The sequence below is a fragment of the Malaclemys terrapin genome, chromosome 7 (genome assembly GCF_027887155.1).
Source record: "Malaclemys terrapin pileata isolate rMalTer1 chromosome 7, rMalTer1.hap1, whole genome shotgun sequence".
Lineage (NCBI taxonomy): Eukaryota > Metazoa > Chordata > Testudines > Emydidae > Malaclemys > Malaclemys terrapin.
In genome coordinates, this window is record NC_071511.1 from 10,843,943 (window position 1) to 11,094,382 (window position 250,440).

The window sequence follows — 250,440 nt, forward strand, 5'->3', positions numbered from 1 at the left end:
AACTCTCCCAGAGGAGCGTGAACCATTTGCTTTCTTTACCATCCCTGTGCTGCAAAACCCCAACAGGGTGAAAGAGAATCAGCCGGGAGAAGAAATGCCAATTACTCAGACAAGTTGCTGCGAGTCTGAGGTACAACAGAAAGATTCAGAGCCTTTTCCTCAGCCTTAGAGCAGCACTGCACAAGGCTGTTCTGTGACTGCTCCACACAGACTTACTTCAGATTATTTTATCATTTGGTGTGCAGTCAACAAGCAAAATTTGCCATGGTAACAACTGCAGCTTGAGAGCCGTTCCCAGCAGTGCCTTCTGAAGTCAGAGCGCAGCTTCTTGGAGCTAGATTCCTCCCCCTCCCCCTGCATCCAAGGGGCCTTTGGATTGAACAACGGAGGCAGGTTTTGGACCTTAAGGATTACGACCACCGCTGCTTTCGCCTGGGTATGTGGCCCTACGAATGTGATTTGAACACAGCAGTGCATGCTTTCTGCTTACACACGTGCTTACCTTTACATCAGTGAGACTTGAGCTGAAGAGGAAAGTTAAGCACATGGTTAAATGGATTCCTGAATCAGGGCCTCTGTTTCCAGATAGCCCGAGGTGCTGAATGAGTTTAATTGGGTAAGGCACTGGACTGGGAGTCATGACACTTTGGATATGTCTACACTATGAAATTAGGTCGATTTTATAGAAGTCGATTTTTAGAAATCAATTTTATACAATCAATTGCGTATATCCACACTAAGCGTATTAAGTCGGCGGAGTGCGTCCTCACTACCGTGGCTAGCATGGACTTACAGAGCGGTGCACTGTGGGAAGCTACCCCACAGTTCCCACAGTCTCTGCCACCCATTGGCATTCTGGGTTGAGCTCCCAATGCCTGATGGGACAAAAACATTGTCGCGGGTGGTTTTGGGTACATGTCGTCAGTCGCCCCTCCCTCCGTGAAAGCAATGGCAGACAATACTTTTGCACCTTTTTTCCCTGGGTTACCCGTGCAGTCTCCATACCACGGCAAGCATGGAGCCCGCTCAGCTCACCGTCACCGCTACTGTTGTGGGCAAGTCTACTGTGGGGGCTGCTGTGATCCAAGTAGCCAATGCAATCATTGACATTCTGTTATCAAGGGTAGTGTCTCTGGGAAATGTGTGGGCCTTTTTAGATTTGTAGGTGCATCATATTCCTGTCCATTGTCGCTAGTGAAGAAGTCTTGCAGCCGTACATTCCAGTCCGGTCAGCGTTGTAACACCCCAAGGCACTTCCGCGGTTGACACATGTAACAGCTCCAGGACTCTTGCTCTTTTGCCTTGGCCGAGGTACCTTGCCCTACCCGGACCTCCAAGCATTTGACACAGAAGCACCTGCAGCAGCTGCATTGCTACACAGCAACAGCTCCTTGCCTTCGCAGCAGACGGTGCAGTAGGACTGTTAACCGTCCTCGTCAGACATGTAGCTTGGCCGGGGGTTCTGGGAACGTTTTCCCTGCCCAGCTCCTAGGAACCTCCAGGGCATGGTGTATGGCTCCACCACTTCTGCTGCAACTCTGCTCTCCTGCTCTCCAGCGACGAGCTCGGGGGATCTGTTCTGGTCCTCAAGGGTGCTGCTGGCAGCAGAGCAGACGGTGCGGTAGGACTGCTAACCGTCCTCGTCCACTGCTTCCACTGCAACTCTGCTCTCCTGCTCAGGGTAGGGTTACCATATTTTGTGCCTCCAAAAGGAGTACACTCCACGGGGCCCCGCCCCCGCCCCCAGCCCAGCCCATGCCCCCGCCCAACTCCGCCCCTTCCCCAAAGTCTCTGCCCCCTCCCCTGCTTCCCGCGAACATTTGATTTGCGGGAAGCTTGAAGCAGGTAAGGGGGGGTGTGGGGGGAGGAGGCGCGGCCCAGGCTGGCCCCCCCAGCGTTTCCAGCCTGGGTCGGCTCAGGCCCTGGGGTGCCGGCCCCGGGCCCGGCCCCCAGCCGACCACCCCAGCACTACCGGTCCCCGGCCCCCGGCCGACCACCCCCAGCCCGCCCAGCACTGCCGGTACCCGGCCCCCGGCCGAGCACCCCCGGCCTGCCCAGCACCGCCGGCCCTCGGCGGCCCGGCGCACCCCCCGGCCGCCCAGCACCGCCGGCCCCTGGCGGCCCGGCGCACCCCCCGGCCGCCCAGCACCGCCGGCCCCCGGCGGCCCGGCGCACCCCCCGGCCGCCCAACACCGCCGGACGTATGGTAACCCTAGCTCCGGGGATCCATTCATGAAGCCGGGAATTGGCGCGGGAAATAGCAGGCCCATTAGCAATTATATTTAATGAATCTGTAAACTCGGGGGTGGTCCCGTTAGACTGGAGAATAGCCAATGTGGTTCCTATTTTCAAGAAAGGGAAAAAAAGTGACCCGGGTAACTATAGGCCTGTTAGTTTAACATCAGTAGTGTGCAAGGTGCTGGAGAAGATTCTGAAAGAGAAACTAGTTGAGGACCTTGAGGTTAATGGCAAATGCGATAAATTACAACATGGTTTTACGAAGGGCAGATCGTGCCAAACGAATCTGATCTCCTTCTTTGAGAAAGTAACGGACTTATTAGATAAGGGAAATGCGGTGGACCTAATATACCTGGATTTCAGTAAAGCGTTTGATACAGTACCCCATGAGGAATTATTGGTTAAAATGAAAAACATGGGGATCGAAATGAAAATCCAGAGGTGGATAAGGAATTGGTTAATGGGGAGAATGCAGCGGGTCGTATTAAAAGGTGAATTGTCGGGCTGGAGGGAGGTTACTAGTGGAGTGCCTCAAGGTTCAGTTTTGGGACCCATTTTATTTAATCTATTTATAACTGACCTCGGGACCGATTGCAAGAGTGGGCTGATAAAGTTTGCGGATGATACGAAGGTGGGAGGAGTTGCAAACTCGGAGGAGGACAGGGATATTCTGCAGGGAGACTTGAATGAGCTTGTGAATTGGAGTATCAGAAATAGGATGAAATTTAATAGTGAAAAGTGTAAGGTGATGCACTTGGGGATGAATAATAACAATTTTAGTTACAAGATGGGGACGCATTGGTTAGAAGTAACGGAAGAGGAGAAGGACCTAGGGGTCCTTGTGGACCGCAGGATGACTATGAGTCGACAATGTGACGTGGCGGTGAAAAAAGCCAATGCGGTCTTGGGGTGTATTAGGCGAGGTATATCTAGTAGGGATAGGGAGGTCCTGCTTCCATTGTATAAGGCGCTGGTGAGACCTCATTTGGAGTACTGTGTGCAGTTCTGGTCTCCCATGTTTAAAAAAGATGAACTCAAACTGGAACGGGTGCAGAGAAGGGCGACTAAGATGATCAGAGGAATGGAAAACCTGTCGTATGAAAAGAGACTAGAGGAGCTTGGGTTGTTTAGTCTGACAAAGCGAAGGCTGAGGGGGGATATGATTGCTATCTTCAAATATATCAGAGGGGTTAATACAAGGGAGGGAGAGGAATTATTCCAGCTTAGTACTAATGTGGACACGAGAACGAATGGATATAAACTGGCCGTGGGGAAGTTCAGGCTTGAAATTAGACGAAGGTTTCTGACCGTCAGAGGGGTGAAATATTGGAACGGCCTTCCGAGGGAAACGGTGGGGGCAACGGACCTGTCTGGTTTTAAGATTAAGTTGGATAAGTTTATGGAGTGAATGGTTTAATGGTAAAACATAGTAGCCAAGGAAGACCAAGCAATGGTACATGAATAGCATAATGGCCAACAAGGGTCAGGCTAGAGACTCTTGCCTATATGCTCGGGGTATTACTGATCGCCATATTTGGGGTCGGGAAGGAATTTTCCTCCAGGGTAGATTGGCTGAGCCTCTGGAGGTTTTTCGCCTTCCTCCGCAGCATGGGGCAGGGATCACTAGCAGGAGGGTCTCAGCCGATTGAAGTCACTAAAACACAGGATTGGGGACTTCAACGGCAGAGTCCAGGGAAGGGTCTTGCGGCCTGCATCATGCAGGGGGTCAGACCAGATGATCATAATGGTCCCTTCTGACCTTAAAGTCTATGAGTCTATGAGTCTATAAGCCTGGACAGTAGTAAGGAGCAGTTCAACTATAGGCTGAGCAAGTGCAGAATGGTGGTAGAATGTGCCTTTGGACGTTTAAAAGCTCGCTGGCACTGTTGGTCAGACCTCAGCGCAACCAACATTCCCATTGTTATTGCTGCTTGCTGTGTGCTCCATAATATCTGTGAGAGTAAGGGGGAAGATGTTTATGGTGAGGTGGGAGGTTGAGGAAAGTCGCCTGGCATCTGATTTTGAGCAGCCACATACCAGGGCAATTAGAAGAGCACAGCAAGGCGCGCTGCGCATCAGAAAGGCTTTGAAAAGCAGTTTCATGACTGGCCAGGCTTCGGTGTGACAGTCGTGTGTGTTTCTCCTTGATGCAAACCCGCCCCCTTTGTTGATTTTAATTCTCTGTAAGCCAACCACCCTCCCCCCTTCGAAATAAAGTAACTATTGTTTTGAAACCATGAATTCTTTCTTTATTAATTAAAAAAAAAAGAGAGAGATAATGGACAAGGTAGCCCGGGTGGGGGAGAAGGGAAGGACAAGGCCACATTGCTTATTGTAGCCACACTAAAAATCAAACTGTTTGAATGACAGCCTTCTGTTGCTTGGGCCATTCTCTGGAGTGGAGTGGCTGGGTGCCCGGAGCCTCCCCCCGCCCACGTTCTTGGGCATCTGGGGGAGGAGGCTATGGAACATGGGGAGGAGAGTAGGTGGTTATACAGTGGATGCAGCGGGGGTCTGTGCTCTTGTTGGCTTTCCTGCAGCTCCAACATATGCTTCATCATGTCCATTTGCTCCCCCAATAGACGCTTCATCATGTCCATTTGCTCTCCCATTAGCCTCAGCATCGCATCCTGTCTCAGCTCTTCGCGCTCACTTAATTCGTTCCTGGCCTCTGCCACTGAATGCCTCCACGCATTAAGCTGTGCCTTATCAGTGCGGGAGGACTGCATGAGCTCAGAAAACATGCCATCGCCAGGGCCAGCTCTACTCTTTTTGCCACCCCAAGTAGCGCGCCGAATTGCCACCACGGATGGCGGGGACAGTCCGTGTGCCGTTAGGGCGGCATGCGCGTTTCCACAGCGGCGGCAATTCGGCGGCAGCTTCTGTCTTCAGCCAGAAGACAGAAGCTGCGAATTGCCGCCGCGGGCAGCTGAACATAGAAGCTGCCGCCAAATTGCCGCCGCCGTGGCAACGCGCGTGCCACCCTAACGGCACGCGGACTGCCCCCGCCGTCCATGGCAGCTATTCGGCATGCTGCTTGGGGCGGCAAAAACACATGGACTGCCACCCCTTGCAGATTGCTGCCCCAAGCACCTACTTGGAATGCTGGTGCCTGGAGCCGGCCCTGGTCCTTGCGAGTGCGTTTTTTCCACCTTCTAATCTGCAATAACCTCAGGGACGGAGATGACAGGGGAAGCGTAGAAACATTCTACGTTCTACGATTCTGGGGGGACTGCATGGTCACCTGTGCTGCTGAGTTCGCCACGCTGACCAAACAGGAAATGAAATTCAAAAGTTCCCAGGGTTTTCCCTGTGTACCTGGCTAGTGCATCGGAGTTGAAAGTGCTGTCCAGAGCGGTCACAATGGAGCACTCTGGGATAGCTCCCAGAGGCCAATACCGTCAATTTGAGCTCGCACTACCCTAAATTTGACCCAGCAAAGTCGATTTTCACGCTACTCCCCTCGTCGGGAAGGAGTACAGAAGTTGATTTTCAGAGCCCTTTAGGTTGACAGAATGGGGTTGGTTGTATGGACACAGTCATTTTTAAATCGACCTAACGCGGCTAAATTTAACCCTATAGTGTAGACCAGGCCTGGTCTTAACCCCGCCACTGATCTGATCAGGGGCCTTGGGCAAGTCTCTGTGCCTCTGTTTTCCTTCTCATCCTTTGTTTATTTTGTGCAGTGAGCTCTTTGGGGCAGCGACTGTCTCTCACTGTGTGTTTGTGCAGTGCCTAGCCCTGATCTTGGCAAGCTCATTTAGACCCCACTGTAATAATAGTTTCAATAGCAAATGTTGGCTTTGCACGTGCTCAGTCCCTCTCTGAATCAGGCCCATTTTTCTGCTGTGACGTCGTGCACTAGTAGAATTTCACTTGACACTACTGGGCGTATTTGCAGACCTTCCACCGAACCTGAGCTGAATTCCAAGTAATGAATAATCTTGTGACTTGAGCCGAGCACTGAGAGTCATGAGATGATTCTGTTCCCAGCACTGTCACACGCTTCCTGCATGACCTCAGGCAAGTCATTTAACCTGTCAAATGATGCAGAGGCCCCGTGTGGGGGCATTTCACCCTGACCAAACTCATGGGGAAGAAGCCTCCCTCAGATAGGTGAGATCTATGAGCCACAAGCACTGATACACCCTATACCATTATTTGCTATGCTAAATAGCACTGTTTAAACAAGCAGTGGCCTTAAGTATTGTGTGGTAGAGGCCATGTCAATATTAACTTGCCTGCAGCAGAGACTAGATAAGCATTCAGCTCTAAGGAGAATTTTCTATCATGTATAATGCATGCCTATGTCATTCTTTGGTCTCACTGCTCACATGCTGTTTTAAAGTTAGTCTCACCACCCTGTTGTCAGACAGTAACAGACCTTTGCTATAAATAGCTCACTTTCTTCCAGCTAATATTTTTAATTTAATTTAAGGTCAATATCTGTAGGCCTCAATTCAGCAAAGCTCTTAAGCACATACTTGACTTGAATAATACTATTCCCTATTCAGCAAAGCACTTTAGAATATGCATACGTCCCAGTAAGTTCAATGGAAGTTAAGCACAGGCTTAAACGCTTGAATAGGGATGGGATTACTCACATGCTTAAAGTTAAGCATGTGCTTAAGTGACTCGCTGCCCTGGGGAAAATCAGTTTAACTGAATGTTAATGCCACTTCTTCTTACATCTAGAGCTTTTTGTGAATGACTGCTGTTTAACTGGATTTCAGTTTAAAATACTAAAAGAACTGCTTTTGCCTCTGGTTAACACAGGAGCAGTGTTTCTTGTCCATATGGAGAACATATTGGCTGGCTCCGCTATGAATCAACCTTTATCTTCACTCGTGGAGAGAGACCAAATAAGTCTATGTTGCCAGTGAGTTATCATTCTCCTCACTCAGGAAGATAAAGGTCAGACACGAGCCCATGTATTCTCTGTATACATAGAATTGTTCTTACACCTGTTGCCTCAAGATTAGTGCACGCCCACATGCTGCTTCTTTGATGACTCACATGTTAATTTCCAGCTAGCAGAATAACTAGCAGACCCCAATATGATCTGAGAGATGGGTTAGCAATTTACCGGGTCTTCTGTCTGCAGCTCCTCTTCAACTGGCTAATCTTGGGTGTGGTTCAGCTTCCACTGAAATCAGCTAATGTTAAAGCAAAGCCACAAATGCCATTAAAATGAAGGTGGTGTGTGTGCACACGTGGAGGGGAGATTTAAATATATATAAATTACAAATTAAACAATAAAGCTGCCTCAGCACCACTAACATAAGGTTTCTTCATATAGAGATTTAGAAAAGGGCCTGGGCTGTGATGTTTGGATCTCTGGCCAGACTTCCCCAAGTTCTGGGAATCTTGGGCTATGGGATTTTGGTTTGGGCCCATATTTAAGGTAGCTCAATTCATAGATATTGCAGGTGAAATCCTGTCCTAGTTGAAGTCAAGGGCAAAACTCCCATTGACATCATTGGGACCAGGAGTTCACCCTCTGTGGCTGGTAATTCAGAGTTGAAAACTTTTCCAGTGTGTTCCAGCAGAAGGGTCCTTAGTGTCCAGGAGAAGATTTACAAGCTGTAATGTTGCCGGCTCCCATCGACGGAAGAGATCCCGCCAGCCCCTGTGCTGTGCAGTGTACTAGTTCCGAGGATGGAGAACAGCTCCCCTCCCCAAAGCTTGTGTAGGTGGATAGGCTCAGCCCATTTGATCAAAGAGTACAGGGCTGGGCTGTAGTCAGACAGAGAGTCATTTGGCACATTGACCTCCTGTCTTCCTGGAGGCACAGCAGTGTAGAAGATCGAACAACAGTAATAACAACAACGGTACTTCGCGCTTATGTAACCCCTTTCATGTGAGCAGCTCCAAGACCCCCAAAACCTCAGTGACGTAGGCACATATATTTAGCTCCATTACCCATCGTTACAAGCTGGTAAACTGAGGCACGGTGGCACTAAGCATGTTAAGAGCAGAGTTGAAAATCCAACCAACAGTCAGTTTCCCAATCTCCTGCTCTAAGCACTTGGTCACACTGTGTTCTATTAACCGCTATGGATTGGGAAAGAAAGTCACAAAGCTGTCCAAAGCTCAAAACCAAAACCAGTTGCACAGCTGCATTTGTTTATTTTTCCCTTCTGGCCCTCCATATGGTCCTCTCTCACTACAGGATGCTGCCCAGTTACCAGGGCTTTAAATAATACTTCACAGTGTTCAAATATCCTGGTCCTCCTGGGTGTGGTATCTGAACCTTCCTAGACGGATGGATGCATTAGATAGCACTAAACCACACTAATCTCAACATGCTGTTTTTATTCAAACCATAAATCAGGAGAAATAAATAGCTCCACTTCAAATATAGCCATCAGAATGAAGCCAAAAGTTGGTGCTGTGAAGTTCTGGGGCTTTATCAGGGTCAGTGGGGAGGTCTGGATCAGAGGGGAGAGCCAGGCAAACATTGCATTGCTGGCTCAGCTCCTCCAGTACACTTGTCTGCTTTGCGCTGATCTGGCACTAAGAAATGACCGTAAAGCCAGTGAATCCATCCACTGGAGGACTCCCCCCATTTAGAGGAGTTCTTGAACATAAGAACGGCCATATTGGGTCAGACCAATCCTGTCTTCCGACAAAGGGCAGTTCCAGAGGAAATGAACAGAACAGGGCAATCATCACATGATCCATTCCCTGTCACCCAGCATCTGGCAATCAGAGGCTTAGGGACACCAGGAGCATGGGGTTGTGTCCCTGGTCATCTTGGCTAATAGCCATTGATGGATCTATCCTGCATGAACTTATCTAATTCTTTTTTGAACCCCAGTTATACTTTTGGCCTTCACAACATCCCCTGGCAATGAGTTCCACAGGTTAACTGTGTGTGGTTTTGTACAGAACTGCATCCTTTTCTTTGTTTTAAACCTGCCGCCTATTAATTTCATTGAGTGACCCCTGGTTCTTGTGTTATGTGTAGGGGTAAATAACACTTTATTCTCTTTCTCCTTATCATTCATGATTTTATAGACCTCCATCATATCCCTGTCATCTCTTTTCCAAGTTGAACAGTCCCAGTCTTTTTAATCTCTCCTCGTTCAGAAGCTGTTCCATTCTCCTACTCATTTTTGTTGCCCTTCTCTGAACCTTTCCTGATATCTTTTTTGAACTGAGGTGACCATAACTGTTCGTAGTATTCAAGGTGTGGACACACCCACGATTTATAGAGTGGCACAGGGTGACGAAGAGACATAAGAATGGCTCCCAGATGGTGCCTGTGGGAAGCAGTGAGACAGAAGGAGCTGGGGTAGGGCATTCTTGCTGCCAGTTGTTCCCAGCTGTTGGAGTGGCCCTGGTGGCCTTCAGAACCTAGCCTGAAGGACCAGCTGGGAGCCCAGCAACTCCAGAACTGGGGAGGCAAGAGATGGCTTAAAGCCATTTCCCCTCTATCTCATGCATCACACCGTCTTTGAACTTGCACCGAATACTTCTCAGCTCGATAATGAATCCGGCCCCCTGTAACCTGGCTGCTAGGGGGCTGGTGCATGGCGTGACTCACCCTTTTAAATGCAACAGGATGTTCTCAAAATAGAGCACGTTTTAGCCTGTCTCAGGCTTGTGAGAGCATTGTAGTTGGGGGGAATTTCAGTGCTCCGGCTACACCCTGTCTGCAAGCAGGCTGTGCTGTTTGTGGAATGAGCGCACAATGTGCCCCTCAGTCTCTCATTTGGCCTTTGCCCTGAGACCTCACTTGACCTGTGCTCTCATAAATTCAGATCACACATAAAAGAGCCCAATCGGCCCCCAGTGAGGGTTTGGTCATTGAGTTCAATGGGGGGCAGGATTGGGCCGAAAGCAGCGCCGCTCTTCCCAAACAAAGCAGCGGCAGACGGGGTTTGTGCTGCTTTCTTGGCGGCTGACAAAAGACTGCCACAGTTCTGGCAAACAGCTTCAGAGCCAGCCGGAGCATCATTCCGCCGCTTGCACTCCGAGGGCAGCAGCGTAATGGGGCCTTTTCAACTAACATGCTGCCTGGGTTGGCACGATCAAGAGTGAGTTGTTGGTTTTTAAACGTGTCTCGTCAATCATTTGCTGCTACACACATGGATTCAATACAATCAATGCTGATTAGATACAGCCTGATGTTTACTGCAGGTTCACAATTCAGACCAATACATCCCCACACCAAACATCCTACTCACAGAGATGTCACCACACTTCCTAAGCCATATTAACACTATGCACATGCAATACACATGCAAACCAGAATGTAGGAGATTCAAAGGAACAGCTTGTATTCTACCAGGCACCCTTGTATGAAGTTCCTGTTGCTTACCCAGTTCAGTCAACCCTGCTTTAATTACCCTCATGATAACAATACCTTCTGCTGTGCAGTGTTAGGTAAGACCATCCGTGGGTGCATTGAACTGGAGCTCAGCCAATATAATCCCAATTTATCCCAGAGAAATATGGGGAATTAGTTATTTCCTCCTCTCCCTACCCGGGGCGGCTCTATGTATTTTGCCGCCCCAAGCACGGCAGTCAGGCGGCTTTCAGCAGCACGCCTGCGGGAGGCCCGCTGGTAACGCAGATTCGGCAGCATGCCTGCAGGAGGTCCACTGGCACCCGCCGCTGAATTGCCGCCGAAGCCACGGGACCGTTGGACCTCCTGCAAGCAAGCCACCGAAGGCTCCCTGACTGCTGCCCCCCGTGGCTTGCCGCCCGAGGCACGTGCTTGGTGCGCTGGTGCCTGGAGCCGCCCCTGTCCCTACCACCACCATTAGTTTTCTTCCTCTGTTCTGATGACGGCTGCTGGGCCAAGATCCCCAAAGGTATTTAAGCACCTACCTCCTATTGAAATCAATGGGAGTTAGGAGCCTAAATACCTTTGGGGATCTGAGCCTTGGTGGTTAGGAAATTTGGAAAGCGAACATCTTCAGCTGCATAACACCTACGTATTTCCATAGTCAGTGGTGTTCTCTGCTCCTAGTGACTGAAGGATGTCTCTTTTCCACTAAATTGTTTATAATTTGGAAAAAAACAAACAAAAAAAGACAAACCAGCACATGAAGATCACTGCATCCCAGCCACAAAACACAGACATACATGAAAACCGTTTCCTACATGGGATGCCCTCCTCAGGTGAATCAGTCGTCTGTTTAATAGACTTGCATCCAAAGACTGAAAACAGTAAAAATAGCAACTATAAGGCCTGGTAGTGCCAAGAAGGTGTGGAACGCTATCAGATTGGAACAGCAGGGTTTCATACCCACTTTGCCTTGGTATAAATAATGACACCAGGTGCAAGGCAATGGAGAATCAGGCTCACAGTCTTATTCTTAACAACTCTGAATAATCCACAGAGTCTTGTGGTCAGGGGCCTTCTGATGAAAGTGAGGTTAAACTTCTACAGGGGAATTGCTGCCCTGAATCTTTCCAAACATGGCACAAATGCTCCAGTTTCCTCTGAGTAGGGTTTTCCTAACACATGTTTCAACATTCTAATGGCCCTTTGGATCAGATCCTATTCCCATTGACAAAAAGGGCAAACCCCTCCTTGATTTCAAAGGGAGCCCAAAGGGTGTTTTCTTCAGAAGATGCTTTGCAGGACAAAAATGTCAGGATTGCAATAACAAAGCCAAGTACTTCTATTTATTAATGGTCTTTCCATTGACTTCAGTGGGCCCTCAATTTGTATGACTTGTTTTTGTGAGCGTACGTTTCTGTTACCCTGGTGCCACAGTATTTTGGATCTGCTGCTCCCTTCGGCTTTGAAAGTTTCCCCTGTTGTTGGATAGGCATAGTTCCATGCTAAAAATAGGAACACCCTTTTACCAGTCATGTCTGTCTGGAATTCTGTATTTGAAGGGTGGGCTAGAGAGACGAGGAATAAAAGTTTAATGAATCACAAAATGGAATCCTTTCTATTCTATGTTTTTCTGCATAAAACAACAACTTTATGTCCTGTGTGTTGTGCTCTACGAAATGGGAGCTAAACTTATCTTTTAGAAAGAAAATTACAAAGGCAATCATGCGAAGTCTCTTATTAGTAATTCTTTTATCCCCAGCTCACAGTAGAATATGAATTGATTGTCAAAGATTTTTTAAGTGCCTTTGATTGAGGAGATGATCTCTGATAAGCTGCTAGAGTGAAATAAAAGCTAACAGCTGCTCCATTTAACATCAGTTTGCCTCCAGTTCTGGTGGTTTGCTAAATAACTATTTTGTATTCATCAACACATCTGCGGCTCCGCTCCCCTTGTACACACCTCCCTACTTATGCAGAAGACTTGATGCTGACAGAGATGTCAGGTATTAAATCTCGGATTAGAAAAAGTTTTGCAGTAAATCTTAAAACATAGACTTCCTGTTTCTGTGCTAGCACTTTGAACTATTTTGTTTTAAACCACCCATAGTGTCTGACAGCGATATGGCTCTACTGTGCATATCCTATAAAAGTGGAGAAATAAGGCAATGTCTGTGCTTTAGAAGAAATACAGGAAAACGTCTTGATGTGCTCTTCATGGTGTTGGCTACACAAAGCAATAATTTTATGATCAACCAACCTTCTGGGTGTTGGGGACGTATGTACAAGATCTCCCAAGCATTTATCTGGCTTGCAGAGTGTAAAGGGTTAAACACCAGCCAAGCCCCCATAGCAGGCATTTGATAACTGCAGATGCTGTTTATTACTGACAGTTGTTTTCTCCAACGTCATAAGCTTTATCCCTATTTTATTGTGTTTAGCGCATCCACTAATGTGCATTTTTCTGCATTAGATCTCAAATGAGGTAAGTGTCATTAGTCCCATTTTACAGCTGGGCAAACTGAGGCACAGAGAGGGGAAGTGACTTGCCCAAGGTCTCCGTGAAACAAAGCTGGGAATAGAACCAAGTCTCCAACCAGTCCTCTATCCTCTAGGCAACACTGCCTCCCTAGCTCTTGGACTATAAACTCCTTGAGGCAGGGACCTGCTTCTACCTTTTTGTTGCATCATATAGACCTATAGCACTGCAAAAATGATCAGTCATACTAATGTACGGTAAACAGCTGCACAGTAAACAGTGTCTCAATGCACCACAAATTAATTCTTCAATAGTTCTAATCGGAGTTCAAAGTGTATCAGAAAAGTATAGTTGTATTTCTCCCCCCCACCTCCCCACCCCCAATAAGAAACGTTTGCAAGGGAGCACCAAGAAAATAATGATGCAGGATCCCATAAGCAGTGAGCATCAATACCCAGTGCATTTGCCCTCAAGCTATGCAGAGGCAAACCCATAAGCCTTTTACATCTGCTGCTGCCTTATTTATTGGCAGCCCACATTTGACACTATCTTTGAAAGACTCGTAGAAGTTCACAGATTCAGCGTTTAAACTGAGCTAAGCCTTTTCCAAAGGAATCACTTCAAGGCTTATGCAGGAACAGAGCTAAAATGCCTTTGTATTTATTTATAGTTAAGCTATAGCTAAGTTAGGGAAGCACAATCTTTAGCCATTTAAAAACAAAGGACCAGATCCGCAGCTGGGATAAATCAGTATGGCCCCATTGAATTCAATAGCCTTATGCTGACTTACTCCAGCTAGGAAACTGGCCCATCATGAGTCTTTACCTATCTTGGGAGGCCTTTTAATCCATGCTCAGGTCCCTAAGTGATTAGTCTTAGAATTCAACACCCTAGAAAATATCCATCACATTTGTTGTTTTGATCATAACCACGCATCATCCTGAGAAGCCAGTTTTCTCAGGGTATGCCAGTCCTGTAGCAAAGTGAGATTGTGCCAGTAATTCCTCCTAGAGCTCTGCATCTTTAACCCTCAGTAACTAATAATAGTTATTACAAGGCCTAGTCAAGTATCAGGGCCCCATTGTGCTAGGTGCTGTAACACAAAGATGGTCCCTGCCCTGAAGACCTTATAGCATAAGTATGTGATAGGAGACAACAGGTGGCTACAACCAACAGACGGGTGAGTACAAGGGAACAATGAGATGATTCTAAACAGCATCTAATAAAACATTCAGGGCCAAGCATGGAACTGTTTTTGGGTCAGGAGCTGCTCCAAACTTGCATGACCATGCACAATGGACTACCTCAGTGGCCAATCTTCCAAGGAAAACTCCTATTTTTTCAGAGGGCTTAATGCTCTGAAAGACTCTTTTAACCTCTGTCCAGCCAACAGACCTCTGTCAATAATCTGAGGGGATGTTCTAATAAACTTTTGTCCTTCACTGTCCATCTACCAACTCCTATAAACCACTTATCTCCCCTTCCCAGGTCACTGTGGCTCAGAGAGTGTGCCTGTGAGAAATGAAGGGAGAGGGAAGCCAGTGGTAGGAGATGCCTTATGCCAGTTCTGACCAATTGTTGCTCACCTCCACCTAAGCCAGGCCAGCAGATGGTGGATAATTTGCCTGACTGGCCTACCTTCACTTGGGAGCAAAGTCAAGTTCTTTCCCTTAGGTTGAGGAATTTTCTTGCTGCTTTGTGGATAAAATAAGAACATAAGAACGGCTATACTGTGTCAGACCAATGGCCCATCTAGCCCAGTGTCCTGTCTCTGACAATGGCCAGTGCTGGATGCTTCAGAGGGAATGAACAGAATTGGGCAATTTGCTGTGATCCATCCCCTGTTGTCCAGTCACAGCTTCTGGCAGCTGGAGGTTTAGGGACACTAAGAGCATGGGACTGCATCTCTGACCATTCTTGGCTAACATTGATGGACCTATCCTCCATGAATTTATCTAATTCCTTTTTTAATCCAGTTATACTTTTGGCCTTCGCAACATCCAATGGCAATGATTTCCTCAGATTGACTGTGCATTCTGTGCAGAAATACTTCCTTATGTTTGTTTTAAACCTGCTGCCTATTAAATTAATAGGGTGACCTCTAGTTCTTGTATTATGTGAAAGGGTAAACAACACTTCCCTAATTCTTTCTCCACTCCATTCTTGGTTTTATAGACCTCATATCCCCCTCTTAATTCTCTCTTTTCCAAGCTGAACAGTCCCAGTCTGTTTAATCTTTCCTCCCATGGAAGCTGTTCCATACCCTTCTCGGCACCTTTTCCAATTATAATATATCATTTAAGATGGGGCGACCAGATCTTTGTGCAGTATTCCAGGTGTGGGCGTATCATGGATTTATGCAGTGGCATTATGATATTTTCTGTCGTATTATCTATCCCTTTTCTAATGGTTCCTAATGTTGTTAGCTTTTTTGACAGTCAATGCGCATTGAGCAGATGTTTTCAGAGAACTATCCAGGATGACTCAAGAAGATCTCTCTTGAGTGGTAACAGCTAATTTAGAACACAATTTTATGTATAGTTGGGATTATTTTTCCAATGTGCATTGCTTTACATATAAGAACATAAGAACATAAGAACGGCCGTACCAGGTCAGACCAAAGGTCCATCTAGCCCAGTATCCTGTCTTCCGACAGTGGACAATGCCAGGTGCCCCAGAGAGAGTGGACCAACAGGCAATGATCAAGTGATCTCTCTCCTGCCATCCATCTCCATCCTCTGACAAACAGAGGCTAGGGACACCATTCCTTACCCATCCTGGCTAATAGCCATTAATGGACTTAACCACCATGAATTTATCCAGTTCTTTTTTAAACGCTGTTATAGTCCTAGCCTTCACAACCTCCTCAGGTAAGGAGTTCCTCCTCAGGTAAGGACTTAACATAAAATGTCAGATGAAATTCAGTCACCCAGTCAATTAGTGAGATACCTTTATAACTCGTCACAATCAGTTTTGAACTTACCTTAAGTAATTGTCATCTGCAAATTTTGCCACCTCACTGTTTACCCCTTTTTCCAGATCATTTATGAATATATTGAACAGCACAGGTCTCCGTACCGATCCTTGGGGCTATTTACCTCTCTCCATTGTGAGAGCTGACCATTTATTCCTTGTTTATCTTTTAACCAGTTACCAGATTCATGAGAGGACCTTCCTTCCTATCCCATTACTACTTACTTTGCTTAAGTGCCTTTGGTGAGGGACCTTGTCAAAGGCTTTCTGAAAGTCCAAGTAAACTATATCCACTGGATCACCTTTGTCCACATGCTTATTGAGCGCCTCAAGGAATTCTAATTGGTTGGTGAGGCAAAAGCAGTGTTGATTCTTCCCCAAAATATTGTGTTCATCTGTGTGTCTGATAATTCTGTTCTTTTACTATAGTTTCAACCAATTTGCCTAGCACTGAAGTTAGGCTTACTGGCCTGTAATTGCCAGAATCACCTCTGGAGCCTTTTGTTAAAAATAGATGTTGCATTAGCTACTCTCCAGCCAGGGCCAGCTCCAGGCACCAGCGAAGGTGGTTATTGGGGCGTTACTCCGTCTGTTATTGGGGTGGCACGTCCGGGTCTGCGGCAGCAATTCGGCGGCGGGTTCTTCACTTCCTCTCTTCCTATTCGGCGGCACTTCAGCGGCAGCTCAAATGGGTTTTTTTCTCTTCTTTTTTTTTTTTGCCACTTGGGACCACAAAAAAGTTGGAGCCACCCTGTCTCCAGCCAGCTGGTGCAGAGGCTGATTTTAGCAAACGGTTACATACCACAGTTAGTAGCTGTGCAATATCATATTTTAGTTCCTTCAGAACTCTTGGGTGAATACCATTGGGTCCCGGTGACTTATTACTGTTTAGTTCATTAATTTGTTCCTCAGATTTGTCACCTCAAAGGAACGGCTTGGGTGTGGGGAACTGCTGTGAAGACCAATGCAAAGAATTCATTTAGCTTCTCGGCAACAGCCTTGCCTTCCTTGAGCGCTCTTTGAGCAACTCAATCATCCAGTGGCCCCACTGACTGTTTGGCAGGCTTCTGATGTACTGAAACACATTTATGCTGTTAGTTTTTGTGTCCTTAATAGTTGCTCTTCAAATCCTTTCTTGATCTACCTTATATTTTTGAACTAGACTTGCCAGAGTTTATGCACCTTTCTGTTTTCCTCACTAGGATTTGACTGCCAATTTTTAAAGGATGCTCTTTATTTTTTGCCTCTAACCACCTCCTTTACTCTGTTGTTTAGCCATGGCAGCCTTTTTTTTTGGAGGGGGGGGGGAAGGTCCTCTTAGTGTTTTTTTTATTTATTTGTGGTTACATTTAATTTGAGTCTTTATTATGGTATTTTGAAATAGACTCCATGCAATTTGCAGGCATTTCACCCTTGTGACTGTTCCTTTTAGTCTCCATTTAACTAGCTTCCTCATTTTTGTGCAGTTTCCCTTTTTGAAGTTAAATGCTACTGTGGTAAGTTTCTTTGGCATTCTTCCCACTGCATGGATGGTAAATTTAATTACAATATGGTCACTACTGCAGTGAGGTTCAATTACATTCACCTGTTGAACCAGATCCTGTGCGCTGTTAGGACTAAATCAAGAATTGTTTCTCCCTTTATGGGTTGCAGGACAGGCTGCTCCAAGAAGCAGTCATTTACAGTGTCTATAAATTTTATCTCTGCATCCCTTCCTGAAGTGACATATACCCAGTCAATATGAGGATAGTTGAAATCACCCATTATTATTGCTTTTTCTGCCTTTGTAGCCTCTCTAGTCTCCCTGAACATTTCACAATCACAGTTACCATCATGGTAGTATATTCCTACTGCTATACTCTTATTGTTTAAGCATGGAATTTTTATCCATAGAGATTCTATGGTACAGTTTGATTTATTTAAGATTTTTATTTTAAATAAAATAACTATGCTTTCTTTCACATATACTGTAGTACTCCTCCTCCACCATCACAATCTACTCTGTCATTCCTATATATTTTGTACCCTGATATTATGGGGTCCCATTGCTTATCATCATCCTACCAAGTTTCTGTGATGTCTATTACATCAATATCCTCATGTAATGTCAGGTACCTATCTTAGTACTTAGGTTTCTAGCAGTCACATATAAACTGTACATTTTGTTAATACTTAGTGGTCTATCTTTGTGTGTAATATTTAAATGGGACTCTTATGTTGGATTATTCCTCCCTAGTTCCTACCTGTACTTTACCAACTTCTTCCTATCTCTTTTTCTAGGATATCGAGTTCTCCCTTTAATGAATTCATCCCTAAGAGATGCCTCCACCTGCAACGGGTGTTCCTCTACACCTTTCCACCCTCCCACAGCCCTTAGTTTAAAAAAAACCCAAAACCTCTACAACTTTTTTAATTCTGCAAGCCAGCAATCTGGTTTCACTTTGGTTTAGATGGAGCCCATCCTTCCTGTATAGGGGCCTCCTTTCCCAAAAGGTTATGCAGTGCCTAATAAACCTAAACCCCTCCTCCCTACATCATCTCATCTATTCATTGACACCCTGCAGTTCTGCCTGTTTTTCTGGCCCTGCATGTGCAACTGGAAGCATATCAGAGAATGCTACCATGGAGGTCCTAAACTTTAATCTTTTAACTAAATTTGGTCTCCTGAACCTCTCTGACCCTTTCCTAGTTCAGATCCAGACCGAGCTTCATTCTGGCAGAGCAGAATCACAAGGGGATGCTGAAACTGGCCTGTGCCTGAATCTAGTGACCAAGGGTCTGCCTGAGTTAGACAGAGCTGCAATCATGCTGGGGGGAGTTTGCTCCAAAATCTGTGGCTTGGATCTGTATCCTTCCTGACGGGTGTAGGCCAGGGGGAATTATTAGAATGGTTTCTGATGAAGGCTGTCTACAGCTCCACTGGGGAGGACAATGGGGCATCTATCTTCAAGGAAGCATTTGGGATACGTCTGCTCATGAAACCATTTCTTGTCATTAATAGTCTGGATGATCTTCTGGCTCCTTCGAACCTCCCTTGATTGGAGTATGATCATCATAGAGTTTGTAGCATTATCTAGAGTCCAGATATTGACCTAAGCACATCTGCCTTCAAGCCTGGGTACAATATGAAAATGGTGCTAGTTGCATGACTGAGGATGTCCTCCTGGACATGGATGAAGATTGGTGCCCAAGTTCTTTCAGAACTGTAGGCTTTGATAGTTCCTGACAGGGATCATGACATTTTAGATACACATTTGCTCCTAGCTGGGCCTGATGGAGTTGTCTTTGATTGGCATTGCTTCTTTTTCTAGCCAACAGATCTCATAGAACAGCATGGAGTAATTGGTTTTTTGCCCCACCTTGGAAGGGGCCACAGGTTTCATGTTGAAAGCCCTTCTGTTCAAAGTGTGTATGAGGTTGTTAGGGGAGGCCTGTATCTTCAATAGACTCATGACACTCATCCCAATGACTCCATCTCATCTGATCCAGTTGGTTTGACTGAGCGTCTTAGAGTACTTTAACTGATTTTACCCCAGAATGTGATCAGTTTGTGTTCATCCTACTTTACAGTTATGTTATTTCTAATATCTTGTCTTCCTTATTCTGAGTGCTGGAGAAGTTTGGAAGATCAATACAGATGCAGGGATGCAAGCCCAGCTTTTATGAAGTTCCAGGGGTTTTCAAATGAATGTAATAACAGAAAATTAGGATTCAGTGTCTCGCTGAGTTCTCTTGGGATACAGAAATAAACCTAACAGAATTTGGTACCAAGATACAATCTCACCATAGTTGATATCATTTCTATTAAAATAAACCCTTCTGCATCCTCTCTACTCTGTGAGAGCTGCCTAAAAGACACACGTAGAAGTTAAGGCTGAATTTATGAACAATGTAGTTATAGCAACAGGTACTTTCGTTTATGTGAGACAGTTACATAACAATCAGCTTCACGTTAAGAAGTGGAATGCACCGAACAAAGGGTGTGATCAAAAGATGACAAAAACAAGTGGGAATGGGTGGGGGGGAAATCGCTTTGAGGAATGGAGAAAGCCTTTTGGTTTAACATACCTGACTGGGTAACTGATCCGAGGTAACATACCTCCCTCTGTTTGTTCTTAGTGCTACCTTCCTGCTTAGCACCAAATCCCTCAAGCCCATTTCTGTGCACAAGCAAACCCATGTGTCTCCTGATCTCATTTATACCCCAAAGCCTCAAATCACTGTTCTATGTAAACAATACAGAGACATGCTGAGGCACACGGGAGCAAGACAACCCCCGTAAATGCACAACACACACTGGTTCTGCGAGGTGCCCTGGTGTCTTTAATTACACTTTGCTGACTGTCTCTTACTCACAACATACAGCTGAGCTAAAGAGCAATTCTCTTGCCTACAACTCAGAGACCCTGCTAGAAAAAATCAATAGTAATTTGGCAATATTCTGGCACTTGAACAGCTGCATTGTAATGTCTCTGGAGAAGCCGATTCGATCTGCCAGTCCCTAGATTAAGCAAAAACACGAGTAACTTTTATATTGGCTTTAAGCAGAAATTCTTTTGCCTGCATGATATAGTATCCCAGTGAATTCATTTAAAACATGAAGAGTCTGATTTTTGTGCACACTCAAAGTAGATCCCACCAGTGGAGTTATATACTGAATCAAGCATAGGAGAGGAGAGATGAGAGAGGGCTCGTTAGGTGATGTGGGGCATGTCTGAATTATGGGTAATATGGCAGTATAGCTACGCCATTGTAACCCGGTAGAGTAGACGCAGACTACAGCGACAGAAGAGGTTTGCCCAAACAACAGTAGCTAGATCAATTGGAAGCATCCTTCCATTGACCTAGTTGCGTCTACATGGGGGTTAGGTCAGTATAGCTACAGTGCTCAGGGATGTGGAATTTTCACACCCCAATGACGACTTAAATTGTAAGTGTAGACCAGGCCTTAGTCTGTAGCCCAGCCAGGACAGCCCTTCTGTTTACAGCATATTATCTATCCCTGGGTCCACGCTAGTCCTACGCATCCCCAGGGATGGGGCTTCCACCCCTGGCCTTAAGTGACTGGTCCACAGTGTAATTCAAAGAAACATGGGCCAGTGGTTGGGGCCTTACCTGGGATTCAGGACACTTGGGTTTGATTCCCAGCTCTCACATGCTCGGGCAAGTCACTTATGGTCTGGCCGTACCGTGTAAACTATGCATGGGCTAGCGTACCCAAACTACCTTGAATGCAGCTAGGGTGGGTAATAATAGCAGTGAATACAGCCCAGAGGCTAACGAGCCAAGTAGGTATCCTGGGTCAATGCTAGGTTTGCACCACCTGTGCTATCTTCACTATTGCTGTTATCTGTGCTAGCTGCATTCCAGCTAGCCCATACCCAGCTTTTGCTGTCTGAGCCGACACTTAGGTTATGTCTACACAGCAATTAAACACCACGGCTGGCCTGGGTCAGCTGACTGGGGCTTGGGGCTGTAAAATTGCTGTGTAGACATCTGGGTTCAGGCTGCATCAGAGGGTCCCAGAGCCTGGGCTCCGGCCTGAGCCTGAACGGCTCCACAGCCATTTTTCGCCTGCAACCGGAGCCTTGCGAGCCCGAGTCAGCTAAGCCAGGCCAGCCGCAGCCTGCTCTGGGTCTCTTACTCCAGTGTAGATGTGTCTCTCTGGGCCTCAGCTCTCCAGCTGCAAAGTAGGAATAACTTCACTTCCCTACCCCACAGAGGCCTTGTGAGCATTAGACTGTGGGATGCTCAGCTATTACCCTATTGGCAGCCATTAGATAGACTGACACGCACGGCGAGAAAGTCAGCCGTGCTTATTTGAACGAAATTCCAGGGGAAGTAAATTCGGAGTTTTGCTTGGACGAGTACCAGAAACTAGCCAACCGGCAGGGGACTTGTCCTACATGTTCCATCTGAACTGTTTTTAACTTCATCCATTTCCTCCAGGTTATACCACCTGTGCCAGCCACCCTCCACAGTCCCTTTCTCCTCCACATTCACGGACTTCAGTGGACTGATTAGGGAGTATGCTGCTACCGAATCGGAACAAGACTGTCAGAATCAGACCTTCATTCAAAGGAAACCAGATCTCTGCCCTCCCACCCCCAGGCTGCCAGATACAGCACACAGCAGCATCAAGGACACAGAGACTAAAATTAATTATTTACATGATAGGACTTAAGTGGGATTTGCTCGTGGGCACATAAGAAGTCTGCGGTAGAGCCAGGAATTGAACCCAGACCTTCTTACAGGCTATGCTGAGGCAACGCTTTCTTATCCACAGATCCAACATGAAGCTCTGGAGATAAACAAAGGGTGGATACACCAACTGGGGTGAAAATAATCACCTTAAAATATGTTTAAGCCACAAACAAAGGCTAATAGAGTCTATGGTTACTGAGAGCAGAGGTCTGTTCTTTTATACGAATTCAGTAAAGCCCTACTTTATAAGGGCCAGATTCTCAGCTGGTATAAACAGGCCTAGCTCCATTGAATTCAATATTCGTCAATGATAAATAATATACATTATTCTGACATCAGGATAAGATCCTCTACTTTAAATGCATGCCTGCTTCTTTGATTTCTCTTGATAGCTACCTGTCGATATGGATATATTTACTTGTATAAATTCCTGCCACTTCCCCATCCAAAGCTGCTCTTGGTTCTGATCTGGAAACAAATCCCTAAAGGAGGGTGGGAAGAGAAAGACTGGACTCTCTTCCCATGGGTGTTGTCTGTGATAAGAAGAGAATTAAGACCTCTAATCTATTTCTATTGGAGAGGTTACATAAGGTGATTTTGGAAGCAATTGAAAGGTTAGTAAGGAACCTCTACCAGGAAATGTATGGAGTCTCATTATCTTTTATCTGACAAATGCAAAAAGTGTGCAGAAATCACTAGTTAGCCTAAAAGGAAACCTCCAGAAGAATTATATACGCAGCGTGCATGCTTATCAAGAGAACAAAAGCCGGGTTCTATCAACCAGCTGTGGGGCCCTGCAGAGATAAAGATATCCTCCTGCCCAGCACTGACTGGGATAAATCATTCTGTCCTCTCTTTGCCATTACTCCTAACCTCTCTTTGGCCCCTTCCAATTGTCACACAATTTAGCTCCGGGAGCCAGGACAAGGGAGCACAACATCTGTGTCTTTTCTCAAGTTTCTTGACGCGTTCTCACCGGTGGAGGGGAAAAAAGCAGTTGCTTAATTTACAAAAGGAGTTAACTCCATTCAGTTATAAATTTCTTAGTTCAGACAGCCTACTGAGAGGGCGGTTACTCACACAGCCAGACACAGACATCAAACAGGCAGAGGAAATAGTGTTTGGATCCAGATCAGGTCGGGATCTGGATTGGCATTTAGACTAGAGTTTGGGGTTCAAGGCTGAACCAGAGTTAGGGGTCCAGATATGGATCTGAACACATCCATTTCTTGCAAGATATTTTCACCAGGTTTTGGCCAAGGATTCTATTCTATTCTCTCCTATTCGGCATCTTATTTCACCCCATTCACCATGACATCTGAGCCCCCTTTGTCCCTGACACACAAACTGTGTGTTAAATAAGAAAGAAAGATGTCAGCTGCCCCCTTCAGCCCTAAAACACACAATCTGGCAGAAACCTCAGGAGAACAGTGGAGTGGATCTGGCAAAATCTCCATCATATTCTGCTGAAATGTAGCACCAACACTATATCCTAACAAACTGGAAAGCTGGCAAAAGTCGAACCACTCTGCACAGGGAGGCAGACCCCTTCTCTTGACCTACCCTTAGCAAAAGTAAGAATCCTGCACACAGCTACTGCATGAGTTCTGCTGCTTTACTGTGGCAGGTGTGGTTTGTTAACCTCAATGACATTGGAGATGAGCATGACTTTCTGGTCAGGGAGAAGTAGGGGAGAGACAGGGAGGTCCTACAGGAAAGCCTAGGAATTGTGCGTATGTACTAACTGCTGAACACACCAGTGCTAAACTTGTTGGAGGGTCCACATGATGGAAAGTCTGCCAGGGAAAGAAGCTTGAAAGTGACCATGTCCTTCCTTCCATTGGAAAGAGGAGGGGGATCACAGAAGCCCAGTGTGGCCCCAAAAGTGCTGGCTAGAAAAGGTAAGTGTCCAGGTGGCTGGGAAGTGCACTGATCCAGTATTCTCCTGAAGGAGGTCCCTGAAATGGAGTTTGCATGGTGCCCCCAGCAGGAGTTAATCCCATGTGTCAGGTTGCAAACCCTAGAATAGGGAGCCAGGCCCAGCCCTGTGGGACAGTAGCCACTGCTACAGTGTGGGACAGACTCACCCTCTACACATATCTCCCCTCTCCCCTCAGTGATAATTTTTGGAAGGGTGGAGTGCCTCCATTTGAGATTTTGGCCCAGGACCCCCAAAACCCGTGGGTGGTCCTCGATCTCATTCCCTAGCTTTGTTGTCCCCAGCTGCATGAACCCTGTTTTGCCAATGACCTTGGAAACTTGTTTCATCTACTGTTACAAGACACAGTAAAATTGGAGGGACTTCAAACGGAGCTAAATGGTGGTAGACTCTACAGTGTAAGGCCAGTAGCATCACCAATATGACCAATCCGTGAAATGCAGTGACCCATGTCTCCAAAATCCCAGAAAGCTTTTTTAAAAAAATTATTACATAAGCCCCATACACACCCCTGGAAAATAAAACTGTGTGTGTGTGAGAGAGAGAGAGAGAGCAAATTAAAATTCAGTTTAATCTCTACCAAATAGATGCTATCGTCTGTAGAAGGATGCGAGAGAGATATGGGTAATTCCTTGGTGAACTTGTATGGGCCAATTGATAAAAAAAATATTCTCATGATGGCAACGTGCATTACTTCTAGGGCTACAGTATATAACTAGCAAGGCAGTGTGGGGATGTGTGCTTTACACAGTGAAAACAGAAGGCTACCTAGGCATGGGTCGTACAAGCTTGGCTCCACTGGGAATTTTACACTGAAATCAATGATTCATCACTGGTTTGCCTGCAGAGAGCTGATGATCTGAGGTGGGATTTCCATACATCTTTACCATTAAAAAAAGTATCAGATACTTTTTCCTGCATTCATTCCAAAGCAGGACAAAATACGGAAAGGAAAGATCCAGTCCACGCACTCATCTATTCCTTTTCTTAAAAAGGAAAGAAAGGCTAAGACTCATAGCAGAGAGCGAACAATTTTCTTCAATGCTCCATGCTCCATAAACACGAACATGGAAGAACGATCTCCATTTGCCTCATCTCTCCAGATGTGTGGAGTTGGTTTGAATTTATCAACTAAAAATGAGCTGCCCAATTAAGAACTAACATCCTCATTTACTAATGAAATTCACCCCTGTGCAGAGGGCCAGTACAGCATCCAGGAAGACTTATTTTGAGGGCTTACATGGAACTTGAGTGGTACACAGGCCTTGTGTTGGGCCTGTTCTGCATAGTGGTGAATGGGATTTCTACCATGTCTTCCAACTGAGGATCTCAGACATTAATTAATTCAGCTTCTTCTCTTGGTCCAGCGCCCACTGAAGTAATTGGAAAGACTCTTACTGAGCTCCATGGGTGAGGCCTTCTGTAAGGTACAGTAGAGTTATCACCCAGGATTTGTTGATGGAGAAATTGAGGCAGAGAGAGGTTACGTGATTTAAGCCTTCGCTACATCCACTGTGGGCCAAATTCTAGTCTCATTGTGGTCAGTGACAAAAGTTTCCATTGCCAAGAATTTGGTCCTAGATGATGCAGGGATGGAACACATGAAGAATTCAGAAAAGAAGCCTATGTATCTGGATGATGTGGTTTCTGCTGCCCTGTGAGTCCTATACTTTATTCCTCACATGCTTAGATAAAGTAGTAAGTTACTTGTGTATACTTCAGGAACACGTGTGTGATGTTGTGCAGTCTATATGGTTTTATCAAAACATGGTAATGAGTGAATATAATGTAACTGGAATATGCTTCATGCAAAAGGTCTCTTGTAAGGTGTCATTACAAAGCTTATAATCTACTGAGTGTGGTCATCCTATTTGTATAAATGTACCACTCTTGTATCTGAAACTAGAAATATGAAATAACTCTGAGGGCCTATTGTAATTATGTAAAGTGTGGGCCATTAATGGTGGTTTGGAATCTTGACTCCCATTAACCAGGACCATTGTCTGCAGATGGGTGTGTTTTACCTGTAAGTCTTCCTGTATACGTGTGTGCTGGCAAGTGGGTAATGAAGTCTTGCAGTGACATGTAATCATGTCACCTGAACTGGAATCCATCTTTAACATGGTGTCTTTCCATTGAGAAGGAGGGGGTGGGAACTCAGATAGGGACAAAAGGATTCCCGCCTTAGGCAAAAGATATATAAAGGGGTGGAAGAGAAAAAGTGGGAGGAGAGCCATCACGAAGAATCCTCTAGCTACCACCTGAGCTGGAACAAGAGCTGTACCAGGAGAAAGAATTGTGCCCAGGCCTGGAAGGTGTCCAGTCTGAGGAAAAAAAACTTACTGAAGCATCTCTGAGGGTGAGATTATCTGTATTCAGTTTGATTAGACATAGATTTCCACATTTTATTTTATTTTGCTTGGTGACTTACTTTGTTCTGTCTGTTACTACTTGGAACCACTTAAATCCTACTGTCTGCATCTAATAAAATCACTTTTTCCTTATTAATTAACTCAGAATATGTATTAATACCTGGGGGAGCAAACAACTGTGCATATCTCTCTATCAGTGTTATAGAGGGTGAACAATTTATGAGTTTACCCTGCATAAGCTTTATACAGGGTAAAACGGATTTATTTGGGTTTAGACCCCATTGGGAGTTGGGCATCTGAGTGCTAAAGACAAATACACTTCTGCAGGCCTGCACAACATGCGGCCCGGGGGCCGCATGCGGCCCGCATGGGCTCACTGTGTGGCCCGCGGGGGTTGAGTAGGTGGGCTCACTGTGCGGCCCGCAGGGGGGTGAGTAGGCAAGCGGTGGGTGAAGGGGAGGGGCTGAGTAGGCGAGCAGGTGGGGAGTGAGTAGGTGAGCCAGGGGAGGGGGGCTGAGGAGGTTGAATCGGTGGTTGACCTGTTCTACTGATCTGGTCTGGCTCCCATCCCCTCTCCCAGGGCCAGCTCCAGGCACCAGCAAAACAAGCAGGTGCTTGGGGCGGCGTATTTCTAGGGGCAGCATTCTGGCGCCGGCCATCATAGGCGCCAACTCAGAGGCATGGGGAAAAAGTGCCCCCGCCGCCCCAGCTCGCCTCCACTTGCTCCCCTGAGCGCGCCGCCGCCACTCCGCTTCTCCCCCTTCCCTCCCAGACTTGCCGCACGCGAAACAGCTGTTTCACGCAGCAAGGCTGGGAGGGAGGACAAGCCGAGTGGCGGGGCGCTCGGGGGAGGCAGCGGTGGTGGTGGAGCGGAGATGAGCTGGAGCAGGGAGTGGTTCCTCTACCCCCTGTTACTTCCTGCGCCTCCCCACCCTAGCTCACCTCTGCTCCGCTTGCTCCTCTGAACGCGCCGCTTCTCCACCCTCCCTCGCCTGAGAGGGAGGTGGGAGAAGCGGAGCGGCAGCACACCCGTGGGACCAGGCAGAGCGGAGGTGAGCTAGGGTGGGAGGTCGCGGGGGACCTGCAGGAAGCAATGGTGTGGGGGGGAAATGCGTTGAGGCAGGGCTGGGGATTTGGAGAAGGCGTTCGGAAGGGATGGAGTTGGAGCAGGGCCAGGGACAAAGGGGCACGGAAAAAAAGGGGGGCGGCCAAAAATTTTTTTGCTTGAGGTGGCAAAAATCCTAGAGCCAGCCCTGCCCTCTCCAAGAGTTGCAGCTGTTTGGAGGTGCCTGCCTTCCACACCTTCCTCATTCACACCTCATTCTTTCAACAGGGCAATTGATTACAAAGTGGGGGGAAGCTCTTATTCTACTTCTAGCAAAAAGACATTTTTCTTTTACCTTAATTATATTACCTTAGGCGCCCGCTATAACAAATTACCGAGGTTCAATACTGCTGTTCCGGTGGGGTGGCGCTGGGGAAGGAGGGTTTGTTTCCATGGGGCAGGTGGCGGTAGGGGGGGGTAGTGTTTCGGCAGCGCTGGGGGGGTTGTTTCCGTGTGGTGTGTGGCACCGGGGGGGTGTTGTGTTTCGGGGGGGCTGGGTGGCGCTGGGGAGGGGGATTTGGCAGCACTTGGGGGGTTTCGGCCCTCAGCTGTTTTCTTTGGAGTAATATCGCCCTCACCGCTTTACGAGTTGTGCAGGCCTGCACTTCTGCTAGCTGCTTTCAGGTAAACCTGCAGCTTTGAGGCATGTAATTCAGACCCTGGGTCTTTGTTGGAGCAGATGGGAGTGTCTGGCTCAGCAAGACAGGGTGCTGGGGTCCCGAGCTGGCAGGGAAAACAGGAGCAGAGGTAGTCTTGGCACATCAGGTGGCAGCTCCCAGGGGGTTTCTGTGATCCAACCCGGCATAACGTGATTTAAATAAAATCAGGTGCTCAACAGTCTGGTGAGTTTTGCAATCAAGTGTCTCTCTGCAGATCTGAATTCACTAGCCTCTGTGAGGAAGAGGGTCAAGTAACAATAAATTACCATAGTTTATGTAGAGAAGTGCATTCAAAAACCAACTGAGCAAAGTGCATGAAATTTACTTCTCTTGAAATGTGGGCAAATAACTCTAGCAATCAGAGGCTTAGGTGGTAACATTCTTTCATTTGACTATGCTCGTGCTTTCTGTCTATATTCTGCTGACGCAAGGAAGTTACACAGGCCCAAGACTCCAAAGATAGTTTTCTACATAAAGCATGATTCACCATGTCATATACTGCAGCAGTAAACAGCAGAGATCTAGCTTTTTACCTAAGGCACAGAGATCTTGCAAGTTAAAACCTCTCACCCCTTATTATAAGGAGACAGTGACTTGCTTAACTTGCTGCATGGCAGGGGCTAGGAGGAGAGGGTTACATGAGCAAATGTTTAACGTTGCCTAACAGTCGTATCTGGGCTTTTTCATTTGTATGTGTCTGTACTAACCTATGTTAGCGCAAACTCAAACTTACATTTAAATACCTCTAGATGGTAGGGAGCAAAACTGAAAGCTGACTTTTTATCCCCAGAGTGGGAGTTTAACTTCCTTCAGCCACAATGTTGTTTCACCACCAGGGAGGACTTGTGGAAAGAGTGAATTTTAATTCTTCCGTTTATGTCAAGGCTGTGGTTTTTAAGTTATGCATTGTAAATCCATCTGATGGCTACTGGGAACACTCATCGCCAATAGCTTAAAGGCCTCACCTGCATCACCAAGGGCCTGGTTCCAGATTCACCTTAATCATGTTGAGTGGAACCTTCCTGTACTAGTAGCCTCAGTGAATTAAATGGGGTGAATCCCTAGATTATAGAGCAGGGGTGGGCAAACATTTTGGCCCAAGGGCCACATCTGGGTGGCGATATTGCATGAAGGGCCATGAACGTAGGGCTGGGGTGGGGGTTGGGGTGCAGGAGGGGTGCAGCAGGGGGCTCAAGGCAGGGGGTTGGGGTGCAGGAGGGGGCTCAGGGGTGCAGGAGGGGTTTGCCTCGAGCAGCTGCGGGGTGGCAGCAGTGTGCAGTGAGGCTAAGGCAGGCTCCCTGCCTGCCCTGCCCTATGCTGCTCCCAGAAGTGGCCAGCAGTCCGGCAGTAGCTCCTGGGGGCGGGGTGGGGCAGACGGCTCCACCGCACACTGCCCTCGCCTGTGGGTACCACCCCCGAAGCTCCCATTGGCCGCAGTTCCCCGTTCCCAGCCAATGGGAGCTGCAGGGGGTGGTGTCTGCAGGCGCGGGCAGCACATGGAGCCCTCTGCCCCCCACGCGCCCAGGGCCACGGTGCCCACCACTTCCGGGAGTGGCTTGGGGCCAGGGCAGGCAGGGAGCCTGCCTTAGCCCCGCTCTGCCACAGGGCTGGCAATCCCGTGGGCCGGACTGAAAGCCCTGACAGGCCAGAACCGGCCCACAGGTTGTAGTTTGCCCTTCCCTGTTATAGAACCTGAAGGGATCACTGTGATAATCTAGTCTGACCTCCTGTATATGATAGGCCATAGAACTCCCTTGAATTAATTCCTATTGGAACAAGAATTGATGAGTGGCGTACTATTCCCAATGAGTAAAAAGGTCAGAATTTGCCTGATAAATATAATGACTCCACTAAGATTTTTAGTAATTACCATAATAGCCACAGTGATGGCTTTCCTTCCGTTTTAGCTTATTCCGCAGTTTTGTTCCTATTCATCTTCCTATGCAGGCATATGTTGTTAAAATCAAATTTAGCTACAAAAAAATAAAAGCCCAACATAGACACTAATTGGTCTAATTACAGACCAAAAAAAAAAAAAGAGTTCATCCCCCTTTAGATTAATAAACTGCCCACATTTTACTCCAATAGTCACAAAGGAGTAGACACATATTCCTCTAAGTCAGCAAGTTCAGGCTTTTCTAGAAAAAAAAAATCTAAAAATTGTCTGATCAGCAAATCAAAGAGTTGGCAGGTGTCATGGTAAGAGACTGAAGTGATGATACGGTCGGATTGTTCCAGCAGTGTTATGGCTGTGTTGGTCCCAGGATATTAGAGAGACAAATTCCTGCCTATCCAAATCTAGCTACCTCCACTGCCTAAGCAACAATCTAGAGGGGGGTGAAGTAATATCTTTTATTGAACCAACTTCTGTGTAGCTTGAAAGCTCGTCTCTTTCACCAATAGAAAAGTTGGTCCAATAAAACTCACCCGCCTTGTCTTTCTAGACTGTTGCTTAGGCAGTGGAGGTAGCTAGGATTGGATAGGCAGGAATTTCATATTTTCATAGACTTTAAGGCCAGAAGGGTCTGACCTCCTGCATATCACAGGCCTTTACATTTCAGCCAGTCCTGGGGACTCACCATTAGGATGCCTCTTTATGGTGCCTCCAGGGATTAGCTCCTTTCAGGACAGAAACCCCCCTCTTCATGGTGTCACACTGTGTCCCTCCTCACTTTCCAGGACTCATGGTGCTCCCTCTTCATCATTCCATCCAGGTCACTGTACTGTCCTCCCCTCCCGGGGTATCAAAGTCCCACTGGAGCAGCCATCCGCAAGCCATTCCCGACAGTCTTCAGATGCAAGGCCAGCTCCTGTGCCACTTTTCCAGCAGCTGGTAGTGAAACCCCGGCCCACTTGCTACTCCAGGTTCCAGCCCAGGGACCCTATGTCTAGCAACTGTGGCCTGCTGCCTCCCAGGCCCTGTTGCTATTTTCCTGGACTCCTTCTTTTCTCTAACTTCTGGCCCCCTTCTCTGGGTTTACCGGCCCAAACTCTCTCTTTCTGGGGAGTAATTGTAGAATATGCCTGGTTTTGGTTTTCTGCCAAACTCTGTAATCTCCAGACATATCTCTCTCCAGCTAGACAACAATTGCAGACTAATTCCCCTGCAGCCCCCTTTTGTTCTCAGCTTCATCCCTTTATACAGGCCCAACCTGCTTTTCCCAGCTGAACTTAATCTTCCATTAGACTTTACTGGCCCCTGGTTCTCCTCCAGGGGCAGCATATAAGGTTAATTGTCCTAACACCCTGGACACCTCATCACACCCTATATTAAGCCCAAATACTTTAGTAAGAGAAAAACATTTCAATCCTTTGGAAACTAAACTGTACAGTAAAGTATCAGAGGGGTAACCATGTTAGTCTGGATCTGTAAAAAGCGACAAAGAGTCCTGTGGCACCTTATAGACTAACAGAAGTATTGGAGCATAAGCTTTCGTGGGTGAGTACCCACTTCGTCAGATGCATGTGGTCTGAATACCACATGCGTCTGACGAAGTGGGTATTCACCCACGAAAGCTTAAACTGTACAGTGTACCAAAGGCAGAGAATTAGGAGAGACCAAGGTGCCACCACTGCCTGAGGCCCCTACAGTGGCAGGAGGTCCTTAATTTTAGTGATCAATTATTTGGTTGGATGGATGACATGTCACCTTCCAAAAGCCGGGTCCCATGGCTTCTGATGTTCTTGCCCTTTTGCTTTTTACTATTCACTGAGCCTTTCAGTTGTGAAGATCAGTTTGCAAATGATTTCTGTGATGTCTTTGATGTTTTCAACAGCAGGAAAGGATGTAGCATTTCAGAGTGCCCCTTAGCCATGGAATTTAACAGCTTGGGGAAACCAGTTAGAACCAATTTGAGCTTGAGTGAGTTCCTTTGGTGCTAAGATGCCTAAGAGAACCTACTTTGCCCTTCTAAAATACAGCTCTTGCCTCTATGTATATGGTAGATTTGCAAGCTCATGGTTTCATAGATCCACAGTGTAATGATTGCTTGATGCAAGATCAAAGTGGAGGATATCCAAGCTGGCTATTATATCCGAAATCCAATACACATCTTGTGAAGTGAACCCTTGCTTTCCCCATTTTACACCTCAGCCCCCAAATATCACATTGTCTTTTATGTCCCAAAACAATTATTTTAGAATTGAAACAGCTTATTCAAAACGCACCAATTTTGAACCATGGCAACAGATTTCAAAACGTGACCATGCAGTGAATAATGAGCTCAGGCCGCAGCTGGTGTGAATCACTGGAGCACCATTGACTGCAATAGAGCTCAGAGGATTTATACCAGCTGTGAACCTGGCATAACATGTCTACATCATTCTGTGGGTTTGGGGGAATTTCCCTGGCTTCTCAAACCACCACAAGCACATCCACAAATGTTTTCTAGATGGTCATTGATTATACCAAGATGGCAACATAATTAAGTTGCCAGAATGCTTTAGGCAAATACCTGGTAGCATAAGGTGCTATGTGCTTCCTGGCATGAGCTTTATTTAAACACATCGGATCAATTTGAATCAATTTGACATGTACACACTTCAGGGCCTGGCTACTTTCAAATCAATTAAACTCCTTATGACTTTATGATTAGAAACCTGAGGTTATAAAACATTAATATAAAACTCACAGTTTATAAAGTGAAAAATAAAATCCCAGTGTAATGTTTCATGAAGATCACAGGAATCGTTATATAAGCTTCATTAAACAAACAAGGTAAGGGTAATTAGGTTGTAAATTGAGTACAGTAGTTAAAAAGAGAGACTATAATTAGGATGTGCTGGCCAGTTAAATAAAAAGAAGGAAGTCTGACTAACTAGGTGCCTTCTGTAAAATTCCAAACACAAAGGCAATCAATCTTCTTATGAAACAATGCTTCCAAACTAAACTTTAAACGAGAAGCAAATGACTACGAACAAGCAAGCCAAATAAATAGATTCAGAGGCAGTGAAAATAGAAAAATACACATTGAAAGAAATAGACTATATACAAAACCTGCACCAACTACTATGCAAAATTCATGGGTGGTACATTGGCTATAACTCATATTCTCTATAGCTGTGATACAGCAAAGCACTCAAATGTGCTCAAATTCGTCCCTATATAACAAGCGCTTCAGCACATGCTTTCCTTAAAGCACATGCTTACATCCCATTAATGTCCACGAGAATTCAGCGCAGGCTTAAACCCTTTGCTGTACAAAGATGAACTTAAGCAAGGGGCTGAGAGCTTGGCTGAATTGTAGCCTATGTGTGGGTTGCACACTTGTGCATTCAGCCGGAAGGTGAGAAGTTCAAAACCACCACTCTGCTCAGTCCCTGTTCATTAAGAAAAAAACCCAACAGAACAAAACTCTATAAGAAAGCCAGATCACTGTGGTCAGACTGCCAAGGGAATGGGTTCTTGCTCCGTGCAGACAAAGTACAATGCACGCACAATTGGACAGCAATCACCACAAATATTACTTGGACATTTTTGTCTGTGGGAATTGTCTTTCTTATAGAGCACGATCTAAAGCCCACTGAAGTCAAAGGACAGACTCCCATTGACTTCAGAGGGCTGTGGGTCAGACCCCAAAATGCTTCTGAAGCTAACGTGTATCCATTTTGTTTTTAACCGGGCATTCCAAGAGCAGCTAAAATCCCACCGCACTGTCAGATGATAATCTATAGCTTATTATTTTAGCCCTTTGTCATTTTGTTCTCACAAATTTCACCGTCGATACAAAAAACTGCACTGTGACACAATGAATAATGATAGGCAGGGGAAACACTACCAGTGGGACTCCATGCATGAGTGATGGCTCACTAATGTGTACAAGGGGTTCACATTCAGGCACTATGCGATTGCACTATACTCTTCCAATGCTGCCTCCACGCATCAGGCCAGTAAATCTGAGAATGTGAAGCTGGAGCGAAGGATAGCCAAGGATGTAGGTTATACCGATGCACATCTGAATCATTGCACTTTCACTTCTTCCCGGATGCAGTGAGTGGCACACAGAGGGCATTTTTAAGCAGCCGAGGGTGATTAGCATGTGTGTCCATGTGGATAAATAGGCCAATTTGCTTAACACACAGTCTGAAGGGATGGAATGGCTGGTCTCACACTACTGCGGATCATTTGTTTTAGTCTGTTTTTCAGAATGTGGCAGGCTGGGTTTCCTGGACCAGGTAGGGAATGATACCCATGTGTCCGTCGTCATTTCTGCTCTCCTTCTGTGGCGCACACTGAGCTACAGTTATTCGTCAGACACCAAAGCTGTTTGCCATGTTGTAGCTGGCATCGTTGCTTGTAATCCTTAGAGCTAGACTTGACCCACACATCTATTTCCAAGCACATTGGAATACTGGGTAAGTTCAGCTTCAGGTCCAGATGTGAACTCCACTGCTGGCCCATACCTCTAAGGCGGGTCGAATCAAATGCCTAGATTCTGAGCATCCCCAAATGGTGAGAAAGTTCACAGCCAGACCGAAGCCTGAGCTCCGTGGCTCAGGCCCATCTTTGATGGTTATTCCCCCCTCAACAAGGCAAGACTGGAGGAAAAAAAACCCAAAACCACGGCGTGACACACAACCACTGCTACCAGCGCCAAGTGCTTGCCCAGGCTGGTTTAAAGCTAAAAGCAACTCTCTTGTAAAGCTGATAGAAGATGAACCTGCTGTACCACAGCCCTTGAAACTGACAGTCACTTCCTTGGAGAGCAGGCCAGAATACCAGGTTTTCAGGGAGGCTATGCTACGTGGCCTAGTCACGTGCAACCAGAGGTCCGCTGTTTCACTGTCGCCATATGGTTTTACTTCACACATAATGGCATCCGGTCCCCCGCCTCCTGTTTCCTTTGTGTCTGATGTAGAATTTACAACAGACTCAAGGGAGGAGGGGTCAGGTTAATCCATCCATCCCATGAGAGAAGTACAGAAGTGCAAGCCAGCAGCAGCACAAATGTGTAGCAGAGGGGATCTCCCTAGCACGCACCCCACGTAGATACAAGATACAACTGAACTATTTCATGGGGATTTAAACAAAAACAGGGCTACTAATAAACCTGATACCTACTTCATCAAGGCAAGGAAGAAAACCAAGCAGTGAGACCCATCCAGCCCCCAATATAAAGTCCTAATGGCTAAGAAAATAATCAATCAAGAGTTTCTTCAGACCTAAAATAAAATCCAAATGTGGATCATTTCAGCCTTTTGTTGTTACTTTGAACTTTTTGGCAACTTGTCCGAGTCCTTTGAAGCTTGAACACAATTCTACCTCCCCCCCAGTTCAAACGCTGGGAGATGCCAGGATCCGGGCTCTGACTTAATCAGCTGTTCAACACATTCGTTCCAGCAGCACAGATGAGTGGTAGGTGAGTCAACATATGGGGCCCTCCCATAGCCATCGCATGAAGATGCCTGTTGCAGGTTGGCTGGGGAGGAAGGTGAAACAAGAAAAGCCGGTTCGTTTGGCCTCACCTGCTGCAGAGAAATCACTGTGCCTTCTAACATGCTTTGTTTTTGGAGCTGTTAAATGGCCCGGGACAGCTATTAACCTGAGATTCATTCAAGGGGAAGCTACCGGTAGGGACACATTATTAGAGGACAGTGGATTAATGAAGAGAAAGCCAGAAATGATTAGCATGCCAAAGACTTAACATGACACTGGACTGCAATTTTACAGCTTGCACCCAATTATCTCTCTATCGTAGGAACACTGATGGCCCTCAGCACTGTACTATCTGAGCGCACCACAGTCTTGAATGTATTAATCTTCACAACACCCCTCTTGGGCTGTTCTGTTACTGCGTTTGACTGGTGGGGACCTCAGACACAGAGAGGTGATGTACTCCTGGCTTGCACTCCTGTATTTCTCTCATGGGACAGATGGATTAACCTGACCCCCCTCCCTTGCATGGGTAGCCCAAGGTCACGCAGGAAATCTGTGGTGGAGCAGGGAACTGAACCCAGATTTCTGAAGGCCCAGACCAGCTGTGCAGGGGGTTAGCACACAGCTTATGCCCCACGTAAGTCACATGTAAACCCTCAGAAGGGTGCTTACCTGGTCCACATACCTCTCTGCCGGCCCGGGTGGAGAATTTACCCACCTAAAGCTGGACAGAATTGTTTCCCACACCCACAACTATATCCTCTCTCTCTTTGAAGTCCAAGACTTGAAAACACTTGGCCTGCTCATGCACTGTACTCTCTCTGCCCCAGGGGCGAGCCTCCCCTAACCTAAGCTCTGACCCCGCGACACTCTCCCCTGAAGCCTTCGGGGACTCAGCTCCAGCCCCAGCCTAGAGCTCAGGGTTCAGCCGGCGGCCAGGGGCTGGGACAGCCAGGGGCGACTCCAGCCAGTGCTTGGGCCAGCCCAGGGGTCAGGCCAGTGGCCAGGGAGTCTTGGGCCAGCCTGCGGGAGTCAGGCGCAGACCAGGATGGTTCGGGCTGGCCGGTGGGGCCGCTTGGGCCAGCCCAGGGCTCCAGACAGCTGGTGTGGCTGCAGCAGGCCGGCCAGGGCTCCTCCGGTCACTGGGGGGGGAAAGGGGTGTCTCGGGGGTCTGGCTGCAGGAGAAGAGGGGGCGGGGCATCAGGCAGAAGGGATGGTGCCGGCAGACTAGCCTTCCCAAAAGGTGGGTTCACCCACCGCCCATCTGCTGCCTCCATTTCCTACCCAGTCTGGAAGGCTGAACATCCCCTGATGCTGGTGCCCCTCAGGCCCGGAAGGGGGGTCATATCAGGACAGGGGGTTAGTATGTACAAGCAGGTGGGTGTTTCAGTCATGGGAGGTATCAATCTTGGGGCTGTATGAGGGTTTGTACGTTTGGTGTGTCAGTTTTGGGTGGGTTGGTGTGGAGGAGCACATCAGTTGTGCATGTGGGTTTGTGTTAGTGTCTGTAGATTCTCTATCAATTGTGGGGGCTGTGTGTGCGTGGCACTGTAATAAATATGGAGTCAATCAAGGGCGGGAAAGGCTGTATCAGCTGTGTGTGTGGGCTGTATCAATTGTGGGAAGGATCTGCACTGTGTGGCAATCTATCTGGGGCTTGTGTAGGGGGTCTGTATCAATCGTGGGGGGCAGAATTAAATGGGTATTCACTTGGGGGGACAGTGTGTTGTGAGGGGGGAAGAAAGAAATGCCACCTAGGAACTGAGGGACATGTTGCTGCTTCCCGGGGAGCCTCCTGAGGTAAGAGCTGCCTGGAGCCGGCACCCCTCCCCCCCTCCCATACCCCAATCCCCTGCCCCAACCATGAGCCCCCTTCTGAACCCCAAACACCTCATCCCCGGCCCCTCACAGAGCCCGCACCCGCAGCCGGAGCCCTCACCTCCTCCCACGCCCCAACCCCCTGCTCCAGCCCTGAGCGCCCTCCTGCATGCCAAACTCCTCAGCCCCAGCCCAGAGCCCCCTCCTGCACCCAAACCCCTCATCCCCGGCCCCACCACAGAGCCCACACTCCCAGCCGGAGCCCTCACCTCCTCCCATACCCCAACTCACTGCTCCAGCTGATGAAAATAAGTGAGTGAGTGAGGGTGGGGGAGAGTGAGTGACAGAGGGAGAAGGGATGGCGTGAACGGGGGCGGGCCTCAGAGAAGTGGCAGAGCAAGCGCGGGGTCTGGGGAAGGGGCAGGGGAAATGTGTTCGGTTTTGTGCAATTAAAAATTTGGCAACCCTAATTGAAAACCCAGTTTTCCATGGAAGAAAGTTTCTATAGAAAACTTGCATCTGGCCATAATCACTACTTATTTCTTTCCAATCTTATTTCTACTGCTGGGAGTGGCAGATGTTCACCACACTCAGTATTAGGCCCAAAGTTTGAGTGAGTAACCCCCCCAAAATGAAAAATAAAAATAAAAATAAAGACAAGTACCGAGGAATTACCTAGATCCCAGAAAATGAGAGTGTGAGGTATTCAGTAAAAGGATTCAGAAGGATGCACTTTACTTTCAGCGCAATAAAAACAAACTTTTGCTCAAATTCCTGAAAAGATAACCTAAAAGCACTTAAAAGGCATCAGAGTGAGAGACAGCAGATGATTTTAAAGAGCTAAAAACCATTAGAAGTGACAAATGGCTGTGTGATCTCCAGTTCTCCCATGAACCAGACCTCCAAAAATCATGACATTGGCTTAAAAGATCATGAGATTTTAAAAAATAATAAAGATTTGGTTCTGCTTATATGCCATCTGTTGTTGTTGTTTTTTTAAGTGTTCAAGGTCACATTTTGAAGCTTTTCTCCACAACCATGGGGGCTAGAAATTCACAAAAACAAAAGCCAACCAACCAACCAACTAACACAGACACACACAACCTCCTAATCATATAGCTGCATGAGTGGGGTTTTAAGAAACACCCCAAAAATATCGCTCTACTGATAGGAAAGTTTCCTGTAAGTATAAATGTAGAGGGGGAAAGATTGGCCCCATTAAGAATGGTAGTAGAGAACCAGAGGGGGACGCTAAAGTCATCAAGCACTGACTTTCTTGTGTCTGAACAAAGCAGCTTTTTGTTTCAAATCAGATTTGGAGGCACTACAGATGATTTACAAACGTGTCCATCTAAATGCCAACAGGACTGTTAAGAAGGGTAGAAGCTCTAATAAGGGAGCAGGATCAGCCTTTGTTGGTCACGAATGGCAAAGGGAGCGAGCATAGAAACAGGAGATGTTTTAGCAAATGTTTTTCCAAGCTCACTTTCTGGAATTCATGAGAGATCCCCGAAACCTGGCTTGTTGCCAATGCAACCCTAGTATATTTATTAGGGAACCTGCTGGCTTACCAGGAAATTACAGACCAGTTAAATATTTTATAGATCTAACTAGTTTATTAAGGAGCGATTTGAGATTATCAAAGAGGGAGCATTCTGGAAAGTATAATATTGTGAATGGGAGGCAGGAGACTTTCGGAGCCATTTCTATGTCACTTAAGAGCCTTCTCGAGTAGCAGAGGAATGTGGTCACACCAAGCAGATAAAAGAGGTGGCATGGGATATTGTCGGATCTAAGAACCATTGCACTGTGGATTTTGTGTGCGTGAGGAGCAGTGGGGGAGCGAGTCACATAACAACAGGAGATTTGTCTCACTAGATTGAAAATAAATTTAAAAGAGCAAATAACAAAGGGTGTATATGAAATGCAACTCCTAGCAGCAAGGAATGCACCACTGCATTGCTTCAGAGCCAGTCGCTAATTTTCCATCTACGTAAAAACAACTGTACTGTTCAGGAGGGCTGTAAAAAAAGATTTCCAAGTGCAGCCAGTGGTAAATGGGGAAGCACAGTCAATGAGGAAGAATAGCACAGGCAGGTAAAGACTGATTCAGATTAGTCACATACCTTAGGCCAACAGATGCCAATAACCCAATCCAGACAAATGACAATGAACCTTGAGACTAGAAATAAAATGACAAAACACCCGCTGGGTGGAAAGGCAGTGCTAGCGACTGACCATAGAATCATAGAATCATAGAATATCAGAGTTGGAAGGGACCTCAAGAGGTCATCTAGTCCAACCCCCTGCTCAAAGCAGGACCAATTCCCAGCTAAATCATCCCAGCCAGGGCTTTGTCAAGCCGGGCCTTAAAAACCTCCAAGGAAGGAGACTCCACCACCTCCCTAGGTAACGCATTCCAGTGTTTCACCACCCTCCTAGTGAAATAGTTTTTCCTGATATCCAACCTGGACCTCCCCCACTGCAACTTGAGACCATTGCTCCTTGTTCTGTCATCTGCCACCACTGAGAACAGCCGAGCTCCATCCTCTTTGGAACCCCCCTTCAGGTAGTTGAAGGCTGCTATCAAATCCCCCCTCATTCTTCTCTTCTGGAGACTAAACAATCCCAGTTCTCTCAGCCTCTCCTCATAAGTCATGTGCTCCAGACCCCTAATCATTTTTGTTGCCCTCCGCTGGACTCTTTCCAATTTTTCCACATCCTTCTTGTAGTGTGGGGACCAAAACTGGACACAGTATTCCAGATGAGGCCTCACCAATGTCGAATAAAGGGGAACGATCACGTTCCTCGATCTGCTGGCAATGCCCCTACTTATACAGCCCAAAATGCCGTTAGCCTTCTTGGCAACAAGAGCACACTGTTGACTCATATCCAGCTTCTCGTCCACTGTGACCCCTAGGTCCTTTTCAGCAGAACTGCTACCTAGCCATTCGGTCCCTAGTCTGTAGCAGTGCATGGGATTCTTCCGTCCTAAGTGCAGGTGCAAGCCATCAAGGTTATTGCAGGTGAGATAATAAAGGGAAAACGCGAGAATTTTATTCTGATTGCAGTTAGGATGCCAGCGAGGGAAAATGGGATCTTAATTGGGGTCTTGTCTTGTGTCCCCCTTCTGCGGCACCCCAGGCAAAGTGACTTTAGTTCTGTTTCCTCCTCACTGAGCTATGGAAAGGGGCCCTAGCAGCTGATTGCTGAGAAACCCACACTTGGTCCCAGCCCAGACAACTTCTCCCTTGTAACTATTTCAGGTTTGAACAAATGAGCCAAAACATGCAGGCATTGAACCTATTTTGGTCATGCTTAAAGACACACAAGTGCTGATTCCAGCACTTTCAGACAGGCTTTAGATCCCTTAGGAGGGGGAACATGCCATGGAAAGCAGCTATTCCCCCCCCCCCCCCCCCAGTTTCCTTGGAGATTTGATTGAGGAGGCACTGGCAGTGATGCAAAATAGAGGGAATAACCACATCCCCTACCCAGTGTTTCTCAAATGCGGCCACCAGGGGCTTTTCTTGTGGCCACAGCCTCCTGGGTGGGGATGGCGGTGGGGGGGAGGGGGAAGCAGCGGCTCCTCCCCTGGTGACTCCAGCCGTGGTTGGGCCCTATCCCCGCCCTGGAGACACAAAAGCTGGAGGAGCAGGCAGCCAGTGAGTCCCCACCCTCCCGGGGACGGTGGGTGGTAGGTTCCAGCCACAGGTCTTTGGGCTCCATCCCCAGGAAATGCCCCCTGGTTGTGTGGCTTCAGGCTCCGTTCCCCGGCCATGCAGTGGCAGACTCTGGCCCTGAGCTCACCCCTCCATCACCCCTGACCCCCGCTGCCTCCATATCCACCTCCCCATCCAGGGCTTAACTTGTCCCCAGGCTTGCCAAGGCTGAGTAAGTCTGCTGTGAAAAGTGATATTTGTGTGTTTGTTAATATTGCTTTTCACAGCAGACTTACTAGATAGCAAGTCTGGAAAAACAAGCAACCAAAAAAGCAAAAGAAACAACAAGAATAAAGAAAAGAATGTGCAAAACACCTACTTTATGTTTCTATTCTGTTTAAGTCCAGACAACTGTACATTATTTTTATTATCGAGTCTGCAAAAAAACCCTACATCAATAAATGACAATGATTTGGACGTGTACATGGGCATATGTATTGGTTTTTCCTAAAGTTAATTAAGTATTTTAGGAAAAATTATCAGAGTGGCCACCAGCAAGAGATGGTGGCTGCACTGTGATGTCACCAAAATATTTGTTGTGAGAAAAGGTTGTGTCTACACTACAGACCTTACAGTGGCACAGCTGTCCCACTGCAGCTGCACCGTTGTAAGGTCTCCCAGGTAGCCGCTCTATGCCGGCAAAGGAGAGCTCTCCCGCTGGCGTAATTAAACCACCCTCAACAAGCATCGGTAGCTACGTCAGTGGGAGAACGTTTCCCGCCAACATAGGGGTATCCCCACCAGCACTTTTGTTGGTGAAAGTTATGTTGGTCGGGGGGGGGGGGGGGGTATTTTTTTCACACTCCTGCCCGACAAAAGTTTTACCAACAAAAGTGCTAGTGTAGACATAGTCCCCGCGACAAAGTTCCCTGCAAGGGCTAGAGGGCACAGGCTGTGTGTATCTTCCTTAGCTCTGACATGCAGAGAGTAAGCTGCTGTTATAGTGCGTGAGTCCCACAGCTTCAGGGTAAATCCTGCAGACTGTTCAGGCCACCCTCATCGGCTTAAGTGGGATCTCCGTGGTGCATAAGCCGTAGTGCTGGCTCCAGGCACAAGGGTGAATTTCACTCAGAGATCACTTAATAAACATAACTGCAACCATATTTTGTGAGTTAAAATTGTCCCCACGCTAATGAGTTAACGTTTGTGTAGCACTTTGAAGAGGCACAGATGCTAAGTCCTGTTGCTATTACACAGGCCAGGGCCACAATGGTAACTCCTCGAGGAGTGCCTCGCCCTGTCAGACTTCGATCTGCGCCTGGGAGGCACTGTAGCCTAGTGGATAGAGTGCTGGAGTGGGACTGACAAGCTCCCCAGCTCTGCCACTGGTCTGTTAGGTGACACTGGGCAAGTCACTTTACTTCCCTCAGCTTCCTCATCGATAAAACGGGAATAATTATACTGCCCTGCTTTGTAAAGCCCTTTGCAGGCTACTGATGAACAGCGCTATAAGAGCTAGGTATTAGCATTAAACTAATTGTCATGTCCTAACAAGTTCAGCTCCAGTTCAAACACTGCTTCAAGAACATACAAGACTGAAGCATTTCCCATGGCTCTCTCTCTTATGTCTATTCTATCTACGTCACAGATAAAAAGGCAAACAGAAGGGACAGGAACAGCTGAGGAGGAAACAGGAGTGTGAAACGCACTGGTTTACTGGCTAAGACACTAGAATAGGAGCCAGAAGACCTGGAGTCTAATTCCGATCTCTGCCACTGACCTGATGAGTGACCTTGGGCAAGTCCCTTCACGGCTATTTCTCCCCCCATGTCTGTTATCTCTATTTAGAGACTGTAAGCTCTTTAGGGCAGGGGCTCTCTCTTACCATGTGTTTGTTTTAACAGAACCTAGCACAATGGGGCCTCAACTCTTGTTTGGGGCTATTCGGCTCTACATTAATACAAATAATAATGATGTAATGGCTTGGGGGGAAAATCATCCAGATCACAATTGCAGGAACCCCTCTAACCTGTGAGCTCCCAAAGGAATTTATTAAAGTCGCTTGTACCAACACCAAACAAAAGTTTGGTTACAGCATGAAGCGCCCACATGTGGCAATGATCAGGGGAACGAGGCATTCTGCAAGTCCCAATGAGGAGAGGCAGACAATGAGTTTTACATGGCAGGCATAACTGTCAGCACTGTGTTTGCATCACATTGATTATCTCCAGAGAAAACAGGGAAGGAAAGTGTATTGACCTTTACGGAGAAGGCATGAAATATCTGCAGGCTGTATTCTGCAGGACTCACTCCCCATAACAGCAGCTGGCTGGCTGTGCGTTAGGCTAAAAGGAAGGTGCAGCATGACCCCCTCCTCCTCTCTTGAGCATGTGTGTTATGAACGGGGATCATGGCACCTTGGCGCTTTTAGCACGTCTGTTCTGCAGCAATTCAGGACATGATTTAGCAATGCTTCCCCCCCAGGGCCAGATCTTCTGGCACTTTCACTGTGTCGCTCTTTGGCTCTGGAAGCCAGGTTGCGAAGGATATTCAAGGAGCTAAACAGTATTTCAGCATCAGTCTCTAATCCTGCAAAATCCAGGTGCGCGTGGTGCAACAGAGCGATAGATCATGTAGAACTGTCACTGTCACCAGCAGCTAGGATGGAGCGAGCGGAGGCTGCAGCCACTCACCCATGAAATGTAAATCTAATGTAACTATTTGCAATGTAAAGTATTTTGAGCTTTGAAAAAATATGCCATTATTTGTGTCTTGTATTGAAAGAAAGAAAGAAAAAAAAAGACACCCCGGCTTTTGGAAATAGTCCCTTGTGCCTGTTCACTTCTCTCCGCAACCAGAGATACGACGTTTAGATTGAAATTTGCCAGCTGTAGAATCCCTGGACCAACAGTGCCATGACCACTCAATCACCTCTTATTTAGCTAATGTCCTTCATCTCTCTCTCTCTGCTGCACAAGCTACATACAGACTAGAAACTGACCTGCCAGACTGGCAATAGGCTGATCCAAATATTTCTTCCCTTCAGCGCAGCTCAGTTGCTGCAACATGTACAATCCCCAGTTATATCAACAGTATATTTACAAATAGCAAGAACATTGGGTTTCTTCCTATGCATTAGTTACATATTTTCCTGTGGACTCCCTCGTTACACAATACCAGTGAGTGTCTGCTGCTAAGTGGCCAAACCAATGCATGTGAAGGAATATACATGCCTGAATTACAGAACAGCTACCTGACCGTCCTAAAACTGCTACATTTCAACTCATTTAAAAGTTATAATAAAACCTTTTCCTGTAAAGAAAGTTTTGTAGTATGTGTCTATTATTAAGGAGTTGTTTGTCTAGCTTTGTAACCATGTATGAATGGATCTCACCAAGTCACTCTGTTGTTTTCAGCTATGTGAGAAAATTGATGCGTCTGGAGAAGTGGACTTAAGTTATTTTATGGTTCATCTAATATTTTTTGCAGTTGTTTTTTGTTCTAAATTCATTTTTCTCCCACAGTGAATTATTGTCTTTGATAGGGAAGGGATTAGAACTGGTGAGAAAATACAGATTAAAAACAAAAGCTTGCCGCATCCCCCACCCAATAATTTTTTTTTTTTGTTATGATGTTTCTTTCCATTATCCAAACAGTAATAGAAGAGACCCAAGGAAATATTTTTTCTGGACAAACATTAATGCCACTTTACGAATCAATAAACAGAAATCCTAGAGGAAATGCCACTAGCACATGTCCCCACACCTCACTCACTCTTTATATTCACTAGAAAATTAATTCCATACATAGGTTTTTAAACATTAGCCAGCCCACTCTCCAACCTTTATATATTTTTCAGCTCTGATCATCCCGAACAAATATCCTGTTTCCTAATATTAAAGCATAGTTGTACTTTGAACAGAGACTGTAAAAATGGCACTCTGAGGTATACGTGTTTATTGTCTCTCAGTGGGGCTACATTAAATTTGCACAGTTTAGAAGGATTTTTTTCTACCAGCTTTGCAAACACACCATGGGGCTTGAAAATCAAGCTGGGTTCTTTCTGACTTTCACATTATCATCAGTAATATTTTGAAACTGGAACTTAGGTAACAATGTTGTTGATGATGCATGAGCCAGACTGGAATCCAGTTCATTCACTCAGAGCATGGCAGAGCCAGTCCCGCTATCTGGAAAATCATATAGAAAATATGAAATAAATAAACATAGAAAATATCTGTGACACTCTGAGTACATTTCCCAGACCTGAAGAAGAGCTCTGTGTAAGCTCAAAAGCTTGTCTCTCCCATAAACAAAAGATGGTCCAATAAGCCCAATAAACTTCATCCATCTTGTATCTCTTAAAGAAATATATTTCTGCCAGTAAGGTAACTAGCAATCTATGTCACGCCACAAGAGGTAAATCTATTAAATGAGAAGGTGCCATTTTTATATAACCAATTTTTTGAGCACCACACACCTAGGATTTGATTCTCCTTTACATTAAAACTATTTTTTTACACCTCTGGCAGTGTAAAGGGGCCTTAAGAAGGGCATAAAATACAAGTTACATCACGTTAAGGCCTTCTTGCACTGACAGAATGCAGGGCCACCCAGAGGATTCAGGGGGACTGGGGTCTTCGGCGGCAGGTCCCAGGGTGGAAGGACCCCCTGCCGTGAGTCTTTGGGGCACTTTGGCGGTGGGTCCCGGAGTGGAAGGACCCCCCGCCGCCGCCGAAGACCCGGAGGGGAAGACACTCCGGGGGCCCAGGCCCCGCGAGAGTTTTCCGGGGCCCCCAGAGCGAGTGAAGAACCCCGCTCCAGGGGCCCCGAAAAACTCTCATGGGGGCCCCTACGGGGCCCAGGGCCTGGAGCAAATTGCTCCACTTGCCCCCCCACGGGCGGCCCTGACAGAATGGTGTAAAATGACCTTAATGCAAATGCGAATCAGGCTCTTAAAAGCCTTGTCTTCATTATGAAAAAAAGTGTGTCCTCAACTCACATAAGCTAACTCCAGGCAAACTCCTAGTGAAGACAAAGCAGTTTGTAGTTTTAACGCAAGTTATCTCATGTCTTCACTGACCAAAAAAAACATATGCGGTGACTCCATAGGTGCTTCTGGGTTGGAGCACCCATGGGGGAAAAAAGTGGGTGCTCACCCACCTGAAGTTCAGTGCCTCCCCCTACCCCAGCGCCTCCCGCCAGCTGGAAGCCTGCTGATCAGCTCCTTCCCCTTCCCCCCCAGTGCCTCCCGCCCGCTGGCAGCCCTGCCAATCAGCTCCTCGCCCTCCCTCCCAGTGCCTCCCCCCTGCTGTGATCAGCTGTTCAGCAGCGTGCAGGAGGTGCAGGGGGGAGGAGGAAGAGCTAGGGGTGCCAACCATCCCAATTTTGCTGGGAGTCTCCTGGAATTGGGCTCTATCTCCCAGAGGCTATTGAAGCCAACCTGGGAGATTTTAGGCCACTAAAAGTCCGGTGGTGCAGCAGGGCCTAGGCAGGCTCCCACCTTCCCTGACTCCACGCCGCTCCTGGAAGTGGCCAGCATGTCCCTGTAGCCCCTGGGGTCTCTGCGCACTGCCCCCGCCCCAAGAGCCAACTCCGCAGCTCCCATTGGCCGGGAACTGCTACCAATGGGAGCTGCGTGGGTGCACATGGGGCCTCAGGGACGTGCCAGCCACTTCTGGGAGCAGCACAGAGTCAGGGCAGGCAGGGAGCCTGCCTTAACCCAACTGCACCGCTGACTGGAAGCCACGCGAGGTAAATGCCTCCTGGCCGGAGCCCACACCCCTCACCCTCTCCCACACCCCAACCGCCTACCCCAGCCCTGAGCCCCCTCCTGTATCCAAACTCCCTCCCAAAGCCCACACCCCCTCCTGCACCCCAACCTCCTTCCTCAGGCTCAGCCCAGAGCCCCCTCCCACACTCCAACCCCCTTGGCCCCAGCCCAGACCCTGCACCCCCTCCCACACCCCCAAACCCCTGCACCAGCCCAGTATTTCAGTGAAAACTAAGGGTGTGTCTACACTTGAAACGCAGCCATTGCACCACTGTAGTGCTAAACGGGGGCAGGGGGGGAGGAGATTCTCCTGTTGGCATAAATAATCCACCAGCCCAAGAGGCGGTAGTGAGGTCAATAGAAGAATTCTTTCATCACCCTAGTGCGGTCTGCACCAGGGGTTAGGTTGGCTTAACTGTGTTGCTCAGGGCTGTGGATTTTTCACACCCCGAGCAACGTAGCTAGGTCAACTTAACTTTTTAGTGGAAATGAGGCCAAAGACTCAAAAGCTACAGGGAAACCTCATCTTTGACTTGACCTGCTAGTGCGTGTGAAACCAAAAACTGACTTGTCTCCACTATGATTTTATCTCATTTTAGTAAACTCAAGGTGGCTAAGATGAGTTCAGAACACACCTCTTTTTTTCATAGTGAAAAGAAGGCCAAAGCCTTTTTTTTTTGGTCCCAGAAGGTGTGAATGACCCATATTGTCTGGCCGGACTTTCAGGTGGAGATAAGATTAGGCAATGGGAACATCCTTGGAAACGCAACAGAGAATGCCCCTTTGTCAAACGTCAATCTTCCATCAGAGATCAGTCACATTGAACAGCCTCACAGCAAATCTTGCACCCTGTTATGAGAGCAGACACAATTTACCTCAGACTGACAGCTTACCTTGTCAGACACTGGCAAGTGACCACAGGGAGCATTCGTGGAGCAGCAGGGCAGAAAGCAAACTGCTCCACCCCCCATCATTCACCAAGATAAGCTCAAGGGTTACATACTGGACTAGACATGTTGACATAGTAAGTTGAAGATAGATGATGATGGACAAGATTTTAATTGTTCAGTGGGATGATTTAAATCAGAGATAAATACTTCTCTAGGCTGCCAGGTTGGTAAGAGTAGTTTTACCTGTTGGTTTCATTAACTTCCCAGAGAGCTCTTTATGCCCACGTTAATTGACAGTTCAGTGCAATTTGTTAGTTTTCTCAATGACATCTAAATTTAGGGGACACAGTAAAACTTCTCTTTAATCACTTTGCTAATTGTTTTTAGCGATTGGATGACATCAGATAATAGGCAAACAGGGGTCACTATAATCATGATGTGTCCTATAGGTGGATCTGTCATTAAGCTAATCAGTGAAGGGATTAATAGTAATAGTAAATAGAGTAACCCATTCTGGGGCAAAGGTTCCCATCCCATAATCCCTTTGCAACTAAATCACATTAGACTTTGAAGTCACTTCTATCAAGGTGTATCAGAAAAGCAACTGGACATCTATATCCACTACTGCACATAGTAGGAAATAATTATGGAAGGCCTGATTCTTCTCACATTTACACGAGTAGAAGTCAGAGGTAACTACATTGGAGTGACACTGCTCTGATATCAGTCTAAATGACAGGCCAATCCATCCCAAAAGGTCTAATCCTGTTGCCATTGAAGCCAATGGTAAATCTCCCACTGAATTCAATGGGAACAGAATTGGGTCCTAAAACTGCTACTGCCGTAGGCTTTATTCAGGAAGGCCACTCAAGCCCGTTTGCAGTCCTTTTGAAGACCCTTTAAAATGAAACATGCACCCAAGTGTTTTTCTGCAACAAGCAACAGATAATTTCATAGTTTAAATTTCCCCCAAGTTGCTATAGTATGCAGCGTAAACAGCATTCTGCTTTGCACCAACAGGCATGCACGACTATCCCTTTGTGACAGGGTGACCAGATATCCTGATTTTATAGGGAGAGCCCCAATATTCGGGACTTTGTCGTATATAGGCGCCTATTACCCCCCTCCCCCACCACCACCATCCCGCTTTTTCACACTTGCTCTCTGGTCACCCTACTCTGTGATGGCGGATCACAGTTACATTGCATTTCGGTAGCTCCTTTATTGCTAAATCCTACACTCAATCTGAAGAATTTTATTAAGACTCATTGAGGCAAAATCCATGATGCAGCTGAACTTTAGCAGGCCTCTGGTTTGCAAAAACTGTTCTCAGCAAATATTTTTTTCAAACATATCGGCAATGCCATAGCTGGGCTAAGGAGCCAGCTTGTCCTTCCCATGCATTCCTGGGAAGAAGAAGGGGCTGCACTGCAGAACTTCCAAGAGAGAAAAATGAAGGCCAAAGAAAGCGAATGTGGACATCCTTTAAAAAAGGAGGTGGGAGAAGAAGTCATCTCTTTGCCCTGCATTAATTAGACATGGTGATTTATTTCTTAGCACATTATACCTTATATAGGACATTATACAGTGTGCTTCACAAAGTACAGGTTAAATCCTGCCGTCTTTACTCAGGGAAAACTCCCACTGCTCCATTTGAGAGTTGCATTTTGCAATAGATTTTCAACTGCATTCAACATCATATACCCAGAATGCGGTAAGTTCAGAGGAACAGTCACAATTTTGCAACTAGCGGTTACAACTTTTCACACGGCAGACAGCCAGATAGGCCTCATATCATGGGCAAAATTCTGCTCTGAGTTACCCCCATTGCTCATGTGTAACTGAGTGATCGGCACTGCCCAAGTCACTGTCCCTGCAAGCTCGCAGTGTTTGTATGGTGCTTTCCTTCACATTTCATTTATAAAGCGAAAAAACCTTCACCCTGCTTAAAAAACTGTTCTAAAGAATCCTTTAACAAATTCTGTGTAGAAAATGTAGAAAACAATACTTAGAATTTTTTTGGAAAATCTTTACTTTTTTGGCATTGATTAAACACTTCAAAGAATGAGCAGGTTATTTATAGGTCACAGTTAAATGTAACGTGAGGGAAGACAGCGTAAAAGGAGTTCAAAGGGTGTCTGTGAAATGAAAAAACCACAGTGTTGTTGACACTGCTTCCTGTTTTCTCACACTCGACAATATTTTTAACACAAACTGGAGAAAACCAAAAAAAAGGTGTTGCAAACCACTCAAGAGCCATCATTTGTGGGGGACTCTTATGAAAAGGTTTGGTCCTGTGTGTGCTTAGAATGGCACATTATTCTTCTTAATTATTGGCATTTGCAGTACAAGCCCAAGGTCCAAAATGAAATCAGGGCCCCATTCTGGTAGGTACTGTACTTAGGGTTGCCAACCTGGTAATATTTAAAAAGCAGACACTCCAGCAGGAGTGCTGGAATCTCCCCTGTCAGGTCCCCTTTTCGACCTGGCCACCCTAACTGTACTACACGCAGTGAGAGACAGACCCTACCCTGAAGAGCATACAAGCTAAACAGGCAAGACAAAGAATGGGAAGAAAAACAGAGGTCTGAAGTTACTTGCTGATGGTCACTAGTAGAGGCAGGAACAGAACCCAGGTCTCCTGACTCCAGTCCGATACCCTTTTTGCCTTTCTAATAATGAATCAAAAGACTCTTTAAAAGCATTCCAGGGTACAGCCAATTTCCCTGGGAGAACAGGGTCTCTGTTATGGTCCCTAGTAGCACTGTTCTGGGTGGCACACAACAATTCTTTACTCTGGGATGACGATTTTGCTAAGTGCCTGGTAACATTTGCCAGGTGTTCACCACTAGGTTTCTGATGCACAGCTCGATCCTGTGAGGTGCTGAGCCAGCCTCAGCTCCCACTGAACTTAACAGGAGTTGGGTGTGCTCAGCACCTTGTAGAATCGATTCATCTTGAAGACCCAGGGCTTCCACAGGTATCGCTGGGTCAAGTCACACTATTTAGAAGGGAGAGAGCATTCCACCATACACAATTAGGGGCTCTGCATTTAAGGCAGCTTTCTGGCAGTGGATTTTTTATCACTGGAAGTATGGGTGGCTAGAAAGTCTGTGAAGCATTTCAAAAAGCCTGTGAAGCTTGAAACTAGGTTCACCGAGGGAAGGAGACCAAAGCCCTGAGGTAAGCAGGGAAGTGGGATACCAGGAGGAAGCACGAGTAGGAGAGCACAAGAGGGGAGGACTCCTGCCTCATACTGAGAAAGCGGGACAATCAGCGAGTTATCTAAAGTGCCTATACACAAACGCAAGAACCCTGGGAAACAAGCAAGGAGAACTGGAAGTCCTGGCACAGTCAAGGAATTATGCTGTGATTGGAATAACAGAGACTTGGTGGGATAACTCACATAACTGGAGTACTGTCATGGATGGATATAAACTGTTCAGGAAGGACAAACAGGGCAGAAAAGGTGGGGGAGTTGCATTGTATGTAAGAGGGGAGTATGACTGCTCAGCGCTCCAGTAGGAAACTGCAGAAAAACCTGAGAGTCTGGATTAAGGTTAGAAGTGTGAGCAACAAGGGTGATGTCGTGGTGGGAGTCTGCTATAGACCACCAGACCAGGGGGATGAGGTGGATGAGGCTTTCTTCAGACAACTAACAGGAGTTAATCAGATCAGGATTAAACAAAGACTGTGAATGGCTATCCAACTACAAGAAACAGTTTCTCCTCCCTTGGTGTTCACACCTCAACTGCTAGCAGAGCACCTCACCCTCCCTGATTGAACTAACCTCATTATCTCCACACTGATTTATACCTGCCTCTGGAGATTTCCATTACTTGCATCTGAAGAAGTGAGGTTCTTACCCACGAAAGCTTATGCTCCCAGTACTTCTGTTAGTCTCAAAGGTGCCACAGGACCCTCTATTGCTTTTTACAGATTCAGACTAACACGGCTACCCCTCTGATACTTAACAGGAGTTACTAGATCACAGGCCCTGGTTCTCATGGGGGACTTCAATCACCCTGATATCTGCTGGGAGAGCAATACAGCGGTGCACAGACAATCCAGGAAGTTTTTGGAAAGTGTAGGGGACAATTTCCTGGTGCAAGTGCTGGAGGAATGAACTAGAGGCAGAGCTCTTCTTGACCCACTCCTCAAAAACAGAGAAGAATTTGTAGGGGAAGCAAAAGTGGATGGGAACCTGGGCAGCAGTGACCATGAGATGGTTGAGTTCAGGATCCTGACACAAGAAAGAAAGGAGAGCAGCAGAATGCGGACCCTGGACTTCAGAAAAGCAGACTTTGACTACCTCAGGGAACTGATGGGCAGGATCCCCTGGGACAATAACATGAGGGGTAGAGGAGTCCAGGAGAGCTGGCTGTATTTTAAAGAATCCTTATTGAGGTTGCAGGAACAAACCATCCCAATGCGTACATAGGCACCGACTCTGTGAGTGCTCTGGGGCTGGAGCACCCACGGGGAAAATTTAGTGGGTGCTCGGCACCCATCAGCAGCCAAGCTCTCTGCCCCACCCCACCCCACCTCACCTCCGCCTCCTCCCTTGAGCACGCCGCATCCCCACTCCTCCACCTACCAACCAGCACTTGCCGCTGCCAAACAGCTGTAGCAAGCTCCAGAATGGAGGGGGGAGGAGCGGGGATGGAGCACGCTCAGGGGAGGAGGCGAGGAAGAGGCGGGGCTGGGGGCGGGGATTTGGGGAAGGAGTCAGAATTGGGGCAGGGAGGGGGCGGAGACTTTGGGGAAGGGATTGGAATGGTGGCGGGAGGGGGTGGGGCAGGGGTGGAGTCAGGGCGGGGCCAGGGGCAGAGGGGGGTGGAGCACCCACCAGCACCAGTAGAAGTCGGCACCTATGGATGTGTAGAAATGGCAGACGACCAGCTTGGCTTAACAGTGAAATCATTGCTGATCTTAAACACAAAAAAGAAGCTTACAAGAAGTGGAAACTTAGACAAATGACCAGGGAGGAGTATAAAAATATTGCTCAGGCATGCAGGAGTGAAAATCAGGAAGGCCAAATCACAATTGGAGTTGCAGTTAAGAGTAACAAGAAGGGTTTCTACAGGTATGTTAGCAACAAGAAAGTGGTCAGGGAAAGTGTGGGCCCCTTACTGAATGGGGGAGGCAACTTAGTGACAGAGGATGTGGAAATAGCTAATTTACTCAATGCTTTTTTTGCCTCTGTCTTCATGAACAAGGTCAGCTCCCAGACTACTGCACTGGGCAGCACAGTATGGGGAAGAGGTGACCAGCCCTCTCTGGAGAAAGAAGTGGTTCAGGACTATTTAGAAAAGCTGGACAAGCACAAGTCCATGGGACCGGATGCGCTGCATCTGAGGGTGCTAAAGGAGTTGGCTGATGTGATTGCAGAGCCATTGGCCATTACCTTTAAAAACTCATGGCGATCGGGGAAGGTTCTGGATGACTGGAAAAAGGCTAATGTAGTGCCCATCTTTAAAAAAGGGAAGAAGGAGGATCCGGGGAACTACAGGCCAGTCAGCCTCACCTCAATCCCTGGAAATATCATGGAGCAGGTCCTCAAGGAATCAATTTTGAAGCACTTAGAAGAGAGGAAAGTGATCAGGAACAGTCAGCATGGATTCACCAAGGGTAAGTCATGTCTGACTAACCTAATTGCCTTCTATGATGAGATAACTGGCTCTGTGGATGAGGGGAAAGCAGTGGACATGTTAGTCCTTGACTTTAGCAAAGCTTTTGATACGGTCTCCCACCGTATTCTTGCCAGCAAGTTAAATAAGTATGGGTTGGATGACTGGACTATAAGGTGGATAGAAAGCTGGCTAGATCGTCGGGCTCAACAGGTAGCGATCAATGGCTAGTTGGCAGCCAGTATCAAGTGGATGCCCCAAGGGTCAGTCCTGGGGCTAGTTTTGTTCAATATCTTCATTAATGATCTGGAGGATGGCGTGGACTGCACGCTCAGAAAGTTTGCGGATGACACTAAACTGGGATGAGTGGTAGATATGCTGGAGGGTAGGGATAGGATACAGAGGGACCTAGACAAATTAGAGGATTGGGCCAAAATAAATCTGATGAGGTTCAACAAGGACAAGTGCAGAGTCCTTAGGACGGAAGAATCCCAGGCACTGCTACAGACTAGGGAGCGAGTGTCTAGGTAGCAGTTCTGCAGAAAAGGACCTAGGAGTCACAGTGGATGAGAAGCTGGATATGAGCCAACAGTGTGCCTTTGTTGTCAAGAAAGCTAATGACATTTTGGGCTGTATAAGTAGGAGCATTGCCAGCAGATCGATGGACGTGATCATTCCCCTCTATTTGGTATTGGTGAGGCCTCATCTGGAGTACTGTGTCCAGTTTTGGGCCCCACACTACAAGGAGGATATGGAAAAATTGGAAAGAGTCCAGCAGAGGGCAACAAAAATGATTAGGGGGCTGGAGCACATGAGTTATGAGGAGAGGCTGAGGGAACTGGGATTATTTAGTTTGCAGAAGAGAAGAATGAGGGGGGATTTGATAGCTGCTTTCAACTACCTGAAGGGGGGTTCCAAAGAGGATGGATCTAGACTGTTCTCAGTGGTAGCAGATGACAGAACAAGGAGTAATGGTCTCAAGTTGCAGTCGGGGAGGTTTAGGTTGGATATTAGGGGAAAAAAATTCACTAGGAGTGTGGTGAAGCACTAGAATGGGTTACCTAGGGAAGTGGTGGAATCTCCTTCCTTAGAGGTTTTTAAGGCCCAGCTTGACAAAACCCTGGCTCGGATGATTTAGTTGGGATTTGGTCCTGCTTTGAGCAGGGGGCTGGACTAGATGACCTCCAGGTCCCTTCCAACCCTGATATTCTATGATTTTAAAATAACTCCTTTTAAATTCACAACCAGTTTCAGAGGTGTAAGATTTTGAGCCTGATTCCCTGCTGTTACACCAGCTATAAAATTGTGGTAATGAGGCCCACTGCTTTCTTCCTTACTTTACATGCCCCTATGCAAATGAGCGATGTGCTAGTCCGCTACTGTCTCCATTTCTGAGGATGCTCAGAGACACCACATTGTCTCGGGGGGAAACATTAGTAGGGGAATAGGCCAAGTTCTGGTTGGTGTTTGCCTATTCCATGCAGGCTGGAGAAGAAAGCAAGAGTCTGCTGTCTCTGCAGATGGAGAGACCATCTGGAAATGGAGCCAGAGGAGGGGAATCCCAGTGCGTGACCTAAGGGCTAAGGTATGTATGCTGAGCCATGTATACTGGGCCATGAGTAAAGCCAGTAAGATTGCTGCCCAGTTTGACAAATGTGATTGAGTGGGAAAAAAATTGATGAGACCATTTGAAAGCAGTGTAGTGGATATGGACAGTAAGAAATGGTCTTAAACCCATGAACGTGCTGCATATGTGTGTTCCGTTAGCAAACGGCCAAGGTGGGAGGAAAGAGCAAGGACCCTTTCCCCTCTTAGTACCCACAAAAGGGTCAGGGAGGCATAATAGCCATGGCTACACTCTTCTCCTCTGGCCCAGCCAGCAGTCTGGCCAGACAGGAAGAGGAAGGGCTATAGAAGAGATTGCGCTTCTCCTGTGCTTGTGGGGGCACCATGAGGCACTTCAAGGGACTAGAGCCACCATGCTCCCGCCTCAGGGCTGTGGCTAAGAGCCAGAATAGAACCTTGAGCGTGGTCTTGTTGGTTCAAAGAACTTACCAGGTGAGTTGGCGAAGCCAAACGGGTGTGGAGCATGGAATACACAAGCCTCCAGATTGTTTTTATTTTTAAGGAAATAAAAGGAGGAAGAAAAAACTACTAGAATATGAAATGCAAAAAAACCCCAACAACCCTACACCCCAAACAGAAAGCTACCTGCCATTAATACAGTAGAAAGGTTGTGAGATCACATGCCCAAAATCGGGACATTTCTATAGCTCAGGCTATTGAATGTTGACTTGCTCACAGAAGATTTTTTTCCTTCTTTCCTTTCCAAATGAATCTTAACCTGTTGCTCTGCTACTAACACATGAACATATGCCAAGATGTGAAAAGCATCTGAGTTTTGGGTTTCAGATCTCCCACCTTAATGTTGCATTGATACTAGGTTGGGGGCAGGGATGGGTTGTGTGGCATGCTGGAGTGTAGGGGTTGTATTTAGCTTTAAAGTACTAAGCTGTACAACTTGGAGCCAAGTGAAGCTGAATGAAAACAATAGGTTAGAAAAATGGGGTTTTGTTGTTGGATTTTTTTTCATTAATCGCTCCCCCCCTCCCTCCCCTAGCACATTGTAGAAAACCCCATTGGTTCATCTGGCTGCTTCCATTATGTTTCATAAAAGTCACCCAGTGTCTCAGAGAGCCATTCATTCCAGCCTAAATATCTTTTTCATTTCTGAACAGCTTCAATTTTCTCCAGGTCTCAAGGAATAGTTTATGAGGAAATAAAGCCTTGAGGGTGAACAGACGGAGGAAAAATCTCCTCTTCTCACAGAAGTTGATCAGGACAATCTTTCATCTCAGTGCAGATTTAGGCTGCTGGTATCTCAAGGTGATGCAACTCCACCAGTGAGTATTCGTCTTGTACCTGCATTATGTTTAAATGCTGCTCCTGTTGGCTCATTTCCATTAGCTGATGGGCTACACAGCAAGGCAACTTTCAGATATAAAACAAGTAAGTCAGACCAGCTGTGGGGTGGGGAAGAGCAGAAGAGCTATTTCAGTAGCAGTGCGGCCAATCCAAAGCATTTCATGTGGTGAATGGATAGGATACGAGACAGGGAGTTAGGATGGTTAGGTTCTATTCGCAGCTCTGCTGCCGACCGGCTGTGCAGCCTTGGGGCTTGTGTACACACAAACGCTGTACTCCTTTAACGTACCAGGCCACAATCCCTTCCCCTAGTGTGGATGCATTTGTACTGGTATAAAGGAACTTTTGGTAAGTAAAGCTATCCCTGTACGGGAAGAGGATTAAACTACAGTAACTTCACTTAAAGTCATCCCAGTTAACGTTGTTTCGTTGCTGATCAATTAGGGAACATGTTCGTTTAAAGTTGTGCAATGCTCCCTTATAATGTCGTTGGCAACCGCCTGCTTTGTCCACTGCTTGCAGAAAGAGCAGCCTGTTGCAGCGAGCTGGTGGGGGCTTCGAATCAGGGTGGGCCGGCTCCCCCCATCAGCTCCCCGCTCCCAGTGCGGCAGCCATCCAGCAGGCTAGCAATTGCCGGCAGTTCAGCTGTCCCCCCCCCCCACTGCCGTGTGCTGCTCCTGTCCTCTGCCTGGGAGCTGCTCCCGGGAGCCTCCTGCTTGCTGTGATGGGAGGGGAAGGGGGAGTTAACCTCCCCCTGCTCCTGCACCCCACCTACCCATCTCCATAGAGCGGGGGTGGGGAGAACAATGACACATGACAGGGTTCAGGATGGAGGGAGCTTGCTGGCAGCAGCTGCTATCTCAACTTGCTGATGTACTTAAAAAGCAATGTACTTAGAGTGGGATCAATATACTCAAAGGGGCAATGCGCATCTCTCTCTCTCTCACACACACAAACACAGGGTGTGTGTCTACCCTCCCTCCATTTGTGCTGCCTTGTAGAATGTGAGGCTACATTAACAACAATGTGTTAACCCTTGAGGGCTCAGCCAATTGCTAGTTCATCATTCAGCAGTAAGGCATTCCCTGGGAAATATCCCACCCTCTGACTCCACCACCTCAACCAAGCTTCACAATCATCATTGCTGTGTACAATATTAAATGGTTTGTTTAAAATTTATATTCTCTCTGTGTGTGTGTGTATAGATATATAGATAGATAGTCTTTTGTCTGGTGAAAAAAATTTCCCTGGAACCTAACCCCCTCATTTACATTCATTTTTATGGGGAAATTGGATTTGCTTAACATCATTTTGCTTAAAGTTGCATTTTTCAGGAACATAACTACAACGTTAAGCGAGGAGTTACTGTACAGCTGCAAGGCATTTTTATATCATTAGTGTAGTATCCACACTTTAGGTGATTATTATTTTAAATACTATAGCACCAAGGAGCTCTCATCATAGACTAGGGCCCCATTGTGCTAGTCACTGTACAAACAGAACAAAAAGATAGCCCCTGCCTCAAAGAGCTTACAACGTAAGTATAAAGACAACAGACGGAGACAGACAGACAGGGGAGTACATGGAAACAATAAGACAATACTGGTCAGCATGATCAGTAATGGCCTCAGCGCACCTACAGCCTAGTTATTATCAAGTTTTTTTGTAGGCATCACGGAAAAGGACAGTTTTCAGCAGGCCAATGAGTTAGTTTTGTAGCTGTTTATGGGGAGCTGCTCCCAAGCGTATGGGCCAGCATAGGAGAAAGCACAGAGGTGGGTTTTTTGGAAATTTAACAAGTGGGCAGTAGAGACTGGCTCTGATGCTGACAGACCAGGTGCCAGCTCGCGCCAAGGTTCCCATGTCTCAACTGAACACTGACAAACATAGGCGCTGACTCTGTGGGTGCCCCGGTGCTGGAACACCCATGTGGAAAAAATGGTGGGTGCTCAGTACCCACCAGCAGCCCCCACCTCCATCCCTCAACGCCTCCTGCCCGCCAGTGGGCCCCGCCTATCAGTGCCTCCTCCTCCCTCCCACCCGCTGTGATCAGCTGTTTGGCGGTGTGCAGGAGGCTTGGGCAGGGCCAGCTCCAGGGTTTTGGCTGCCCCAAGCAACCAGAAAAAAAAAAAAAAAAGCCGCGATTGCAATCTGCGGTGGCAATTCGGCGGGAGGTCCTTCGCTTCGAGCGGGAGTGAGGGACCATCCGCTGAATTGCCACTGAATAGCTGGACGTGCCACCCCCCTCCGGAGTGGCTGCCCCAAGCACCTGCTTGCCAAGCTGGTGCCTGGAGCCGGCCCGGGGCTGGAGGGAGAAGGAGAGAGGATGCAGCGCGCTCAGGGGATGGAATGGGGCGGAAAGAGGTCGAGTGGGGGTGAGGACTTGAGGGAGGGGTGGAGTGAGGCCAGAGCCTGGGCCCAAGTATCCCCGGCACATTGGAAAGCCGGTGCCTTTGCTGACAAATACATAGCTGGAATCAATCTGGCTCACTTGTGTGTTAGTACTGTTAAAACAGTTATTAGAATGATAAGAATGTGTTTATTGAATGCTTGTGCATTGCTGCCTGCATTATTCTCACTTATTCTCTCTATATCCCATATTGTAAGCAGGGGGCATTGTGATCTTCTCTGACTGTATAAATCACCAGATAGGAGAGAGAGATTAACGAGTGTGACACGCTGCTCTCCAACAGGTGGTGTCCTGTCCTGTCCAACAGGAAAGGTTCATCAACCCCAGATGGACTATTGTGGGAGGATAAAGAGGACAAAAGGTATTTGTTGTTTTACTGCCCACCCTCCAGCCCATGAAGATGAGTCATGAAAGTGGATTCCAATTAGCTAAGCTTGCAGCTCGGTGCACAAAGTAGAAGCAGAATAAAAAAAAACTAGCAAGAAGGAACTCGATCTCTACGCTGCTTAGACGCTAAGGTATAAGTGAGAAACCCCAATGTCTTAGCCTGGATTAGGACATATAGAACTTGCTTATTAGAAGTTTCTATTACTTTTTGAAATTTAAGATTGCAACTCATTTGTGTATAGATGTTTACCTGCTTTAACCTTGTAAATATCTCCTTTGTTTCCTTTTCCTACTTAATAATTCTTCATATAGTTTATTGTAAGACTGGCTCACATGTTGTCTTTGGTGAGAGATCTAAGGGGCAATTGATCTGAGGTAAGTGACTGGTCCTTGAGGCCTAGAAATATTGCTGTGACTGCTGGTGTAAGGGACCATCTATCACTGAGGCATGTTCACCTGGGGGCAGAGAAAGAGATCAGAGTCTGTTCCAGTGCCTGAGGAGTTTACACTTGATAATTGGTTGGGAAAATCTAAGGAAAGAACACACAGGCGATTTGGGGTTTGTGCCTTGCTCCCTCACAGTCTGCCTGAGTTGAATGCTCGCACGCTTTACTCACTGTAGGAAGCTTTACGTTGGCTTTAGGGGGTGGGTGTCGACGTGGTGATCAAGACTGAAAGATGAGAGGTGGGGTGGAGATAGGCTGTGAGTGCTGTGAAGTGTTTTGAAAGTGAAGACAAGCAGCTTGTGTTTGATGTGATTGAGAAGGGAGAGCCAGAGGACGGATGACTTGATCAAATCGATAAGACAAGAATGATCTTTGCCGTGGCATTCTGAATGGCTATGAGTGGGGGCAAAATCTGTCAAGGCCAGAGAAGGATGGTGCAGTATTCAAGATGTGAGATGATGAGAGCCTGGCTGAGCGTTTTAGCTGTGTGGCTAGCTAGGAAAGGCCGTATCCTAGCGATGGTATGCAGAGACACCTGCAAGATTTAGACACAGCCTGGATGTGAGCATCGAGAGAGAGGTCTGAGTCGAAGAGGATGCCCAGGTTCCTAGTTGCAGTGGTGTAAGTATTTCAGTATAAAATCACCCCCCAACCAACAGAGTTATACTGGTACAAAAATCGTGTGATGACCAGGCTTTCAGCAAAGAACATATTTGTCAGACCATTGATGAATTGGGGAGCATGACACCCTCCTTTGAAGGGTGACTTGAGATATTTGGGTAAGAAGCAGTGAGTATTTTTAATAGGAGCGCTTATGCCAAGAACAGTCCTGACAGATAAAAATGTGACGCCCATGTTAGAAAAGGGTTAGACATAGTAACGGTGCAGTTCATAGGGGCACATACTAGAGCAAACACTGACGCCTATGTACAAAGCCTGTATACTATTCATCTGGGGCCTGAGCCACGCCTTCAAAGAACCAGCAGAACCATGTGTAGACACCACAAGAAGCCTTACGGATGCACATTTCTCTCATGTTCCAATTTGACCAAGAGCGCTGGGAAACTGAGCCACATTTCCAGTTCTCCCCTCCTCATTCCCCCTCTGCAGAGTTCTATGCATAGAGTTATCACACAGAACGGCTCCACCACACTCAGAGCGAGCAGAGTTCCCTGCAGAGGGTCTCTGTGACTGGGACCCGCCCCACACACTGGCATGGCACTTGGCCTCCTGCCTTAGAGGCTTTGGCGATGATTCTGGTATGTTATCCCAGCCCATAGTTCGCTCTTTAGTCTGGCCCTCTCATGGTCCCCTATCAGCGTGTGCCTGTGCTAAGATATTTTAAGATGGATGGCCACGCATTTTACTAATCAGCAGTTTGGTTCTGAGGCTGCTTCTCAACCCATTCCTGAAAGCCTCTTCATTTATTCCTCCCATGTATTTATGAATCCCTTCCTTTCCTTTCACATGAGGGCATTTAAATATGGCATCTCTCTTTCCCCCCACCCCAGTCATGGGGATATAGTCTCTGCTCCCAGTCTGGGAAGGTCACTCCAAAGGGTCTCTCTACCTCCCAGCACCTTTGCCCAAGCACTACTGACAGCCCATTTAGTCTGCCTCACAGGCCTGTGGTGTATTTGCCACAGAAGGGCAGAAACCCTCTTCCAATGCCCCTGCACAAGAAACAAGTAAATGTAGTTTGTGTTAGTTTTTAAAGAATCGGAAGGACCATGTTCAATTTGGGCTAGCAAAAGGGCTACTGTGTCCCTGGGGGATTCACTGCCACCATCACTGGAGGGGATGGGTCTGAGGAAGGCGTTTTGGGCGTTGTGCTGAATCAACGCAGTCCCTGGTCATCCTGGCCATGCTGCTTCCCAGGGCAGCATCACCCCTAGAAGTCCCCTGGCAGAGTTAAGGTTGCAGCTGCCTTTACCAGAGTAACCTCCTGCTATAAGATTTTTACTGCCAGGGTTTATGTCAGGCAATGGGTGAATTTATTCCAAGGAGACTTCTTCCTACGAGCGGTTTTGTAAGTGATGTCAGAGCCTTTAGGTGTGGGCCTAAGGCCACACACCACAAATGTCCCAGCCTAGATTCCCCATCTCACCAAGCCGTGTACAGAGTTACGGTCATGCCCTCTCTTCCCCTTGGCTCGAGTCACTCCCACGACTCTCAATTAACATTTAAGATTTCACTCCATAGCTGGCTGATTTATTTCACTTCCCATCCAGTAATTTATGGAAATAGATTCTTTGATCAAACAAAATGCACTTTACAGAAAGATGGTCCATTCTCTGACATTTCACTGAGTAAATGAGCATTTGTGCTCATGGGCATGTCGTCCCATGACCGGGCCCATATCAAGGACTTTAAAAAAAAAAAAAAAGCTACATTCATTAGTTTAAATCTCATTACAATATATTATATTAAAATTGGCTTTGGATCAGGCCCCAAATGAATAGTATTCTCATCACATAATAGTATGGGTCATACGCACATCTACTCTAAGACCCCTCGACAGCACTCTGGCATATAAAGAGGTCTTAAAATTGGTGTTAGTGTAATTTACACTGACTTTAAGAGTGCTAGAGTGGTGTAAAGCAGCCTTACCATAAATCAGAATCTGGCCCTATGTGTTTCTATTTAACATAATAAATAGAAATTAAACAATGACATTACATTAGCAGGACAATTTTCTTTACAGCACCAAAGTTTATTTTTCACAAGAGGTGGCTTTAAAATGTGCTTCTTAGGTCTTGTCAACATGCACAAGTTTTAGCACCTTACATTACATTGGTTTTTAAACTGATTTAGTTCAAGCAGTGCAAGACCATCTTTAACGTTCATTTTGGTTTAAGAGTGGCTTATTTTGGTTCAGCCTAATCTGTTTGGGTTTCTTCACAAGATGAAACTAAATACTGAGCGCATCTCCACACAAACCTGTACTGACCCAACCAAGGCCCTGTCTACCCTAGGGAGCTTACAGCAGCACGGTTGTACCGATGCGGCTGCATGGCTGCAAGGTCGCGCTGGTAGCTGCTCTATGCTGGTGGGAGAGAGCTCTCCTGTCGACATCATAAAAACACCTCCACGCGCGGCAGTAGCTATGAAGCTCTCCCGCCAACATAGTGCTGTGCACACTTCCACTTTGCTGCTGAAACATAGGTCGCTCAGGGGTGTATTTTTTTCACATACGTTTTGCTGATGTTAATGGCAGTGCAGATGTGGCCTCAGTCGGTTTAAAGACTCATCTTTAATAAAACTGTTATGAATCTGTGTGTGTTGACACTGGGCACTTATAGCGGTATAGCTGTCTCTCTCAGGGGTGCTGTATCTGCTGACTTTGTGTTTTTATGGTTCTCTACCATTGTTAGCCCTGCAGCGTCAGTACAGCAAAAAGTGAGTGACTTGGATTCTACTCCTTCTCCTTGTGCATCATGGAGGTCAGGTCTACACTATAAACTTACATTGGTATAACTACGTCACTCAGGGGTATGAAAAATCCACACCTCTGAGTTGCACAGTTATACTGACCTAACCCCCCAAGTAGACAGCGCTATGTTGATGGTAGAGTTTCTCCTGTTGCCATAGCTACCCCCTCTCATGGAGGTGGATTACCTACACCAATGGGAGAAGCTCTTCCCTTGGTGTAGTAGCATCTTTACTGAAGTGCTGTGCCACTGCAGAGTGTAGACCTGCCCCAAGAGAATTGTTTGCTAAGCTCTGATTACAGCTTTGCAAGCCTATGGAAGACAACGTAACACAAAGGTGTCACTAAGGGTACGTCTTCACATCGATTTATCGGGGATGGATATATCGCGTCTCATTAAGACGCGCTATATTGATCCCTGAATGCACTCCCTGTCGACTCCGGAACTCCACCGGAGTGAGCGGCGGTAGCGGAGTCAACAGGGGAGCTGCAGCCATCGATCCCACACCGTGTGGACCCCAGGTAAGTCGATCTAAGATACTTCGACTTCAGCTACGTTATTCACATAGCTGAAGTTGCGTATCTTAGATCGACCCCCCCCCCCAGTGTAGACCAGCCCTAAGGGCATAACTGGGAGACAGTGGAGTTGCACAGGTAAAAGAGAGGGTTTTGCTTGACCTGCTGAACCTTTATTGCACTGATGATGTGCAAAGGGGAAAGAATCTAGCTTGGCTCTCAGAATTCAGGCTGAGTTTTCAGGCCTGGCTATTAAAAAACCAAAAAAAAACCAAAACATTTTTTACTTGTAACACGAGTGCATTTTATCTGGAAATCATTGAGACACAACAAACTTGGCACGCCACAAAGCTATGGCACCCCCCCCCGCCATAGTCACTTTCAAGAGTGGAGTCACATGTAATCATTTGGAAGAATTAGGATATTCACACCTTCATTTTCTTAAAATCTTTAAAAAAAATAATTTCTTTGTATAAAAATGCACATACAAACGACTAGTTACGAGTCAGTTGGGTCATTTGCACACACAACTAGTATAACTGAGCATGCAATTACTGTAATTGCAAGCACAGAGTAGACAGCAAGCAATTCTGAAGCCTGGACTGTAGTGGTCATCTCTGCAGCAAAAGGTACTTGCTGCTACAAAGCAATTTGTTTTTCCAGTCACAGAGTATTGTGCTACTCCACTATACTCCTCTTGTTAGCAGAATCTAGAGAGTATTATAACCAATCTAACAGCAATTCAAAGTTAAGCTTCCCCTGTTAGCACTATGACAGATTGCAGGGAGTAACAATGAAGTGATTGAGGATCTGTACTAATCACATCAATTGATATAAATTATGATGTCCGCTGTACCATGCCGTCTGTAGGTTTACACCTCATTAAGTTTCCAAGTGCTAAATGAATCAACAGGGTTCAATGGTATCATTTTTAATGAACTGTCCTAGTTATTGGGCAAAAGTAACCGAAAAAGAGAAGCAGAACTTTCAGTGAACTCACTCAGATTTTACAGAAACCGAAACTAATTTTCCAATGTAACATTACACATTAAAGAACACCCATGTGCTAATCTCACCCAGAGAATCAGCACCAGGGGGTGGCTTTGAAACAGGGTTGGAAGAAAATGGTGGCAGGTGTTTTGGAAAATGTTTGTACAAAATTATTCCCCAGCTTGTTTCACATGATTCTCAAGGCTTCAAAATATTGCTGTTTGTGAAATGTCAAGGTGTCAGCTCTCTCCTGTTTTGCAGAGCAGCCTGGGGTATCAAGATTCCATGGCTTTTGCAGTTTCACAAATTCAGTATTTGATGCAGAAATATCACAGCAGCCGCAGCTGGCAATCTTGTCTTGTGGAGAGAAGACAGGGCAACATACCAACAAACTTACAATAAATGTATAGTCGCACATAGACGCAGGTCAAGCAGGAAGGTGGCCAGCACCGACTCTGACCCTACCTCCAGAAGTACCACAAGGGTCTATACCAGGGCCTGCAAGCCCAAAATTCCCTATACCACAGGCTAGCCAGGGTGTAGGGTCAAGCCAAAATGGGAACGCATCAACAGCCACGATGGGGGCAGGCGAGCAAAGTGCTATCCAGTTTCCCACCTGGGTAGGAGGAGGTAGTGGACCAGATGAGAGAGGTTGCTTGGCTCTGGTGGGGCTGCTTTCACTCAGCAAGTCGAGGAACTCGGACTGCTCTACAGGAAGTACAGGCCCATCGAGGGTCTAGTCACTGTGCAGTGAGACTGCAGTGTCCGAAAGCTGATGATGCAGGTGGCAGTGGTGCCTGTAGGGGTAGCAGCTGCTGATCTTAGCACCATCTCTGTACTGTATTGCCAAGAGTGTGCTCCACTTCGGGCCCAACCCTGCCTCCTACAATCCTCCTCCTCAGTTCTCGGGGACATGGCAGGTTCCCAAAAGCGGAGGCATGTGTCTTAAAATTGGAATTCTGGGCTGTCAGATTGTGGGAAACCTGTATGGAGTTGCAGGTGCAGCAATTATTGTTGCTGTGAGGTGGCAGCAGATAAGCCAGCCTGTTTACCAGCTGGCTTTCACAGGGGATTCAAAGGCATTACTAGTTCTTAAAGCCAGCGCACAATGGACAAAGTTCAGAGGAGAGTCTAGTGCAGTGGGGGCAACCTGCAGCCCATCACGGTAATCCACTGGCAGGCCGTCAGACAGTTTGTTTACATTTGCACGGCCGCCCGCAGCTCCCAGTGGCCGCGGTTCACCGTTCCCGGCCAATGGGAGCTGCGGGAAGTGGCGGCCAGCATGTCCCTGTGGCCCTTTCCGTTTCCCGCAGCTCCCATTGGATGGGAACAGCAAACTGCAATCACTGGGAGCTGCAGGCGGCTATGCAAATGTAAACAAACTGTCTGGTGGCCCGCCAGCGGATTACCCTGACGGGCCGCATGTGGCCCACGGGCCGTAGGACCTGTATCATCTCAGTATACTCCGCATCAGTCTGTATCCATATGTTGTCATTCGTCTTATACCTGGATTGTAAACCGTTCGGGGTAGGGATCACCTTTTTGTTCTTTGCACTCAGCACAATGCAGTTCTGATCCATGCTAGGAGCTAGGAATACAAATAATTAATTATAATAATAATTGATATATCAACTTGCTTAGAAAACTCCCTTGGACTCACATCTGCTTACCATGCACCTATCTACTTGTATAATGCAATGGACAGTTTATCTGTTTGAATTATATCACTTACTTTGAGTGCCCCACAATTTTTCACCATCACTCATTTTCCTTGGGTCATCTTCACAGTTAATATTTATATTCCCATACCACTTTGGGTTGGAGCAGTCCGGGTTTTATTTCTTATTCTGTCTATTTATGCCAGATGGTGTGATGGTTCTGTGATGTGGGCTAGATCTGACTTTGAGCCACTAAATTAAATTAACACAGAGTGCAAGACAAATATGAACTCAGGTCTTTAGATGCAAACCCAGATGAAGTGATTTTTGCTCCAACTTTTAATAAAAATTTCAGTTTCAGAAAGTGGCCAAGAGTGGAAAAGTTCATCCCAAATGATGACTATTTTAGAAAGCTCAGTGTGCAAAAAGGAATTTACAACGGAATCTGTTTTGTAACCTTGACTTAAGCTGGGACAAGCGACCGCTGGACTTCACAGGAATCCATGTGGCTTGAGGGAAAGGGCTGGTATGCTTTGCTTTGCTGGGAATGCACTCGCCTTGCAGTGTGAGAGAACCACGTCTTCAAAGTCAGCCTTGGAAAAATGATTTTGCCCCCTTTTAAAGCCACCCTTTTTTGTCAATGCAGAAGCTCACACAATGTCAGGGGAAGAAAAAGAAAAGAAAAGGTAAGCTCAAAAGCACTAGGAACACAGACCCGAGCTCCCTACAGATGCAAGAGTGAGTTTAAAGACCATTGAGCACTTGTATTTTTTAAGAAACCCCTATTAGAGAAAAAGCTGGGCTAAACAGCTTTGTACTAATTCACTGTGGAAATTGGCAGTCTGCTCAAGGGCTCTCAAAATGTCTCATTTTCTACCTGTGGGAGTTGATCTAGTGGTTGCACCTTGGCCTTCAGTATACAATATATAAGGACGCTAGCTCAATCCGACAATTTTAAAGGTGGTATCTTTGGTCTTTTTATTGTAACTTTACTTACAAAGCACACTGCGTTGCTTTGTTGCTGCGTTTCTATTTCAGGATGAAACTGTGCTTCAGAGATGTCACTGAAATAATTACAAGGGCACGAAGAAGCCATGGAAAATTTGGAAGAAAAACTCATGAGAGAGCGTCAAGGTTGAGCTGAACGTGGAGGTCTCCTGTACTGAATTCCAGTGCGTTTCCAACAAAGCAACACAAACAAGTGAAATGTTGACCATAAGAAGTGGATGCGTTCTTATCTCAGCATCTGCTATGCTTTTGAAAGTGTGTTTGTCTCACACAATTAGTGGCTTCAGAAATTTACATTGCGGTATAGGCACTGGTATAACAATGGTGGAGATGCACCCTCACTTTACATTAAAACCCTGACGGTTTTAGGATACCTAATACACAGGTTGACTTTTTAAATGTTCCAACTGGGACCTAGTCAACAGGACCATTGTAAATAAGGAGTACCAGATTCAATTAGCTTATTCAAACTAGGCTGGGAGTTTGATTCTCATTTACATAGAGGCCCTGATTCGCTACTACACCCACGCTGCACTTGTATGCACACTAGCCCCTCCATTTTGTAAACACCAGTCTTATGAAGGGTTAGTTATCCAAAACATTTTTTACAATGGAGGGGTGGGGGGGAAGAATCACAGACTGAAAGTGCTGTTGATGAAGAACAAGTCAACATCCTTTCACATTCCGGTGCCGTCACTGTACTGGAAATCACTTTGCAGTGATCTGAAGGACAAGAGGCAAGCAACGCAGTGAGCCAGCAGGCTGCAATTTGTGCAACCTGCCTGCCGTAATTTAGCAATGGTCAATTTTACAAACTTTTCAATTGCATGAACTTCTCAATTCCCAGTTAGTTTGTAAGATGGGGGTTCTGCTGGACTGGAGAAGGGTGGCTGCAGGGGGACAGTTGCAGCTGTCTGATTCAAGACCATCCAGCCCCGTAAGAGTCCTGCTCTGACTCATGTTGCGGATAAAGAGCTCCTCACACCAGCAGGGGGATGAGTATAGCGTTCAGCTCTGCCACACCCTTGTTATCCCCTCCTCCGTCCCTCTTACATCACGGGCTGGGGAGGCCTGGGAATGGTTGAAGCTAGGGATAGTCCATCGGCGGAGCCTGGGCCAAATCCAAACCACGAGACGCTTTTGAACAGACCCTGAAATCTTTTGATTTACGTATTATCATCATTATTGTTATTATATTTTTTTTTTATTTTCTCTACAGTCTGGACCTTGATTATACTTTGACCAAGAAATTTGGACCTTGACAAAAAATAACTGACCACCCGTGGCAAGGCCACTTGGCACTGGGTTAAAGTAGCCTTAGCAGACCGGAGAATCCGGTCATCAGGCTTTTGCATCTCTTTTCCCAGCCAGAGTGGTGTCAAGGAGCCTCTGGACTGCTCTACATCTAAAATGTAGGTGGGCCTAGCTACGTCGCTCAGGGGTGTGAATTTTTCAAACCCCTCCCCCCCCCACAATGAGATGTAGTTAAACCAACCTAAGCCCTGGTATAGACACCACCAGTTTAACAGAAGAATTCTTCCGTCGACCCAGTTACTGCCTCTTGATGAGGGTGGATTTATTATAGCAATGCAGAAACACCTTCTGTCTCTTAAGCAAATGTCTACATTACAGCACTACAGAGGCATATCTGCAGCATTGTTCAGGATTTAACTTGTTTCTCTTGCTTAATTTCAAAACCATATCGTCAGCTGACTCATAGTCCATATACTTTTAAAACTGTTGCCTGTTTCCATATAAATCAATTTCAAATTAGGAAAGCTGACAATCCATTAAACAGGAGATTTGAGGCAGATTTCGAAACAGCAGAACTGCTGATCTAGCAATCATCTAGATAATCATTCCTCATGCTGTAGCATTTAAATAAAATACATACATTGTTTACTTAAACAAATTCCAGTGAGATTACCCCCAAATTAAACTAGGTAGCCAAAAACATTGATATGGATGTTTGAAATAATTTGTTACATGCCCTTACTTCACTTTGAAAAATGGGGTAATGGTTTTATAGTAGTTTTGCTGTATTTTAAGGGATTGCAGCAACAAGCACAGGTTTAGCAATCCAAGCAGAGTGCTCCAAATGCTATCAGACCCATTTATAAACACTAATTGCTGAAGAGTCTCTGTTAATAGCATTCTGTGGCAAGACAAGTGAGGAACCCAACACTGAAAAGCATGTTCTTATGTGGAAAGTCACTTCACACCTCAATTACAGCTTCTGCCAACCACTTCAGATCTGAAGTATAATGTTTTCTCTGCGGAGAGGATACCATTAGCACAATAAGCAGTTAGCACAGAGACTGTGAACTGAACAGCACCAAGGGAAATCACCTCACAGTGGGAACTCCTTAGACTTTTGTTTTTATGCCGCTTTGAAAAGCAAATTGATTAAAACATACACACACACACACACAAAACATCGCCAGGTTGGTACCTTTTCATACCCATCGTCTTTTCAATTAACCAGAAAAGCCCAATTTAAGATTTCTCATTAAAACAATTTTCAACCATGTACTCAAGTGATACTCTGTGCGCTTATTCATAGTTATGATCAATTTGACACCTCTGAAAGTGACAATACGTTATTGGTATAATGGTATAATTATTAATAATGCAAACCCCCTAGGGAGACTAGCTTTATCACAGTTGCATATACTCATAGCCATTACTACCCCCAATGCTTTAATGACTAAGAGAGTTTTGGACTAAAGGGTTTGGTTTACCTGACTGCAGATGTTTCTAACTAAGTAAGGTGATGGAAATGACCATGAGATCCATAAGACGCTGTAGGAATTTAATCTTTCATCCTGCACTGGCATCTGCTATTGTGAACCACTGAGACCAAGTGTGCCAAGTACCACGGGGCCCTTATACTGTAATTATGACCTCTGGGCCGTGGCCAAAATGATCTGAATAGAGCAGGATACTGGACAGTGTTAATATGATCAAATAAGTGAGCTAGTAGGCTAGAGTGCTTTTAACTGTCAAAGTCCTCTGCACACATTGATCCACACATCACTGCTGCAAGATGGAGAGAGAGGGAAAGCAGTTGTAAGACTATTTAACCCAAGAAGGAGCACACAGGGGCCTTGTCTACACTAACCTTTGCCCCCAAGAATTTCCCACCACATTACTACTACTTCCCATGGTGTGCACAACTGTGAGGGATAGCTCAGTGGTTTGAGCATTGGCCTGCTAAACCCAGAGTTGTGAGTTCAATCCTTGAGGAGGCCATTTAGGGATCTGGGGCAAAAATCTGTCAGGTGATTGGTCCTGCTTGGAGCAGGGGGTTGGACTAGATGACCTCCTGAGGTCCCTTCTAACCCTGATATTCTATGATTCTAGATCAGGGGTTGGCAACCTTTCAGAAGTGGTGTGCTGAGTCTTCATTTATACACTCTAATTTAAGGCTTCGCGTGCTGGTAATACATTTTAACGTTTTTTAGAAGGTCTCTCTATAAGTCTATAATATATAACCAAACTACTGTTATATATAAAACAAGGTTTTCAAAATGTTTCAGAAGCTTTATTTAAAATTAAATTAAAATGCAGATCTTATCAGTTTAGTGTGATCCTTGCCCTTGCTTTTCCTTGCTGAGTTTTCCAGTGTCTGGCACGTATTTGGATACTTCAAGCTGCACATGGGCTTCTGAGTGATCAGTTGTTAACCGGCTCCGAGAGGGACAGAGGACAGATTTCATGTGTGAAAATACCTGTTCACACAGGTATGTGGATCCAAATGCTGAAAGCATTGCAAACGCAATTTTCTTCAAACAGTTAAAAATTTCACCGGCAGGGACGTCCAGCAGGTCAGAATAGAGGCCCCGTGATCTCTCTCGGTAGCTTCAAGTGCGCTCCGCAGATCCACAAACTTTGATATCCACAATTCTAAGCTTTTTAACTGGATGAGTTGCATTTCAAAATCTTCAACACCCATCCACTGAAACACAGACAAATCCAAGTCGCTTTCGTTGACCTTTTCAGGTTTAATTAGAAAAGAAAGCATTGGGCCAAATCGCTGGAAATCTTGAAATCTGTCAGAAAATTCTGATTCCAGTTCTTGCATGTACTTTCCAATCTCAATGACATTGACAGTGCAACGTGTCGATAGCTCTTTTATGAGTTGGAAGTAGCGGAAAGTAGAAGTTTGAATATCCCTGGAAAAAACTGCTAATTTCACAACAAATGCTTTCCAGGCTTCATAAAAATCCAGAACTGTTTGCCTTGCACCCTGGAGACAGAGGCTGAGTTCGTTTAGGTGAGAGGTGATATCAGTTAGAAATATGAGCTGACACAGCCATTTGTCATCATCCAGTTCGGGGTAGTTTTGTTCTTTTTCTGACAAAAAGGCCTTGATTGCATCAAAACAGTTTACAAAGCGCACCAAAACCTTGCCACGACTTAGCCACCGAATGTTGCTGTGAAGCGGGATGTCATTATAAGCACTGTCCATCTCTTCTAGCAGTGCTTGAACTTGTCTGTGAGTCAAAGTAGATAGAGCAACAAGGAAATTCACAATTCACACCACTGTATTCATCACATTATTAAGCTCTGAATTAGAAATTTTAGCACACAGGTTGTCTTGATGGATGATTCAGTGAAATTTGACTGTCGGACGGCCAATTTGATCTTCAAGTAACTTTACAAATCCCTTCTGTTTTCCGACCATGGCAGGAGCACCATCTGTTGTCACACAAAATATGTTTCTGATGTCAACTCTTCATTCTTCAAAATGGTTTACAAAACTTTCCAGTATATCTTCCCCCTTTGTTGTGCCATGCAGGGGTTTTAGGCAACAAAGTTCCTCTTGGATTTCATTGGAAGCACAATATCTTGCAACAACTGCCAAACGTGGAATGTCATTTATATCTACGCTCTCATCAACTGCAACACTAAACACTGCTGTGCCTTTCAATGCAGTCGTCTCTCAACTGTTCTGGCAGAGATGGGCAGTTCTTTTATTCTAGATATGATTGTATCTTTATTTGGCAAATCATTGAACAAAATCTTTGAACTGCTGAGAAAAACTTCTTTTATATATTCCCCATCTGTAAACGGCTTTCCGGTTTTTGCAATGCACTGTGCAATCTTGTAACTTTCTTCTGTAGCTTGATTTTTACTTACAAATAAGCTTTTAAAAACACTGCTTTGCTTCTCAGAGGCTGCTACTGCCTTTTTGATTGATTCAGTCTTGTCTGCTTCGCCAAGAAAGGTTTTCTCGTGCTTCGTTTCAAAATGTCGAACATTTGATGTGCGACAAACAACGCTTTCATAACAGAAAGCACAAATAGCACGGTCCTTCTTTTCAATAAATCCAAATGCATCTGTCCAAGCAGGCTGAAATGATCGGACATCTAGCTTTGCTTTCTTAGGAACTGCCATTTTGTCAAATGTTCCCTTCAACTCTCAGTGGGAAAAAAAATGGCGATAGAAGGCAGGCACAAGGTCAAACGCAGTGTGGTCTGGTATAAGCAATTTTAATGAGCTGCACCCCGTCTTGCCTTGTGTGCAACCCTCACTGTCCCAGGCTGGGGACAGTGGGCCACAGCGGGGAGGCTGCAGACACTGATCCAAGGGCAGGCGCAGAGCCCCGGGTGGCCTGCTGGGACTCCAGGATGGAAAGCAGGCTGAGCCAAGCTGGAGATCCAGACCCCGGCTGGCAGGAGGTCAGCGGCTGGAACCCCAGATCGGCAGGTGAGGTGAGTGGAGCTGGCGGCTGGGCTAGAGGCCTGGACCCTGTCTGGCAGGGGGCCTGCGCAAGGTGAGGGGGGCTGCGGCAGGAGGGGACCCCGGCTGGCAAGGGGCCAGCAGCCAGAACCCCAGAGCAGCGACTGAGCGGCTCAGCCCACCGCCCCTCTGGGGTTTCCACCGCTGGCTCCTGCCAGCCAGCCGCTCCTGCTGCCAGCCTGGAGTTCCTTCACCCAGGCCAGCAGCAGGCACTGAGTGGGACCGGCAGTGGGGCCCCAGCTGGCAAGGGGCCAGCAGTGGGAACCCCAGAGTGGCGGCGGGCTGAGCAGCTCATCCCGCGCCGCGTGCCATCAAAAATTGGCTCACGTGCTGTAGGTTGCCGACCTCTGTTCTAGGCCCATTCCAGATACTGAAGAAGGAATGGTCCCTGCCCCAAAGAGCTTACAGGCAAATGGACAGATAGCCAAAGTGACAGAGTCTGGAAGGATGTTTTTAAATGCAAGTCAGACAGATTCAGCTGTCGGCAGCATGGAGGAAATGGGTCTAAGAGGGACTAACATGACACCACATTCCCATCGTTATCACTGATGGAGCTACACCCATGGGAAATTTAAGCAGGAAAAAGGCTCAGGCCTGTTCTACACCTAAAACTGAGGTCGACCTACCGACATTGGTCAGGGTTGTGAAAATTTTTACATCCTGCGTGACGGAGTTAGGTCAACTTAACCCCCAGGGTAGACGCAGGTAGGTCAATGGAAGGATTCTTCTGTCAACCTAACTTCTGCCTCTCGAGGGAGTGGCTTTACCACAGCAACTGAAAATCCGCTTCTGCAATAAGTGTCTACACTCCAGCCGCACAACTGCAGTGCTCCAGCTAGGTCATTTCAGCTCTTGTAGTGTAGATAAACTCTCAGTAGCTGTGCCTCAAGCTAAGTGACTTACCCAAGGCTAGATGGTGTGTCAGTCGGTGGCAGAGTCAGAACGAGAATTCAATTGCATGCTCTGCCCATTAGACTGCACTACCTTTCTATGGTCAAATTTAAGCAAGAGATTAAATGGTGGCCTGAACAGGAATGCGCTCCTGGATCGAGGTCTTTATTACTAAGCATCACTATATTTGCATTTTAAAATGTCTTAATTTAAATACAGATTCCCAGCCTCAAATATTTTGACATTATTGCTGCACTTACGCTGTTACATTCCGATTTTAAAATTAATCATTTAATTCCATGCAATTGTTTTCAGACTCAGCTGAATGGGAAGTGAATCTCACAGAACTGTAAATGCGGGTCTCTGTGGTGAAATAGATTCAACGCTACCATATTCCCCACTTTGTTTCCAAACTTCCGTTGCAATTACCTGCTCTAATTTTAAATGGGAAGTCTCAATATACTGTAATTAAGCATACAGGGGAGACTGGAGTGCTGTCTATCAGCACCTGGCAATGGGATTCCCCTTCCAGAGGCACCTGCACTAAATGGTAATTCCTCACTCCATTCCCCTTCCCCTCCCCTTCTGCTCTGATGGAACAGATGGAACAATCATCCTGTTCATTCCACAGTAAGGACCCCTGCTGCTACAGTGCGCGTTATGCAGTTGTAATACACATAATTAGCCAAGTCAATGGACAATGCAGCATATTAGCGTGGGCGGAGTTACATCAAGCAAAACATGCATTCCAGTTTATCTACTGCTGTCAATAGACGTTTCTGCCAATCACCAAAAATCGTGGACATGGGGCACAAACTAATTACACATCATGTAGGTAGGGTGCCTTATCAACCCCTTCCCCCTGCCAGGAATATTTAGTAGTATAATTTACAGGGGGTTATTCTGATCTTGGCATGCGGGTGATTTATGCTTAGAAGCCTCATTAACATGTATGAGTTATTCACCCAAGTCTCCCACACATCCGTGAGTAATTAGATGGCATGATGTTTACCACTGTATACCTTTCCTCTGATGTCAGACTGAATTGCACAGCTATAGCTTGCAAAGTTACTGCTCCAAGAACAGGCCCTCCTGGCTTTTTCTTGTAGTTTATGACTTGCTCCATAGCTGCCAACACATGGAACTGCAGCTCTCTGATGTAAGGCCAATTGTTGAACGTCCCTCCTCCCATATTCACACGCTGTTTTGGGGCAACATTTATATTGGGAGTAGAAAAGGTTCAGAAAAGGGCAACAAAAATTAAGGGTATGGAACAGCTGCCATATGAGAAGAGATTAATAAGCCTGGGACTTTTCAGCTTGGAAAAAAGACAACTAAAGGGGGATATGATAAAGGTCTATAAAATCATGACTGGTATGAAGAAAACGAATAAGAAGCGTTATTTACTCCTTCTCATAATACAAGAATTAGGGGTCACCACATGAAAATTATAGGCAGCGGGTTTAAAACAAACAAAAGGAAGTATTTCTTCACACAATGGACAGTCAACCTGTGGAACTCTTTGCCAGGAGATGTTGTGAAGGCCAAGACTATAACAGGGTTAAAAAAAAGCATTAGATACATTCTTGGAGGATAGGTCCATCAATGACCATTAGCCAGGATGGGCAGAGATGGTGTCCCTAGCCTCTGTTTGCCAGAAGCAAGGAATGGGTGACAGGGGATGGATCACTTGATGATTACCTGTTCTGTTCATTCCCTGTGGGGCACCTGGCATTGGCCACTGTTGGAAGACAGGATACTAGGCTAGACCTTTGGTCTGACCCAGTATGGCCATTCTTATGTTCCTAACGTTCTCTCTCAGCTTAGCCAAAATGAATGCTGATCTGATCCTCTGTCTTGTGCCTCCTGCTCACCTGCGAGTTATAGGTGAACAAAAAAGAGGTCATAAGTGAGTTATGAGGACAGGAGGGCAGTGCACCCTTTTGGTCAGCATGGAGCTGCTCATTTAGAATAAATCTAGCTTTTCTGAGTCCTGATCTGCATCGTCAACGCCAGCGAGGGCAAGACAGCACCTAGGGTGATATTCAGCCCTCATGCAGAAGGCCAATTCAAGGCTTATGTATTGCTGAAGTCCTCACAATAGGGCTAAATATCACTCCTGGAGAGGAATCTTAGGTTCAAGTGGTTAGCTCTCTGCCCCCAACAACAACATATTCTACAGTTGCCCTGATAAAGAGACAGAGTGACAGGCTGCCAACTCATATCCTCTCTTTGGATCCTAAACAGTGAGATAGGAGCTCAGGGGAATGACTGATGACCTTGTAACACACCGCTCGCCATAAAGACACAGTGTCCTTTGGAAGTTTATGTATTGCTTTGGAAATCTGGACTCTGCCAACAGTTTCCAAACAACTTCCACACAGGTTTCAGAGTAGCAGCCATGTTAGTCTGTATCCGCAAAAAGAACAGGAGTACTTGTGGCACCTTAGAGACTAAAATTTATTTGAGCATAAGCTTTCGTGGGCTACAGCCTACTTCATCGGATGCATGTCGTGGAAAATACAGTATTCAGAGACAGAGGATGGCTCGGATCACACAATATGGAGTTATCCCTTTAAGAGCTTCAGAAGGGGGCAAGAGTCCCAGTCAAATCCTGGATCCTTTAGAGAACAAAGACATTGTGCTGACAGCTTTCCTTCCTACAATGCCTAAGCAGCAGGGAAGGACTGAAGACAGGCCTTCTCAAGAGTAATAACAGCAGGAGTGAACTCTGAGTGGCGTATGCCTACCTGCTGCCAGAGGAAATAACTTGGTAGGTCTCATCTGCACTGCAGTTGTAGGCACTAGTGCAGAGATCATCAGCTAGTACTCTTGGGGAAGCCTGACGAATTCAGTTCCCAGTCCTATATTTATACTAGTGTAAAGACAAAGGTAACACAAGTGTGGAGAATCCTTGGTAATTTAGTATCACACAGGGTTCGTTTGCAGAGAGACGGCATTTCACAAATTAAAATGAAGATTTCATGGCAGTTTCCCATAACAGATATTCTGGGTTTATACCGTTTCCTAACTTTCATTTTTATATAATTAATGAACCTCAGCTAAATACAGAATTCAAGCTAGGCATATTAGCTGCTTGAAGAAAACCCCTGGCTCATGAAATAATAGAATGTCAAGCACTTCTACCGGGCCTTTCAGCTGAAGATGTGAAAGCACAGTAGAAACAATAAGTAAGCCTCACCATCCCCCCTCTGTGGTAGGCATTCTGATGTCCATTTCACAGAAGGGTAGAGAGACACAGACAAAATGACAGACAAAATTTCAGAAGCATTCTCCTCCCTCCCCTGCTTTTTTTAATTATTATTATTCTGGATGTTTTTGGCTCCCGAATAAAGTCCCCTGAGGTCAGTTGGAGCTGCAGGTCCTCAGCACTTTCTGACAATCAGACCCTACGTGCCTCCAAAGTTGGATGCCCAAAATCGAGGGCACAAAACATTAGGGAAAAGTTCTGAAAATTTGAGTCTAGGACCTTTGTCCGTGTTTAGAGAGAGAGTCAGTAGCAGTGTCAGGAAAAGAACCCAGGAGCCTTGGCGGCCAGTTAGTATTATCTATGATTATATTACAGTAGGGTACAGGGGCCCCCATCTGAAACTGGGGCCTCATTGTGCTAGGTACAGTACATTCACGTAGTAACAGGTGGACTCTGCTACGAAGACCTTAGACTAAATAGACAAGACAGGCAAAGGTAGAAATATCATCCTCTGCATTTTATAGATTGGGGAACTGAGGCACAGAGAGATTAAGGGTCCAAGCAGAGCTGAGACAGATATACTGGGGAGCAGCAGCTACAGGGAGCCAGTTGCAGCAACCTGATTCAGGGCTGTCCAGCCCCAGCGCATGTCAGGACAGCACAGGGAGAGCCCTTATTTATCTCCCTGGCAGACGGTCAAGCAGAGATCAGTGAATGCCTGGTGATAGCCCCCTCCATGCTCCCAGGCCCCATCCGTTCCCTCCCCTTCAGAATGTGCCTTTGCTCCCCCTATGCCAGGAGTGGAGGGGGCAGCTGGCAAAGGAGGAAGCAGAAATGCCTCTACCTGATTTCTATAAGCTGAGGGTTCCTTGTAAGGGGGCCTCTCCGCTGTCTCCCCCTGGCAGTTTTAAGGCTGCATATGCAATGCAAAAGAGCTGACCAGAGAACTGACCCTAAGTGACTTGCCTAAGGTCACACGGAAAGTCCGTAGCAGAGCCAAGATTGAACAGTGAACTCCTGAGTCCAAGTACAGTGCCATGACCAGGAAAGCAGCCTCCCCTCTTTCATTATAACCACTTGATAACTCTCCCATTTTCCTTCTTAAAAATTTAAATCAGGAAACTTTGCTTTCAGGAAAATGACAGACCTATGGATAGGAGCTGTGCAAGCTTCCTCATGGAGCTCTGCCAGTGTATCTTAATCCTGACCTTAAATATACTACTCCTGTTTGTGTCCTAGGCTTCTTTTGCACAGACCGCCAATAATGCTGAAATGTGTTGTGGCTTTGCAGCATGACAAATGTTTAATAAGACATTTCCCAGACCTGAAGAAGAGCTTTGTGTTAAGCTCAAAGGCCTCTGTCTCTCACCAACAGAAGTTGGTCCAATAAAAGATATTACCTCACCCACCTTGTCCGTCTAATAAGAAAGAGACTAACATTACCAAGCTCTTCTTTTGTGATGCAAGCCAGGTTTCCGAACATATCACGTTAAAGCTGAAGGTTCTGTCCTTGCTGCCCAAACCTCCCAAAAGTAAAATAGCATTATTTTTTAGGAACCATAGTATTTCAATCTCTGTTTTATCACAGTAATACAAAATAACCACCCTCACATACCTACAAACATGTATATGCTGCAACCCACATGCTACTAGAAGGGAGAGAAACATATCAGTGAGAGAGAGAAGAAAAATCAGAGTTATTCACATGGTAAGACAGCGGATATGGGTCCCATTTGCTAGCGTGTTGGCTGTGTTAGCACGTTGTAATATTACTGTGTGTCAGAATAGTATATCATAATATTTTAAGAAAAACAGATGCAGATTCATATTAGCAGCTTTTTCCTGGGGGGGAGTGGGGGAAGAGGGGTCAGGGCATTCAAGTGTTCACGTGTCCAAACAAGCCTCAAGCAATTCCCCATTCATTTTGCTCTGCTGGCTTATCGTTTCACTGCTTTGGAGTGTATTCTTCCTTATCTTGGAAACAAATGGCCTCCATGGAGCGCTCCAAACAGCAAAGCCATTTATCTGTTTGACGTGTTTCCCTGTTTGGTGCCCCAGCCTTGAGACAACCAGCTCCAGCTCTGACAATCTTTAGCTGTGTCTATGGTGGAGAGCTACGCGCCCCACGAACTCCAGGGGGGTGAATCAATTTCTTTGCCACATTTATCATTTACAGCAGTAAATCAAGTCTAATCAATGCTTCCCTCACTTGGCATGGGATGAAGTCTATGTAGACGTTCAGGAAAGTGAAAGGAAAATAAATCAACCCAACAATTAAAAAATCAGTTATTTAATTTGAATAGTTTCAGACACCCTTTTTTGTTGGGAGCTGGGCAGGGGGCAACAGATAGGGTGAAATCTTGGTTCTATTGAAGTCAATGTAAAAACTCTCATTTACTTCAACGGGCCCAGGATTTCTCCCATTGTTGTTAATACTGAAGAGCAATTCTACTCTTAAAAAATCCATTAGGTAAAAAGACACCCTGCTCGGTAAGGCAGGTGACCTCCCTGTTCATTCAGCATCACATCTACTGACTTTAGAAACAAAACCAAAATTTCCCACTCTTCTTAGCCCTGCAGAGCCATCACAGCCAAGACTTGGAGAGCTGGACTGTATTCCCTCTAGACAGCCCCAAGAATAATTCCCAGTTCCAGAGCAGTGGGGCTTGCACAGGTGTCACCAAGAGCATAATTTGGCCGGCAGATCCCCTCTGTCTAGCTTTAGCAGGAAGCAGCACGCCAAGCAGTAGCAAAGCAGGAGTGAGGGTTCAACACCTGTACCCCTAACCTCTGGAAACATGGGCCGGTAGTGGTGACTGCCTTTGGAAACAATGCAGGTTGTAACAAGTGTGCCAAAAACTGGTAGCAGGAAGTGGGACCTAGCCAGGCTTTCCCCTGGAGAAACGTAAGAATGATGCCTCCAAGGGAACCAAACCCAAATGACCACAGGGTTTCCCTGACGGAGGAAGCAGCAGTAGGGAAGGGGAAGGCTCAGCTGGGGCCCCTTATCCCTGGGATAACAAGGGATTCCCCTCTGGGATTCCAAGCCCCCATCCAGCTGGATGGCCACAAATAACCCTCAGTAGCCACCGGCAGCTGGGGATTGGGGTCGGCTTCAGCCATGCCCCCTGAGGCTGCAATCAGGAGACAGGTTGTGTAGAAATCATCACGCTGGCCCTTTGCCTTCTGAAGAGTCTCTTGCACTGGTCTTCCCATGGTTGACTCTACAGGCTTGAGGGCAGCTTTGCCCCAGCAACACAACACAAGGTGGCTGGAACATGAACCGTAGTGTTTAAATACTTCAAATCATTAGTTATGTAGATTAGCATAGACTGGCTCGCTCCACCATCACCAGGCGAATTGCACCTCTAACCTCTCCTAGTCTCTCTGAGTGCACCCCTTCTGTGGGGGTGAAATCAGGTGATTCTCCCACTCTCAGACCAGACCCTCCACTCTCCTGTGTATCAACCAGCAGGTCTGATTCAGGACAGTCTCTGCAATTCTGTTCTCTTCAGGACAATGACACTAGCAATCAGTGAGCAGACAGCCTCAATAAAGCAAACTATTATTTATTTAGCACACAAACATTTCAGAGAAAGCATATCTTAAAGACAATAAATCAGACTGTTCGCATCTCTAACTTACCAGGTGGTTAACTATCTTCCACATGGGATATCTGCAAGGACTGATTTCCTGTAGACTCTTTGGCAGACCCTCTCTCCGTGTCAACCTGTTAGGGCTCACTGACAATGCCCTGGACAGCCCTGGCAACTCATTCCTCTTTGCAGGAATCAACTCCTTTTTTAACTGTTTATTGCTCTTTGCTTTGGGGACTCCCAACTCTGGCAAAATGGGTTTGCAACTCATTGGAGATGGGAGCTTTTAAGCTAATAGCTTATCCCACTGTCTTTCAAGTAGATGCTTGGTCCTATCTGGGAAGCCACTGTGTCGCCTTCATGCACAGACCCCATGGAATCTGGGAATTCTGGGCATATAACAGACATTCCACTACCTCCAATATTATCAAGACAGTCACACAGGAAATTGCAACAACTCAATATACAACTACTTCTCCCTCACCTGGTAACCCACAGTGCTCACAACATTGTTACATCTCAGCATTCCTAACATTACTACATAGCAGTGCGATGGCTGTCCCTCCAAGCTTGGCAAGGAGGCAGGAGTGGATGTCAGCAATGGACTGAAAGGAGAGCTTTCTGAGGAGGAATTTGGAGGTGGAGCAGGATGGCAAGGTCCAAATGATCAGAGAGGAGGTTCCTGGCATGGAGAATGGTGCTGGAAGGGCAGGGGGAGAAGGCATGGAGGCGTGAGAGGCAATTTGGCAGAACCTTGGGTGAGAGTTAGGGTGCTGGGTTTTATGAGATGTAGACAGGGCAGAGCTATGCAGGGCTTTGAAGGTGAGAGTAATGACCTCTTAATATGAAAGTGTGACCCTAAGAGCATCCCAGTGCCAGAGGGCAAGAGGCTCCCTGGTATCAAACAGGTTTCAGAGTAGCAGCCGTGTTAGTCTGTATCCCCAAAAAGAACAGGAGTACTTGTGGCACCTTAGAGACTAACAAATTTATTTGAGCATAAGCTTTCATGGGCTACAGCCCACTTCATCGGATGCATAGAATGTAACATATATTGAGGAGATATATATACACACACACAGAGAGCATGAAAATGTGGGAGTTGTCTTACCAACTCAGAGGCCAATTAAGTAAGAGAAAAAAACTTTTGAAGTGATAATCAAGATAGCCCAGTACAGACAGTTTGATAAGTGTGAGGAGATAGATTCAATGTGTGTAATGGCTCAGCCATTCCCAGTCTCTATTGAAGCCTAAGTTGATTGTATCTAGTTTGCATATCAATTCCAGCTCAGCAGTTTCTTGTTGGAGTCTGTTTTTGAAGCTTTTCTGTTGCAAAATTGCCACCCACAGGTCTGTCATTGAGTGACCAGAAAGGTTAAAGAGTTCTACTGGTTTTTGAATGTTATGATTCCTGATGTCAGATTTGTGTCCAATCTGGTTGGGGGGTTGTCTGTAAGCAAGGACAGGTCTGTCTCCCAAGATCTGTGAGAGTGAGGGATCATCTTTCAGGATAGGTTGTGAATCTTTGATGATGCGCTGGAGAGGTTTTAGTTGGGGGCTGAAGGTGACAGCTAGTGGTGTTCTGTTATTTTCTTTGTTGGACCCGTCTTGTAGGAGGTGACTTCTGGGTACTCGTCTGGCCCTGTCAATCTGTTTTTTCACTTCAGCAGGTGGGTATTGTAGTTTTAAGAATGCTTGATAGAGAGTCATTTTAATCTCTCCTCCTGTTTCATACCCCTAATCATTTTAGTTACCCATCTCTGTACCTTTTCCAATTCCAATATATATTTTTGGGGATGGGGTGACCAGATCTGCACACAGTATTCAAAGTGTGCACATAGCATGGATTTATATAGAGGCAATATGATATTGTCTTATTGTCTATCCCTTTCTTAATGATTCCCAACATTGTTTGTTTTTTTGACTGACGCTGCACATTGAGTGGATGTTTTCAGAGAATTATCCACGACTCCAAGATCTCTTTCTTGAGTGTTAACAGCTAATTCAGACTCCATCATTTTGTATGTATAGTTAAGATTGTTTTCTAATGTGCATTACTTTGCATTTATCAACATTGAATTTCATCTGCCATTTTGTTGCCCAGTCACCCAGTTTTGTGAGATCCCTTTGTAACTCTTCACAGTCTGCCTGGGACTTAACTATCTTGAATAGTTTTGTATCATCTGCAGATTTTGCCACCTCACTGTTTACCCGCTTTTCCAGATCATTTATGAATATGTTGAACAGTAATGGTCCCAGTACTGACCCCTCAGAGATACCACTATTTATCTCTCTCCATTCTGAAAACTGATAAAGGGTAGGAATAAATTGTTTCCCATCTTTTAACCAGTTTCTGATCCATGAGAGGACTGCCTTCTTATCCCGTGATGGCTTACTTTTCAAAAGTCAATTTAAATGTAATACATTTTAAAAATATATATATATATATTTTAGAAATCTAGACCTGTTGTGTTTTGGTATAACTTGCATTATCCTTATGTTAAATTTGCATTATCCTAACAAAACATTTACTTTATTCATATCTCTTTTATATGTTGCAGGTCAAAGTGAAAATGAAAAGACAAAAAACAATACAACAATTTTTCCTCTCAAAGGCCTCAAAAACTAACCAAGGTGAAGAACACATCAAGAACCAAGAATATATCAACATGTCATCTGAAGGTTCAAGTGGTACATCTACATCCGACCAGCCTGAAGCACAAATACAGCTACCCACTGAAGAAACAGTATCTCCAAAACCTAAAGGCAGCTCCCGATGTTTGTCGGTCAAAGTGTTCCCATTTATTGAAGTTACAAAAGATGGCTACTGGTGCACTTCTTACAAAAAAGCTTATGAAGAAGGAAAGCTTCCCAATGCTATAATCGGTAAAAGTGGAAGAGCTTGATTTGTCAAACCAATCAGCAAAGCCAATGCTGACAAACTACGTGAAAAGGCTGCAAAACACCCTGCCTCTGGAGTGCATCAACATGCAGAAAGCCTTATAAGCCCACTTTCAAAGCCAATTTTAGAAATACTTAATGAGGCTGTTAAGAATGCTGGAGACACAACACAGTTCATGCAAACAAACATGGCTGTGGCATCCTACTTTCTATTTTAGCAAGAGATACCACACACTACCAACTGGAGGCCAATGTTAAGTGCATTGTCACTTGTTCATCCTGAAGTGGAACCCTGGTTCTGAACAAGATCAGCAAATGCTCACTATCTTTCTGCAAGAAACTCAACTAACTGGCTAGAACCATGTGGTGCAACAGTGGACGACTCAACAGTTGAAAAAGTGAAGAACTCTCTCACCACATTTCAAAAATTTGCATACATGGCTGATGAATGCACCGATGCAAATGGGCATCAAGTATTAAGTCACTGTGTACATTATCTTGATGTCAGTGGTAGGCCAGTAGATGCATTTCTAGATGTTCAAGTTATAGAAAAGACACATCGACTGCACCTGTGACAACCCACATCTTAGAGGCGTTAAATGCTTGTCAATTGGACCCCAAACAGATGGCTGCTTGTGCATTTGATGGAGCTGCAAACTTCTCTGGAAGACATGGTGGAGTACAAGCTTTGCTCAGAGAAAAGTGTAACCCTAATCTCTCCTATACACACTGCAGAGGCCATCTACTCCAACTAGCGCTAGTACATGATGCAGACTCTTCAAAAGACATTTAAAAAGCTATACATTTAATGTCTTCATTATATTCTTTTTTCAGCAAGAGTCCAAAAAGACTGAATATCTTGGAAAATATAGAAGATACACTGGGATTGAAGTTCAAATTAGTCCAATCTGGAAAAACCCTCTGGCTTTCTCATGACCGATCCTTGGCAGTTGTCTTACAATTACTCCAGCCATTATTATTGGCTTTGGAAAGTATCTACCAAGATGGGAAAGATCTAAGTAGTGAGGCTGGTGGATTACTTTTGCTACCACGTTCAGAGAAGACTATTGCCATTCTCTCTCTCGTAAGTCTACTGTTGAAATCACTTGGCTCATTAAACAATACCATCCAGGCATCTGCTACAACAGTAGTAGAGCTTTGTCCAGCAATAGAAGCTACATTTGGATCAGAGAGATATCCATTGAAAAAGTACTGGAAGAAGCAAAGTTATATTGAATCGTTAAGTGAAGATTACAAGAAGTGTTTGTTAAGACAACTGAAAAAGTACACAGACTTGATTCTTAAACATCTACAACGACGACTTCTAGATTCTACTCAACCTCTGCGTAGCTTTTACAGATCCCTGTCCTATAAAACACCGACAGTTGAGTGGAATGAGGCACTACCAGCAATGGGGCTGCCATGTGATCAGGACAGAATAGAGAATTTGAACACAGAGTAGAATATCATACGACGAATGAATGAAGATTTGACTTCAACTTCGTTTTTATCATCACTAGTGGCTCCACCCGATCTTTGTGTTCTGTTTCCTGGGATGAAAGAAGTAGGAATTCATCACTTGCTACTCCCATTCACAACAGCTACAGTTGAGCATTCTTTTTCATCATTGAATAGAATTTTGTGTTCTGAAAGAAGGTCGCCTTCTGCCTGATCGTGTGAATGAACTAATGAGCATATCAATTGAAGGAATGGAAGTACCGGACACATGAGAAGCCACTGAAGATGAACACATTGCATTCAAGAAGTTTATTAACAGAGTTGTGCAAAATTATAACAAAAAACCAAGAAGGATGTAGACATAGTGCTTCATAGAAGGCTTGAGTAGCCAACTTTAATTTGTGTGATGGATTTTAAAACATGAGTTAAATCTAATAAAATGGTCATGAAACATTTTTCAGTTTTTACTATGGTGCCATACAGCCCACCTTCACCCTTCATCGGCCCTGACACCCCCCCGGTAAATTCGAACACCCCCCCTAATTTCAATTCCTGGGGAAACCACTGCTTTGGGCTCTGTGTGGGATCCTGGCTTAAGGACTCGCCAGCCATGCTGGAAGAACAACTATGGTGAGAAAGCTACTCCAAACAAAACACTCTAGCTTAAGTTAGGTTTCAGTCTTTGAAGCATATGTTTACTTTTGTTTGTAACCATTTCTATCCCAAATCCTTCTACTTGGTATCACTTACACATCTGTTCCTTGGTAATAAATTTAATAGTCTTGTTTTACTACACAGCCACCTCAGTCCTGCTGCATTTCAAACTAACCTGTAAAATCCTCAGCCAAACTAACAGGCTGGTGCTGTGTTCCGTCTCTTTACAGGAGCAGCAAACTCGATAAGGTTTTGAGAGTGCTATAGGGAGAGGGTCTGAGCACTCGAAGGAGAACATTTTTGGGGAAACCTGAACTGAACGGGCTGTTTCATCACCCTGCAGGGAGTAACCAGGCAAGTGGAAGCCAGGGAGAGGTCACTGAGCTGCAAACAGGCTGATGGTATCAGGGCTCTGAGCCAAAGCTGCACTGCACGGTAGCAACCAAGGTTAACGGGGAGGTGGTCTGGGTGAAACCCCAAAGTGTCCCAGAGAGTTACTATGTTCTATATGTTCCTATCCATACGGAATTTGCTACAATGTCACTTTGAGGAGACACTGCAGGTATTTAACTCCAGAAAGGTTCCTTGAGGAGTAGTGGGGAAAGGTCAAGCTCTCGTGTGCCTGGACAAAGGCAGATTGGTGTAATGTCCTTAGCCACCTTTGTACCCTTTGGAACAAAGATTTATTTCACGATAAAAGAAGTAGCCAGTTCCTAGAGGGAAACAAACCTGTTTGGAGAAGAGGCAAACCAGCTCTCCTTGGCAGCCTGCTACAAAATGGGGGGGGAGAGAAAACAAAAAACGAAAGCGGCAGACGTGGATTCTGACGTGTACCCTTTAACTTTTGCAACCTGCATTTCCCAACCCACATTAGTTCAGCTTTCTGCACCCTGTTTCTAGTAAGTTTCAACATTCACCCTTTATTTCTACCTGTTTTCTCTTTGTCATTCTCAAATGCATCTTGCTTATACCAGCTACATTTTGGATTTAATTGTTAGTAGGGAGAGAAAGAAATGCTTAATTGTAAGATGAGGAAGGTTCCACCCTTACAGGAAGAGGAGAAAACAAGTGGCGGTGAAGTGACTCACAAGCACCTAGGATTATAAATTCAGTATCGGTAGGGTGAGGGCTGCAGTTCCTACCAACAGAGGTGAAACCGGAGCATGTGTTGGCACAGAGCGAGCCGGCTGACTTTAGAGATGCGGGGACTATTGCAACAAGGGTGAAGAATTTAATGTTTTTAAATTGTGACTTCCTATATGCTTTTGTAATTGTAAGTGAAGGTCGAAAAGTAAGTGTGGGAAGACTAAATTTGAGATGTGCTGGAGTTTCACAGTTCCCATGAGAGCACATAAATCCTGGTGTTCCTCATCACCAATCTGTTACCCTGTTCCAATGACAGCACGGCACCATCCGCTATGCAATAACCATCCCTTTTCAAGAACTGTCACTTACCAATGACAAACTACCAGAAACTCTGCCAAATTCAATTTTTTTTTTCATTCCCCAAAAATTGGATTTTAATATTAATAACACACACCCACACCTCTCACACACACACACGAAAGCAAGAGACCATTCAAGCTATCTTTCATCCTTAAGCAACCTTTTATGGGTAAGTCATACCTGCCTGGAAATATGGCATTTCATTTGTAAAACATTAGACTCTTCACTATTACCATAAGCATATTAATTAATATTCTCAAACCACCACCTTGAGATAGGCAAGTATTATTCATATTTTACTGATGGAGAAAATGAGGCATAGGGAGGTTAAGTGACTTTTTTCAAAGACACAGAGTAAATCAGTGGCAGAGCTGGGACTAGAAATTGTGAGCTCCTGGCTTTCATTCTTGTGCTCAGAGCAGTAGACCACATTGTCTCCCCACCTCAGTGGGGCCAGAAACAGCCCTGGAATAGTAATACAAAACAAGATTTTTTCATTTTTGAAAAGGAGACAACCTAGAAACATTTCCAAAAATGGACAGCACAGTAAAATAAACAAATGCTGAAAGTGGTAAAGAACAATTTATAACAGGACTGTAGAAACAGAAGTTATACATAGCATTGCTTGGACCTCAAAATAAAGAAACTCCCTTTATTTTGTACTAACAAAAAGGTGAGGAACATTTATTTGGATCTACAAACAAAAACTACCAGTGCTGCTTGGATTTTTATGACATTCATCATTCTTTTTGAAGCAGAGAAATTAGTAATAAAATATTTGAAATTCAATAATGTAGTAAAATGTCATTAAAAAAATCATGAATATACGGGGGTATTTATCAAGAAGATGTCATCAATTGAGGCAGTTAACTGATGGTACAACTATTTTCAGTTATATTTCATTATCTCTCTTTATTCCATTACTAACCTTAATTAAAACTGTTCCTGAAAGTATTTACTGAAGTTACAGATTCCTACATTTGGGGATCAAAATTTTACTTTCTGATGAATCACTGATGTACAAAATATATCTAATTATGAGGGTTTGAGAAAGTCTTGTTGAGTATCTTCAAAGCTGTCTTGTGTTTAAGAACTGTCAACATGGTGAAAAAAAACCCCAGGAAAAATATCACCTCCTTTTTGCACACATTACATATAGGAACAATATCACATTATAGCGATGAGCTGTATTCCGTAAAGGGTCAGAGTTTTTCCTAACACGCTTGTTTAGTCTTCATCTTCATTTGTGCTGCCAACAAACAGCAGTAGGTTTTTCTTTGGGGAAACCTCCAAGAAATTTTCTTTTCCACTTGGATCCTCAGAAAGTCTTTGGGGTTCAACTGCATAATTTGCTCCTTTCTCTTGCAAAACTGTGTAGCTCGCAGTAGCCAATTCTTCGGGCTGTTCTGAAAGCCTAATTGCAGTCTGCATTTTCTTTCCTAATTCCTCTATCAGTTTTCCAGGAACAGATGTAGATTGTAAAGAAGCCTTCGATTTTTCATTACTAACATCTAACGTCAAAGTGTCTGTGTCTCGCCCTAATCCATTGCAGTCAATAAGTGGGGCTGTCCTCTCCTCTTGGAGTGTGCCTTGTAGAGAATTTATTTTCCCATCTTCACTGGTTGAGGACTCTTGTTCATCTGAATCAGAGCTTTCTGTCTCAGATGATGAAGTACTGCTTGATTCTTCAGAGTCACTCGTCTCCAATTCAGAGGAAGGCAGCTGTTGCTTGGAAACAGAGCTGACAGCTTTTAACTCACTTTCTTCCTCTTGTACCAGAAGTGCAGCTGATTCCAACTCTTCCAGCTCAAACCCTAAATGGGCCTTAGTTAATTTGGCTTTCTGTAGGGATTCAGCAAGTGCTGCCAACTTTTTTGACCTTTAAAAAAAAAAAAAAGAACAGAACACATTGTTAAACTCTAGAAACCAAATATTTCCCAGTTGATAATAAGTAGCAGGGAGCTAAACCTTTTTGTTATTCATTTTGTTTGCAAACAACTTCCTTCTTCAGTTACAGAATGGCAACAGAAAAGATACAGGAAACAAAGATAAAAATGATCCCTTGTTCACTTGAACTTATTCACTCCCACAAGGCTAGAAAAGCAGCTACGTAAATCGTCCCCTCAGCAAATTTACAGTGAATTTTTCAGAAGAAAGCACACACTTCTTTATAAACTTTGGAGATACACTGTAATGAAAAACACCAACTGCAACTATGATGACGAAGCAACAGGAAATCTCTGCAGAGATGTTATCTATTTTGAATGTTGTAAAACTGCAGCGTTTGGCTACCCAAGGGGCTGTCATTAGCTGGTTTGAAGCAGCTTGGTAAGGCATGAATCCAGAGGGGACTAAGTCAGTTGGCTTTGTTGTACCCCAAATATAAATAGGGTAAGACAATTTTCTCGCAGTATTACCAAAAATACAGTATATTTACAGAATATATTTTGTCAGGTTCTTCTCATTGGGCTACTTGCACTATTTTTAAACTCCTATTTTTCCCCTTTAATGCCCCTTAGTTATCTGATGCCTTCAGAATTATATTACATATATACCAACCTCTTATTACCATTTCATTCTTATCCTAATGGACACAAATTACCGTCAGTTAACATACTTCTCTAGTAAATGAGCACCTCCGAAACAGCAATGTTAACAAACCTGGGAAAGGTGGTACTGGACTTGGTTTTGTTCAACTGAATGACTTAATTTGTGAAGACAAAGTAATTCTATTAAATTTAATCCATTTAAATGCACAGAAAATGGGAAATTTGCAAAAAACAAACAAAAAAAAACAAAAATAAAACAACCAAAAGAATGAAAGCAGGACACAGATTTTATGGCTAAGAGAAATCTCCTACATCTCTGTTACAAATGTGTCTCTCCTCTGTGCAAGTCTCACCACTTTACTCTAAACATTATTCACCCTAGGTTCATTCAATCCTGAATAGAAATAATTTCATAAACTGTATTCTCAATGCTTCCTTTCTACCATCATTCTTCTAATCCCGTCTTCTTTCCCCTGCCCTCTCGAATTTCTTAAAACCCACCTCTTTAAGACGACAAATCTTCCCGTCTCATCTTTAATGAGTCTTATACCTTCCCTCGGCTGAACTGCTGATACATGCCAAATAAATATTTATGTTAGGAGTAAGAAAATATGTTGCGTTACAAAAACAAGGCTTACTGATATGAAAACCTAAAGTGGTAAGTTTTAGACCAGTTTTTTTTTTTTTTAAATGGTAGGTTAAAAAATACAATCTTTGGGAAAACATTTGCCTATCGATCTATTTTGAGCCAAACATTTAGCAAATAAATGTTCATTAAGCCAAAAATAGTTCATTTTACTTTAAAAAAGCAACAACGCCAAAAATTTAGATTTAAGAACTGATCAGCTGACAATTATCTCAAACTAAGTTTTCCAAAAATGATCTTTCCTGCTATGTAAAATTAAAAAGAAAAACATGGTGCAACCATGTAACTTATTATGGGCCCTATTTCATATATGCGTTCTCTCTCCTATCACAGCAGCACCTGTGCACTTGTTTTAGGACATGTTGCAGAATAAAACAGTAGTAGATTTATTTTAAATTTATTTAGTATTGTACCTAAGAACAAACTAAACAAAAAAACTGCTAGACCCTTTAGGTAAGGCCTACAATAGGGGACAACAGACACAGTAGGTGAACTTTCAGGCTTAGCAAGCTCATTTAGTACAGCTGTAGCCGTAAAAATTTCTTCAAGTATTTGAAATTCAGCACATGCTTTACCAGAAAACTGTGCCATAAATTTATAAACAGAGAGAACAAAAAGTAAGAGAATGTCTTGAAATGTGGGAAAAAAGAAAACCAGGTATAAATAGCAAACATACATCCTGTTTCTTACTGTAGAGTTTTGCCTCAGACTATCAATCAACTTTTCACCACTTCCTGCAACAGCAGGTCTACTATAAATCCTGCAGTAACTGACTGGGTTTCATTTCCTCTGCCAAAACCTGCTAACCTGCAAGGCATGACACACTGACACTGGAGCAAGCAGCTGATAATGTAATACATAACTCCTGCAAGGCAAAAGTTAAAGCGCTTGTTCTCTCAGTTGAATGACTTTAAAGATCTTTATATTCTGCTTCCCAGGGGGGATAATTACTCAGTATAACATAGACTGTGCAATTTTTTTCTCCTAAAGGAATTTTATTTAAAAGGTGGGGGAAGGGGAATTTAATGCAGCTTCTTACACATTCTTACAGAGACAGTGTAGCCTTTAAAAACAAATCTTGGATTGAAACGGATTATTTGTTAACTTTCTCCATTCAAACCAAAGAACTCAGAAATTCATGTTTATGGAGAGTAATCCAAACCACATAAAAGTTTAAAAACAATTAAAAAGCACTTACAGAAGCTCACAAATAAGCCACACACTTCTCTATGTAACGCCTGATGCACATTATCCAAAATTTTCACCAACTTTTTAATATACTAATTTACTTCATTAAATAATCCCAGTGCTGTTCAGTCATAACATTTTCCCCAAATCATCTTCAGCAACTTGCATTTTCCTTAAAAGTACAAAGTTACACAGGATCATAGGAACTGCCAGAGTGGATCCGATCAAGGGTCCATCTGTCCTGTTTCTGCCAGTGAACAGTACCAATTGCTCCACCAGAAGGTGCAAAACGCCCTGCAAGTAGACTGTAATGAGATAACCTGCCCACCTGGTTTATTTCCTGACCCCACTATTGAGAGGTTGGTTTATGCCCTGAGGAATGAGGTTTTATATCCCTTCCGGATCTCCATTTTTTTTTTTTTTTAAAAAACGCTACATATTCTTGGTAACCATATAAAAATGCAATCCTTTTTCAAATGTTACTAAACTCTTGGCCTCAATGATAGTCTGAGTGCACAGACTAAATGTACACTGTGCAGAAAGTTCCCTTTATAACTTTCAAACATGCTGTCTTTTAGTTGCACAGTAACCATGACTGATGCTAAAAGGAGCAATGTTTTTCTCTCTGCTGACTGTTCTTCAAAGCCAGGCATGACAGCCCCTCCTTCCTCTCTTACTGCATAAAATTCAAGACAGCTGTTGTCACATGCAATGCCCTATATAATCTTATCCCCATATTTCTCTTCTCTCATTTCTTCAAGCCCTTCTTCCCAATATTCTTTGTACTTCCTCTCGTCTTCCCATTCTTCACTTTCTGGTTTCTATCATCCAAATTCTTCCCTGCCAAGTGCACCTCCTCCACAGCCCCTTCAAATCACTCCTTAAACCCTCCTAGCCAAACAATCCCACCTCCCTCCTTTTTAATATTCTCCACACCCTCCCTTTTCTCAACTCCCAAGACTGCTAGCTCTTTATGGATGAAATATGTCGTATTTAAGTTTGTAGAGGGCCAGATAAATTTACAACACTCCATAAATTTTATTATTAATACATAATAATTATCTGTGCCCCAGAGTATCTAAAGCTCAGAGTTCAAGAAGAAAATAAATGGTAATATGTTTTGGCTCCTTCATTTGCATTATGCTACTTAACAAAAATGTAATACTATGGCTATAGAGAAAGGGTTTATCTCTCTGAAGCAGCAAATACTTGTCCCCGCCACTCTTTACGCAGGTACAAGTACATACTAAACAGTGAGTCCACTTATGAAAGAGTTGGTGACTGACAGGGGCAGGTCAGGAAGGAATAAATACTTTCCTATAGGATAGGTACGAGACTGCAACAGAAAATATACTCACTCTCTGACAGCCTTGGTTTAATTCCTATGAACTGATCTACTTCAACAGTAATGTAATGAATTTAACTGATTTCCATTGCATAGCTGTTGCTAAAACATCCGTACTAATCCTTCATATTGAAAGTTTTACCAAAGTTGCTGAGAGATGACGTGTTCTCCACCTGCATCATGTGCTACAAGGGAAAGGAGATAAAAATGACACAATGGACCCCAATACTTTCTATTAAAAAAATAAAGCAGTTATGAGTACTCCGACTAGATTAGGAAATGCTTTCCAAAGACCAACAATTTCACCTGTCCCCTCCTGAACTATGCGGTTGACTTACTGTAACTCTTTATTTGCATGGTTCTGTGGAGCTGTCGGCACGCTTACGGCACATAAACACAAGGGCTCAGTTCCTGAGCTGTGGTCAAGAAGTTCTTGGTGCAGCTCAGGACAAGGTCGATGCGGGTGCAGACTTTAAGCTACTGTTGCACTCCCCTAATCCTGGGCCCATTTGCAGCAGCCTAGGGGCTGTTCTAAGTTCTGTTGACTGCCAGCAACCCCAAAGGGCTCTTATGGCAGGCAGGGATCATGAGGGTACAGAACCACCTTGGCTTCAGTAAAGGGATAGTAGCATCTGCACTATGGAGACTCTGACACTTAGTGATCCCTATACATGGGGGGATTCTAGAGCGGCAGTAATGTTAGCGTTGTTAGGACAGCTTTGTGCTGGTGGAGTGCTGCAAAATTGCCCTAACATACCTGAGGAATAGCCCAAGGAACAACATTTTTCTTGTTGTTGGACTGCATGCATTTCAGAACTCCACATCTACGAACATGCATGATGTGTAATCACACAAAAGCAAGGAAACTCAAGAGTTCATACTGGCATCCTATTCTTATTCTGCTAATTGCAGCAGCTCACGAGATTAAATGACACTGGAGATGTATCTAAGAGCCCTGTGATACAAACGTAAGTGGGATGACTGTATCAGCTTTACCACAGCGTGGCCTGCAAATGAAAAAAATGGGTTTGTGCCTTTCCCCCCCTTCTTTATATCATGTACAAAGAAGGGCTTTCCCCCTGCTTGTCTTGTCTTCCCCCTTTTTCTGGAAGAGGGCCTGAGATCTGGAATAGGAGTTTGTTTAGCACTCACTTAAGGACTAAAAGATTCTTTCCTCCCAACTGTGTCAGATATTAGAGTTCAATAGATTTTCTACAGTCTGAAAAATCCCTCTTCCTTTCAGTTACTCAGATTTCATTTTCTTGGTGCATGTAATGTCTTACTCCTAGGAGTGCTCCAGTCATCCATAGTCTCTTCCAGGAAAACTGGAGTGTACAAAGCTGAACTTTCTAATTGTAAAAAACAAGCAGAAACCACTTCCCACTTTCAGGCCTTCTTTATATATATCATAAAGCAGCATAAAAAAAGCACAATGGCTATTTTTCCTGTGTAGGTTCAGTTTAAATCTTCCCTGCAATTGATTGATCGTGCTGCAATGTTAGCATTATTTAAACTTGATTTTTTTGCACGCTATTGTCTTTGTTTTATGAATGGTAGATTAAAACAGAACAATGAACAGAAGCAGTACAGAAACACCTGATGACAATGCATCTGAATCAGGAATAGGCTGACTTCATCAGCTGCATACTTGATATTTGAGATAGGTTGGAAAGGAGGTATCAAGAAAAACAAGAACTTCCTATATTTTTAAGAAGCAGATTCCATAAATGTTACTTAGGGAGTTTCTCAGTTCTATATTTTTTGTATTGTTGTATAGACTGCAAAAACTCTATTGTCTATATTGTATTTAAGGTCTCTAGGACATTTTTCACAAGCATACTTTCTTAGCTATCATCACATAAAAACACACAAACTTTCTGATAAAAAGTGTTTTTTTTTTTTAAATTTTCACCTTTTAAAGTCCTTTTGCTAAAGCAATTGTGTAATCACTTTCATTGATCTGAAGAATCCCAAGCTCAAAACAAAGAACAATGTGAACAGAAGATTTTCAACCGTGACAACTGGTTAGTTAGATTCTGGATTTGTGATAGAAAGGGTGCCTTTTGGGGGAAGAAGAGGAGAGAGAGAAAGAGAATGACTCCTGATAATATGGAAAGGAAATAATGTAACTCCTCACCAAACAAAGACAAACCCAACCTGCATTTAAAGTTCGTAAAGCAAAAGTAGGTCTCATCTATCTAAGAATATTTCCTTTATTCTGGATATTCTTTAAAAGGAAAAATATCCTATAGCAAGATCCCAAATTCTGAGCATAGCTGAAGAACCAAGAAGCAAATAATCTACTAAAATACTACTGTATATACATTCTCTGAATTGTAGAAGAATTAAGGCAAGTAAAAATCTGATGGTCAGTTATGCAGCTGCCATCAGGGGAAAAAGTTTCTCTCTTCTATTTAAGAGATAAACAGAACTAAGTAGTTGTTGGCACACACCTGTCAATTAGGAACTGTCAATTCATTTTATTTTTAAGGAAACAATCCACTAGCAAGGAGAATTGAATCTCAGGAATCCAGCAAGAGAGAGAGCATGGCAGTACACCTCTACCCCGATAGAACGCGACCCGATATATCACGAATTCGGATATAACACGGTAAAGCAGCGGGGAGTCCCGGGTCCTGTAAAGCGCCACCCAAGCCCCGCTGCTTTACTGCATTATATCCGAATTTGTGTGGAGCCCCAGGTCTTTTAAAACCCCACCCAAGCCCCGCTGCCGGAGTTCCGGCAGGTATTTAAAGGGCCTGGGGCTCCCTGCAGTGGTTGGAGCACCGGGCCCTTTAAATCACCACCGGGGAAGCCGGTCCGAGTCGGTATGCCATACCGGACCGAACCCGGTATAACGCGGTCTCACATATAAGGCGGTGAGATATTTTTGGCTCCCGAGGGCCACGTTACATCGGGGTAGAGGTGTACTAGAAACCTGACTCAGTGGAAGACAGCTAAACCACACTGCAGAAATCACAGTACAGGACACTTTCCCAAGTGAGACTGTGGATTTAGTTTGATAAATTGTACAGGTTAAAACAATAGCCCAGAGAACAGAAGTGACCATAAGTCATGAACAGAATGGGGGATATAGTGCAGAGTTTAGGGATCTGGTAAACATGCCTTGCTGTTTCCAAGACCTTTAGAATAGTATTTAAGATTAAAGTAACAAATATTTTAATTCTTCAATAAAGATTAATGAAATCTCGTGATTACTTGAAGATATGTTCATTCAGTATGCACATTTGTGGTAATAATATCTTATTATGGTAATAGTGATCCTACATAAACATGCATAATAGATATTTAAAGCATTACACATGGTAATTATTAGTTGTCAAGATGCCAATTGCATTGGGAAAATGTTTTTAACTGCAGGTTAAATTGATAATAGGCACGTTTTATTTAATGTACAGCATTGATAAATAGACAGCAGAGACTTGTCCATACACCTGACGTAACAACTGGAAGACAATGCTGCAGTATATCATTACATTATAAAACAGCTTTGATGTGCTAGGTGCTTTCCAAATATGCATGAAGCAAGTGACTCTGCCCCACACAGCTTATCTACTAAAAAGACAAAAACAGGTGAGTGTGGGGGAAATCAATACAGCACACAAGTAAGTAAGTAAAGATGTAGGAAAAGGAAAAGAATGTTGAGAGGAGAAGAGAGAAAAGGATGGAGAGGGATATGGGGAGCAGAGTGAGAGGCCAACAACAGGAGGGCAATAATGGAGGGGGAAGGAGGAGCCTGAAAGCAAAGCACCAATAAGCAGACAGAAACAAAATGTCTCAATGTTCCAATTAAGGTGCAGTCTGCTCATATGACTGGAGTAAAGGGGATTTAAAGATACCCATTGCCTCACTGCAGCTAATACTGCTCCCAGAGGCTGACTTTGCTTCAACAGCTTCTGTTCTGTCTCTTGCAGCTGATGTGGCTTGGGGAGTTAAGGGCACTTGGAACCTAGTGCCCATATAGTTGTCCTCTTTAGCCACATCCAGGGGAGTGAGCTGCCCAGGTCTTCTCCCCCAAAGTTGCTGGCAAAGCACCTGCCTGTTTTATGGAGATTATTTTTATCATATTTTTGGAGGGGGAATGATCTGGAGAGTTATAGTTGCTGAAGATAAGTTCTGTAGGGAGGCAGGGAGAAGACAACTCCTACAAAGTGAGCCTGGATATAAAATATAAAGAATACATGCATAATTTGAGGCATCCATCCTGCCTGGGAATCCCTTGTTCGTAGTTTTTCCTAGATATTAATTTGCAGCAAAATAAAAGTAAAATGATGCACAACCTGCCTTTCTGAGTAACATATCCACCAACCAGAAATAACACTACATAGGAAAAACTAAAAGAACACAGGAACTATTGCAGCAGGCCTTTCAGTCCTTGTGGTAGATTGCCCTGTGTAGCAACACTCTTGGCTCAGTGATTTAGCCCAAGTAGCAAAACTACCTGAAAGAGTTAAAAAAAATCAAAGGAGCCAGCCTGCCATTGTCTAGGTTTATACTCTTATCATAGAATCATAGAATATCAGAGTTGGAAGGGACCTCAAGAGGTCATCTAGTCCAACCCCCTGCTCAAAGCAGGACCAATTCCCAGCTAAATCATCCCAGCCAGGGCTTTGTCAAGCCGGGCCTTAAAAACCTCCAAGGAAGGAGACTCCACCACCTCCCTAGGTAACGCATTCCAGTGTTTCACCACCCTCCTAGTGAGAGGAGAATTCTCTTAGGGAGAATGAGATAATGTCGACGTTAATTTCGCACAGGAACTTTGACAAAAATTAATTTGCATATGGCAAGACATCTCATAGCTGGGCTCCTTTGAAACAGAAGGCTCGGGCACAGTGATAGTTGACCATGTTATCATGGGAGGAAAGGGCCAGAAGGGAATTTGATTCTTGAATGAAACAGATGGCAAAATAGCCATAGGTATTTGAAAGGAAAATAAATTAGTTGTCAATCTAAAAGTACGACATAGGTGCTTCAGCAGCCAAAACTGTGATTGGAAGATATCATACCGTTCTTCTGAGAATATCCCTTGAAGCTGATAATGAAAAGCTGGCCCCCTAGGGCAATACTATAAGTTACTACAGTGGCATATTTTGACATCTAGAAAGAAGTACTCAACACTCCAAGACTACTTAAAAGACAAAGGGGATGATAAATTAAGGATAGTATACGGTCCTTAGAAATTAAACTGAAACAGTAAAAGTTCCCTCCAAATCTGGAAAAACAGTTCCAAGCTGCTGGGAAAGGAAAATCAACATTGATTTAATTACTGAGATACAGAATTGAAAGAGCTCAATTAGATTTCAATAAAATACAGACGTAAAATGATCGTAAAAAGAGCAGGCTTGATCAGGTACTATTAAAATGAAATATAAGTGTTAATGATGATGGCATGCAAAAGTAGACCCTTCATTAATATGGACGAAAAAGCATAAATAGCCCAACAACGGCAATTACTGCAGGGTACATTTTCAGAAAAAAATCCTTACAAATGAACATTTAACTATAACAAGAAACGTCAACCTACCGACACCATCCATTTGCTGATCTTATTCTTTATAAAGCACTGGGTTACAAAAAATAAAAAAAACAAAAATATTGCTGGAGATAAACCTTTGACTCAATTATGCCTTTTGGCATATGCTTTTTATATAAGAGGCCATCTTTCCATGCTGCTCTTTACAATTTCAAGGTTATTCCAAATTAGTCCTTCAAGAAAGGCTATGTCTACACTAGAAACTTCGAAGTGCTGCCACAGGAGCACATTGAAGTGTGAATGTGGTAATGTGCGAGCGCTGGGAGAGAGTGCTCCTGGTAATCCACCTCCACAAGGGGAACAGCTCCGAGCGTGGCTCGCAGCGCTCGGAGCCTGTCCACACTAGCGCTTTAAAGCGCTCAAACTTGCTGCACTCAGGGGGGTGATTTTTCACACCCCTGAGCCAGCAAGTTAGAGCGCTATAAAATGTAAGTGTAGACAAGCCCTTATACTTAGCTACTCAGCCACTGGCACTCTAATCAAATGGTTTAAAAAGAGTAAGCACAGCATTAAGGGTATGTCTTCACTACCTGCCGGATCGGGGGGTAGTAATAGATCTATAGGGGATCGATTTATCATGTCTTGTTTAGACCCGATAAATCGATCCCTGAATGCGCTCCCCGTCGACTCCGGAACTCCACCACAGCGAGAAGTGGAAGCGGAGTCGACGGGGGAGCCGCAGCCGTCGATCCCGTGCCATGAGGACCCAAGGTAAATCGATCTAAGATGCGTCGACTTCAGCTACGTTATTCTCATAGCTAAAGTTGAGTATCTTAGATAGATTCTTCCCCCCACGTTCCCCAGTGTAGACCAGCCCTTAGCCAACAAATATGCCCTATATTGCTTATTAGGGCCTAAAAATTCTGTATATTTAGCTTGTTTGCTCTGAAATACAAAAATCACATTAGGCAGCCTGTGAATCTGTACTGGAAATGTTTATAGATAATCTGAATCAACCACTTTGCATGGCTATATGTTATCGATATTGTGATCATGATATGATCTTACATTTATACAGTTCTTTTCATCCCAAAGTATTCTACAAAACAAAATGATATACCAGCACAAACTATATCTAGGTTTCATTTTATCCATTGCTGGGAATATAGACACCTCTAGCATGAAACATGTCTACTATTTAACAGAGCACAACAGTATACAAACGGAGGCCAAAGAACCCCAAAACAGCCAACTGAAACTGGAGTTGAAACTTTTAAGTAGGCAGAATGTAATTACTGAGTTGGAATGTGCTAAAGACACAATGATATCACTAGCTTACAAAGAATAACAGTTGTTCTTTAATGAACACAGGGGGGCACGATCTGTTTTACATCCTCCCTGAAACATGGCATGTCCAACAGCACAACGCCCTCTAGCACACCAAAAAAATACTGACAAAGAGAAAATGGTAGCATTTACTGAATCACCAACACCACTTCCAGCAGTTCTTACTAAATCTGTTCCCCAGAGATCTCCCATCCAAGTAGAGACCTACTGAGTCTACTTAGCTTGTGAGATCTGACAGGATCACAGAATGGGGTGATATGGCTAAAGGCTGATATTATAAACACAAATAATATGTGTGTTACATATTTATTACACATTTTTCACAATAAGTCAGAAACAAATAATATTTTTATTGACCATTTAAAAAAAAAAAAAAAAAAAAAAAAAAACCAAAACAGCCTACCCAAACCAAAAAACCCAAACCAAAACATCCTACTAAATCTTATCAGTGAGTTCAAGAGAGAAGGTAGGTTTTTTAAAGATTATAAAACTGTAGCTGAAACGAAAACGGAACTAAAGTTTACACTATTTACTACATTATCTGCAGTAGAAGAAAAAGACGGAAGAGTGTAAACATGACATGCATACTGCAATATTTGTTCATATGAACTAGGGTTAAAGCAATCACCATCTTCATGGGCAGGTAGTAATTCATTCCCAGTAATTGGAGTTTTGAGCTTCCTCTGGTAGTATCAACTGTTAGAATAACATGGGCCTAGCCAATATAAATTTCCTGAGACTGCAGGGAGCAGAGACTGGTAAACTTTCATCCTTCCCATCATCTCCTATGAATGGGGCTTATGTTTTTTAATTGTTTCCTTGAGAGTAGCCCTTAGAGATACAGGAGAGTATGCTTCAACCCACTTCTTCTACTATAAAACTAGGAGATCCAAAAGAGAAACAATATAAACTGGAGCATCATGTTCAAAAAGACACCTAGAGAATTAACTTCTCTCCCCGTACATGGAGGGCTGTATTCCATAATTTTAAACAGTTTAGATTAAAGGAGATTCCTTTTCAAAGCAAGAACCAATCATCTGGCTTTAGAAAATGGAAACTGAACTTGCCCCTTTTAATATGAAAAACTGACTAAAGTAGAAGAATCCACTGACTCTGAGGGGCACAAGACCTGGCTTCCATTTTGAAAGTCCTTTTCCAAGGGAGCATAAACTGGCTCTGAAATTAAGATGGCGATGACAAGGAAGGCAGAGAAAAGGAAATGTACTTGTTACAGTCTAACTGGCAGGACTGTAAACAAATTGGTGGCTCAGAGCACCAAACTTTGCGAAACAAAATCTGAAACGCAGTACCATTGCTTCTATTCAGTAGCGTTGTTTCGTGTTAAAGAGTTTGCCTGGTTATCTCAAATGATTGTTGTCTCCCTCAATGGTATTTCTGAAATTCTACAGTGCTCCTTTCACACCAACTCTAAAGACTAAGCTTTAGCCAAAGCACGTTTATAAATATTAAGAAAGGATAAAGCTTTAAGATGTAACATCTTAGTTTCATTACTTGGATTTTCCCATAAGGGGAAATAAAATGTATCCATATATTAAAATGTATTAAGTATAAGTACGTCAGACAGCAACCCACAATCCCTTCTACATCTCTTGAGCCATCTTTATATAGGCTTTGGTCTCCACCTTGTATCTCTAGTGTTCTTTTTTATGACATAGCACTCCTAACACAGTATAGTATGTACTGTGGGTGCTGTACCAGGAGACCAAAGGCATCCAAAGGAAGCATACATTTCAATCCCAGAAAAATGCTAGTGAAGTTATGACTAATAGTTCTGCCTGACTGCTACTACTACCTTTAATCCTGACAAAGGAAAAAAGCCTCCATCCTTCACAACCTGTTAGCATGGATTCTTCAGTAACATGCACATTTAAAATGGAGGTGTGCCAAACTGTACCAGTTTACCAATCCCTGATAGAGGGGAGGAGTCCATCCATTCCCATCTCAGAACAGCCTAAACAGCATAGCTAGCTACTGTCTTTTTGATCTGTGTTTGTACAGCACCTAGCACAATGGGGTCCTGGTCCATGACTAGGGCGCCTAGGTGCTACAGTAACACAAATAATGAATAATCATCATACTCTTTTGCACCTAAAATGGTTGATGGTCTGTTCCCTTGCTAGCTGACCATAACAGGGGAATTTGCTGGCCATCTCGTGTTTACACCTAGAGCTGCTGGCCCACACTCGATGCAGCTGACCTAGAGCAGTAATTGTTGAGAGAGGGAGTCCCCAGGGAATAGTGGCTAATAGGCGTTAGGCCACAAACTGCAAATCATCATCTCAGCACATTATTAATAGAGAACTTTCACCCTTTTCCTCCTCTCACTCCATCCTCGTTCACATTTGTGGTTTATGGGGGAATCACTGCCAAAGGGAGAGACCAAGCCAGCTACTGACAAAGTTGAAAACAGAAAAGGAAGATGTTATCTGCCTGCAGAACAGCTTCCCTCTTTGATCACAGCTGCACACTCCACCTGCTTAAAAAGGCAACAACTACACAGGCTCATCATTCCTGTAGTCAAAACAGGAGAGTCAGCAGAGATGTGCTGACTGAAAAGGCACAACCCAAATCTTTGAGCCCTCTGAAGGGAAACAGGAACTGCCTCCTCGCAACTTTGGAAAATCAAAGCCCAAGCCTGAGGGGAGAGAAGTCGGCTTTCTTCTCTCCCCCCCCCCCGTTTACCCATGGCAAGGTGCATTCAGACACTGCCTGGAGGAATACGAGCTAGAAAAGTGACGGAATAAAGAAAAAACAATTGAGATGAGAAAGGAAAAACATCAAAGGAAACTGCAGCCAGCAGCTGGGAAGAGAGATTAAATCCCTTATTAAAAAGCAATGTTTTACAGGGTTTGCTAAAACATGTATAAAGAGGAGTTTCCAACTATTTGTCACTTTTACAAGCCTCCAGGGCAAATAGGTTGTTACTTGAAGCCTCGACTCTAGTCAGTATTCTATATTAGATGGGTAGTATTATTTATAAAGAACCCAGATGTACTTACTGTGACAGGTATGGGTTTTAAAGAGGATACAATCTACATGAAGTATGGTATTTCAAGATTCCATTAAAAAAGGGAAAACATATGAAAGGACAGGCATTGCAACAACGACAGATGAGACAAAAGCTTATGGAAGTGCACACAACTTGTTAGCTACTGTTTTTAAATCAGGGCCCCACGATCTAGTAGTTAAGTCATAGCAATTTGAGTCAAAAGACCAGGTTCTAGTCCCAATATAGGCACTAGCTTTCAGTGGGACATTTGACAAGTCACTTATCCGTTCTCTAAGTTTTCTTCTCTGGAGAAAGCGATAACACTTTCAGAGGTTTTTAAGGCCAGAGGGGACCTAGGGACAAATGATTATCTAGTCTGACCTCCTGGATAACACAAGCCAAAGGACCTCACCCCAATAATTTCTACATCAAGCCTATAACTTCTGTTTGAGCTACAGCGTATTTTTTAGAAAGATATTTGGTCCTGACTTATAGACTGCAAATGATAGAGAATTTACCATGTCCCTAGGTAGACTGCTCCAGTAGTTAATTACCTCACAGTTAAAAACAGACGAATTCAGAGGAGATAAGGTGCGTATCGTCAGTTTCCAACCACTGGATCTTGTTGTGCCTTTTTCGACTATATTGAAGAGCCTTCTACTATCAGAAACCTCTTTGGCGTGTAGGTACTTGCAGAACATGACCAAGTCTCCTCTAATCTTCTCTTCCATAAACCATTGAACCTTTTTAGTTCATGTATTTTCCAGACCTCTAATCATTCTTGTAGTTTTTTCCTGAATCCTTTCCAATTTTTTAACATCCTTTTTGAATTGTAGACACCAGGACTAGTACAGTATTTTGATAATGGTTTCAATAATGCCATATACACAGGTAATACCACCTTCCTAGCCTTACCTGATATTCCCCTGCTTACATACCCAACTAGTGCATTCACCCTCTACAGCATTGCAGTAAGAGCGCCTGTTCAGCATGTTATCTACCAAGACCTCTAAGTCCTCTTTAGAGTCATGGTTTTCCAGGGTATGGTCTCGAATCGTAAAATGTGACCTCATAGAAGGAGATGATACAACCAGAAACCCGCTTGGAGAGGTTTTGGATAGAAACAGAGGCCCCTTTAATTCTGTCTGTGAAAAAAGAGGCCTAAAGGGCTTAGCCCTGTCCAATTAAAAAGCCAGCGCCACCATGATTGATATGAAAGTCTAAGGTCACCTTCACTAAAAACCAAGGATTTGGCCAGAGACGTATCTTTTCTTTACAGAAAACTATGTAGGGGAGATCGGCCATTAAGGCTCCTAAGCTCACCAATTCTCCCAAAAGAAGTGATAGCTTCTAAAAATAAAATCTTTACAGAAAAGTGCAGAAAGCAACACTTAGCTAGTGGCTCAAAGCGAGGGTTCCTCAGAAAACAGAGAACCAAATTCAAGTCCTATGAAGAAGTGGGTTCCCTGAAATTGGAAAAAAGGTTAACTAACCCTTCAGTGAAATTGGAAATGGTGGGGATAACAAACATTGAAAACCCCTCAACCGGGGAATAGAAAGCTGTGACAGCTGCTAAATGAACTTTAATAGAGCTCAGAGTGAGACCCAATATCGTCAAACTAAATAGGTAATCCAAAATGCCTGAAAGAGAAGGATCGAATGGGGACAAGTGCCACTGGCTACACCAATGGTGGAATCTCTTCCATTTCTGCAGAGAGGTTTTTCTAGTTGACACTTTTCTGATATTAAATGAAACCTCTTGAATCTCTCTCGTACAGGAGACCTCTATGATGGTTCCTGTGGATACCCAGGGTTGTGAGGCACCTCGCTACCACCTGCTCTTAACACAAGACTGCCTTGTCCGCACCTGATGTGGGTCAGCTCCCCAACTTCACTGGCCACAGGCAACCCAAGCACTCCCCTCAAGGCTTCACGGGCCCCGCTGTCACTCTACAGCAGAGGTCCCCAAACTGGAGGGCGCACCCCCCCGGCGGGGGCGGGGGGGGGAGGCACAAAGGAACATTCGGGGTGGTGCGGCCACCCAACCCTACCCGCCCCCAGCTCTGCTCCTGGCCCTGGCCCCAGCCTCGGTGCAATTCTGCACTTGTCTGCAGTCCCGACTGCAGCTCTGACCCTGTCCCCATCCCCATCCCCTGGCCATGGTACCATTCCTTGCCCAGGGCCGAGTCTGGGGGCAGGGCAGGGAGCAGAGCCGCACCCAGCCACGGGCCCAGCTGTCAGTCCCCACTGTGGCCCAGCTGTGGCTCCGTTTGCAGCCCAGGGCCTTGGCTAGAGACAGGATCTGGAGCAGAGCTGCCCCCAGCCATGGGCCTGGCTTCCGGCCCCCACAGCAGCCCAGATGTGGCTCCACTCCCACTCCTGACCCCAGCCTCAGCCCTGAGCCATGGCTCTGTTCCCAGCCCTGGCCCCGCTCTTGGCCCCAGACCCACCCCCAGCTGCGTCCCTCTTACTCCTGTCCGTGTCTGATCCCTCGCCCTGGGAGCCACAGCCCCACTCCTGGTTGGGCTGGGGGGGGAAGATGGGGGCTGGGGCGCAGACGGGGTAAGAGAGGCATGACCCTTAAAAGTTTGGGGACCACTGCTCTACAGATTAGTGATCTAGTGACTGGAACCCTCGAGCTCTCCGACAATCTCCCTAAATCATCTAACCTCTGACCCACTGGACACTAAGTATTCACCAATCTGCTGCTTTCAAAGAAGCGGTACACAGCAGCTTACCAGTTTCACCCCAGATCACCCCTCCACTTAACTCACGGGACTTAAATTTGTTTATGGTGAAGAGGTTTATTTAAGAAACCATAGATATTCAAGTAGTAGCAAGTAAAAGTACTGGAAACAAATGGTTACTTATAAAATAAAATCATAACAAGAATTCTAGAGCCTAGACTTAATTAACAAGTTACTCATGTCTTGTATAGTATTGCTCACCCAAAATCCTTGCAGCGCTTTTCAATCAGGCTGTGACCTTCCTTTCATGAGACAAACACGTTGTCAGTTTCCCTCCTAGGTGAAGGATTCACTGTGTCTTTTTGCACTCAGCGATACCAGACCAATCCTTTGTCTTTATTCATATATGGGACATTCCCCTGCTGTTAGTTTTCTCCTGTATATTTCCTCTCTTGTCGATTTCGCAATCACTCAAGTCAAACCTGGCTCAGTATGCAAATAGATATACAACACACAAATGAGCGACTCTAGAACCTGATGAGGAACAACATTAATTTGTTCAGACTGAGTTTGCTGGAGGTGTAAACAGGTCTCAGCCATCCTTAGAAGCAGCACAGTTGTAACCTGTGAAGTGCAACAAAGGTGCAGGATGCCATGTGACCTGGGAGCAGCAAACATGTCCTGGCTATTGTCTGTGGGCTTATTTGAACCTGTGAAATCAGGTTAATTAGCATCATACATCTGTCTATTGGTAGGTAAACTCTGGACGTTGTAGCACCTAATGTGGCCACTGGGTGGGGCCATAAGGAAAAGGAGGGGAGGCACCAAGATTGGTCATACCAGGAGGAATTCAGAGTGACAAGTCTGCTTGCATCTTGGACTTTCTCTCTCAGAAAAGATGTCAGGAGAAGTAGCTCTTGAAGAAGTCCCCCCCAAAGAAAAATTACAAAAACTACTATAACTAGTAGAAACTAAAAGGGCTAATTAAAACGTAAGCAACAAATGTTAAGCTAGAAAGCTATTCCCTAAGGGAAAACAGCTACGAAGCGGGCACCACAAGATGCTCCATCTCAGATCAAGGCGTCTGAGAAGGAACTGAGGGCGGTTCATCAGACATTGCGCCCTACATATATCCTCTGTACAGGGCATGAGGTTAGCTAGGGTGCACATGCGGACTCAATGGGCACTGCTACAAACAGTCTCTGATCACAGGCACATGTGCACCTGAAGTGGAGCACTCACAGTCAAAGAATCCTGACTGCTGAATCCAACAGGCTAATAGCTGTGAACATCTGCACATTCCTAAATAATTTGAGAATCCTAAAAAGATCGAATTAATTTAATTTTTTAAAATAAATTAATAAATTATTTTATTTCACATATGCAGACACAGGCACAACCTGGTACCACTAAGAAGTTCGCAACGCACAAAGCTTAACAAAATCATGTTCAGAAACAATTTTACCTGTAAATCCTACTTTCTGAATTTCGCTTCTCTTTTCTATAGTACTACAGAAGTGTCCTGGCAAACAGGATTGCACTGTTCATACCTCCCATTAAGTTATAGGACTGGTCTGCACTACAAAGGTAGGTCGATTTAACTACATCTCTCAGAGCTGTGCAAAGTTTCCTGTGTGATGTAACCAAGCCGATCTAAGCTCTGGTGCGGACACTGCTAGGTCGACGGAAGAACCTCTTCCAACGCTGTGCTGCTGTAGGGTAACTAAGAGCAGGTCTACTCTACAAATTTATAGCAGCACAGCTGCACGGCTGTAGCGCTTCTGGGGAAGACACTCTACATCGACGGGAGAGAGCTCTCCTGTTGGCTTAATAACTGCACCTCCGTGAGAGACAATAGCTATGTTGATGGGAGAAGCTCTCCCGCTGACATAATGGTGTCTACGCTGGTGCATAGGTGGGTATAACTATGTTGCTCAGATTAGAAAGATTATTCACACCCCTCAGCAACATAGTTCTACCACAGTAATTCTGTATTGTAACCCAGGGCTAAATCTTGTGATTGAAACATTGCATTTTAGCCACTCTGGGAAACTATTACAATGTCACAAATAGAGGATTAGAAATGTATGAGAGAGAAATAATAAAAGTAGGTGAATTTAAAAAAACAACAACAACAAAGATCTGGTTTTTAATCAAATATCCTGAAAGTAATTAAAAATCACATCAAGGAAAGAGAATTTCAGAAATGTGACATGATCAGGGTAGTTTCTAAATAAAACATTTTTCAAAGTTTTCCAGGAAGTGTCAGCAACTAATAAAAGATTTATTAAATATGTAAGGTTTATAGATTGATGAATAGTTCCACAAAGATAACTTCTAAAATATTGTTAAATACTTGTTTAGAAATCTTTGAATATTCACATAAAATCACAGTACAATACTTCACAAACTTAGAAAGCATTACATTTTATGACACCCTGGCCCAGATCTTGCAAATGCTTTTACTTGTGCTTCGCTATTTCAGGAAAGTGGTGTTTGCATAAGCTGCATTCAGGTTCCCTGTGCCAGAAGAACAGTAAAGATAAATGGCTTAGGTTTTGTCTACACTGGCAACTGAACAACAAAACTTTTGTCATTCAGATGTGTTAAAAAAACACTCCCTGAAAGACAAGTTTTGCCAATGAAAAGCGCCGGTGTGAACAGCGCTTTGTTGCCAGGAGTGCTCTCTCCTGCCAACGAACAGCGGCTACAGTGCGCGCCTTTAAGCAGCATGGCTGTAGCGGCGCAGCCATGTCGCTAAAAGGTGCGTGGTGTAGACAAAGCCTTAGTAAGTGGAAAAGCAAAGCAAGATAGCAAGGAATGGGCATAGGGCAGTAGTAGGGTGACCAAATAGCAAGTATGAAAAATCTGGACACCCCCTCCCCCCACACACACACCTAAAAAAAGATAATTGCCTATATAAGACAAAGCCCCTAATATCGGGACCAACCTGATAATATTGAGATGTCTGGTCTCCCTAGGCAGCACTGGGGCTCAGAGAACATTCCAGAAGTAGGAAAAAGAGAGAATAACAAAGTTAGAGAGAAAAGGTGGGCGAGGTAATATCTTTTATTGGACCCACTTCTGTTGGTGAGAGAGACAAGATTTCATGCCACATAGAGCTCTGCTTCAGGTATGGAAAAGTTACCCCCAGCGTCACAGCAAAATGCAAGGTGGAACACATTGTTTAGCATTAGTAGCTAGCATAAGTAGTAAGGGACCATTCAAGGAAGAGTGGCCTGTTAGCACCTGCAGTGAGTCATAGGACAAAAAGAGGGGGTTAATATGTTACAGACTATTGTAATAAACCATAAATCCAAGGTGTCTTTTCAGCCCATGATATTTAGTGTCTCACAGAGTAATGACTTTAAGCTCCTCTTTTGAAAGTGTTATGCAGGCTTCCCTTGAGGATGAGGACTGATAGGTTAGATCTAGAGTGATGGCTTTGTGAAAAGTGTTCACCCACAGATAATGTTTTTATCTTTTATCATTTTCCTGTGAGAGTACATTTGAAAGTGAATAGGACATGTGAAACTGTATTAATATTTGTTTAAAAATAAACAAAAAGAGGCTTAAAAAGAAGTATAACACTTCATAATCTGTTTTGTTAGTCCCAGTGCTAGTTTCCATTCAGGCAAATGTGATACAGAAACAAGTTGTCTGGCCAAACAGCCAACACTGCTCTGATTTTCAAATGTATATTTCAGGAAGCAATTTTTAATGTACAGTTTTTACCTGTTGATTACTGGTTTTATGTGGGAGCTTAATGGTGCTGACCACTGAAATAATTAGGAGTAAAATAAATACTCGAAACCAACTAAAACCAAACTAAAAACAAGCAGTTTAGGGAATATTTAAACCTTCCTTCTACTAGACACAACGCAGTGGACTAAAGCTTTTATGCCTAAGGTTGGGCTCTTAACTTCCAAGTACGCTCTCAGTTTCTACCAAACACCACTGTCTGTCGTTGGAAGTAATTCACAAAGCCTAGTGTCAGGAAAGTAGAAGAGTTGAGTGATCACAATCAATCAATCTCATCACCTCAATGACATGCTGTGAATGTAATTAATCCTCTGTTTATTTAGGGAACTTCATACCCTTCACATAAAGCAGCAACTCCCTGCTGGCTTCAGACAAGGTAATTATGTTGTAACAAGGATTGGGTTTCGATCATAAGGAGAGGATGAAAAAGGAAAATGCTGCTAAGAAGCGTGTCTTTTACATAAAGCCTACTTTTGACATAATTCAAATTGTGTTCCTGACACAGCCATCAACACACGGAATACTTTAGTTGCTAGCAACACATGTACTGTGAAAATATGGGATTTACTCAGCTGCAGACCTTTTCAGGTGTTCAACATGCCTCCAAACGGGTTAACTATATGAATTAGAATCCATCACAAATTCTAGCAATCAGAATAGTACAGGACAGGAGATAACTGCCTAAAATCCACTGATTATTAATTTGATCATTTTTTCCAATTACTTTTATCTATAATGCTCCCTAGGACAATACAGGCCTACACTGAAGAGAAACTTTATGGAAGGTGCAAGTCAAGAAAAATCCGTGAGTTTCAGATTTACTATACAGGCTTCTTTTTCAACCAAAAGAACACAAAACCAAACTGGCCCTGTGCTACATTGAAAGCTGCTTATTTGCAACAGAGGGTCCTGTGGCACCTTTGAGACTAACAGAAGTATTGGGAGCATAAGCTTTTGTGGGTAAGAACCTCACTTCTTCAGATGCAAGAAGAAGCATCTTGCATCTGAAGAAGTGAGGTTCTTACCCACAAAAGCTTATGCTCCCAATACTTCTGTTAGTCTCAAAGGTGCCACAGGACCCTCTGTTGCTTTTTACAGATTCAGACTAACACGGCTACCCCTCTGATACCTGCTTATTTGCATAACTGAACAGCCAAAATCCTCCTCTTCCTTTCAGGCCTCTTTTGAACATACTTTGGCTCAACAGAACAAGATTGGTTCAGCTCAGGGAGGTCATCCCACCCAGAACTCTGAAAACCCTACCAAGATTTAACTCCCAAAGCACTATGCTGCCGTCTAGCTGGGTGGAGCCTTCTCCTAGTAGCATAATGGGGATGGAATGAGACATGCTGAGACCCCATTTGCAGGGGCACCGAAAGCCCTGCACACCCATCACACTTCCTGTAGTGTTTTACCATGTGTAGGACCCCAGCAGCTAGTCAAAGTTTGGGGCCCTTGGGATGTTCTAGCTGTAAGCAGAAATTGACAGAGTTTGGCATTTTGTTTGACACAATCTTGTTTATTTATAGGCAATGTACAAAGTCCTGCTTCTCCAAATACAGGAGGAACCAAGAAGATAAGGATCAGTTATTTAGCTTATAGCCCCAAGCCTCTTTAACCAACAGACCCAAAGTTTTCTCCTTAACTTTTTCCAGGGTCACAGTGTTCACCAGCTACTGCTTGGCTTTCTTGCCTTTTACCCCTGCCCCCCTCTGTTCTTGTCTGTTCTCCATTTCTGTGCATTCTCCCTTGCCCCCTTCCCACACCCACCAACAATACTCAGCAAAATGCCTCCACCCACTCAGTCCACACTCCCGGGTGGGTTTACAACCCCTTTTTGTCGTAAGTCGGGTGCGTCAGATTAACTCATCCTGACAGTTTTGTTAATTGAATCTAAAAGAGGTACTGTGAGCTAAGCTGTCACCAGTACCTCTCAGCATCACAATATATTGGCACAGACTTAACAGTAAGGCCATGTCTACACGGGAGAGAGCTCTCACGTCAACATAATTAAACCACCCTCAAGGAGCGGCAGTAGCTATGTCAGTGGGAGAGCGTCTCCTGCCAACATAGCGCTGTCCACACTGGCACTTCTGTTGGTGTAACTTAGGTCGCTTGGGTGTGCGTGGTTTTTTTCCCACATGCCTGAGCAACATAAGTTATACTGACAAAAGTGCTAATGTAGACATAGCCTAAGTCTGAAGGACAAAATGCTCCTCTCTGATCCATACAGGGCTCTTGACTTGACTCTCTTATTGTTTTCCTTATACACATGGAACAACACGAAGTTATTTACACTAGTCATGACTAGAGAGGACTGTGTGGAACTTCAAAGAGAACTTACAGCTGGGTCAATGCATAACGCGATGGCACATGAAATGTAATATTGGTAACTGCAAAGTAAAGCACACTGGAGGAAAAAAATTAAACTACTCTTACGCCTTACAGGGTTCTAAATTAACTCTATCAACCCAAGAAAGGGACCTGGGCGCCACCACACACAGCTACTGAAAACGTGTGCTCAATGCACAGGAGCAGTCAAGAAAAGCTAACCAGTTGTGAGGAGGTATAAGGAATGGGATGGAGAATACTGAAAACATTATGTCTATATAAACCAATAGTATGGTCACACCTAGAAGACTGTGCATACCGTAGTACTGGTTACCCCACCTCAAAAAGATATTGCAAAACTGGAGGAGGTTCAGAGAAGAGCAAGGAGAATGAACAAAGGTCTGGAAAAACTCTCATATGAAGAAAAAGTGAAAAGATTAGGAGGACTGTTTGTCTTAGAAAGGAAATGAAGAAAAAGGGATATGATAAAAGAAAATAAATTAATGATATACAGAAGGGAGATCCTGGCTCATGAGACAAGAACAAGGGGAACATTCAAATTTAAATTAAAAGGTAGGAAATTCAAAACGGGGATAGAAGAAAATATTCTTTCCTCAGAAAATGTAACTAAGCTGTGAAATTCACTGCCACAGGAAATCATTGAGGCCAAAAACTTAGCAAAATTCAAAGAGGAATTAGATATTTATATGGATATAAAAATATCCAAATTTATCATAATTAATGACAAACATTTTAGAAACGATATTAAACCTTGTGATTCAGGATTTAAGCCAACCTCTATCAGAGATCAGGATGAGAGCTATGTGGAAAGCAGACTATTCCACATACGTCTACTGCAGGGTTCTGACACCATTCTCTGAAGCATATGATTTTGCCACTGCCGGAGACACGACAGTGGACTAGATGGAGTTGGATGCGTATGTATTGTAGGGCATCCTGAGTATTCTCATCTCCAAGACATCACGTTGGCGTCCTGTGAGCCAAAATATATTGTACCTGATATTGTTTTGTTGAATTAAATCATTTTGAGTGTTGCATTTTTTTATACCTATGCACGTCAATACAATACTCTGCACACTAAGTTCCTATTAATAGGAATTGACAGCTCCATCCACAATATGAGGAGGAAAATATGCCCCAGTTAATTCTGACTTTATACAGTCATAATAAGAAAAGCCTTGAAAGGAAAGAAAAAACGTCTATTCCTCAGTCAGGCTTCTCCTTTGGTTTTCATACTGCCCTCAGATTCCTTAAAAAAGGGGACTTCAGCTTTAAAACTTTCAGACATTTATTATGCTTTAAATTATGGATAAATTCTTTACAAAAGTGTAATGAAAAAAGAATGACTTCTAAGCAACTGGTGATAAGGTAGAAGGCCACTAAGTAAGTATTTTTGTCTACATCTGTCCTTACTGAAGAGATGTAGATGGATATCGGCAAATACTAGTCTTTGTGCAAGAGAACACAAGAACATAAGAACGGCCATATTGGGTCAGACCAAAGTTCCATCTAGCCCAGTATCTTGTCTTCTGACAGTCGCCAATGCCAGGTGCCCCAGAGGGAATGAACAGAATAGGTAATCATCAAGTGATCCATCTCCTCTCGCCCATTCCCAGCTTCTGGCAAACAGAGGCTAGGGACACCATCCCTGCCCATCCTGGCTAAAAAGCCATTGATGGACCTATCCTTCATGAACGTATCTAGTTCTTTTTTGAACCCTATTATAGTCTTGGCGTTAATGAAGAGATGTTAAATGGATACCGGCAAGTACTAGTCTTTGTGCAAGATAAACAATGCCATGCAACCAGGAAGTGTTTGTGGGGTTAAGTTAAAATAAATACCTATCTAGGGGCTTACATCAGTCTAAGTCAGGGGTCGGCAACCTTTCAGAAGTGGTGTGCCGAGTCTTCATTTATTCAAATTTAAGGTTTTGCGTGCCACTAATACATTTTAATGTTTTTAGAAGATCTCTTTCTGTAAGTCTATAATATATAACTAAACTATTGTTGTATGTAAAGTAAATAAGGTTTTTAAAATGTTTAAGAAGCTTCATTTAAAATTAAATTAAAATGCAGAGCCCCCCGGACCGGTGGCCAGGACCCATGCAGCACGAATGCCACTGAAAATCAGCTCGTGTGCTGCCTTTGGCGCACGTGCCATAGGTTGCCTACCCCTGGTCTAAGTAGTTTACCAGGAACAATTTCAAATCAAGTGGGATTTAAGTTTATTATGTATCCACACAAAGATGACAGGCATACAAACAATGGTGAGTTCTAATGTGGGTATTCGTCTCAAGTCAAATAAATTTGCTGGTCTCAACCTGCTTTCTTCATGGAAGTATATTTACATTACAAAACAGCACAAAATTTAGCAGCTCCAGATGATATGATAAAGTTTGGGACTAAGTAAAGTTCAGTGAGTTGGTCCAATAAAAGATATTACCCTCACCTACCTTGTCTCTTGAATACCTGGGATCAACATGGCTACACCACCACTGCATACATAAAGTTCAGTGAGACAGCTATAAAGTAGAAGATTACAAAAAATGTGGCAGGAATCCTGTGGAAAATATATTATGTGATCATGCAATTAAAGACTATTGCAAATGTGCACACACATTGAAGGCCAAATTAATGTTGCACAAGCAACCTTAATTCTGGCATTTGCTAACTTTCTAATGTTTTACTTTGAAACCCTAATGTTCTTTTAACATTGTTTTTTTAAAAACCTAGAAACTTACATATGAAAAACTATCTCCATCATATTGACATACATAAGGTTCCTCAGCAGAGTTGGAACCTTCAAATTCAGTCAGACCTCTGCCACTTGAGCTAACAGGGTAACTAGTAGGCTGTCAATTTCTATTTTGGCCAGCATTAGCAGGAGATGAGACATACACTTCGCCAGTGGGGTTCAGATATTTGCTGACAGCAAAGGAATGTTAAGAATCTTAGGTTCCATTCCAACCTCTGAAATAGAGTGCGCTCTAGTGGAAACAGACCCTTCCGCCTATTCCACCTAGGCTTGATCTTTCTATCACATCACTCCAATCTGTTCCTTGTCCCAGTCCTGTCGTTCCCTCATCCCTTTTTCCTCATCCCAGTCCCAGTCTCCTTGCCTACCTCGTACTAGTCTCCATTCCTCACGCTTCTCATCCCAGTGTCCTTGCCCAGCCAGCCCTAGTCTCCCCTTCTGGGTCACAGTCAGGGCCGCCGAGAGCGGGTTTGGGCCCCGGTGAAAAAATTTTTTCGGGCCTCCCAGCAAGGGCGGACCAGCTAAACAAGGCCGACAAAGCCGGGCCTCCTTCCGGACCACCGGGCCCCGGTAATTTGTACCGGCTTCCCACCCCCACTCCCCGTCAGCCCTGGGTACAGTCTCCATCTTTCTCACAAGCCCTCTCCGCCCCATAGTCCCAGTCTCCTTGCCAAATCAGTCCCAGTTTCTCACCACCCCAACTTCTTATCTCCAGTCTCCTTGCCCAGTCAGCTTCGGTTTCTCCCTTCTGGCTCCTCATCCAATCTCTTTCGCCTTTCTCCCTGACCTCCAGTCATCCCTCTGTCTGTTTCACTCCTCAATCCCAGCTCCCAGTGTCCCTCCCCAGGCTCTTTATCCAACTCAGAATTGCCCCACATCAGGCCACCCAAGTACTCTGGGTATTATGCTTGTGAGCCCTACCCCACCAAGGCCTAGGAGCTGGACATGTGAAAAAGTAGGGTATGGGGGAGACTGTGGACAGGGAGCAATCTTTTGGCAAGGGGAACACCGGGGCCTAGAGGAGCAGAAAAGAGCTAGATGGGGGACCACAGAGTAGATCAGGGCTGCAGGAGCAGGTGAGAAAAAAAACCACTAGTGCTTCCCTGGCTTCAACAGCTGACAAAACTCCTGTGGGTCACAGAGCAGAAGTCTCTTCTCTTGATGCACAGGATGTTCTCTCAGCATCAGTGCTTCCTGCCCCCTTCTTCTCCTACATCATCCGCACTTAAGACTCCTTTGCTCCTAGCAGCCCCCTCTCTCCCAGATAAACAATTGTTACCCCACAGCTCTTCTGCTCTCTCCATTCCCCTATATCCTTCACAGTAGAGACCCAATGATTTTATTTTGGAGGGAAAGGGAGAAAAAATTGGTCTTTTAGTCAGCTTTGGATAGGCAGCCATCATTCCCTAATCTACATCATAGTTTGTAAAAGCACTGTCCAAAAAAAAAAAAAAAAAAAAGCACACCAGACAAATTAAATGTAATTTTATTATGGAAATGAAAGTAATAACAAGAATGACAGCAGGGTGGATGATAAGCTCACTTAGCAGGGGGATCAAATGAAGTGATGACATGCCATTATGACCTCAGGGGTTAAAGATGCAATTTTCCATCTGGCTGCATCTGGCTTTTCAACATAAATGTTGACACCACCTGCCGAGGTTTACTATGAGCTGCCTCCGCTATTCTCTATGTAGTTTTTGAAGACTAAGTTAACATTTATTTCTCCCTCTGTTTTGTTGTGTAATATGCTCCCTCCCCAGTAAACAAATGGAAAGTTAAAAACCAAAAGTTACTTACAATACAGTGTATTCAATGTATCAGAGGGGTAGCCATGTTAGTCTGCATCCTCAAAAACAACGAGGAGTCTGGTGGCACCTTAAAGACTAACAGATTTATTTGGGTATAAGTGTTGCCCAAATAAATCTGCTAGTCTTTAAGGTGCCACCAGACTCCTCATGGTTTTTGTATTCAATGTAGTAATTGCATTAAGTACTAATTTAACAAGCAACCTGAAGACATTCATTAGAAAACTCCTAGGCAAGTAAACCTTGCTTTAAAATTATGAATTGCATAATCTGCCAGGCTGCATCTGCTAATGCCTTACACTGTTTTCCTATAAAGTTTAAGACGACAATCTAATGAGAGAAAAGTAACGTGTAACTGCCACATGCTTCTGAAATGGGAGTGCCTGAAAAGAGAAGTTACCTATCTCATGGTAACTGGAGTTCTTTGAGATGTGTGGTCCCTATCTGTATTTCATTGTGGGTACACATGCACTCCATGCATCTGAGTCTGGAAGATGTTTCCTAGCAGTGACCATGGTCCATGCCTACCTTCCTCTCCACGTGCTGTGGACTGAGGGTATACGGGGCAGCAGTGACTGACCACTCTGATTCCTTCTCTACAGTGAATCATGAGTGAAGGATCCTAAGCAGAGGGAAAGAAGGCAGATAGGGAAATATAGATAGGGAAATATAGATAAGGACCAAGGAGGAGAGTTTACTTATCTTATTGTAACCGGAGTTCTTCAAGATATGTGGTCCCTAAGTATATTCCACGGTGTGTGACTGACCAGCAGTGCTCATTACAGGAGAAGGATGCAAGGATCTCAGTCACACTGGCAACTGCAGGGCTGACAAGCCAAAAGATGCATCAGCTGTGGATGCTTGTACCAATGCATATCTTATAAAGGTATTGACGAAGCCCTAGGTTGCCGCCTTCCAGAATTCAGTGAGTGGAACATCTCAAAGAGAGACCACCAAGGACGCCTAGACTCTGGCAAAGTGAGCCCTCACATCTTGCGGAGGAGGGGTATCTGCCAACTTGCAACAGCCTGAGATCCATTTGGAAAATCGCTGCAAAGAAAATCACTTCTCCTTTCATCCATCCTGCCAGGGACATAAACAGTCTAGGCAATTTCCTCAACAGTCTTGTTCTCTGTAGTTACAGTGCCAAAGCTCAGCATACATCCTGAGAATGAAGTCTCTTGTCATTGCTGACATGTGGTTTCAGGAAAAGGGCAGATAAATGAATTGCTTGGTTCAAAGGAGTCTGAGATGATCTTGGTGGTAAATCTGGGGTGCAGTCTCAAAGAAACATTATCATTATAGAAACTGTATACAGTGATCACCCATATGGGCCCTCAGCTCCCTACCCTTCTAGCTGAGGTGATGGAAAGGAAACCTTCACTGATAGGTACATCAGCGAGCAGATAGCTAAGGGCCCAAACAGAAACCCTATTAACACAGAAAGAACTACATTGAGATCCCATACCCGAGTGGGTTTTGTCACCTGTGAGAAAGTCCTGATTAGGCCTCTAAAAACCATGCAGTCACTGAATGGGTGAAAATTAAGCTGTTGTCAATGGGCAGGTGATTGCTAATGGCTGATAGGTGTACCCGAATAGAACTGATGGACAGACCTGATGCCTTTAAGGAGAGTAAATAGCCTTGGATGATAGGGATGTCAGAGTCCTTTAGAGCTGACAGATGATGTTGGCATCAGATGGAGAATCTGTTCCACTTGGCAGTGTAGCACTTTCTAGTGGACTTCTTCCTACTATTATTGAGAATGTTCTGGACAACTTTTGAACACGTCCTTCTCTAGTGCTGATGCCCATACAAATATGTAGTGAGATGGAGGAAATCTGGATTGGGATGCCTGCCTTTGCCTTTGTCCTGGATCAGAAAGACAAAGAAGGACTAGATTGTCATTGGCGAACATGCTGACAACTGTATGGGACGGGGAGACTAAAAAATTGGGGCACAATCAGGATCACCACCACTCCATCCTGCTGGATTCTTCCTCAGAACCCGACATTAAAGTGGAATGGGTGGGAATGCATACACTACGGGTCCTGACCACAGGATTAGGAGTGCCTCTCCCACAGAGTCCTGACCTCAAGCTGCCCTGGAGCAGTACATTATTCATTTTTTGCTCCCTGGGGATGCAAACAGGTTGCAAGACAGAATTCCCCATAGTTGGAAAACACTCTGGACCACGAAGTCATGGAGTTCCCACATGTGATCTGTGACACATGCTGAGGCTATCTGCTAGTGTACTGTGTTCTCTTGTGAAGTGCACTGCTAAGGGAGTAATCTGGTGGTGAATACACCAGCTCCACATGTTAACGCTTCTATACAAAGGCAGGGGGGATTCTAAACCCCATTGTTTGCTAACGTAGAACACTGTTGTCACATAGTTCAACATCACCTGAACATGATTTTGTATTAGTACACTGGTACCTCAATATAACACGACCTGATTTAACACAAATTCGGATATAACGTGGTAAAGCAGTGCCCGGGGGGGGTGAGGGGGGGCGGGTCTGCACACTCCGGCGGATCAAAGCAAGTTCAATATAACGCGGTTTCACCTATAACGCGGTAAGATTTTTTGGCTCCCGAGGACAGCGTTATATCGAGGTAGAGGTGTAGTAGAAAATGTTTGCAGGCTTCTCAAGCTGTTTTCTGCTCTAAGAGGTTTATGTGTATCCTGGACTTCTGGGAAGTCCATGTTTCTTGTATGGTCTGCTCATCCAAATGGGCACCCCATCCCAACAAAGAGATTTCATGATCAGGGCTCTCCCGGGTGGAGGGGGAGAAAATGGAACTCCAACACATATATGGTCTCTATCTGTCCAATCAGGTCATGGCTACACTGTTCGCCTCTGGCAGAGCTGTGTAGGGTACGTGTAGCTACATGCCACAGTGAAAAGCTAAATTACTTCCACACTGCAATGTGTAGCTACATGCATCAGTGAAAGGCTCTGGCAGGGGGGAGGCAGCAGGAACAAGCCCTGATAGCAGACAGCTGCCAGGAGCCTTTCCCCGCTGCCTCTCTGCTGCCAGAATCTTTCCTTGCATCAGGGAAAGGCTCTAGCAGCAGAGAGCTACCAGAGCCTTTCCCCACAGTGTGGAAAGATCCCAGCAGTGGGGAGGCAGAGGAACAAATAGCAATGTAGACAGGGCAGGCAATTCATGGGTGCATTCAGGCATGTCTTGACTTGCCTGATCAGTGCCTCACCATATGCACTGCTATTTATACTCGTACTAGGGGAGTGTGCAGTGTAGGTACGCTACATGCCACCACAAGGAGTGCGCAGTGTAGATGTATCCCAAAGCCCAGTCTTACGCCCCGGAAGGAGTGTAATTAATTTGTCTATGCCACGTCTGCTTGGCACACAGACTGTGCATAGCCAAGCTTGTAGGCAACAGAGAAGTCTCATGAAAGAGGACACAAGTGCAAGATGCCATGTGACCTACAAGGACCAGGCATAAGCAGACAACTGTCTGTGGACAAGATTCTTTTGAAATGGGTCATGAGGGAGATATGTTTTGGTGGTAACAAAGTCCAAGGCTGCGCCAATAAACTCCAGTCTGTGTGGGAGCTAAAACAGACTTTTCTGTGTTCACACTGATTCCTAAAGATGCCAGGAAGTTGATTAGGGAAGAAGCTGTTATCGCTACTTCTTGTTATGACTTCCCCCATCAATGACCAATCATTCACGTACGAAAAAATTGAAGACCTCTTGCAAAGTGTGCTACTACCTCGGAGACTATCTTTGTAAATACCTCTGGTTCTGTGGTGAGGCTGAAAGGGAGCACTCTCTACTGGTAATGGTTCTTGCCCACTATGAACATGAGAATCTCCTGTGTAAGAGGTGTATGTCTATACGAAAGTAGGCATCCTTCAGATTAAGAGCTGTGAGTCAATCATTTCTGTTCATAGATGGAATTATTGATGGTAGCATGACCATTCTGAACATCATTTTGTGGATAAAGAACATTGAGCTGTCTGAGATCCAAGATGGGTCTCCATCCTCCCTTCTCTTTGAGGACGAGAAAATATTGTGAATAGAATCTCTTCCCTTGGTGTTGAGGGGATTCCAGCTCTATGACCCCCAAGAGGAGTCTACTTCTTGACTGGGCAACCTCTCTTGAAAGGTGATCTTGAAGAGGGAAGGCAGCTTTGGAAGGAGAAAGGAAGTGAATTCTATGAGACAGCTGGAGTGAATGACGTCAAGTACCCAATCTGACCACTGTTATTGTCTACCACAGGTGGGAGAAGTGGGTTAGGCAGCCACCAAATTGAGTATTTGGGTCCTCAGATGAAGGATGCGACATCTGGATGGATTCACAGCTCTCAAAGATACCATCAAAAGAACCTTTTAGCAGGATGCGGTGGTTGGAAGGAAGGAGGAAGCGGAGTGTTATGCTTGGTTCTCTGTGTTCTCTCTCTTTTTTGTGGTGATTTTGTATCCTCTCTGATCATTAAAGAGTTGAGGTGGCAGCCTGGGTTTTTATGTTTGTGGCCTATGGAATTTCCTTGAGAAAACTGGGGTGTATATCCCCAGGCTATGAAGGGTAGCCCTTGAGTTCTTCAAAGTCGTCTGCTATGGCCTGACCATCCCTGGGGAATCCTGATAAGTGGAGTCAGAACTCTCTATGCATGATGATTATCGTAGCCACTGAACAGGAAGCTGTGTCAGCTGCATCAGCCGTAGTCTGGAGGGAGGATCTGGCAATCAGCTTCACCTTCCCCAATAATAGTTTGAACTGTTCACTATTCTCTTGTGGGAATTTGTTTGCAAATTCAGTTAATTTTGAGTAATTAATAGTCATATTTCGAAAGCAACACTTCATAATTTGATGTTCTGAATTGTTGGATGGTTGAGGTGAAGATTTTTCTCCCAAGGAGATCTAGTCATTTAGCCTCCTTGTTAGAGAGAAAACGTTACTGATATTGTCTACTTCGCTCTGTAACAGCATGCAAACCTGAAGAGTTTAGAACAGGGCATGTAAATAAATATTCTGCTCCCTTGGCTGGTATGGAGTATTTCTTTTCTGCCCCTTAGGCATGGGGGCACATGCTGCTGGTGTCTGCCAGACAGCTCTGGCAGGCTCCAGAATAGTATCACTAATGCGGTGTGGTATTTTATTAGGTACAGCCCTTTGTAGAATGTCCAGGAGCTCTGAGGTGTCTCTTGGACCTCCCCTGAAGGGGAAATGGAATGCATTTGCCACCCTCCTTGGTAGATCTTGAAACTGCTTGTTGTCATCAGGTGGAGAAGGTGTGGCTGGAGCAACCTCCTTGTCATGAGAAAATGAAAATGTTCTTGGTGGGATCGCCGGTACCATTGGTTCTGGTTCTTTTTCCTTCTTTCCTCCTGCATAGCCTCTTGAGGAAGTTTGGGTTCCTCTCTGGGAGGGGAATGACACAATGATGCTTGAGGGGATTGTACAGATTCTTCATGGTTTCTATTGGGCCCCAAAGTCACCAATAAGGCCAGTGTGAGGGGTCAAATACTGGTTGGGGAAGTCCTCATGGCAGTCCCACATGGACTCAGCTTTGTAGAATTGCAAAGGCACCCAAGAAATTCTGGACCCTCTGGTTGGGCTTAGATCTTGTCCCTGAGGAGGTGAGCCCAGTTCAATAAAATCCAACTCCCCTGAAAAGAAGAACGTAGGCTCCACTGCTAGGGGGAGGTGCCATCAGAACTATGTATGATGAACTCCAGAAGAACAGCAGCTTCTGGCTTGGTGCCATCCCGGGACAGGTGTGTACCCACAGTGGAATACACAGGATCAGCAAAGAACCACCTCTAATATAAGCAAAATAATCAGATGGTATTCACCAAATCAGACTTATCAACTACCTATATATCACCATTTTGTTCAACAGCTCATTTGCTTTCAACTATGATCACATCACTGTGTTTAAAATCATACACAAGCATTTCTCTTCTACCACCCAACCTGCAGCCTCCCGGAGCCACTGCCCATACCCCCCTCCTGCATCCCAAGCCCCTGCCCCAGCCCTGAGCCCCGTCCCAGAGCCAGCACCCCATATCCCCTACTGCATCCCAACACTCTGACTCAGCCTGAAGCCCCCTCCTGCACCCAAACTCCCTCCCAGAGCACGCAAGCCCTCCTGAACTCCAACCCCCTGCCCCAGGCTCAGCCCAGAGCCCCCTCCCAAACTGCAGACCCCTTGTCCCCATCCCAGAGCCAGCACTCCCCTCCCTCCCAAACCCCAACTCTCTGCCCCAGCCTGGTGGGGAGAGCAAGTAACGGAGAGAGGGGGGAATGGAGTGAGCAAGGTGGGGCTTTGGGGAAGGGGTGAGGCCTCGGTGAAGGGCGGGGTAGATCCTGGATTGCCCTTAAATTCAAAAAGTGATCTTGGGCGTAAAAAGGTTGGAGACAACTGGTGTACACTGTTCCCATGGGCACAGCAAATCTGGTATATCTATGACTTTTGGTGGAGAAGAGGCTGGCCACTAGAGTGGAATGCTTCAAAGGGGCTCAGGGACTGTGGTGCACCTATTGTTAATCTTCAAGGCAAAATAAGGGCTGGCATAGCCCAGAGAAGACTGTTTGGGTGGCAAACAGGCTGATGGTGTCAGGGATCTGACATTCAGTTAAGCACAAACAAGTCTCCCGCTCGCTGGAGGCAGGTGGGGTAACAAAGTGACTCTCAGTCCTATATACCCTAAGAAACCTCACAGCTTCTTCTGGGCACATTCTCCCCTGCTGAAGCAACATCGGAAAACTGCCCAGGTTTTCCCAGAAATCACTGATGCAAACATAAGCAGAGTGCCTGGTAGGCAGAGATGTGAAGCATATTTATCTCCAGCTCTGAATCAGAAAAGCTGCATTGTGGACATAATTCAAACTGTGTTCTGACTGGGTCAGATGAGTCTGTCAATAACTGGTTACAAATACACAACTGTACTGTGGACAAGGCCTTAAACTGGAAGCCTTGTGTAATCAAAACTCCCAGACACCTTCTAATCTAGGATTTGAAAGTGCACTAATATATAAAATTGTCCTAAACCAGGGGCTCCCAAACTGTTGTCTGCTGGTGCAGACCCAGGGAGAACTAATGGAGGTGTCTCCGCTTTCACAAGTATCCAAGTTTTTCATTGCAAAAAGGAACCAGGAGACCTGTAAAAGCAAATAGAAACAGAAGGGGCTCAGCCTCTATTACGGGTTGCTTACAAATCTGAGGCAAGAAAACAGGACCTGCGTTCATAGACTTTGAACCATCAGACTCTGCCAGCCACAAGAGCAGAGGAACACCCAGGGAAGAAGGGAACAAAGCATTTTAGTCGCGTGTTCAGAGGAGCAAAGAACAGGTATGACAAAACAATAAAATGAAGACCAAAAGTAGAGCATCATCAACCGATTTCAAAAAGAATGAAATACTTCATTAAAGATAGCTATAAATACCTAAATATTCCCACCCTCCCTTCCCACCCCCATATACCCTTTTAAGGTAAGCAATTGCGGCAGCTGCCACAGGGATGCTATGTGACCATGCATGAGAGTACAGGGGGCTCATGTGATCATTCTATTAGGATGTGCCCCTCCCCCCCGTTGTTAGCAGACCAGCCATTGCCTATTTTTGATTCCCCTATATATTATTTGAAATCATATGTGAACCTAACAATTTCCTACAACATTTATTAGTGGAAAACATTAAGGCTCTGATTCAAGAAAAGATCTCTGTTCAGGCCAGCACTTAAGCACGTGCTTAATTTCAAGCTTATGGTTCAGTGTTATCCTGAATAGAAAAGGACATAAGCACATGATTAAATGCTTTCCTGATTCGGGGCCTAAAAATAGGAGATTGATTCTGCAGTTCCTCTGTCTCTTGCTCTCCTAATGACAGGCAACTATTGTGCCATATCATTATGACCGTAAGATAGCTTAATTGCCTCTTTCCCGAGGATGTCAGTTCTGCTTAACTGGTACCTAATGTATGTGTCTTGCAGTAAATGTATTAATCCATCAGTCCCTTATATCAACGCTACATTTTCCTCCACTGCATTTGAAGAAAGGCTAAGTTCCAATGACTGGCTTGCTAGATGTTATATTCACTGAGGTGGACAGCAGCAATACTTCTCTCCTAGGACTCATTTCTTCGTGAAAGATGCATGAAAAGACCTCTGTCTTCATTTACTGTACTTTCTCCACTAAAGCTTCAGTCTGCTTATGAATTCTCCAGTGGCTCTCTTTAGGCTACTGGCCTAAACTGGCCTAATCAAAGAAGTGAAAACTGACTGAATTAGCAGTATTTTGCTATACTGGGATTAAACAGTCTTTTATACTCTAATAGATTTTTTTCCCCACTCTTCATAGTGGGAGCAAAATTAATCATTTAAAAAAATATACTGAAGAGCAAATGAACAAACAATCAAGTAATACACAGCATTTAGTAACAGGCAGTGGTAAATTGCAGGACTATTATTCATTGAGACATTCTGGTGATGTCAAACTACATGTTTTAATACAAAACACACACCCTCAGAACTCAGATGTGCCATTACTTAGGCCTGGTCCACACTAACCCCCCACTTCGGACTAAGGTACGCAAATTCGAAGTACCTTAGTCCGAACTTACCGCGGGTCCAGACGCGGCAGGGAGGCTCCCCCGTCGATGCCGCGTACTCTTCTTGCCGAGCTGGAGTACCGGCGTTGACGGCGAGCACTTCCGGGATCGATCCCAGAACATTGATTGCCTGCCGCCGGACCCGGAGGTAAGTGTAGACAAGGCCTTAATATTAGCCTATTTAAGTTAGATCCATATTTTATACAAAATAAAAAATTCTCTTTCGTATTTCCCTTCCTGCCCCAATATTTGCTCTGAAATTTTTTTGGTCAAGTCATCCAATATAATCTGCTTTTTGTGACTGGTGGATTTAAAGGATTCACAATTTCTTGTGACTCTCTCTGTGTTAAATTACTGACTAAGATTTAGAGGTTGCTTACAGACCATCAAGCCACAACAGGATGATACTATATTATACTGTATATCAATTACCATGCCCTCAGCAGCAAGATATTCCCAGAGCAGTTTTAACACATCCACATGCAGTACATTTTACAACCATGACTGTACCAGGGCATTCTGGAGCTACTGAGGCTCCTGTACCCTACATTTGCTTCTTACTCCAAGCAGCAAAACACTGCATTGACAGGTGGCGAACCAGCTGAACCCTCCATCGCAGCTTCCTCTCTACCCCAGGAAGAAACTGGTGTAGATTGCACTTATTCAGCTGGATCTGTGCTACAATCCTCATTCTAGGTGCTGAAACCAATTAGTACAACCAGTAAATGTAAAATGCCTAAGTCTGCTGTTCTGTGCAGATGAAATATTTTGTGTGTGTCGTTAGCTCAAGACATCCAATTCAGGATTTGTGAGTTGCCACAAACTTTTCAAATATTACATGAATGTTTTTTAATCATTTTAATTCCTTGAAAAAGTTTCTTGATTTCTGTGCAGTTACATGAACACTCCTATAAAGTTTCACCTCCCTTATGTTTTAGCAGTCTGCAAACAAATGGAATTTATATTTTTATTTAAAAGCAAACCTTCCATTCTTCTACTACTACCAACATTATTAAAAAAATAAAATGCCTTCTTTTGTCTTGCATGAATAGCATGTTAGGTAAGTTTAATAAGTGAAAGATTGAACAGATTTCCATTCATGATTTTAAGGAAGGATTTTTTTTTCCCATTTTGAGAAGTTTACAAATTATCAACACTTGTTCCTGGATACAATATGCTAAAAACTCTCTCAGAATAGCAACTGATTTAAAACTTACTTGGTTTTTTGAATCCAAATACAGTAGTCCGTAATGTAGAGATCATTAAGGATGTAGGCAGGGTCATTTTCTCGAAAAATCTTGTGAATGTCCAACAGACATTTCAAAACAGCACTTTTACCTGGAAAAAACATTTATGCTTTTTGAAAAATAAATAAATGAAAACTAAAACATTACAATTTTACACTTGACACCTTAATAAACATTTCATTGCAACACTTTATATATATGGCAGGTTTGGCGCAATCTTACTACCTTATTATGTTGAGTTAGTGCCTCGATCATTTGATTGGAATTCTCCCATTCCCTCTCATTTAAAAAACAAAATAAAGGGAGGAGAGATTTAGGTCCCAATTGCACAAGTTATCTTCCATTGGACTCCTTTGAATACACTGAGCCTTACTGAAGTCAATGAAAGCGTGCCCATTTAGAGTTCGTTGCAGGATCGGAGTCTTAGAATTCATTAGACTGTTTCCTGCTGCTGTTAGTGACAGACTGGTTGGCAGCTCAAATGTCTGGGATAAAAAATAAATCATCAAACATTCCTAATAACTAAAAAAAATCCCATTTTAAAAACATTGGATAAATCTCTGAAAGATGACTATTTGGCAGCAGAAATACATTTTCTTATTTCACAACCAGAAGAGACCTGTTCTGCTTCATTTTTCTTTCATATGTCACCATTTCTGCAAAGCAGATGTTTAGCTACAAACATTTCCTAATTACTTAGCACTTCCTTGCACCCTTTTTTCAAAAGCCTCAAAACCACTAAGGCTTAAGTGCTAGTGAGAACACTTTTAAAATAGGGTTTTTTTAGACAGTGAAAACAAGTATGGCTAATAAAAAATATCAAGTGTGCAGAGGGAGTCTACCAGCCCCCCCTGCTGGGGTGAGCTCCTCCTACATTATTTAATCTTAACTTGGCAAGGTTACACTTTAAATAAAAAATTAAGATCTGAGTTGATCTCTTGTAGAGCTCCCCCTGCTGTCCAACCAAAGATTTTTAAGAAGTACCTCTGCACAGAAAAGCGCTAGTCTGAGTGTGTCTACCCGGAGGGGAGGGGAACGAGGAAGGAGAAGTTGTACAGTGGCGGGTGTGGAGAAGCTGGAGAAATGCTGCACTGGAAGGGAACTAGTCAAACAGAAAACTAGAGAGAGTATCAGATAAAATTAAGACGCACAAGCATGGGGCTGAACTATAACTTCTAAACTTTATCATCCTTAACATCTGTGAAGACAGACTATTCCGACTTGCAAAGAAGCAGATCCGTTTTCTTTAAAAAATGACAATGTAAGTGAAAACCTTGTTTAGCTGTCAAACTGCCAGCCAGAACAGTTTGCAGTTAGCAACAACAATAAAAGAGTATAAAACAAGTTTTAAAAGTTTTCATGACACATAAAAGAGGGGGGCAAACTGGGTGTGAGAGTCTCTCTCTAATGCCCCCGTATCCCTTGATTCTACTTCACTGATATTCATGGAGGTTTGGTTGCTTTTCTGACTGGTTCCCTGCTGCAGCAAACAGCACATCAACTTAATGATTCCATAGCATTTGTCTAGTGTCCTGGTACACTAGATAGAAAGAAGAATTTTCATTTCATACCCAATTTATACATTGCTGCAATGATTTCACAAAGTCAGGAGCCATCCAGTACACTAAGGGACGAGGAAGGGGAAGTACGCTTTGTTACAGTTCTATTCTGTTTAGTTACGACGCAAATGGATGTTGTCACGGATTTCATTTTCATCACACTGTCCTTCAAGTCGCATATTGTTTACACTGGCAAAAAGAAAAAGAAGGAATACATTGTGTGACTGCCCACGAGTAAGATCAGCAGTTCTCAGGGCTGGCAGTGGCCTGGGCAAGACATTGAGGCATCTGCAATCTATTGTATTTTCTCCTTGTCTGGGATGTATAGACACCCAAAGATTGTAATGTTGCCTGGGAGCATAAGAATATGAAGAATCACTATCACGTGCTCTCCCCCAAAGAGAAGGTCTTTGATTGTATTCTATACCTGACAGGGAAGTCAGAGGCAGCCAAGAAACTTGGGGCATGATTACTGCCCTATCCATGGAATGTGCAGCTGTATCAGCAGCACTGAGAGAGGCCCAAAGAGACATCTTGGCAATTGTCTGCCCTTCTCTTATGGAGGCATGAAATTGTTCCCTCTGATCCTAAGGCAGGTGTTCAATGAAAGATGAAAATTTTGACTAGTTTGTAAAATCATTTCAGATCCTTCCAGGATTCAAAGATCATCACTGAATAGCAGCTTGGATGGTACCGGGGACTCAAGCTTCAAGAGCCCTTATGTTGAACGGTACTGGAGAGGATACTGAAAGGCAAGTGGTGTGCCCTTCTCATCTGGTTACAGAAGATGGCACTGACAATGATTTTGGCGTGGCTCTAGAGACCTTGTGGCTTTGATGCTAGTGCTGTTCTAAGTTGTTTACCTGATGGCTTTTCAGTATGCAGCATGGTTTTCTTAGCCAATGCTCTGTTCTCAGTACGAGATGATCGGAGCCTCAGTGGAACCAGGATGCAAGGTCTCCTGAGATCCAGACCGAGGGGGTAACTTTCCCCTTCTCTTAGCCTGTTCTGGAGAATGTGTCCTTTCCTTCTAAATTAAATTGGAGATATCCTTGAAAGGTCATCGAGCCCAGCCCCCGGCCCTCACTAGCAGGACCAAGTACCAATTTTGCCTTAGATCCCTAAGTGACCCCCTCAAGGATTGAACTCACAACCCTGGGTTTAGCAGGCCAATGCTCAAACCACTGAGCTATCCCACCCTCTGAGGGTCTGGATGGTTCTGAAGGGCCCTCAGGGTCTTTGCTTACCATTGCAACGGACATGGTCACCAGGAGTCTGTGAGCAACCAGGTCCAAGGTACAGGGAGTGAATTGTACCCCATGGGTCTCAGAGCACTCACTCAACCAACAGGCGTTTAAGTCTGTCCTCCCTCAATTTCTTAGAGCTGCTTTTAAACCCTGAACAGATCTAAGGCCTTGTCTACATTGGCAAGTTTCAGCACAGTAAAGCAGCTTTTGCGCTCAAACTGCAGACGTGTACACACTGCCAAGCCACTCTGTTTGCAGAAACTCCTCAGTTGCAGCGCTGCAAAAGAACCGCCTCGATGAGAGTCGTAAGGGTATTTCCGCAGAGGCTCCAGCGCTCTATTCCCAGGGTAGGCACTTGATTGCGTTCTGCGCTGTAATTGGCCTCCGGAGCTGTCCCATAATGCCTCAAGTGACTGCTCTGCTCATTGGTTTGAACTCGGCTGCCCTGGAGACATGCGTCCCTCCCCCTTCAAAGCACGGATTCTGACAGCCATTGCGTGCTGTGCTGATCTGCTCCAGGACACAAAGCAAACCATTAATGTGGAATGCTCCTGTTGTTGAACATAGAGGCAGGGATGTGTGCGCGCGCGCATTGCAAACCCTTCCCAAAGCACCCTGCAGCCAGTTGCACAGTGGGATAGCTATCACACTACACTGCTGTCTTTGCCATTGCAAGAGCTGCTAATGTGGATGTGCGCCAACATCACAAGCAGCACAGTATGGACATGCAACAGCAGTTTAATTCCAGCGTTTTAATAAAAGTGATACAACTTGTGGCACAGAAACTTGCCAGTGTAGACATACCCTTACATTTGAAAGGGATGCGAGTCCTCCCAGGAAGCCAAGGCGGCTTAACTATCTGACACAGATAAAGGCCCAAAACAAAACAAAAACTAAAACACAAGGGCTCAGACTGGGCAAATGACGAAGGGAAGAGAGAAATCCCATCCCAAAAAAGTACAAACTTAACCCCCCCCCCCCATAAAATAAAGAAAATAAAAGTTTAAGGGGAAGAGGTAGCAAGCTGTGTAGTTAGCTAACTGACACCACAATGCTCTGTTTCCAGCCGCAGATGGTTGAAAAGGAACTAGAGTGTGGCAGCAAGTCCCACCCTCCCTATATAGTCTTGTACCAGAACATGAGAATTTGCATGGCACAAAAGCAGACCCCACAGACACTGCTGGCAAAAATTGCAGATCAAGTGTGCACAGGCAGACACACATCATGATGTGGAGAACCCATAGGAACACTACTCAAAGAAGGAACTCAATTAAAATATATAACCTTAAATTAACCTATTAATATTTCTCCCCTCTGGTGGGTGTTTGTCTTTTCTCCTCCCTTGAATATTTTGCTTTTAGTTACAGTCCAGACTTCAACAGAGTTTCCTCCAGTGTGAAAGAAAAAATTTGCTTTGTATGTTCATTTCTTGCCCGTCACCTCCAATCTAATTTATTTCTAACAGCTTTCTTGTCCCACAATCCCACTTTTCTTTTGCATTTTTGGGGAGAGAAAAGGGGACTTGTTGGAGCCTGTTCTCCTATCCATACCTAAAGTGCATTCATTACAGCAACCCGCCAGGTAAATTTAACTCCCTCCAGAGCCTGTTAATTAAGGTCTTTCAGTCAATTCTTTCCTCAGAGAATGAATGCCCTGAGTAGGTTCCTGAACTCTGATCTGTGCTCTCTATCACAGACTGCAAAGTAGTGTCGGCAGGCCCACGGCTGTGTAGAGCAGTGCCTCATGCTCTGACAAGGGCATATAGGGAGGTGCAAGCCCACCGGCACTTAATTCCTTATTGACCTTGAAGCCTAACTCTGCAGTAGAGCAAAAGGTGGGTGGGAGGTGGAGCATCCACAGGTAAAAAAATCTCGAAGAACTCGTTATTATGAGGTAAGTAATCTCTCCTTTTTCAAGTATATGTCCCATGGGTGCGCCACCATAGGAGACTCCCAAGCAGTAACCCATCGAGAAGTGCTGAGGAGGTAAGTCCAGAATAGTTCAAAACCCTGCATCACCAAAGGTGGTGGTATTGCTAGAAGCAGGTAAAATGGCGTAATGTTTGTCAAAGGTATAGATGGAAGACTAAAATAGCAGTCCTGCCAATTTCTCCTATGGGAATGTCCTTCAGTAGCCCTGTCGATGTGGGCTGAGTTTTAGAATACACGGTTACTCTGTGAGGTGGGATGCATGTTGGCATTTTCATAGCAACCCGAAACCCACTTAGTTTGTATGGAAATCGGCCGGCCCTTCATCCTATCTGCAACTGATACAAATAGTCTAGGAGAGGCCTGAATGATTTAGTCCTATCTACATAGAAAGCAAGGGCCCTCCTATCACAGTGAACAAAGGTTTGATTCTTCTCTAGAGGCATGAGGTTTTGAGTAGAAAACGGATAGTGAATCTCCTGGTTAATGTTATGTTCCGAGGAAACCTTTGGGAAGAAGCAAGGATGGAGATGTCTTTGTAGAAGGTGATACATCGTGGGCTCACAATGAGCATTCCCAGCTCCCCTGTCCACCTCACTGAGGTGATGGCAATCTTTCCCTGGGGACTGACATTCAGGATATCCATCAAGGAATGCTTAGACTTTCGCACTTCCTCCAGCAGGATCTGAAGCGAGTCTGCTTGCCTTTTCCTGCGATCCTGGAAGGTCTTAAAATCATCAGCGTGGGAGGGCAGTAGTGACATTACCACCTTATCCAGAGATGGAGGTGAAATCTCCTCCACCTGAGATTCTTGTTCCTCCTGTATATCATCCAAACCAGAGAAGTGTGTGGTACCAACGTGTGACGTAGCACAGGACAGTCTAGAGATGCCGGTAGGTGACATGGTACCAGTGGGTGCTGGTGTTGTCACTTAGGTCCCCGATAGAGTTGGCTGCTGTAGGGCCCCATAAGTTCCAATAACTCCACTGGAGAGGGGGATAAGGGAAGGGAGCTCAGAGATAGTCAATCTTTGGGCCTACAATGTACATTCCCTAGGATGTTCTTCATGAAAGGGATCATGGGAGTAGGGAATTCACAAGTTAAGGCAAATACAGCAGAACTCTCTGTCCTGAGCTGCAGGCAATTGAGAAGGAACTGAGTGGTGGTCGGCTCACGCCTCCCTATGTGCCCTCATTCAGAGCACAAGGCACTGTTCTTTGCAGGCGTGGGATGGTGGACATTACGTTGCAGTCTCCAATCAAGAGTGCACAGAGGCATGCACATCTATAGGGATTATACTCAAAGAATAAATAAGAGGCACATAAAAATAGTATCCACACCTTAATGTAGCTATTCTAGAAAGTGTAACTCATTTGCTGGCCTATCACCATGATATTCACAATGTTAAGTTCTGTCCAAGTGTAGGGATATTAAAGAAGGTACTAACAGTGATTCCCCCAAGAGACAGTGACCCCCTCATAATTTGGCCCCCACACTTTAAAATCCAACAGTTTCACCAAGTACAAAAATCTCTTGGGTCTTCTGTTAAAACTTGTAAGCTACTGTCTGTAGAAACCATTGATTATATCTATCCTGTGAAAGATATTTTTACTACTATGTAAAACTTACAAACAAGTTAACTGACTTTGTTCTTGAAGTAATTGATACAATGTAAACAAACACTATAAGCTGTTAAGTGACTTTCACTTCATTCAATGGCTCCTAGGACAGTCCCCCACCCTCTGTGATTAAAGGGCCCGGAGTCTCAAATGAATTAGCACACACTCTGAAAGTGGTGGAGACAGTAAATTAAAATATGGTTAAGGTATGGAATGTATGCTGATGAATGCTTGATATACATGGATGGTTAGGGAGGTGCCAGCCTAGAAAAGGAGTATCCATCGGCCGAAGAATGTGTCAAGTGGATGACCAGAAACCCCCGGAGGGTAAACTGGGACCCACCCCATCACCTGGAAGGATGAGAAACACAAACTTTGGACAGTGTGGAGCCACCAGGAATGTGCCACTTTGGACAGGAATGTGCCATCTGCTGATTGAGTCAGCAACAGCAGGATGAAACAGCTCCCATAGACTAACATAGGAACTAATTCCTATAAGAATGGACTCTAAAGACTGATGACTTTGAGTCTCTGGTTCTGCTGCCAGCCTCCAGGAGCATCAGGTGCACCTGACACAGACTCGGCTCCATCCTCATGACCAAGATACCTGGCCAGTAACTTGGCATGAGCAACTTCTAGCCTGGTAACTATAACACCTATACAGAACTTGAATGAATGATTGTGTGAATGAATCTCTCTCTCTCTCTCTCTATATATATATGTATGTATGTGTGTATGTATAAGAAGTAAGTAGTCAAACAACGTTGTTTACTTTTATCTTTTGCTTTATCAGTATATTTACAATAAATGTGGCATCTTTGCCTTATCCCTCTTAATAAGATCCTGCTGGTTTTTATTCTATTGGTATAACACAAGGACGTTTGTTTTTGGCCTTTAGTAACATCAGTGCTTTACTCATGTCTAAGATTTCATGGCCTATGAAGACCATGCCACTGTTTTGGCTCTAAATTCCTCTTCTTCAAGTCACTTACTGCAGTTAACTTTATTCTGTAGTTTGGAAACACAGGACTGAATATCAGTTTGATTACCAAGTACCAAGCATGGGCAATTTCAATCTTTTTGTACAGTGCAAAGACCCAAATCAAGGTTGAAGAAGGAAACAATCTATTCAGAAAGTAATGATAAGTGTTTAAGAATGTGCACAAAATCAATGTAAACGTTTGTGAACTAAAGATTTTCTTTGTTTCATCATAGGTATTTGCTGCACCAAATTTTTTCCAAGTCATACAATGATCACTGAAACAAGCCTAAGTATGCTAAACGGAATTAACTTTAAGGTGTCTTAAATAAATGAAAACATTAACCTGTAACAATTTAGTTTATTTGTAAAGTTATGGTATTACATTATATTGAACAGTTAATAAACTGCTTTTATGGAACAGATGTTTTCTGATTGCTTAAAAGTTAGTGGGACAGATTTTAAAATAAATATATAAAAAGAACCCACATCTGTAAGACAATTGAAAACAATGATCTTATAAATATTTATGAGATTTCATTATATTAAACACAAAAAGAGCCAGAAGAGCCAGCACATTTGCTCACAGATTGTTGGACTCTGCAGGAGTTCACTGCTCTGACTGCCTGCAGCAGAAATCCCACAATTTTAAACTCATGGAGTTTCAGACGGACTTTTTCCTAGCCTATGAGGTTGTGTGTAGGAGGGTATAATCGGGCCAAAATCTACATCAATCATTTGATATAACAGAAATAAAGTCACTGTAATCTAACTTTTTCACAGGTTCAGTGGCTCATGCATTGAAAATAAAACATTTATGAAGTAACAGGAGACTATACAATTCATTCAGCTATTTTTTATCTCCTCAATCTGATTTTTTTTCCCACTATAGCATCAAATCAAGTAAATGAAGCTCGTTCCCAAAGACAATTCTATGTATTTTTTCCACATACTTGAAAGCAGCAAAATGAGTTTGCATCTAAAGAAATAAACTGAACTTTTATTGTCTCCCTCTTAAAGATATTAAAGGATAGCATGAAACTGAATATATGAGGACTATAAAAGATGTCACTAACCCCTTGTGTTTGCATCAATATAGTCCTCAGATTCTAAGACACAAAATCTCAAGAATATTTAAGCAGAGAGAAGTATACTAAAAAACTCAGTGTATCTGTATGACAAACAGATATATGTTAACGTGAATTAATGCAAATGAACATTAATCTATTTTGGATTAATTTAAAATTTCATTTCGAAGTGTCAAAAGCAATATTTAGTGTTACTGGCTCAAGTATTTCTGTGCAATTCTGACTCTTCCAAGATCCTTGTTGGCAAATATGATCCTTGATTTGTTGGCCAACATGGTAATTTTACAGTAATGTGTTTTACAATTTGATGGCAGGTTCAATCAATCACATTTCTCTGTGTCCTACAGAAGAGTCCAATGAAAGTAAACCAGACATGAAGTGCTGCCACCTACAGCCACCACTCTGTTACAAAACAAGCAGATGTTGGCACCAAGAGCTTTCTATCAGAAGAAATTAAGAAACTGAGAACTACAAATCAATCTCTTTTTATATATAATTAGTCATCAATTATTTATTGTTCACATGTATGCTGAAAAAAGCATAGGATATTCTTTAACCTCACACAAAGGAGCACAATGGTTTATATCTTTACAAGCAGCTAATAAATGTAAAATACACAAACTAGCATTACCTAGTGACAAATACGTGTACATCTCCAATATTTCGAAAAAAATTTATATGGAGGCCTACAGGTTTACTGAAGAGGAAAAACAATGTTTATATAAATATACCAAAGCTACATATGATTAATCTGTGCTTTAATCATGTCAGTTTTGATATACGTTTATTTCTGAAGCAATTTTATAGCTTGTATGTACCAATAACTCACAAATCAGAAATTTCTTAAATCCAATACCAATAGTGTTTGTAAATGTATTCAGATAACAGATATTACAGGATACTGCAATCAAAGCATTCAATTTTAAATAGCTTTAATATAAAAGCATTTTAAAACATTCAAAGCACTGATCACCCAGAGCATGTGAGAAATTTTCCTAGAGGTCTTAATACAAATGAGCTTCTGATTTAAAAGAATGTCTCATGCGCCCTTTAGTTTACCAACCAGCTAAAAAAAAATTCAATATTGTGAACGTTGAGTAAACTCTGCATTTTTAAAACAAATTCACTCACAATTTTCCTTCATGAGCTACCTGTCCAACTGTTTTCCTGGCAGTTGTTCTCTTTTTATGTACATTTTTCTATTAGGTCAATTGAATAATATTTTGGAAAAGCAATAGTTTCTGAATAACTGGTTAATAACTCATTTAATGACTGATCTCTAGGCTTGTTAATTGTTTGTGGCAAAACTGACAAACTACTTTTTAATGAGTAGAAATAACTGGTTTCCTAGGAGTTGTTCCTTAACATTCACAGGGTTATGCTCTGTTAAGGTTCCTTTGGAAAGTGTTTATCCAGTACACATAGTCTCAGACTTTGGGCTATGCATTTTGTGTACGTTATCAATAAACTGAACACATCAGACACTATCAGAGCTGCAATGAAATTCCTTGCCAAAATATCTTATTCAACTTTAAATTCCAAATATATTATTGTACTATGCTCCAGCTTCATCTATCATATAGGAAAAGGCCTCAGTTGAGCATGAAGTCAATCAGACTATTCATCTGTCGAAAGTTAAGCACGTACTTAAGTGTTTTGCTGGATTTGTGTCAAAAGAAATGGTTTTATGGGTAAGTTTTATTACTAGCATTAGCTTTCTATTGATGAAAGCAAGTCACGTTTACCTGTGTGTAATGTATACATTTGGATACGTTGAAAAGCATGATGTTGGTGGTTCAGTGCGTTCAATACTCCGAAAATAAATATGATACACTATAAACATACAACCCACCATATAATATTGTATTTACTTGAATTATGCTTTCAGTAGTATGTACAATATGCTAGCCATTATACAAAAACAAAGAAAGGCCCAAAAGATCTTCTTACATTTTCCATGGAATTTGAAGAAGTAAACATTTTGTTGAGTGTATCTGTGGTATGCTGTTTAGACAGTACAAGCACAAAACTTTAAGTTAATATGGTTTGAACATCCATCTCCTTTTTCAAATTCATATACAGGTTCCTATTTATTTCATTCTGTTTTCTGGTAAGGTATATATCTATTAAATACACTTAAATTAAAAAACCACAAGAATATAACTAATGTTAAGAATTTAAGGCCTTATATACCACACACACTCAACTACAATAGCAAGAAATAACTTCAGCACATAAATACTGGCATTTTCAACACTATTAATATTAATCATCTTTGTTTATATCACCATCTCTATATTAACTATTTTGCCCCTCTGCCCAATAGATTAAGACTATTTTCCCCTTCTGACTAAATTAACCCATTAGAATCTATTTAACGTCTCAGGTAATATTTAGAGAATATCATGGCTTATCTTCAGTGCAGTTTCCTTCTTTTTACCAATAAAAACACATGCTGAAATGGGCAAGCATTCACTTTTTGTGCCTTACATGCACAATCTGAGCTCTTGAAATTCCACCCACAACTCTGACAATCAACCTACCAATACAGCCAATCACATTTCTTGCTGCAATGGTTTCCTAGGTAACCAATACAGCACAAGAAATGCATGGTATGCAGCTGAATGAAACTAAACCTGTCGCATTTCCACTTTTTTCAATGCTTTTCCACTGTTAAGTATTAAAATGATTAAAGTTAGATGGCTCATGGGATACATGATAGCTAGGGCCCTATCAAATTCATGGTCCATTTTGGTCAATTTCATGGGCATAGGATTTTAACAATCATAAATTTAATTATTTCAGCTATTAAAATCTGAAATTTCACACTGTTGGAATTGTAGGGGTCCTGACACAAGAACTTTTGGGGGTGGGAGAGTTTGCAGGGTTACTGTGGGGGTGGGGTCGCAGGTTATTGTGTGTGGGGGGGGGGGCGGGGGTTGCGGTACTGCTACCCTTACTTCTGTGCTGCTGCTGGTGGCGGAACTGCCTTCAGCTGGAGAGAAGCGGCTACGGGCTGGGAGCCCGGCTCTGAAGGCAGAGCCGCTGCCAGCAGCAGCTCAAAAGTAAGGATTGCATAGTACAGTATTGCCACCCTTATTTCTAGGCCGCTGCATGCAGAACTGGGTCCTCAGTCAGCGGCCACCACTCTTCTGTGCTGCTGCTGACAGCGGCTCTGCCTTCAGAGCCGGGCTTCCAGCCCGTAGCCGCTTCTCTCCAGCTGAAGGCAGTTCCGCCACCAGCAGCTCTGCTTTCAGAGCTCGTTTAATATGGTATTGCCACCTTACTGCTGCCGGGGCACTGCCTCCACAGCTGGGCGCCCAGCAAATAGCTGCCGCTCTCCAGCTGCCCAGCTCTGAAGGCAGTGCAGAAATAAGGATGGTAGTACTGCAACGCTCCGGCAATTCCCTTTTGGGTCAGGACCCCCAGTTTGAGAAATGCTGGACTCTTCCCCCCGGTGAAATCTGTATAATAGAGGGTAAAAACACACCAGATTTCACAGTCTGTGATGTGTTTTTCATGGCCATGAATTTGGTAGGGCCCTAATGAAAGCATATGTAGCATTTCTGCTCCAAATTATCCACTTAGGGCCTTAGTAACTTCAACAGGAACTGAAGGTGCTCTGCTCCTTTTAAGATCAGGATGTTTAGCACCCACCCAGGTTTGGTAATGACAAGGCTGCTACTGCTCAGGGACTTATGTGAAAGTGAGTCTGGTTTGTTTTTAATGAACACATTTTTTTTTTTTTTTTTATTGACACAGCACCATAGGTGTTCAACCTGCATTTTAAACAAGGAATTAATAATCAAAGGGTAAAATTCTCTGCTGGTGTTCTGGCTGAATTTAAGCTAGCTGTAGCAATTCACACAAACAGAGTTTGGCCTTGAGTCTGTCACACAATGGAAGTGAAGATATCATCAGAATATGTCCTATAGTTTTCGTTAGAAATTTTCTCTTCTGCTCTGATTGGCTGTTTGCTCCAACCTCCTCCCAGCGCTTTCTCCCTCATACTCTCTTCATCTTGGCTGCACTCCACACCTGTCCCGCCTACCTTACTCTGGGCATCCTTTCTTCCCTTCCAATGTTCCTCTCTCTTTTTCCTTGTCTTTCCATTTAGCTAAACCCCTCCTAACAAAACCCTACCAAAAAAAAATAATAATCATGGCAGTAACATGATGTTCACAGATCATCATATAATTCACTCTTTGCTATATGTTATGATTCCTTTCCCCTACCCTTTGTCTGTCTTGTCTATTTCAATTGGCAGATTTTTGGGGCAGGGAATGCTTACTGCTGTGTTTGTACGGCGCCTAGCACACTAGAGCCCCATTATTGAATGATCTCTAGGCATTACTATTATAAACATTAAATAGTAACAAACCTCTCATTTCTATTTCAAGTATACCATCACAGTACAACACAGTTGTACTTCCCAGATCATGTGTTTTTCTTCTTTCTGGTGATGATGGGTCAAGCAACAAAAGTTGAAAAAAATGTACTGGTTTCCTGCAGCATTCACATGAGTTCACCAAAGCAATCCTAGACTTAAGACCTTAGAACATGGGTGCCGTCTGTGTTACCAAAAGCTTTTTAATATTTATTTCTTGAGTCACTGAATGTTCATTCTGTAAAATCTCTCTTTTGCCACAAAATTAAAATAAAATCGTACATAGTAGGTCTGTTGTAGATCCCTCCCCAAGTAAATCAGAGGCCATGTGTACACAGCAAAAGCTGTAGAGGGTGCTAGACTACCTGAACTAGCTTGGCATAGGTAACAACAGTAGAGAAGACAGCCCAGCATGGGTTCAGGGCAAGTAGTACAAAGCCAGCACAAACCCCGGCTAGGTACTCGGCTCACTAGCCTGTGGTGAAGCCCATATTGCGTTGTCTTCACCATTACCAATACCCACACCAGCTGGATTCAAGCTAGCTCACCTAGGTTAGCTGACACGCAGTTTCGCTGTGTAGACATCCCCTGAGAGACTGCCTGAATGCTACACTACGTCTTGTATCATAAGCATTTAATTTTTTCCGCACTCAAGAGATGCTACACAGATCCAATTAAGTTAATTGGAAAGAAGGCTTGATACTTTCCCTGCTTAACTTCACTGCCTGACCTTTATGTTGTCAGTGGTAAATTGGACAAGTAGCACTTTTTTTTTTTACACTAGCCCAGAATTAATTTAGCCAGTTCCAAGTATCAGTATAATTTTCAATTCCTGCAACTCTCACACACCATGAAAAATAATCTGTTAATACAATTTTTTCTTCAAAGAATTAACAGTTATCAATATGGAAGAAACTGCTTTTTTGAATGTAGTAATTCACAATACACAGCATAGTTGTAAGTAATTTTAACAACCCAGGATATCAACATGAGTGCGTACAACTGTACAATTGAAACTAACATGATAGTTTTGAAAATTTGCACATATGTGAAAGATGGCACACAGGATATCTAATAAATACTCTGTTGCTATGAGATTTACTTTCAGACATTAAAAAGATGACAGCTCTACTCCTAAAGTGTGAAACAAAGCAAAGGTTCAAATATGTAGTGCAATCAGCTTTTAATTCAATTTAAAATAAACAAAACCTGTCCATATGGAATCCCACTACTATATGTTTTGTTTACACAGCACTATTTGGTTATTTAACACTGCCTGACTTTGCGTAGGTAAAGGCAGAGGCAGCGCACTAAAAGACAAGCTTATAGAGGTCTTCCTCTCCCCCTAAGATAGAATTCTGACTTTGAAAGTGATAAAAACATATTTTGATGCATACTGCATTATTTTGATGCTTTCCACATCACAAAGCTGTTATTTCAGCTCTTTCTAGGTCACTGATAAAACAGTACGTTAGTTCAGTTAGAATTTATTCTATCTTAGTGCTGTATCAATACAGTTATACCATAGGAGTGCTCCATTAACCTGTTCATGCTTAATATCTTTAGCCAGGGCCTTATAAAACAAAATCTGTATTTCTAACCTTATCATTCCATCATTGCACCTAATACACAGCTGTCCCAACCATTTTTTCTAAACCCATAAGGGAAGTGGCCACTCTCAGGCTAAAAGAACAACACAGATAAAAGCCCCCAAAACTGTTTCTTAAAAATTAGTGCACCTATATGCCAGTATTAATCTGGCACAAGTGACAGCGTATTTTTGGAACTAAGGGACCTCAGAGGTCTAATATGATTATTTGAAGTAGGAAAAAAAAATGTCATAGCTAATGGGACCAAATCAGTTTAAAATCAGCAGAAGCTCTACCTTTGGGAAACTAGCTGGCTAAGAAAATGAATTTAACCGTAAAGTAAATTTACTTTCAGAACAATTCTTAGCACCATTCACAAGTGTTAATTTAATGGAATAGCTCTTCCAAATCATGGCTCAAGGTAGGGAAGCTGCTCTGACGATCCAGATTGTGTAGCACACACGTATGTATTCCAGTGGGGGACTCCATATCAGGATCAGCTGGATTTCACGGAACAGAATGGCAGCCACAACCAAATGCAGGGGGCGCTTTCAAAACTGCCCTTGGAGCCTGATTCACAGCTCATTTAAGCTAACGGGAGTCCTTTCATTTATTTCAGCAGGTTTTGGATCAGGCAATTAAATAACACAGGAAGAGCTAACCAACTACAGATGTGCATCTAAACTTTTGACCATGATCCACCATTAGAAATACAATGTAATTATAATTAAAAGTATACTTTAGATACTTTAAAACAGGGCACAATACAAAAGTATAACACCTAACTGTGCATGACAGTAGCTTCATAACTATACTTTTGCCCAGTAAAGGAAAACCTTTTTCCTCACTGTAATATGCGTGCGTGCACACACACAGGACTTGTTCACACAGTGTGCTAATGTGCACCAGCACGGGTGTAAGTTCTAGTGCACACCAGCATGTGATGCACAAACTATCCATTTTGACCCTGCTGATATACTATTGTTCCCCAGTGCACGTTGACACAGTCTCATAATATTATGTCAACATGCATTAAGGAACTTTTAGTGCGTGTCAGCAAGGGCCAAACGGACAGATAGTGCATGACACGTTGATGAGCACTAGAATTTACACCCTGGCTGGTGTGTACTAATGTTCTGTGTAGACAAGGCCCCCTGGTCCCCCATACAAATAAATATATAGTACAGCCAAACCTCACTGTATATGGCTAATTAACACATATAGTAAAAAATTAAGTATCTCACCTAGTTGCAATATCATGACTGTATCACTGAAGGCTCGTGTCACTAATCTGAAATGTCTGTAGAGTGGATAACATAAAACTCTTCTTCCAAAGGATACCAGGACTTCAGGAATACTAGTGAAACTCTGAGAGCATCAATGAAATTGTATGATTAATTTACTTGAATAAAAAAAAAGCACATCGTAATTTTTTTAAGACATTATTGCAACACGCGCAAAATGGTCTATAGTTTTAACAGCTATGGAAACAATAGGTTAATTTTAAACAGAAACAAGACCCAGCACTTTCAACTTACATGGTACAATTATAAAAAAATCTGATAAATTTTAGTGGTTTTTAATTGAAAAATATTGAATTCAATGCACATTACAATGAAACATTTAACTGAAGTCTTTGCCATTCTTTACATTACAGCAATAAGTCTGTCCCTTAACATTATGTATATTAAAGACAGCTATAAAAAGCCTTTTAAGAATAAATAAAAATTAAAAACATATGATAACAGAATCCATGTGTACACACACAAGAACTCTAAAAATGATATATGCCTTTGCCTTTTAGCAAAGTTATGGATATTGAAGATACAGATAAATATCTCCCCCCCTGGGAAGGCAGCTCATTATCCTCCTTTATGAGTGAAGAAGATCTCTAGTTTACTTAGGCCAGAGGCATTAGTGAGTTATTAAAGATTCTCTCAAGAATGATTTCCTTTCCATCTTTCACTCAAAGATAAAACTTTCCATTTATGAATTAAAAAAAAAAAAAAAAAAAAACCCTTTTTCATCCTGAATTTGCAATGGATTAAAATTAATAAAAACCACCACTGCTGACCACTCAGCACTTTTTCATAGGATATGAACAACTTGGTGCCAGACAACTGAATTTCCTGGGTGTAAAGTCTACTGCTGACTGCAGCCGAGGCACCAATTGCTACATTGTACGGTAAGTGCACACCCATAAGAAAACCTCTTCATTACAATAAGTTCTGATTGTGAAAAAGTCAAGACTGCCACTGCATTTATACCTTCATCAGTTGCGCCTAACTTCAGTGTTAGACAGAAACACACACGCATTGAAATGTTAAAAACTACAGAACTGAAGGCTCAATCCCTGCAAATTCTTACTAGTGAATAGTGTTTTCTATCATGAGTAGTGCATCATTGGAAGTGTTTGCAAGATTAGGCCCTATTTTTTTTTTTTTTTTTTTTAATTGCCAACCCTACAAACAGAGTCTTGGATCAGACAATTAAGCTGGGTTCTTTCTATCTTCTTTATCTTCACCAGAAATAAAGGTTCCGCTGGCCGATAAGCCCCTCAGTCACACCTGGGCAACCCTACTGCTTTATACAGGTGTAACAGAAACTCAGTGAACAATTCCACTGAAAGATGCATAAAATGGAATAGAATTCAGTTCACTCAATCTTGGCTGTACTGGCTCTGTAAGGTTTACAGGCGTTTAAAAAAAAAAAAAAAAAAGAAGCATGGTTGAAAACATGAACCAAGGACAAATCAATGTAAGCATCCACTGCCCACGTCTGCAGACACCCTGAAACAATAGCTCTGAGAGATGTAAACTCAATCAGGGGCCTGTGGATTCTGCAATTCTTCAACTATGGAATTTGGGATATTTTTCAAGATGCCATGAAATTCATTATTTCTGTCATGGAATTTGCTGTTTTGCTGCAGCCGAGAGCCTAACATTTTGTCTTCTGTCTGCAACCAGGCTGCAGTTGCTGCTTGCTTCCCATCCTTCCCCACAAGGGGAAGTTAACTGGATTACAGTGCATACTCCCTGCACTGCTGTTTGACGCCAGGTGGCAGAAGATTGGGGAGCCAGAATTACAGTCCAATTACAGTCCAAAGAAGAAGCCAAAAGTGCAGATTGGTGTAGGCTATGAAGCCTGGAAAACAGTGCAGCAATCAAGACCTATTAGCTGCGGAGATGAGAGGCTGAAGCCGGCTACAAGTACCTGCCTTCCCTGATACAAATTATTAATTATTATATAACAACAACAACATGATGTATATTGCCATAGTGCCTAACGGGCATAGCCAGATTAGACCCCGCCCATTGTGCTTGGCACTGTACAAACACCTAATAAATGACAGTCCCTGCCCACACATGGCAAAGGTGGTCCTGAGCTGGGCTACCAAGAAAACAGTGCAAGAGCTGAGTTTCAGTGCACCGAATGGGCTTCCGAAAAAGTACAGGGGGAAAAAACCCATCCTCAAAAGCAATCACTGTAAAACGTATTTAAATACATTTAACCTGAAGTAGTTCTTTTGTTTTTTAAAATCAGACCCATAGCTGTGTGTATTTGTGTGGAGAGGGGAAGAGAGAAATGAAGAATATAGCACAGAGATGAAATAAATTAGTGTTGCTATGGAATTTAGAGGTTGTTGCCGCAGAATTTAGAAGTTGCTGGAGCAGAATTTAACCATTGCTGCAGTTTGGTCCCATTGTGTCATGTAGTACACAGGACTGATTATAAAAATACAGTATGAATTAGTCACACTTCAAAATGTGAAGAATTTACTAATTTAACTATCAAAAATATTACAGAAGCAAATTACATTCACAGGGCATTGTCAGAACTAGTAGGCCCAGATGTGTTTTGACAAAGCCTCTCCATTCTGTTTTTCTCATTTTTGTGTTTAGGCAGATTACAATTTACAAGATTCCCGTGCACAAGAGTGGAATGGACACAGCATCAGGTTTATGCCCTTACAATTATGGAGAAACTCCTTACTATGGGTTTTTTTTATTATAATATCACCCAGAAGAACAGTTTCAGTTCCCAATGTGCTACAATCCTTGTTTGCTGACATAAACCAGTTTTTAGGAATCAGAGAGGAAGGGTGAAGTAAAATATGAACATTTTAAGTAGATATAACTTGGCCTGTCAATTCTGACAGTATCCTTTTATAACGCATCATTTTACATAATACACTAGCTTCTATCATGTCTCCATTTAAAGAGTATACATTTATTTGGTTTAATATTTAAATGTTTCTGTTATATATAAAAACTTTATAAAAAGACATACATGTGCATCTTCATAAAGTAAAATTATTAATCCGCCCCTTAATAATTTGCAAACCTACTGATCCATAATGATTTTGTATTTGAGTATCACTACAACATTTGACATTCATATATCTTATGTTTTCTGTCAGCTGGTGCTCAGGATGAGAGGATTTTCTAGCAAAACAAATGCCTCTCATCCATATGTTTTTATCTTGATTGTTCATCAGTCATTCATTAAAAAAGGGACTTCTAGTCATTAAAGTGAATTTGCATAAGACTGCAATTTGCGTACTCTTTATTATATTTGTTCTTGCTTCCATTTTCCCATGCCATGATTACCTTCTTTGACAGAAATAAAGTTTAATGTCTTAAAACCATTTTAAATCAAAGAATTTAATCAGAGAAACATGCAGATAGAATTACAGAACTGTTTTAAAGTAATACATGATCAGTATCCCTTCAAACAGGTAATATGCTTGTGCGTGAGAGCTCAGTGTGAAAAAGATAATTAGAATAATCCTTTCTAAAACTAATTGCCCAGTAAAATAAAGCCACTTGCCAGTTTCTGTAGTTAATTTTTAAGGTATTTTTCAAACATTTTGATTGACAGCCTCTGTCTTACCATCCAATGCTGCTCTCTGCCAGTGAAATAGGAAGATTATGTCTGGCTTTTGTTCAAACAGCTGGAGTTTTATACTATTATTTTCTAGTGCTATGAATGTGGTTGCACTTAATATGCCTACTTGACAAATATTTTACTATATTACAATATCAAGCTGGTAAAGGAACTACTATTTTTTCATAAAAGGAGGAAAAATCCTAGTTTAGTCAGACCATAGATTTGCTATAATATCCTCACTGACATACCACAAACCACATCCAACCAGATAAGTAAGCTTTATTAATTCAAAGAAAAATGTTTATGTGGTAAGAATGATGTATTTAATGCTTCTTCAGAGTGTCAGTCCAGTTCATGCGAGCAAGAGAAAGCACCTGATCTGTTCTGGCTTACTTATCAGATTGAGACATCTTGCCAAAGTATTTGTTTCACTTTCTCTATATCGCTTCACTTTCTCTTTCTGTTCCACCGAATGGATATTACAGTTTGCTCCACGGTGGTGACAATGATATCAAAACTTTACCAGATATCTATGTAGTCCAAAAATATCTCACTTACAATAAGCTTAGCCTGCAAATGTATACTGCACTTCCTAAAAGATCCATTTTAAATAATTCTGTAGTCAGTTTTGGAAGTTACAACATGTAATTAATTAAAATAACTACATACAGCAAAAGGAAATTTAAAACATTCAATAGATCTATAGTTATGAATGAGCAGAACATAACATACAGTACAGTAATAATGCTATTTTAACCACCAACACTACAGTTCTTGAAATTCACCCTACCTCAAGCCAGCACAAAGTTGCACTCAGTTTCCTGATATTCCACGATGACTCGACCTGATTTTGGGGGGGGAGAGGGAAGAGAAATAGAATAAACCAAATATTATTTAATTCAACATTCAAAATTGCTGGCAAACTATTTTCAAATAATGTTCTGCGAGTAATAATTTAAATGTTTAAAATTGCAAAGGTTAAGAATATTTATGAATATGAAATAGTAACGTGTGTATTAAATGACTGGGAATATCTAGCTTATGCATAAAGCCTTTAAAACACAACAGCAATCAGAGAACAACTGCATTTTAGTGGAATTCTCTCTCTTAATAAACACACTTTCCTCCAAGCAACAGCACCTTGAATGTCTGCCCAATGAATCAACACAGCTCAAATTGAAATGCCTCTTTTTCCTGAAAACTGTTCAAGGCTTTTTGGCTTCCAAAGGGGGACCTAAGTCCAGCAGTACATGTACAGTGTTGTTCTTTTTAAAGTGTGGCAGATTCATGTATCAGGGGGTAGCCGTGTTAGTCTGTATCTACAAAAACAACAAGGAGTCTGGTGGGCACCTTAAAGACCAACAGATTTATTTGGGCATAAGCTTTCGTGGGTAAAAACCTCACTTCTTCAGGTGCATAGAGTGAAAGTTACAGATGCAGGCATTATATACTGACACATGGAGAGAAGGGAGTTACTTCGCAAGTGGAGAACCAGTGTTGACAGGGCCAATTCAATCAGGGTGGATGTAGTCCACTCCCAATAATAGATGAGGAGGTTGCTACAGGGATACACCAACCCAGGAACCAATCCCTGTAGGAAACCTCGCTGCCTACTCTGTCCCCATATCTACTCTGGAGACACCATCAAAGGTAGGGTTACCATTCGCCCGGATTCCCCCAGACATGTCTGACTTTTTGAGCTAAAAATAGCGTCCGGGGGGAATTTGTAAATGTCCGGACTCCCCCCCCTCCCCCCATGCAGAGCACGCGCGGCTAACAGGGCAGCCGGCCGGATGGTGCCACTTACATGGGGCTCCGACAGCCAGAGGGAGCCCCTCCTCCTCTCCCCTGCAGCAGAGATCACTCCCTCCCTGCATTCGCAGATCACCTCCGGCAGTCTGGAGCTCCTCCCCCACTGCTGCCCAGCATGCCGGGACAAATGGCTCAGGCCATTCCTGAGCAAGTTCACAGAGACATTAGGTGAAGGCTAACAACAAGGGAGCCAGAGGGTCGGAGAAGGGGCAGGGAGGTTCTGGAGGGGGCAGTCAAGAGACGGGGGGGGCTCTCTGGGGGTGGGGGTGTGGATAAGGTTTTGGGCAGTCAGGGTACAGGTAGGGGGTAGGGTCCTGGGGGGCATTTGGGGAGGGGGTCTTAGGAGGGGGCAGTCAGGGGACAAGGAGCGGGGGGGGGGGTGTTTGGGAGATCTGGGGAGGGGGCTGTCAGGTGGCAGGGGTGGGGAGAGGGATCGGAGCAGTCAGGGGACAGGGAGCAGAGGGTTTTAGATGGGTCGGGAGTTCTGGGGGGGGCTGTCAGGGGGTGGGGAGTGGTTGGATGGGGCATGGGAGTCCCAGGGGTCTGTCTGGGGGTGGGGTGTGGATAAGGGTTGGGGCAGTCAGGGTACGGGTAGGGGGTAGAGTCCTAGGGGGCCAGTTAGGATGGGGGGAGGGGGCAGTCAGGGGACAAGGAGCGGGGGGAGGGTTGGAGGTTCTGAGGGGGGGAAGTGGGAGGGGCAGGGGCAGGGCTAGGGCAGGATGGGGCGGGGCAGGGGCAGGGCTCCTCCCATCCTCTTTTTTGCTTGCTGAAATATGGTAACCCTAATCAGAGGACCCAACCACATCAGCCACACCATCAAGGGCTCATTCACCTGCACATCTACTAATGTGATATATGCCATCATGTGCCAGCAATGCCCCTCTGCCATGTACATTGGCCAAACTGGACAGTCCCTCCCTCCGCAAAAGAATAAATGGACACAAATCGGACATCAGGAATGGTAACATACAAAAGCCAGTAAGTGAACACTTCAATCTCCCTGGTCATTCTATTACAGATTTAAAAGTCACTATCATTGAACAAAAAAACTTCCGAAACAGATTTCAAAGAGAAACAGCCGAACTAAAATTCATTTGCAAATTCAACACCATTAATCTGGGCTTGAATAGGGACTGGGAGTGGCTGGCTCATTACAGAAGCATCTTTTCCTCTCCTGGAATGGACACCTCCTCATCTATTATTGGGAGTTACTACATCCACCCTGATTGAATTGGCCCTGTCAACACTGGTTCTCCTCTTGCAAAGTAACTCCCTGCTCTCCATGTGTCAGTATATAATGCCTGCATCTGTAACTTTCACTCTATGCATCTGAAGAAGTGAGGTTTTTACCCATGAAAGCTTATGCCCAAATAAATCTGTTAGTCTTTAAGGCAGATTCATGGGATTTGTAAGGTAGTATGCTCTAGTGGAATGAGAACGGCTAGGAGCCAGGAATTCCTGAATTATAATCCTAGCTCTGATGCAGATTTGATTTGTGATCTTGGACAAATCATTTAACTTTTGCATGTCTCTGTTTCCCCATTTAAAAAATCAGCACAACAATATTTATTCCCTTACCTAACAGGGCTATTGTAAGGATAAATTAGTGTGTGTTTGTACAGCACACTGAAAATATGAAGTGCTATATTAGTAATAAGTATTATTATTATTATTATACCATTGATCTGTACAGACCTGCAAAGTTCTAATGTCTATCCTTAAGGATTCACTTCAATCAGGAGAGCAGGATTGTTTATCTGTTCCACTCTGGTAGCAAAAAAATGGGAAGGAACAGCTCTCAGAGAATATCAACAGTGGTCTGCAGGGCACTTTCCTGGCCAAAGTACAGCTCTATGCTGTCCCCTCTCTCAATCTGTGCCTTTGGGGGAGGGGAGAGTTCACCAAGGCTGTTTTGGGAAACGGAGGAGAACATAGCTAAAGAACACAGTGCTCTGGCTGTTCTGTTTCCTATGTCCCACCAGAGACTATGGGAAACAGAATGTAAGTAAGGGGAGACTTATGATTACTCTTACGCAGGGGAAGGGCAAGCCTAGAATACCAGGGGTGCAAAGGTAGTTCAAAGCGACCTTTCTCCCTCCCCACAACCAGTGGTGAGCTAGGGGAAAGGGAGTACTCAGAATTGGGGCCAAAGTTTTCTGTGGCTACTTTGAAGGCTTCAAAAGTTTTGCTTTAGTTTACTGACTGTTTCCCATAACTACTACCTGTGCTCTAAGAGGCATTTAAAAACAAAAAACAGTTGTTTTAAAGCTTTAAAGCTATGGAATTCCCTGAACAGGAGCAATTCAACATAGCAACTTCTGTGGAACTCCAGAACCCTGTCCTCCATCCTACACGCCCACCAATGACATTTTACATAACCAAACAAACACTGTTGTTACAAACAATTCTAGCTATTATAAAACTACCCAGAAAAAAAACCCAGTATTAAACAGCTGTTTTTTGATGTAGTCCCTATCTGGATAATCAAGTCATAGCATAGCAGTGACCTATGAAATAACCTGAAGTGATTCAATTTGTTTTTATATCTCCTGCACCACACCCTCTTTCCTTTTCACTCCCACAGCTGTGGGATGCTTCAGACCTGTAGCACCAGCATAAAAATCATTTGGAATGATACCAATTCTAAGCTGCTGCCCAACAGGCTAATCTAGAAATGTAACATTTCAATCCTCACTTTTTAAATTCTGGAACGAAGTCCACTTTAAAAGCCCTGCCTTGTGGGGGACAATGCAATGTCTTGTAGACAGGCAGCTGAGCCACTTCTAAAGTTTCATTAAGGAAAAAAAAAAAACACTTACATTTTTGTCTCCTTCAGTAATACAAATTTCATAGCAGTATGCCAGAAGGATATCAATTAAACTGAAATACACTTGATGACGGGTTCTTTTATCTAGCAGGTAAGATTTATTTGTGAATTTTCTCAGCTGCTCTCTCTCTTCTTCTGACAAGGAGACTAAAAAAAGTAAAAGGACAACAGATTACAAGTTAAAAACCAAAAGGTTCCTTTTACGAAGAAGTATTCTTCTTCCACAAACCCATGAAAGCAAACTGGTTACCAATCACATATTTAAAACATTACATATCTCTGAGAGAAAAAGCCTAAATCATTCTTACTTTGATTATTTTCAATCTTGTATTGAACACTTATTAACTTAGGGCTTACCTACACGGGGAAGGTAGTGTGGAGTAAGCCAGAGTGTGAATTTAAAGCACAATGGTAGCTACTCCGCACTAACTCCCTCTGTGGACACTCTTACTGTGCACTAAGAGTGCCCTCAGGTGGTTTAACTTAATACACTTCCAAAAGGCATTAAGCTAAGGAGCACAAAGGCTCTGCCAGTGCACACTAAAGTGCCCACACAGGGAGTTATGTGGCATAACTTGTGCATACCAGCTACTGTGGGCTTTCTCCCCATGAAGACAAGCGCATAGGCTCTTAGAATTGCCAACACCCCAATCATGCAAGTTACTCTGTTTAGGCAGACCCTTGTCCCCATGTTAGAACCCTTCTGAAAATACCAGGCTCAGTGAGGTTGCAGGGGTATCCTGTACAGCGCTCTATGCAGAATCAGAGCCAAAGACAGTGACTGAAAATTTCTGAAGTTCTTACCAAGGAACCTAGATATTAGCATTCCCAGAGTAGTGGCAGGATAAAGAAATAAGAGAAAGACAGAAAGAAAACAAGAGTAATTCTGTCACTCTGAACCCAGCCAAGTTTGATTTTAGACCTGGATAAGGTTTAGGAGGAGCTGTGCTGGTTGTATTGGCTGACAATCTCCACCCAGTGTTGAATGAAGATCAAGAGTGAAATCCGGTCCCCACTGAAGCCTATTTTGCCATTCATTGAGCCTGTCACCCCCCGTGTTCATACTAATTTTTTTCTGTCAGTTGCTTTTGATACTGGTGCTCTCAATGGGTCTGCAGACCTTCACGGGAACAGATGGGATTGGCTCTAGAACAGCTATTCTCCTTTCTTTTTTACATTACCCAGAGGGGAGGACTGGGCAATTGCCCTTCTGAGCGGAGATTTTTCTGACGCAGGGTTCAATTTTCTCTCTTCCTGTTCACTATGGGGGCTGAGGAGGGTTTAATGGGGAGGCATAGTATACCTGCCTTCAGCATGCTGTCAACACCCTGCTCGCTTTTCAAATCACTGGAGATATCTGAGACAACTGAAAAATTCACCCAGAACCAGAGCCCACGGAGATTGGAATTAGATAAGAGCTAGGTGGTAGAGACTAAACTGAGGTAAGAGTGAGTTATTGGAGTTAATTAACGGTAAGCATGCCGGAAAACCGAAGTTATTACATACTGCGAAAAATACCCCAAAACTGAACACAATTATATTAGCGCCTTTGAACGAGGGAGCAAGCCTGCCATCTGCGACTCAGGTTCACAATTTGAGTGCCTTTTTTGTTCTCCAGCTGCTTTCAGATGTCAGGTATCAGCAGCTGCCAAGCTCTCTTTCCATCACTTGTAATTGTCAAGAAGATCACGGCCTTTTCTTTCAGATACAGACATCACCAAAGCCAACTGTCTCTTTACAGTTTAAAGCTGGATTACACCAATGTGCTTCACATGAGGCTGTACCTTAAACCCATTCAGAATTTGTAACTGGTAGAGAATGAGGCTGCCTGCTTACTATATTATCAGTAGGGAATACATTACATTCATATTCCGTGATTTGCATGATCTGCCATTTTAGCTGTTGATTTGGAGTTAAAAGAACTACGGTAAATTGTTTCAGTCTCAGCTATTTGAGGGGTCATGTTATTCCTTATGTTTTAATGTTGCAGTTGCAACTTTCTGAGACACTCAAGCTTACAGCCATTAGGTTTAAACAAAAAATGTTCTGGTGGCAAGGTGCTGTCTGGAATTTTGGAACCAAATTCCTCCTTTGCTCTGACATCATTCAGATCTGATTATCTTCAATATATGCTACTTTCTCATACTTTTCCACAATGCAGGAAAAGAAGCTAATCTGTCGCAGGAAGCAGGAGAAGCCTATTTCAATGGGTTGGGAGGTCCTTTTATGATCATTTTAACTGAGTTTTGATTGTATGTAGAATTATTAGTCTGCAGCTAGTGCACTGTTACAGGCACTTTTATAAATAGGAATAAATACAACATATACACTGTTCAGTTTTAGTCCAAGAACAGATATGAATAAACCCATTTGCTGCCCTACTAGGATTCTTAAAGTGTCAAGTAAAAATCACGTGTTCGGATTAGATGCTGGGAGCAGAAGACTAAGTACATGTCTGGGTCCTGCAGATAGATGAAACCCAATATAATTTAGTACTTGATATATGATGTTAGCCATTCATCATATCAGTAAAAGATTTTTGCTGTTAGAAATTTTTTCCTGGAAAATCTATCTGTGCCACTATAGTCAATTTTGGATTCAATCTCTAGTGTACACACAGAAAATTAGTCCCACATATAAAATAACACAAGTGAAAATTGTCTGCTAATTTCTGCTCTCACGAGACTTGTTTTTTAAAGGAACCCAAAGATAGTGTGTTATAATATGTCTGATCACTGCTTAAATGCAATGCAAAAGGACTCTGAAATTATCCTTAAACTACTGAAGAGATAAATGACTGACCACAAATGATCCTTGTGCAAACCTCAGGCTACATCAACCAGGAATCTCTTGTAAGTCAAATTAAGAAGCCAAGGAACCTGATCTAAAAATTTTCATTAAGACTATCTAGAAACTTTATGTCAGTGTTTGAGTGGTGGTGCTGGTGGTGGTGTGGCAGTGTTGTTTAGCATTTCAGTTACCTAATCTAGAAAACATTAAGTACATTAGAATTATTAGAGTATTTCTCATAGTTACATTGCGTAAACAAATTTCTCTTTTATGCATAAACCCCTTCTCTTTAACACAACCATGTCACATTCCTCCAACAAATCCAGTAAATCCAGGAAATGTGTGTTTACACTGGAATATTGCTCACAGTTTTTATACAATCCACATCCTCATGGTTACAATCTTCTCCATAAGACATGCAGTCTCCTTTATCCCAGGAGCTTGGCACAAGAGTTTATCCAAACATACCATAAAATGTTACAAACGTAATGGACACCAAAGGCTCCAGCACATACATACACACACTCTCTTAAAGCATCAGACTGCAAATGGGAAAAAAAATTGTATATGCTTCTTTTTGAAAATCTTCGCTGTCTCTATCTGCTTCATAAGCATTACATGCTTTGATTTTAGTTCTTAGCAAACGTCTTTGTGAACTAAACATTTCTTAGGAATGAAGCCAACTTATTTCTAAATTCCCAGAAAGTCAATCTTGTGTCATATCTTGAGAAAGTTGATCTCCTTCTGTTGCCATGGTTTAGTGAGAAATTACAATTTAGCAAGAATGATGGTAATTCAACCTTTATTCTCCATCAGTACAGAATGATTTAGCATCTATTCCTTATATCTAGATTCCAAAACTTACAAAGAGATCTGCTTATGAACTCTTATTGACTTTTTCAGTGAATTATCTGGTTCATTTACACTAACTTATCTATAAGCCCACATGTGCAATGTTTTAATACATTTGAAATAAATTGATTTCTGAAAGAACATAACATGAAAACATTTACATTTTGCTACGCTAGGGTGGGCTCTAATGTGATATCAGAAGCTGTTGCATCAGGGTGTCCACACTTACAGTAACATCAAATTGGAAACAAGTCACTTTCAAATTTCAACTAGCTTCCAATAGAGAAACCTCAGTAAAATCTATTGCATAATCATGTATAAATGGAAATTCCACCCTATAGAGGTATATATATATAAAAGAGCACAAACTATGTCAAAATGGAAGACGGAAAAGATGAAAGCATAAGAGGGAATTTAAGGATACGTCTACATGGCTTGCAGCAGCAAGTCTCGGAGCCTTGGTCAACACGCTCGAGCTGCTACGCTTACAACAGCTGTGAAGATGTTGGAGTACAAGCTCCAGCCCAAGCTGCAAACCCACCCCCCTCTTAGGATTCACAGCCTGAGCTGCAACATCTACACAGCTATTGTTAGCATGGTAACCCAAGCCCAAGTCCTGGATTCTGACACTCGCTGCTGCAGTCTGCCACAAACTGTGTAGATGTATCCTAAGGGCAAATAACTAATCTTATCTTTTCAAATCTTTGGTTAAATACATCTGTGACCATCAGGGTCCAGACACACAGGGGGAGACCAGAGGGTCTGAACCCCAAAGAATAAGCAACTGAATATATACAATATTATTGTACTACAAAAGCGTATTGAGTAAGGTCTTTTATGAATGCTGGTGAAATGTTGGTCATGAATATTATTGTGTGACGAAAGTACGGGTTGTGCATAAAGAGTTATGTACGTGTGTTGGAAATATGTTCTTAAAATGGGTTTTGGAGACAGTGCATAAGTCAAGCCTGCCCTAGGCAAAGCAATGTGGATTTACCTGTCTGACTGGCTTGATTACAGGCAAAGGACAATGAAAGTAAATTTACATATAAGGTAAACAAAAGAATCAAGCTAATAAGTGTCAGTGGAAACAGCACTGTGGGCATATTGGGAGACAGAGTCCACACTCCCCAGGAAGTCTTCCTGGCTCTGTAGGCAGAAACAATGGAGTTTGGGAAACATAAGGGGAGAAAAAAGGCATTCTAGTTATCTGTCACTTAGGGAACAAAGGGGACAGCACCCTCTGATTCTATGAACATTGGCTCCTCTGGCCTTGAGGGATAGAGATGCTAGTAATTTGATGCAAGAAAGAAAATCACTTCGGCAACAATTGTAACTTGCTAAAATTAAGTTTTAGTCTCTAAAAAGTGTTTTGTTTGCAACATGTGTCTTTCTCTTGTTTAGTATCACTTAAACCTGTGTTCTTTATTAATAAACACTCTTAGTTTTACTATAAACCATTTCAGTGCTGTTATATTGAAGTAAACAGTAAGTCTTCAGCTAGCCTAACAGGCTGGTGTGTGTACTGTCTCTCCCGAGGAGCAAACTTAATTTCTGAGAGTGCCCAGTGAGAGGGATTGGACAGTTGCAGAGCGAAATCTCTGAGGAACTCAGGAATGGGTTCACCGAGTGCTACCTGCAAGGCAAGGTCTCGAGGTGTTTGTTGATGAGGTGGACAGACTAGTGTGCTAGGAAGCTGATACAGTCTAATCTTCATCAAAGCTCATTCTTGCTAAGGTGGAAGGGTAAGACAGTGGCTTATGGTTCTGGGCTGGGTTCTGAGGAGCGCATCAGTGGCATAGTCAATTGTAGGATTTACATGCTGCTTGACTGAAGTTCACACTTCAAGAACTGGTAAATTAGATTTTTAAGTGATTCAGAGTGAGAAGGCTGGGAACAGTAAGATAAGGCTACAGTTTGTTGTTTTCTGTTTATTTTGGATAAATGAAATAGAACAAAGGAAAGCATAAGGTAAACAGAACAGCAGCAAGGGCAGGATGAAAAAAGAAACTTATGCCAAATACACCAGAAAGCAATTAGAAGAGCTGTTCTCTGCAGGTAAAAGGTCGGAGTATGACAGCCTCCATGGAGTGCACCCGGCTCCCCAAAGCATATCTGCAGTTCCAGAGCTTACAGTGATGGGAGGAGACAGACCCTCCAGCTTATAATGGAGCCCAGGATGTATATAGCTAGAGAGAGAAAAACTGCAACTGGAAACTTTTCAGATCAAACTACAGCAAGAAGAGAAAGAGAAGCAATGCCAACACAAACTCAATATATGGGAACTAAAAACAGAAAATCCTCAAGCAGTAATCGATCTTCCCCAAAAAACACCCAGTTGGGGGACACTGAGCCCTGTCTACAAATAGATACATTGTATTAAATAATATTTCACTACTGTAAAGAGACTGTGTGAATTACATAAAATTCCAGAAGACATGGACGTCTCCCTGCTAGCGGCAAAGCTCTTCGGTAAAGCGTTAAGTGTATTTAATTAAATGGAAACGAGTGAATTGTAAAAGGCTGTATTGCAAATATTTCAATGTACCCCCAAAATGTATACGTTAAGGTTTAGAATGATGAGTCACAGAGAATACGTATATAAGGTATGTGATTCAATGAGAAAACGGGCAAAGGGGAAAGGGACTGAGAATTATGACCATTTATTTGACCTCTTTGCACAAGACGATTTCCTGAGCATATGCTCTAAGGAGATCAGAGAAGCCATTTGGGATCAATCCCTGAGTTCTGAACAGGAAGCAGCAGATCTGGCTGATTCCTATGTGCAATCAGAGCATCACAATATCAGAGTCTGAAAGTCTACAGAAGATTGCTACCCGGCAATAAGAGAGCTATTAAGGAGAATGATATGTCAGAGAAGCTAAATAATTCCTCAGAAGCATCTGGCACTGCCCACTGTCATACAGAGGTAATTGGATTAGATGGACCACAGGTCAGTTCCGGTCTGCCCCGGTAATTCCTATACTCCTAAAGTTGCACTACCTATCTCAGTGGGAAAAAGTAACAAATGGCAAATGTAAACTGACTTTTTAAAAAGTTTACCACTAACAAAAATTAATCGGAGTCTGTATCTGAAATCTGCATTTTAGGAGGCATAAGTAAGAGTGTGTGTGCAATGAATACTACATCTCTTACTGTTTATGTGAAAAGCAACATAAACTATGTAAAAAGGTGATCAAGCTCCCCAAGCCATAACAGTGAGAGGGCATGAAGGATATGAAGAGGTATATGTTTTGAAGGGGACAAGAGTGTATCTTATGAAGTATATTCAACTGGAACTAATATATACAGAGAAAATTTAAGTTCACTAGAGGTTGGCAAAGAAGATGTGCAACAATTCCCCAAGGGTACAGTGGTGAGACATTCATTAATTTAGCTGATACAAAGTGCCAGGTGTTCTTAATAAAATTTCTCCCCGGAGAAAATATTTTTCTTCTAGTTGACAAAGATCTTTCCATTTATCAAGGACTTTGAATTATAAATTACCCAGGCCTGAGACTGCTCATTAACATACAAAAACACCTAGCTAGTAATTCATATTCTCTTTCTACTTTTTAAAAAATTCTGCATAATTTAAGTTTAGCGGAACAATAAATGCATAACTACATTTTCTGCCACTTTAAATGTGTGCTATGCATGCTTCTATGTTACCAATGTGTTTTGTCTAACAATATTTTCATAGTATTTAAGGTTAATCTCTTGCAAAGTAGCATCAGCTATCACCTACTGTGTTCCAAATACACAAATTCTTAAACTTGATTTAAAATATTTTACATATTAGTCAGTGCCCAAATTATGTCTCTTATTGCTACAATTTAACTACATGAGCATTTTTCACAAGCTCAAAATGTAAGAGACAGAACAGAAATAAAGGTTATCATGGCAAACTCAAAACAAGACAAATATTACAAGAGATTATCAGGCACCTATTATAGAGCAACTTGATCATTTCCTTAAAAAAAGTTGTTTAAATTAAACTTAAAAAAAAAACCACCCTTTCCTCAATGGTAACATGTATTGGAACCAGCAAGGACATAGGTCTGCACAGATAGGGTTTGGTTTTTTTTGTTTGGTTGGTTTTTGTTTTTGTTTTTTTTGGGGGGGTGGAGTGGCTGCACATTGTCAGGAACATATATGAATGTTTCAAATTGCTTCTTAATATTAGAGTCAGTATAGTTTAACATCCTTTCAAGGGAGGGAATAATTATCAAACAGTCAGAGTGTTTCACTGTAAATTCTATTTCCAGTGTTGCCAATGACTTTATGACACTGAGCAAACTGCTTAACCTTCTTGGTGTCAGTCTACCCAGCTGTAAAATGGCTACAATACCTACCTCACAGAGCAGTAGTGACACTTATGAATTAATGCTCCTAAATCTTTTGTAGGTTCTTAGATAAAAGATGCTATATAAATGCAAGGTGTTGTTAATAATCCTAACTAGTGGCCTGATTCTGTGGGTGCAGAACACTTCCCCAGGAGTTGTTCTTCACCTTGCAGGTCTGGTCACTGTATTTTATAAACAAATTTAAAAACATTTCCATTCTACCTTTGTAAAACTTGGACATGAAATTTTCACTTATCTCCCATTGAGATGTTACAGCGTTCATTGTATTTGTAGTGTCAGTAACACCAGTGATCCATGGGGTAAAGTTAGCAAGGTTTTATGCACTAGTGAACACATTTCTATGGTTTTCAAAATTCTATGATATTATACAGCAACATGCATTATTATTATTATTATTGTGATTTCAATTGTGCTCAGACACTCCACTCAGGATCCTGGACCCACAAGTGCTAGATGCTGTACAACAGACAATAAGAAAGTATCTGCCCTCTGGATATTCAACAACATATTGTATTGGAAACCTAAAAAATACGAAGTGCATGGAGTTAAACATCTTTGCTCATCTCCAGCCTCTCTAAATGCTGCAGTCAAGCTCATCTTCCTTGCCCATCGCTCCAAATACATCACTCTCTTTACAGTCCCTTTAATGCCTCCACATCCATTTCAAACTCCTTGTTCTCAATTTCAAGTTTCTGCTAATGCCTCTACCTCTCATTCCTGAATATTCATCACTCTCCTGTTTCCTACCAAGTCCATCTCCCCCCTCTCCCCCCAAGCATTTCCATGCCTTTTCCCATGCGGCCATTACACCTGGAAAGTCCTCCTTGAATCTCAACTTCTCTTCCTCCAAGCCCTCCCCAAAACTATTTTTTCCATGGTCCATGAAAAACAAACCTGTAATTCCCTATAAGATATATCAAAAAAGATATAATCCTTTCTTCTCCTTTATGTTTGTGTCACCTTTTTAGACTGTAATATTTCGGGGGCAGGAACTTGCTTTTCATATATATTAGTAAAGAGCCTAGCAAATTTTGGGGCGGTACATAAATAATAATTTTTCACCATATGAAAAACTATTTGCTGAAGGGCAGATCAGTGCCACTAATGTCACCTATGCAGTGAATGCACGGAAGACTTCAGAAGACAGTAAGACAGCCACAACATTGTCAACCTATGAAACTCCAACTAACTGTATTTATTTGGAGACCTTGTGGCACCTTAGAGACTAACAAATTTATTTGGGCATAAGCTTTCGTGGGCTATAACCCACTTCATCCGATGCATGGAGTGGAAAATACAGTAAGCAGGTATAAATATACAGCACATGAAAAGATGGGAGTTGCCTTACCAAGTGGGGGGGGGGGGGGCGGTCAGTGCTAACGAGGCCAATTCAATTAGGGTGGATGTGGCCCATTCCCAACAGTTGACAAGAAGGGGTGGATATCAACAGAGGGAAAATTATTTTGTAGTGACCAAGCCACTCCCAGTCTTTATTCAGGCCTAATTTGATGGTGTCAAGTTTGCAAATTAATTCCAGTTCTGCAGTTTCTTGTTGGAGTCTGTTTTTGAAGTATTTTTTGTTGAAGAATGGCAACTTTAAAGTCTGTTATTGAGTGTCCAGGGAGATTGAAGTGCTCTCCTGCTGGTTTTTGAATGTTACAATTCTTGATGTCTGATTTGTGGCCATTTATTCTTTTGCGTAGAGACTGTCCAGTTTGGCCAATGTACATGGCAGAGGGGCATTGCTGGCACATGATGGCATATATCACATTGATAGACGTGCAGGTGAACGAGCTGTATTTATTTGGAAATTTACAGGCTTATGGAAAGGTTCAGTCTTTAAAAAGAAAAATTATTGCTGTTCAGACAGACTGGTCACTGGTAAACATAATGGATTACTGTAAATAAAACAAGTGATCCCTGGAGCATGTAAATGCTATATTAAATACATGTGTCAGCCTGAGTCTTTGAAGACTTTTGTATTGCCTAAAAAGGAGGTTTACTGTTCAGCATTTTGAAATAGATTAAAATGAACTTTTAACTAAGCTGAATGTGACTGTTACAAAATGTAAAGCATTTCATCTGGAATCTGTAGAAGCAAGACTCTAATGTGAACCTTAGCAGCAAGAAAGAGAGCCTCTCAAAAGCTTCTCCCTCATGGGAACGGCTATGTAATTAGTTAGGTTTTTTTTTTTTTGGAGGATTATTTGACTTGCCTTAGACATTGTAAGCATGAACAAAAATCTGAGGCTGAGGTGCCTATCCCTGGAATGATACTTTTGCCACACACGCAATGAAGATGAAGTCTAATCTCTAATGTTTCCACTGGCATCGTGCAGCAAAAGCAGTTTTTCAGTGATCTTTATAGCCTGATGACTGCCATTCAGGTGGAGAAGAAAAATCAGGAAGAAAACAATGAGCTGGAGATGCCATGATTGCCAACAAACAAAAATATAAGGGACAAAAAAGAAAAAAAACACTTAGGACAATGAAACAGCAAATTAGAGGACGACAAAAAATACAGTGTGCATAAAAGCTGGAGGAAGAGAGAGAAAAGGTTAATTAAAAGTAGATTCAAGGTAAGAACAGAAAACAGCTAAAGGCATTAAATGCTAATGAGACTAGCTGATCCAAAAAAAAAAAAAAATCTTATAATGAAACATTAAGAGAACTGGAGAGATAAAAAACAAAAGAAGGGAAAATAAGCGAGGAAGAAAGTAAGAGCAGCAATCAAATCAATAAAATCTTCAGTGAATTGTAATACCGTGCAAAAAGATATCTGTAGTTGTACTTACTCCTCCCAGTCAAAAACAAAAGTAATCAAATGTTTTGCTCTAAGAAACTATTTATGATTAAAAAAATTCAAGACGAATTAGTAAAAGCAGTAACAACAATCATTGAGCTGCTTTTTAGTTCAACATTTTCAATAGGAAAGTAAATTAAATATCATACTGACTTGTGTCATCTTCCCACTAGCTTACACAGCATTTTACAATCCTTTGATCATTAAAAGATTTTCTTTTTTACAAATGCAATATACTTTTCAATTATGTCTGTTTTCACCCATTCTCCCAGCAATGTCCTGCCGTCAGCCAACCAGCTGCCAAGTTCCTTCCAGGTCTGCTGAATCCTTGAGAGCACGTTATCCACAAACACAGATGGGAGGGAGGCTGAGCAAGGGGAGTAGTGATGAGACACAGGGCAAGTCTACACTACAAAATTAAATCAGCCTAAGTTACATCGACGTACAGCTACCGCAGTCATTAAATCGCTTTTACATGTCCACATTATGCTCCTTGTTTCAGCAGTGTGCGTCTCCAACTAGCAGTGCTTGCATCAATGCAGAGAGCAGTGCACCATGGGTAGCTACTGTGCAACTCACTACTATTTAGCACAGGGTGTTTTGAGAAGGGTTTGCAATGCCTCACAGGAGCAAACAAGTCACACAGGGGTAACTGGGAATACGGTTTCAATGTCCCATGATGCAGTTTTCTCCATCCCATAATTTTATCTGCATCCGCAAATCTTGCACGCCTCTTTTCAAATGCTCTGCAAACCTGCGTGTTCGCCATCTCTGCACGAAGCATGGCTCCTACATAGCTCTGCACTATTGTGATGAGCGTTGTGAACACAACGTGCCTGAGCCTGCAGCATTTCCAGAGCCACAAGAAGAGCCACAAGGAATAGGTCGATTCTTTGCAGGCTGGCTTGCTGTGCATCATGAAAAGAAACACTTCAAGGTTGTTGTTGGCAGTCAAAGAGCAGCTGCAAACAATGAAGCGCCAGTTCTGGGGCCAAGAAACAAGCACTGACTGGTGGGACTGCATCGTTATGCAGGTATGGGATGACAAGCAGTGGCTACAGACAGTGGCGTAGCCAGGTTTTAAGAGCAGGGGGAGCAAACATAAAAAAGGCGCCCCTCCCCTTGGCTCCTCCTCTGGCCACGCCCCCCCTTGGCTCCTCCTCCGGCTGCTCCGCGCCCGCCCAGCTTCTCTCCCACGCCCCCCCCATCTCATCCCTCCTGCCATTGTCCCTGGCCAGCCCTTCCCCTGCCCCTCTGCTGCCGGTGCCCGGTGCCCGCCGGGACGGGGCTCGCAGCTCGGCAGGCTGAGCAGCAAGCGGCCACCCGCCCGCCCGAGCCCGGCTGCGTTCCTCGCCCCAGCTCCGGCAGCTGGGCTGTTACCGCACTAAGCCAAGCCAAACGGAGCCTTTCCCTCAAGGCTGCTGCCGAGGCGCCCAGCCTCCTTCCCCCTCGCCGCTTCTCCCGCCGGCCCGGCCCCCCTATTGCCGGGCAGCATGCACCCAGCCCAGCCCCGCTGCCGCACATGCTCCCCCCGGCCCGGCCCGAGCGCTCCGGACCTGAACGGGCCCAGCAGTATAGCCCGTCCCCGCTTCTCCCACCAGCCGCCGGCTCCCCCTGATCCCCCGACGCCGCGCATGCTCCCCCCGGCCCGAACGCTCCAGACCCGAATGGGCCCAGCAGCGCAGCCCATCCCCGCTCTCTACCTGGCCAACTGGCGTGCTCCTCCGGACATGCCCGCCGCCCCTCCCTTCGGCCCGCCCCCCCCCCCCCCCGGCTCCTCCGGCCATGCCGCCCTTCAGAGAGAAGCAGTCCCCACCCGCTGGCGCCATATAAGGTAACTCCTAAGGCGCCGCTTTTGAAAAATGTCCTGAGGGGAAAGCGGCTGCTTCCCCTGCACTCCACTAGCTATTAAATATTAATATTTTTATTAATATTTATGAACATATTTATTTTTAAATACAACAATATCTAGATCAGTTAACAAAAAAAATTATGTCTGTTACCAAATCACATCTCTCATTTGCTTAAATTTGTAGCTCTAAGCTGAGAGAGTATATCACATTTTGGTCCGACAGGGATGTGCATAAAAACAAGTTGCGAAACTTATTAAATACCAAAAAATTAACAAGTGTCTAAATTTGAGGCCCCCTTTGAGCTTGAGCGCAGGCCAAAGGGCTCCCCCTCTGATTGGCCCCTGTCAACACTACAATTGCTCCCATCCTGTACTCGACAACAGGTTGCCACTATCTCGCAAAATAAATCAATGTTTGCCTTCACTCTCTAACCAGCCTCTGGCACAACATCTATTTTTACACTATTGATAGTTACAACAAGAAAGGGATAACACATTGACTACCATCTCTGAAACAACAGTTCATCCAGCTGGTATAAGAAAAAACAACTGATGGAGACTGATATTTTACTGGGTGTGAGACATGGTCAGAAAGGCTTAAGCATCCTACAGGATATATAACCCAAATTCAACATATTGGTAGATGATTATTGTGTTTTTGTGTGTTTACGTAAATACTGTTAGAGATTAACAATGTAATCAAACATTTCCTGTCTATGCTGTATTCTGTTAATTCAGAGATCAAAAGGAGAACATTTAAATGAACTGTAAATATAGTGATATCACTGTATTGATTTCTCTTTGAAGTATATAGCAAATCACCTGCAAATGGGAGAAAACAGGCAATTGTCTTATGTTATTCTGGGTAGCTAATTACAGGTGATGCTTAGGAAATAGGTCTACTTCAGAGTCGGGATATTGCCTATTGTTCAGCTAAAAAACTCTGAGCAGTCAAGAGAAGGCCTGGAACTATCAAAAAACTCAGGGGTCCTGATCCTTTTTATCTCAGATATGCTTGATGCTTTATGCAGGGGAAGCTTAAGTCGTAAGACTGAGATCTCCAGTCCCACCTGGATCGCCCTGGATACGAACATTGGACTGAATCTATGAACTTATTCTGAAAGAACTCTTTGAACCTGCAAAGCTCACCATCCCTATGAAATTGATCTCAGAACTGTACTCATGTTTGTGGGTATACTGATCTTTTAACCAATATTCTCTCTTTTCGTTTTTAATAAATTTTAGTTTAGTTAATAAGAATTGGTAAGATCTGAAATATTCATTAACTTGACAGGTGATGTGTCCAATCCTTTGGGATTGGTAGAACTTTCTTATACGATGAATAAGATTTTCAGTAATCCTTGACTTGAGAGTCTGTGTGGAAGCCCAAGGCAGGGTTGCTATAAGGGAACTGAGTTTCTGGCTTCTGTGTAACCCTTAAGGTATTGTAGAAGCTGTTTTGTGCTGGCTTGGTAAATCTAAGTATTGGAATATCCACCAGCTTTGGGGATTGTCTGCCCCATTCTTTGTAGTTTGCCCTAACTGAGTAACTTCAGCGTGGCTCCCCGGGACCCTGGTCACACTGGGTTGGCCAGATAAGGAGCAAGAACTTTTAACACAGATGCAAGCCCTTGTTTTAGAGGACTTATAGAGAAAATGCTAAATTTAAAAAAAATATTTTGCAGAGAATGGAGATGCGGGTCCATTTTTAAACAACTTTAGGCTGAAAAAAGGTGATTATTTTGGGCTTCTATTACCTCTATAGGTATTTAGTGTGTATAGGTGTAAGTATGAGTATGATCAGGCTAGCTCAAATTTCCATTCAGTCACCCATTCAAAGTAAAAAAGATAGTAAAGTTGATGAAGGTGGGCTAATTACATAAAAAATAAACTTTTCAGTTTAAACTTTCACTGAATTCTGCAAATAAGTGCTCGCTAACACCAAAATGGAATGGTTCTGACTATGCAGCCACTCCATAATGGACTGAGTCATACATCCATTATAAATCACTTACATTTTGCAACATTAATTGGTTTACAAATATAATACAAGTAATAATGCTTTTTAAAATTTTCTTAGAAGTGGCACAAATAGAAATGGATTCCTTTTTCAATAAATTTCTGTCAGGAATAATGAGTACTTCCACAGTTAGAAAGAAATGTCCCTTAAAGCCGAAAGTCATAAAATGGAACTCAATGCAGTATTAATATATATATATATATATATATATATATATACACACACACACACACACAAAAAATAAGACGGTTACTCACCGTTGTAACTGTTGTTCTTCGAGATGTGTTGCTCATATCCATTCCATTAGGTGTGTGCGCGCCGCGTGCACGATCGTCGGAAGATTTTCTACCCTAGCAACACCGGCGGGTCGGCTGTGGAGCCCCCTAGAGTGGCGCCTTCATGGCGCTGAATATATACCCCAGCCGACCCGGCGCCCCCTCAGTTCCTTCTTGCCGGCTACTCCGACAGTGGGGACGGGGGGCGGGTTTGGAATGGATATGAGCAACACATCTCGAAGAACAACAGTTACAACGGTGAGTAACCGTCTTTTCTTCTTCGAGTGCTTGCTCATATCCATTCCATTAGGTGACTCCCAAGCCCAACTTAGGTGGTGGGGTCGGAGTGAGACATTGCTGTGTGCAAAACCGCTGATCCGAAAGCAGCATCGTCTCTGGACTGCTGCACTAGTGCATAGTGAGCTGTAAATGTGTGGACTGATGACCAAACCGCTGCTCTACAAATGTCCTGGATCGGAACTTGTGCCAGGAAAGCCGTCGAGGAAGCCTGGGCCCTCGTGGAGTGAGCGGTGAGGTGCGGTGCTGAGACACCTGCCAGGTCATAGCAAGTCCGGATGCAAGACGTAATCCAGGAGGATAGGCGTTGTGAGGAGACCGGTGAGCCTTTCATTCGGTCGGCCACTGCAACGAAGAGTTGCGTCGTCTTTCTAAAGTGCTTTGTGCGGTCAATATAGAAGGCCAGGGCCCTTCGTACGTCCAGGGAATGCAAACGTTGATCCTGGCGAGTGGCATGTGGTTTGGGATGAAAGACTGGGAGAAAGATGTCCTGGTTGATATGAAAAGGAGAAACCACCTTAGGGAGAAAGGCAGGATGTGGACGAAGCTGCACTTTATCCTTATGGAAAACTGTATAAGGGGGCTCGGATGTAAGCGCCCTGAGTTCAGAAACGCGCCTTGCTGAGGTGATGGCTACAAGGAAGGCTGTCTTCCAGGATAGGTACAAAAGTGAACAGGTGGCCAGTGGCTCGAATGGAGGACCTGTGAGCTTGGAGAGAACCAGGTTGAGGTCCCACGTCTGAACGGGCTGACGTTGTTGTGGGTACATCCGGTCTAAGCCCTTGAGGAATCTAACGACCATCAGGTTAGAGAATACCGAGGACGCGAGTTCCCCTGGGTGAAAGGCCGATATAGCGGCCAGGTGAACTCTAATTGAAGATATCGCCAACCCCTGCTGTTTTAGGGAGAGGGGATATTCCAAAATGAGAGGAATGGGTGCCTGCAACGGGGACATGGCTCGTTGTTCGCACCAACAGGAGAACCGCTTCCACTTGGCCAGGTACGTGGTGCGTGTTGAGGGCTTCCTACTGCTCAGCAGAATCTGTTGGACAGAGTGCGAGCATTGCTGCTCTGCCTGGGTGAACCATGGAGCAGCCACGCCGTGAGGTGGAGTGATTGCAGGTCGGGGTGACGCAGCCGGCCGTGGTCCTGAGAGATGAGATCCGGACACAACGGAAGCGGGATCGGTGTCTGAACCGAGAGTTCCAACAGTGTGGTGTACCAATGTTGTCTCGGCCACGCTGGAGCGACCAGAATTACCTGTGCCTGGTCTCTGCGCAATTTTAACAGTACCTTGTGGACCAGAGGAAACGGAGGGAAGGCATAAAACAGGTGGTCTTTCCAGGGAAGGAGAAACGCATCCGAGAGGGAGCCCGGAGCTCGACCTTGTGGGGAGCAGAACACGTGGCACTTCCTGTTGTCTCGAGATGCAAACAGGTCTATCTGGGGAAACCCCCACCTCCGGAAGATGGAATGTATGATGTCTGGACGGACAGACCACTCGTGCGTCTGGAAGGACCTGCTTAGTCGGTCCGCTAGAGTGTTCTGGACTCCAGGGAGGAACGATGCCGTGAGATGGATTGAGTGGGCGATGCAGAAGTCCCACAGGCGAATGGCCTCTTGGCATAGAATTGACGAACGTGCTCCTCCTTGCTTGTTGATGTAAAACATGGCCGTGGTGTTGTCGATGAGAACTAACACACATCGGCCACGTAGGAGGTTGAGAAATGCCTGGCACGCCAGGCGCACCGCCATCAGTTCCCGAACATTGATGTGCAGGGCCAGCTGGGGTGCAGTCCACAGGCCCTGGGTATGGTGTTCGTTGAGATGGGCGCCCCAACCCAGAGATGAAGCGTCTGTGACCAGGTGCAGAGAGGGTTGTGGGGCGTGAAATGGCATCCCCTCGCAGACCACATTGTGATCTAGCCACCAGGTGAGGGAGGTCAGGACCGAGATCGGGACCGTGACCACCATGTTCAGGCTGTCCCGATTTGGTCGATATATTGACGACACCCAGGTCTGGAGTGGGCGAAGCCGAAGTCTGGCATGCCTGGTTACGTACGTGCAGGAGGCCATGTGACCCAGCAGGGTAAGGCACGACCTCACCGTGGTAGTTGGGAACGCCTGGAGCCCTTGAATGAGGCTCGTGATGGTGCCAAATCGGTTGTCTGGCAGGATGGCTTGTGCACGTCTGGAGTCTAGAACTGCGCCTATGAATTCTATTCTCTGGGTAGGTTCTAGAGTGGATTTGTCCTTGTTGAGTAGGATGCCCAACTCGTTGAATGTGTGCACTATTATGTGGACGTGAGCTTGAACTTGCTCCTTGGTGCGACCGCGTACCAGCCAGTCGTCTAGGTACGGGAACACCTGTATCCCTTGCCGACGAAGGTACGCTGCCACGACAGCCATACATTTCGTGAACACTCTTGGGGCCGAGGATAGGCCGAAGGGAAGGACTGCAAATTGGTAGTGCACCATGTTTACCACGAATCGCAGGAAGCGTCTGTGAGGTGGGTAAATTGAGATGTGAAAGTATGCGTCTTTCATGTCGAGGGCGGCGAACCAGTCTCCAGGATCGAGGGAAGGGATAATGGCCCCCAAAGAGACCATGCGGAACTTCAACTTTACTACGAATTTGTTGAGTCCGCGCAAGTCCAAGATGGGCCGCAGACCTCCTTTGGACTTGGGGATCAGGAAGTAACGGGAATAAAATCCCCTGCCCCTTAACTCTACTGGAACCTCCTCTATGGCCCCCATAGCAAGGAGCGTGGAAACCTCCTGTATAAGAAGTTGCTCGTGAGAAGGGTCCCTGAAGAGGGACGGGGAAGGGGGTGGGAGGGGGGGATAGAAGAAAACTGGATAGTGTATCCCCTCTCCACTGTGCGGAGGACCCAACGGTCCGAAGTTATAAGGGACCAAGCACGGTGGAAGTGGGAGAGACGATCCCGAAAGGAGGGGGCTGGATCCTGGGGGATGACTGGGGCGCCGTCCTCGACCGCACCTTCAAAAGTTCTGCCTGGGGCCTGAAGGTGGTCTAGGTGGCCCTTGGTTCTGGCCGGGTTGAGGGCCGGCCCACCTTCTTCTACCACCTCGCCCTCACCTCCGGGTCGAGTCCTGTCTCTGACGAGGCGGGGGGGGGTAGAAGCGCTGAGGCTGCGGCCTAAATGGTCTGCGCTGAGGGCCCACAACATGCATCCCCAGGGAGCGCATGATTGTTCTCGAGTCCTTGAGGCTCTGCAGGCGAGAGTCCGTCTTGTCCGAGAACAATCCATGTCCCTCAAAGGGCAGATCCTGTAGGGTTTGCTGTAGCTCCGGAGGCAAACCCGAAACTTGAAGCCAGGAGATCCTCCGCATAGCGATACCCGAAGCCAGGGTCCTCGCAGCTGAGTCTGCTATGTCCAAGGAGGCCTGCAAGGAGGTCCGAGCCACCTTCTTACCCTCCTCTACCATGGCTCCAAACTCTTCCCTGGACTCTTGGGGAATCAACTCCTTAAACTTCCCCATAGAGTTCCAGGAGTTAAAATTGTAACGGCTCAATAGCGCCTGTTGGTTCGCCGCTCTAAGTTGCAGCCCTCCGGCTGAGTAAACCTTACGGCCAAACAAATCGAGCCGCTTAGCCTCTTTTGATTTAGGCGCTGCAGCCTGCTGGCCGTGGCGCTCTCGTGCGTTCACTGATTCCACCACCAGTGAACACGGTTGGAGGTGGGTATACAAGTACCCGTAGTCCTTAGACGGGACAAAGTACTTCCTTTCCACCCCTCTCGCTGTGGGTGGGATAGAGGCAGGAGTTTGCCATATCGTATCCGCATTGGTTTGTATCGTGCAGATCAGGGGTAGCGCCACCCTCGATGGGGCATCCGCTCTGAGGATGTTCACGATAGGGTCCTGTACTTCCACTATCTCCTCCGCCTGCAGGTCCATATTACGGGCCATCCTACGCAGGAGATCCTGGTGAGCCCGAAGATCTATCGGAGGGGGACCCGTACATGAAGTGCCCGCCACTGCCTCATCCGGAGAGGAGGAGGAAGACGCCTCCGGTGGTACTGGATCCAAGGGGGGGTCCTGATCCCCCTGCTCTTGGGCCGGAGCATCACCTGTACTCGGGTCTATGGTGTCAGGTGGCGTGGACACGGAAGCCTCCATGCCCCCTGGCGGAGGCCGAGAGATGGTGGATTCTGGGGCCCTTCTAACCGAGTGACCCGAGCGAGAGGTCGATGGTATTGGAGCCCCTTGCTCCTGGTGGTACGCCCACGGGGTCCAAAATGACCAGTGAGATGGTCCATGAGAGTGGTCCTCTGCCATCTCCTGCCAATGGCCCAAGTTCCGTTCCTCGGCTTGCCCTTGAGGGGGGTATGCCGATCTTGACAGGTCCTCCAAGGAGCGAGACACCGATCTTGACGGCCATGGCGGTGCCGAGAGAGATGAAACGACCCCCGTGGGCTGCGGTGCCGCACGGTACCGGTCCGGAGATGATCTATCTCTGCGCGGTGCCGGCGAACGGTGCCGGGACCGCGATCGGTGCCGATGACCTCGTCGGTGCCGGGAGCCGGATCTGGACCTCGACGAGGACCTGGAGTATGCCCGGTGCCGGGAGCGGCCTCTCGACGTCGAGCGTCGACCGTAGCGGTGCCGAGAACTACGTCTCGACGTTGATCGGTGCCGACGATCATAGCGGTGCCGAGACGTAGACCGGTGCCGCGACGAAGATCTTGGCCGCGAGTACGACCGGTGCCGAGGTGATATTCGGTGCCGGGACCGCGAGCGGCGTGGGGACCTGCTTCTGGACCTGGACCAGTGCCGAGGTTCCAGCCCTTGTGATGGAGGGCGCATCAAGGCAGGTTTCCCCCTTGACTGGACCGGGTGGGTCAACGGTGCCGTCGGTGCCAGTGGTTGAGGCGGTGCCGGCTCCGTGAGAGCTATCAAGTCTCTCGCCGCCACGAAGGTCTCCGGAGTCGACGGGAGTTGTATTACTGCCGGTCTCGGTGGAGACGCTATCTGCACCGGACTCAACGGCCTCGGTGCCGGAGTCGACAGTGCTGGAGGCACCTGTTTCCGGTGCTCCACCGGCGCACTCGGCTCTACCCCCGGCACTGGGGGAGCCGGCGTCTTCGGTACAGAGGTCCCCGTCTTATGGGCTTTTTTATGCCCCGGGGATAATGACCGGCGCCGAGGTGCCTGCTGCGGTGCCGACGAGGTCCGGTGCCGGGGAGGTTTGTCCGACACCGCCCGCGTTGTCGGCATTGCCGGTGCTGCTGGGGCACTGCGCACCGAGGCGCTAGGTGCCTGGGCCTGGCTCGTAGAAGGAGTGTCCGGGCTAAGTGCCGCCTCCATCAGGAGTTGCCGGAGCCGAAAGTCCCGCTCTTTCTTGGTCCTTGGTCTGAAGGCCTTACAGATCTTGCACTTATCTCTTTGGTGGGACTCTCCCAGGCACTTCAGACAAGAGTCGTGCGGGTCGCTCGTGGGCATAGGTTTAGCGCAGGAGGCGCACTGCTTGAAGCCGGGAGCTCTGGGCATGAGCCCGGGCCCGCGGCCGGGGGAGAAAGGGGGCGACGACCCCCTTAGTCCCCTGGACTATTATAACAAATCTAACAACTTTAAAAACTATTTAACTATTAAACTACAAACACTAGAACTATAACTATAACTACAACTGCGAATAACTAACTAAGCTAGGGAGAGTGGAGAACAGCTATGCCGCGCTCCACAGTTCCAACGACCGTCAGGGGCGGTAAGAAGGAACTGAGGGGGCGCCGGGTCGGCTGGGGTATATATTCAGCGCCATGAAGGCGCCACTCTAGGGGGCTCCACAGCCGACCCGCCGGTGTTGCTAGGGTAGAAAATCTTCCGACGATCGTGCACGCGGCGCGCACACACCTAATGGAATGGATATGAGCAAGCACTCGAAGAAGAACTGATGATATAAGATAACATGGTAAGAGTAAATGTGTATCGTCTTGTTTTCTACAAAACTACACAGCATACAAACTATACACACGTGAAAGCTTAACACATGTACTCCACAAGCATTGCTTTTCAAGCCATGGAAAGACAGGCTGATAAAGGACAGAAGTAGTTACCTACTCTACAGTAACTGGTTCTTTGAGATGTTGTCAACATGGAACCCACTGTAGGTGTGCCTGCATCTGATGAGCATGAGATCAGATTTATTTATTTATTTTTAAACAAACACAACAGTGTCCCTTAAGGCTGCAAATGCACCCTGTGCCTCCTCATGCTTCTATGCAAGAGCAGTGACCACAAACCCTCCTTCGGTTCCCTTGCAATTCAAAGCCCTTGGTAGCTGAGAATTCTGAAAAGCAGGGATAGAGGACAGGTTAGGGGATCCACAGTGACATCATCATCTTGAAGAACCAAAGATACCATAAGGCAAGTACTGTAACTATCCTTCCTTCTTCAAGAAAGGGTGGATCCCACTACGAGTGTGGATCCCACTACAGGTGACTGGCAAGAATTACCCCTCAGGATGGGAGGAATGAGGAGTTTCAGCTGCATCAGTCAAACCTTGATTGTAATACTGCTCTCCTAAACTTAGTCTTGACCCAGCTGCTAAGTCCACAGTGTTTGACAAAAGTTAGGGGGTTACTCCATGTCATCGCCTTGTACATCTCTTATATTGTCTGAAGAATGCAAATGTCACTTTGTAATGAGTCTTCATGTTCAGTGGGAGAGATTCACCAGCCAACTGTTAACACCAGGAGATACACTGTTGTAGCCAATTCTGATATTCTCAGAGATGAGCTGGCTTAACCTTGACAACACCCATCTATAGCCATAAACAGAGAGGGTGAATCTCAATGGTTTTGTCCTATCAATATAACAAAGCAAAGTCCTGGAAACATCTAGTGTTCAATTTATTTGCTCCCAATGCCAAATGTGGTCTTTTGATGGATTGATTCAGATGAAGTTTCAGATCACTCTGAGGATGAATTTTGGCTGAGACCTTAACACTACCTTGTCCCTATATAATAAAAAAGAAACATTCAAGAAATATTCTTCAAATAGTTTGAACAGGAATAAGTCTGAAGCTTAGCCGGGGTAGCAGGATGGATACTCACTGGGTTCTCTCTCACTGAAGGCAGTAGGAGGGCAGTAAGAAGGAACCAAGGGAGGGTAGTGGCGACTCCACACCTTATGCCCTTGCATGGGAGGGCACAGGGCAGCCCCTATGGGCACTGCTGTACATTCAGTATGGCACACAACAAACACTTTCAGTGGTATACAAACTGACATGCCCAACAAGCTACAGGTTTATCATACAATGGGCATCATCTAAATCAATCTCAAAGGATATTATAATACATGCAATATTAGTTTGTGCCACTAAAGTGCCTGTATTTTTAAACTCTCTGACACTGTGCAGTTGGGCATTGGCCCTAGCCCTCCTTTTTAATATGGGCATGATACAAAGCTCTCTGAAATCATTAAAAGCCTTCCCCATTGATTTCAACAAGCTTTGGTTCAGGCACACATGGCACCTTTGCCTACTGCAATCAGATGTCTGCCCAGTCCTATTGGATAACGCAGCCACTCACAACCAGTAAGAGAAATCCTTCCCTTTCCACAATATACAGTGTCAATTCCTACATGTGCACTTTCGATATCACTTCCACTTTGGCAATAGCCTGATGCGTATCAGTTCTTTTCCAGACTATATCACTAATACAGATCTGGAGACAGTTAACTTGCATTTTCCTTTTAAGTACCCAGTAAACTATTTTTGTGACATCCCTGCTACCCCCAACTCTGTATAAATAGGAATTCCTTGAATCTTCATTATAACTCAAAATGGCTGCACTGTCTTGGATTTTATTGCTTTAATACTTTCTCCAAACACAGAGAACTCATCAGATTGCTCACTGATTGCTCCTCCATAGCATGTACATACTTTCTGTATCTTTGAGGCTTCCTGCCCCCTTATGCATCTGCATTAATGACAAATCTCCAAGTGGAACCTGCACTCCCTCTCATGGTGATTTCTTCTATCACATCTAAATCAGGATTCAACAGCCTCCATTGGTGTCAGACTCTCACTCAGTTCCCTGTCATCTCTTGCTGAAGTTTCCATTGACACAATAGTAGCTTCTTTTCTTTCAACTCTCTCTCTCAGTCAACAATTTCTTTTGGCTGCTGTCATTACATAATCCAAACACCATTCAGTCCTTTAAGGAGTCATTTAAATTTACACGAGATTCACAAAATGCCATGAGTTTCTTAAATTCAGCCAACAGACTGAGGGGTTCTGATCATGTTTGTGACATCAAAACTAAATGTCTCCCCTATAATGAGCCGTCTGGGAAAGAGATGGTCCCTTAGGACTGTCCCAATCGCTGCATAACTTTTCCTAGTTGGGTCACTAAGGCTTGTCAGGCTTTTGAGAAATTTCTGAGTAATTTCCTGTAAAGCCCAAGGTTTTGTTTTTTTTAGGAACATTATTTGCAAAAAAACCCCTATTTATTCTATCTATATAATCTGCCCACTGTTCTTCATTTTCGTTGTATTCTATAACATGGCCAAATGTGGTCACAACTTTATTAAATGAGAAGTGAACAGTGAGAGCAAACAAAAGAAATAAACCTCGCTACTTTTTTGTTTCCAAGTCTCTCGCACTTTTGTCCAATGTCTTTAATCTACTGTGTCTCCAATGTATGTGATGTGTGTGTTAACAATGCCTCACTGCAATGGCTGGATGGAGATCAATGAGAGAATGCACCAGAGCTGTTGCAACGCACTCTGTTTACCCAGATTCCCTTCTATTTCCTGTGTAAAAGCTCAGAGTACAAGGAACAAGAGCCTAGAACAGGGGTGGACAAACTTTTTGGCCCAAGGTAAGGAAGGCTGTGCCTCCCTAAACAGCCTGCCCCCTATCCACCCCCTCTCACTTCCCGCCCCCCTCATAGCCCCCAACCCTTCCAATCCCCTGCTCCTTGTCCCCTGACCACCCCCTCCCGGAATCCCCACACTTAACTGACCCCCGGGACCCCACCCCCATCCAACCCCCCTGCTCCCTGTCCCCTGACTGCCCCCTCCTGGGACCCCCTGCCCCTAAGCGCCCCCCTGGAATCCCACCCCCATCTATCCTCCCCACCCCTTTCAGAATGTGGCCCTGCGAACACGGGTGGAGGAGGGTTCAGGAGGAGCAGGGGCAGCCACACGGCCGGAGAGAAGCAGCGGTTTCCCCTCCAAAGCGCCGCTTCTCTCCAGCCGGCTGCGCAGCTGCCCAGTGCTCCTCCCGAGTCCTCCGCCCACATTCCCCGTGCTCCCGCCTGCTTCCCTGCCCCTGCAGTGCAGCCCCTCCCCCCTGCGGCGGGTGTGCCAATGCTGAGGGGCCAAGTGCCCGGCCCTGGGTCCCCCTGTTGTTGGGGGGCCCCTGAAAGAGCACCCTGTGTTAACTGGTAAATCTGCCCGAGCCGCGCCATCCGTCCGGAGCCAGCCACACCATTGTGCTGCTGGCACGGCAAGCTGAGGCTGCAGGGGAGGGGGGACAGCAGGGGAGGGGCCGGGGACAGCCAGGAGCTATGGGGCCAGGCAGGACGGCCCCGCAGGCCAAAGTTTGCCCACCTCTGGCCTAGAAACACAAAGTAATATTTATATATATGGATCCCATGTTTGATTAATTAACAATTATCATTTAGCATGGCAAATCCTGTGTTCTTAAGTCGGGGTGGGCAAACTTCTTGGGCTGAGGGCACATCTGGGTGGGGAAATTGTGTGCAGGGCCATGGCAGGGGGTTGGGGTGTGTAAGAGTGCGGGGTGTAGGAGGGGGTGCGGTGTGCAGGAAGGGGCTCAGGGCAGGGGTGCAGGAGGAGTGCGAGATGCTGGCAGGGGGCTCAGGGCAGAGAGTTGGCGGGCAGGGTGCAGGAGGGGTTCGGGCTCTGGCCCGGCACCACTTACCTAGAGTGGCTCCGGGGTGGCAGTGTCGCACACGGGGCCAGGGCAGGCTCCCTGCCTGTCTGCCCTGTCCCTGTCCCCACGCCGCTCCCAGAAGCGCTGTGGCCCCTGGGAGGGTGGGGGTGAAGGGCTCTGCGTGTGCTGCCTTTGCCACGCCTCCAGGTACCTCCCCCGAAGCTCCTATTGGCCACGGTTCCCCATTCCCGGTCAATGGGAGCTGCGGGGGGGCGGTGCCTGGAGGCAACACATGGAGCCCTCTGCCCCCGCGCCCGGAGGCCACAGGGACTTGGTGCCGGCGGAGCCACAGGCCGGATCCAAAGCCCTGAAGGTCCGGATCCGGCCCGCGGGACGTAGTTTGCCCAACCCTGTCCTAAGTCATCTAGGAGATGATATGACAATCAGAGGACATATATAAAGGTAGCAGTCAACTCTAAAACCACTATATATAAAATCAGTAATCTCACACAGATACCCATTAATAGTACTGTCACAGGTTCATCCTCTAAAGATGAAACACATCTTGTAGGCCATAAAACAAGGAATAGAAAGAAGCCTATAGGATACATAAAAAAAATATATATGTGGAATAACCACCCGTGGAACAATATACAAGTTTCTAAAGATGATTCATATAATGTATAGAAATATTGGCTGATATTAAGGCAGTTTTAGGCAAATGATTCTGAACAATGAGACTTGCAGTACAGTGTCCATCATATTCACAAGTGGATACATAAATCAATTACTACTGTATTTTCAAAAAAGGAAATATCGGGTATCAGGAGAACAATGACTTACGAAAATCTGAAAAAAGGAGATATACTAGTAATACACGGAGCACTCGCACCTACTAGCTAATATAATGTCCAAACAAAGACTGTTTTAATTTGAAATTACATTTCATGACTGTCAACTCTTGAGAGGTTTCCATGAGGTCCATAAAATCTATAGCAAAGACTTAAAAGGGAGCTGCGTCTTCACAGATCACTGATGTGTCTAATATAATCCTTGAGAACAGATGACAGAACTAGAACTATAGTTTCTTCTGAAGATACGAGGTTGCATAATAACAAATTGCACAAAACTCTAGTAGTTTATATATAAATGCTGCAGGAGAGATGACCAATATATATCTCCTATCCAAACAGAGACTCAACTCTTTAAAAGAAAAAAAAAAAAAAAAAAGAACCATTATAATCATCCTTGAAATAAATAATGACAAAGGGTGGTATTAGTATTACATGACTGGAAATTGCTAGCTAGAACCATGACTTTTCATCTTGAAGACAGCTTTCTGGCAAGTAATAGGGAACAGAAGCAATAAAAATTAAATGAAATGTATACACTCTTACCGAACGTTGTTTGACTAACATGTTCCTGAGGATTCCTTCCCTGGGAAGCCATCTTTTTTGCATAAGCATCAACCCACCAGGGCTTGTACTTCAAAACATGCTGAATGACCACATCTTCAAAAAAGTCAGCACTGGAGAAAAGAGTCACTTGTTATTTATTTCAATGTATAGTACACATACAAAAAAAACACCATCGCAGATTCTCTAGTGGCATACACTAAAAATTAGGGCTCTCAAACGATTAAAAAAAGTTAATTACAATTAATCGCGCAATTAAAAAAATTAATCTATTAATCACACTATTAATCAATAGAAGAATACAATTTATTTAAATATTTTGGATGTTTTCAACATTTTCAAATATATTGATTTCAATTATAACAGAATACAAAGTTTACAGTGCTCACTTTATATTTATTTTTGATTACAAATGTTTGCACTGTAAAAAAAAATAGTATTTTTCAATTCACCACATACAAGTACTGTAGTGCAATCCATTTATCATGACAGTTGAACTTACGAATGTAGAATTATGTACAAAAAAAACTGCGTTCAAAAAACAAAACAATATAAAACTTTAGAGCCTACAAGTTCACTCAGTCTCATTTCTTGTTCAGCCAATCGCTCAGACAAACAAGTTTGTTTACATTTTCAGGAGATAATGCTGCCTGCTTCCTGTTCACAATGTCACCTGAAAGTGAGAACAGGCGTTCGCATGGCACTGTTGTAGCCGGCGTCGCAAGATATTTACATGCCAGCTGCGCTAAAGATTCACATGTTCCTTCATGCTTCAACCACCATTCCAGAGGACATGCGTCCATGCTGATGACAGGTTCTGCTCGATAACAATCCAAAGCAGTGCGGACCAACGCATGTTCATTTTCATCATCTGAGTCAGATGCCACCAGCAGAAAGTTGATTTTCTTTTTCGGTGGTTCGGGTTCTGTGGTTTTTGCATCGGAGTGTTGCTCTTTTAAGACTTCTGAAAGCATGCTCCTCCACACCTCATCCTCTCAGATTTTGGAAGGCACTGCAGATTCTTAAATCTTTGGCTGAGTACTGTAGCTATCTTTAGAAATTTCGTATTGGTACCTTCTTTGCATTTTGTCAAATCTGCAGTAAAGTGTTTTTAAAATGAACATGTGCTGGGTCATCATCTGAGACTGCTGTAACATGAAATATATGGCAGAGTGCGGGTAAAATAGAGCCAGAGACATACAATTCTCCCCCATGGAGTTCAGTCACAAATTTAATAAACTCATTTTTTAACAAGCACCATCAGCATGGAAGCGTGTCCTCTGGAATGATGGCCAAAGCACAAAGGGACATACGAATGTTTAGTATAGCTGGCACGTAAATATGTCGCAATTAGGGATGTAAAATGTTAACCGGTTAAGCAGTAAGCATTAGCCTTACTGGTTAACCTGCCTTAACCATTAACCTCCAGGCCGGCCGGCCCCAGCGGCCCTGCGTTGGCCAGCCCGCCGATCCCAATGGCCCTGCACCAGCCAGCGTGGCCCCTGCCGCACCACCCAGAGCAATGCCACCCGGCCAGTGCAGCCCCAGCTGCCGGCCCTTAATCAGTTAACCATTTAAACAAAATATTTTTAAATAATTTAAATGGCTAACTATTTAAACAGTATTTACATCCCTACTTGCAATGCGGGCTAATAAAGTCCCATGCAAATGCCTGTTCTCATGTTCTGGTGACAACATAAATAAGAAGTGGGCAGCATTATCTCCCATAAATGTAAACAAACTTGTTTGTCTTAGCGATTGGCTGAACGAGAAGTAGGACTGAGTGGACTTGTAGGCTCTAAAGTTTTGCATTGTTTTGTTTTTGAGTGCAGTTATGTAACAAAAAAAATCTATGTTTGTAAGTTGCACTTTCACAATAAAGAGAATGCAATACAGTACTTGTATGAGGTGAATTGAAAAACTTTCTTTTGTTTATCATTTTTACAGTGCAAATATTGTTAATCAAAATAATATCAAGTGAGCACTGTACACTTTGCATTCTGTGTTGTAACTGAAATCAATATATTTGAAAATATAGAAAAACATCCAAAATATTTAATAAATTTCAGTTGGGATTCTATTGTTTAACAGTGTGATTAAAACTGATTAATTTTTTAATCGTGATTATTTTTTTGAGTTAATTGCATGAGTTAACTGTGATTAATTGATAGCCCTACTAGAAGTACAATCACGTTAAAAACAAACCTAACCAAAATCAGCTCCTTGCCTCAACACCAAAAAATAATTAACCAAAGATTAGATGAAAACCTAAACAATACACTCCTTTTTCCCCCCAAAGCTTAGGGTAATAGATGCGCAATGCAGGAAGTCCTGAATGTTGACAAATTTTGGACCAGTTAGGAAGAAAAAGTTTCCAAAGCTGACAGCCCTTACTGCCATGCTGCCAGAAAACTCCATTTCACAGCAAGGGGGCTCCAGCTCAAAGCATCTATGCTGACTGCAGAAATGGCAGTGTTACACGTTGAAAGGTGGCCTCTCAAGCAGGCCTGGCTCAACTCATTTAGGGCTCTATACGTCAAAATAGAGAACACATTTAGAAATCGCCACACATTTAGAAATCACTGCACCATCCCCATTTTTTCCAGCAGCTGGAGATGCAAAGGCTGGGGCCTGGATTTCCCTGCAGGGTGTTGCCTCTGGACCTCCTTAGAGTCACACCCCATCTCCCACCACACTAGCCATCACCTTGTGTACCTACCTAATAGGTTTAGCCTGCAGCCCAGTACATGCCTAGCAAAGTTTTCAAGCCTGCACTTATGAGACACTTGTTCCTATGTTTTGTCCATTTTCTCTCTCCATTATCTAATGAACAAAGGATGTACTGTTGGAGGATTTTCAAAATTCCAAGTTTTCTGCTATCATCCTATCTTGCCTTTCAGGCCAAACAGTAATGAAACAAACAAGAACATTTGGGACTACAATTTATGGTAAAAATGCAGAAACTATTTCTTAATATTCACAAGTACTACCCAAATATTTAAAATACAAAGTACAGTCTGTTTATTCTTATAGTAATAAATAGCAGGTTCTTTTAATGTATTTAATGTATAGCCCAGCCTATTTTTTCCTTCACAGACAGTATTTCCTGTTTGCCTCCACTGCCTTACGTATGGCCTCTACATGTACCATCTTCCCTTCCACAGTCATTTTTTTCCTTCATTGGAGACTCTGAGTGGTGTAAGGAAAGATAGAATTCTATTACAAAAATCCAAGCTTTGAGAGCTGCCCATAGAATAAAAAGGAAGAGGGAGATTTAAGTCTTTGACAGAACATTATGAAAGTATTATTTCCCCAATTGCTAAGTCATCTCCTTGTCTAGTCTGCGGCTGTGGTACACACACCTGTTATTTCCACAGCAGCTACCCTCCTTTATAATCCATGAGGACAATTACAACTCCAAGAGAGAAATATGAAAGCTGCTTTTTCCTGGAAAATGCAACTGACAAGAAAGGACACTGCACTAAGATGGAAGAAGGAACTTCAGGGAATCATAGACGGTGGGTCTCACCTGCTGATAAGAGGAGAGGTTCAAATCACCTTTTTTTCAGTATCAAAAGACAAATTGCACATGAAAGACAGACTTATGTGTTAAACAACCATGAAGTAAGTTTAAGACTGTCACATGGCCAAAACATGTGATTCCACTGGGTGGGGTTTATTACATACTGTTGAAGATAGTTCACTTGATTTTCAAAAATGCATTAATCATTTGAAAGTCACAGTGTCTAAAATTCTGGTAGACACATGCCCTATGCAGACCAAAATACATCTGTGGTACCATTTTGGGACACACAAATGATGAAAAGTGCCACTGGAGTCAGTTTAATAATGGTATTTTTTTAAATATCAAAATACACACATGAAAATACAAACGCTATTAATAGGCTTGATCCTGCAGCCTATGAACCCCAAATGTCTACTGATTTCAAAGAATTTAGCCTCACTGTACAGGCTACAAGACTGTCTCTCTCAGGCTGAAATTTACCATTCCTGTAATTGACATCAGATTAATATCAAACTATTCCAGCTGCAGTAAAAACTATTTTCAAAAGATTTGATTGAGGAAAGAGACACTTTCTACTCCCCCTGGAGTATGTCTTTGAGAAGAGCTCTGTGGTTGTGAAGTACACTCTTTGTCCTGAAACATGCAGACTGGATTAAGGGGGATTGACAACTTCTGCCTCAAAGTTTATAGAAACCAAAAATAATTTCTTCCTACTGCAGACTGTCATTTTGCCACCAGCTGAAGAGAGGTGTCTGAGGTCTAAATGTGGAAAAGAACCCCCCTGAAAGGAAGTCATTTATTTGCAATTTTTCAGGCTGTGTATCTATCCATGAGTTTTTGTCCTTTCCTTCATTTGAAAGGTTCAATTTTGAAAGAATTTCCTTGAAAGGCAGATAAGATCTATTTCTACCTGCCTTACACAGAAACAAATAATCTGGGAAAGGAGCATAAAGAATTTTGCTTGAGAGTGCGCACCCAGTCTCTGCCCAAATTCTGTGCTCATTCCTCAGAACAAAGGGCTCACTAACAAGGGGATGGGATCTGAGCAACAAGTGAAGGGTGACTTAAGCAAAAGTCAAATGATTACAGAACTCAGAGAAACACTGTAGAATCCATCTAAAAAGAGAATGTTTACCTGCTCATGGTTAAGATGGGTTGACTGCCATTGTTACTCAGGAGAAAACAAAACTATGATGTCTACAACCTAAAATGCTGGCAAGGACTGGTTACCCTGATGCTTGAGAGGTCAACTATGAAATAATATTCTGCAGTTCGCAGCAGCAGCTCTGCTTGAGTACAGAATGGCCTCTGAGTTTAATTGAGCAGCAAAGTAAGCCTGAAGTGGATGAGCAATCTCTTGTGTCGCTGTCACACTTATGAATACCCTCTAAAGACTAGTGTTACGAGACATGAAGAGTCAGGCAAATAAAAAGTAAACCCATTTTTTTCAAAAGAGATTTTAAAATCCATCGTCTATTAAATGACAAAATACATTTATTTTAGCTGATGTAAATTCACTCCATCAGGAGGAATAAAGCAGTACTTACAGATAATGATCAGGATCAAACTTAGCAGCCTCAGTCTCCAGTCGTTTCTGTCTGCGTCCATCTGCAGGAGTTAAGTCTGGATCCTTAACGTCAATAACATCACTGAGTTCATCCTGGAAAGGCAACAGGAACAAAAAGAATAAATAAGAGTTTAGAAGCGATGCTGAACGGCCTAATACTAAGGTGAGCTATTAGGATGATAGGTGCCACTACCAAGTCTGCCTTACTGAAAAGCTATGCATTATGGGAAAGGCTGCGATTTAGTCACAGAGATTATGGAAGTCACAGAATCAGTGACTGCCAAAGACCTCCGTGACTTCAACCAGCGCCAGCTGGGATCTGCAGAGTCCCCTGCTGCCTGTGGAGGCAAGGAGCTGTGGGGTTCCCCTGTCGCCGCTGTGGCGGGGTGACCGGGGAGCTCCAAGCCCACATGGATGGTGGGGACCCTTGGAGCTCCCAGCCCACCGGCAGATGCCCAGGCTCCCCATTTTGTCATGGATATTTTTAGTAAAAGTCAGGGACAAGTCACGGGCTTCCATTAATTTTGTATTATTGCCCGTGACCTGTCTGTGACTTTTCCAAAAATATCCATGACAAAATCTTAGCCTTAATTCTGGGTCATAATGCTATGCCTTTCACTGCATAATTTGTTTTTATGCACAATTAGATAATTACATTTATTTTGTTTTTAAGACATTGGCCTAAAGTGGAAACAGTAAACAATGAAATAAAAAAAAGCTTTGACCTGGATCCAGTATTTTCCCCCATATTTTACAATTCTACTGCTTTTTGACTCATAATGTACCTGCTATTGATTGCATGTTGATTGTAATAATTAAAATTGGGTGCTATTCTTGTTAAATCTACTTCAATCAGTTCTGCTCACCTGCACCACACTTTTTAGATACAGACTGAGCTGCTTAAATAAAAAATGGCCAAATGCCTTCGGTGTTTCAAACACTATAAATTCTGTTTGGGCTTTTCTCTTGGTTACAAAGAAAAAGATGCACTATTTTTCATTAGTGCCTCAAATCTGCAATACTTAATGAAAACTATTGCAATAAAGACACAGACAAAAAAACAGGCATTATTGTTCTTGCAATTCTAGGGCCCAGCCCTACAACATGTTTCGTATCCCCAAATCCCCACTGACTTCTACACTCTGCACCTGAGATCGCAGGACTGTTTAGGCACAAATTGACACGGTTAATATTGCAGTGGGCAATCCTTAATAATTTGGAATTTCACTGTAATAAACTAATGGGGCATTAATATGGGTGTAATGTGTACTTCGGCAGGAATTCCATGGCAACAGATCAATTAATATACGTGCTATTAGAACATGAAAGCTTTCCCCCAAAGTTACTTCACTTTTCCACTTTAAGACATAATAATTCATGCAGTAACCAATTTATATGGCCTTGGTATTACAGTTAGAGCTGATAGAAACGGCTAGTACTTCTACCTATTGGTATTATGTACATAAACAAAACTTTAGTTAGTAAATTGTCTATAATCTACCATAATAAATGCTGTACATATTTCTGATATCTTTATGTAATCCTTATCCCCTGCAGGTTGGAATAAGATGAAGGTGAACTACAAACAGTCAAACAAAGAAACCGTTTAGTGTATATTAGCAATGCAGATTTAAGCCTACAATTAAAGACTTCTATCCAGCAAATTGTTCCACACACGTAGATTCCTGTGCCTGAACAGTACCCCACTGACTTTACGGAGTCTACCCAAGCAGAACAACTTGGAGGATTGGTGTCAAAGTTACTAACAGTTTCTTCTAGGCAAATAATACATACAGCAATCTCATTTCAATTGTTTTGAATAACTGTGTGAATACTGTAGTGTCCTTTTCAGTTCATTTTACTCTGAGATAACTCTAAAACCATAAGCAGTTTTACTATCTAGTTAATAACTTTATTGTTGTGACTATCTGACATAAACATGTATAGTCAGACAAGAATGCAGTAATTAGTCCAGACTGATGCACTTCTTTTGCAAGTTAGCTGGAACTTTCTCCCTAGACTACACACATACAACCAACTAGAAAGTATATCCTTCAAAATCCACTTTTAATTTTTGGATATAAATTCAAGATTTTTTTTTACAATTATATTAAACAAGATGTATGCATTTAGCACTAACTCTGAAAACAAAAACACAGTTTATCAACAAACAACCCACGTATTTGTCTTGTGACTGACTTCACTAATATACTGCCATGGATCCATAGGATATGTGCTACACCTTAGCTTTTAAACAGTTTATTGAAGGTACCCCTTTAGCATTCCAGATCCCCAAGAGGTCCCACTCTTCCTCAAGGATAGGCCACACAGGCCCATCGCTTCTGAGACTGAGCATCTGGGCTCCAGCACTCCTGCTTCTCTCCATGAACTCTGCCCAGAATATCCAACTGAGATGGTCTCTGAACAGGAGTCTTTTACCCTATTCAAGGATCAGTGCACCTCAGCAAGTATCTGCAGTGACGCCAGGCAGCTATGTGACAAAACACCTACGCCTCCTGCTCTTTACGCTCAGCACATAGCAGTACAAAGAACCGAGGGAAACTGAGGTGCACACTGGATTCATAAAAGTACTACAAAAAAATCCCATATCTGTCACATATCTATGTATTTTAAGTCGTTATATGGTATTCTAATCTTTAGCATGTTTATCCTCATACCACTTTCATGTAGCGAAGTAGTATTTTCCTTATTTTACAGCTGGGCAATTCAGACAAGAGAACAGAACTGACTATACAATAATTTAATTTTGCATTAGATAGAATCTTTGCATTTCCAAGTTGATAGTTCAAAGTATTGTTTGTCCTCATTTTCAGACCCATCTTTTCAATTACATAGCATCATAAAAATGTAGAACTTGAAGGGTCTTCAAGAGGTCATCTAGTAAGTCCACTCCCCCTGTGCTAAGGCAGAACCAGGTAAACTAGACCATCCATGGCAGGGGTTTGTCTAACCTGTTTTTAAAAACCTCCACTGATGAAGATTCCAACTTATTCCAGAACTTAACTACCTTTAAAATTAGAAAGTTTTTCCTAATATCTAACCCAAATCTCCCTTGTTTCAGATTAAGACAATTACTTCCAGCTCTGCTTCAGTGGACATAGAGAACACCTGATCATCATCCTCTTTATATCAGACTTTAACATATTTGAAGACTGTTATCAGGACCCCCCTTAGTCTTCTTTTCTCAAGACTACACAGAACAAGGTTTTTTAACCTTTCTTCACAAGTCAGGTTTTCTAAACCTTTTGTCACTTTTGTTGCTCTCCTCTGCACTCCCTCCAATTTCTCCACACCTTTCTTAAACTGAGACCCAAAACTGGACACAAGACTTTAGCTGAGGGGTCACCAATGCCGAGTAGAGTGGAACAGTGACTTCCCATGTCTTACATACAACACTCTGATGCGTATTAAAAGGAATATTAGCCATTTCTGCAACTGCACCATGTTGTTGGCTCACATTCAATTTGTAATCCACTCTAACTCCCAGATCCTTTTCAGTAGTACCACTGCCTAGCCAATTATTCCCCATTTTGTAGTTATGCATTGGATTTGTTCTTCTTAAGTGCAGTACTTTGCTCATCTTTACTGAATTTCATCATGTTGCTTTCAGATCAACTCTACAATTGATCCAGGTCATTTTGAATTCTAACCTTGTCCTCCAAAGGGCTTGCAACCTCTCCCAGCTTGGTGTCATCCGCAAGTTTTCTAAGCATACGCTCTAATCCATTAACCAAGCCATTAGTGAAAACACTGAATAGTATCAGAACCAGGACTGACACTTGTGAGGACCCACTAGATACATCCTGCCAATTTTACTGCAAACCATTGAGAACTACACTTTGAGTACGTTCTTTCAACCAGTTATGCACCCACCTTACAATAATCGCATCTAGACCACATTTCACTAGTTTGCTTATGAGAATGTCATCTGGGACTGTGTCAAAAGCCTTACAAAAAAATCAAGATATATCATATCTACTGCTTCCCACTATCTACTAGGCCAATAAACCTATCAAATGAGGAAATGAGGTTGGTTTGACATGATTTGTTCTGAACAAATACATGTTGCTAAATTGAACACATTTGAAACATTATTGCACTGACTTTAAGTCCAATAGAAATCAGCATGCTAGGTCATACCAAACACTATAAACTTAATAGCGGTCACTTTTAAAGAAAAATTACACACCTGCAATCGTTGGAACACTCCCGATTTCAAATTTCCAAACCCATAGCAGCACTGTAAATGTAAAGTGCTTTCTGCAGTTTCATGATAAAGGGTCTGTTCAATTTCCCAGTCAAATTCTTCCTCTTCCTCCTCCTCGGCTAGCTCAGCAGAGGTACCTACAAATGTTTTGTATCACAAAAAAAAAAAAAAAGGATCTCAAAGTTACACTTTGACTAAAGTATCAGCTAATGAAAAAATTACTAGTTAATCTATGAATCAGGCTTTTTTTGTTTTACTAATTTTTTTAACTATTAGGAAAACTTCTCTAGTATCAGACGACCCTATAGTTTCCAGAGAAAGGAAGGAAAATGGAAGATCGACAAAGGATTTTTGCACCATCAACACATTTCAGCAATAACAAAGTCCGCATTCATTTATCTACTGCAGTTTATATTATTTTTCTTTAAAATGGCACTATATAAACTATAGTTACAAAGTTCAATGTTATTTTTAAAACTAAGCCATGAAAACTATCTGGGGGATAATTTAGTAGTTGTACATATAAATGTCATCTAGGTACCAAATGCACAAGTATATATTCACTGTGTGCATATGTGTGGCCCACATACCAGTATACAAATTAGATCCATGTCCTTCTTAGGTAGTGAAAGCCTGTGGGTGAATTCTGGAGTTGTTTTTGAATGTCAACACCTCTATTCAGGAGTGCAAAACATCAGGTGCTGCTGACAAATTTGTTACTTCTGGGGGAATTCTGCGCCATTGGGCATGTGCAGAATTCAAGTTCCCCACAGAATTTTTTTTTTGTCCACAGAAAATACATTCTGCTAAAGAGGCACTAGTTACGTCTTTCACCCACCAGGGGCTGTTATGGCGCCAGAACATAGGTTAGCTGCTCCTGGGTGGGAGCAGCCAACTTCAGATAGGGAGGAGAAGATGCTGCATTCCTTACAGCGCCCTGCTCGTGGGGCCAAGTGAGGAGGTACAGGGCATGTGGGGACAGAAAGCATAGGGTACATGGGACTGCTGGAGGGGCTCAGAAGAGCTAGTTGGGGGGACAGAGGCACATGTGCCTGACTGAATGAGAGGCTAGAGATCAGCCAGGGTCTGCATGGGGGAGGGTCCCCAACAATTCCTTATGCCCCCCACCTGAAAAAAAAAAAACAAAAAACTGCTCAATACTTCTCCCGCCCACACCCAACAACCTTCTAGGTTCACTCCCAGGGTCCTTCCAAGCAATTACTTCTCTCTCCCTCAGCTCCTCCACTACCCGAATCCCCCACGCCTTTGCACTGCTTCTGAGGAGTGCGGGAAATACATTTCTGTATTGTAGTTTAAATGAATTACTACTCAAAGTTCTGTATTAATATGCCTAGTAAGAAATCTATTTGTCAAAAAACTTTTCCTGAATCTTTTTTGTTGTCTGTATTGTTACAGACATACTTGCTGACAGGTATTATGAAATAAATTACCAAAATAATTCAAAGTGGCATGGTAATATTGTTATTTTGAAATATAAAATATGCATTATTTTGCAGAATTCTAAAATATTGTGCGCAGAATTTTTATTTTTTTGGTGCAAAATTCCCCCAGGAGTAATCTGTGCTCAAATTGCTCCACTATTTTCTTTAAGCGCTCCCAAAGAATAGTTATGGGTCACTGTCCATCTGCACCCACAACTCTCTTTGGCAGGGTTCCACAGGGTTCTACACGACCCACCGTGTTTGACATGTCTCTAGATCCATTAGGAGGATCAGAGAGGATGTATGTGTATTTGTATGACACCTATATCTAAAACTTTATTTTATCTTAGTCAGCATGACTGAGAATCCTTCCCTGTGCCTAACAGAGAGTAAAGCTTGGATGAGAGCTAACCTGAAGAGACTCGATCCACAGAAGACTAAGATAATGAGCAGAGACTGGAGGAGGCAACTGGAAGGAATCTCAGGTTATACCAGCTTTTTGATTGAAGGTCGTGTGCCCACCATTTGTGACACAGGTTCAGAATTTGAGGGTTCATGATGGTTTATTATTGCCTCTCGATAGCCAAGTGGCATTTGTTCTAAGAGCCGTTTTTACACATACTTGGCAAAAAGACAATGACTTTATTTTGGATGCAAGCCTCATCAGTTATGCTTGCTTCTATCACCCTGATGATTGGTACTGCATTGTGCTCTACCCTGGATTACACCTTAAGACCATTCAGAATGCTCAGATAATCAGTGAGCCACATTCTGTACTATTAAGCAATATTTCATACAGAGAGACCCTCACATTAATGCGCCATGCACGATCAGGGCCCCACATTCCTACATGCGATAATGGAAGCTCAGAGACTAACCAGATATATACCAAGAGTGAAACTGTGGCCCCACTGAAGTGAATAGCAAACCTCACATTGACTTCAATAAGGCCAGGATTTCACCCCCAATATCACAACTTTGTATATTTAAAAAAAAAAAACACACACACACACACACACATACATATACACGGAAAGAAATATTGCTAATTATTTGGTAAGAAGACAGACAATCACACAAATAACCACATTTATTAAAACTTTCTTCTATATGTAACAGCATCTTTAGGTCTTTTGCAGGGGTTGAACCTGGGACCGCTAGATCTAATGAGCTATTACTTGAGCTAAAAGACCAGATACCTTAGCACAAAGGCAGCAGAAAAATCTCAAACCTCTGCATATGCAAACACTACAGGAGAACAAAGGATTGGTAAGTGTTGTTATTTTCAGAGAATGCAACTGTAACTCTTACAAAACACTTTCTCAAACCATGTAAATGTGTAATGCACTTCACACAAGGGAAATTTTCTTGCTTACAAATTCACCTTACAAACTCCAAAAAAAATCAACTATACAAATTAAACTTTTAAAATATGTTATATTTTCCAGTGTCAGTAATCATACCTATCTCTTCCACTAATGGTTTAGCTGATCTAGATTTCTTCTGTGCTAACAGAGCCGTCAGCATGTCCAACCCATCAAAATACTGACCAGAAGTCTCCTTAGGCAGTTGAACTGTAAAAATGCCTTGAAAGAGAAGTTAAAATTTTGTTCAGATGTATAACAATTTAAAAGATAAACTGTGTAAAAAAAATGTACAACCATTTCTCCTTATTGAAGCTAAATGTTCAGGAAGCTATTTGGGTGTATTTCACCCAGGATGCATGCAACTAAATTTTTCCTATGTGTTCATCTCAATGCATTTTTTAAAGTTAACCTGACTGTATGAATTCCACAGAAACCAAATAATTAAATTCTTTTTCAAAAAGGTACACAAATGCTGCATCATTATCATTTATGGTGATGTCTTGACACAGCTCATAACACAAAGATAGAATAAGTACATTTGTATTTTTAAACCTTTTTTCCCCTCAAATAATCAACCATAAGATTAAAGAAAGACACATTTAATATTCTGATGCATATTTTATTTCAGGTGTATAAACATGCCTTTGGAGGCAGCAGACTGTATCTTAATAAGCCCAGGTCTTGGTTACAAAACATATTCTTGTGGGGCTTTATTTCGTTAATTGAATAAATTGTTGAACCAGATAGCTTACAATTTTAAGCCCCAATGCTGCAGTCACTTTCACACACACAGATATTGTACTTACATCTGCATAAAGTCCCACAGCAATGAACAGGCAATGCACAGAGCTCAGCACAGATCTCATTACAAGATCCAGGCATTAAATTTTGTAAATCTTGAGCAATTTGTATATATATTATTTACCATGAGGCCTGAAAATATGTGTCTACTTCCATGTTTTGACATCACCATATGAAAGATAAGGCAGATGTCATAGTAAATATTAATATTGTATGGTATTTCTACTATTGCTGCTTCAACACAAATTATAATTTCTTTCTGGAGCTCAACAAAAACTTTACTAGTCCTGTCTCTACAGCAATACATTACTTTTGGTGGGATGTAGGATGGCGGATGTGTGTATTTCCATTGATTTCTTTCATAAGACTAGCCAGATGTCTGTCTTGAGATTTGCTCTCTTACTAGTTACTGAAATGTATTCATTCTTATATTTCTTGCAGGCTGAATAGATTACTGATCTTGGTTCAGTGACTTATATTGTTCATGTCACATTGGAAGAAATCATATACATAGACCTTCCTTTAACAGGAACATTATGATCTGTACCCATGAAGAATTCAGCCTTCGATATAGAAAGTTCTATTATGAGAGCCATTCTCACTCATGGTTGGTCACTCAATGTCCTTTCAGTAGATGAACACCAGGGGCTAGCTCTTCATGCCAGATAAGAACAGAACTTGGAAATGTCATTACCTTCCTTCTTTTTAGCTAGCATAACCCATTTGTGTTTATATGGTAAATGTATACAAAACAAAACACTCTGAACTACAGGTTTTAAAACACAACCAAAACCAGGAGGAATCCCAGTTAAACATGCTTTGCTGCAAGTAAATTAAAAGTTCTGTGTAATTACAATGCAGCAGAAGGTACATTAGTAGACATAATGTGTTGTGTTTTTAATAATAAAAAAAACCAACATTATTAACTAAATACCTTTGTCCACGTTATAAGATGCTTTTTCTCTTCCATCTTCCACAATTCTTCCAGGAAGAGTTAACCTATGGACAAAGATGACATGTCTTATCGAACACCTGATTTATCATCTAGACTAATGGCTCGACCAGTAAAAATATATGGCACATTCCCTAAGCAGTACAGAGGATTTAACTACATGACTCTCCTTGATGTTAATGGAAGTCATGCAGCTAAATCCCTGTGCGCTACTTTGAAAGTTTACCCCCCATGTAGTAATGAAAGAGATCAGCATTTGAGAGAGAATTTGATGTTCCTGTCTTCCCAGCCAGGATAGAATCAGCATCACTACAGAGAAGACATCCTCGGCACTATGTGTAACAGGTAAAGGATTTTGCCATTTCAAGGAATGAAGACAGTTGACCCAGAATTACAAGATAGAAAAATCCTTCTGTTATTTTAGATTAATTGATATATTTATTGTCCACCCACCTACTCAACCCCCCTTATTGTATATGAACATGTGCAAGAGAGGAGAGCTGGTGCTTTGATGCCTGAAGTTCCCATAACAAGAGAAAGAAAAGAGCTGTTAAAATTACAAGATACTATAGGTGAAGGGTTGTCAAACTTTTTCAGTGCGGATGACCTCTTAATATTGAAATTGTTTCATGGATCTTCTATACCATTCATCATTGCATTACTTATCTAACATAAAAAAGTAATATCAGGAATGCATTTAACATATTTTAGCTTCTTTTAATGTGATTTAGCAGCTGGAAACAAGAAGAGAACCAGCACCATGTGACCAGCCAGTTCTCTGCAGACCACAGTATAGGAACTGCAGCAGTAGAATGTTCTGTAAGACACAGATATAAAATTGATTCTCTTTTCAGTAATTTTATTTTATGAAGCTCAAGGTTTTAAAATCCCTACATTACTTGCCTGAGAAAGTAAGGCTTAGCATAAAATTTAAAATCCTTTCCTTCAAAATATACATCAAACTCAGAAACTTTGGCATAAGGTACATTGATCGTTATAGTAAGAAAATCTGGGTCCTGGCTCAGTTCAAATGCTGGAGTTATCATGATGAATGCAGCTGAACAGGCAACCACACAACCTGTAAAATCCTATTGAAAAAAGGAAAAAAGAAAAAAAGATTACCTTCACAAAAGATAACTACAAAAATAAATACACTTTCTACAACGACATTTAAACTTGGAGGAGAATGTGATCTCTTCTATACACCCGTGAATAGAAGATCTATGAACAAAAGAACTGTTTACATTTTCATCATCAAGAATTGTAAAACAATCTCTTTGGTTCCTAATTATAGCTCTTTAATCAAACCAACTAAATGAAGATAAACTCCTGAAGTATTTTAAAGTGCCAAGCATATTCAGTATGTAAAAGCATAGAGCTGATCGTGCTAAGTTTTGGTTAATTAACTACGTCTAATAATCATGTCAATGGAGAAACAAGAGTTTTTAATTTTAGCAAGAAAAAACATTCCAGCTATTTTTTGTTGTTGTGGGTTTGTTTGGTTTTTACACACTTATGCAATGCAAAAGAAATTCTGAGCCCTACTAACATCATAATTAAAACCCGATAAACCTGGTAGAAGTATAATCCATTACACGAGAAGATGGTGATACATGATCAATTTACTGATGCTTATGACTAGTCATCATGATCAGAATTGGATAGAATTCAATATACAATAATTGAAAATTGATTCCCATAGGGAGGCTATTGATCATGGTGTGTACTATTTAATCTATTATTATTCAATTCCCTTCTCCCATGCACACACTTTTTTCCCCAGAAGAATCTTTATAAAATATTTAGGAATATGGTAAGAAAAATGGAAGAGGTAGAAGATGGAATTGATATGGTTCATGGGACTGACTTGCTATTGCACATATGAGCGAGTGTTAGCTTGCCCTGTTTGATTTCAGAGTTCCTAAAATCTGAGCTCTGCTATAGCCAAGGCGATCCTTACCCATACGCAAACTATGCAGCTGCATAGGGCACCGTGAAATTTGGGGCACCAAATTTCCTAGTGCCCTACGCAGCTGTGTGCTGCTCCAGCAGCCAGCCCGATCCCCCGGCCAGCTGAGCCGGCCAAGAAAGCTGCCCCCACTCACACTCCACCCCTTCCCCATAGCTCCTGCCCCTGCTCCACTCCCGCTCTTCCCAACCCTGCTCCGCCCCAGCCTCGCCCCCACTCTACCCCTTCCCCTGAGCTACGTTCCGGGGGGGACTGCAGCAGGGGTCGGGCACACCCTGCATTTACCGGACGGCAAGAAGTGGAGCGACCCAGCCCCAACCCGCTCCACTCTGCATGCTCGTCCTGGGGGATGGTTTACCCCTGCCCCCCACAGACTTTGGACGCAGCCCCCACCCACGTGGAGGCCTGGGGCTGCTCCCCTCTTTCCCCCCCCATGCGGAGGGGCTGCGTAGGGCACCACAATGTCTAGGGATGGCCCTGGCTATAGCAGTTGAAAAAAAACAGTCTAGCAACCTGATGTGTTTTGGCTCCATTGCATTAGCACATCACAGTAATGGAATCCTAACAATGATTAAAATCATAAAGGCAGGAAAAGCCTCAGTAAGTGTAACCTCTATATGGAATAATTTAGATAGTCATGAATTTAATAAATGGCTTTTACATAAGTATCTTACAACAAATAATGAAGTTTGACATGGACCAACTAAACACATATCAACCAAGTACTCCTGACTTTCAAACACTGCATTCATTCCTGTTTTTAAAAAGCAGATTATAATTTCCCAGGCGCTTAATGTTAGATCTGTAAAATTTCATTAACTGAATTAAATACAATTTGGAAGAGAATTGTCCATATGATGCAAAGTATACTAAAGCAGAAAAAGAACTTATTAAAAACTTATTTTTAAAAAATCACTTAAAAGTATGCTTTGAACATGACAAAGAATCGCAGTATCAAATTACTCACAATTTCACAACCTAAAATTCTGCTGAGCAATGAGGATATTAACACCTCATTGCACATGTAGAGGACAGTAGACCCTGAAATGCTGAAATCCAATATTACAGAAAACAGGCTGAAAAATATGAGGCAGATTTATGATATATTAAAGCACAACCCTCAAGAACTGGGGTGGGCAAACTTTTTGGCCCGAGGGCCATATTTGGGTGGGGAAACTGCATGCCGGGCCATGAATGTAGGGCTGGGGCAGGGGGTTGGGGTGCAGGAGGGAGTGCAGGAGTGTGGGAGGGGGCTCAGGGCAGAGGGTTCGGGTGCAGAGAGAGGAGCAGAGTCCAGGGGGCTCAGGGCAGGGGGTTGGGGTGCAGGGAGGGGTGTGGAGAGCAGCAGAAGGCTCAGGGCAGGGGGTTGGGGGCTCAAGGAAGGGGGATGGGGGGGCAGGAGGGATCAGGGTGCAGCAGGGGCCTCAGGGCAGGGGGTTCGGGTGCAGGAGGGGTGCAGCAGGGGGCTCAAGGCAGGGGGTTGGGGTGCGGGCTCCAGCCCAGCGCCGCTTACCTTGAGCGGCTCCAGGGTGGCACTGGCACACTGGTAATGTTTAACTGGTCAATATCAACTTAAATTAAAAAATCACATCCGGAGGCATAAAAGGAACTGCAACCATCCAGGGAAGAATTCCCCAATACTTGACTACCATATGCAGACTTACGCTGCTTCCCTAACAGTCCCGGGCATACAGAGCATTCTTGAGGTGTCCGAAGAGAATCCATAGTCCTGAGCAGGAATCGAGGCTGCAGCAGAACCCATTGCTAGCCTGCATAAAGCTGCTGTAAATTAGTGTCCTACAGCTGGCCCAGAATCAATGTGACCAAAAAGCAACTTAAAATGACCTTTGCCACTCTTTCCCTAATCTGTGCTTTCTGTGAATTACAGCTATGGATCTTATTACTACAGATGCATCACTATTCCCGTTATAAACCCAGTTTTTCAGGGGATATTTTAATTCACCAACAAAAATTAATTCCATCCTACCAGGCAAAAAATTGGTTTGGCTCTTATAGGGCTCCACAAATATTCTTTTGATCAGCTAGAGATAATTTTTTTTAGGAGGAAAAAACCCCTGAGAATTGGTTTGTTTTTTAAAAGGAAATTTATGAACTATCCTGGATGCCTTTTCGGTGGACTTAAAAATAAATCCTTTAAAAACAAAAGAATTATAATTTGAAAAAGAGCTATTTGGCATGGAAAATAATATTTTAAAGACTAATAATAGTCTTTATTAAACAGACCCACGTTCTTATTACAATAACGTCTTCTTTAAGGCCATAATGCGCTGCATTAACACAACGCTACCTAATCTACTTAATAGATCACACAGCTAATAGGGCCATCAGGTGGGAATGGAAGCAGAGGCCTTGTCTACACTGCCACTTTACAGCACTGCAACTTTCTCACTCGGGGGGGGTGTGAAAAAACACCCCCCTTAGCATTGCAAGTTTCAGCACCGTAAAGTGGCAGTGCAGACAGTGCACCAGCGCTGGGAGCTGCTCCTTTTGTGGAGCTGGGTTTTTTTATAGTGCTGGGAGGTGCCATGACTAGACAACCACATTGCTAGTGAAGACGTGCCCATAGATACTACTGCTTTTGACAACAATTCACTTCAAATCAACACCCTAATTCTGAATCACTGCTGTGTGATACATTTGCAGATAAGAAAATACCATGAATCTCAATACTTGCTAGATATTTCACTTTTTCTCTTTGCAACACCCATCACTTTAAACACCGTATAGTAAGTAAGATTCTGAAGAGTGCATTAGTTAAGTGAGAGATAAAGATCCATTAGGTCATCTAGTGCAGTGGTTCTCAAACTTTTGTACTGGTGACACCTTTCACATAGCAAGACTCTAAGTGCAGCCCCCCTTATAAATTAAAAACACTTTTTTATACATTTAACACCATTATAAATGCTGGATGCAAAGCAGGGTTTGGGGTGAAAGTTGACAGCTCATGACCCCTCCCCCATGTAATAACTTCATGACCCCCTGAGGGGTCCCAAGCCCCAGTTTGAGAACCCCTGGTCTAGTTCATTTTCCCCCAATGTAGGATTGTCCTCTACAGTGTATTTATTATCCTGTGCTTTACCCAATCAAGTTTCAATCGTCCCAAAGTGATTCAACTTCCTTTTTGTCACACCACGGCCTTTCCACTGAAATATGGTGAAATACCTCTGACCATTATGTGGGGTTTAGACACAAGAAAGGCATTTTTTTATTATTATTATTTCATGCCCTTAACATTATGACATTGAATTAACAGTCAGGAAACCGAATAACCAAGAGCCAATTTAACTGGGATTTAGGGTAAATGTGCTTTCGAAATAAAACTTTGGGCTTGTCTACACTGAGAAGCTGGACTGCTTCAACTATACCCCACAGGTGAAACAGTGCAACACCCCCACCCCCCCTTCCTGTGGATGCAATTATACCCCTATCGCTATTCCCCTACAGAATGGGAGACTAGCCATACCAGTACATGCAACTCTATTAGTGTACCTGCATCCATGCCTGGATGGGGGAGAGAGCTGGGGACTAAAGCAACTTTACAACACTGTGACTGCACCGAAGGGTTGTGCCTGTACAACCGTGCTAGTAAAGACGCACAAAAAAACCCCACACCGCTAACCAAAGCAGTAGCGCGATCTCCCCCTCGCTCCTCCATACCAACCCTTCAAGCCCAGGTTTGCAGGGTGCCTCTCGGCTCGCGGGGGGGCAGAAGGGGCCGGCTCTGGCTGCAGGGGGGGGCAGACGATGGAGGGCCGGGGCTGGGCCCCGCGGGGGAGGGGGGGGGTCTGTCTCCCCGGGGGGGGGGCAGGACCGGTAAGTACCGCGCAGCCCGGCAGCGGCGGAAGCGCGCTTGGGACCCCGGCCGCCCTCCCCGCGCCGCCACTTACTGCGGCGCCGCCTCCTCACCGGCACGCGGACCAGGCTGCGCGCTGCCCACGCGCGCGTGACCCGGACACACATGGCGCTGGGCGGGGGCGGGGCCTGTGGAGACTCCACCCGCGGAGGGGCTGGGTAGCCCCGCCTCCGAGGGTGCCCCGCCCCTGCTGACTGTGCTGCTGCTCGGCGCCGCCCGCGCTGAAAACACAGCAGTGGTGGTACTAGCCCGCCCACGTGGGCCTTGGTAGGGCCGCCCAGCTCATCTGTCCTCACGCTTCATGGGGTCCCGGCTGAGGGGAAAGCCGCCCCTCCTCGCCCCCTTCACATGTAGCCCGGACACCTGGGTTCTCTTCCTGTCCCAGGCCCAGGGTGTGAGGGGGCCGCAGTGACCCCGCTGGCTTGGTGGCTCTGGCTAAGGACGTCCCACAACTGGGGATTTCTCTGGGTTCAGGGTGGGTTCCTGAAGCCACTGCAAAGGCTCCCATTGCCCTTGTGGCCTAGCCCAGCATCAGGATGGGGCCAGAGCTTGGCCTGTTTCAGCCCCAGGGATGATTCCTTAAGGGAAGAAGTGGAAGCCATAAATACAAATCCTGGGACCCACCTTGCCCTGACACCGACCCCCCCTTCCTTCCTTCCCAGGGGTGCTGTGGAGCTGTCTGTAATGTTCTTTGGGCAGCAGGCGGGCATGAACAGTATCATCATTAGTCCATTAAAAATAAACTACATTAAAAAATGTGATTACAAAGTGAAGCACTCAAAAGTCAGGAAAGGGGAAAGTTAAAGTTGCCTATGTAACCTTAACTCTGCCCTCTTTTGTGTCTCATGTTCTTCCATTTTTTTCTAGCCGTAGCTACAGCTTGTGACATCCTGAAGTAATTGATACCACCATACACATTGTAGACGTGGCCACATACTATTTTACAATTATACTGCAGGGTCAGGCCCTTGGAAGTAGATGCCGCATAAGAGCTGGAAATATGAGGTGGGCTTGTAAGGAAATAAAAGCAAACATACAGCAAGAAAAAGCAACTGTGGGAAAAAGAGAATGAAAGAATACGGAGTGAGGGTTAAGCAAATAGAATGGGAGATTAAGATTTAAATTAATTTAAAAGATTATAGGAATTTTTTAAAAACTGAAAAATTTATTAAGGGGGGAAAAACCTTCAGAAAGAATGGATAAACAGAGTATCATTCACATAAGGAACTTCCACTCACATAAGTTGTCCCACTGAAGTCAACAGGTGAAGGTGAATAAGATTATATATATGAATGACTCTTTGCAAGGACAGGTCCCAACTAATCAATCCATAGATCAGAAATACAAAGTTCAAAGAGAAAATAGACAAAGAACCTCAAAGAAAACACTAAAAGCAGAAAAGCTGAGGCTAAAAGGCAAAGATATTCAACAACATTTTTTTTAAAAATAACAGAGTGTAAAAGCCCTAACTATTGTGAAGGAGGGACACTGTCTTGGTTTTCCGTTCAAAATAATTATCCACATTTTTAAATGTTGGTGTATGAAGACCCCCATTGAAACGCATCACGAATCTCTTTCCTAAATGGAAAAAAGAGGCTTATTTAACCTCTGTTGTAGTGGCTTTAAAAAGAAAGAAACACATTCTTCCAGGCTACAGAGAAATGCCCTTTTTCTTTAAAATATTATAAATACTCCACCTGCTGGGAAGCCAGAGTATATGAGCAAATAACATCACAGCATTGCAAAACACCTGTGGATCTGGAAAGGCGCTGGACCAGTAGTTAAATTCAGATTCACATGGTCATCTTCAGGCTTCTGGTTTGCAGAATCTCAGTCTACAAGAATGATGTAAGTGCTGTTTGGGTGGTTTTCCTGAGATCAGAATAGAGGAATTATAGAGGAAAATCACAATTGTTCATTCCTAGTAACTTCAGAAACTAGGGATTTTGACTTCTCCTGTCTTAACACCCTGGGGGCTCCCCACTAATTAAACATTCCTTAATCTGAGTTTGTTTCCAAGTCATTGATTTAGTTTCTCTGGCCTTTATAGTCCGTAGTAGTTTCAGTTATAAAAGCATTTGGACCATTAATAGATATTTTAGTAGCTTAATTTCTTCTTGCGGCCTTTTACAGTCTTTATCCGTTTTATTTCCCCAGAGAAGATATGGAACCCTGAATCACACTGTTCTTCTATGTCACGTTTTTTTATTTTTTAAAAAGAAAACTAATATCACATATTAAATATGTTTTTAGCACTAGACACAGGAAGGTATGGATCATGTCTTTTATTGGCTTTGGGATCATGTTTTCAAACTTCAAATGATTTTTTTTAAAAGTGGAATTTAAACAAAATCAAGGACGTAGGTGTAATGTACTTCCTAGTGTGTCTAGGTAGATAGAATGACAGACCTGTTCAAGAGTGTGTGTGTGTGTGCGCACGTGGGTTGAATGCATGAAAGAGAGAGGGAGAGAGATCATGTTCTGTTTTAGCTGTTACCTGCTCAAGGATATAAGCCTTAATACTACTACACATAACACAAAGACCCTGGTCATGACCTAATCTGTGAACTCCAAGTGCCAGTTCTGTGCCAGGGAGATTTCCTGCTGGCATGGGGCTAATGGAAAAGTGGAGAGGCATGTCAGGGTGTGGCAAGGAGTTATAGGGGGCAGTTGGCATGGCACTCTGGCTGTGGCCAGCTCCACAGGAAGCTATGGCAGCACAGTGTAAGTTAGAACTCCAGAAATTCAGAGGACACAACGGTAGCATACATCAGCCTTTGCATCCCCGTGACCTCCTCTCCATTTTTACTGCAATCCAGAAACAGGGTCAAATTCACTTTTTAGCCCAAGTGATAGGGTCCTATTTTCTGAAGCAGGAGGCCCTGAGTTATTTTCCTGCTTAAAACTGTAACCCACTCACCAGATACATTACATGTCCCCTTCTATGCCCCAGGGCCACCCAGAGGATTCAGGGGGCCTAGGGCAAAGTAATTTCGGGGTCCCCTTCCATAAAAAAAAGTTGCAATACTATAGAATACTATATTCTCGTAGGGGCCTCTGCAGGGCCCGGGGCCTGGGGCAAATTGCCCCACTCCCCCCCCCCCCCCCCGGGCGGCCCTGCTATGCCCAATCCAAAGAGAATGTGAGTCTGTTACAGAGCTTGGCTCTTTAGCTCAAGCTTCAACAACTCATGCAGCTAGCTGTTTCAGTGCCCAGCATCCACCAAGATGGTAGCTGTAATACAACCTGGAAGTCTGTGTACCAGAAAACAAAATTGACTAGGACGGTGTCATTCTTACCATTATTTTCAGAGTAGAATCAAGATTTAGATACAATTAATTAGCTAATTCTAGTTCAGCAATAAAAAGCCCCAGTTAGCCCTTTACAAACATTGGGATACTCTGTTTTTCAGTGTGCAGGATCACCGCACTATTTCTCTAAGCTCTCCCTCTAGGCTGTGATACCTTGAACAGGTACACCTATTATCCAAGAGTAAAATACACCTCTACCCCGATATAACGCGACCCCATATAACACGAATTCGGATATAACACGGTAAAGCAGCGCTCCAGGGGCGCAGGGCTGCGCACTCCGGTGGATCAAAGCAAGTTTGATATAACGCGGTTTCACCTATAACGTGGTAAGATTTTTTGGCTCCCGAGGACAGTGTTATATCGGGGTAGTGGTGTAGTTATAGAAGTTTACCAAAATGCATGCCCAGTTTCCACATTACATAATTCGGCATCATTTACAGGATCGCATAATGAGAAGCCAGCTGGATCTTATGCTAATGTTAGAATATAACTTTCTCACTAATACAAAACATTTCATTTTATTATGCTTAAACTGGAGGAAAATGTAAACTAAAACATTACAGAGAGCAATTTTTGGCTTTTAAATGTTTTTCTGATGTAGAGAACAAATCTCTCATTGCTCAAAAGCCACATCTTAATGGAAATATGAAGAAATCATCTTCTATGTCATCAGATTCTTCTAAACTGGCAACTCATGTGAATGTGATTATAGGGCAGATTTTTCTTTATGGCTATAATCTATTGTAATGCAGTTTATACTGGTCAGATTCCCATGCTAAAGCTATTCAGTTTATGAAGGCTTCTTGATCCTAAGTATTTTCAATAATAATAGAATCATTGCTGATATTTAATGACCATTTTACATGTCCATAACTCTTTTCTATCTTTGATTGTCTTCCATGCCTTTTGCAGTCCTAATCCAAAGCCTTCAAGAATTTTTTAAAATCTCAATTATCATAAGTGGGCAATGATATTACAGACATTGGGCCAAACTAAACCCTGATGAATCTAAAGCACTTGTCTACGTGGGAAGGTACCACGTGGCAAACCAGGATATGAATCTACCGTGCACTAGCTTGCCATGTGGTAATATCTTGTGTGGACACTGCTACAGTGCTCTATAAGTTCTGCAGTGCACTTTGACTAACCGCCATTTCAAACAGCAGTATGTCAAAGTGCACTACAATACTTTTAGTGGGATGTTACTGCCCGGCAAGCTAGTGCACTGTAAATTCATACTCTGGCTTGTCGTGCACCAATTCACTATGTAAACAATCCCTTAGAAGTCAATGGAGCTGCACTTTGGATGAATTTAACTTATTAAATCCTTATTGTCCCTCCTCACATTTCTTATTTTTATTAACTGTCCCAAGCCCAGTGGTTAAAACATTGATACTGTTCCCTACCAATGTCTACGGGTTTAGGGAATTTAAACAGACGTTAGCATGATATGTACATGATTCATAGACAGCTAATTATATTCAATTATATATCCCCACCATCTGAAACTGGGATTGTAATCATGGCAAAGTGTATGTGTGTGGGGAAGAGGCTGGGATTGTGGATGTGGCAACTGGGGAGAGGAATGTTGGGATTGTAAGGATGAAAAGAAAGAAGTATTTCATGGTTAAGGCAGTGGATTGGGACTCAGGAAATCTGTGTTTAATTCCTGACTCAGCCACTGACTTCCTGTGTGATGTTGGATAAGTCACTTTAGGCCTGATTAATAGAGGTTCCGAGCACCCACAACTCCAGTCAAAGTCCAGGGACGCTTCAGATACTTTAGCACCTCTAAAAATCAGGGGTGAAATCGTGGCTTCATTGAAATAAATTAATGGAGATATCCCATCTCCTAGAACTGGAAGGGACCTTGAAAGGTCATTGAGTCCAGCCCCCTGCCTTCACTAGCAGGACCAAGTACTGGTTTTGCCCCAGATCCCCAAGTGGCCCCCTCAAGGATTGAACTCACAACCCTGGGTTTAGCAGGCCAATGCTCAAACCATTGAGCTATCCTTGAGGCTTGAATTTCATGCTCGGTGCCTCAATTCCCTATCTGTAAAATGGGGATAATAATACTTCCCTACTTCACAGGGGCTCTGATTGTAGGGTACTCATATCCTAAGACAACGGGAGCCATAAATATTCCTACATAGATAGTGGTGTGGGAAAAGGGGAATGCTGGGATTGTGTGTGGGTGTGGCCACTGGACAATGCTTAAACATGCATGTGGAAAATGAGGCTGGAGAGCATAGTACCACCATTTCCTCCCAGGTAGGACCAGTAGGGAGATGAAGTAGGTTTGCATTTTACCCCTGGTGATTCAAGGCATGTGCAGTTTACCATCTAAAGAGCTGTTTAATCATCAGAGGGGGACCCAAAGAGCCTCCAAAACATGAGACCTATTTACAATACCAAAGTGTGTAACAAGGTAATTTTTAAGTAATAATATATTTGTCGAAACAGTCCAGTTAAAGCTACAGTATAAGAAGTTTCACTTATTTGAGCTGGCTACCACCACAGATCTAGATCTAAACCATCTGTCTGAGTGTCCTGTCTCTGTAACTGCTGCAATATATTATCAGGACTTGACATGAATGCCAAAAAAAAAGGCTGCATGCAATGGAGAACTATGGGCAGAGTATAATGGATTTAAAGGCAGAGTAATGTAACTCTGCATAAAATCCCTAGCTAGTGCTTTCCTGAGCTGATTTTGCTTGAGTGTATACTATTGAGAATTAATATCCCTACAATGGCTTGATTTAAAGTAAATGAGAGTGAAGCAGATAGGTGAGTGGCACATCACAAGGTATTGCAAAAGTGAAGGGGGGAAATAGCCCTATAAAAATCCCCTACATGTTTTGCAAACTGCATAATTTGCAATGGCCCATGGCTCTCCTACATACAAGTTAGATGTAAACAACAGATGGTGTAAAATGGAGCAAGGCAAATGTCAGAGCTTTTGTTATTGATACCTCTTCCTGTTATAGAGAATGAGTGTGTAATTCTTTTATAGGACAGTATATAATTGCTGAAAAAAGCACACATGTGTTTGTGCTTGTGGTTCTTCTGTGCTTTTTCATTTACTATTGCTATTTTCTCCTGCTATGAAGTCATTTATATTTTGGCATCTGCCCTGAACCTAAGTTAAATTAAAATCTACCTACATTTACTATTGAAAACTTATCATACAGTTCTAATAAAAGAAGTGCTGTGTCGTTCTTTTCAGTTCAGTAAACTCTTTCCAGGAATAGACTTAAGTACATTGTGGGATACTGACAATCTCAAAGAAGATAACTTAAATCACACAGGACCTGATCCTGCAGAACCGCAAATGCCTTCCATAAGGTGTTTGGATACCAAGGCGAGAAGCATGGCACATAAGCCCAGCTGGCTAATTTCATGTGAATGAAACAAGATCAGGTTCCTTAATGATTATTTTCTTTATTTAAAAAAAATGCTTGAATTCTTTTTAATTTTGTATCTTAAACTCCTATTACCCAGCAACATTCAATCTCCTAATTGGAATCTCTATAGCAATCTTAAGGGAGTAGTTACTAATAGGAAACAGGTAGCCGTGTCAAACCAGTACTTGTACATTATCAGATATACGTGTACAACCCTGACTTGAATCTCTTTAAATTCACCTGGGTCTTCTTCCTGTACATAGAGCTGCCATGGGCAATCTCCTAGGTACTTGGACAAATCTTTTAAAAGTGTTTTGTTACTGTTTATTATTAATTGTTATTTGTATTATGGTGGCCATCCTTAGATACCAGTCAAGATCAGAGCTCTACTGTGCTAAGGCATGGTGCAAACATGTAATGATCAGTTCTTTTATTTATAAAATGTAAACTTGGGTCCTAAACTACCTGACACTGACCTTTTAATAATCCTTTCTGACTATCTTTAGATAATTATCTTTTTCCTAATTGCACCTGTATACTCAGTGTGGGGAAAAAACTTATCTGCAACATTGATGCATAGATATATAGATGTATAGATCATTAAAAAGGCATTAAATATTTTTAGAAAGACCCAGTGTCAAACATGCTGGGCTAATTATGCATTTATTAATTAACAATACAAGAAAACTAAATCACAGCTGGAACAGTGCAAACAGGATGGAGAGCTGCTCTGACAGGATATCAATGGATTCCCTGGGTCGCATAAAGCTGGTGTAGCTTCCTTGGTGTGAGGGATCAGGATGTGACAGAAAGCAGGAGCCGGGGGATCAGTTTGGAGCACATTCGGCTCCAGTAATCTCTTGTCAGTGCAGCAGCAATCCTCTGAGGGAGCATTTTTGCCAACACAGAGAACAGCAGCCCTTGACTTGGTCTCCAGTCCGTATTAGGATCGGGGGAACAGAAACGTAGCTTTCTGGTTCCTACACTGAGCATATTTCATCTGGCTCTAGAGATCTGGCCCAATCTATTTAACCAAGAAAAGAGTTGTGACTTCGAGTCAAGCAAAAGAAACACTTATGCAGCTAAAAGAATATCCAAAGGAGATTCTCCAAAATGACTCGTTCTGCCAGATTCTTTATCAGTTTTCACATTTTCAGCAGAGTGACTGACAATGTTCTTTTCTCAACATTTATTCTTTACGTGTGAAGATCCAACTCCTGCCATTCTTACTCCTCATTTTGGCAGGATTTGATCCTAAAGGCAAATCTGATTTTAAAAGCATAGGGTATTGTAACATATGGAACTGAATACCTAATCATCTCACTCTTTTGCACTGGATGCATCATGTACAATGCACTGGTTCCTTCACTACCTGTGAGTCTGGTATAAGAAAAAACACACTGTGGAGTTCAGGCATTATTTCAGAAAACAGAGACAACGTGGCTTATTTATTTACCTGGGGCCTATCCTTTACTCACATGAGCAGTGCTGTGATTTCAGTGGGGTTTCTCAAATTAGTAAGTGTTGCAGTGGCTAGCCCTTGGTTTAAAAGCCTGCCATTGAGACAGTCTCCTGAGAAACACATTTAGTTTTCCTGAGGGCATCAGGAGGCATCAGCCATACTTCAGCACTACACAAATAACTTAAAGATACTCAATGAAACCATAAGACAACACTGAGCAGACACAATTCCAGTTTGTTTCAGGAATTAAATGTGTCTTAAGGTACATCTACACTGCAATAAAAACCTGGGGCTGGCCTGGGTCAGCTGACTCAGCTCAGCAAGTCTATAAAACAGCAGTGCAGGCAGTCAAACTCAGGCTGGAGCTGGGTTCTGGGACCCCGTGAGGGGGGAATGTCCCAGAGCCGGGGCTCCAGCCCGAGCCCGAACATCTACACTGCAGTTTTGAAGCCCCCACAGCCCGAGCCCCATGAGCTCAAGTCAGCTGACCTGGGCCAGCTCTGGTTCTACTGCAGATCTTGTATCAAGCACACACCCTTAAAGAGAAAACGTAGGGGCCCTATTTCCCTAGAACAGCTATGTTACGCCAGAGATTTGTGACTATAATGCCTCCATCCTTTGGGTAGTTAAATTCTAGCCCAAAGGGATAATATTAATACTTGCATTTCTATAAAACCTTTCATCCCAGGATCACAAATCAACTTACAAACCTCACTGAGCTTGATTCCCTAATCTGTAAAATAGGTCAATATTATCATCTCCCTTGATCTTGTACTGGTGGGTGAAATAACCTGCCCACAGTCATAGCAAGGCAAGTCCAAAGCACAAGAAAAGTAAGTGGATTCCTGTATTCCTGCACTCCCATGAAAATTTCACAACTCACCACCCATCATAATCTGCCTCTGGCAAGTGGGAAGTGAATGGTGTGTGTGATAAGGTGCGGATGTGTGTTGAGGTGCCTAGTAGATTGCATCTCAGTGCCTGATTTCCCAATCTGGCAGAATAGACGGAAGAAATGTATTTCAGGGACTGATATACCCCCATCCACCGCCTCTCCTCCACACCCCACATACACACTCACATAAACCTTGGCACTTTGAGGACCTGCCAGTCATAAGTCTAGCCCTGGGTAATACAGTAAGTCGGTGGTAGAACCCAGGAATCCTGATTCTCAGTTCCTGTTCTCACTACCAAACAGGACTTTTACATTGATTGCATCCCTGACCAAAGGGTCTCTAACTGTGAATTATGTGTGAAACACCTCTTGGCAGTGGGACAGTGCTCCAACGAACCAGTTAGTCTGTACGGAATTAGAATTCCACAGTTGTGTGTCATAGGACCTATACTCATAATTGCTACCGGGGATTCTTTTTGAGCTCAAAGGGCAGGGGCCTATGTTTTGGAGCAAGAAGACTGGAATCCTGTCCCTGCTGCCACCATGAAGTTCTTCATGGCCAGGACATGCCATTTAGGGTATGTCTACGCTGCAGATAGGAGTGTAATTTCTGGCTTGGGTAGACATACCTACACTACTTTTGTCAAGCTAGCACTGTAACAATAGCAGTGTGGGTACACGGGCAGCTGGAGGAGACCCAGCATCCCTGTTTTCCGGATGGGGGGACGGGAGGCACAGAAAGGGGAAGGCCCCAACCCCAGCAGCGCCCCAGCACTCCCAATGGGGGCTGGCACTGAGCACTTACAAGAGCCACCCCTGGGTGACTCCCCCCAGACAAAACACCCAGTGGCACAGGGCGTGGGAACAGAGCCCGATCCCTGCTCCCCCGTTGCCTGCTCTGACCACTAGATCCCTCTGCCTTCCTAGAGCCCCAACGCCTAGTCGCCTGCCCTAACCATTAGCCCAGACTCCCCTCGTCCATGAAAGCAGCCTGTGGCTAGTACCGCGGCGCGGGGGCTAGCTTGGGAGAGCTGCTATTCCACACAGTACGGTAGGGGTGAGCTCCGCCCCGGTTTACCCTCTCCTCCCCCGGCCCGGGAGCAGCCAGCGCCGCGCAGCAATGCGAGCCGGGCTGGCGCCCTGCGCACGGTGCCTTGGGCTGCGCCCCGCCAGCCCCCGGGTGTGGAGTGTGGCGGCCGCCGGCCAGCGCGCGGGATGAGGAGCCGGTGCGAGGCGTTCCCCGGGGACTGAGCCTCCCTCCCGCTGCACCATGAAACTCTACTGCAAGGTGGTGGCCATCCTGCTGTGCCTGGGCACCCTGCTGCTGCTCTATCTCTTCGTGGGCAACGCGGACGAGCCGCCGCTGAAAGGGGCCGGAGAAACTCGCTGGCTGCCCGTTTCCTCCGGACCCGGGGGCCGCGCCCACCCGCTCTTTGCCCATTTCCAAGCCGTCCGGGCAGCGCCGAAGGAGGAGGGGGCGGCGGCGGCGCAGATTGCCAAGCGAGAGCCACGTCTCAGCAGAAACCCCGGCAAGCGAAGTCCGGCGAGAGGGAAGTTTGCAAACGCTCGGTAAATGCTGCTGCTGGGGTTTTAGTTTCCCATGGCTTGGCTGCAACAATAGAGGATGGGGGAGGGAAGGAGGAGGGAAATTTCCGGGGTAAGTTTGCAGGGAGGGCTGGTCCGGGGATCTAGAGATCCACTGGCTCGTGAGAGATCCTTATTCTGCTGCCCGGGTGGCAGCTGTTTGGATCGGAGCTTCCTTGGCTGGAAGCGGGAGTCTTCCTCTCCACTCTCTTGGCCCTGGAGCAGCAGCCCCGGTAATGCAGTCTGTAGACTGTTTGGTGCCCCGGGTCAGTTTCGGCGTTAGACTCCTCATGGGTCTAGTCGTGGCAAAACGACACCCGAATGCACTTTCCTGGAGAAGAACTTTCAGTTTCCTTTCACTAACTTTAATCCCTCTGATTTGAGTCGCACACTGACCTTTTCCTTTGCTTTTTAACGCCTCCTCAAATAGCCCATTTTTTTCACTCTTGAGTTTGGCAAATACATCACGCCTTCTCCCGCTTTAGGTTGCAAGGCCACGGATTAGTTGCATTGCATACAATAATTGTAAGCGTATAAACTGCTTCGCCTGTCTTTTAATCGACTTTTCCTTACAACACCAGTGTCTGGGACCCCATGGAAATGCAACGGTTCTGTTTCTAACCCTGTAGAGAATTCCTGTTTCTGTACAGGTAACAGACATGTGTGGCTCACCTTTGTGAGAAAGCAGCCTTTATAAGCAAAACCATTCTTACTGGTTTTGTGGTTCTTTTGACGTATAAGGCTGATATTTTTTTTATTTTTATTTTTTATTTTTTTAAAGATGTGTAATTTGGTAGTGATTACAAATAGGTGAGAAATTTCTGTCAGCCTCAAAGGCTAAACTTGTGCTCATTTTGTATTGAAACTGAGTGAAAACAAAATGAAATGTGAATATTTGCGTATGGCATTAATAACATTCTAATGTATTTTATAGAATGATTTGGAACTAAACAGATAAGAGAACAATGAATACATCTTGTTATATATGAGTGTGGTTAGGAAAACTTTGCTAAATGATGTTTAAATTAATGTGATCTAGCTTTTAAAATATTTTGCAACTAGAATATTTTTTTAAAAAGGTACTATGATTATGAATCAGAAAAGTAAAAATATTTGCACTGTTTTTTTCTATGGGTAGACTACTCTTTTTCTCTTCTGCATTTAAGCTGTATTAAGGTGAATATGACTAAACTATCATATTAACTTTGTATGTCTTTGATTCATGATTTCACAGAGATGTTCTGAATGAAAGACTGTCCCGTTTTATAAGATCTTATTTTTTAAGCTATGAAAGCAGTTGGTTTCCTACAAACATTGTATCATATTGAGTGCAAGTGATGTTTACTGTGACTGGGAATGGATCATGAACAGAATTCAAATTGATGTATTAAAGCAGGATTATTTACATTAGCAACTGTACCTCCTGGAGTCATTTTTCTTTGGAGCATATCTCTTAGATTATCATGGAAATCCTGGACAACACTAAAAGAATGAAGAGCGAAAGTAGCCAAATCTTCTGAAGAGGGTAAACAACCCTCTCATTTCAATGAATAAGAATCTTCTCATGTTCTGAAAATTTGACAGTATCTCGGCTTTATTTATGTATTGAATTTTCAAGTACTTTTACAAGGTCTGCACAAGGAAACACTGTTAATCAGGAGCACTGCCAAAAAAAGAAAAAGAAAAAAAAAGTAAAGATGCTGCGTTTTAAATACTGCATTTTCTTCTGTTTTCATTACATTTCTGTGCTCTTAGGGCGTGATCCTGCACCACTGAAGCTAATTGGAGTTGTCACTGACCTCATTGGGAGCAGGAGCAGATAGTGAGGGTCCAATTCTGATACCCTTGCTGATCAGTTCCTTATTGCACTAGCCATTGTTTTTTTCTGGGACAACTGCCAGCGTATTACTCAGTTCAAGTCAGGGTATAATTTGCAAAGTATGTCAAAGTTATGTCATGGCTAGAAAAAAAAAATCTTATTTCTCTAAATAGTTAGAAGACCAGCGGCAGACCCAGATTTAGACAAGACCAGCGGTTCTCAAATTGTGGGTTGGGACCCCAAAGTGGGTTGCGACCTTTTAATGGGGTCGCCAGGGCTGGCTTAGACTTGCTGGGGTCTGGGGCTGAAGCCTGAGCCCCGCTATGCAGGACAGAAACTGAAACCTGAGGTCTTCAGCCCTGGGCAGCGGGACTCAGGTTACAGGCCCCCACTGCCTGGCGCTGAAGCTCTTGGGCTTTGACCCCTCCCGCCCCACCTTGGGTGGTGGAACTCAGGCTTTGGCTCTGGGTCTCCCCAGAGTGATGGAGCTTGGGCAGGCTCAGACTTTGGTTCCCCGCTGCTGGGGTCGTGTAATCATTTTTGTTGTCAGAAGGGGGTCGTGGTGCAATGAAGTTTGAGAACCCCTGGGCTAGACCTCTCTCTCACTAGCCTGCTGACGGCCAGACATGTGGCAGAGATGATCTGCTTGGTTTCTAGGGACCTAATTCAAAGCTCACTGAAGTCACCAGAAAGTCTCTAATTTCGAAGGGCTGGAATCAGGCCCTGGAGAAATAGGCCGTGATTCGGTAAGTTCCTTATGCCTATGTCTAATTTTAGGTGTGTGAGTAGTCCAATGCATTTAGCTGGGGTTTACCTATGCTTACCGTTGAGACACAAGTTTAAGTAACTTGATGAATTGGAACAGGAGTACTTGTGGCACCTTAGAGACTCTAAGGTGCCACAAGTACTCCTGTTCTTCTTTTTGCGGATACAGACTAACACGGCTGTTACTCTGAAACTTGATGAATTGGGGCTTTAGGCCATTTGGTCACAGCCATACTCTACATGGGCAAAAAAAGGTGGTTTTATTTTTTCAACTGAGTTAAGCTAACTTGATTGAAACCCCAGTCCCATAATTCCTTTCACATACCTGTAGTGAGGACATAATTTCACACCTTTAAAATCACTTGACCTGTAAGTAGGTAAGCTGCAATGTGACCAGACCTCCTAGGTATGCTCAAATGATCTTAAAGAAATGAAACTTTGTCTACATGGGCATTAAGGGGAGAGAGGGGGAATTAATTGACTTAACTCAGTTGAGTTAGCATAGCGTGATTGGGGAAAAATGCCCCTTTTTTGCTCATGTAGACAGGGCATTACAGTGTGTCAGTGATGGGAAAAAAGCTTGTTTTTAAAACGTAATAGCTAACGTGTTTTAAAATTTTAGTGTAGACAGAACAAATGGTGGTTTTAATTTGTTAGCTACTACCACTTGCTCTGTCTACATTAGAAGATTAAAACGTGTTAGCTGTCAAGTTTTAAAAACACCATTTTTCCTAGTATGGACAGGGTTTTAGAAGGTGAGGCCTTCACTGAGCCCATATATTCCTCTGCTGAAGTTCTAAGGACAGCACTGAACATCCCCACTTGTTCTGTTTTGGTTAATTATTATGGTTTTTTGATTAGCTTTGTTTGCAAAGTTCTGTTGTGCTTTTAACGTTGTTCTCTAATTCATCAGTTGGCTAAGAGCCTGATCTTGAGAATCCTTACACTTGTAGTAATGAGTCTCATAACTTTCAGTGGCATTACTGGAGTGAATGAGGGTTAGCAGATTCTGGCCCCAGGTATGCAAAAGGTTGTCTCACCTCTAAGGGAGAAAAACTAACAAACTAACTAGGATCTATAGTTAGTCAAGATGGCAAGACTTGGGACGTGGGACTGCAAAATCTTTAAAAGATACTTGTCAACATGTTTAGACCTCCCAAAAGTGTTTCCTTTAAAAAAAGAGCATCTTACTAGATTACACCTTTCTCTAGATAGTATAATCGTTTTACTTTTTAAAACAACCTTTGATTGGATCTTCATCAACCCGAAACAGCAAAAGCTTAAAAAAAAAAAAAACCACTTGTGGGGAATTTAATTTTTTTTTACACTGTTTTTCCCTATTCCCAAATTTAGAAAAAATGTAAACATTTCAACAACATTTTTGATTGTCAAAAAATTTCAATCATGTCTAATGTATAGCTGGCTGGAAAAAATGATCATATTTTTAATTTAGAAAATTTTGAGCATCTCTAGTATATTTTTTTAAGTGTCAATGAATGTGTTTTTACTTCATCTATCCCTTTACCACAGCCATTGTTTCAGTGTTGACTCACAGGAAAGAAGCTTATTTAATGAATCACCAGTCCCTGTAAGGTTTTCCTTTTGGGGTCAACTCTGCCTAAATTTAACCCTATTTATTTTGTGAGATATGATGAGATCATAACATGAGGCTTTTTTAAAGTATTACATAGCATCCTATAGGAATGCTGCATGGAATTTGCCTTCCTCTAAGAAAATTTGCAGGCTTGAATAGATTAGCAGGTTGCGTAGGGAGGCAGGGATGCAATGTCTTGTATGGATCTGGATTGGTTCTGCATAGGTGATGGTCTGATTATCTTCAAGCCTCTGGCTGTGACAAATGAGAAAATTAGATTTAATCTAAACCCCTGGAGAGGAAAGTGTACTGTTGTGCTTGGGAGCTCAGTTTCTTGCCACTATCTCTGTTCTATGAATACAAACAGTGTTAAAGCCAACAGTTAAGCAACTGCGTAGGGGTTGGTGTTGCTGTATCCTTGAGGGGCCAAATGCTGACAGCATTAATATACCCTATTGGGTGCTAACAGAGCTGGCTTAAACTTTTCTATGACAGATGCTGAATGTTTATGATATGCTTTGCAAGTGCTTGTCAAGGCTTTATGTAGTACTTATTTTAAGTACTACTGCTTAATATTAAAGCTATCTGTACTTGGACTAGTATGTAATGAGGCTGCTGATGGCATATTAGAATCTGTCTTACATGGATACTGTATGGAAGTCTCTGTTCTGAATTAATCCTTATCTGCCTGTTTCTTTTCTCCTGCCTTTCCTCCTGCTCCCCGCTCTGCCTAAATCCACCTACGCAAACTAGGTTTATTTATTGGGCTTAGTAAAAGGAGATCAAGATAGCAGAAAGCTCCCATTTTATGTAATCACTTTGGTTGACTGTTTTAAAACCCATCAAATGTCATCTACTTTAGACCCATGTGATTCTAATATTTCAAAATTAAATATTCCAATAATTTTAAAATGGAAAGAAAATTATAAAATTCATGTGTGTAACAATCATTAAAAACAAGTAACTACTTCAGTGACCAATCAATCAGATTATCAATGAACGAACACAAATATGCAAACGGAGTAAGTGTTTGCTAATAATAATCTAGTGCTTTATAGCATCAGAGTCCTTTGCAAAATGCTAATTAATCTCCACGAGACTCCTGTGAGGCTGGTAGCTATTATTATAATCCCCATTTTACTGATGAGGAAACAAAGTCCTAAAGACTTGATGACTTGCTGAAAGCCTCATAGGGACGGTATGCCTTTCCATAACTAATATATTTTAATATTTTAAACTGGTGAGTTCATAAGATCAGTATTTGTTTCTTTTGCTTTACCAACTGCTTATGTCTCACTTAAACAAATCCTAGCACCTTTATGAAGGTTACTACTGTATTTAACAAATATGCATTTTTTTGTTAAAGCATTTTTTTTCAGGCATTTAATTTGCATCAATCATCTTATTGACTGATGTAGCAGTTTCCAACCAAAGTTCAGAAAACTGTCCGTTTCCAAATGTAGTTGTGCCAATTAATGGTTAAACACTAACCAAACATAACCAAATAGAGAAGGCTTTATATAATAGCTGGATTCGCTAAGTATGGTCTCTGTACAAGACCGTGGCCCAGATTCAAAGTAGACCTCTTGTCCCAAAATAACAACTTAAGTGAGCTAACAGTGTATCTTTCCTCCTCCTTTTTGGAAGCTCAGTGTGTAATACTAGCTAAGTGTGTTATGTCCATCACTAGTGGCTCTTCTACACAGAGGATAAGATCCTACTGGTGCTAACCGCTAATGAATTTTCTTCTTTAGCTTAAGTGGTAGAGACCTATGCTTTTTGTGCTGAATGTCCCGGGTTCTGTGGCTGATCCTTAGCCGAGGTAAATGGCTGTTGAAGTTAATGAAGCTACATCAGTTTACCCACGTTGAGGATCTGGCTCTCTATCTCTCTTCCCAACCAATGGTGACATGTAAAAGCTGATCCAGTCTACCACTTGCTAACCTGATACTCAAGCAAAGGTAACCATTTAGTGTGATCCCCTGTCTAGACAAGGGACTGCTGTATGTTACTTCTGTCCAGACTGAAACTGAGAGTATGTCTATACTACAAGCGCTACAGTAGCGAAGCTGTGGTGCTGTACTGTAGACACTTTCGACAGTGACAGAAGGTTTTTTTCTGTAACTGTAGTAAATCCAGCCCGTGAAGAGGTGATAGCTGGGGTAATGGAAGAATTCGCCCGTCGACGAAGCTGCATTGACAGCAGAGGTTAAGTCGACTTAACTATGTCACACGGGGTATGACGTTTTTCACTGCACTGAGCGACATTGTTAAGTTTTAAGTATAGACCAGGCCTGAAGACAGCAGCAGTACTAGGTGGACCAAAAGGGAACCTCCTTTAGGCTGAATCCATTGAGGCTGTGCTGAGCATGCCTTGGCTGGAAGACCATTTTTACCTGGCTTGGGAGGTTTTCCTTTGAGTTCACTCTCTGCATTTGTGGTTGAGAATTGATACTGTGCACAACAGCGCTTTGGGCTTTGGCACAGGGACTTGAAATGTCTTAATACGAGGTTAGAGCTTTGTCCTGCTCCGATTAAAGTCCATGGCCATAAGCGATATCAAAGTAATTCACATTTATATTCTACATATGGCTTGATTTAGAGACTCAATTAAGAGGAAACATTAAAGAGATGGTTAGAAGGAGGGAGGGGGAAACAGGATCTGTATGAGGAGCCAATTATTCATTTTAATAATTCAGTGGTTTTTACATTAATAGTCTGGAAAGTAAATACTACTTCACATAAATGTAGTGTTTCATTATTTATACACTGTTGAAATTGAGGTTTAATTATGATTAAAGACTAAGACTTTTAAACCATAAATGAAACATGTTGCTTTGTGCAGTCAGTAAAGTACTGGTGGCTTAAAGTATAAGCAGATTATTCTGCAGTACAGGGCAACCGCTATCATGCTGAGGTCATTATGAACATTGTTAGTTTCTGGAAAGAGACATCCCCAGCTTTATTAATTAATTGCCATTTTCTCTTTGTTATTTCTTTAGGCTTTTTGTTTTGTTGGTAATATTAGCTGTACTGATTGATTGTGTGCTGGGACCAGGCTAGGATGTATTTCCTCACTTCAGTGATATATCCCCTTTATCCTTTTGAACAACCCAGTGATAACTGTGATGCTTGTGATTTACTTATTTTTCTATGCGTCTGGATAGCAGCACATTAATGTGGTTCAGATCGGCATGCAAATAGGACGAACCAAGAGGGAAAACATTCTAGGAATGGCTTTAATTTCTATACTAATAAACGCAAAAAACAAAGGCCAAAGTTTTCAAAAGTGACTACTGATTTTGTGTTCCCAATTTGAGATGCCTTAAAAGCACTATTTGAGAGTTAGGTATCATTATTTGTTATAAAGGGGCCTGATTTTCAGAAACTGCTGGGCACTCATTCTGTAAATATCAGGCCCCTTGAAGTGTCTCAAGTTTGGCACCCAGAAAGTTGAAGCACGTGAGATCACTAGTCACTTTTTAAATTGATGCAATGGGCTGACCCCTTTTCTCACTGGAGTTAGTGACCCAAGATACAATGGGAATAGGATGAGGCACAGTATGATGAGTATAAAGGACCTCTGAAAATGCCTTTTACATGGCAGTTTTGGATATGTGCATTCCCCTTTTATATACTGATCAAATGTTCTAAAACTTAAAAAAAAAAAAAATTCAGATGGGAGACGTGCTCTACTCAAACTGACATAATGGGCTTGATGCAGAAGGTCAGACTAGATGATGATAATGGTAGGGTTACCATATTTAAAAAATAAAAAATGAGGACACTCCATGGGCCCTGGCCCCGCCCCTTTCCCAACCCCCCACGGCCCCACCCCTTCCCCAAAGTCCCCGCCCTAACTCCCCCTCCTCCCTCCCAGCCACGCGAAAAGGGCTGCCTGAGCGCTACCGGCTTCATGGTTTGCCGGGCAGCCTCCAGACCCTGCGCCCCCGGCCGGCGCTTCCCCAGTGCAGCTGGAGCCCGGGAGGGGAAGCGCCCAGCTGGGAGCGCAGGGTCTGGAGGCTGCCCGGTAAAGCGCGAAGCCGGTAGCGCTCGGGCTTCGGGCAGCCCCCTTGCCTCCAGACCCTGCGCCCCAGAGCCCAGGAGGGGAAGTGCCCGGCCGGCGGCTCAGGGTCCGGAGGCATGGGGGCTGCCCGAAGCCGGTAGCGCTCGGGCAGCTCGGCTCTTAAACAGAGCCGAAGAGTCAGGGGAGGAGCACAGCAGCTGCAGGAGGGGAAGTGCCCGGCCGGTATTTTTCCCGGACATGTTCGGCTTTTTGGCAATTCCCCCCGGACGGGGGTTTGATTACCAAAAAGCCGGACATGTCCGGGAAAAACCGGACGTATGGTAACCCTAATAATGGTCCCTTTTGGCTTTAAAATCACTGAATGTAGACTAAAAACCTCACTCGCTCTTCAAAAGCCAAACAATGACTTTCTGTGCTGTTAATTCAGTGTAACTTGTGTGTACAGAGGTACAGATGTCTGCAGACAGGAAGAGATATCAAACCTGTTCTAGCTAAAGATACGGAAAATAACTAGCATATTTCTTCATGTTCTCATGATAACATTCTTGATTGGACCCAGTGACTCAGTCTACATCCGGTTAACAAGCTCAACTCTAACGAATCCACCGCTTTTTTAATAGATATTGTGCTCTTTTAATGTAGAAAAAAACCTTCCCCCACACTCACTTCAACTGCGTGTTTTTTATTTATATTTATTTTTCAGAAGACCTGGGAAACAGAAACACTTGAAAGAACTTCCATCTCGGCAATGGATGCACCTGGCAGTTGTGGCATGTGGCAACCGGCTGGAAGAGACTCTTATCATGCTGAAATCAGCAGTTCTGTTTAGCTACAGGAAGCTCAAGTTTCACATCTTTGCTGAGGATTCCCTGAAGCCTGAATTTGAGAAAAAGGTGAGTCTGCTTCTTTCTCATTTTCAAAAACGATGCAATGGTTGTAGCCTGCAAATGTATGAGAACAAGGACATGGATGTCAACAAGTTAATTGGTGGATAGGATCTTTAAAAAATAAATAAATGTGAGGGCCTGTTACTAAACATGGGCTGTATAGACTTTTCTTTTTTTAATTGTTTGATTATTTAATAGTATTGCATAAAACTATCTGTGTATCTCAATTTTAATCCTTTCCCCCATGTTTTTCAGTTAAGGGAATGGCCTGCCTCTTACACCAAGAAGTTTGAATACAATGTCTACCCAATTGCTTTTTCAGTAGGAAATGCTCAGGAATGGAAAAAATTATTCAAACCTTGTGCTGCCCAGCGCCTCTTTCTTCCGGTAAGGCACCTGGATTTCTGAATATGCAGCTTCAGGAAAAGGTCTGTTTCCAAGTAAGGAAGCTTTGCCAATGTGAGATTGAAAACATTTTTCCAGCTGAAATTTCCTTTCTAGGACATCTTTATCTGTTCCTCTGTCCACTTAAAACACAATCTTACCATTCCTCCCCCTGGCAAAGAATGCTTCTTGTTTGATGCCAGCTCCTTTTGCCTGTTGGGGGTCAGTGTCAGTGCTGTTTGGATGTAGGTGCTGCATGCTTTCCAAATGTCACATTCCTTTAAAGAGGCAATCCTTGGTCCCCTTTCTCTCATTCCCTATGTGCCTATTAGAATGGAGGGTTTTTAGGACTCTTCTTCCCTTGCAAACCCCTGCTCCCCCCTTCCCTCCCCAATGCATCCAGGTTGTCCTGAGAATGGAATTCCATGGTTCAGAAAAATGTGATCCCATGTGAGACTCTCAAAATTGTGGAGTGTAAAAAGCCCATGTGTTAGCTCCTCCAGCCTCTGTGCAGGTTGTATTGGCCACCCTCTTCCTTAACTTGTACTGCCAACAACTCTGTTTGCTTAGTAACATTTAGGGGGGAGGCACAAAGACCAGTTGGGTGCCCAGGTCCCATGGAAAGTCAACTACAGACCAGAAGGAACGTTGGAGCTAGAGGCAGACAGCTGAGAGTCCCTGTGAAGTGTGTGCACAGGAGGCCTGCAGACCAGGCATGCTAGTAGCTGTAGCATTGCTTTCACACGCCACACACTGCACGTGTTCAGAGCCTGCATTCTCATAGACTCTGGCTTGACTTCGTTGGAGTCCCATAGCTAAACCCCAGCACGCACCAGGAAAACGGACCCCTAAGTGTGGGTTCATGGAACAGCATTTTCATTCTGAGCGTAACCCAGTTTAAGAAGAGCCCTGTTGTGAAGGTGCCTGATCCTCCATGCTTTGTACCTCTCTAGTAATTTATGCCACCTGGATTGAGGCTTTTTGTGCAGAGATTATGCTCTATTGTCATTTACTGGCTCCATCCATCCTTCTGGTGATGGACAAAGGTTAGGTGTCCACGTTGATGCTTTTAGGTCGATGAGCAGCTTTCACCACCTTCTGCCACAAGGTGATGGTAGAACCTGCACACCCTACCAGGGACAGGGGGAGTTGTTGTTGAGTGGCTTTGTTCTCTGAGAGGACGCGGAGGAGAGTATTGGATGAATGCTTGTCAGCTCCAAGGGCTGACTTGTGTAGGGTGCCCTGAGGTTCTGTCCTGTCATTCCTCATATTTAAGATGCTTGTGAAGAGATAGCGACACGACTGAGAGCCCTGCAGCCCAAGCTCTGTCTGTTTTCTCAGACCAAATCAGTTGGTTTTTTCAGCTTTCCTAGTGTCTGACTGAGACTGAGGCATGGATGAGAGCTAGGTGGCTGAGGACCATTGGGACTAGGGTGACCAGATAGCAAGTGTGAAAAATCGGGACGGGGGTGGGGGGGGAATAGATGCCTATGTAAGAAAAAGCTCCAAAAATCGGGACTGTCCTATCGGGACATCTGGTCACCCTAATTGGGACTGAAACTAAGGTGATGGTGAGCTGGGAAAAACAAGAGGTGGAAATGGCTGAGGTGGTAAGTGACCCTTTGGTTGAGGGAGTACACCAACTTTTTGTTGTTCAGGTTCACAATCCGGAGTCTTACTGGACCGTGAGCTGTTTCTGGATGACCAGAGCTGTAGTGAAAGCTTTCTTCATCTGTGCTCAGCCACAGGGTTCCAGCCCTTCCTCATGAATACCCATGACAATGTCCACATTCATAACTTTGTCCCCTCAGGCTGAATCACTGCAGCACATGCTATGTTTGCCCAGACCTAAAACTGGCTGGGGCAATTCAGCTAGTGCAGAAGGCAAATGTTTCACTTAAGAATATTACACCTGTGATCCGGCGCTTGCACTGGCTCCCAGTTTGTTTCATCATGGAGTCCAAGGGGTTCACTTTACACCTAGAAAGCTCTTCATGGTTTGGCTCTTGACTATCTGTGACCGGCTCTCCCATCCTGTATAACCTCAACAGTTGAGATAAGGGACCATTTATACACGCTGGGGATCTGGCCCATGCTATCCCAGGGCTTTCAAGCGATCAGACCTTATGTTTAAATGGTGGAAGAGCATTTTAATTTGAAGGCCCTCATCTTGAGAATTCTCTTCTGGAGTCCAACAGAGACCAAATTACTTGGTCCTCAGGATGTGCTTCAAGACCCATCTATACACTCAGGCTTTTTCTGAGAGGGTGACCTGAGCTGGGTGGGAGTGGAGTTTTTACTGCCCTTTCTACATTCCGTCTGTTTAAACCATTAAGTTGAGCCATGTTTTAAATAAATTAGCCTACTGATGTTGATAGTTCGCAAATAAACCTTCCACCTTTCTTCAAATTACTCCATGTCCTACAGATCTCTGAGTGGAACTGCATAAAACGTTAACACTTTTTTTTGGAGGGTCCCAAGGGAACAGCAGCTTAGCATAGCATAGGCTATGTACCCCCTCAGCTGCATACATTATCTTGGGTCAGCTAATGCAGGTGCTGATCTCAGGTCAGAATTCGAGCCTTTGGTTTACTATCTCTTTTGAACTTCCCTGCCAATTAAATATCTTTTCTTTCCGGAACACCAACAGACCTGTGAAACTGGAAAGAAATGTACAAGAGCGCTCCGAAGGGGCCTTGTACAAGGAAGTTTCAATGCGAAGTTCATTGCTAATAATGCTAAGGCCATGTGTTGTGTTCCTGCAACCCCAGATAATGAAGTGTTTCATTTTGAGTGGCAGACGAATGCTGGCATTCCTGATTTTTGTAGAAGCTACCAGAGACTAAAATATTATTAAAATGTTAAGGACGATCACAGTAGATGCCAAGAGGGGCAAGTCACAGCATCGGATTATAAACCTGTCAGATCAGGCATAGGGTAGATGGACTGGACCGAAGGGAATTTGAAATGAAATCTACATTGATGTTTTGGCTGCAGTCTCTCTCTCTGTAAAACCAAATCAGGGTCGCTGCAGATCGGATCTTAAAATGACTACAAATAATGGGCTTTAAAAACAAAATTAAGTTGAGATACTAAGGGTACATTCATTATACCAACACGTTCAGGTTGGTGGGTAGCAGAGTGACACCATTCCATGGGAATATTATTATTTCTAGCAAGTGCCATCTGAGTATCTGTAATGTCTGTGCAAACATCAGTAGTCAGGTGGTGGTACCCTCACTCTCGCTAGATACCATCTTATGCCACAGACGTCTCCTTGACTTCAGTGTACTCGGATCTGATGGTGATGGGTGGCAATATAAAACCCTGAGGTGGGCGCTGTGCAGTTTGAGAAAGCTGGCAAAATCTGGCCCTTTTTCATTGCCCTGGTGGCCCTGTGAGTGAGCTAAATGCTGTCCACATTTCACAGATGTGGAAACTGAGGCAGAAAAAAAGGTTAAGGGAACTGCTCCAAGTCATGCAGGAAGCCTATGGCAAAACCTTCTGCCTGCTAGTCCTGTTCCTGAACTGCAAGCCCATTCTGCCTCCCCAAAGGAAAATTGCTGCCTGCCTGGCCAGTGACGCTATTGGCATGGTCAGTGGGTTGTTGGCTGCGTTGCTTTTGAATACCTTCACTGATCATTTCACTGGGAACATCAGCAGTGGCTTGGGAAGGGGTGAGCTCCCTAGGGGCAGGGACCGTCACTTGTTTTGTGTTTGTACAGCCCCTAACACAGTGGGCACCTTGTCCATGACAAGGGCTCCTAGGTGCTATTGCAAAACAAACAATAAATAATAACAAGCATCTACTTTTCCAGTGAGCAAGAAGCTACGGGGATGGAGCCCTGCTTGCAGGAGCGATTTACAGATATGCTGTGTGTCTTGGATGCACAGATGCTATATTCCATCTATAGAGCTGGGATGGCCCTTTCACGTTGCTGCATAGAGCTACAAAAACACTATAAATATGCAGAGAGCTTAAGGAAGAAGAAATCAGTCTTAATAATAACTAACATTTATACAGAATCTTCCACCCAAGATTCTCCAAGCACTTCACACATAGACGCCTGTGAGGGAGATTAGTGTCATCCCCACTTTACAGGTAACTAACGTGAGCCTCTTGAAGTGACTTGCCAGGGGCCACATAGTGGATCAGTGGCAGAACTGGGAATAGACTCCAGGGCATTGTCCTGACTGGAGTTTTTGGCTCTGGAGGTAGCTCAGTTTGACAATCCATTAAGATGTTTGGGGGTACTAACGTAGACATTCCCCACACCTGTGATCCTGGTTATGGGTCAGCCATAGGATCTGGACAAAGCGCCAGGAGTATGGACCCGGTGGCCAGTTTGAACCTGTTGGCAACACTGCCTCTCTTGGCACCAGTATATGCTTACCTGCCAGCATGTTACTACTTGCCAGCCTTACTAACATCGGGAGAATCCACAGAGACAGAAGTTGAGGAATCAAATTACAGATAATTGAGTATTTAACTGAAGTGTCAAGCTAAATATAGCAAGTTCTGGAGAGAACTCTCAAAAGATTTATTAGCAAAACGCTACACAGCTGTGAAAAACATGGAGATTATGCTCTTCTAAACTGTAAATGGCTTGGAGAGGGAAGGAAGGGGACAAGGAAAAGCAGGACTCATATTCCCAGTTGGTCATGTTCAAAAGTCATATAAATGAGAGGAATTCTATCACATCCTGACTCAAAAATCTTGTCTGGAGACTTGTTTGTTAGTATCGAATATATCTGTTATTGCCAAAGTGAGACATTAAAGCTGGGATTTTTAAAAGCAACTAAGTGAGTTAGGCGTCCAACTCTCTTTGGCTTTCGGTGAGAAGGCAGTGCCTGTCTCTCTTAACTGCTTATGAAAATCTCACCCTAGCAGAGCTCAAAGATTATTGTAAATACTGCATTTGACTTGATTGTGGGGAGTACCAGAGTTTACACCAAATTCCCTCCCTGGTTTAACCCCATTGACTGCAGTGAAGTTACATGAGGGACTCATTTGGCCAAGTTATTCCAGAAGTTAAATTGCTGTGCCCAAGGCCAAGTCATATGCACGTCCAGGAAGAGATGTGGTCTCATCACACTGACCTCTGCAGCTTAAAGATGATTTTTTACACTTGCTATGTGAACAAGGAAAATGCTAAAGGCTTAGAAGAAGTAGCAGCATTTCCCTTCCAGCCTGCTAGGAAGGTTTTGAAGGAGGATAATGAGTTCGTTTTGCAGATCCTTAAGTCTCCTTTTCCATGACACCTACAAAAGCTTGACTGTGCTGAGGCCGCCGGTGTGCCGAGACCACTGCCTGTCATGTTGACCAATATTGTCTCATTGTTTCCTTGTACTCCCCGATCTGTCTGTGTCCATCTGTTAGCTCTTGTCTTATACTTAAGCCTAGTCTACACTTAAAATTTATGCCGATATAGCTTCATCAGTCGGGGTATGAAAAATCCAAGCGCCTGAGCGCCATATCTATGCTGACTTAACCTCCAGAATAGACGCAGTTAGGTCGATAGAAGATTGTTTCCATTAACATTGTTACTCTTGCTCGGGGAGGTGCTGTTCATACATCCACGGAAAAACACCTTCCATTGGTGTAGGTTGCATCTTCTCTACCGGGTTATGCCAGCATGGTTACGGTGCCATATATATGCCAATATAGTCGCCGTACTGTAGACAAGACCTCAGCTTATAAGCTCTAGGGCAAGGACTGCCTTCTTGTTCTGTGTTTGTACCGCACCTAGAACAGTGGGGTTCTGGGCCATGACCAGGGTTTCTGAGTGCTGTAGTAATTCTAATAATAAAGATGGACTCTACGGTGTGCTGAACATCTTTGGGCAGCTGACAAGGAAGGGTGTTTCAGCTTATCTTTAGCTTTCTGTAGCTAGCAAGAGAAACTCAGAGCCCAGTTCTCTGAGTATCACTGCCCCAGGAGTCCTGACTCCCAGTCTAACTCAAGGCTCTGCCTCTCTAATCTATAGTATTGGACTAATAATAATATATATGCCATTATCTACAGTAAGTTAAGAGTCGAATGTATTATTTAATAACCAAGCGAGTAATTGTCAGCATGGAGCCCTCATTAGAGACATTATTTTCCACTTTAAAAAGTGCAGGCACCCCTTTTGCTTGTCAGGGCAGGGAGAATGTGCCTTTGTGATGTCAGAAATGGGGTGGAGCTTTCATTAAACTAGGCTAAATGTTCATCCAAATCCCGAAGCCTTGAGCCAGGAGGAAATCACATTGAGGTTGGCATTCAAGGATTTAGTCCAGTCTTAACAGAAGCCTATTGAGCATGCTCAGAAGTGTTTTTTGTCACTTATCACTTTAATATTAATAACCCAAGTTATCCCATACATGGTTGCCAGAGGAGGGGGTACACCTCAACAAGGACCGTTTACAAGTTCAACTGGTTTTTGAGTTATCTGAGTAAGGAGGGAAATGTGGATACTTTGTCTTTGCAGTGGGACTAGTGATTGTTTGTTTCTTTCCCCAACCTGACCGCAATCAATGGCTGAACAGAGGTGCCAAAGAAACAAAACTTTGGGTGGGAGCCAGGCTAGTAAATGTCAGCCCTTCAGCTTTTTGGACAGTTTTCGCAAATAAAAATGGGAAGGCATCAGAAGGTTATAATTGCAACTGATTTTCAACTTTAACTAATAGCATTTGCTGTTTAGCAAACAGTATATTGAATAGCTGAATGTGTCTCTGATGCAAAGGTCAAAGGAGTTTTCACACCCTTAAAGTTCGGTATTATCTGCCTGCTAAAATTATCAATGAATGTGTAAGTTACTGGATTTCCACAAGGGGGCATACTGCAAGCAAGAATAGACTAGATATGATGGGCCTGATTCTACTCTCCCATACACCAGCTTTACACTGGTGAAACTGAATTAAGTACAGTAACTCCTGACTTACACTGTGATGACGGAGATGAGAATATGGCCCACAACCTCCTTTTTAAGATTTCTTTTATTTGGCTGGTTGCATATTTTCCTAAAAAACAAAGAATTAAAAACACTTCAGTGCAGGCGATCCACAGTTAATGTTTTTTAAATTAAACTGCATGGAAACATGCAGCTTTAATTCATGTCAATAAGTGGATGTAATTTACCCAGTGAGGGGGCAGAGAGCTGTAACAGGAAAAGTGGCCGGCAGCCGGAAGTAAGGAAACATAAGATAAAAAGGAGATGGGAAACTGTTCTGTTATCCACCACCTTATATTTTCTTCTCTGCTGCAATAGAACACGGATGATTCGGGGGGGAGGGAGGGGTCCATGCTAGCCAATCTGGGATCTAGGTTTGGCTGTCTGGCTAGACCATGGAAGGGTCTCATGCCAAGGTCCTGGTGCATATTGTGACAATATACACACCTCTACCTTGATATAACGCTGTCCTCGGGAGCCAAAAAATCTTACCGCGTTATAGGTGAAACTGCGTTATATCGAACTTGCTTTGATCCACTGGAGTGCGAAGCCCCGCCCCCCCAGAGCACTCGAGGTAGAGGTGTAGTTGTAGAATGTTGGGTGTGGGGGTTTTTTTGTTTTGTTTTGTTTGTTTTTTTTATAATTACTTTCCAAAACATTTGCCATATCAATGCCTAAATTACATACCCACCTTCTGCAGTAATCGCACAACTTCCTAGTCTTCGGGAAAACTAGCAACGCTATATTAGTGCAGAAGGTAGGTGTTTTGCTAGTAAAATCAACATGAAATAAGACTTGTGGGTGAGATCTCAGGTTGTTATGACAGCTAAGCGGATTATTGTTTTGTGTGAAGAATAGCCTTTGATTTTTGCACTTTGCTCTAGCTATTTTGCAATGCTGTTTGCTTTTTTTTTTTTTTAAATCTACCTACTGCTTGTGACTCCCACAACAGTTGGCGATGTCAGTTGATAACTGTCATTTGCATGAATGCATAATTTAAAATGCACGTAATTCTTGAGCAGTAATCCATTTCCGTTTTCCGTCTGTCTGGTTTCCTTTTCCATCTTCCCTCACTTCCCCACTCCGCAACCCCCAAAGGTGATTTTAAAGGATGTGGATTCTCTTCTCTACGTGGACACTGACGTTCTCTTCCTGAGGCCCATTGATGACATCTGGAGCTTCCTGAAAGAGTTCAACTCCACACAGCTGGCTGCTATGGCCCCAGAGCACGAAATACCAAAGATTGGTTGGTATAGTCGATTTGCTCGTCACCCTTACTATGGAACAACTGGAGTCAATTCCGGAGTCATGCTGATGAATTTAACCCGGATAAGAAACACACAGTTCAAGGTGAAAAACTGCTGTAGAAATTTACTTTCTTTTTTTAAAGTAAACTTTTAGGAATACTTGTGCTTGCCTAAAACAACTTGTACAGTATAGAATTGGAAAAGGAGGCTGGACAAACTCTGTCAGAACCAAGTTTTTAGAAAAACTAGTAGAAAGATTTCCTGATATTTAAAAAAAAAAGTGAAAATGATTATTTTTAACAAATAAACATTTCCCCAAAAGCCAGAGTTTTAAGACCCTGGAAGTGCAACAGCCTAAAAGCCAAAGGAAAGCTGCTGTCATTGATTGCCCCCCTCCCCCCTCAGCCCCCCCATCTGAGACGCATGGAAAAATAAACCCAAGGATCAGTAGTGCTGAGCATACTGGACTTTAAAAAATACCTCTCACTGGTAATGATAGAAGGTGGTGTAAATAACATAGGGAACCATCTGTTTTATTTACATCGAATGAGGCCTGCTCTTGAGCTCCCTGGCACCCCTGCAAATCACGAGTGGCTGTCAAGGGAGATACTTGTGGAAATGAGAATTAGTTTCAAGTTGGCCTTGTTCTTTGCATATCAAAGGGCCTTGCCTGTGGAACCTTTTATTTACCTTGGTGAGCACTTGTTCCCATAACTACTCTTGTGAGTAAGTGCCCAGCAATGTGAAGAAATATTCCACGAACTTGCCTAAATGATCTGGCCCTGATAGCCTTACCCAGGCTAGATTGAGCCTTTCAGTTCAGCCCTGAGTAAGGATCAGTGCATAGCTGTGCCACCTCCGGGGCAGCCCCAGGAAGGAATTGTGCCTCCAAAGTTATGATCCCTCCCCTGCCCTGAAGGGGAAGTAAGTTACCATAGCCCTTGGGAAGGTGCGGCATACTTCCCCCAACTTGCACCTGGTCCCTACTCTGGCCAGTGAGTAGGAAGGTTGGAGCCAATGCTGTACCCACGCCTGCTCTTCTTCACCAGCTCCCTGGCCAATTGCTCTCAATGGCAGGTATCTGGAGAGCAGGGGATGTGCACCACGCCAGTCTGAGACCCAAGTGGTCTTGCTTCCCTGTTCGGCTGAGTAAGACAAGAGCACAGCCCACCCTTCAGTGAGTCCTGACACTCCACTCGTAGCCAGGCCCAACGCTTCCTCACAGTGCTCTGGGTACAGGAGGGTTTGGGAGAGTTCTGCATAGGTGGGCCTGGGCATTAAGCCATGACTTTATTACCCTGTTGTTTGGCAAAACATTAACCCGCCTCCTCTGATTTCTTTCTGCCTTGTAGAACAGCATGATACCGACAGGCTTGATGTGGGAGGAAATGTTGTACCCATTATACCAAAAGTACAAAAATTACATTACATGGGGAGACCAGGACTTGCTAAATATTATTTTTTACTTTAACCCAGGTATGTAATGATTCCTATTAGTCTCACGCTTGTCTGAAACAAGTGAAGGGCTAGACCTTGTATAATCTAATAATGGGATTGTTATGATTGAAAAATATACATGAGATTGAATTCTGGCCTGAAAGGAATAACCTAAGGCCCCTAGACTGCAAACATGAATGTACATGGGATTTACACCCGCTGGGACTACTATGTGTGGTTGGGTCTGGGGCCTGCTTCCAGTGCAGATGCCCAACTATAATACCTAAAGAGCCTGGAAAGTTTAGAAGAGTTTTCTAGGCATGGTACTAACTGCAGGCTGAATCCTGGGCTGAAGTTATCCAGGCACGTACTTACTTGCGTTGCTGCATTAGAGCCTAGCTAAGCAACGTTTTTGTTGTCATAGTCATGGATGTTTATCAGAATCTGAAATTACTCACCTTTGTCCAAATCCATATCTATTTTCTGACATTTGGGTCAATCCCAATATTTATTAAAGGGGTGACGGTGTCAAAGCCGATAGATGCGACACTGACTCTGCTCTGAAAAGAACATTTAAAAACGTTGTTTTATTTTTTCCCCCTTGAAAAATCTCTTCCCTTCCCAACCGTGTGCTAAAAAGCCAGACCTTCCAATGAGACAATGTTTCGGCTCTTCAGCTGAGTTACCCATCCCGGTGACCTCAGGATGTTCGGATCGTTTGCACTCCCAGCTGTGTTGCGTTTTGTGCTCTCCCTTTTTCCTGCCTGCTCTGTGCCTGTGAACAGGAAAGAGGGGAAAACCCTACAAGATCTTTTGTTGTCGGAAAGCAGGTTAGATACCCCACCTGCCCGAGAGAGTGGATAAGAGCAAGCAGAGGGGCAGTGTGACCTACAAATGTGGGCCATGAACACAAATATGTTGTTTTGTTTGGATCTGACTTATGCCCGCCAGCTTTGCACAGGGTCTTTTTAAACAGCTTGCTCTATTTTTGGCTTTTCACGTAGTTCCGCCTGAATTCAGGTCATAGTCACATAGGTTTATGTTTTCAAGTGACTAGTGATTTTGGGTGCCGCAATTTTAAAGGAGCCTGATTTTCAGAAAGTGCTAAGCACCCACCCGTGAAAATCGGGCCCCTTGAAAGTGCCTCAAGTTGGACTCATACTTTTCCGAAATCACTACTGACTTTTGAAAACGTAGTCCGAAGTTCTGTGGTATGGTCCCTGCTCACTCGGAGAAGTTGAGACCTTTGTCCTGGACCTGTACCATCATCTTGATATGCCAGTATCCACTCTGATCTGCTTTCACTTTCCCCCTTTGCCCTACATGATCTTGAGCACAGCATAAACATGGGGGTACCTTTATTTTGTTCCTTTTTGCCCCTCCTATCAAATCTTCAGTCAAGTGACAAGGGCTATAATAAAATCCAGACAAAAATCCAAAAAAATGGAGGCGGGGAAATGCAAAGCAATAAAACAACTGTTATAGCAACAGCTATTTAATGCAGACAGATGTCCTAAATTAGTGTTTCGGTTGCAACAAGTAATAGCCTCATAATCCTAGGAAAAAGCTAATGTGGCAAAAACTGTGTACTCCTCATTATTAAATGTTATGGTTTCCAAAAAGCAGCAGACATCCCAAGATGCTTGGGCAATACGGCCTTGGGCTGCAGTATGAGGAGAAGGAAAGAAGACGACGCAGTTAATTCAAATTCACAATGATCATTTAAAGTGGGAGAGAAAATTGAGAAACCACTTGAATTCTGGGACTAGCAAACTCATGATTAGCTCCACATGTGAATATCATTTTTCATTCCGTAGGGCTGGTCTTTTCCTCACATCTGGTAAATATGCTCCTAGGAACTATTTAGTATATCAAAAGTATTTTCAGAACAAACAACAAAACTTTCCTTCCCATGCCAGTTTAGAAAGCCCTATTGTAAAGAGCCATCAATTCAAAATCTCAGACATTACAGAGGACAATTTAATTTATCTACTCCATCCCACTGCAGCTTTTCCAGTGCATTAGCCAGGCATATACCTAGTCATTTTACCTGGGAAAGTATAACCTCTGTTCCCTGAAATAACCCAGCCATGCAAAAGAAACAGTCAGAATCCAGTCAGATAATCCTTGCAGCACAACCCCCCCCCCAGGCAGCTCTGATATTAATAGACTTGAAGGAGTGACTAGAATTAGCACCTAGTTGTGACAGCAAAAGTTGAGTGCTTGCATAGCTGAGGGGTGCGGGAGAGGAGAATGGGCGAGCACCACATGTAAAAACTGATAAGCGACATGACGCCCTTGTTCAGTATTAAGGGCCCGGGCAGGAGTTGTGCTTGTGCAAACGCTGAGTACTGGCATCTGCTGATAGAGGCCTCCATCTACAGCTCATTGGAGCCAATGGAAAGGCTCCCATTGACATTAATGGGATTTGGATCGGGCCCTTGCAGCTTCCCCTTCCACTGATTCTAGCACTGAGCGTTTGGCTGGAGCGAAGCATGAGGAATGTCAGGCGGAACAGAACGAGCTCGGAAAAGGGCCCTTACAACCACCTCCTGCATTGGCGGGGTCAAGGGGAAAAGCGCTTCTGCTTTTCCCTCTCCCCCCTTAGAAGCCCACCCAGGGACCAGTCACAGCTTTACTGGGCACGATGAGTGGAGCCCCAGGAAAGGCCACATGAAGTATTCAGTTTTCGGTGCTTATGGCACAGCTGTGATTCTGCCATCATGGAGACGGGTCCAGTACAGCTCTACTCCCTGACTGGGAGATGACCCACAGGACTTGTCATGATTTATTGTAACGTGCTGCGGATGCTGGGAATGTACAGAGTAAATTAAGAGGAGAGGTATAGCAGGAGGAGCCCGTTCATAAGGCACTTTGCGAGTAATTAGTTTGCTTTTGGAATTAATCCGGAACTGTATACGTAACAGAAGGACTTAGAAATGGGTGTCAGTGCATGTAGGGTGGCTTTGTATGTTAGGGACCACACAGATTCCCATGGCAGCATTTGTGGATAAATTATCTCATTGCATGCTCTGGGAATCCATTGTACAACAAATTGCCATCCTCTGGCTTGGCGTGTCAACTGCCTAGATGAGAGTTTCAGTGGTAAGCATGGAAATAGTTGAAAAGCTTTGTCCCACTGGCTCCAATAGGAGTCAAAATTCAGCCAACCACTACAGGTCTGTCTTCAAGTGGGATGCAGTTGATGGTGACTTGCGCTGCCTCCCTCTCATTCCATGGCCTCTCATTCCACAACTAGAGAGGATGCTGGACGAAGGAGCTACACATTGCTTAGGATCTAGGCCTTGTTCTGTCACTAGTAGCCTGAAAAGCATGTTGTTGTTTTTTCTCTCTCTTCAGTTTCTCTCTTCTCCCAGTTCTTCTATGGGCCAAGTCTCCTATTGTAACAATCCCCAGCCCAACAGTGGTGGGACTCTCACAATCATCTCCTGAAGAAAACCCAGATAGAATTCTAGGCTATTAGCCTGAGTCACTATCAACAAAATGACCGAAAATCTCTGACAACCCCACCACTTTCCTAGCAATGTGATTAACTTGCGGTAATTGTTTAGTTCAATCTTTCTCTCTCTCTCTCATTGATGTTGCCAGAGTGTCTCTATGTGTTTCCCTGTCAGTGGAATTACCGGCCCGATCACTGTATGTATGGGAGTAACTGTAAAGGCGCAGAAGAGGAAGGCATATCTGTTCTCCATGGTAATAGGGGCGTCTACCATGATGACAAGCAGCCTACTTTTAAGGCACTATATGAAGTGATACGTGATGTAAGTGTTCTCCTCTTTGGTTTTTGTTTTTTTTTTTTTTAATTTGATACAAAGCAGTGCAAGATCTTACAGCAGAGCGCTCAATGGCCTGAATTGCTCAAGTCTGAGGAAAAAGGGTACTGTGTGTATCCGCACTGTTCACAAAACACTCTGTGTTGGACTTCCACCTCACAGTGTGTGTACACAAGGGATGGTTGAAACCATCCTCCTCAATGTTAAAACAAACTTCAAACCCTAAGGCCTGGTAAACTGCTTCTGAAGTGTATTAATGGAAATGGATTTGAATGGGCTGGATCTTACATCCTTCACTATGGCGTTATAACTGTGACTCCATAACTGTTATATGGAGCCTGATCCTGGCAGGGGCTGAGCACCCGCAAATAGTCTTCACCTCCCTGGGGAGTGCAGGGCGCTCAGCACCTTGAAGAATCAGTCCCATATTTCCATTTTGTGGGATGGAATTCTAACTTCAGACTCTGCTGGGTATTTTTGGTAAGTGTTTCAGGGGTTCCTTTAGTTTCTTCTTAAGACACTGGATTTAGTTCTCTCCCTTTATTTGTTAATAGAACCTGTGTATAAGTAGCATAAGTCCAGCAAAACCTCTCCGGTTACTCTACCTTTGTGCTACTTAGTAGGCTGCCTACATGTGTCATTGTCATGGTCTCATGTAGCGACAGGTCCGCATACAGGATAACAGCCTGCTACTGCAGCCAGTTAATGAAGTTACTCAAGCTCAAGTGGCATAGGCTTATGCTTTCAGGGTTGAAGTCCCTGGTTCAGTCTCAGCTGCTGACCCCAGTTGGGGATCTTTACAACAGCCTATCCTTCCACTACTGAGAAAAGGAGCTGTTTATACATAGTGCTGTGTAGTACCTCAAGGATTGGTATAGAGCTGCCTCAGACATCACTGTGGAAGATGATCTCCATCAATGAGCATAAGCGTAAACTCCAAGAACATGCTTGGCCCCAGCTGTATTACACTTACCCCCTAGCCTGGGCTTTAAAAATGCAGTTTCGGTGAAGCTGGCTGTGCTAGACAACATGGCTGGGCAGAGCTTTCTGAAAGTCAGTAGTCTCAAATGGATTTGACAAGTGGTTTCAATACATCGGACGTCAGTGGCGACTCAGGAGCAAGCCAGTGCTCATTTGTATAGGGCCTATTCCTGCTCCTATTTATGGGTTGAATGGCGGCCCTGAGGACATTTTTAGCTCCCTTTGAATATCTCCCAACTAAAAGTGGTGTTAAACTTTTCAAATGTCATTTATAGCTACTGAAAATAATCAGTTTTCTTCCCTGCTCTCCTCCCTCTTCAGTTTCCCTTTGAAGACAATCTCTTCCAGTCCTTGTACTACCCTCTTCAGTCTAAGTTTCTGGATACTGTACACACTTTATGTGGGCGAATTCCACAAGTTTTTCTGAAGCAGATTGAGAAAACGATGAAGAAGGTTTATGAAAATCGTGTCATTGTTCATGTGGGAGCCAACTACAGATACTAAACATAGCTATACCGTATGTGGTAATTTTCATTCTTGTATCCAAATCATTTGAGGCAGATTAATTAAATTGAGGCAGGGGCACTGTCAGTTTAAAATTCATGTTATAAAAAAAAATTGTCTAAATTGAAACAATTCACCAAGGATCATGGTGGATTCTCCATTACTGACCACTTTTAAATCAAGATTGGGTGTTTTTCTGAAAGATCTGCTCTAGGAATTATTTTGGAAAAGTTCTATGGCCTTTGTAATACAGGAGGTCTGACAAGATTATCACAGTTGTCCCTTCTGGCCTTGGAATTCATGAATTTCCTGTTTCATTAATAACTCCTTAAATGATTAATATGGAATTTTAAAAATCCATTCAAACTGCCACTACTTATACTCTTTGTTCACTTCCTGCATTTCTCTCCCCTTGAACAAGGAGAATCAATGGTTTGACTGTCGCTAGAATGAGTTTCATGTTTTTAGTTCTGTTATGTTTAAGTTTAAACACTTCAGGGGAATGTGTATGTGTTTAAAAACAACTATTTTCATTGGACGTGTTTTTCAGTTGTGGAAACATCTGTTTTATTTAAAAAAAAATTCATCCCACAAGATTTAAATTTGGGTCTAGATTTAAATTGACAGCCTCACTGACTTAAAAATAGATGCGCAAACCATCATGACAGCCTTAATTAAACATGACTGTATTAAAGGGAAACCATCTGCTTAAAAATCACTGAAAGGTATGTGGGCAGGGGGGAGAGTCTGTTTGTTTACTTTGTGCATTTGACAGCACTTTGTGTCTAGTGAGTATCATTGTTCCCTGGTCTACTTTCCCTGTTTTGTTTGGGCCTTTCACACAGCAACAGGAGGGAGGCCCATTAAAGCCACTAAGAAGAACATATCCACAAATATTGGGAGAGGGATGTAGAGATAAGTACAGTACTTGAAACTAGTGTTAACTCACTTGCTGAAAGTACCTAGATTTCAAGTGTCTGTTTTAAATTCCCCTCTCTGTGGGAACATGGCCTTGGTCTTTTTTTCTTCCCGTTTTAAATACATTACCTTTCTTGCTATTTTGTGGTTTTAATTATGTTAAAAACAGGCCAAGAACACTGTGAATGAACTGTAGGAAAACAGGTACTATTGAACTGTTTTTCTCATTAACCTTCTTTAATTACTACTTACTGCTTGGGAATAATTCTGTACCACTGAGAACCTTTCTTCCAGCACAGCGTTACTGGGAGACTGAGATTGCTGCCTCTGACTGCTTTTTCCAATATGCCAAAAATCCACTTGTTCTTGGACATAAAAAAAAAAAAAAAAATCCACATCTCTGCTTGGCACTTTCATCCCTTGAAGTTCAGCATCTGTGCCAGGATTTTAACTAATGGCCTCAAAGTGAAATGGGATACAAGATGGCTTTGATGTTTGTTTTTTATTTAAAATATTTAATTTAGGTTCTATTTCAAAAGAATGTTCATGTTGTAAGTAGTTAGATTGAAGGTTACAGACAGTGTTACACAGCTCATTAAAACTTGCAGTAGTTAAAAGGTGCTTAGCAGAAGCTGTAGGAAACCTGAAACTTTAAGGATTCATGGTGCAATGACAGACCCATAAAAGACACTTTGTAAGTGAAAATCTTGAGGGGATGTATACAGCAGGAAGGTTATATTGTTCAGCATGTGGAAGGCAACTGAATAGACAGCCTTATCTTACCTTATCTGTTCAGCAGAAAAATCAGCCATCACTTGGAACAGTCTTTTATGTCTAGTACGCAAGGTGTCGAGGGGGAACTATTCTGTAATGAAAAAGTTGCACTAGACTGCATTATAATATGCATGTAATACCAATAGTTTTCCAGGCATACATACTTACCTCGCATGGCTGGTGAGTGCTAGGGACATGTCACTTTAATTAGAGTCTAGAAGTTCAAGACTGTCTGCAGTGTTGGCATTGCTGCCCTCACCATTCATGACTGATACACGCAGTTTCGCGAGGGAACACGTGCCAACCGAAAATCCTCTTAAATGGGTGGCCTATGTGTGTCCCTCTTCTCCAGTAACAGCAGGCTAGCTGTCTCTCTCTGCCTAATCAGAAGAGTTGACACTAATGTGCCCAAATGCAATACCTGGCTTGTGAGGGAGAGGAAGTCATGAGGTTTGCTGGCAGCTAAGGCTGCCAAACAGGCAGGTTGTTCACAGTGGTAAGTGCCTGTGGAAACCTTTTACAAATGCATGGGGTGTGAAAACATATGAGACACATCTGTAGGCACACTGAATGAATGGCATGGCATGACAGACAGCAGCACTAAGGAAGCGTCCGAGTAGAGTGAAATGGAAGAGCCCAGAATACCAGACTTGAAATCCTGGCCCCACTAAAGTCCGTGATTTCATCCCCGGGCTGGACTAGTCTTCAGAAGAGACACAACAGACAAAAGAACAGTTCTCTGACACAAGGCCTAATAGGACCCTCAAACCCCCTTCTCTCCCCCACACTTCCCTTCCCCCTCACAATTTGCACATTTCTGGCTCTCATCCTCAAATTATCTTATGCTCTTACTATGTAAGAGATCAACGTACCTTAACTAGCAATGGACAGAAGCAGTCATTCTGAACAGTCTTTCAGCTATCCCTCTTAATGGGGGACCAGAAAGGCATTTAAACCTATATAATGCAGGCTTGAAATATTTAGTATTTTTCTTCAAGCCCCAACTCCTGGAGTCAGATGATTTCTTCAGAATTTCAGTTTTCATTTAAAAAGAAATGTAAGTTTTTTGGCTCTTGTGGTTATGGAGAAGAGCTTGAAAATGTGACCCGAGTGTACCTGAATTACTCAAAAGCTAGTAAACAAATAAAAAGAACCCAAAGTGTATTATTTTAAAAGCTTCACGGTATTTAAAATACTCTTGTGCTGTCTGGAGCTTGATTCATGATTTTTAAACATTTTGGGGTTGGCAATAGCGCATACTTAAAAAATAGTTTGATTTCCTAAAGCAGGATAAAGCAGACTGTCTGTAGGTCCTGTTTGGTTAGATTAGACATCCTCTGAGCATTTCTAAATTGCTCATCTCTGTGGTATCTACAAGCCACAGAGGTTTGTAGAGCAAAAGTCGTCTTGCCCAGAACTTGGAACAATGCCTCTCATATACAGCAGTAGATTTGCTAACTCACAGACGCTTAGTAGGTTATGATTATGTCCATTATGATTCAGTAGAACTTGGAACCATGGGAACATATTTGTGATGAAGGAATCAAATAAGATACTATAGTTAATTACAAAAGAAAGGCATTATTACTTATAAAGTTATTGGAGATTAAAACTGTTTACAGGTGGTGCTATATTTTTATAAAGAACAATATTATGTTAACAGTTGTCTAAGGTATATGAAGTATACATTTTAACGTGAAAATAGCTTTCAGTGTAATGAGAAGGCGATTATGCAGGAACGTAACTTTTTTTGGTATTGTTTTTTTGAAAAAAATTAATTGAGCTGTAATTTGAACACTCCAAAGCCTTTTTTAAAAAGTTACATAATTTTTTTCTCATTCTGACTAGAATTATTAATTTATATTTTACTACTGCTTCCAAAAAACATTTGTCTTCATTTCAACAGCAGTTGGTTTTAATATTAAGCTTACTTTAATCACACTTCATACTCATTGCTAATTACTTGTAAATTAGCCTCATTTATTTTAATAATGGAACTATGTAAATACTTATGTAGGATTTATATATTTTTCCCTCCCCTTATATACTATTATTGTATTGGTAACAAAAAAACCCCCAACAAAACAGAATACCATTTTTCATGTACCACACTAAGCAATGACACCATAACGTATTAGCACTAAAAGAGGGAACACCAAAATAGTTATCTGTAGATTCATACAAATTCATTCTTTGGCACGTTCAGAGAGTTGGTAACCCAGATTTCACAAAGAAAAATTCATTCGCTGCATTCAGAACAGTGTGGTACGGTACAGCCTAAATAATTGTGCCCTAGTTATTTGAACGCAGGCTGTGATCCTGCAAAGGCTTAAACTTTTCACACTGTGAGTCGCCCCGTTGCAGTCAGTAGAACTACTTGCAGTGTATAAAATGAAGCATGTGCCTAAGTCTTGGCCTGATCAGGGCTATAATGCACATTTCCAGGTTTTAAATTTGCTGTGCTATACTTGAACTTGCAAAAGTTATACAAAAAAGGGCCTGACACAGAGCAGTGCTGAGCACCTCCTTTCAGCCCTAACCCTTTTAAGGAAGTGTCAGAATAAAAATACACATTATACAGTGAGGAACTGCCAGTGAGGGAGGCATCTGTTTGCATCATTTTATAATGTGAAGGCTTTTTTGGCTGTTTGGCTGCACCTGGCAAAGTGAGCTACATAGCTTTGCTATAATTTCTGTTCTTCACAGGAGGAAACTGGAAACTATTTTTTGATGTGTGTATGTGCGCACATGTACATATGAGTGGGTGTGTAAAGAATTATGATCAATTTCTGTATCATTTAAATGCTTGTATATTTTATCTGACAAGTGCACCAATTGTTTATTGCTCCCAAGGAGGCATTGCGGTGCATTTCTATGTTTAAGATTCTTTGACTTACAGTATAAATAAATGAACTTTTAAGCAAACTCCACATTTTCATGTTTTTTGTTTTTTGTTTTTTTTAAAATCAGAACAAATTCAAAGGATCACAGTAATAGGTCTCCTTACTTTAAGGACCATATTTTGCCCTGACCACCTATATGCACAACACAATGGAGGTTTGACAATAGCTGGGTATTAGTGTAGTTATGCAGTTGTGTATGAGGCTGTCCTTAATATGTTGCATATTTACAATAAATGATCATTTTCTGTTAACTTATTTTTAACAATAAAGTTATAGTTTGAAGTACAAAACCTTATTCTTCCATACCATGCTTTAAGACTAAAACAAGATTTTGTTGGTTTTTCAAATTACATTTTGTGGATATTTTAAATTTAGAAATGAAGACTAAACCCTAAATGTTCCAGGTCAAACTGCCCTCCTAGTACATCTATGTAGTCCCATTGGACCAAATACACCTGCAGAGTTGCACCCTCTTTCACCAACAACGAATTTGGCCCGTTGACCTCAGGGGATTGTATGTGCGTAACTGAGGGCACATTGGGCACTTAATCTTTATTATGTCTTCCCCCCCGTCTGGTTTATTTCAATCATATTCTTTCCTGGGGAGCTAGCTTGTATAAAATAGACATCCAACCTCAATGAGCTTTCTTTTTAATACATTTCTGCCTTGTAAATTCTTTGTTATACTGTGTGTCTTTAAAGATCTTATCTGTTCAAGATAATTGGCATGTGCAGGGATTTGGCCTAAAGGGAAATTTGTCCTCTGCTAATGCTCATTGAATTTAACAAAGAAAATTGGGTCTATTCCAGCAAGATAATTGAATATGGCTACTGAAAGGGACAAAAATATATGTATTTCCTTCATAATAACAAGAGACCCTGTTCCTTTCTCACTTGACTTAGTGTTATGACAGAAGAATTTGGCCCAAGCAGGGCCGGCTCCAGCTTTTTTTGCTGCCACAAGCGCTGAAGCACCCAAAAAAAAAAAAAAGGCCGCAGTGGCACTTCGGCAGCAGCTCAATTGTGCTGCTCCATTCTTCGGTGGCGGGGCCTTCACTCCCTCTCTTCCTCTTCAGCGGCAGCTCAAAGAGGAAGAGCGGGACTGAGGGACTCGCCGCCAAAGACCCGGACGTGCCGCCCCTTTCCATTGGCCATCCCAAACACCTGCTTCCTTCGCTGGTGCCTGGAGCCGGCCGTGGGCCCAAGATGTGTATTACACTGTAAAACAACATCTTAGTTCCATATTAACTAAAATAGTAGAGGTCTTCAGTTGTACATGTACTTGCAGGATTCAGTCATTGAGTATCCTTTCTCTTCCTTTCCCTACTGATTCTGCATTACCCTGTGTTGTCTTTCCTCATAGTATCTGCCTTCTTATGGACTCAATCTTGTACAATCACTGCTGGGATTGAATTGGCTTCCCTGATATTTCTCTGCAGGACAGAAAATTCCAAATCTTTCTGCAACCAAACCAGTTTTCTGTATGGTCATGTCTCCTTTTTTGAAGGAGACAAAGGTAATCAGATGCTGTTCTGTGGCACTAGTCATTTGTATTGCAAGTTGGGCCTAGTCGTCCTTTTAAAGTCAAGGACAAAACTCCTATTGACTCTAGTGAGAGCAGGATTGGGCCAATTATGTAATAAAGTGATTGTCTATTGATTGCTAAGGGTCGTGGAGTGCTTTCCAGCTGTCCACAGGTATAAACCAAGCCATAGGGAATGGAGGTGTTGGGAGAGAGGATGGGTCCATTAGAAGATTGTGAAGGAACAATGTGTTCCACAGAATGGAAGACTGGAGAAAGGCTAGTGTGAGTTTGATTAGCAATCTCCAGCACTTTGCTTTGTCGTGGGAAGAGCTAGTCAGAACAAAACATTTTTTCACTGAAGTATGCGGTCTTATCAAAGCTGAAAGTTTTGCAGAGACCAGTGGTTCTCGAACTACGAGTCAGGACTCCAAAGTGGGTCACAATCCCATTTTAATGGGGTCACCAGGGCTGGTGTTAGACTTGCTGGGGCCCAGAGTCAAAGCCTGAGCCCAAGGATGACCCCCCTCACCTGGGGCTGAAGGCTTTGGCTTTGTCACTCCCCCCTGGGGTGGTGTGACTTTGAATTTGCCCCCTCCCCCTGAGGCATTGGGGCTGGCAAGGGGTCAGACTTCAGTCCCTCCTCCTGGGGTCATGTAGTAATTTTTGTCAGAACGGGGTGGCGGTGCACTGAAGTTTGAGAACTGCTGGCAGAGATGCATCAGTTTTGATTACATTTTGAAGGGGAAGGTTTCTGAGGTCCAGGGTGGGCTCTCCAGAAAGAGTAAGACTAAATGAGAACCTGACCTGTCTGTTCCAAAAACAGATCCATTTTGATGCAATTCTGTTTCACGAAAACACTTAAGGTTTGTTTTCATTCCAGTATGGAACAAAACCAAACCTTGAAAATGCCGCAAAATGGAATTGTCATTCTCCAGCCAGTCTTGGGCACTTGAACCAACAAAGCCAGATCTGTAGCATTATAAAATAATGCTGTCTTTCATAATGCAGTTGGAACAGTTGATGCTGGGGTATCACTTGCCAAACAACTTTTTTCTTAATGGGATGCCTGAATTTTTTTAGTAATTCTCCATGTTCTTCTTATTGTTGATGCTCAGACCTACTCCTTGGGTCAATGCACAGCGGAGGTCTTCTCTCTCACTCCAGGACTCCCACCCCAACTAATTAGCATTTCCACATGCCAGCTTGCTTGGTTCCATTTCCTAAATAGCAACTTAATTCCATCTGAGCAATATCTAGCTGTGTGGCTCACCCTTGGAGCGTGCCTCTTGCTGGCTGTCTGCCTCTGACTCCAGATCTTCTGGGGCTCTGTCCTCTGGCCAAGTCACAAAGTTCAGACCCCTTCCAGAGTATCCTGGATGAGTCTAAATGAATCTGGATAATTCTTTTGTCCCCTTGGGCTATTGAAGTGGTCTCCTCCTTGTACTTGTAAAAACCCATTTCGGAGCTTCCCTGGCAGGAGCCTGCACTGCCCTCATGATCGTTGTCTGTTACCTTCCCCTGGGCCAGAGAGACTAGTTTCTCCTCAACTGAGCTCCTTCAGTCTGCTTAGTTCTGCCCCCTCTGTCTGGGAGCCAGTTAGCTACTCACCTCCACAGAGCATGCCTAATTGGGTGTATTTGCTAGCTGTGCAAGTAATGGGGGGTAAGGCCCATCTCAGTTCAATTGCACACAGGAGTACACTTACCAAAATGTGATTTAGGACTTTGCTAAATGCTATGGGAGATGATAAACTCTTCCTCCTCTGCACTTGAAACAATTTGCTAGATATTTTTCCCATTCATTTCTTCTGAGTATTTGGATCGTTATCAGTTGTCAAAATCAATTTTGTTTTTAAAATGTCTTCTTCGTAGGTACTAACAAATTTTAAAGGGCAGGGGATATAACAACATGACACTTTCAGCCCAGCTTCGCATCCTAACAAAATACCTGTTCTAATCACCATTTAAATGTTTTACAAATGATGCTGCTATGCCAGAGAAACCAACGTGATCCCGAACATGCAACTACAAACTCAGCCCTAAACTGTATTTCATTTACTAACACACTATTATTATTATTATTATCATCATCAGCTGTTATTTGCAGTCTGGAAAGCAGTTGTTCCTCCTGGACAGGATTGTGAGATGTATGCAAATCCGTACTGTACTATAAAGCGATTTAAGAATTTCAGAGATAGTCATGTTAGTCATTTAATGCAATGATAAATTGGCATTGAATGAGCAGAAAGGTTTTTTCTATAAACCTGAAGAACTTATAAAAAAATGCCTTGTGTTGCACAATAATAATTCATAATGTCTTTCAGCAGAGAATCTAGTGCGTACCAGAGGTGGTGGTATCCTCATTTTACACATTTAATGTTAAGAGACTTACCCAAGGTCATACTGAATTACACACATGGGCTTGTTTACACAGACAAATTATTATTATATGGAGCTATACCTATCTCATAGAGCTGGAAGGGACCTTGAAAGGTCATTGAGTCCAGTCCCCTTCCTTCACAGCAGGACCAAGTACTGTCCCTGACAGATTTTTGCCCTAGATCCCTAAATGGCCCTCTCAAGGATTGAGCACACAACCTTGGGTTTAGGAGGCTAATGTTTAAACCACTGAGCTATCCCTCACCCCACTTTACCACTTTAACTATACCAGCACAGTTAAAGTGGTATGAGCCCCTTAGTGTAGACATAGCTGTAGAGGTAGAAATGTGCTTATTCCCATGAGAAAGGGGATAAGCTATCTGGTTTAAGCACCCTGGTACTAGTATACTTGCATCTACACTTGAGGTTGTACCAGTAACTATATAAGTAAAAAAATCATTACATCCCTAACTGAAATTGTTACACTGGTACAAAATGTGTGTGTAGATCAGGCCTTCGTGACAGAACTGACAACAGCCTCAATGTCTCCTAGTCCACTGCTCTAAGCACTAGATGTGCTGCCTCCGTCTGTCCCACAGTGTGGTGACGGAACCAGACAACTCTCATGAATGTTAAGGTATGGCTTCTATATTTCATGGAATGAATGTCACAGTATCCTAAGCAAGGTCCCTTTTACTATGGATCGTGCCGCCAGGCAAATGACTGCATCATTTTGCTTTTGTAAAGTTGTTCATAAATCCTCCTTTGTGCCATGCAAATGGCCAGCTGAAGGCTATGGAACATGACTTCCAAATTGGGGGGGGGGGGAGCAGGGAAAGCAGGTAGCAACACAAAGTAGACTGACTGATCCCCTGCTGGAGTGGATCTTAGGATCTGTTGCAAAACAGGGGCCTTCTCCAGCTACACATCTCCAAGCATACGGTTCATTTTTGTGCACCTTAATAAATCCTCTGAGTGGACCTGGGGCAGGCTAACCCTAAATCTTCAAGTGGGAATGATACAAGTCTAGATTTTCACTTGAATGGCGGCCTGGTTCATGATAGCTCCCTATAAGAGGTTTTCCATTTCCTAGGCTTGGGCATAGAGAGGCGGAAGGCTTGTGGCAGCTGGCTGAGTGGAGAGAGACAGTTCCTCTGGCATGTGCTTTGCTATTGACTGCTAGTATAATGTGCATTAGAGAATGTGGAACCTCAATTCTAATGATGGGCTAATGTAAAAATGTGTCTGTATGGATGACCACCAGCAGCCTCAGCAGGTCTAGTAGTCTCTCTCTTCAGCTGAGAATGGCTATTGTCTTAAAACCTAACAGTCTTCCAGGCTTCTCCAGGTGAACGGCACCCTACAATGCATTGGGCCATTCTGACCTTATGAACCCAAGATGAGATTGTAGCAGATTTTATGGATTTTGAACCAGTCCTTCAAAGGTGGGGGCCAAAACTTATCTTGGAGTAGGTAGGAAGTATTTACCCATAATTTCTGCCACTGACTTCTGCGTGTCCTTGGGCAAATTACTTGATTTCTTGGTGCTTCGGTTTCCTCATCTGTGAAAGGGGAATTATACTTATCTTACAGGAATGTTATGAAGATTAATGTACACAAAGTGCTCTGAGATCCTCAGATAAAAAACTACATAGAGTGAAGTATAATTATTTCTCAAACGTCACTGAAAGATTTGGGTGGTATTTGAAGTTGGGATAGTGGTATGTAACCTATCATTTAATTCCATTTCTGTACCAGATGACTGGAGGATAGCTAATGTGACACCAATTTTTAAAAAAGGCTCCAGAGGCGATCGTGGAAATTACAGGCCAATAAGCCTAACTTCAGTACTGGGCAAATTGGTTGAAACTATAGTAAAGAACAGAATATCAGACACATAGATGAACACAATTTGTTGGGGAAGAGTCAACATGGTTTTTGTAATGGGAAATCGTGCCTCATCAATCTACTAGAATTCTTTGAGGGGGTCAACAAGCATGTGGACAAGGATGAGCCAGTGAATATAGTGTATTTAGATTTTCAGAAGGCCTTTGACAAGGTCCCCCCTCAAAGGTTCTTAAGCAAAGTAAGCTGTCCTGGGATAAGAGGAAAGGTCCTCACATCTTGAATACTGAGTGCAGATCTGGTCGCCGCATCTCAAAAAAGGTATATTGGAATTGGAAAAGATACAGAAAAGGGCAACAAAAATGATTAGGGGTATGGAATGGCTTCCATATGAGGAGAGATTAATAAGACTGGGACTTTTCAGCTTGGAAAAAGACAACTAAGGGGGGAATATGATAAAGGTCTATAAAATCATAACTGGTGTGGAGAAAGTAAATAAGTGTTGTTTATTCCTCATAACACAAGGGGTCACCAAATGAAATTAATAGGGAGCAGGTTTAAAACACAAAAGGAAGGATTTCTTCTTAGAATGCACAGTCAATATGTGGAACTCTTTGCCAAAGGATGTTGTGAAGGCCAAGACTATAACAGGATTAAAAAAAGAACTAGATAAGTTCATGGAGGATAGGTCATCAATGGCTATTAGCCAGGATGGCAGGGATGCAAAACCTTGCTCTGAAGTGTCCCTAACCTCTGTTTGCCAGAAGCAGGGGATGGATCACTTGATGATTACCTGTTCTGTTCACTCCCTCTGAAGCACCTGGCATTTGGCCACTTTTGGAAGACAGGTTACTGGGCTAGATGGACCATTGGTCTGACCCAGCATGGCCGTTCTTATTTTGCTATGAACTCGTTTGCCTATCCCTGTGGTATATACTTCTGGCTTAATTGATATTACATCAGTTAGTTACAGATTCTTTCAGTGTACTAATCAATTTTAGTTCAGACTGAATTGAAGTGCCACACACAGTGCTGTCACACTCTAATGAATTAAATTATTCTAGGTCAGGTCAAAGATCACTAGATACCTAATCTGAGCTTGATTACTAAAAGCAAAGGTAACTGCTTGGCACATGCCTTACATCATTTTAATCAGTTAGGCCTATTGATGATCAAGCTATGCCTTGGAAGTTCTCCAGTGTATAATTCCTTAGAACCTTTAAAAAGTCTTTCACTGCTAGGACTCAAGAAGCAGACTTTCTACTGCTGCTGGGGGAGAACTACACACCTTCCACCCCAGGCAGGACAAACCTTAGTCCCTGACAGGATGATTCCAGAGAAGCTCATTGCACTGACTTTCTGTCTTTTTCCCTCCCATGTAGAGCATGATCTGGCCATAACGCTGTCACTCTTCTGTTAGCTCACTCTAAAGTGCCTTAGTATTAATGGGCACGTGCAATCTGGGAGTGAGTGAGCTTGTACAAATAAAAAAACTGCAATATCTCAGCAAAATAAGGCTCAAATATGTGGTCTTAATTGTGCATTGCCTCACTCGGGGAAGTTAGAGCCCAATTCTGCCCTCTGGCATATGGACATAATGAATTCCTATCAGGCCAAAGTCTGCTCTGGAGTTACAAAAGTGTACTCCTTGTGTACAGAGATGGATTAATATTATCACATATGGGTCCTGATCCTTCATTCTCTAGGCACTCAACATTCTCACACGAGTGGGAGTTTTGGGTTTCCAAGGAAAGTAAAATCAGCTCCAGTCTTGGTTTTCCTTTTTGTATTAAAATTCTAATATTAAAAAAAAATCACAAAAACGAAGTTACATTTAATGAGTAAGTGAAAATGAAATGGTTTTGTCAGGTTTTTTGATTTTCTTTATTTTAAAATGTATTGAATCAGCTTTACGCCTAAACTAGGATGACCAAACAGCAAATGTGAAAAACCAGGATGGGAGTGGGGGGTAATAGGAGCCTATATAAGAAAAAGACCCCAAAATTGGGACTGTCCCTATAAAATCGGGACATCTGGTCACCCTAGCCTAAACTTAAGGGGTCCATAAACAACCATTAGAATCCTTGATTTTACACCCAGGTTCATGTATGTTGAAGAAATCAGCAACATGTGCCATATGAAAATAGAAGGGTAAGAATTCTCAATCATGTGGTAATTACCGTTGGACTAAGTTGTTTTGCTGGAAAAACAAAACCTGGGTTAGAAAACAATTTGACATGAAAGAAAGTCTCATCACTGTAATATTGTGTGACTCAAAAAAAAAAAAATACCTGCCAAAATAGAAAAGAAGGTGCAGTGTGCTTACCACACAGTAAATACTCAAAAAGCAACACAAAAGGAGCTCACACAAAGCATAGCCACATATGTGCTTAATCAGTGCTTAATTAGGTTCTGGGGATCACACATAGGACATAAAGATTTCTTTCCCCCAACCATGATTTATGAACATATTAAAGTGAAAATATACAGAAAGGGAAGGGTTAATCATTGATTCCTTTCCGCTCCTCTGTGTAGTCATCAGATATACAAACAGAATCATTCACTGTTTTCTTCAAACAGCAATATGGAGACTGGAGCAAATCTCTTATGTACACAAATGCTATTAAGTTTCACAGCAGCTCATACAATATTGTTCCACACTAATTTTACAATATGTGAAATCCAAACTGATAGTACAGCACGTCCATGAGGAAAATGACAAAATGAAAGAAAACATATCCTAAAAGAGGAAAACATCACCAGAATGCTGAGCTGCAGACACACTGTGGTGTGACATAAGTGTGCAAGGATATGGGGGCAGATTAAGCTGTACAAGACCAAAACCATGTAAGGTCCAGTAGGGAGCTATGTGAGCTCCAACAGATTTCCCACCACGTAATAAACGTGTTAGCCTACGATAATGTAACATCTTCAGGGCATAGGTTCCATTATCTTTCTTACAGCGCTGGAAGAAACAGTCCAAATCTAGTAATATTCCTCTTTTCAACTGTCAGTATGATTAATGCTTTCTTCTACTGATGCCAAGTCTCAGATACCAGTGTTTGTAATCAACATTTGGAGATTTGCCTGATTTCCAGAACTTTGGTTTCCACTGACTGTGTGGGTGACAAAGTTATGGGCCTGTGTCCCACTGCCTGGAATGGTTCCTGACTGTGAGTGCCATCTTCAGGGCAGACTGTCAAAAAGCAGGGCAGAGACCCCAACCTGGTTGTATGTTCTATAATCGGATATCACTAACCCAGTAACAAATGTGAACTTCTGAAGCACTATAACAGCCTTACCAAGGAGTCACAGACAGTCCCCTTGGGCATTCCAGTTTACCTTGCCACCTAGGCAAACTTGACTTAGTGATAGTTGGTTGCTATACACCAAAGATCACAAAAGATACAGATTGCTTCCAGTCCCGAGAGACCAGTCACTTACCCCAGATCAATTTGTACCCCAGATTTCACACTTAAAGAGAACACTTATGGCCAATCCTATAGTAAGCTAATTAATGATTTATTAACTATGAAAAAGAAATTATAGTTATTTACAGGTTAAAGCAGGCAACATATATACACAAATGAGTGTGTAATTTTAAAAGGTGACAGACTTGTAGAATCTGTCAGCACTGACATAGGCGGCGAGTTATATGGGCTCTTGGTGCCCGTGCTCCACCAATATTCAGGCTCCACCCATCTTTGGGCTTATATTTTCAGAGCCGTCCCGTCTATAGGACGGACCAGGGCAACCACCCCAAGCCCTGTGCTTTGGGGGGCCCGGCACTTCAGGGGTATGCAGGATCCAGGGAGGCCTGGGGAGTTAGCAGGGAGCCTGGTGCCGGCAGCAGCGAGCGATCCGGCCCCAGCCTACTCCGCCCCGCCTTTGCTCTGTCCCCACCCCACCCCCACTCCACCCCTTTCCCTAAGCCCACTCTTCCTGCCCCTGCTCCGCCCCCTCCCCATCCCATCCCTTCCCTCAAGCCCCTGTCCCCACCCTGCCTCTGTCCAGCTCCCTCCCCCGAGCGATGCCAGGAGCCAGTGGGGCGGAGCGGAGCGGGGAGTCTGGGGCCGGGTTGTTGGCTGCTGCCAGTGCCAGGGCCCCCACTAACCCCCAGGCTGCCCTGGACCCCGTATCCCCCTGAAGCGTGGGACCCCCCAAAGCGAGGGGCCTGGGGCAGTTGCCCCGGTCTGTCCTATGGATGGGACGGCTCTGCTTGGATCCATTCTGGGCGCCACCAAAAATTATACAAACCTGGCGCCCATGAGCACTGAATGTCTTTTAGGGCTAACCCAGGTTGACTCTGGGGATCTCTGCTTCTGTTTCCAAGCTCCAGCCCTGTGAGAGTCCAAACAGCAAAAAGAGATTAAAAATTTTCATGTCAGCTATCTTTATTTCCTTCTTCCAGAATTCAAGCTGATGGGACGAGCTTTTTTTACACGAAGCACCTTCATGGGTGTGAGAGGACCATTAACCAAGTCTTTGTATCCTGATATTCCACAATGGCCCATTTACTTTTGGTAGTCCTTCTTGATGAGCCGTGGACCATTCTTATTGGAGCAAGCATTTTTACAGTTATAAAGCAAAACTTGCATATCACCTTATAGCATGGGATACAGACATAACAAGTAAAATTAACACATGCAGCAACTTACAAGCATTCCATAGAGTCTAAACACATTCTTATAAGTCTAGTACCTATCTTGAATACTAACATATAGGTGAACTAGTTTGGTTTCCAGCTATGAATTTGTCAGTGCCTAGCTAACACCTACACCCTTGGCAAGAGCTGGCACGCGATCTGCCAGTGTCACAGCCTGACACTGTGTCCTGCAACTGTTCACTATGTGATTAGTCTTATTACCTTGAATGGGATTAGCCACATAAGTAAGGATGACAAGATCCAGTGGGCTCAATTCTCCACTGCCATGCGCCTTGCATAGTCATATATCTGTGCAAGGTGTAAAATGGTACCATTCTGATATGGTAGCAGTTTACTCCCACTCTGCACAGATGTAAAGGACTACACAAGTTGCAAGACTGTGAAGAATCAGGTTTAGTGTGCTCCCTCGTTAAAACTCTGCTGCATTGTGAAGCAGCAGTCTTTCTTCTGTTGTACCAAGGACACATTACAATAACGTCTTATGTAATATGCCAAGATACACATGCAAGTGGTGAGTGCTACAAACTAGAAGAGCTCATTGAGGAACTGGTGCTGATGAGTTGTTTCTTTTCCCTCTGATAGATTTAGTTCAGAGGCCACTGGTTACGTCCAACTCATAAGATAGCAAGACCCATGTGTGGAAAAGCTGTAGGTAACCTTTTTCCAACAGTCAGATCCTGTAGGGAGGAGTCTGGTGACTTACATCCTCCTTCGACAGATAAACTGTGGGAATGGTGGCTACTAATGACTTTTCCTACCCCCTAAGACAGCAATATCCTTCTTACACAGCAAAGCCAATGGATTGTATAACTTGCCAGTAATGTAAAACACAAGTCCAAAAGTGACCATGCTCCAAATGCAAGTACCATAAAAAACTAGCATTTTAATCTGATCCTTAAATGAGAAGGATCACCTGGCTCAGCCAACTAACTTTGAGACAGTTCTGCATTCATCCCCAGAACTTGTTTGCTAGGTTCTAAAAGACAAATCTGCATCTTCCACCATCCCAGTTTATAGCACTGAAGTATTTCTCTGGGCTCAGAAATGAAAAATGTAATAAAAACTGTATTGGGGTGGTATAATTCTATTACAAATTAGGCTGATGACGATTTGTATTTGATAGCAGTACAGTACTGAATGAAATATTCAGAGTTTAAAGAAAACACAGTCCTCATTGTCTGTAACGTGCTTTTCAGTGAATTACATTGAGCTATTTCAACACAAGTTTCCTGGGAACTTTCTGTTTGTTTGTTTGTTTGTTTTGTTTTGATCCAGACTGGGTACATAATTTTTCAAATGGACACTTAGAATATGGGCCATATTCTGATCTTGATAATACCAGTGAATGGAAGAGTATTGCACAGGAGGGCTGATTTGGCCTACTAATGTTTTTGCAGTGAGCAACGCAAGAGGGCCCATGCATCTATCCCAGTATGTCTGTTATGACTCATAGGCCCTTTAAAAACAAGTGTTCTGGGAAATGTAGTTCCCCCGGAGGGACTGAGTCAAGGTCACGTACCAGAGAATCAGGTGACCACCTCTGCGAACTATATAAGAGCTAGGAGAGCTGAAGGGAAGTTAGTCCATGGGGGAATTGTAATGGGGCCTAAGGAGATAGTCAGGAGAAGCTACTTAGTGGGAAGAATGTATCTTGGTAGAGCTATGATGCAGATCTCCTCCCATTATGACAGATTTTGCACTAGTTCGACATGTGGAGCTCCCAGTGATATTACTGGTTGAGAATATCAATGAACTAGAGAGCAGAATATTGCCCTAAGATAAAAGCAAATAAATATAGCTTTAATTTGAAAAGCTTTTCAATGTATTGATTTCCCCACAACCATGGCAATGAGCCACTTGAATGAACTGCAGCTTGATGGACAGTTTGCTATAGCGCAGACCCCTGCTCCACCTTCATGTTCCCCCATGCACAAAACTAGTGGCAGATGGCAACAAATGCTACAAGAGAAAAACCACCAGTAATGAAAATTTTTAACAATATGGGGTGGCCAACGTAGCAGGAACAAAACCAGTAATGATTTTCCCAGTGGGAGCATTCCTTCCTCCTTTCACTGCCACTCAACTTTCCACTATAGATCTCCTGAGGGAGTAGTATGGGCACAGCACAGGACTGGGAGCCAGGAACTCCAGAATTCTAATTCCAGTTCAGACACTGATTCCCTCAATGGCTTGAGCAAATCACAGCTTCTTTTTCTCAGTTTGCTTATGTGTATAATGGAGCTAATGATACTTAAAGGATGCTAGAATTACTTGTGTGGAAAATAAATTGAAAATGAAAAATGCTACAGTATGTAAATCCTAAGTACTATTATTCTCATTAATGCTGTTTTTCTCTTGAAATTGAGTTCAGGGAGCAATGCTGTTTTTCTTTTTAAAACTGAGGATTGACTGATGGCATGAAAAATAACATTATTTGTAAAATGTTTACAGTTCAACTACTGCCTTTGGGTTCTTACCAGGTATCCAGATTCAGCCAGGGAGAACTCCAAAGTGTTAAATCTGAGATACTTCTATGGGTTTACAAATATTTTAGAGAGTTTACAAAACATTTAGAATTCTTTTTATACAGTGTGTTTAAACGAAGCATATTTTTTACATTGCATCACAAAATAGCTGGTTTGTACAGCATGTTGTAAATATGAAGTGCTAAGTAGCATTATTCGTACTGTTAAATAGTACTCTACGGTCCAAAAGATCTACAAGGTTCTCAGTTCTAGAACCCATGAAGTTCTAAAATAAGGCTTGTGGTTCTCTGCTTTGTAGAAAAAACATGCCTGAGGACATCGTTAGATTCTAGGAACTGGATCATCCCTGCCCCATGCCAAAACTCACACAGGGGAGCTCCGGGGACAGTAGTCCCCAGCCAGAGCACCCTGTATTGTTGTCAGGATATTGGTTTTGCCCTTATCCAGAGAAAAGACTGTACACAAACCTGCATAATCTCCTATGCCACCCCCAACCCTCCCTCCCAGCTTCCTTGCAATGCAGCTCTATTGGAGTTGTTCTACTAAGGACTCTGGATTGGACTATATAGAAAAGATAATACAACCTGAGGCTGTATTATCTTTACCAGGAAATCTTGCTGGGGCTGGAGTGTGGACAACGTATGTCATCACCAGCTATGCTCTGGCTCTCCCACTCTTCCTCGTGGGCTGTCAAATCTCCATCTCATGCTATGCATACTCTGGACTTGCAGGAAAAGTTGTTGGTGGGAGGAGGAAGGATGGTGCCACAGGGGCTGCTGATTCCCCCTTGCCCCTTTTTGTATGAGAAGAGGGAAATCTATATGCACACGTCCCTGCATATGCAGATCTGGGGTAGAGCATGGGAGATGATCCAGGTCTATTCAGGATTTTACCTAATCGTAAATTACAGCAGATGTGCCAGCTCACATGCCTAGAATAACAGTTGACTGCAATATTTGGCTACTTTATTTACAACTTCATTTTTATGGGCATTTCCATTTCCTTCTAGGAATAATCACCATGGGTGCCTTAATTCTACAAAAGTGTTCGCAGTAGACAAGTTTCTGTGTGTGCAGCTGGCTGGCTGGTTAAGATCTGCAGATCTGGGGGCTCAGATTCCCATGAATCCCAGGCCTCTCTGCTTCAATTTTAGGGCTTGTTCATAGGCCAGTTTACACCCCTGATGATTCTGGGACCCAGTCCAGGGAAGTATGGGGAAGATTGTACAGATTTTACCACCACAGTTGCAGAGTTGTGGTGTTTGTCCTCTGTGGATTTTTGTGTAGGGAAATGTATGGACCATTATAAGAATACATATTGAAAAGCCATTTCTAAAACTGCTTTTAGAAGTCCATCACACTTCTTCAGTATCTGTATTCAGTGGATGGGTCTGTTTTCTCCCTTAGCACAGGCTGTCATTTCACTTAAACTTCCCAACAAAAGTCCTATTTGATGATGTTCACTCTAATGTCCTGATTTTGCAAATTACTACGTGTGCTTAATTTTAGGCATGTGAGTAGTCCCATTGACTTTAATACATTGTTGTGTGTGTGTGGGGGGGGGTTGGGAGGCCCCCAGTCAGAGTGTGGAAGGTGTGTGCGTGTGTGTGTGTGGGGGGGCGGGTTGGGAAGCCCCCCAATCTGAGTGTGGCAGGTGAGGGAGGCGGGTTGGGAAGCCCCCGAATCTGAACGTGGAGGGTGTGTGCGTGTGTGTGTGTGTGTGGAGGGTTGGGAAGCCCCCCAATCTGAATGTGGCAGGTGAGGGAGGCGGGTTGGGTAGCCCCCAGGCAGAGTGTGGCAGGTGCGGGGGTGGGTTGGAAAGCCCCCCAATCTGAGTGTGGCAGGTGTATGGGGGGGGGGTTGGGAAGCCC

General features: G+C 43.7%; 2 protein-coding genes across 9 annotated transcripts; one reads left to right on the plus strand and one right to left on the minus strand.

Moving 5' to 3' along the window:
• Nucleotides 1-85,314: 85,314 nt before the first annotated feature.
• On the minus strand, nucleotides 85,315-196,160 carry SHQ1 (SHQ1, H/ACA ribonucleoprotein assembly factor). 6 transcript variants are annotated; one of them, XM_054035930.1, is made up of 12 exons: nucleotides 196,099-196,160; nucleotides 191,106-191,290; nucleotides 190,185-190,249; nucleotides 188,546-188,668; nucleotides 185,623-185,777; nucleotides 181,393-181,505; nucleotides 176,302-176,432; nucleotides 149,776-149,930; nucleotides 145,935-145,988; nucleotides 141,499-141,622; nucleotides 125,829-125,949; nucleotides 85,315-88,961 (listed from the first exon to the last, which is right to left on the minus strand). In XM_054035930.1, exons 1-12 carry the CDS (start codon nucleotides 196,150-196,152, stop codon nucleotides 88,310-88,312), a joined length of 1,932 nt encoding a protein of 643 aa, XP_053891905.1. In that variant the 5' UTR covers nucleotides 196,153-196,160; the 3' UTR covers nucleotides 85,315-88,309. The 6 variants fall into 6 exon arrangements, with proteins under 6 accessions (XP_053891905.1, XP_053891907.1, XP_053891908.1 ...); XM_054035932.1 differs by having other exon boundaries at nucleotides 196,080-196,159; XM_054035933.1 differs by lacking the exon at nucleotides 196,099-196,160 and adding an exon at nucleotides 195,854-195,910.
• A 10,081-nt stretch (nucleotides 196,161-206,241) lies between these two features.
• Nucleotides 206,242-235,686, plus strand: GXYLT2 (glucoside xylosyltransferase 2). 3 transcript variants are annotated; one of them, XM_054035966.1, is made up of 7 exons: nucleotides 206,242-206,689; nucleotides 215,613-215,802; nucleotides 216,052-216,183; nucleotides 224,211-224,462; nucleotides 225,712-225,835; nucleotides 229,406-229,578; nucleotides 230,893-235,686. In XM_054035966.1, the coding sequence occupies exons 1-7, from the start codon at nucleotides 206,391-206,393 to the stop codon at nucleotides 231,073-231,075; spliced, it is 1,353 nt and encodes a 450-aa protein (XP_053891941.1). In that variant the 5' UTR covers nucleotides 206,242-206,390; the 3' UTR covers nucleotides 231,076-235,686. The 3 variants fall into 3 exon arrangements, with proteins under 3 accessions (XP_053891941.1, XP_053891942.1, XP_053891943.1); XM_054035967.1 differs by having other exon boundaries at nucleotides 215,616-215,802; XM_054035968.1 differs by lacking the exon at nucleotides 206,242-206,689 and adding an exon at nucleotides 206,915-206,937 and having other exon boundaries at nucleotides 215,616-215,802.
• The last annotated feature ends 14,754 nt before the right edge of the window (nucleotides 235,687-250,440 follow it).

What these genes read in the sequence shown, in the direction of transcription:
- SHQ1 (XM_054035930.1), bottom strand. Translation starts at nt 196,152, where the DNA reads ATGTGTGTCCGGGTCACGCGCGCGTGGGCAGCGCGCAGCCTGGTCCGC. An exon ending in GCAGCCTGGTCCGCGTGCCG is followed by an intron (nt 191,291 to 196,098) that starts GTGAGGAGGCGG and finishes TTTTTTCAATAG; the next exon opens with GATTTTACAGGTTGTGTGGT. An exon ending in AGTCATGATATTGCAACTAG is followed by an intron (nt 125,950 to 141,498) that starts GTGAGATACTTA and finishes TGTTTTTTCCAG; the next exon opens with GTAAAAGTGCTGTTTTGAAA.
- GXYLT2 (XM_054035966.1), top strand. Translation starts at nt 206,391, where the DNA reads ATGAAACTCTACTGCAAGGTGGTGGCCATCCTGCTGTGCCTGGGCACC. An exon ending in CCCAGCGCCTCTTTCTTCCG is followed by an intron (nt 216,184 to 224,210) that starts GTAAGGCACCTG and finishes CAACCCCCAAAG; the next exon opens with GTGATTTTAAAGGATGTGGA. An exon ending in TATTTTTTACTTTAACCCAG is followed by an intron (nt 225,836 to 229,405) that starts GTATGTAATGAT and finishes TGATGTTGCCAG; the next exon opens with AGTGTCTCTATGTGTTTCCC.